This window comes from Acomys minous, assembly GCF_964271855.1.
Source record: "Acomys minous genome assembly, chromosome: 17".
Lineage (NCBI taxonomy): Eukaryota > Metazoa > Chordata > Mammalia > Rodentia > Muridae > Acomys > Acomys minous.
The window spans coordinates 31,602,620-31,880,311 of record NC_140500.1 but is presented as its reverse complement, the minus strand read 5'-3'; the positions used below and the strand labels follow the sequence as shown (position 1 = coordinate 31,880,311).

Sequence of the window (277,692 nt, the reverse complement as noted above, 5' to 3'; positions counted from 1 at the left end):
AAAGTATGGGAACCTACAAGTTGAGAGCCACTGCAGTTGTTACCTTAACCCTAGAGAGTGTGCCAGAAATGGGTATGAGAGCCCCAGCGTGGACTTAGATAAGACACAGGGACATCTGAGACGAGGCTTGTTACTCCTGTGGGAGGCCATGGCCAGCTAGCTTTAGGTTCTCTTCAGGGATAGGCACAGATGAGCCATTTGGCCTTCGCTGCCCCTGGCTGCCCCCCACAGCTGGAGACACCAGTGATAACCATAGCCAGCACTGTGAAAATACCTCATGGAGCAGATGATCATTGGTGGCCCTGAGCAGTAAGTGGCTCTGAATGCAATCCTTCACCAGGAACCTCAGACTCCACCCTCCTGCCACCAGCATCCTCAGGAAGAAGTGCTCAAAAGTCCATATCATGGGGCTGGAGAGATGGCTCAGTGACTACGAGCACTAGCTAAGGATAGGGACTTGGGCTCAATTCCCAGCACCTACATGGCAGCTCACAAATGCCTGTAACTTGCCAGGTGGTGGTGGCACGCCTTTAATCCCAGTACTTGGGAGGCAGAGGCAGGCAGATCTCCATGAGTTCAAGGCCAGCCTGGACTACAGAGCAAGTTCCAGGACAGCCAGAGCTGTTACACAGAGAAACCCTGTCTCAAGGGGGGGGGGGGGACCCAGGTTTAATCCCCAGCACCCACATGGGCAGCTCACAACTGTCTATAACTCCAAGATCTGACACCCTCACACCAACGCACATAAATTAAAATTAAATAGAATATTTAAAAAAAGAAAAAACAAACAAATATCTATAACTCTAATTCCAGGGGATCTGACACCGTTACATACAAGCAGGCACAATACCAATGTACATAAAATAAAAATAATTAATTAAAAAAACATTTACTTTAAAAAAATGTCATAGGTGAGTTGCCACAAGCTGAGAGCCACAGAGCATGCCCTCCTGAACCTTTTTCACCTATCCAAGTCCTTCCTACCCCACAAATAATAGGTACTCAAAAATTATGGGTGTTTTTTGTAATTTTTTAAAAAACAAAACAAAACACAGCAGTCTCTTTATTCTTAAGTTTGTACTTTACAAAACCACAAAGAAGTCCTTGAGGGAGAGGTGTTGAGGAGATGGGAAGAGGGAAAGGTGACGACCAGGGCAAGCCCGCTCACGTGGGCACCAGGCAGACGCTAGGTCCGGGCCAGCACAGTAAGGCCTTGCATGCTGGCTGCACAACGCTCAGCTGAGTGGCCTGCGAGGGTTTCAGCCCTGAGACTGTTGTCATTTCACGGCAGCCTCCAGCCAAGGCTTCACAGGCCAGGGAGATGGGCAGCAGCAGGTGAGGCTACCCATCTAGGAGCTTCAGGATGCTCTCTCGCTCCTTCAAGGTCTTCCAGGCCTGGTCCTTTTCCTTCTTTGTGGGGGTGCGCTTCTTCTGCCGGGCAGCCATGATCTTGCGGAAGGCATCCATGACCTCATTGTCTGCCATGCGGACCCGCTGCCTCAGCTCCTGCCGGCTCACCTCCTCCTTGGCCAACCTGCGGGGACCACATGTCATGGTGATTCCATCTCCAGAGTTTGTTCCATCCCTTTTCTAGACTAAGCCTCCTCACAATCCCCCGAGGAGGCTGGCCCTTCTTGGCCTGTTTTGTTCATGGTCAATGTGCATAGATGCAGAACCACATTGACCTGGGATGGTAAGGCATTAGTTAAGTGCTCTAAAAAGGTTAAGTTAAGGCTGCTTATGGTGGGGGCACAGGGAAATCTCCACCTTCCTATCAAGTTTGCTGTGAACCTAAAACTAATCTTAAATGTTTTTTGAGATAGTCTCACAATGTAGCCGAGGCTAACCTGGAAATTACTCTATAGCCTTGATTGGCCCTGAACCTGAGGCAATCCTCTTGCCTCTGCCTCTCAGTTGCTAAGACTGTAAGTGTGAACTACTATTCCTAGCTTAAAAAGTAAAACCTAGAAGCCAGGCAAGGTGGTGCATTCCTCTAATCCTAGCACTCAAGAGGCAGAGGGAAGTAGATCTCTGAGTTCAAGCCCAGCCTGGTCTACAAAGTGAGTTGCAGGGCGGCCTTGGCTACACAGAGAAACCTTGCCTCAAAAATAAATAAATAAATAAATAAATAAATAAATAAATAAATAAATACTTTAAAAACACTGACTGCTCTTCCAGCAGTCCTGAGTTCAATTCCCAGCAACCACATGGTGGCTCACAACCATCTATAATGTGATCTGGTGTCCTCTTCTGGCCTGCAGGGATACAAGCAGGTAGAGTACTGTATACATAATAATGAATAAATAATTTTTTTTCAAGACAGGGTTTCTCTGTGTAGCCTTGGCTGTCCTGGACTAACTTTGTAGACCAGGCTGGCTTGAACTCACAGAGATCTGCCTGCCTCTGCCTCCCAAGTGCTGGGAATAAAGGCGTGTGTCACCACCGCCCAGCTGAATAAATAAATCTTAAAAAAAAAAAAAAAAGAACAGCCGATCTTCTGGAAGACCCAGGTTCGGTCCCCAGTACACACATGCTGGGTAACGACTATCTCTAACTCTAGTTCCAGAGGAGCCAATGCCCTCTATAGGCATCAGGCACACACATGGTGCATAGACATACTTACAGGCAAAAACATCTACATGCATAAAAATAAAGAACAGATATATATCTTTTTAAACCTCATAAACTTAACATACACATGCACATACAGCTAGTTATCACAAGTCTTGCAAAGTAAGAGCTATTATTTCCGTGTTACAGTCTGGAAAGACCAGCTGCAATTGGGCCCGAGCTCTCCCTCTCCTCGCATCAGCCCTTCTACGTGTTAGTGCTGCAGCTGTGCACGCGAGCTTCAGCCTGCTCTGAAATGGTGTATCTTCAAAGGCGATCTGTCTGCTGGGTGTGGACCTGACTTAGTTCCACTGAGGGTGGAGCTCAAGGTCGCTAGGAATCTAGCCGTCCTTGCTGCTCGGGCCTGGAGTGCCCTGCTCACAGTGCTGCAGCTGGAGCACAGCAGGGCCCAGGGCTGAGGTCCAGCCTTCTGAGAGCCCCAAGCCATTTCATCAGCACTCATTTCTGTAAGTACACAGCATTGCTTTCTTTCCTAGTTTGTCCTACCCTTGTTGCCCACTGCATCTGTAGTTTTCCCCTTGCCCTTGAAAGAGAACATGAACCAGAAAAAAAGGCTTGGATTCAGCCTTGCCTCAAATATGAGCTCAGCTCTCGACAGGATATGACTTTCTTTTTCTTTCTTTCTTTCTTTTTTTTTTGGTTTTTCGAGACAGGGTTTCTCTGTGTAGCCTTGACTGTCCTGGACTCGCTTTGTAGACCAGGCTGGCCTCGAACTCACAGCGATCCGCCTGCCTCTGCCTCCCGAGTGCTGGGATTAAAGGCGTGCGCCACCACGCCCGGCTTTTTTGGTTTTTTTCAAGACAGGGTTTCTCTGTGTTGCCTTGGCTGTCCTAGACTTGCTTTATAGACTAGGCTGGCCTTGAACTCAGAGATCTGCCTGCCTCTGCCTCCCAGTGCTGGAATTAAAGGCATGCGCCACCACGCCTGGCCTGTGATGGGTTCTTATGTGGGTGCTGAAGACTGAACTCTAGAGGTCAGTCAGGCTTGGGGGGCTGGAGAGATGGTTCGGAGGTTAAGAGCACTGGCTCTTTTTCCAGAGGTCCTGAGTTCAATTCCCAGCAACCACATGGTGGCTCATAACTATCTATAATGAGATCTGATGCCCTCTTCTTGCATACAGGTATATGTGTAGGCAGAGCACTGTATACATAACAAATAAATAAATCTTTAAAAAAAAAAAAAAGAGCCAGGTGTGGTGGCCCATGCCTTTAATCCCAGCACTCAGGAGGCAGGAAAGCAGAGGCAGGCTGTGAGTTCAAGGCCAGTCTGGCGTACAAAGTAAGTTTAGGACAGCCAAGTCTACACAGAGAAACTCTGTCTTGAAAAACAAAACAACAACAACAAAAAGCGGTCAAGCAAGCATTTTCCTCATGGAACTATCTTTCCAGTGCCTCTGTGGTATTTTAATTAAATAATGCCATAAAGAAAAACAAAACACACATAAAAAGTACAACACTGTGAATATTACCAAACTATACTTAATAATGGAGTCAGGGCTGGAGAGATAGCTCAGGGGTTAAAAGTATGTACTACTAGATTTCAGTTCCCACACCCATGCTGGGCCACTAGCAAACATCTGTAACTCCAGCTGCTGTAACTCCAGACACCCACATTCACATGCACAAACCCACACACAAATGAAATAAATCTAAAAACAGAATCAAATCCATTCACTAGTTAGTTTTGGGTGCTTAGAGCCCTGGCCCTGGACTTAGCAGCCATCCGGGACACAAGCCAGGGAGCAGGGCTAGCATGGTGCTCACTCACCTCAGGGACACAAGCGGGGAGCAGGGCTAGCATGGTGCTCACTCACCTCAGGGACACAAGCGGGGAGCAGGGCTAGCATGGTGCTCACTCACCTCAGGGACACAAGCGGGGAGCAGGGCTAGCATGGTGCTCACTCACCTCAGGGACACAAGCCAGGGAGCAGGGCTAGCATGGTGCTCACTCACCTCAGGGACACAAGCCGGGGAGCAGGGCTAGCATGGTGCTCACTCACCTCAGGGACACAAGCTGGGGAGCAGGGCTAGCATGGTGCTCACTCACCTCAGGGACACAAGCTGAGGAGCAGGGCTAGCATGGTGTTCACTCACCTCAGGGACACAAGCCGGGGAACAGGGCTAGTATGGTGCTCACTCACCTCAGCAGGTCGTGCTTCTTGGTGCGGTTGTGTGCACTGAGTGCCTTCAGCTCAGCCTGCCGTTTGCGCAGCTCAGCAAGGACCTCATCCTCTGAGTCCTCAGCAGGCCGGTCCTCAGACTCCAGGAGGCCCTGGGCAATCAGTTCCTCCTTGATGCGGCTCTCCAGGGACTTGGTATGTGGCACACTGTAGGCAAGGCCAGCACCTGAGTTCGAGGGCCAGCTGGAGAGCCCCCTCAGAGGGTCCTGGGGTTTCCTTTCACCTTGCGAACCCACTACAGCTACACATATGTTGCAGGCCTTGCTGTGTGTGAGTTGCAATCTTTTGATATATGTTCCCAAGCTTTTTCTTTTTAACTCTATGTAATCTTAAATGTATTTTGAGCACAACTGGGATCACTGCTTTCCCCTAATTTGGTACTCTACTGTTTTCATTCTTTTGTGCCAAGTATAATTCTGTAATAATTAGCAGTTCCAAGCTATTTTATATGTAGTTTGGGCACCGGGCCAGCCAGTCCCTTCAGGCGAGCACTCAGGTGCTCTCCAGGAGGAACGGAGCTAGGGTGATCAAGTCTGGACTAAGCCGTGTCCAGAAACGAGGCAGCACTCCCATGTGAGACTCCTGTGTTTGGCCAAATGGTCCTCAGCCTTTCTGCTAACAAAGACATGTCTCCCCACAGAGAGATGGGGGGGGGGGGGGGGGGGGGGCGCTGATGTCAAGTCTGCAGTGCAGATGGGCTATCACTCACCTGAAGGGCTTGTTCTGATTTCGGGGAGAGGTGCTTGCTCCGTCAGCCCCCGATTCTTTCCCAGACATGTCAGGAATAGGAGAGTCCTCCATGGGGGAAATAATATTTTCCTAAAGACCAGAGATGAGTTAGGAGAGAGCTATAACACCCCCATTTTTCTACTCTTCTCTGACACACAGTCTCCACAGTGGCGCACGCCTTTAATCCCAGCACTTGGGAGGCAGAGGCAGGTGGATCTCTGTGAGTTAGAGGCCAGCCTGGTATACAAAGCAAGTCCAGGATAGTGAAGGCTATACAGAGAAACCCTGTCTTGAGAAACAAACAAACAAACAAAAAAACAATCTGTCATCTTTTCCATCCCACTCATGTTAAAATGCCTCCTCCAAAGCTTTGATCATTCTAGAAATTTCTATTTTGGTTCGTGAGATTCCCTTTTTTGGGGGGGGGGAGACAAATATATAAAAAGAAAGGGACACAAGAGCAACAGTGATAGGCTAGCCCAGGCTTGCTAAGGCACCTGGCACTGTGGGAGGCATGGCAGGGGCTGGGAGATACATTTCCCAGGCTCCCCTGCAGTCAGATGGACTCGTGGGACAAATTCTCCAGTGGAAAGTGATCTAAGGAAGTAAGAGTCACAGTCACAGGCAGAAAGCTCCCTTACATACTCCTCCTTCCTCAGTGGCTGAGAGCCTGCTGCAGTGACCCAGAGTGCCCGGGCCAGGATGAAAAGCCACACACGCTGGAAAGCAATAAGCTGGAGTCTCTGCTGGGATAAGCCAGACTTTCCCTTCCTCTTGCCTCAGTCTACTCCAGACTGTTCCCTGAGAGAAAAACCATTGTGTAAACCGAGGCTAGGCTCAAAGGTGTAAAAGGGTGTTTCTAAGGTTAGGCAGGGGCATAAAGATGGAAACCCCAAGTGATGGTTTGAATCGTACCTGTACTTATTAGCTGGTGGTCTTACAAAAAGGGTCCCTTTTCTGAACCTCAACTTCCTCGCATGGAATGTGGAGCTAACATAGCCGGTGCCTTCAGTGAGAGGAGGCATGGGATCCCCCTTAACCAATGCTCAGCAAAGGCATCCGTGGAAGCCAAGTGTGGTGACGCACATCTGTTATCCCAGGGCTTGGTAGGCTGAGGCAGGAGAATGTCTGTACATTCTAGCTCAGTTTGGTCTATCTCAAAAAGCAAAACCATTAAACACTAGCACCCTTGTGTAGGTGTGCACTCATGTTCACACACTCACATTTTGGCTTTCTGGGATGGTTGGTCACGTGTAACCAGGCTGCACTTGAGCTCAGGAGTTCCCTGCCTCTGTCTCCCAAGTGCTGCTGGGATTACAAGCACATGCCACCATGCCCAGCTTGTGGTTCCCAGTCAAAAGGAGTGCTCACCTCTACCAGAGCCTGCAGTAGGCGCTGTGTCAGGGCACCAAAGGGACACCCATCTTCTGGCTGCTCATGCTGGGCCTCAGACTTCTTCAGCAGGGCATCCACATCTGAAGTGGACAGGGAGAGGGCAGGGTGCCTGAAGCTCTGAGAACTCAGAGCCTGGCCTGGCGTGGACAGGGGTGGGGGGTGGGTGGGTGGGGTGGATGGGGGTTGGGGGCGGGGCTGGCAGGTGTACCTTTTGTGTCCAGTTCAGTCAGCGGTCCCATGAGGCCTTTCTTCTTGTCAGCCACAGCTGCTGCTCGAGCCCCGTCCTTCTGCTCCTCTAGCAGGTCCTCCTGTGCCCAGCGCTGGGAGTAGTGTTTGCCCAGTGGGGGAATCTGCAGCAAAGAAGCTGGTCAACTCTAAGAGGTGAGCAGCGGCCACCTGAGCCTGGAGTGAGGGAGCTTCCCCTGCAGGAGGCACTGCCAGTGAGCGCTCCGTTCATTCTGTTTCTTTCTTTTTTTTTTTTTTTGAGACAGGGCTTCTCTGTGTAGCCTTGGCTGTCATGGACTTGCTTTGTAGACCAGGCTGGCCTCGAACTCACAGAGATCCGCCTGCCTCCACCTCCTGAGTGCTGTCATTCTGTTTCTCTCTACATTTATTTGTTGCCCAAGTCCCTAGCCCAAGGCCAAGGCTGGTGTCACAAAAGCCTAAGAAGATACAATCTCTCCACTCACAGTCTAGTAAGAGAAGCAGGTATATAAAGAGTGAACACAGATGGGTGTGGGAGCACACACCCGCCAGCTCAGCGCTTGGGAGCCTAAAGGACCACGAGTCTGAGCCTCTCTATAACAAACAAACACCCCACAATCGAGATGCATCCAGAGGCTGATATGCAATCATCAAGATATGAAGAATAAGCTGGGCCCGTGGCCCACGCTTGTAATCCAGCACTCAGGGAGGCAGAGGCAGGAGGATCTCTGTGAGTTCTAGGACAGCCTGGTCTACAAACTGAGTCCAGGATAGCCAAGGCTACACAGAGAAACCCCAGTGTTGAAAAAGAAAAAAGAAGAAGTATAAGGCAGGCATGGTGGTGCACACCTTTAGTCCCAGTACTCAGGAGACAAAGGCAGGCAGATCTCTGTATGTTTGACCCCAGGTACAGGACAGCCAGTGCTGTTACACAGAGAAACCCTGTGTGTGTGTGTGTGTGTGTGTGTGTGTGTGTGTGTGTGTGTGTGTGTGTGTGTGTAGGGGGGATGGAAGGCACCAACAAAAAGGTATAAAGCATCAACTACTGTGTTTATGAATCCTCCTGGTAGAGGTAATTCTTCTAAAGAGAATTCAAGGCAGGGATGACAGTCTTTTTTTGTGTGTTGCTTAAACTTCCTGCAGCCACACTGGACCACCTTTCCACCACTTCTTTCTTTGAGACAGGACCTCAAAGATGACCTCAAACTCACAGTTAGCTCACTGGTGACTGTAGCAGTTTTGGTCAGGACTGAATCTGGGCCCTTGTCCATGCTAAGCATCCGCTCTCCCACTGAGCACTCTCACTAACTCCATCTCTGGCCTCAGATAAATGGTTTTCAGACTCAGGTAAGTGTAACTAAAGCAGCCAAGGGACCTCAGAGGCACCAAGTGAGACCGCGTCCTTTATTGTTCTTGGAGAAAGGGCCTCAAACTTTTAAGCCAAGGCTGGCCTCACACTTGCCTCGGCTGTGCAAGTGCAACAGGTGTGAGCTACTGGGCCCAGCTTCCTCTTTCTGCTGGGAGTTTGGAAAAGCATCTTTGGTGGCAATAGCATGAGCTCGGGGCCTTGAAGAGTGAGGTGGTCTGTCAAGCTGAGAAGAGCTTGTGTGTAGACTGTGGTGTGAAACCAGCCAGAGGGAGACAAGTCAGGTACAGATGATAAATGCACCAGAAAAAGAGAGGTGTGGCCAAGGAAAACTGGAGAGGGTTTGCACAGAGGCACTTGGACTCCATCTCATGAGCACACCTGAGGTGGCAGTTGCCCTGTGGTGGAGTCTCCTCCTCACATACTTGTCTACTCTCTTTCACGGAGCATGTTTTATTTTTATTATAAATAAAATACTTTGCCAGGGACGTGTCTCTACTAGTAGAGAGCCTGCCTGGAACACACAAAACCCTGGACTCCATTTCAGGACTGTGTCAACTGGGCATGGTGGCACCTACCTGTAATCCCAGCACTAGGGAGCCAGAGGAAGAAGATCAGAAGTTCAGGGTCAGCATTGGCTATACAAAATTCAAGGCTAGCCTGGGATAAATGAAATCCAGCCTCAAAACAAACAAATGGCAAGAAAAACAAACAACTTTTAAGCCAGGCATAGCGATATGTTTGTGGTCCCAGACAGTTGGGGACCAGGCTGAGAGTGGTTGAATCCAAAGGTTCAAGGTCAATCTGGGCACCATAGCAAGTTCTAGTATCTTAGAAAAGAAATAGGAACTTAACTTTTATATGTTAAGTAATGAAAGAAAGCTGTTGCTGAAGTATAAGGGGAGGGGGGTTCAGAGGCTCTTTGGATAAGGGGGAGGGGACAGGATGGAACTTAACTGGGCTGAGGTGGGGGAACCAAGGGAAAGCCTCTATGTCTGCAGGGGGAGGGGAACAGGCAGCAGGCTGGGAAGAAAGGAAGTAGGTGACTGGGCTTTGCTACCTAGGATTCCAGGGCAAAGAGCAGCCCTCTTGTTCTGACTGAAAGGCTCAGGGTTTCTACCTTGTAATGTTCAGCTTCATCTTCAGGGGGCTTCAAGAGCTCCTCTAGTGTTCGCACCTCCTCACTGGTGATGTCGGCACAATAGGGCTCCACAGAGGCCCAGAACCTGCAGCAAGAAGCAGACGCTGAGTGGGCAGTCCTCCAGCCGTAGCCCTGGGCCTCCTAAGGCCCCACCACGAGACCCTGGGCTCCCTCTAGTTTCCCTTCCGTGTGCTCAGGCTCAGAACCTGTTGGGAGCATCATTCTTGGGGATCCGAGGCACGTCGATTGGGTCATCAGTGAATTCATATTCCTGGATCTTGGGCTGAACGTTTTTGGACTTGGGTCGTCCTGGCCCAGGGCCTGGCCCATGTCCTGTCTTCCCTTCCAGTTTCTGTTTCTTGGGTTTCCCATGTTTTGGGGGAGCACCAAGCTCATGGTCTCGACCCAGCTTCAGGAACCGTCGGTCACCTTTCTTATCCTGCCAGTCAGTAAGGATCTGAAACACGCAAAGACAGTCCCTGAGATGGAGACAGGGCCCTCCTTTGCCGCTATGGATAACTTGAGATCTAGAATTTGAGGTTATTAAGAAAACTATTCATCCGTCAAAGCCTAGTTCGTTCTCTGTGACTTTCTTACATGGATTAAATTGCAGGTCTACATTCTGATGGACCTGTGTCACCCAAGCTAGTCACAGACTGTTTGGCAGGAAGATTAACAAAATAAAAATTAGAAAAGGTTATGCCCCAGGGCATGGCTGATGGTGGTTCTTAGTGATGGTTAGCAAGACTCCCAACTAACCTTTATTTCTTTTTTTTGTTTTGTTTTGTTTTGTTTTGAGACAGGGTTTCTCTGCGTAGCCTTGGCTGTCTTGGACTTGCTTTGTAGACCAGGCTGGCCTCGAACTCACAGCAACTGGCCTGCTTCTGCCTCCTGAGTACTGGGATTAAAGGCGCATGCCACCACGCCCGGCCCTAACCTTTATTTCAAACATTAATCCCAGACAGAGCCTGGGAGCTCTGTCTATGCAAACAACTGACTCAGAAAGCTCCTAAGAAAGTCCAGGGACCACAAGTGGACTGTGCCCACCTTCTGAGGTCCAATTGGATGTCACTCCTTGCCCTTGGTATCTGCACTGAGACCTAACGATTCCCATTTGGATCTTTCTTCCCATCCATCCCATAACTTGTCACAGTCTGTCTCTGGTGATGTCCCCTCTGTGAGAGAGTCACCTGGGTTTCGGCTTCCAGTACACGCAGTCGCCTGCTTGCCGAGGACAGCAGTGTCTCAAGCTCCAGCTGCAGGGTGTCCAGCTCCTCAATACCAATGCCATCATCCTCAGAGCGGGCCAGCACTGCCGTGTAGCGGGGACAGACCTTCAGGTGGTCCACAGACTTGAAGTCATGAAACTGCAATGGGCAGTCCTTCAGCTCACTCATGGCCCAGGGGATGGGACCCTGTAAATTAGAAAGGAGGCGGCGGCCATTGGATGGGATAGAATCCCAAGAAAGGAACCAGGCTTCAGTGTGCTTGTAGCTAAGGATGGTGGCGGGGCTCCTGTCCATAGAGCCCTGACAGCACACCACGCTGGGCCTGGCTTCACTGAATTATGCATATAACTTTAGGCAGGGGGCCTTTTTTTCCCCCATGCTCTTCTTTTTCTTTCCTTTCCTTTTTTTTTTTTTTTTTTTTTTTTTTTGGTTTTGTTTTTTAAGGCAGAGTTTCTCTAGGTAACAGCCTTGACTGGCCTGCAACTTGCTCTGTAGACCAGGCTGGCCTTGAATTCAGAGATCCACCTGCCTCTAGCCCCAGGGTGCTAGGATTAAAGCTTGCACCACTACCACCTGGTTTAGTTCTTTCTTTGACAAAGGAAACAAACTCCGAAAGGGAATGCATACATGCCTTGACTCCTAATTGCAATTTATTGTCTTTTTTGTTTAGTTCAGGTAGCACTGAACCCAGGGTCTTGCTACATCTTCTGACTTTTTTTTTTTTTTTTTTTTTTTTTGAGACAAAGTCTCATTATGTAGCCTTGGCTGGCCAGGTACTGGCTATATAAACCAGGATGGTCCCAAACTGGGAGCCAGCTACCTGCCTCTACCTCCCAGAGTATGCACCACCACACCTACCAGTCTTTTTTACTTTTTTTTTCTTTTGGAGACAGGTTCTCAAACAACCCAGGTTGGTCTCAAACTAGCTATGTAGCCAAGGATTTGCTTCCACCTCCCAAGTGATGGAATTCCAGGCATGCACCACACCTGGTTTACACAGTGCTGGGGATCTAAGGCCTTGTGCACGCTAGGCACAAATTCTCCAAACCGAGTTACACCCAGCCCCCCTCATGAATTTTTATTGAGATAGGCTCTCAATAAGCTGCCCAGGCAGCCCTTGAACTTATGTTCCACCTGCTTCATCATCCCAAGTAGCTAAGTTTACAAACCTGCATGTTTAGGCCGGTCTCCTAGTTGCAATTTGCACCACAGTAGTCTCGAACCTGCAGCACTAAGGGAGAGATACCAGTGCGCCCTGTCTTCCCAAGTCCTCTGTTTTCCAATGTTGGGCTGTTTCAGGCATTCTATCTTACAGGGTTCTCCCAGACTCTCCTTGTCTCATCTCGTTCTACCTTTGCACCTTCTCTGTGTCCCGGGCTAGTTTGGAACACGGGCTAGTCAGGCAGATAGTTCAGAACTAAGTCGCAGCCCCTTTTCTTCTTATGTGCCCTTTTAAACATGTTACTCAACCTGAATCTCAGCTTTTTTTTTCCCCAGGACAAAAGATGATGCCTCAGTCCGTTTCCCCAACTAAAAAGTATGAATCTGTAAAATGGGGGCATCAAGAGTACCTACCTCCCTGGAATGTTCTGAGGATTAGGAGGTGATGCTCGTCAAGTGCCCAGTTCAGTGCCTAGCACAGAAGTGGGACTGCTTAATGGCTGGCTCCACCTGTGTGTCGCCCCAAGATCCCGCCTCCAGGGTCCTCGTCCTCTAGGGAGCCCCTAGCATAACCCCCGCCTCTCCTACCTCCTCTCTGCGGCCTCCTCCAGGCCCCGGGCCGCAGGAGGGGGCGGGGAGTTCAGGGAGAACCGAGCAACCGCCCCGAACTGGCTATGGGCGGGCCCCCTGCAGTTGACGCGAGGGCGGGGACACAGCCAGCCCACTGTGCCCTGTGGGGGTGGGGGGTCTAAGGCCACCTACGAACCTCCGGGAGGTGGAATGCTAGGCCTGAAGAGTCACCTAGGAAGCAGCCCGGGGGTAGGGTGGGGCTCAGAGCCGAGAGCTCAAGGGACTGGCTGCCTGGCTGAGCGCTAGGGCTGCTAGTAGGAGGAGACCGGAGAGGATAGGGGAGCACCACCGGAAGAAACGTCGGGCTTCTTAGGTTCGGCCTGTCCTAATTTGGTGCCCAACCCGAGGTCGGGCTGTACCATTGTCACACGGGGCAGATGCTACCACCAAGCGACAAGAACCAAAAGCGCTGGCGAGAGATGTATGGAGAGTCAAGGGGCCGCGATTGATATTTTGTCACTTCAGGCCATCTACAGATCTCAGCAGTCCCAGAGTGAAATCGCCCCGGAGATCTGAACGTCGGTCATCTCTTCCTCCCCGGTCCTTCCCGAGATGGTCCCTCCCGGAAGTGCTGGTGGAGACTGCGGCTGCGCCTCTCGCAAAAGGGCAGGCGTCGCGGGGCCGGGCACTTCCGCACTTCCGCTTTCCGGTCCAGACAGCGCCCGCGATGGTGAGAGACCCGGGGCTGGGGGGCCTTCTTGTGTCTTGGGTGGAGAGGCTGTAGGTCTGGGGGAGATGCTGGTTGCCGCTTGGGCTTGGGGCCAGAGGTTGCCCTGGGATAAGGGGGCACGGTGAGGATGGGGAGGCAGAGGGTGGGGCGAGAGCCGAGGTGAGGAGGAAGGAGAGAGCTGGGAGGCTCTCTGGGCAGGAGCAGGCCCCGAGACTTCCAGGTTGTGCACCCCAGGCAGGAATGGCCTCTCCCCAAAGTTCGGAGGAGGCAGGAAGAGAGGGGCTACTAGGCCAGTGGTGGCGGCTTGCCGCCGAGATAGGACCGCTGAGAAAAGCAGCGCTGCCTCCTCTCCATCCACGGTAGATTCATTAAGTTCACCTCCTTGTCCCCGCCTGTCTTCTTGATCTCACGGTACTCCGATGCAAGTGTCCACTTCTTATTACCTTCTTGGTTGCTCCAGCCTTGCTTCCAGCACCCAGTGAAGGTTCTGTGGTGTTGCCTCCAGGTTCAGACTCCTTCCTAGTGCGGTACCGTGTTGACATTACTGTGTGTAAACGCTGATAAGTGCTGGTCCTTTCCTTCCAGGGGCTGCTTAGCTTTGGTATCTCTGGGTGTTCCGCCTGGTCAGGTTCCCTCTCCTGCTGCTTTCTCTGGTCAGCTCTGATGACCTGAGTTCTGAAGACTGGACTGTTTGTCGCTCTCCGGTGGTTCTCTGTCTGGAAAGTCACCTTGAAATTGGGCCCTGTTATTCAAAAGTCATCTACTTTTCTCCTGTGTTCTACGTCCTGACTGGTTTCATGCCTCAGCCTGAAAGCCGTTTTCTTTTGTATGGCTGAGGAGATAGCTTTTCGTTTTTTAAACATCCAAGTTGATTGTTAGGTTTCCTTCAAACCATCTGTTTACTAAAGTAAACATTACGGAGCTGGCCACCTAAAATTTGGTCTTCTTTCTATGGATTTTGACAAAATAATTAGATAGTCACCACTACAATCAGGGTAGACAACGTTCTATCGTTCTTCCAGTGGTACTCAGCACCCCATAGGACTAATTTTGTTTGCCCTTCCGGTTTTGCCGTTTCTCGGTTGACATATAAATAAACTTCTCAGATACGTAGACAGAACCCACTGCTGAGCTACGTGACCACCGCTTTTTAAATTGTGTTTTTTAGCCTTTCCCCCTTCTGTCTGTCCCAGGGGTGCTGTGCTTGTCGCCACTGCCTCAGTTTGTAGTCAATGCCTCTTCTCTGAAGAGAGTCTCACTTCCCTCATTTCGTTCTCCAGAGAGTCTCAGTAGCTGTAGCCATAAAAGTTCCTCCTCAGAAAGTCCCAGTGTAGCCGGGCTTGGGCCTGTAATCGCAGCACTAAGGGAGCAGAGACCAGTGGATCTCTGTGAGGTTGAGGCCAGCCTGGTCTACAAAGTAAGTCCAGGACAGCCAAGGCTACACAGAAACCCGGTCCCCCCCCCCCCCCGGCCAAAAAAAGGGGGGGGGGTGTCCCAGTATTTCTTGCTACACTGAGAAAAACTAATGTAGTGGACTGGCATTCTAAGTTCTCTAGGGTTTTATTGCAGCCTCATCTCTTACACACAGAGACATTGTGCTCGTTTCTTCTTAGCTCTTTTGTATAAATCTATCCCTGCTTAAGTTAATTCATTTGTTCATTTACTCTATAGGAGGTACCAAGCTAGTTACAACCTGCATGACTGAAGTTAATGTCTGCAGACCATGAGAATTACAGTCTAGTGAAGGGAAGCTTATTTAACGTAAATTCATGAAGACTGTCTTGTGAATTATATGTAAATTATAATAAATGCATTGGGGGAAGTGAACAAGGAGGAAGGAAGAGGCCTTCCCTACTGCAGGGCTAGCCTAAGAGAGGAGGAAAGAATGCAGGTGATGCTTCAGCCCGTGATAAGCCCTGAGGAGGGCAGAGAACTTGACTGTGCTACAATGTAGCTGATAGTTAACCGCCGGCCTTGTCCACTCTACTAAGAATGTCTGTGTTCTACTTTTTCTCATTGTAAAATCCTCCTGATTTTTTGTTTGTTTGTTTGTTTTTGTTTTTCAAGACAAGGTTTCTCCCTGTAGCCTTGGCTGTCCTGGATTGTTTATCTAGTCAAAACTAATTTTTTAGACAGATTATTTATAAGCCTAGTTATTTCATATTTTGCCCTCCATTAGCCTGTGTGATCCTTACCCATTTGAGCTGTTTGAGGGCACAAGTGATCTGACTGAACCCCCAGCATGCTTAGGACATGGATTCATACATTTGTCAGTTTAGCAAGCAGATTGGGGACATGGATCCTTCTAGATCAGTTACTCCCCCTAGACACTGGTGGCTCTTGGAGCTATGTAATTTTGTTGTGCTTCTCCAGATTGGGCAGCGTGGCTTGCCTATGTCCACTTACGCCCATAGTACGTCCATGACAATTTTTTTCTTCACACTTTGTTAAATGCCAAGAAGAATTATTTGCTGCTGGGGACAACTGCTGTAGACTTCAACTGGACTGCATGTTGAAAGCTGGGTATATTCTGTTCTGTATGATGGCCACCCTGAAGCTTTCAGTGCTGCCTGTTCTGTAGGGACTGCAGTAGGGGGCTGACTGATGAGGCAGGTTCTCTGATCCTTTGCATATCTTGGGTTTATTCCTGCAGACTGCCACTCTCCGCCCTTACCTTAGTGCCGTGCGGGCCACGCTGCAGGCTGCCCTCTGCCTGGAGAACTTCTCCTCCCAGGTCGTGGAACGACACAACAAGCCAGAGGTCGAAGTCAGGTAGGAAAGGAGAAGGATGAATGGTGGTTCCCGATTTGGTTAATTCCAAAATAGGGTCGGTGGCCGGACATTCCAGAATCCATTGGAGCCCATCCCACAGGGTCAGGGTGGCTTCTTAGAGCAGGGTTGTGGAGAGGTGTCTCCAACAGTGTTGCTGAACCCACTGGTGGCTTTAGAAGAGGCCCCAGGATTGAGTTTCCAGAGATGACATCTCTGTCCTTTATTAATGTAACGATCAAGACTTTTTTACTTTTTATCGTTTACACTGTCTGACAACTTAGGCCTACTTACACCCAAGTACTCCAGATTTTGAAAGCATTCTTCTCTTGACTGGTTTTCATTTCATAAGTAATTATTCTTCCTCTTTGAAATTTCACTTGGCAAGGAGGTGACATATGACTGCTCATCCCAGCATGTGGAGACTGAGGTGATAGACCACAGGGATAGCCCCGGCTACACAGCAGGGCTTCCCTCAAGAAACCAAAAGAAGCAAAAGGGGGCGGTGGAAGTCTGGGGTGTACATTGTTGGATAAGTCATGTTGCCACATTAGAGGATACAAGGTTTTTTGTTTTGTTCTGTTTTTTTGCTGGAGATTTTGCCCAGGTCCTTGGGCATGCTAGGCACACACCACAGCTGAGCCATATCCCCATCCCCAAAGTGATTGAGACTCAAATAATCCTGTTAGGATGAACTGTTATTATTTGATATACACGAAATACTGTGTGTTATTACTTGATAAACATGGTTTTCACATGGTGACAGTTCACAGACACATACACACCCCACCCCCACCCCCATCCCCAGTACCTTTACAAAAACCTAGAGAGTCAATGGTATCAGCTTGGTCCTCTGATTTTATTTTATATTTATTTATTTATTTATTTATTTATTTTAGGAGTAGCAAAGAACTCCTATTGCAGCCTGTTACCATCAGCAGGAATGAGAAGGAAAAGGTTCTGATCGAGGGTTCCATCAATTCTGTGCGGGTCAGCATTGCTGTCAAACAGGTGAGTCAGCAGGGCCAGGGCAGACTTAGGCGTGCTCTTCACAGCCAGGGGTCCCACCTGAATGGTGAGCGGCTAGATTCACAGCCTGCCTTCAGGAGTTCACTGAGGTGATTGGCCCGAGCAAACAGGCACAACCCCGTAAGGTAACACGTGCCTATAATCCCAGCTCTTCGAAGGCCGAGACTGAGACTGGAAAGCTCAAGACCAGCCTGGGCTACTTCGTGGGTCCCTATCTGAAAAACAAAACAGGGAGCCAGTCACTAGAATAAAATGACAGCAACCCTATCTTACAGGCCTTGCTCTGGATTACAGACAAGGAAGTAGCAGGGAAGGCTTTGGGGCCAATTAGGTGTTGGGTCAGAGAAGGTTTCTAACATGATTGACTGCACTTAGAGCAATTCCAGCGCTGGTTTGATAGCCACAGTTTCTGAAAATGCTATTTTGTTTAAAAATAGACAGTACAACACATATACACACACAAAATTCTCAAAAAAAAAAAAAAAAAAGCAGACCATCCAATTCTAGCTTGTCTCTCAGAAACAAGTGTGTAGGCTGGCAGTGGGCGGAATGATACATCCAGAATCAGGAAAGAAAAATGCCAACAAGGACACATGCAAAACTACCAGAACTAATGATCTAATAACAGTTGCCCAGACAAATGGCATTGCATTTTCTATGTGTATTTTCTCTAGTAGTTTTGTAATTGGAGGGATTACTTCTAGGTCTTTTATCCATCTTGAGTTAACTTTTTATTTTACTTTATTTTATTTGGATTTTTTTGAGACAGGGTTTCTCTGTGCAGCCTTGGCTGTCCTGTACTCTTTGTAGACCAGGATGGCCTTGAATTCACAGTCTGCCTCTGTCTCCCTGAGTGTTGAGATTAAAGGTGTAGACCACCATGCCTGGCTTTGAGTTAAATTTTTGATGTGGTGTGAGATAAGGAACTAGTTTCATTCTTCCACATAGGAATGTCTAGTTGTCTGGACAATTTGCTGGAGAAATTCTTGCCATTTTATGAACTTTTGGTGGAAATCAGTTGGCTATAAACATTTCAGTTTCTATCTGAGCCTTCTATTTTGTTCCAATCCATATATGCATAAACAGAATTTCCACTGCTTTTTTTTTATTATTCATACAGTATTCTGTCTGCATGTTTGTGCCTACAGCCAGAAGAGGGCACCAGATCTCATTATAGATGGCTGTGAGCCACCATGTGGTTGCTGGGAATTGAACTCAGGACCTTTGTAAGAACAGCCGGTGCTCTTTTTTTTTTTTTTTTTTTTTTTTTTTTTTGGTTTTTCGAGACAGGGTTTCCCTGTGTAGCCTTGGCTGTCCTGGACTCACTTTGTAGTCCAGGCTGGCCTCGAACTCACAGCGATCCACCTGCCTCTGCCTCCCGAGTGCTGGGATTAAAGGCGTGTGCCACCACGCCCGGCTACAGCCGGTCCTCTTAACCTCTGAGCCATCTCTCCCAGCCCAGAATTTCCATTCCTTACATATTTCTGCAGGCAGTGTTTTCCAAATGTCCTGGTGTTGCTATATCTGTATCACTTGAATGGTTATTTGATGTTTTTTTGTTTTTCTTTTTAAATTTGAGCTATATTCTATATTCTATTTCCGATTCAGAAAGAAACCTTGAGCTGGGTGGTGGTGGCGCATGGCTTTAATCCCAGCACTTGGGGAGACAGAGGCAGGCAGATGTCTATAAATTTGAGGGGCAGCATGGTCTACAGAGCGAGTCCAGGACAGCTAGGATTACAAGAGAAACCCTGTCTCGAAAAACAAAAAAGGAAAAAAAAAGAAAGAAAGAAACTTTGTGTCCTAAATGGGAAAACAGTATCATTTGCCCCTTCCTAGCAGACAACTCTAAAAATAACAATGAAAACAGAACAATGTTACAAAATTCAGATTACTGCCTATGAGCTTCAGGGTTAGAGGGAAGGTAAGTGCTGGATGGCTGGAAGGCTGTACTGGTGTCTGATGGCCGGGATGCAGAAGTAATTGGGAGAGTTGATTTGGGGATTGTTGGATTTTAGTATTATTGAGGCAGACACTTGCTGGGGAAGTCCCTGATACCCAGCTGGTGTTTGCCACCAACGCTGAAAAGGGCAGCACTAGTGACTTGAGGACGTTCAGGCAGCTTCTGATAACAGGAACCAGAAAACCAGGCTCAGGGTGGTTTTGGCTTTCATGTTGGCTTTGAGAGCCCTCTTTGTTTTTGATGTCACCAGGCTGATGAGATTGAGAAGATTTTATGCCATAAATTCATGCGCTTCATGATGATGCGAGCAGAGAACTTCTTTATCCTTCGAAGGAAACCTGTGGAGGTGAGACCTTGCTTCTGCTTCTTCATGCTCCCCAGGGCTCTGGCTCTGGGTGGCCTTGGCCATGCTCTGTAGTGCTGGGCGTGGAGCCCAAGGCCTTGAAATAAGTCACCGTGCTACAGCCTGCATCTGTAGGACTGTAGGCCGAGGGCTGCTGCTTCTCCAGCTATAGGGTGTCACTGCCTGCTCTGAGGCCGCCTGTGTGTGGTAGCAGGGAGACAGATGAGGTGGGTCCGTGCACACCCTCCTTCTCAGAACCTTGGGCCTAGTCACAGACAAGGCAGTGACTTCAGAATCCTTCCCAACCTGGGTGTGGTGGGCACTCTTGTGCTCCGTATGGGAGAGGCTAATGCAGAAGAATCATGAGTTTGAGGCCAGCCTAAGCTACATTTTGGTACGTATCTGAGAGAGGGAGAAGACAAGGAAAACAAAACAAAAACGTTGCTACCATCTGAAGTGCAGCCTCTCACAGCCACAGTAAACAGTGACTTGTTTGCTGCCTGCCTCTGTATTTAAAGGTATGTGAAGCCATCCACTCCACAGGTTTCCTGCCTAGGTCACGACGTTAGAGCAGCAGAAATCATCACCCAACACACTGAGTGCCATTTCTTCACCTTGAGCCACCTCCTCTGTCTGTCCTCAGTGTGATCTCTGGGGGCCACTAGAGTAAATAAGCTCGCTTCTCCTCACATAGCCTCCTGAAGCAAATAGCTCCAGTCCCATCCTCTTTCATATCACTTCTCTTGTGTTTTTTTACTATTGGGTTCTTTGAAATAAGATTTGTGGTCCTGCCAGGCGTGGTGACTCACGCCTTTAATCCCAGTACTCAGGAGGCAGAGGCAGGATCACTGTGAGTTCGAGGCCAGCCTGGTCTACAAAGTGAGTCCAGGATGGCCAAGGCTACAACAGAGAAACCCTGTCTCAGAAAAAGACAAAAACAAAAAAGATTTGTGGTCCCTTTATTCCCTTGGTTCATTACAGATACAGGGCTGTTTGTGCCACAGCCTTTCAGGGACATCTGACCTACCAGTTTTGAACTGGGCTCAGATGCTTGGGTCCAACAGACACACAAAACACACTCACCGTACTTCCTCCAACCCCACCTCCAAGCAAGTTAGATTGCTCACTGAAGAAGGTAACCTCGGGGGGAAAATGGTAGCCAGTTGGAAGCCTGTATGTGAGTAGGAAAAAGATGTGAAAAGCAAGTGTCCTTGGGGGTTAACTTTGTCTCTTCCTTCCCTGCCGGCGTCCCTCACTAGGGATATGACATCAGCTTTCTTATCACCAACTTCCACACGGAGCAGATGTACAAACACAAGTTGGTGGACTTTGTAATCCACTTCATGGAGGAGATTGACAAGGAGATCAGTGAGATGAAGCTGTCGGTCAATGCCCGGGCCCGAATTGTGGCTGAGGAGTTCCTCAAGAATGTGAGTGGGCTCTCGGTACTTGATGCCAGAGGCGGAAGAAGCCATGGGTTCTGGAAATGTGGTGTGGCACTGACAAGATAGTCAGTCCTAAGTCTCCTCAGACCTGTAGCTGAGGCAGGTGCTTTGAAACACATGGCCAAGGATTTCATCCTCAAGAGCCTCAGTCCTTGGGGAGTGTTGCAAGTCTGGGAGGCAAGTCTCTGGTGGCAACACAGGCAGGAATTCTCCATTTTCCAGTTCTACCTAGTTCAGACCCCCAAGCGAGGAAGATAAAGTGCCCTGTGAATCTCCTCAGACCATAGGACAGTTACTCATGAGTCAGCCACTTCTCGAGCAGACAGTTGTTTTTCTTCAGCGTCTCTTCTCAGGCTTACCACTGTGGTTTCTTCAGCGTGTGTCCATTACTCATGGCCATCTAACCGAAAGGACTGCAGTGCTCTGAAGAGGAAGGTTGTTTACACGGAGGGCCTGGCACATGGCTTTGTCTGGAGATTCAGACAGCCCTCTGCCTTCCACACAGTTTCCAGTTTGTTGATACATTCTATTCAGTGGTAGAGCTAGTGTTTGTGCCTACCAGTGTGTAGACCCAGCCCAGGAGAGCTCAGAATCCCTAAAAATGGAAATAACACCCACTTCCCCTGGGGTTTAGTTATCCTGTGGATAGCCAGCATACCAAGCAGTGTTGTTTATACTCATAAGTCAGACCCAAGTGTGGGCCTGGCTCCTCTGCCTCCTCCAGCCCTGTCACCCAACTGTTCAACGAGCCTGGTTTCCTTTGCTATGAGATGAGGGTGCTGTTAATATGTGCCTTTCAGGGAGGTTGAGCATTAAGATGATGTGAGAGTGCTTAGTATATTAATTTCCAGGTGTGGGTGTGGGAATACCAGAGTTTTGGGACAGATCATAAAGGCCTCTAGGTTCATTTGACCAAGTGGAAATAGTACTGGTCCCAATTTAGTATTTGGCTTAATTACTCTATAATCATTTATTTGTGTATGTGTGTAAGTGTGTAAATGAATGTGTGATGAGAGAGAGTGTGTAGCTGCAGATTCCAGAACGGTATCCAGTCCCCTGGAGCTGGAGCTGTAGGAGCTGACTGATGTGGGTGCTGGGACCTGACCCCGAGTCCTCCGGAGGGAATAGTGCTTAGTCACTAAGCCATTTCCCCAGCCCCTAATACTTAATTTGTTGTCTGAGGCTCTGGAAGTGAAGTTGCATGCCCAGTGTCCAACTTATGACTGGAAGGATGATGTAGAGAGGGCTTTCTCATTGAAGCGTCTGCAGTGGGGCTGTAGCGTCTGGCAGCACTGCAGAGGCACTCGATAGGCAGTGTATGTGGCTGAGGTGGGCTCGGTGGAGCATGGTAGCATCTGCCTCAGTTAACAGTGAACTGAGGGCTTTGCCCAAGCTACCCAAGCCCTGCATCTGGGCTCTATCCCCAGCCCTCATTTTACTTTTAGTTTGAGTTTAAATCTTGCCATGTAGTCCCAGGAATCGAGTTTGCAGTCAGCCCCTCAGCCTCTGTAGTAGCTGGGAGTTCAGGCTCACACAGCCAGGCCAGAAATGAGTCCCCAAATTTGGATTTAGTAGTGTTATCTGCAGTCTTCCGAGTTAGCAACTAATTCAGCCTTGAACATCATGTGGCCCAGTCTTGGGCTATGCTTAGTCGTTGTCTCTGGTTTGTAGTGTCCAGGATTATTGCTCTTGGCACTGTGGGGATACCCAAAGGCAGAAAGCCTTTCCTTGTCCTGTCTCTTCCCTTCCTGTCCTTCTCTTTGCCTTCCCTCCCTCCCTATTGATCTTTCTGGAAGGAAGGCAGAGTAAACAGGTAGCCTATGCTGCCCTGAATTCACTTAGTGGCTGAGGATGGCCTTGAACTCTTGATCCTTGTTCCTCCACTTTCCTGAATACTAGAATTGTGTGTGCTGCCATGGGGAGCTGAAAGCTTGCAAAGCCTGTTCTGATTTGACAGTCACCCAGAGGTTAACGTAAAGTACCAGACTTCGTCTCTCTCTCTCCGTGGCTCACAGAGACCGGTTGCAGCAGCTCAGGCTGTATCACCAGGATGTAGTAACCCACTTACTGCCTGTCATTCTCTTTGGCAGTTTTAAACCATCTGGCTGGATCTCGCTGCCTTCCCCCTTGGCTTCCCCTGTGTCTCTGCGTGTCTGCGAAGATGTCCTGGAGTCACTCCCTGGAGCAGTGGTGCAGCAGCAGCAGCAGCAGCAGCAGCAGCAGCAGGAAGCTGGGTTGGGTGGGCATTGGATGCGGGAGGTGTGCTTACTAGCTGTGCAGAAAGGCAGCAGTGGACCTGCCCCATGCCCCACGTGTCTGGTCAGGCTGGCTTCTGATATTCAGTCCCCTGGGCTGGGACAGACTTTTTTTTTTTAACGTCTTGAAACCTAAACTCTGTGCTTGTAGAAGACTGTACCCTTTTTGTCTTTTTTCCTTTAAAAACAACCTCCACCTCCAGTGGCTGTGACTGGCCCCAGTGATTGTACCTTATTGGTCGCTGTGGTCTGGGCGGGCCTGGAGCCAGAAGGCGACTATTTTTCCTGTGCCACCCCAGGTGAGGAGAGAGGGAAGTTTCAGATTCCAGTTTCTCTTCCTTGCTGTCTTACTCACAAGCCTCCTTGGGCCCTGTCGAGGTGGTGAGGCCCTCTGCTAGCCTCCTGAGTCCTGCCTGAGATGGCCACTGCACAGGTTGGGAACAAGGGCTGAATCCATGATTGCCAGGCAGGCCTAGGAGCTGGGACCCAGAAGCCAGGCCACATCTGGCTGCAGGGGCTACCTGGTGTCCCCCCAACACTCTCCCAGCTGAGAGGCCCCAAGGCTTGCCTGTCTGGGTACAGTGCCTGTGCTGGAGGTGCAGAGGTGAGTCCTTGAGCACCCAGCTGGGTCTTGCCTGCTCTGGCTCCTCTGCTCCCACGCTCGCTGTTTCTGATTCTAATGAATCCTCCCTTCTCCTAATTAAAGTCTCTTCCTGCCCTTTTAGGGCTGCATGAGGTCTGTGCTCTGTGTGTATGTGTGGAAGGACAAATGTTTTTATTCCCTGGAGCCATGGGCTATCATTTGGGTCTGGAGCAGTCACCAGACAATTTTGTCATTGAACCCTGCCAAGGGCCCCAACCCAGAGACTTTTCCCTGCAGTCAAGCGCTATCATTCTGAAGGTAGTCTCTGCCTGAACAGAGCTGCAGTGCTTGCCATGCCACGCTCCCATTCTAGCTTGCCGAGCCCACTGGTGGATAAGAAAACCAGGTCCTACTGTTCAAAGTAGCTTGTTCCAGACCTCCCATCCTGTGGGCAAGAGGGAGACTTCTGCCTTTTCTACAACAGCAGTCGTTCTCCACGCTGTCTCAAAGTCTTAGTCCCACTGTGACTTAGCAGGCGTTGGATAGCTACAGGGAGCTCAGCACGAAAGTGCGCTAAACAGGCATGTGAGTGTGCTTGTGTGTGGGGGTGTGTGTGTGATAAGTGTGCTTACAGGAGAGGATATCAGGGAAGGCCTAAAAACAGTTGGTCCTGAGCCAGGTATGGTAGCTCACACTTGTAATTCTAGCACTTGGAAATTAGAAAGTGGAGGAAAGATACAGTCTCAAATGAAATAAAGTGGTGTGATGAAGAGCTGGGCATTCTGGATGGGTTTGCTGGGGTTGGACCCAGGGCCCTGCACACACTCTGCAAACCTATCAGCAGCCCCTGCAGGGGTCTTCTGAAAAGAACAAGTGTTAAAGGAAGGCGGGGTAGGGAAGCTTGATGGGCCACCATCCTTTATGACACTACCTCTGTGACCTCCTGCCTTGTTGAATTAGTCGGGCCCTCTGTGGTACATGGCTTTGTTCTAGCTTTGCAGTAACTGTTAGAAGTACTCCTGGTGAAGCCGGGTGATCAGGAGGGAATGGCAGCTGGTCACTCAACCCTCAAGGGACAGCCTTGCTGTGGTGAGCCAACTAAAACTCGTCAAATTATCTCCCAAGGTCCAAAGTCCCTAAAACCAGATTAGCAAACTGAGAACAGACCAGATTGCTGCCATCCACCCGGTTCTCTCTTCTGGGAAGTCCCGTTACCAGCTGTATGTGGGGAGTTGTGGTTAGGTCTGGCTGGACAGGTGCAGAGTTGGGGGAGGGGAGACCCACCTTCCCTGCAAAGGCAGATTTGCCTGGTGACGGCTGCTGCTAGAGTTGGCCTCTACAACTCCCATCTGGTGCTTCTGACAGCAGGCCCGAGTGGCTGAGCATGTAGTTTTGTCTAGCGTCCCTGAAGCCCTGAGCTCCATCCCAGCACTAAGTGTGGTAGCAGGCAGCTGTTGAAACTTCACCTGAAGTTTCACACCTCACATGAGAATCTGTCTCATAAGAAGTGTCCTAGGATTGGCTATGATGTGATTTTTGAGACAAGTTATGTTCTGAAGCTGGTGCCTGGAATGAAGCATAACTTGTGCATCTTTCCCTTTTTTCAGTTGATAAAAATGATTTATTTTTATTTTCTCAAGTTAGTGGAAAAAGCAGTAGGTGCTCTGAACCTTTGTCACCCTATACACAGCCATGGCTTTATCCCCAGAGACCTGTCATCTTCAACCAGGCCCTTCAAGACTGATTGGCCACACCAGCTGCCTTTAATCCCCACAAGAAATGTTCCTAGCCTCTGCTGGGTGTGGTGGCACATGCCTAGGGGCAGGCAGATCTCTGAGTTGGAGGTCAGCTTGGTCTACAGAGTGCCACGATAGTCAAGACAACAGAGAGACTTCTTTTGTATAACAACAAAACCAAAAAAGAGAAAGCCAAGCAGTTGCTGAGACTTCCCACTGCTCCTTTCTCCTTTGCATTTACACCTTCGGCTTAACTGGTCACCGGAGAGGACATCCCTACCGGCCTTGCCTGCTGGAAGCCCTTTCAGCTCACTGCATTTTTCCCTTCCCTTAAACCAGCACCTCTTAATTTCTTTCGGTAGCTTTTTGTTCCCCACACACTATTAAGATCCATAAGGTCTGGGACCACTTGACAGCCCTTACCCCAGAGTCAGTGTGGGGATAAGGGACTCTGATGGTCGCCCCTGTGCACGGTTCATCCATCCTCAGTGTCTGGCTCCTCAAGGGTGTGTGTGCAAGTAAGGCCCAGAGTTACTTCACTACCCCAAGGGCCCACCACTTCTATGGCGCACTCCACCTGAGTCTGTGCCCGGGCAACGGTCTCCTAGGAGACCGGAAACACAGGGCGGGGCTCGAGAGGGCGCCTGGGCGGAGGCGCCAGGGAGCGAGCCGGGCGAGAGGCGCATGCAGGGTGTCAGTGCGGCGCTTCTCCTGGGCGCGGGGCAGGTGGTGCCCGCGGCTGCCTGGTACCGCCAGGAGGGCAGCTCGGAGAGGAGCTGGCACCAGAGGCCGCAGCCACCCGAGCTCCACACCAGTTCCCAATCCCGCTGGCCCTGGGCACGCAGCTCCGAGTTCCGGCCGCTAAGGAGGCTGCAATGGTCTGGGCCCGCCTCCGCCAGGCCCGAGGGGACTCGCTGTGGGGATTGCAACCCGTTGCCTGCGCGCCACCTAAGCAGCGCTCACGAGGCGTTCGTGCCTGGTGCTCGGGGCACTGCCGATCCCCACCGCGTCTGCTCCCTAGTCCCCCAGACCCAGGATGAGCCCTTGCCTGGTACCCTGCAGCCGCCTCATGGTGAGGCGCGGAGTGGCCCGCCAGCCCTGACACCCTGTCGGCTGCAGGGAGAGGCCTCAAGGGTGGACAGGTTGGGAAATCTGGAAAGCACTGGAGGTTGGGCGTCCGGATATAGGGTGGAGGCAAGGGAGGGCGGGGCACCAGGAGTCAGAGAAGTCCCTGGGCCAAGCCCCCAGCTTTCTGTGTTCCTGCTCCACATCTCTCTGCAGATTCCCTTCTCTGGCGAGGATTTTCCAAGAGACCTCACCACATGGGGCGACTCAGAAACGCCAAAATCCACGTAGAGAGAGCCGTCAAGGTCGGAGGGGATGGAGTGGTGGTGGTGGCTACACTTACTCGGTTCTCATATCCTAAAAAATAAGTCCAAAAAAGGCAAGGCAAGGCTTACCACCCGCCCCATACACACACACACACACACACACACACACACACACACACACACACACACACACACACCTTCATCTATAAGTGTCCTCCATCTCCATCCTCAGCTCCTCTTCAGGCCCATAATCTTGGTTGAGTTGCCTCTCCCGGGGCATGTATGCACTCTCAAGCTGCCTAAGCCCTGGTTCCCTCCCCTTTTATCCCATTCCCACTGGAAATATCTCTCATCTACGGTCCTGGTGCCTGGTAAGTCCTGTAGCCCTTAGCTGCTTCCTCCTGTTGGGGTCCTGTGTGTCACAAACGGGCTCCACACTAGTTTGTTTCCCTTGCTTGCTTTCTGGTCTCTGCCTCTGAAGGTTTCTCGGCCCTCCATGATTCCCTGGCTCCCACTCCATGCACCCGCACCCGCCTCCCTGAACTTGAGAGCCAAGGTTCACACCGTGCCCTGGACCACCCTTTTCCTGACTCTGACCCCCACCCTGGAGATCCAACCTTTTGATGTCTCTGAGGGGGGGAGGGGGAGGGCTCACCAGCATCTCACACTTGATCTCAAACCTTGCTCCTGTTCAGTTCCCTGAATGTCATCCTCCTGGTATCCAGTTTCCTCCATCTTTATTTCAGAAGCCAGAAAGCCATTCTTCTAGTTCCTTCCATTTCTCAGCAAACGCATCCATCATCAATACTTATTCTCAAGCCCAGCACTTTCCCCTCCCCACCCCCCCCCCCTCGCGTTCACATCGCCACCATGGCAGCCTCTAAGGATCTGCCTCTGCGCTCCACCCCCCTCCCCGCCCCCATTCACCATGCAGTTGCATGCAAACTTACACAGCCTCTTCCTTTGCCCTATTGCCTTATTCCTCTTTTTTTTTTTTCAAGACAGGGTTTCTCTGTGTAGCCTTGGCTGTCCTGGACTCACTTTGTAGACCAGGCTGGCCTCGAACTCACAGCGATCCGCCTGCCTCTGCCTCTCAAGTGCTGAGATTAAAGGTGTGCACCACCACGCCCAGCTGTCACACACCACAGTTCAGTCACACTACCTGTATTCTTGGGAGCTCTAATTTTTCAGACTTGCTCTCAGTTCCTTCTGACTTCTAGCTAGCCTTTGCGCATGCTACCTCCCTCCGTCCTAACTCCCATTTGTTCCGCTCTGCATTCATGGCTCCTTCTCAGTTTGCCTTGACCACGTATTACCCTTGAGGCTGGGAATCCCAGTGATAGAATGTGTGTGTGCTGAGCATGTGCAAGGCCCTGTGGCGCAATCTCCAGCACCAAACAGAAGGGAAGAAATCTCTGCTCTGTCACTTAACTACTTACTGTGTGGCCTTAGAGAAACTGTTTAGCCTCTGTGTGCCTCCAGTGTGTAATTAAAATGCAAATTCTTCTTAATGGTGTGTGTAATGGCTTGCCACATACTAGGTCCTCAGTAGCTATTAGCTGTGCATGTTAATTGTTCTCCTTGTTTATAAGCTGGGATATAAAAACTCCCTAAAAGGCAGAGATGCTGTCTGGTCCACCTCTACCTCCCGTATGTCTGATGTGGAAGCAAGGCCCTACCTCTCACCTTACAGCAGAAGAAGATCTTTATGATTCATGGCCGATACCCAGTGATCCGGTGTCTCTTGCGCCAGAGGGGCTGGGTAGAGAAGAAGATGGTCCATCCCCCAGGCACCACCCTGCCGCCATCCCAGAAAGATCTAGACAGCTCGATGATGGGCGATAGTGATGCCACAGAGGATGGTGAGTAGGTCCCTCCCTGTCCACAAGCTGCCCTTCCTGAGTCCTTTTCCTTTGCTTCCCACTGGTCCAGGGTTGAGACCTTAAAGGGCTGTGGGCCATGGACACAGTCCCATGGAGTCATTCTCCACGTCCACAGAGGAGGAGGAAGAGAACGAGGATCTTCGGGAGACACAGCTGTTGGACTTTGAAAGTTTTCTGGAACTTGATGATCTAGATGGGCTACATGCCCTGATGGTGAGGACTCTGGGGGGTCTGATGGGAGGCTTCTATTCAGAGAAGGAGTATCCAGTTGGGTGGCCTTCTTTCTCTGAACCCTAACATCCAGCCTGGGAAAACAGATTGCGTCTCTAATGATGGGCACAGAGATCTGCACAGAGTGGTAAGGGACTCAGTGGGACTCCAATCTGGTGACCACATCCTCATGGTGGCTCTAATGGCTCTCCAAGTACAGATGGCTTTGCTCAGCTCTTCCCTTTGCCCTTGGCAGATGAAGGCCATAAGGGATGGCTTTAAAAGCCAAAAGAAAGTCAGGCAATGGTGGTGCATGCCTTTAATCCAAGCACTGGGGAGGCAGAGGTGGGGGCGGGTGTGTCTCTGAGTTCAAGATCAGCCTGGTCTACAAAATGAGTCCAGGCCAGCCAGGGCTACACAGAGAAAACCTGTCTCAAAAACACACATAGACACACATAAACCAAGAGAGAGGCTGGGCGTGGTAGTGCACGCCTGTAATCCCAGTACTCAGGAGGCAGAGGCAGGTAGATCACTGTGATTTCAAGGCCAGCCTGGTCTACAAAGTGAGTCCAGGACAGCCAAGGCTACACAGAGAAACCCTGTCTCAAAAAGCCAAACCAAACCAAAACCAAAACCAAAAACAAAACAATAACAACAACAACAAAAAAAACCCAAAACCAAACCAAACCAAACCAAAAAAAGAAATGAATGCATGCATGCTTTGCTTTTTACTCTGCTCACCTTCTCTTCTCTTATTCAGTCCAGGACCCAACCCAAGGAATAGGACCACCCACAGTGATCTGGGTTCTCTCACATCAACTAGTGTAATCAAGAAAAAGCCCCACCTCTGAAGCAGGGCATGGTGGCATACGCCTTTAATCCCAGCACTTGGGAGGCAGAGGCAGGCATATCTCTGTGAGTTCAAGGCCAGCCTGGTCTATGCAGTGAGTCTAAGACAGGGCTCTGTTACACAGAGAAACCCTGTCTTGAAAAAACAAAAAGAAAAATTTTTTATTGTGTATACAGTGTTCTGCCTGCATGTAACACCCGCAGGCCAGAAGAGGGCACTGAATCTTATTATAGATGGTTGTGAGTCATCATGTGGTTGCTGGGAATTGAACTCACGACCTTTGGAAAAGCAGCCAGTGCTCTTAAGCTCTGAACCATCTCTCCAGCCTCTCAAAAAGATTATTTTCCCAAGTGATTCTAAAATGTTTTCATTTATTTTATGGGCATGGGTATTTTTGCAGGATTATGTGTCTGTGTGCCATTTGAGAACCTGGTTCCTTAGAAGACCAAGAAATCCCCTGGAACCAGAGATAGTTGTGAGCTGCAGTGTGGGTGCTAGGAACTGAGCCCTCTACAAGAGCAGCAAGTGTTCCTAACTACTGAGGTCTCTCTCCAGACCCAGTTTTTTGTTTTTGTTTTTGTTTTTGTTCTAGGTCTGGTGCTCTCTTCTGGTGTGCAGGCCTACATGTAGGCAGAACATGACACATAATAAATAAATAAAAGCTTAAGGAGAAAAAAAGTAAAAAATCTTTGTAAAAAAGAAAACAGGGCACTGGGCGTGCTCAGGAGGCAGAGCGAGGCAGGTGGATCTCTGTGAGTTCAAGGCCAGCCTGGTCTACAAAGTGAGTCCAGGACAGCCAAGGTTACACAGAGAAACCCTGTCTCTAAAAAGAACAACAATAACAAAAAAGAAAGAAAGAAAGAAAGAAAGAAAGAAAGAAAGAAAAGAAAGAAAAAGAAACCGGTGGTCTTGAACTGAAGACCCTCCTTCCTCTGCCTCCGGACTGCTTCAGTTACAGGCAAGGACCACCACCTGCATTTTGAACCTTCTTCCAAGTGTCTCTGAGTCAGTTCTTTCATTTCTCCCTAAAGTCCTCTACGGTAGGGTCAGTGCATTCCACAGATAACAATAGTGAAAAACAAGAGTGACAGACCGCACAAATATGTCCACAGAGATGTTAGTTCACCACAACCCAACACGAATTGACCAGCACGGCCTTTTTCTTTTCTTCTTTTTCTTCTTTTTCTTCTTTTTCTTCTTCTTCTTCTTCTTCCTCCTCCTCCTCCTCCTCCTCCTCCTCCTCCTCCTCTTCCTCCTCCTCCTTTTTCAAGACAGGGTTTCTCTGTTAGCCCCTGGCAGCCCTGGAACTCACTCTGTAGACCAGGCTGGCCTTGAACTCACAGACATCTGCTTGCCTCTGCCTCCTGAGTGCTGGGATTCTAGGCATGTCCAATCTCCACTTGGCCTCCTGTCCCAAGGCAGTGACCATCGTGGTGTACAGCTTAGTCACTGCCTTGGGACAGGAGGCCAAGTGGAGATTGGAAAGCCACCTGCTGTCTGCTCACTGCCGCCCCCCCATATGCTTCGGAGCACATGACTGCTCATGACTTATTCAGACGGGGGATGGGGGTCCAGAGGACACCTTGGATAACTTCTCCCCCATGTCTCCATCCACCCCCTTTTTTTCCAGTCCCGCATGGTTCGAAATGAGACCCCCTACCTCATCTGGACCACTCGGCGGGACGTGCTGGATTGTCGCTTCCTTTCCAAGGATCAGATGATAAATCATTATGCCCGTGCGGGCTCCTTTACTACAAAGGTAGGCATCCCAGGGAACCCGACAGCAGCCCCACTTCCTGCTGTGCGTGTCGGTCACAGAAGATTCTGGCAGAGAACACGAGATGTTCTTGGGTTCACATCGACGTCCTGAACTGTATCTGGCATATGTTGACGTGATGACTGCGGGCTCAGTTCCCATGGAATGGGGAGGCAGGAAAACATCACCTCAGTGATTGTAAAGAAAAGAGCCGTGGCCTCCTGAAGTCTGCTGACTTGAGTGAGCCTTACCTGGGTTTCTTAGCAAGCTGCTGCACCTCGCCAAGCCTCCGCTTCCTCATCTAAAGATGAGAATGTTAGCACAGCCTGTGGTCCAAGGTTGTGCTAAGGATGAAGGGGTTTCCCAGCAGCTCCTACATCCGTGGTTCTCAACCTGTGAGTCACGACCCCTTCAGGGCTTGCATTTATACATCCTGCATATCAGATATGTACATTGTGATTCGTAACAGTAGCAAAATTAGAGTTATGAAGTAACAATGGAAATAATTTTATGGCTGGGAGGGGTCACCACAACATGAGGAACCATATAAAGGGTGGCAGCATTAGGAAGGTTGAGGACCACTGTACTGTGTCACCATTGGTGTTGAACTGCAAAGGTTTGCTGGGTAAAGCATAGATGGGAAAGGGTGGGTGGAGGAATGTGGGGCTGTCCCAGTTGGGCAAAGCTGGAGGTGGGTATCAAATCAGGCCTAGCAAGTGGGTCGGAGGCTCCAGGCAGGGTCTTTCTGAATGCCTGCACATGACATGTGCTATTTGTGAGGGAGCCCCTTGACACGCTCTGGGTCCTCCCCAGCTCTTCAGCCGCTGTCTCCATAGGTGGGCCTTTGTCTCAACCTTCGGAATCTGCCATGGTTTGACCAGGCTGACGCTGACTCCTTCTTCCCGCGCTGTTACCGCTTAGGGGCAGAGGATGACAAGAAAGCCTTCATAGGTAAGGGGACTCCCAACCCCAGGCCTGGCTCCCTCGTGCTTTCTGTCCCACAGTGGAAAGCAGCATGCCTCCCCTCTTGCCCTCATCTACTCAGTAGATTTTCCTCTGTCACCCAGTCCTTTCTTCCCACTAATGGGTCTTCCATTCCTGAGCCTCCTAGCTTGGCCAACCTTGGCATCCAGAGAAGCCTCGAGGGCCAGGCTTGTACCTTAGAGCAGGTTGTAGAGGTGGGTGGGTTGGTTGTGTCTGGAGTCCCAGATAAGTTTCAGGCTGGACTAGGTTTCACAGAAGCTAAGGCAAAGTAGGTACCAGCTCCAATGTGGGTTCTGAGTTCAGAATTTGGGTCCAGATCAGACGGCAGCTTTTAAATTATGTTCCAAACCTGACATAGAATTTAGGCCATGGTCTGATTCTCAGGTTAGAATAAATATCAGAAATGGAGAAAGAGAGCTATGCCTGGTGGACCAATGCCTGTAATCCTCACACGGGGAAAGCAGAGGCAGGACAGCCATACATTTGAGATCAGCCTTGTCTACATAGTGAATTTCAGACAGCTGAAACTGCAAGACCCTGTCTCAGAAAGAGAGAAAGAAGGAAGGAAGGAAGGAAGGAAGGAAGGAAGGAAGGAAGGAAGGAAAGAAGGTTATCCAGGTCACTTTCTAGAGACAGTCTGGTCACACTGTGGTTCAGTGTTCAATAGCTGGGATAGCAGCCAGGTGCTAGGGTGAGACAGGGAAAGAAGGTTCTGGATCCAAAATGGGGCAAGCCATGGTGAGGTTCCAGAACCAGGAGAGGCCTGGAGCCTGGGGGCTGAGCAGGGTATCCCTGCCTGGGAGCAGAGGACTTCTGGCTGACAGCTGCCCGCAGCGTTCTCAAGCTGGTGATGAAGTCGGAAGAGGCAAGAGAGGCAGAGGCCCTCCTCGGTGAGTGCTGTGGTGACCTCCGCTCCCTTGGCTATGTGCCCAGCCACCCATTCATTTCTTCATCCATATGTTTGAGTCATGTGACCAGGCTGCAGCCTTTGCCGCCAACCTTTCTGCCCATCGTCCCACCTGTGAATATTGTCCATCCCTATTCACCCAGCCGTCCACCTGTCTACCTACCTGCTGTCCGTCCATTCTCTCAGCCATCCTCCCACGTGGCCACCCCCTCTGCCTATCACTTCTGTCACCTACCATGCCATCCTTCCCATGTTATACCCAGCTCTCCACTCCCGTCTTCCTGTCCTCGCACAGGTCTATCTGCCTGTCTTGCCACCTTGTTTGTCCGTCCTCTGTTTACCGCCTGACATCCTGAAATCTATCCCTGCATCTACCCTGCACCTGGCTACCTGGCTACCTGATTGACCACTGTAGAGAGGCAGGCTGAGGTCACGTGGCCCCGTCCCAGCCTGTAAGAACCACTCAGGTTCTCTGGGGATGACGCAGAGGAACACAGCAATGTACAGATGTCCCAAAGAAACCCTGTGCCTGTGCATAGGGAACATCTGGGAGGGGAGGGGACATAGGAATCCTCCTTCATGCTAGTCCATCCTGTCGGTTTCCCTTCCCCCTCTCCTGCAATACTGGGGCTCCACAGCCAAAGGACGCTGGGAAGAGATGGGCAGCCTTACAGGAAGGAGAAAAGTCCCTGGCCCTTCCAGAGGATCCCCCCCTACACACATGTACTTTGATTGCTGTCATTTAACCTAGGTGGATCAGGTACCAAAAAGATGGTATGTACCAGGATCTGGGCCACAGGGGACCCTCTGTGGCCAGAGACCCTGCACTTGAACTTCTGTGTGCCGAGCTCTAGTATAGGTCAGGCTGCAGGTGGGCAGTTGAAGGCTTGGTTGCATGTCAGTTTTTAAATAGGCAAAAGGCTGAGCCAAGGTTGTGAGTAGGTACCAGGTCCTTTGAGGTAAGGGCTGGCTTCTCATTTCCAGCTGAATGCTTCTGTTAGCACAAGGCCATTAGCATTTTGTGTCTTATGGGCTGCAGATGGCCATCAGGATTCTGAGAGGGGGGATGGACTTCAGGTATCCAGGGGGGTGTAGGAAGCTATGTCAGTGTGTATCTGGGTTCAGTTCACCTGGGCCAAGGTTTCTAGGTACATTGTAGGGCCAAGATGTGTTGGGGTGCTTGGGGATGGAAAGCTGCAGGTAGATGCTGGTGTTGGTGTGTTCTGGAACTGTTGGCATTTATACCGGAGCCTTCGTTGATTAAGGGTGCAGGGACAGTGGAAGCCAGGGATAAAATGCTTGGGCTGCAGGGGTTCAGAGCAGTTTCAGGCAAGGGAGGGGCATGTCCCAGGGTGGCTGGGGATCAGGTTCACACTGGGCCTCAGGTGTCTTTAGGCCAATGTCTTCAGGTAAGTGATAGGCTTCAAGTCAGCAAAGTGCAATGGCATGTGTCACATTACCTGCTTCAACATGGACTATTTACAGGTCCCTTCTATCCCCACAGAAGACACACAGTCCAAGAAACAGGAAAAAAAGGCAGTGACAGTGTCCCCAGACTTTGTGGATGAGGCTCTGAGTGCATGTGAGGAGCACCTTAGCAGCATGGCCCACAAAGACATCGACAAGGACCCCAGTGCCCCACTGTACTTCAGCCCTGAGGGTTCGTCCCTCTTCCTCCAGCGCTACTACCAAATAATCCAGTAAGTTCCCTACGGTGCAGGGCTCCGGGCATGCGCAGGTGTTACAGTCAGATGCTGTCCAGTAAGTTCCCTATGGTGCAGGGCTCCGGGCATGCGCAGGTGTTAGAGTCAGATGCTGTCCAGTAAGTTCCCTATAGTGCAGGGCTCCGGGCATGCGCAGGTGTTACAGTCAGATGCTGTCCAGTAAGTTCCCTATGGTTCAGGGCTACGGGCATGCGCAGGTGTTACAGTCAGATGCTGTCCAGTAAGATCCCTATGGTGCAGGGCTACGGGCATGCGCAGGTGCTACAGTCAGATGCTGTCCAGTAAGTTCCCTACGGTGCAGGGCTACGGGCATGCGCAGGTGCTACAGTCAGATGCTGTCCAGTAAGTTCCCTATGGTGCAGGGCTACGGGCATGCGCAGGTGTTACAGTCAGATGCTGTCCAGTAAGTTCCCTACGGTGCAGGGCTCCGGGCATGCGCAGGTGCTACAGTCAGATGCTGTCCAGTAAGTTCCCTATGGTGCAGGGCTACGGGCATGCGCAGGTGTTACAGTCAGATGCTGTCCAGTAAGTTCCCTATGGTGCAGGGCTACGGGCATGCGCAGGTGTTACAGTCAGATGCTGTCCAGTAAGATCCCTATGGTGCAGGGCTATGGGCATGCGCAGGTGTTACAGTCAGATGCTGTCCAGTAAGTTCCCTATGGTGCAGGGCTACGGGCATGCGCAGGTGTTACAGTCAGATGCTGTCTAGTAAGTTCCCTATGGTGCAGGGCTCCGGGCATGCGCAGGTGTTACAGTCAGATGCTGTCCAGTAAGATCCCTATGGTGCAGGGCTCCGGGCATGCGCAGGTGTTACAGTCAGATGCTGTCCAGTAAGTTCCCTATAGTGCAGGGCTACGGGCATGCGCAGGTGTTACAGTCAGATGCTGTCCAGTAAGTTCCCTATAGTGCAGGGCTACGGGCATGCGCAGGTGTTAGAGTCAGATGTTGTTCAGCTAGCACAACCTAAGCTCCTCTTCCTGATTTTGTTTTCATGAACACTCCTGCACAGTAACCCTCAGAGGCTCCCACTGGCTTCACAAGAGAGTCCAGTCCACTTTTTCCACCTTACCATAGTATAGGCCCAAGGTGGTAGCTTGGGTTGTCAGTAGACCTAAATTTCAGTTCTTTCTTTCCATCTCCCAAGCTCTATGACCCTGGGAACATCACTGAGCTTTCTGAACATTGTCTTAAATGCAAAATACCTTTAAAAACAGCATCCAACAGCCGGGTGGTGGCTCATACCTTTAGTCCTGGCACTTGGGAGGCGGAGGCAGGCAGAGCTCTATGAGTTTGGGGCCAACCTGGTCTACAGAGCAAGTTCCAGAATAGCTGGAGTTCTAGGAGTACACAGGAAGACCTTGTCAAGAGAAAACTTAAAAAAAAAATCATCACCTTGGAGAAGGATATTTTGTATTGTGGGGACAGCATAGGCGTGGTGGTGTCCACTCAAAATAGGAATCTAAGGCATTTAGATTTCACCCTAGGGTCCATTTGTCACTGTGTGGCACAGAACACGAATTCCCATAGGAAGGAAATAGGTGTCATAAGAAAGGGCTTTGGGGTCAGTCACATTTGGAAAACCTTGAGTTAAACATAGTGAATTTAACAAGTTTCCTTGTTGTGAACAAAAGCATCAGGGAGGGAGAGACCAGCGGTGATGACTTGGAGCTTGCTTGAGTAGTGGAAGGCAGGAGGCAGGGGGCAGGATCTGGTAGCAGCAGAATGTGGCAAGCTCTCGGTGAGCACCACCAGTGTGTATACCGTTGTGCAGGCTCCAGAGCCAAAGCACTGCAGGGCGCAGCACCTGGGTGGGAGGCTCGCAGGAGACCACCAGGTGGCAGCACTGAGGGACTCAAGTGGGGGTGGTAACCAAAAGAATCTGAAGGACTTTGAATAAATGAGGGAATCAGGGGACCCACAGCTGTAGCAAATAACTAGGGTCTTTTTCCTAAGTAGCAGGAAATGACAGCAAATCGATCCTATGCTTTTCCCTCGGTGGCAGGAAACATAAGGCTGCTTGTCATTTTTACAGCGATGGGGTAGAACTCAGGACCCCAGCTTTAGGCAAGTGCTTTACCAAGTGAGCTAACCCCAGCCCCAAGGTAGCTTTCTGTTTCTTTTAAATTGGTGTGCATGAGAGCCACCGTATGCTGTGCAGGTCAGAGGACAATCTTGTGGAATTCTTGATACTTCCCATAAAAAGAAAGCTATCTATGGCAGAGGTGCTAAAGTGAGGTTAGCACCCAGGGGAGGGGTCTTTGTTGTCCAGCAGTTTAAATGAGGCAGCCCTCTAGGACAGTATATACCCAAGGACACTGTCCTTCCTGTAGGGAACAAAGTCTCCCCTTTCCTGCGAACCCCTGTATGTCTAGGCCAATTTCTTCCCAAACACATGCCCAGCCAAGCACTAAGTCTTTTAGAGAGTGCCTGCCAAGGGGCAGGGGCTGTGTTGGAGAGTGAGCCATAGCAGACAGCATGCTCTGCAGAAGACCGTCCTGCAGGCTCCACCTGTGGCTCAGAGGAGAGTGTGTACTCAACCTAGCTGGCCCTGGGTTCAAGGCCAGCCCCCCACAGTAGAAAGGCCAGAAGGAGAGGGCAGACAGTAACTGAATAAATGGATGCGTAGCGTGGGAGAGAAACAAATCCTGGTGAGGGGGGATAGAGACAAGCCTGAGAAGACGTAGGCTAAGAAAGGACTGACTGCCACTCAGAGTTGAGTCCAGCTTAGGAGTGTGGGCCTCTGAAAGCACCTTTGGGTGAATCAGTCAGGCGTTTGTACCCTGGTCCAATGGGTCACTCCACCTGGTGCGTAGCCTTGGGCAGGTCACTTAACTCCCCCAGCTGCAGTTTGCTCTCCCCTGAACCTGGCTAGTGAATAGTTCCCTGGGGAGCTGCTGGGAGACGAAGGGGAATGTTGGGTTGGGGGGGGGGGGCCTGTGGCAGGGGCGTGGCTTAGCGGATGCTGCCCCATCTCATTAGGAATGGAGGTGTCAGAAGATGGAGTCTAGAACTGGGGAGGGGTGTGGTCCGGATAGGTTAGGGGGGAGTCAGTGACTTGAGGAAAGGAAGTAGGGGGACGCTTGTCTAGGTGTTTCAGGGTCAGGCATGACCAAAGCAGGTTAGAGTATGGCTTGGGGGGGGGGTGGTTATGTCTCCAATTATCCTATACTCTCATCTGGCCCCAGGCCCCACCCACCCCAAGTCCCACTGTCTCCACACAGTGAAGGGGCAAAGCTCAGATACCTGGAGGCCCAGGTCCAGCGCTGTGAAGACATCCTGCAGCAGCTTCGGGCCGTGGTACCCCAGATAGAAATGGAAGGGGATCGAAATATCTGGATCGTGAAGCCAGGAGCCAAGTCCCGTGGCCGAGGTGGGGGAGCAACCTCTTCTTCCAGTTTTAGTACCTTTATGTACTACTAGACGCGAAGGAGGTTAATCGTGCAGAGACTGCCCCACTGCCAGGTTCGAATCTCAGCTCTGTTACTAATATGCTGTGTGACCTTGAACAAGTCAGTTCGCCTCTCTGAGCCTCAGTTTTCTCAGTTGTGACATGGGGATGGCACCAGGGCTTTCTGTCAGGTAAAGGCTAAACACAGCTCATGCCTAACTGCTCAGCATGATGCTGGGTCGGGTGGTCATCCCACCAACATTGCTTCTCTGCCTCTCACTACCTCTAAGACCTTTTCTGGGCTTTCACCTTCATTGAAACACTTCAGTGAACCCACTGTATGCACAAGAGAGTCCAGCATCAGCCCGGCCTTTAAAGACTGCAGAAGGCCTCCTGAGAAATAGAAAACTTGTAATGATACTCTTTATTGAAAAAAGTCTACATGTAAATGTGCAGGTGAGTAAAGTGTCACAAAGTGAACACAATGTATCTCCAGTTCCAGGAGATCCATAAAACAGACATATGTAAAACTCATAAACAGAAGATAAGGAAAGTATATCTGTGCCTCAGGCACTTGATTATAATCCCAGGTAGGTTGGGGATTTAGCTCAGTGGTAGAGCGCTTGCCCAACAAGTGCAAGGCCCTGGGTTCACTCCTCAGCTCTGGAAAGAGAAGAAAAAAAAAAGACAAAATAAAACAGTAATCCCAGGTAGAAGCAAAAAGATCAAGGCCACCCTGGACTACATAAGACCCTGTCACAAAATAAAAGTAAGAAAAAAGAGAGAGGGGAAAAGCAAGCTGGGCATAGGGGCACAAGCCTTTAATCCCAGCAGTTGGGATGCAAAGGCAGGTAGATCGCTGTGAGTTTGAAGCCAGCCTGGTCTACAGAGTGAGTTCTAAGCCAATCGGAGCTGCATGGTGAGATGTATGAGGCGGTAGCCAGAGTCGGTGCACAGGGTGAGGTGGCATCTGCTGAGGCTCACCGTGGGCCCAGCCTCACCGCACAGCCTCACTGAGCTCCATATGAGCCTGTGAAAGCGGGGCCCAGACAGCCATGCGACCTGGAGAGCTCTCCCAGGACCTGGCCCAGCAGCTGCCTTCACTCTTGGCAGCGGGAGGGGGGTTTGGGTATGCTTTTCAGTTTTCTCTTAATTGCCGGGGAAAGGAGTGTATGCGTATGGTCAACACTATCTAAATGTTTCTACCATGTGTGCACAGGAATGTGAGGACAACTCAGAGGGCTCTGTTTTCTCCTCCTGCTGTTCTGGGGACTGAGCTCAGGCGATCAGCCTTGTGACAAGTACTTGTACCCACCGAGCCACCTTGCCCTTATCTATTTTTTACTTTGTTTTGTTTTTTGTTTTTTTGAGACAGGGTTTCTCTGTGTAGCTTTGACTGTCCTGGACTCACTTTGTAGACCAGGCTGTCCTTGAACTCACAGAGATCACAGGTAGCCTGCCTCTGCCTCCCAAGTGCTGGGATTAAAGGCATCTGCCACCACTGCCCGGCCTTATTTTTTAATTTTATGTGTCTGTGTTTTACCTAGTTGTACATATGTGTACTGTGTGTATGTCTGCTGCCCATGGAGGGTGACAGAAGAGGGTGACAGAGCTCCTGGAAACTGGAGTTATGTCATATGAGTGCTGGGGTCCTCTGTAAGAACAAGTGTTCTTTTTTTTTCCTTAAAGATTTATTTATTTATTTATTTATTTATTATACAATGTTGTATCTGCATGTACAACTACATGTCAGTAGAGGGCACCAGATCACATTATAGATGGTTGTGAGCCACCATATGGTTGCTGGGAATTGAACTCAGGACCTCTGAAGAGCAGCCAGTGCTCTTAACCTCTGAGCCATCTCTCCAGTCCCAGACAGGCTGGCCTCGCACTCACAGCAATCCACCTGCCTCTGCCTCCCAAGTGCTGGGATTACAGGCGTGCGCCACTACGCCCGGCCCAACAAGTGTTCTTAATGTTGGGCTATCTCAGCCAGGCTTGGTGGCACATGCCTGTAATCCTGGCACTCAGGAGGCAGAGGCAAGCGGATCTCTGTGAGTTCGAGGCCAGACTGGTCTACAAAGCAAGTCCAGGACAGCAAGGGTTCTGTATAATAAAGAAACCCTGTTTTGAAAACCCAAAAACCCAACCCTCACCCCCCCCAAAAGAGTTAGGCCATCTCTCCAGCCCCCACCTCCATAGTCAAACAATTGTTTTTCTAAGAGAAGATCGTGTGACTGGGGTGGGGACAGTCTTAAGGTTCAGCTGGATTCTGTAGGGACTTGAGCTTCTCCCTGACCTCGTGGTCCATGACAGCCTGCTCTCCCCTCAGGGATTATGTGCATGGACCACCTGGAGGAGATGCTGAAGCTAGTGGACTGCAACACCATGCTGATGAAGGACGGCAAGTGGGTCGTGCAGAAGTACATCGAGCGGCCGCTGCTCATCTTTGGCACCAAGTCCGACCTGAGACAGTGGTTCCTGGTGACTGACTGGAACCCACTCACTGTGTGGTTCTACCGAGAGAGCTACATCCGCTTTTCCACACAGCCCTTCTCCCTGAAGAACCTGGACAAGTGAGCACCGCCTCCCCTGACTGCTGGGTCAGACTAACAGAACAGTGCTGGGTTTCAGACCACAGACTCCACAGGCGGGTGGGAGTTGGCAGGGGTGGGGGGTGGGGTGGGGGCGGTGGGGGGAAAGGCAGGCTTCCCATCCTTCAACACCCGTGCTTTCACCCTGCGGGAGATTGCCAACGCAATGCCCTGGGGATACAGACCTGAACAAAACAAGATCCCAGCTCTCACGGGCTTACAGCTCAGCAGTGAGCTTGAGTAGTTATGGCTAACAGGGCAGAACAGTGGCTCCCAGCCTCCCTGATGCTGTGAACCTTTAATACAGTTCCTCACGTTGTGGTGACCCCCAACTATGAAATTATTTTCGTTGCTACTTCGTGACTGTAATTTTGCTACTGTTATGAATTATAATGCACCTGTTTTCTGATGGCCTTAGGCAACCCCTGTGAAAAGGGGTCACTACCCATAGATTGAGAGCCACTGGGATAGAAGGTGGTGTGTAGATTTGGGTAAAGGCAGACTGAAAATAACTTGAGAGAGGAAAGGCAATTCGTAGTCTGCTTGTGGATTGAGAAGAAACCTTGGTGAGGCCTGGGTTCAAATTCCATCTCGTCAGTATCAAGTTGTGCGCCTCTGGAGAAGTTAAAAATGACTTACGCAGCCGGGCATGGTGGCACATGCCTTTAATCCCAGCACTCGGGAGGCAGAGGCAGGCGGATCACTGTGAGTTCGCGGCAGCCTGGTCTACAAAGTGAGTCTAGGACAGCCAAGGCTACACAGAGAAACCCTGTCTCAAAACAAAAAACAAAAAACAAAACAAAAAACAAACAAAAAAGACATACACCTCCGTTTCTAGCAGGGCCACAGTGGGCCACATCTGTAATCCCAGCCCTTGGGAGGCTGAATGGGAAGATTGTGATTTTAAAGGATAGCCTGGGCTATATAGTGAGAGCCCCCTCTCAAGACAAAACAAGCCAGGTGGGCTAGCCCTTAACTGCAATCCTAGAACTTGGGAGGCCAATGCAGGAGTCAAAATCAAGCCAGGTACAGTAGTGGATGCCTGTGATGAAGATATTTGGAAGGCAGAGGCAGGACTATCAGGGTAAACTGTCATCCTCAGCCACATGGTGAGTTTGAATCTGGCCTGGGCTACGTTTGGCCTTTTCAAAGAAAAAAAAGAGCTGCCTCAGTTTCCCCATCTGAAGACTGGAGCACCTGTACAGTGTAGCTGTCTGTAACAAGCACTTCGCATGCCATCATCGGGCCTTCTGCTTGGTTCTATCAGTCACTTCTCAGACACAATGAAGTGAGTCGCTGCCACTTTAGGGATGTGAGGCGAGCGGGATAAATGGCTTGCCTGGGGTCTCACAGCTGGTCACTGGGGATGGGATGTGACCATCCTTTGATGACTCAGTGTCATGCTCTCCCTATCTTACTCCTTGCCCCACACAGGAAGGATGAACTAGGCCCAAAGCGCTTGCTACTGTGGCCCGCCTGCAACACCTGAGTGTTCCGAGAGATGACTAGCCCTGCCTTAGGTGAAGGGGTTGGGGGTATTGATCTTGATTGGTTTTGTCCTACTGATCTTTCAGCAGAGGTGCGTCTTGGTTGAGCTCACCAGGATGGCTGACTCCAGGACTCGGCCTGCAGCCTTAAGGTTGGGTGTGGGGCTCCAAGGCTGAGCCTGTCTCTCTGTCCCACTCTAGCTCTGTGCACCTGTGTAACAACTCCATCCAGAAACACTTGGCGGCCTCCTGTAACCGGCACCCACTGCTGCCCCAAGACAACATGTGGTCTAGCCAGAGGTTTCAGGCCCACTTGCAGGAGGTGGGCGCCCCAAATGTCTGGTCCAGTGTCATCGTGCCTGGCATGAAGGCTGCTGTGATCCACGCCTTGCAGACTTCCCAAGACACTGTGCAGTGCCGGAAGGCCAGCTTCGAGCTCTATGGGGCCGACTTTGTGTTTGGGGAAGACTTCCGGCCCTGGTTGATTGAAATCAACGCCAGCCCTACCATGGCACCTTCTACAGCTGTCACTGCCCGCCTCTGCGCTGGTGTGCAAGCAGATACACTACGTGTGGTTATTGACCGTCGACTGGACCGTAGCTGTGACACGGGAGCTTTTGAGCTCATCTATAAGCAGGTAAGATGCTCCAGCACTTTCCACAGGTAACCCCACAGCGAAACCCTGGGTTCTGCTCTGAGAAATGGTTAAAGACCTGGGTTCCTCGATCTTAACACAGACACTTCCCTCTGGCCTGTCTCATCTGTGACCTAGAGGTTCCTGTTCTGAGAGGCGTTACTGCCATGAGTTCATACTCATAGATGTTTTCAGAGGCTTTGGGGCCTCCTCAATTTCCAATCACAACTCCAAGCCTCTAGGTAGCCTCATTTCCTATCTGTAATATAAGACTGTAACTGGCACCTCCCTTTGTGTACTGTGAGAATGGAGCAGTTTGATCTGTGCCTGGGGCTTTGTTAGGGGCCTAGACAGAGGACACAAAGGATGGCTTTAGCTACTGTGCTTGCCCAGGAAGGCTGATGGCAGCTCCATCAATTGCAAGGTCTATCAAGAGTCAATTAGTAGTGTCTGTTATTGTTGTTGTAACAGTTGTTATGCTATTGATCTTTTTCCAAAAGCAGATTATTTATTTTTTGGTTTTCAAGACAGGGTTTCTCTGTGTAGCCTTGGCTGTCCTGACATGCTTTATAGACCAGGCTGGCCTTCAGCTCACAGGGATCTATCTGCCTGCCTCTGCCTCCCAAGTGCTGGGATGACAGGCATGTGCCACCAGGCCCAGCTCCAAAAACAGATTATTTAATAAGTACCGGATTTTTTTTTAATCAGCCAAAAACATCGTTTTGTTGTTTTTTAGTTTTTTTAGACAGGGACTTACTCTGAATAGCCTAGGTTGGCCTGGAACTTACGCTGTTGCCCAGGGTAGCCTGAAACTCATGGCTTTTCTCCTGCTTCAAGCCTTCTAAGTACTAAGGTTATAGGTCTGTGTCATCATACCCAGCTTGGAAAGAAAATATCTCCACAGTGCTACAATCTCCCAGTGTTTATCAGAATTCTGAATCCACCAATGATGACATCCTCCGCTAGGCCAAAGGCCTCAGGGAGTACTCAGCTCTCAGGGGCACACCAGGGCATGCTTTAGAATACCCTAGGTTTTCCCAGTCCAGCATCATACCTGGACACAGGACTGGCTTCTCCTACCTCTGTCTTCAGGAGGCTGTGACAGGGGGATCACTTTGAGTTCAAGGGAAGCCTGGGTTACATAGTGACTCCCAGCTGGCCCAGGCTTCAGAGTGAAACCCTATTTCAAAACGGCAATCGTACAAACACAGACAACTTGTCAGGCGTGGTGGCGCACACCTTTAATCCCAGTACTCAGGAGGCAGAGGCAGGTGGGTCTCTGTAAATTCGAGGCCAGCCTGGTCTACAAAGCGAGTCCAGGACATTCAGGACTACAGGAGAAACCCTGTCTCGCAAAAACAAAAAAATAAAAACACACAACCTTAAAAGAATGCTTTTAAGGGTTTCTGGATTCCGAGGGCATTTTTAAAGTAGGAGTCTTCCAGCTAAGATTCACCGAGGTCTAGGTTTGCTACAGGAAGGCAAAACACCGACCACATAACCTGAGTGGCCCCATGTTTCTTACGGTTCTGATCATTTCTTAGAATAGCAGTTCTCAAACTGTGGGTTGCAAGCCCTTTGGGGGCTGAACAACCTTTTCACAGGAGTCTCAGGTGTTAGTGATGGAATCCTGGGCCTGCGTGCTAGGCATGTGCAGCACTACTGAGCTACACCTTCAGCTTTAGAGACGTAAACGGAGGAAGTATGAGCAGGCATCCATATACACCTGTAATCCCCACACTAAGGCAACAGAGGCAGGAGGAGTGTCACAAGTTCTCAGCCAGCCTAGTTGACATAGCAAATGCCAGTTGAGCCAGGGCTTGATAATGACACTTTGTAACAAACAGTGTAATCTTGGACGAGAACAGGGCAAATGTTAATGGGAAAGAGAAACTACTTTGCAGTTTAAAAATGATCAAAATCTGCATGGGCCGTGGCAACACACACCAGTAGTCCTAGCATTTAGGAGGTTGAGGCAGGAAGATCAGGAGTTTAAGATCTATATAGTGAGCTTGAGGCCAGCCTGGGCTACATGAAACCTTGTCTCACAACAACAACAACAACAACAACAACAACAACAACAACAACAATTGCATGGCTGGAGAGAGTGAGCCAGGCTTGGCAAATGCACGTGCATATTTCAGATGCTCCTGTCCCTCAGATACCTTTTACTGCTGATGTGTTTTTGAGGACTAGTGTACACCCAAGGTGGCTACACTGGCGGCTTTGTCTCTCTGACCTTCTTTGATGTAGGACAGCTCTGCTGTTTTCTTCCTAGTCCTTTGAAGGCCAGGTTGGCTGGCCTGGAGCTCTGTCCCACATTCTGTTTTATCTGATTATCTCCGGGTTTCAGTCTGTTCTCTGTCCTGTAAACTAGAAGATAGGTTAACAACTTGATGAGGTTCCGGGTAGAGATTTTTGGCAAAAACAAAACAAAACAAAACAGCAGCAGCAACAACAACAAAAACCCAAAACAAACAAATAAACAAAAAAAAAACCTGAACCAAACCAAAACACTTAAGAAATGACACTGGGCACTTCATATGACTGTCACAAGGCACAGATAGACTCCTAGTTCCTGATGCCAAATTTGGCCTTGGGCTAATGGGCTGCTATCATTTTTTTTTTTATTATATCATACATAAAGGGCCTTGTGTATGTGTGTGGTCATCTGAGGACATTTGTGGGACTCAGTTCTCTCCTTCTGCCCCATGGGTCCTGGGGATTGAATTCAGCAAGTACCTTTACACATCTCAACACTGCCCTCTCCTACCAAATTATTATTTTGTATATCTGTCCATTTTCTGTTGCTAACAACATAATGCCATATACAGTGGGTCTTAATCTTAGGGTTGCGAGTCCTTTCACAGGCGTCTCCTAAGACCATCCTGCATGTCATTAAGATTAATGATTCATAGCTATAGAAAAATTAGTTATGAAGTAACAATGAAATAATTTTATGGTTGGGGGGTCACCTAAACATAAGGAACTGTATTAAAGGGTCACAGCATTAGGAAGGTTGAGAACTACTGCCGTAGACAGTGCTAAGTTATAAAAAATAATAATAGGTTGGGCTGGAGAGATGGCTCAGCAGTTAAAAAGTACCTGCTGTTCTTGAAGAAGACCCAAGTTCAGGTCCCAGCACCCAAGCCTGCAGCTCACAACTGCCTATAACCTCCCCTATCTTAGAAAGCTACTCTAACTTAGAGGCCTCTCTGAGGAAAGCAGGGTTTCTGTGCCTCCTCCTCCTTGGCAGTCACGGTGGGAATTGTGCTTCAACGTAGGAAGCCATGGCTCAGTTCTGCCCATCTCTGGCTGCCCATGGTGTGAAAACACCTGCATGCTAACATAGGCCAGAGGTTGCCTTGGTGGGCAATGGAGTGGGGTTCTTTGTCTGCATGGCTACTCTGGCCTCCTAGTTTCTAGGGCTCTGAGGGGACTTCTGTTTCTCAGAAGTGCCTCTTGACCAGACAGCCCAGAAGCTGATTCTGTCCATCTCGGCCTTGTTTTCTCTCCTGCCCATAGCCTGCTGTGGAGGTGCCCCAGTACGTGGGTATCCGGCTCATGGTGGAAGGCTCTACCATCAAGAAGCCCATGGCAGCAGGTCATCGGCGGACAGGGGTCCGCTCATCACTCCCTCATCTGCTGACCCAGCAAGGCTCTGGGGAAGGCAAGGACTCAGGATCCCCTACCCACAGGTCAGCTCCTAGGAAAGATGCTGGGTCCAGGAGCCTGGGACACACTGAGAAGCAAGATTCTACTGCTACCACCTCGGCCCCAGGAAAGGGGAAGAAAGGCAAGACAAAAAGTGCCACAAGCCCTGGTTTGCCTCACCCTCCAGAAGTGGGAGCCCCTCAATATCAGTGTAGCCCACAATTTCTATAGGTTGCTGGGTCTGAAACAGCCTGAGGCCTGGGGCAAATACCATGCTTCGCAAATACCCCAGTGCTCCCAAGGTCGTTTCTACCTGCTCGCCAAGCCCTTCCCAAGTATCTGGGCTTGCCTTCCCAACCCAAAGACCACCAGGGATAGCAAGTATGAACACTGGGCACCAAGTATCTTTAAATATACAACCAAATGAGTATTCCAAAGTAGTCACCCTGCCAGGCAGGTAGACCAGAAGATGCCATGGCTTGGTCCTAGAGTGCGCGTCCCCGGAGTCCAGACCTCTGCTGCTCTAGTCAGCCTTTACCCTCATACTTCTTTGGGGAAAGGCGCTGCTACCGTGCCCTTCCCACTCCCTAACCAGCCCCCCTAGCCCTCACAGCACCCTGGTGAGGTAGGTGCTATTGTCCTCATTTTCCAGCCGGGGTAGCAGGAAATATAAGGACGTTGCCCGAGGTTGCACAGCTCAGAAGGGGCAGAGCTGGGATACAGACCCAGGTCTGTTGGACCCCCCAAACCCTGTGTTCTTCCTACTGCCTCTGGAGGAGGAGGAGCTGGGAGGGGCTCCATTTGCCTTTGCCTCCCATCCCCCACCTCTGCACATACCCTGTGGGACAGCTGGTCAGGCTGGTGCCTTGCTCAGGTCCTCACAGCTTCCCTTCTCCCACAGCCCTTCCCTACCTCCCTAGCCTCCATGCCAAGGCCTGCCTGCCTTCTCCCTGCGTGCTCCGACCCCAGGGCCAGGTCCTCAGACTGCAGCATAGCCAAATGGTGGGCTCTAAGGCTCTGTCAGCCACAGGCAAGGCCTTGATCCCTCTACCTACTGCCAAAGTTCTGATGTCCTTCCCACCTCACCTTGACCTCAAGCTGGCACCCAGCATGCTGAAACCAGGAAAGGTGGGCCTGGATCTGTGCCTCACACCCTGGCGGGTAGTGCTGAACAGTGGGATCGGGGCTGAAGGGCACAGGCATGGGGCAGCAGCACCCAGACCATGCAGCACCCCAGGGAAGGGCTTCTCTTCCCCAGAACCCTGTTCCAAGACAGAGGCCTGATCATCTCTCTCCCCTCCCCCCCTTTACACCGAGGCTGCTATTCCCTTGCACCTTCGAGGCTACCACTTTGGAAGTGCCTTGTGGCCTCTGCCCTTTGAAGCTGGACCTCTTCCTAGCACCCACAGGGAAGTCAAGGCCAAAGGCAAGTTCAAGGCCAGACTCTTCGACAGACCCAGGGCTGAGGCATACCCCGAGAAGAGGCTGAGCCTCCCCAAACCTTTCACCCTTGACGTCCCAGAGTCTGGGGACCATGGAGACTATGAGGCTAGCGAAACCCCTGCTCTGATCTTCACTGCCCTAATCCTGGATCCAGCATCAAATAATAATAATAATAATATGTGTATATATATAACAAGTAAAGTTCTCTGGACTTGGCTTGAATAGAGGCAAGATTCAGAGCAAGAGCTGTTCATCAGGGCCTCCGTCAGCAAGGCCCACAAAACGGTGGGCATTAGCTTTCTCGGCAGGAAATCTTAGGGTGGGTTAGGGGAAGAGCCCTTACTATACAAATGAGGAAACAGTCTGGACAGGAGACATGGCTGGCCTGAGACTAAATGGCAGTATGTGGAAGGCCAGCCATCAGTGTACCCTCCCAAAGTCAGGGGGTGCTGACAGAATGCCTTCTGCTGAGCACAGAACATTATAAGACATGGGCTTTCCCTAAACCTCAGCCCTTCTCTAGAGGGCACAGGGCTGTGCCTTCCCTCAATGAGGTGGCAGTCAAGCCACCCAAAACTGGGAGACCCAAGAAATGCGTCCCAGTGAAGCATGGCATCTCTTCCCTGTGAAGGACTGGCTGCTGGCCCCCAAAAGCGGTATCTACCTGCAACCTGTGAGTGCGCTGTGGGAGGAGCGGGGGGTTGAAATTCCATGAGCTGTGTCCTCCGAAGTCAGAAGGACTCATGTCTGTACAGTGGTTCACACCTGTCATCCCAGCCCTCGGGAGGCAGAGGCAGGCAACTGAGCTCCCCGCCCAGCCAGGGATACAGGGAGAGACCCAGTCTCAAAAGCAAACAAACCAATCTACCTCCTGGCCAGGAGTGTAGCAAATGGCACCTACTAGGCTGGCCACTGTTCACTTGAGCAGAGAGCACAGTCCCTGATAAACACTTGCTTTCTCAATTTTGGTAAACCAGACTGTGAGGTAGAACTTTATTTAAAGTCCAGAGAGAAGTCACTTGCCCAACACCACACAGCAAGCAAGTGGCCTAACCGGGATTTGATCTTAGGTCTGTTGGATCCAGGAGCCCAGGGCCTTGATGGTGCTCAGCACTGACCTTATGGTCCTTGAGCTGGGCCACAGCCCTTCCTTTTTCTATTTTCCAACTGGGGGGGGGGTCAGATAGTCTATTGTGGGGAGAGCCGCAGACACTGCAGGGTCCGAGAGAAGTAAGGGGGCAGGGGTGCCAGAAGTTCACTGGGGGGGTCCCTGGACCTGGTGCCAGGGAGGAGGAGGCGGTGCAGGTGCAGGTGCAAAGGCATCTGGGCTGCGTGGGAAGGACTCAGGTGGAGGTGTCTGAGCAGGGCTTCATCTAGGACCTGGGGTGGGAGAGACAGCGGCCCTCTGAGTTCCCGCCAGAGGCGCACCCAGCTCTGGTGGACACAGAAGAAAACCTGTAGGGACGTCCCCGGTCTGCATCTGCAGTAGTTTTCTCTAGAGACAGGCGGGCTTGTCTTCAGCTTCTTTTGTGCTTAGGGAAGCCACATGACTAAGCCTCCAGCCAGTGGGATGTGAGGAGACACGCACAGACCTGACCCACAGAGCCCCGATTCACAAAAACCTCTCGTCTCCCCTTCTGGCCAGAGAGCAATAGCATTGGTCCCCAGGTGGCTGCCTAGAGCCAGGCACACTCCTGCTGACTCAACACAAGGAAGAAATGATGCACAAGCCTCAAAGGGAATGGTGAACTTCAGGGGCCTATTTAGAGGTCAGCTACCCCCTCATGCACAGAAGGAGGCCTGAGAGAATATGGCATTTGCTTGAGCCACATGTGGGCCCAGAGGCCAAGCCAGCTGCCTCCTAGTCTTATTGTGCGTGGTGTCTGGAGATCCTGTTCCCCCGACCCCACCCCCAACTCAGAGTAGGCATCATGGGCCTTGGGACCTACCTGTCTCTGGGGCTTGGTGGTCTTGGCTGGCCACAGGAAGCGCTGGCCCAGAACGGTGCCCACACGGGTTGCATAGGTGTGGTCCCCAAGAATTGGGCAGAGCTGTAGAGCCATGTGCACCTGCAGCTGACTGGGGAAGACTGAAAGAAAGGGGATTTGGGAGGCAGTTGCTCTCCCTGACCATGCAGTACTGTCCCTGTCCCCAGATCCTAGGATCTGTGAGGTGACCTCTGCTTCCACACAGAGGCTCATGAGCAGATCAGGACAATGACAGCTTCCAACCCACCCTGCCCGAGAGTTCAACCCTACAGAACTGAAGCCTCTGGGAATAAAGTGTGTGCCAAGCGCTAGCCTGTGGGTGTATGCCTAAAACTGCTGCCTCCTGCTGAGCCCACTCACCCTTGGGAGGTACCAGATGCTCCCTGGCTGTTACCAAGCAACTGTCTTCCTCACAGGCCTCATCTCCCCAGCAGAGTACTGTCCAGACCCACCTGTCAGCGGCTGCAGGTGGACCAGGGCACAGCCACAGCCTGTGGCCATCACATGGAAATGGCTGAGGGTCTTCTTGACACCTTCCATGATGTCCTTTCGAGATGGGGATGTCACTGGGACTGCCTAGGGTACCAGTCAAGAATGACAACACACACTTAGGAGCCCCGTTGAGTCACCCCTACTGCCAGCAGACTTAGGACGGGGCCTCAGCAAAGGCAGCAGCCACATGATTTGTTAGGGCACATTGGAACTAGCCACCCCCATGTGCAGAGCCCAGACTCCTCTGTAGGGCAAAACCCGGGTCTTCTTCCCTGATGGCCTCTGACTTACAAGATCAATGCCATCCATGTGTTCCAGCTTTAGAGGCACGCGGACTGTCCCCTCAGGAGGCTCAGGGATGCCATCGGTGATGGCGCTGAGAAAGGGAAAGGAGGTCTCAGAGCAGCCAGCTGGGAGCCTCCCTCGGCCCTGGGAGTCGCCCTGCCGCTCGCTCTCACCAGTAGGTGGCTGTGGGTCTCTGGGCTCTCCTTGAGTAGTTGAAGAACTTCTGCAGGTGGCTTGCTGTCTGGGGACAACTGGAGAGGAGCACAAGCCCAGAAGCCTCCCTGGGAAAAAGCGGACAAGTCACATGAAGCCTCAGAAAAGAGGGCTAGCTGGCTGCTCTTGCAGAGGGCCAACACCCAGCACCCATGTGGTGGTTCCCAACTGTCTGCAATACCAGTTTGAGATCTGGCGCCCTCTTCTGGCCTCTGGGGCACCAGGCAAGCACTGGTGCAGACATTTACGTGGGTTAAGGGCTCATCCATTTTAACTAAAAACAAATCTTTTGTTTTGTTTTGTTTTGTTTTAAGGCAGTACTCCTCCACCTCCACCCCCCCACCCCCCTACCCCCCCCACCTCCGGCCATTAAAAGGAACACCTGCTTAAGGCCAAACAGTAACACCAGGATTGGAATCCAGACCTCCTGAGAAACAAGTCATAGGGCCGTTTCTCTGGCCCTCAGAAGGAAGGCCAAATGCCCTAAAAGCACCAATGTCCAAGAGTCTACCACGTACCAGGCACTTGAATAAGACTTTTTTTGTACAGTGGGTGTAAGATAAGTGTCCATGGGCGTCACTTACTTCCCAGGTGCTCGCACAACCTGGAGCTCCTGGCTTCCCAGCCCCAGGGCCTGGCTCAGCTGTGGCAGCACAGACAGCAATGTCAGCTCTCCTGGTCTCCCTGGGAAGTTAAGATGGAGTACAAGTTGCCAGAATGCCATCCAACCGTCTCCTCCCGACCGGCCTCTCCCTCCCTGCCCACGCTCATACCTGTCACAGGCAGACCCTGTGGCTTGTTCAGTGTCACCAGAGGTCCTGAAAAATCCCAGAGACGTCAGCAAAAGCAGAGAAGCCTGTATGCACACAGCCTCAGGGGTTATAAGCTCCCAAGCCGACACCAAACAACTTCCTGTTCCCTGCACCTCAAAGCCTTTGCACCTGCCGTTCTAGGCTTTAATTCACATCGGCTCCAATATGCGCCTCTCCTACAGTCCTTGACTGTTTGAGACCAGGGTTCAAACAGGCTGGCCTCAAACTTGCTGCACAGCTAAGTGTGGTCCTGAACTCCTGATGCTCTTTGTCTCTACCTCCCAGAAACAGCAGTGATTCCTCATTATTTCTCACATCAGGACGGTTGATCTCTCAAGGCGGGAGCAATACTTTCCCCAGTACTGAGGAGGCCCCTCGTTGCTTCAGACAGTTGTGAAGCACCCGGAGGCTGGATGCTGGCCCTCTGCAAGAGCAGTCCTCTAACCATCCTTTCTGAGGCCAAGAGGCATGCCGCTTACAGACCCCCGCTATAACTAACCCCAAAGCTTGTTCTGATAGTAAACTAACTTCTGTTACTCAGAACGCAGGGTCGGGGTGGAGACGGTTTCCTACACCTGTCCTCATGACGGTGAGGTTAGGAGTGTCACTGCTGACCGGGCTCCTGCAGCAGCTACCGGGGGTCCGACTCCAGCAGGCTCTCCTCACCTTTCTGATCCACCACAGCTGCCTTCAGTACGTCAGTCAGCTCCTCCAGACCGAGGTTCCCTGTCTGCAGCAGCCCCGGGAAGGGCTGCTCCTTGTGCTTGCTGGAGCCTTGAGGCCGATGCCTGAGAAACATGGTAGAAAGCGGTACCTCCTCCGCCCACCCTGCCTCACCCAACCTTTTTTTTTTTTTTTCAAGATAGGGTTTCTTTGTGTAGCCTTGGCTGTCCTAGACTCGCTTTGTAGACCAGGCTGGCCTCGAACTCACAGCGATGCGCCTGCCTCTGCCTCCCGAGTGCTGGGATTAAAGGCGTGCTTGCGCCTCCAGGCCCAGCTCCCAGCCTCCTCTTAACAAAAGTCTCAGAACTCCCGGGCTCAGCTCACAGTTGGGGTCCACCTGCCCCCTTAGACTTTACAGAAGAGGCATCGGAGGCTCAGAGCGCCAAGGACCACGCAACACGGACGAAATTAGAACTCATGTCCAGATCTGAATGCCTCATTGCCCTCCCCTTACTCAAGCCTTCCCTCTACACGGAAGTGGAATGTTATAATCACCGGGCCTCGGTGCCGAAGCCTGCATCCCTCGGCCGTGCGCAGGTCCCCAGCCCTGGCCGCCAGACCCTAGAGACCCAACGCCAATCTCGCAGGGCGCCCATCACCGGAGCAAGCACAGTACGCACGCGTGTCTATGGCCCCTCCCCCGGCATGCATCCTCCGTAGGCAGATTGGTCAGGCAGCCTGCCAATCAAAGCACCGAACAGGCGGAGCTCAGCGGAGGGAAGTTCCGAGTTCTGCCTCTTCTGCAGAAAAAGTGCCACTTAGGGCTCTGGATTTGGGGAAAACTGAGGCAGGAGGCAGAGTTATTTACTCGTGGTAGAGAAAGTGTCTTAGATTAAAAACGGACGAACCTGCAGATTGTCTTTTCAATTCTCAGAAGCTCTGATCTGAAAACCTCCCTTGTAAAGCACTTGCATGGAAACAGCCTGTGATACAAAACGTCCCAAAGTTGTGGTTCAGGTGGTAGAGAGCTTATCTAAGATGCACGAGGTTCTGGGTTCGATCCCTAGCACTACATGCGAAAGTCGCGAAGACCAAGATCACAGATACAGACTAAGCTGGAGACCAGCCTGGGATACAAAATGCCGTTCTATCAAAAGTAGATCAAACTAGTCTGGGTGTAGTGGTGCATGCCTGTAACAGAGGCAGATCGGTTGCAGAATTCGAGGACAGCCTGGTTTATAAACAGTTTCAGAACAGCCAGGATTACACAAAGAAACTCTGTCTCAAAATAAATTTTAAAAAATATCTTTTTATTTAAAAGAAAAGAAAGAAAAGGAAAAGGAAAACAAGCTGTGTGTGTGGTCCACATAGCAAACTGTACTCTGGTCAGTATGTCTTAAAAACAACATACTTAGGCATAAAATAAACTGAAAAGATGAGTCAGTGGTTAAGATCGCTTTGGCACCACATTCTTGGACTCATAATGTCCTGTAGCACCTGTCCAGTAGCTAATTTTCATACACACACAGACACATATATATCTTTTTTTTTTACAATAAAATACAGTATAATTAACAATAAAATACAGACGGGGCCTTTAATCTCAGTACTGATCTACATAAAGTGACAACCAGCACTACAAGACCCTGTCTCAAAAAAAAAAAAAGAAAGAAAGAAAGAAAGAAAAGGCTGGCAGTGGTAGCTCTGATCTACAGGACAGCCAGGGGTCTATAGAATATAAGCAAATAATGAAATAATAATAATATAATTGAAAATAAAAGCAAATATCTTTGTTGTTGTTGTTATTGTTTGTTTTTTCAAGACAGGGTTTCTCTAGAGGTGTAGCCTTGGCTGTCCTGGACTCTATTTGTAGACCAGGCTTGACCTCGAACTCACAGTGATCATAGGCAGCCTGCTTCTGCCTCCCAGAGTGGGATTAAGAGAGTGTTCCACCTCACCTGGCTAAGTATCTTTTTTTAAAAAAGCAGTGGGGCATGGCTGCATATGCTTTTAATCCCATCACTTAAGAGGCAAGCACAGGAGGACGTCTCTGTCACCAGACCTGAAAGTCTTTCTGAAAGGGCTTCAGCCCTAGTCTGTTGCTTCTGGTGCAGGAATCAGACAAAGGGCTGCAGTAATTCCTTTCCCTGCCTCTATTTAGAGGCAGAGGCTGCCTCCTCCACAACACTCTGCCTACAATTGTGCCCTTCGCTGAGGTTTTGTTTGTCTTTCGAAGTTCAGCTGTGGGAAAGTAAACCTTCAAATTCATATTTATTCATTTAGTTAGTTAGGTTTTTTTTTTTTTTTCAAGACAAAGTTTCACTGTGTCACCTTGGCTGTCCTGGAACTTACACTGTAGACCAGGCTGGCTTTGAACTCACAGAGGTCTGCTTGCCTCTGCCTCTCCAGTGCTGGGATTAAAGACCTGCGCCACCACCACCCTGCTTCAAATTCATATTAATGGTGTTTGGAGACCAAACTAATTAGTATTAGATGACATTGTGAAGGGGGTGCTCTAGGAGGAGAGGAGAGGAGAGAAAGCCTCTCCTTCAGCGTGGTCCTCCTTCCTTCATGTTAAGGGGCACCAAAAAGGCCCCTGCATATGCTGAGCAGCTGCTGGCTCCATGCTTTGGACACTGCAGCCTCTAGAACCATGACTCAGACAAAACAAACTCTGCGAGCGCGTGTGTGTGATTTTTATTTATATGTAAGTGTCTGTGTGTCTGTGTAAGTGTATGCCACATGTGTATAAGTGCCCCAAGAGGCCAAAATATGGGCATCAAATCCTCCAGAGCTGGAGTTACCGGCAGTTGTGAGCTTCTGGTCAGTGCTGGGAACCGAACTCAGCAGCTGTATATTCTCAAATACTTAGCCATCTTCCCAGACCCATAGATATAAACATATTTTTAAAGCAATTAAATCTTTTTTTTTTAAAAAGACGTATATATTTATTATATATACATGCTTCTGCCTGCATGTACACCTGCACACCAGAAGAGGGCACCAGATCTCATCATAGATGGTTGTGAGCCACCCTGTGGTTGCTGGGAATTGAACTCAGGACCTTTGGAAGAGCAGCCAGTGCTCTTAACCTCTGAACTATGTCTCCAGCCTCCAGATATAAACATATTTAGTGACCACCATTCAGAGTTTTTTGTTTGTCAGTGCTGCACACAGATGGATCCACGGCCCCACCCTTGCTATGCAAGCACACTCCTTCACCAAGCTGCAGGCTAGCTTCAGGGGTTTGTTTTTTTATTTTATTTTATTTATTGTATATGAGTACTTTATTATCAGATCACATTATAGATGGTTGTGAGCCACCCTGTGGTTGCTGGGAATTGAACTCAGGACCTCTAGAAGAGCAGACGGTGCTCTTAACCACTGAGCCATCTCTCCAGCCCAGCTTCAGGGGTTTTAAGAGCAGAAAACAGATGACTGTGAAAAGAGGTGATGTGAGGTCCAGCCAGCCAGCCCTAACCTGATGGTACTGTCTTTATCTCTGCCCAGAGTGAGCTGCACTGTCGCAGTCATGCTCGGACTAGAGTGATAATTTACACAGGCCCCCTGGGATGACTGAAGACACTTCCTATAGCGTCAGGCATCCCTTAAGGGCCTGGGATGCCTGGGAGATCCTAATAGGCTGCAGGTGAGATGAGAGAGTAAAACAGGCTGTGAGGTATAGACAGCTGAGTTCACTTCGGTAAAACTCACTATTACTATGAGAAAGGGATGAAATGGTCTTATCATTACTATATAGCAGGAAAATAAGAAACAATTAAGCAAAACAATGTTCCTGCCCGGCTGGGGATTCCATGGACAGCTGTAATGCACATCTTCCTGACATGCACCATAAACCCTCACAGTAACACCCCTGCTGTCCTTCTGCTTGCAGTAAGAATAAATTCATGTAATCTAAAGCTGAATTGAGTCTAAGTCTCTCGTTTCTCTCAGTGGATTTGAAGGTCACCTTAGCATATCTTGACTGAGATGAGGGCTACCGAGGCTACTAGCACAGTGCATGTCAGGGCATGTCTATGAGGAGGCTTCTAGGGACAAGTGGGTTCTAAGGACTCTTGCCTAATGAGTGAGTGTGTAGAGACCAAATCAACACCATTTCATGTTCAGGGCCTGAGCACCTGACCCCACCCCCCCACCCCCCCACCCCCACGTCCCCAGCCCCCGACCCGGAGTTTCCAGGGAGAGCCGCAAACACACAGCTAGCAACTGTTTCTAGGAGCTTGCAATCAGAGCTCCAGGTCACAGTGACCAGAACAAACGAAAAATTCCCTCCTGCTGTCTGGCCCTGGTCCCCTCGCTTAGCCCTGGTCACGCAGCCAATCAACTTAAAGGTCACCCTGTCAGCCAATCAAGTTTGCACTAATCGCTGTTGCTGAAGTCCGCTTCTGTATAAAAACCCACAACCCTTTGCTGCTCGAGGTGTCCTCCTTCCCAAAGGCAGGTAGACGCCGCAAAAGCCTCTTGCGTTTGCGTCCATCTTGGACTCTGTCCCTCATTGGGGGCTTCCAGGAAAAGACTCTCCCGACACGAGTTTTACAAGCGATTCAGTCAGAGTTTGGATGGCTTCTTGAGAGGTGATGGAACAGGCGGGGTGGGGCCTGCTTAGAGGAAGTAGGTAGTTCCTTGTAGGTGCCTCTCCTTGGAGGCTATGTCCTACTGTCAGCTCTTTCCTGTTTTGGCTCCATCAACATCCTGTCTACAATCCTATGAGCTGTTCTGCTGCAACCTCCTCACCTAATGGATTGCAGCCTCTATTGATTGAGACAGGGTTTTACTGTGTAGACCAGTGTGGCGCCCACGCCACCGCAGTAGCGAGTCGAGGGCGAGGGACTGCGGATTTAACTCATACACACACACACACACACACACACACACACACACACACACACACACACACACACACACACACACACACACACACACAACACAGCGGGTCCTTCGTGCTAAGAAAGCAGCAGCCGCGACAGTGGTTTATTATTTGCGTTCGTTCCCAGAGTTCTAAAGAGCCTTCTTATAGGCAGCAAAACAGGAATCCTCTTCCCAGGTGAAATCCCTCAAGAGGTGATTGCACACAGGAGGACAAGTCTCGAGGAAGGGAGGGGCGCATTCTCAGAGCGGTAAACATGACTAGCAAACCAAGATAAACACAGACATGGAAGCTGCTAGAAACAGGACATGAAACAGCAAGACAGGCAGGCAGCCCAGTCGGGCCTGGTTCCTACAGACCAGGCTGGCCTGGACTCACTGAGATCCGTCTGTGTCTGTCTCCCGGGTGCTGGGATTAAAGGTGGGCGTCATCACACGCATCGTCTTTATTATTTTGTTGTTTTATTTGTATGGACATATGTGCAGCTCGTGCCTGAAGTGTGTCACAGGCAGCTGTGACCTCACTAATGTGGGTGCGTGGAACCTCGGTGCTCTGCAAAAGCAGATAGTGCTCTTGCTATGGAGCCATCACTCCTACCCCTTTCTTTTATACGTTTTTTGTTTGGTTGGTTGGTTTTGATTTTAGTTTTAGTTTTTTTTGGTTTTTCGAGACACTGTTTCTCTGTGTAGCCTCGGCTATCCTGGACTCGCTTTGTAGACCAGGCCAACCTCAAACTCACATTGATCCACCTGCCTCCGTCTCCTGAGTGCTGGGATTAAAGATGTGCACCACCACGCCTGGCCACGGTTTTGTTTTTTGTTTTGTTTCTGTTTTTAAATCATATATTTTGTCACAGCAACAGAAAAGGTAACTGATACAGAAGATGAATAATTATTATACTCTTTGGAATTAAATTTTATTTATTATTAGTGTATGTGAGTCTGTACAAGCACACTTTTGTTTTTGTTTTTCAAGACAAGGTTTCTCTGTGTAGCCCTGGCTGTCCCAGAACTCACTCTATAGACCAGGCTGGCCTCAACTGCACAGATCCACCTGCCTCTGCCCCCTGAGTGCTGGGATTAACGGGTACACCACCACCACCCAGTTTAAAGGATAACTTTCAAGAGTCAGTTTTCTCGTTATCACATGGGTTCCAGGGAACCAGACTCAGGCCATCAGGCCTGGCAGCAAGCACCTCTACTTGATAAACTCTGTAGCCAGGCCCTGTACGATTCATCCTTTCTTAATTTTCATTTTTCTGTTCACGAGTGTTTTGTCTGCATATATGCAGGCCTATCATGTGTAAGCCTGACGTCTGAGGCCAGGAGAGGGCATCAGATCCCCTGGAACAAGAGTTGCAGGGAGTCAGTCGTAAGCCTCTTTGTGGGTGCTGGGAATGCAACCCAATTCTCTGGAAGAACAACCAGTGAGTTTAAGAAGTGCCCAGCCATTTCTCCAGTCCCTTGTGTAAATACTCTTTAAAGTTTTGGTTCTTTGTTTTGTTTTTGAGACAGAGTCATACTACATAGCCCCAACCGACCTGGAACATGCTATTGGACCAGGCTGGCCTCTGTTTCCTGAGGAGTGCTGGGATTACAGGCAGATCCCTACATCTGTTTTTCTTTTGTTTACATTTATTTACTGGGAGGTGTTGGTTGTGCATATGTAGAGATGAAAAAACACAACCGTGGGAGTCCACTCTCGCCTTTCATCATATGGGTTCTAAGGGTCCAATTCAGGTTGTCAGGCTCAGCTACAAGCATCTTTATGTCACCTTGTTGTCCCTAAATCTGCGAGGTTTTGTTTGTTTGTTTTTTTGAAGAGATTGCTCATTGTTAGGCCTGGGGCTATAGTATTAGTGGTAGTATTGTACTTGCGTAATACGTATGAGATTCTAGACTCAAAAAGCCAGGGCTACAATGAGAAACCCTGTCTCAAAAAAACCAACAAAAAAACGAAAACAAAACTTTTAGTTCTTTGGCAGCACAAGCAAGATGAGGAAAGGAACGCCACCCTTTGGAAAGTGTCGCAATAAGACGCACATTGTGCTGCAGCTGTGGCTCTAAAGCAGTCAACCTGTGGCAGATGTGGCTACCCTGCCAAACACAAGACGGGGTATAGCTGGAGTGCCAAGGCTAAGGAGACACTACTGGGGCTGGCCAGATGAGGCAACTAAAAATTGGCCATTGCAGATTGAGACATGGATTCCAAGAGGCCAGCTGTGGCAGCGTCCAGTTCATCTTAATGATTTCAGTCAGTCATAATATAAATGCTCTGGTTAAAAAAAAAAAACATGCACACACACAAACAAAAACAAAAACACCCCACTTTTAGTTTAGCTTTTTTTTTTTTCCTTCTAGACAAGGTTTCTCTGTGTAGCCCTGGTTGTACTGGACTTGCTTTGCAGACCAGGCTGGCTTTGAACTCACAGAGATCTGCCTCCCAAATGCTGGGATTAGAGGTGTGTGCCACCACTACTCAGCCTGTAAAAACCAACTTTTAAAGAATATAGCAGGGCATGGTGGCACACAACTTTATTCCTTGCACTTGAGAGGCAGAGGCAGGCAGATCTTGGTGAATTTGAGGCCATCTTGGTCTATATAGTGAGTTCCAGGACAGCCAGGACTACAGAGAGATGAGAGAGATGAGAGAGCGAGAGAGCGAGAGAGCGAGAGAGCGAGAGAGCGAGAGAGCGAGAGAGAGAGAGAGAGAGAGAGAGAGAGAGAGAGAGAGAGAGAGACAGAGACAGAGACAGAGACACAGAGACGGACAGACAGACAGAGCAGACAGAGACACAGAGACACAGAGACACAGAGAGACTGAGAGAGAGAATATATACACTCAACACACAACACAGAAACACAGAAAGGACTGGTGAGGGACTTGGTAAAAAAGAAGAAAAAGAAAAAAGCAAGTGTTTTCTCCTTGTCTGGCTTCACCTAGATGTCTATCTAAATGCTCTGTCATAGGCCAGTTGCTGTTCTAGAAGCCTTCTGGAATGTCTCTTGTGCATCTCAGAAGCAGCTTGAGCAAGGACTAGTGACAGAGTAGGCAAAGAGCACAGCTACAATCCCAGCACTGGGGAGGTGGCGGTGGAGGATCAGGAGTTCACAGGCATCCTTGGCTACATTACGTCTGAAGCCAGCCTGGGCTAAGTGCGACCAGCTAAAATATATATAGGGGTCAGTGAGATGGTTCAGCCAGTAAAGATGATTGCTGCCAAGGCTGACAACCTGAGTTTAATCCCCAGAATCTACATGGTGGGAAGAGAGAACCAACTCTCACAAGTTGTCCTTTGACCTCTGTATTTGCTCAATGGCATGTGCATGCTAATACATGTTTTTTTAAAAAAAAAAAGCCGGGTGGTGGTGGCACATGCCTTTAATCCCAGCACTTAGAAGGCAGAGGCAGGTGGATTGTTGTGAGTTCGAGGCCAGCCTGGTCTACAAAGTGAGTCCAGGACAGCCAAGGCTACACAGAGAAACACTGTTTCCAAAACAAAACAAAACAAAACAAAACAAAAAAGAAAAAAGAAAAGAAAGAAAAGATTGCTTTGTGTGCTTTTAATTTTTAATGTGTGTGTGTGTGTGTGTGTGAGAGAGAGAGAGAGAGAGAGAGAGAGAGAGAGAGAGAGAGAGAGAGAGAGAGAGAGAGAGAGAGAGAGAGAGAGAGAGAGAGAATGAGAAAATAGAGAGGTGGGTGGAGAAAGGGACTAGCTAAAGACTGGTTCCTGACCCACTCAGTTAAGCAGACCTCTCCTGCATCAACAGTGTCTAGCCCCAGGAAAGGCCATGTCCCTACTTGGACCGGTGCCCGGCCCTCCAGAGGCTGTAGCTCCTTTGCTCTTTGGAGGTCTCCCCTGTCCCATGGCAGGCTGCCCTCTCGGGTCACCCCCCATCGCTACCTTTACTCCAATGGGCTTTGAGTTCCTGGAAGAAAAGGAGGCGGACTGCCTGCGCTGAGGGGATCAGTGCCAGGTGGCAGTCACAGTCAACTGCTGAGCTTGTGCCTGGGGGACAAACACCAGCACCCATCAGCCCCTTCTGGCTCAGTCACAACTTTGTAGCAGGTGTGGTCCAGCAGCTGCTACAGCCCTGGGCGACAGGACTGATGCAAACCAGGCCTCCAGAAGCCAGGCTGCTGCTGAGCCAGCTGCCAGCCACAGCTGCAACTGTGGGAGTGCCCAGAAAAAAAAAGTGCACTTGAGCTAGCCTTGCCTGCTCTTGGCTTCTCCTCCATGGCTCCGGGCATGGGACAGCTGCCAGCAATGGCTTTCCAGACAAGCTTGAGCAACTTGGCCCTTTGTCTTAGTGTTTTCTAAATCCAAATAGGCTTTACAGGGAAGACTGTGACATTATGTAAGTTTTGGATCTGAGAACCAGGCTGAAGCATGGCTTCCTACGGGCCTAGTCTTTCCTGCTTAAGTGAGTTACCTGTCACTAAAAAAATGGGGCCTCCCCCAGGAGACCTCCTCAGAGCTCTGTGCAGATGATGGGGCAGAGGTCACTGTGCTAAGCTAGAGGCCATCCTGAGTGCAGAAGTGCTGAGCACGAACAGGGCTCTGCACACACAGGCAGTGACAAATCACCCTGTAGATGGACTGGGACCTTTCAGCCTGAACCTGGGAAATGTAATATAAAACAGTCAGGAGTCAAAAGAGCGGTTTGATCCACCTGACCGGCAAGTTTCATTTGGAAACTGTCACACACGTAGATTACATGAGCTGCCCAAATAGCAAATGTGGCAGGATTTGAAAACTAACTACAGATTTCTATTTTCACATTTACTTATTGTGTCTCTCTCACAATATTAGACCTTATATATTAAAAAGGAGCGGGGCTGGGGCTCAGTTGCTAGAACATTTGCCTAGCATGCTGGCAGCCCTGCATTCAACCCACAGCACCACATAAGTTGGGCATGGTGGTGGATAGCACACCATGCTAGCACTCAGGAGGTGGAAGCAAGGGGCTCAGAGTTCAAGGTCCTTCGTCACCACATAACAAACTTGAAGGCAGCCTGGCCTACACGAGACTGTATCTAAAAGAACAGACAAGGCCACCGATACAGCTCAGCGAAGAAAAGCAATCTACATATGTCTGCCGATCTGAGTTCAAAGCCTGGAACACACAGTGCACTAAGTGGTCCTCTGACCTGCATACCAGCTCTCTCTCTCTCTCTCTCTCTCTCTCTCTCTCACACACACACACGCACGCACGCACGCACGCACGCACGCACGCACGCACGCGCGCGCTGTCTCCTGTACTTCTTGGCAAATGGTTTCACACAAAGAACACAGGCAAAGATGAGGTATAAGCATAAACAATTTACTGCAGATTCTAATACTATACATTAGTGGAAAATGAGAACAAGAGAAGAATCTGTGTGACTTTCCCCGGAGAACATGAACGGTGTCCATTAGCCCAGGAAGAGGACCAATGACAGGCAAAGCCACGATTCCAACCAAGTCCAGCTTGATGAACCAGTGAGCTTACAGTGTCACCTGCAGGAGGGGCCTGGGTGACAACAATCACCTACATTACTCGAAAGTCCCTCCCTGGAGCATGTGAGGACCCCCCCTAAATCTGCATCAGTGGCATCCTGGCTTTAGTTAACCTTCCACTTCTTACGTTCTATAGCGTCCCCCGAGAGCCTGTGCAGCTGGGAGGGTTAAGAAGAAGGAATGCTTGGAATTCCAGGTGAGAGGACCCTGACCCTCCCCCCCCCTCTTCTACTACAGTGTTAACCACTCTGGTACCGGAACCATAGACCCAGCTGTCACGGTGGCCTGCTCTTCCTTCTGTTGTCTCGATTGAGGCCAAGGTATATCGGAGGCCACCACAGCAGTGTCCCCTGCACGATGAGCAGGGTAGGGCAGCAGGGAACACCAGAGAGGGATGGCCCATAGGCTAGCACCTAGGACAGAGGGGCAGACATAGTGCCTGCCAGGGACAAGTGCTGGTCCTCTAAGCTACCCGAGGCAGAAAGGAAGGAACTGTGGCAGGTGGCCAGGAAGTTCTCTTGGGACCAGGGCTCCAGGACTTCCTGCAGTTTCCTGGGTGCTGCGCTGTGAGAGGGGTGCAGGTGGGTGAGGAGCTCTTCAGCTGCCATGCTGTGGGTGCTACTAGCAGAGCGCGCAGGGTTCCCCACACACCCTAGGCTGGGGAAGGCCTCTGAGGACTTGGGTCTTCATTGCAGCATCTTCAGGCAGGCGGGGAGGAGGGAGGGGGGCTTGGGCTTGGAAGGCTGCTCTTCTTCAGTGGCGTCCAGGAACTGCTGCATGTAAGTGGAGGTGCCGAGCAGCATGTGGCCTGTGGCCTGCATGCTGAAGAGGGCCCAGCGGAGCATCTCCCTGGGGGACAGCAAGGCATTCAGGTCAGGCATAGAAAATACCCCGACTGTTTCCCCAAATATTTTCTCCATTTTTCTATGCTAGCCTGAAGCAATTGGCTTCAAGTTAGCTTTCTTTGGGTTGGGTGTGGTGGTGCATGCCTTTAATTCCAGCACTGGAGAGGCAGAGGCAGGTGGATCACTGTGGGTTCGAGGCCAGCCTGGTCTACAAAGGGAGTCCAGGACAGCCAAGGCTACGCAGAGAAACCCTGTCTTGAAAAACAAAAACCAAAACCAAAACAAAACAAAAAAAGTTTGCTTTCTTTTCTTTTTGAGATAGAGTTTCATACTGTAGCTCAGGTTAGCAAGGAACTCATTAAATAGCCCTGACTGGCTTTGAACTCACAGTAATCCTCCTGCCTCAGCCTCCTGAATGCTGTTGCAGCTGTGTGCCACCACAAACATTTTGTGGTTTGGTTTAGGTTCAGTTTGGTTTGCTCCTTTTGAGATAGAATCTGGGAATATAGACTAGGTAGCCTTAAAGCCAATAATCCTCCTGCCTCGGCTGCCCAAGTGCTAGGTTTACAGGCATTCCCCACCATGCAGGGCTTATGCTAGCTTTCCTCCTGGTGGAGCTCTAAGTATCACAGGAGAGGAACGATGGAAACACTTCCTCATACAAACAGGAGCCAGGACCAGGCTCTCAGCCATCCCCCTGCACACAATCCAGCCTCTACTCACATGCCAGCTTTTCAGGCCCCCCTGCCTCTCCCTGTGTGTAGCTCCAGGTCTCAAAACAAAGCCTTTGTTATTTATTTATTTATTTATTTATTTATTTTTGAGTCAGTGTTTTTGTATGTATCCCTGGCTGTCCCGGAACTCACTCTGTAGATGAAGGTGGCCTTGAACTCACAGAGCGCTGGAGTTAAAGGTGTGCACTGTTGGAGGGGATGGTCTGATGTATTTTGATGCTGATTACTAAAGAGCCAATCACCTGGGCAGGGTGGACGAGACAGATGTGGCTAAGGTTCCCAGGGTTAGAGAGACAGAATAACCCTGGGAAGGAGAAGGAAGAAGATCCAAGGGTCCCAAGAAGGGAAGAGAGGAAGGCCGCCATGGGTTAGATGGAAGAGAAACACGTGACAGGCATGGATCAAAGATTTGGCCCAGATGAAAAACATTAACAAATATTTGGGATTATGCATGGGAGGTAGCTTGAAAGTCGTTGTTAGAAGCAGGTGGCATGGGATTGGGGCAGGTATCCTGCCCCACTATGGGAAGTAGTTTACAGGATTGATATCTGCCCTGCCCCAGGTTAGCTAAGGCTATTTTAAAATATAACAGGTGTTTGTGTCTTGACTGATTGCTAGTGGGTTATACTGAAATAATAATGATTATAGGCCTGATAATAAACAGTTATTAGGCCATATTAATAATTTTAAAACAAGTGGCCTCCAATTAAAAACAACAGTGCACCACCACATCTGGCTTTTCATTTTCTTGTAATGATGGGATTTTTGTTTTTCTTTTCTTTTCTTTTTTGTGGTGCTGGGGATGGAACCCAGGGCTTTATGCAAGCGAAAGGCGCTGATCTGCCACTGAGCTATGTCCTGAGCCCCAATTTTTTCTTTTTTCTTTTTTCTTTTTTTTTTTGGTTTTTTGAGACAGGATTTCTCTGTGTTAGCCCTGGCTGTCCTGGATTCGCTTTGTAGACCAGGCTGACCTCAAACTCACAGAGATCCTCCTGCCTCTGACGCCCACGTTCTGGGATTAAAGGCGCATGCCGCTGCACCTGGCACGTTCCTCATTTTCTACATACCAGACCACATGCTGAGCGCTTCACGTTATTTCAGGCTCATACACCATTTTACATGTCACGAAGCTAGGGCTCAGAACCAAGGCAGTTTAAAGCTTTGTCTCCCTTTGAGATGCGGTCTCATGTGGCACAGGCTGGCCTTACATTTGCTATGTAGCCAAGAATGGCTTTAAACTCCTGATCTACCTGCTTCTACCTCAGTAGTGCTGGGAGTCCTAGGTCTGGTTTACTGCAGTGCTAAGAATCAAACCCAGGGCTTTGTGCATGAAAGGCAAGAAAGGCTAAACTGAGAAACCCTGTCTTGGAAAAAAATGAAGCTTGCATGTGTTTGGCATGTATGTGTGTTTCTTCCTGTGGTCCTGGGGAAGTGAACACCAAGCCTTAGGGAACCCTCCACTCCTGAACTACAGCCCCGGCTTCCTTTTACTTTATTTTGAGACAACATCTCACTAAGTTGCCCATGTTAGCTTTGAACTCACTCTGTGTCCTAGGTAAGCCTCTAACTTGCCATCCTCCTGAGTACTGCTCAGGGATTAGAGATTTGTGCCCTGAGGTCTGACTTCACCTATGTTTTAAATGCAGTGCCTTCTCAGTTATTTATCAAATTGTTCAACCACTGCTTTGAATATATCAACCAGTCTTTAACAAGAGTGAAAAATCTGGCACGTTCTACAAATGAGTGAACCAGGAAAACAGAGCTCTTATGGGAAAAGCCGGTCATGAAAGAACAAGCACTGTCTGATCCGATTTCTAGGAGGTATCTAGGATAGATCAACAGAGGGAGAGAACGTAGAAGAAAGGTTACAGAGTCTCGAGAGAGGACCGAGCCTCTGCTGCCTGGTGCCAAAGCGCTGGAAATGAAGACAATGCTTGCACAACGAGTTCAGTTACTTTATGCTGCTGGGTGAGACACTTGAAGTGGCCACAGCAGAACATTTTGGGATGTGCAGATTTCAGCACACTGTTTTGAGCCGAGGTCTCACTATGTAGCCCTAGCTGACATGGAACTTGATATATAGACCAGGCTAGCATAGAACTCACAGAGATCCACCTGCCTCTGCCTCATGAATACTGGGATTAAAGGCATGCACTACACTACTTGGCCCTTAGCATATTTTTTTTAAAAAATCACAGTAACACCACTAAGTCACTCAGCTGACTACAGCTTGACATTACCTTTTGTTTTCTGTGTGGTTTTAAAGTTTATTTTTATTTTTCATGTATAGAAATATGGGTTGTTCGCCTGAGTGCAGTACTCACACAGGCCAGAAGAGGGCGTCAGATCCCTGAAGCTGCAGTAGCGTGGTTGTGAGTTGTTAGTGGCTGACATGGGTACTGAAAACTATCTCTTAATGGCTAAGCCATCTTTCCACTGGTTAGTGTTTTGTTTTTGAGTTTTGTTTGTTTTTGAGACAGGCTTTTATCTGGCCCTGGGTATCTATCCTTGAACTCCTGATTCTCCATTTCCAAAGTACTGGGACCATAGTTACGTTTTCATTTATAAAAATGATTAGCTGCGGAGATAGCTCAGGATGTGAGTGTGTCCTTAGCGCATGTGAGGCCCTGGGATCTATCACCAGCATGCAAAAGAAAGTCCCCAGATACTGTGGGAATTTTGCTTTTAGGGGATGAAAAAAAAAAAAAAGTCCTTTGCTTTACTAGAAAGTAAGCGTAAAACTACCCCTCACACACCCTAAGACAAATCAAGTCACTTAGATAAACCCACCCAGATGCGGCTGTCATTCTTTGTTATCCCCGGTGCCACCCCAGCCCCTGAGAGAGTTCAGCTTTGGGCAGACAGGTAGGGCCTCTGTCTTAGCTTCCCTCCGACCCTGTCCCTGGCTGTCCCAATCCACTCACTTCACTATGCGCTTGGCCCTGTAGCAGTGCAGGTCATAGGAAAGCGAGTACGTGTCATAGAGGGTCGCCTTCACGTTGAGGCAGCCGATGAAGTCCTGAGGGTTCAGCTTGTACAGGTCGAAGGTCACCCGGGCCACGTCGATCTTCTTAGTCGGCCTCTGGGAAAGGGACAGCTGGGATCTTTTCTTGCGCTACAAGACAAACAAACCCCTGTTAGCTCGCCCTTGGGACCCCTCCCAAGCACTCCACACTCCCCCGTGCCCGGGGAGACCCTTACCTGTTCTGATGGGGGTTTCCACTTCTGCCCCTTCTGCAGGACCATGAACACGGTGTCTCTTGCCAGGGCTTGGAAGTATTCTTCAGTCTCCACGATCGTGCCGTCTTCCTCCAACACCAGGGAGAAGGGCTTGTCTTTAAGCTTCAAGATGTCCTGGACCTGGAAAAGAAGGTTGGTGACATTTCTGCCATTCCCATGGAGCCACAGAGCTGAGGGCCGAAGACTTACGTCAAAGCACCTCAGCTACCAGAGAAAGAGGAAGGGAGCTGCCGTCTTTCCCTGCACTGACCGCCCCACCCAAGAACACCGTCTTAGTGCTTTCTAGTACCAAGAAGCAGTGTAGTCTAAGAAATAGAACGGGAGTTATATGTGTGGTTTTATTTAGTGAGATATTTTTGAGGGGTGGTGGTGGTGGCGGCGGCGGTGGTGGTGGCGGCGGTGGCGGCAGTGGTGATGGTGGCGGCGGCGGTGGCGGTGGTGGGTGTTGAATCTAAGGCCTCACACGTAATGGTCAAACACTGCACCACTGAACTATATCCCTGGCTTCTTTGTACTTTTTGTTTGGAGACTGGGTCAGCCTAAGTTGCTTAGGTTGCCTGGAACTCACCACGTAGCACAGACAGGCCTCTGCTTTCTTTTTAGATCTTCCTGCCGCAGCCTCCCAAGTAACTTGGATCACAGGGCCTGTACCACCAGGCCAGTTAAACGCCGCTTTGTTGTTGCTATGGTTCGTTTTGTCTTATTTTTAAGACTGAGTAGCCATGGCTGTCCTGGAACTTGCTATATAGACCAGGTTGGTTTCAAACTCACCGAGATCCACCTGCCTCCGTCTCCCAAGCACTGGGATTAAAGGCATGTGCCACCTTTAAAAACCTTACAATAACACGGCCAGTGTTTCAGATTTTTATTTTTAGTTATGTGTATATGTAGGTAGGTGGGTGGGTTTGTGCATCCATGTCAGATGTCTAGCTCCAGGTGGCCGAGAGCTGCCTAATATGGGTGCTGGGAACCAACCCCGGGTCCCTCACATAACAGGGCATGCCCTTAACTACTGAGTAATGACGGATCCGGCCCCAAACTGCACTATCTAAAAGAATACAAATCAGCCAAGCATGACAGATGATTTACAGTTGTAGTCCTACTACTCAGAAGGCAGAGCTAGGGGGATTTCAGCAAGCTCCAGGCTACCTGGTCTGTACGCAAAGATGGAGGCCAGCCAGGACTGCATAGCAAGACCCTGTCTCAGGAAAAAAAAGGGGTGTGGAGGTGAGGAAGAAGGAAAGAAAGAAAAGTTTCCAATTCGATGTGAGTTGAAGACTGGGTCTGGGGTAATTTGAACACCAATAAACAACCTGTTACTAAGCTGGGCGGTGGTGGCGCATGCCTTTAATCCCAGCCCTCGGGAGGCAGAGGCAGGTGGATCACTGTGAGTTCGAGGCCAGCCTGGTCTACAATTCGAGTCCAGGACAGCCAAGGATACACAGAGAAAAGAAACCCTGTCTCAAAAAACCAAAAACAAATAAGCAACCTGTTACTGTTGTTATGCCCCATTAAAATAGGAACATATAAATTTCTTTTGGTATAAATAAAGTAGTAAATTTAAAGTATGGGACATAATTGTATGTTAGCTTGGTATAGAATACATCTTAGAATACAAGTTAATACTAGAAAAATAACAAGAAAGTTAAAGTTTAAAAAACAGTTAAGAGGGGCTGGAGAGATGGCTCAATGGTTAAGAGCACAGGCTGCTCTTCCAGAGGTCCTGAGTTCAATTCCAAGCAACCACATGGTGGTTCACACCCATCTATACTGGGATCTGATGCCCTCTTCTGGCATGCAGGTGTATATGCAGATAGAGCACTCATATACATAAAATAAACAAATAAATCTTTAAAAAAAATTAACAGACTAAAAAAATTATACAGAGAAGCCCAACTATACCACTCTATTCCAATGATCAAATTAAATGAGACAAGGGAAATAAAAAATGGCATACATATTTGTAAGCATTAACTCTTTATCTTCTTTCTTTTTGTGTTTATTTGTGGTGTGAGGAATTGGGCTGAAGTTCTCTGTAGGAAAATATTGTCCGTACAAAGCTACATCCCCAAGGTGTCAATTTAAAAAATATTTCTAAAAGATTTATTTTAGCTAGGCATGGTGGTACATGCTTTTAATCTAAGGATTTGGGAGGCAGAAGCAGGTGGATCTTTGTGAGTTGGAGGCCAGCTTGGTCTACAGAGTGAGCTCCAGGACAGCTAGGGCTACACAGAGAAACCCTGTTTTGAAAAACCAAAAATGAATGAATGAATGAATGAATAAACAAATAAATAAATGAAACTGATTTGGGAAACAATCAGTAATGTTCCAGTGGAGTCTCAGGATGAGCTGTACTGATGCCATGTTGCTTCCTCTTTTTGATGGCTGATGAACATTTGGGAGACATCCTCTTTTTTAGAAAACAGACAAGGGAAGTATCCAAAAATCATGGCAGCAGATTGGACATTTCTTTTTTTCCTCCTCTTCTCTTCTCTTCTCCTCTCTTCTCTTCTCTTTTCTCCTCCTCCTCCTTCTTCTTCTTTCTCCTCCTCCACTTCTTCATTTTTTGCTTTGTTTTTAAAAATTATTTATTATGATGTATATACAGCCCTCTGCCTGCATGTATACCCGCAGACCAGAAGAGGGTGTCAGATCACATTACAGGTGGTTGTGGGCCACCATGTGGTTGCTGGGAATTGAACTCAGAACCTCTGGAAGAGCAGACAGTGCTCTTAACCACTGAGCCATCTCTCCAGCCCCTGCTTTGTTTTGTTTTTGTTTTTGTTTTATTATTTATTATTATGCATACAGTGCTCTGCCTGCATGTACACCTGCAGGCCAGAAGAGGGCATCAGATCACATTATAGATGGTTGTGAGCTGGGAATTGAGCTACAGGACCTCTGGAAGAGCAGGCAGTGCTCTTTAACCTCTCCAGCCCTATTTTTTGGTTTTTAGACTCAAGGTTTCTGAGTAGCCTTGGCTGTCCTGGACTCACTCTGTAGCCCAGGCTGGCCTCGAACTCAGAGATCCACCTGCCTCTGCCTCCCTGAGTGCTATGGTTACAGAGGAGAGCCACTGTGCCCAGCTGCCGTGTATTTTCTAATGACGCAGCAAATGTTTTGTATGCTTCTTACAGATTTTGTTAGTTTGCTTTGCTTCATATTAGTTTTTAAAAATTCTCCCTCCCTCTCTGTCTCTGTCTGTCTGTCTGTCTGTCTGTCTGTCTGTCTCTCTCTCTCTCTCTCTCTCTCTGTGTGTGTGTGTGTGTGTGTGTGTGTGTGTGTGTGTGTGTAGCTCAGTTGAGTGCCTGCTCGGCATGAACAAAGCCCTGGATGGTTTCCTGAGCATCTTGTAGCCAGTGGCACTGGCCTACCATCCCAGCACTCAGGATGTAGAAGGCCGCGGGAGCAAGGCTCAAGTGAGCTTCAGCTACATAGTGAGTTTGAGGCCAGCTACATGGGATCCTGTCTCAAACAAACAAACAAACAAACAAACAAGCTACAATTAAAAGAACAACAGCAGCAAAAAATCCTTTAGAAAAAAATCCTGTTTGCGAGACTGGTGACTCATGCCTGTAATCCTAGCACTTGGAAATCTGGTGCAAGAGGAATGCTGGATGTCCCAGGCCAGCCTGGGCTACAGAGTGAGTTCCAGAGAAGCTTGAGCTGAGGAATGAAATCCTGCCTGACTACTTAAACGCAAACAAACAAACAAAAAAGCTAACTAAAATATTAAATAAATAAATAAGTGGAAGTTAAGTTCCAGTGAGACGGCTCAGCAGGTAAAGGTGCTTACATCCAGCTTGCTGACCTGACTTCAGTCTCAGGGCCCTCATGATGGAAAGAGAAAACCAGCTCCCAAGAGTCATGCTCTGGTTTCTACATGTATCCTGTGGCACGTATGTGCCCATGCATGCACACGCATAAACACACAAAACGAGTAGATAAATAGTCACCAAAAAATAATATTTAGCCAGGTGTTGCTGGCACGCTTCTTTAATCCCAGTACTTGGGAGGCAGAGGCAAGTGGATCTTTGTGAGTTCAAGGCCAGCCTGGTCCTCAAAACAAGTTAGCAAGTTCCAGGACAGCCAGGGCTACAAAGAGAAACCCTGTCTTAAAAAAACAAAAACTGACAGGCATGGTAGCTCATGCCTTTAATCCCAGCACTTGGGAGGCAGAGGCAGGCAGATTGCTATCTTGAAAAACAAAAACAATAACAAAATGGAGAGAGAGAGAGAGAGAGAGAGAGAGAGAGAGAGAGAGAGAGAGAGAGAAATGACAGTTACTTAGCAATCCTATCTCCTATGCCCACCCCTCCACCCTGTGCATACCTTTCTTTGTGCTACCAAACATGGAATCAAAGTCCAGAGGGCTCCAAGCCCTGGCAGTAAGAGTCCCCTTTGACCTGTCTGTGTTGCAGAGATAGAGTCCCACTGTTGCTCCCCGTGTCCCCTGGCAGCAGAATCCTGATTAGGTGGTTCTCATTTTCTACAACTCCAAGGCTTTCCTAAAATGCCCACTGAAAAGGAAAATCGCCAGCCTTAGCCATGACCTGAGGGTGTGGCTGAGGGGTGTAGAGCATTGGAAGAGGGTATGATAAGCCCCTAATGAGGGAAGTGGTTCCCAGAGCTCAGAGCAAGAAGTGAACCAGCTCAAGGTAGACTCAGCCACAGGTCGCCCAGGAGACGGCAAACCTGCTCCTAGGAAGGGCAGAGTTACTTCACATGAAATGGAAGCCTGGCCTTGAAGGCTATGCTCTCTGCGTGCTAAATGGACTCTGTCGAATGAGAAACTTCTTCAGATGTTTAACTTTCGTGGGGCACCTCGACCTGCAGATACCAGGGCTCCAGCCCCAGAGGCCACGTATCAGGCACAGTGAGCAGAGGCTGGGGGGGGGGGCGGGGAGAGGAAGGGTGGGAACAGGGTCCTGCTCTTAGTACTAATGCTCCAAATGAAGGCTTTCCTGGAAGTTGCAGCTTGGGAGACAGATTCGGGGAAACCTGTGTGGGGGCCAAGTAGGAGATGCTGACCGGAAGCACTGAAATCCTGTTTCCCCAACTCCGACACTTCTGCAAGATTGCTTTTATGTTTCATTTAGTGTGTGTGTAGGGGTGTTCTCTCTCTCTGTGTGTCTCTTTGTCTCTCTCTGTCTCTGTCTCTTTCTCTCTGTGTCTCTGTCTGTCTGTCTGTCTGTCTCTCTCTCTCTGTGGTTTAAGCCTGGGTCTTGGTATTTGCCCCTGACTGAGCAGGAACTCCTTATGTGAACCAGGCTGACTTCAAACTTGGAGTCCTCCTGTTTCTCCATGGACCACCATACTCAGCCTTGGTTTTAATCTACCTATCTTTCTTTCTTTCTTTCTTTCTTTCTTCCTTTTTGCCTTGGTTTTTGTTTTTTTTTGAGACCGGGTTTCTCTGTGTAGCCCTGGCTGTTCTGGACTCGCTTTGTAGACCAGGCTGGCCTCAAACTTACAGTGATTTGCCTGCCTCTGCCTCCTGAGTGCTGAGATTAAAGGCGTGCGCCACCACCACTTGGCTGTAGTTTTAGTTTCTTTTGAGATCTATTTTTTTATATAGCTCAGAGTATTATGGAATTCATTTATGTAGGCATGGCTTGCCTCAAGCTTCACACCCTCCTGTCCCACTTCCTAGGAGCCACCGTGCCTGGCTCATTTCTCCAAGTCTAAGAGGTACTGGGAAAGGGAACTTAGACCCTTTTTATCAAGAAAATATGATTTAGCCACTGTTGGTGTGTAAGATGGCAATGTATTGTCCCCCCTCTGTCGCCTGACCATGTCCATCTCACACACACACACCTCTCGGGGAAGGTAATGCTAACCTTTTCACCAGTTAAGAAAACAACACACGCCGGGTGGTGGTGCCGCCTGTCTTTAGTCCCAGCACTCGGGAGGCAGAGGCAGGTGGATCACTGTGAGTTCAAAGCCAGCCTGGTCTACAAAGTCCAGGACAGGCAAGATAACACAGAGAAACCCTGTCTTGAAAAACAAAAACAAGAAAAGAAAAGAAAAGGAAAAAAGAAAACAACAACAATAACAACAACAACACACACACACACACACACACACACACATTGGAAGACTAAAGCAACTGGCAGGGTTAACTCTCAGCCAAGGCTTTGCAAGAACATACGCAGGGTACAGGCAGACCCCTTACCTTGCCCAGGAGGTCCTCCAGGCTGTGAGCCATGATGCCTTTGCGAACCTTCCGATCTGCGGTGCTAACACGACAGGGCCTTGTCCTGGGGGCCTCCCGGCTGGGCTTAGACACCAGCTGTTGGGTCACCACTGCAGTGCTCACGGCCACATGCCTGGGGACATCAGTTTGAACATCAGACGACCTGCCTGCTGCCACCAGCTCTGCCCACTCCTGCCTGGTGAGCTCACATGTGACCCTTCCAACCAGTCATGGCTGCTCCAGGTGGCTTTTCTCAGTGCCCACCAGAGAATATGCTTCCGGTTTGGATGGGCAGGAAAATCAGCTGGGATGTTGCTTAGCTCGGACTCACTTCAGTGGCTCTGAGTGGAGCCTAAGAGACTGTGTGTCTAGCAGGAGCCCCAAGCAGTGTCAGTTTGGCTGGTTCTTGGCCCAGTCACATTCCCCTGAGGGTTACTCTGCTCTTGTGGGCTTGTTCACCTCACCTGTAAAGTGGGGGTGAAATGGGGCAGCCTATAGAGTAGTTTTGGACTCTGAGGTACACGGGGTAGAAAGAAAAGAGTGGCGAGAGCGTGAGTCTGGGATTTTTTCCAGGTTCAAGTTCAAAGCTACAGATATGTTAGGTGACAGAATAGCCAACCCGTGACTCAGTTTCCCCATCTACTGACTGGAGTAGGTATGAGGCTCCTGGGAGGTTAGAAATGAAGGCACCCAGTGCAGAGCCTGGGCCTCTCTGTGACAGATGCAATGGGAACGGTGACAGTGGCAGAGTCTAAGGGGCCCTTGTCTCGACTGTAAGCTCTTGGGTGCTACTCTAGGTACCCCGAATCAGCTCTGTGGGGCTTATTGTAGGAGTTGGCTTGTTTGTTTGTTTTAATGGACTATTTGCTTGCGTGTTTGTTTTAGAGATAGATCTCACTATGTAGCTCTAGTTGACCTGGAATTTTCTATGTAGACAAACTATCCTCAAACTCACCAAGATCTTTTGCCTCTGGTCCCCAGCAGCAGGATTCAAAGTGTGTGCCATTATGCCTGGCCGTATCTATGTTTCAGCTAGACACCCACATGACTCTTTTTTTTTTTTTTTTTTTTTTTTTTTTTTTTTTTTAGATATGGTAGCCTATGTACCCCTGGCTGACCTGGAACTCTCTCTGTCGATTGTAGATCAAGCTGGCCTTGAACTCACAAAGATCTGCCTGCCTCTGCCTCTTGAGTGCTGAGACTAAGTGTGCCACCACAGCCAGGCCCCTACATGGCTTTTACCCCCATTAAAGTCTGAGGTGCTGTAACAGATGGTTCCCCAGGTTCCCCCTTCCTTTTTGGCTTTTTTGAGACAGAGTTTCTCTGTGTAACAGAGCCCTGGCTGTCCTGGACTCTCTTTGTAGACCAGACTGGCCTCGAATTCATAGAGATCTATCTGTCCCTGCCTCCCGCCGCCACCACCCGGCTCCCCCTTCCTTTTTATCCCTGGCTCCCCTCACCTGGACAGTGACTTCGGGTACAGAAGGCTGAGAGACTTCAGGGCATAGTCCATCCTTGTCAGCTGGATTGTGTTGGACCTGAAACAGAGGCAGAAACTCATCTGGTCAGTGTGGGAAGGGAGGGGGCCCTCTCTTCCTTTCTCTGACCCAATTCATCCTAACCTCCCCCTCAGCAACCCTCTGGCCCAGCCTCTCACCCGACCACCCATTTCCATAGCAACTACCACCCCCAGCCACTCCGCAGTTGCTCCCCAGCCCCAGCGTCACTCACTCCATGTTTCTCTGTCTTAAGCTCTGGTCACACTGAGCAGAGAGAAGGCCAAGTCAGGGCTGAAGAGGCCCTTACTGTTATGTTCCTGTCCCTGGGGGCAGAGTCCACTCTGTGCTGGCAGGAGGTGAGTCACACCACCTCATGCTGTGAGGGACCTGAAAGTCACCTATGATCCAGAAACTCCACAGGCAGCCAGGCCATGGAACCTGCTCTACCCCATGGGCCCTTGAGCATTAGAGCCGTCCTGAGGCTTAGCACTGGCCAAGAGAACTTGCTGTTAAAGACCATCTAGGTTTGTGCTCTCCAGTGCCATCCTTGCTACCCACACTGAGCCCTTGGCACCATGACCAAAGTGACAAAAGGGCTGACTCTGCACTTCTCTTGAGCCTTAACTAATTTATATAAGTACTGTGTCTTGTCACACAAGGACCCATATTGGGCATCACAGATCTAGCTAGGTAGTCCTGGGCTCAGGTGCCTCTGCTCTGCCTCCTATATCGCTGTTCTCTGGTTCTTGCCTGCTGGGCTGCAAGGCCCTGGCCAGGCAGTCTCTTCTACCTGTTAATGCTTGTCTCAAACCCAGAACTCAACATAGGCCACCTAGGAAGCCCCAGTTTCCCTGCTGCTGCCTTAGGAAAGCCTTTTCTGATGACTCTGAGAATGACTCTCCGTCCTACCCCTTCCCCTGTCTATTTCTGCTCTAACCCCGGGGTCCCGGCTGTCCCTGTTTTTCAGCCCTTAGCACACGGAGTGGAGCTGAACACCTGGAGTGGGCATGGGTCAGGTCTGCCTCCTCAGTCGGCTAAAATCTCTCTTCTCTGATAACTCTGATAACTCGGGTTCTCCCCAGGTCACCACTACAGAGTCGGCGTCCCCTCACCCCAACTCAACACTGCCCAAGCACGCTTGTTCCAACCCTGTTCCTTATACCCCACCCCTCACACAGCAACCCCCCCACCCCCACACACCTGCTCTCTAGTAGCCAAATCCGCAGCTCCCCACCTCCCCCTCACCTCCTAGCCTCCTGGCAATACTGCGCGGCCAGGCACAGCCCAGGCCTCCTGCCATTTTATTTCTGTCTCCTGGGAAGCCACTCCCCTGGCCCTCAGCCCCAGCTGGGGAAAAGAGCACAGGGATTGAGTTTGAAACTCTCCCCTAGGGATTTCAAGTCAGACTGACTCCCAGAAAGTCCTGAGAGAGGGAAGAAGGCGTGTTTCGAAACCACGGGCATGGTACCAGGCAAGAGGGCACAGAAAGCAATAGATGCGAGCTGTGGTCTGAGTTCCACCCCCACATGGCCTGTCTGCAAGTTGCCTTATGTGAGCCCTGATTTTCTCCTCTGTATAAGGAGATTGTTCCTGTTGAAGCTAGGTACGGCGGCTCAGAGCTGTAATCTCAACACTTGGTAGACTGAGGCAGGAGGAGGGCCATGAATTGGAATCTAGCTCAGGCTATAGCATCAGGTCCTAGCTCAAAAACAAAAACATACAGAATAAAAACTTTTTGCAATGTAGGCACTCAATAGATAGGAGTGATTGTTATTAATAATATGCTGTATATAATAAACAAAGTCAGAGTTCAGGACAAGATGAAATATGTATTATCGAAATAAAGTAGCTCATGCCTTAATGCCTGCAATCCCAGCACTTGGGAAGTCAAGACAGGAAGACTGCTGAGAATGAAGCCAGCCTGGGCTACAGAGAGTTTGTGGACAAGCCTGGGCTACAGGGAGAGTGTAGACAAGCCTGGGCTACAGAGTTTGTAGACAAGCCTGGGCTACAGGGAGTTTGTAGACAAGCCTGGGCTACAGGGAGTTTGTAGACAAGCCTGGGCTACAGAGTAACAACCTGGCAGGAGAAGGGCGTGGGGAATCACAAAGCTTGGGTTTAGTGACATACAGGACTCAAGAGACAGAGGCAGGAAGATCATCTCCAATTCAAGACAAGCCCATAGAGTCTCAAAATACGAAAAGGAAAAGCTAGGCGTGGTGGCGCACACTTGTAATCCCAGCTCTCTGGGAGGCACTGGCAAGCTAAGAGCTCTGTGAGTTTGAGGCCAGCCTGTTAAACAAAGTGAGCCTAGGACAGCCAGGGCTAGACAGAGAAACCTTGTCTCAAAAAACCAAAACCAACCAACCAAACAAAAAACCCAACAAAACAAAACAACACACAAAAGGGGTGGGGGATGAGCAAATCTGATTAACCACTACCTCCAGTCTGGAGTGTGGGCCCTGCAAGTCCTAGAGAGAGCACTGCCTCCAAGGCTGGCTGTTTTCTGCCTCTTGAGACAAGCTGAAGAGGAGAACTGGATCAAAGGGAGAGCAGCCGATAGAGGCCAAATTAGAACAAAGATTGTTTTCCTTCGGATTTAGGGCAGCCCTAGGGACTTTCAGGCACTGCTATGGTGGGCTAGGACAGAACGAAGCAAAAGTTTACTGCTGGTAATCTGTAATGTCCCTACAAGTCCTTTGTGTATTTAGTTAGTTTTTTAAAAGATTTATTTTATTTTATGTGTATGAGTATTTGCCTGCATATATGTATGTGCACCACATGCATGCAGTCCCTGTGGAGGCTAGGAGAGGGCGGCAGATCCCCTGGAGTTTCAAGATGCTGTGTGTGTGTGTATGTGTGTGTGCGCACTAGGAACTGAACTTGAGTCCTCTGCAGGATCAGCAAATGCTGGTAATCACTGCTTGCTCTCTCTCTCTCTCTCTCTCTCTCTCTCTCTCTCTCTCTCTCTCTCTCTCTCTCCCTCCCTCCCTCCCTTCCTCCCTCCCCCTCTCTCCCCGTGTGTGTGTGTGTGTGTGTGTGTGTGTGTGTGTGTGTGTGTGTATGTGTTTATGTGGGCATGTATGTGGGCATGTGTGCCATGGAGCATGTGTGGAGGTCAGAGGACAGTTTTCAGGAGTTGGCTCTCTCCTTCCACTGTGTGGATTCTAGGGATTGAACCCAGGTTACCAAGCTTGGCAGCATGTGCCTGTTCCTCCTGGGCTTCCTCCCAATAAACTTTGAAAATGTCTTACTTACCCCTGGCATCTTTGTTCTCAAAGGGAAGGACAGAGCTCCAGATACAGTTAGTGCAAATCGACCTTTTATTACCAGTCTTTGGGAAGAGGGGTGTTTTGAGACAGGGTTTCACTTTGTAGTCTTGACTGTCTTGGAACTCACTTTGTAGACCAGGCTGGCCTCGAACTCACAAAGATCTGCCTGCCTCTGCTTCCTGTATGCTGGGACTTAAGGTGTGTGCCACCACACCTGCCTAAGATAAATGCATCAGAAACGGCTAACACATCCACATGCACAGATGATTGGGAAGCTGGTTCAAACCTTAAGATGGCAAAGGGTGTGTTGATGCAACATAAAGACAAATGTGCAGTTTTTCTCTGTCCAAGGGAGGACTCACCCACCCTCACGGTATGGCATTGTTTAGAGCTAAGCCAATCTCTGGAAGAGGCAGCGTTCATTCATTGAGCACTTCCAGTGTGTTACCGTAGGGGCTGGTAATAATTCAGAAAGCAAGACAGCTTTAGCCCACACCCGTACTAGACAGAGAACTTGAGCAAATAATCAAATAAGCAACTGGAGCCGGGAGTGGCGATGTGCACCTTTCACTCTCATCCCCTGAGGCACACAGAGAGAGATCCTGCCTCAGCAGAGGTTTTTGTTTGTTGTTTCATTCTAACAATCATATTCTGGGAAGAAGAGAAAACAAACCAATGTAGTTGGGTGTGGTAGCTCAGGCCTGGCATCCCAGCACTTGGGAGGCAGAGGCAAGACAGTTGCTTAGAGTTTAAGGTCCTTTCTCGGCTGCCTCCTGAGTTGCAGGCTGGCATGGACTATAGAGTGAGACCTTGACTTTCAAAAATGCAGGGCCATCAGCCTGGCTCAGTGAGTACTTACAAGTGGGATGACCTGAGTTCAGTCATCGGGATGTTCACAATAGGAAGAACTGATTTCCCTGCATCATCTTCTGACCTTCACCCAAGCCCTGAGTGTGTATACCACACAAACTAAATAAATTAGTATAAGAGCTAAAAACAAAACAAAACAAAAAAAGGCCACAAACAACAGAGCCAATGGAGTTGATGTGGTGTGATAACAAATGAGCCAGAGAGGCGTAAGAGCTAAATTCCAGCAGGTGAGAAGCTAATCTTCTACCTGAGGGGAAGAGGAGAAGATAGTGCTATCAGAGCATAAAGAAAGCCACATAGCGTTGTTATCCCCTCACTTGGGGTGGGGGGGTGGGGGGGGGAGGCAGGAGGATCAGGAGTTCAAGGTCAACTCATCTACACAGTGAGTGAGTTCAGGGCTAACCTGGGTTATATGCGATGAGAGAGAGAGAGAGAGAGAGAGAGAGAGAGAGAAAGTCATGAAGGCAATTCACTGATGTGCCTGGATGGACAGCCTAGATTGTTCAAAGCAGCAAAATGTGTGTGTGTGAGAGAGAGAGAGAGAGAGAGAGAGAGAGAGAGAGAGAGAGAGAGAGAGAGAGAGAGAGAGATGTGGTGCAACATTTTTGAGATTGGAACACAAATAGTGCAACCCTCAGGCCAACAGCAGAGCCAGGAAAAGTCCAAGCAAAGCAGTTCTGAGAGAAAGTTCTAGGGAAAGGGTCAGGCCCCTCCCGTACACATTCACGCCCCAAACATTTATTAAACATTCCATGTGTACTTGGTGTCTCTTGATACATAGGCCAGAGGATGACTCAAGGAGGCCGACACACTAAGCTTATCACGGGAGGCGAGGGGGGCGGGGCAAGGGGCGGGGCATAGGTACGGATGAGGGACAAGACACGCGACACAGAAAACCAGACCTACTGCAATGGACCACTGGCCTGAGGGGATTCTTCACGGTGCTTTGGGTGAAGATCCTTAGGGTCTCATTGACATTAACCTCTCAATGAACGCACCTTGAATGTTTACACCCTGTCAGGCATGCTGAGACACAGGGACACAGAGGAGTCGCTTGTGTAATTCACATTTGGGGGCAGGAAGCAACACCTGAGTAGGGCTCTCAAGCCATGCATTGTGTGAACATCTCTCAAGATACCTTGGAATAGAGAAACACTGTGGCTATGGCTCAAAACTGAAGGGGCAAAAATGGAATAGAAGCTTGAATGGGGCCCTTAATCCCAGCGCTTGGAAGGCAGAGTTCAGGGTTAGCCTGGTTGACATGGTGAGTTCTAGGACTGCCAGGAATATGTAGAGAGACCCTGTATCTCTTTTATTTATTTATTTTATTTATTTTTTTATTTTTTGTTTTTCCAGACAGGGTCTCTCTGTGTAGCTTTGGCTGTCCTGGACTCCCTTTGTAGACCAGGCTGGCTTCAAACTCACAGTGATCCACCTGCCTCTACCTCCCGAGTGCTGGGATTAAAGGCGTGCACCACCACCGCCCGGCGAGACCCTGTATCTCTATTAAAAAAAGAAAAGAAAAGAAAAAGAAAAGAAAAGGAAAGGAGGAAGGAAGAAAGAAAAGAAAAAAAAAAGAGGCTTGACAGGGGCTGGAGAGATGTTCACAGTTAGAGCCCTGTTGCTTTGCAGAAGACTAGCACCCACACGGCGGTTGACAGCCGTCTGTAATGTCAGTTCCAGTGGATCTGGTTCTGTCTTCTGGCCTCTTTGGCCACCAAGCACCCACATGGTGTGCATACATATGTGCATGCAAAACACTTATAAAATAAACAAGTCATTAAAAAAAAAACCTTTTATTGATTCTGCGAATTTCACATCATGCACCCCAGTCCACCTCATCTCCCCTTCACCCTTGCAACCTTCCCCCAAAATAGAACACACACACACACACACACACACACACACACAACAACAACAACAACAACAACAAAAACAAAGCATAGAAAACATCACGTCGTGGAAGCTGTAGTGTGTCCCACAGTGTATCCCTCTGTCTGCACATCTTCATTTGCAGACGCTCTTTGCAATGAGTCATTGGTCTGGTTCAAGGTCTCTGGCTTCTGTGACACCATCAATAATGGGTCCACATTGGGAGCCCTCCTGGTCATCCCGTTGTTTCCCTGTGTCATGGAGATCCTGCAGCTTAGGAACAGCAGAACCAGCCCGTTCAAGGTCTGTCCCAACTGTTCACATACTCAGACTTTGGGCTGGGCCAATTCAGAGCCCTGGATCTGGGTCTGGGTGGTAGGCAAGCTGATTAGCCCACAGGCTCTCCCGGGTGAGCTATCCAGCACTGCGCTGCCTAGGCCACCCAGTGCCACCATTGGCAGGAGGCGGAGTCAGCTCTCCTGCTCTCATATCCTCAGGGCCTGCTCACCTGCACCCACACCTCCAGAGCCAGCTCCACTGTGCTGCCCAGCCAAGGTTCGAGGCCCACTCTCCCAAGTCCTGCAACCTATATGAGGGGCTGGAAAGGCTCTTTAGTTCTCACACTCTGGGGCTGGCTCTCCCCATGAGGGCCACAGCCCCACTGTATTTCTCAGGTGAGGTGCAGGGTCAGCTCTTCTGAGTTCTTCAGCTGGAAAAGGACAAAGCCATCTCACCAGCTCTTCCCACTGCCTCAGGTGGCAAAGTGAGGGGGATGAGGGAACCGCCGCCCCCCTCCCCGCCTCCCGCCCTGGCAAGGCCACCTCAAGGCAGAGGAGTAGTGGGGTCGGCTTTTCAATGCTCTTGTCCCCTGCCAGCTCACCCTCTTCACCACCCCCAGCTCTACTTTCTGTGCTGCCCAGGTAAGGTGCAGGGTTTGTCAGCCTGAGGGCTGCAGCCAGTGAGGGGCAGGGATAGCTCATCCGATCTCATGACCCCAGGGCCAGTTCTGCCAACTGCCTGCTGGGGGTGGTGAGGGTCTGGGGGTTTGGGAGTCACCCCCACACTCATGCCACCTCACAGCAGATGGGTGGCGGGGGCCATCTCTCCCTCACTCTGCCCTGGGGGCTGGCTCACTCGCTTCCCCTCGACCACGGCCAGCACAACTCAGCTGCCCAGGCAAGGTGCAGCGCCTGCAGCTCATGAGCCTGTGGGCAGGCTCTCCTGACTTCAGGGCTGCCTCGCCCACACCCCTGCTACCAGGACCAGTTGCATGGGGCTGTCTAGGAGAGGTGGTGCAGAGCCAGCTCTCCAGAGCTCATCCAGTGAGGGGTGGGGCCAGTTATGCACAGCTCTGGGACAGCCCCGTTTTCTCTAGTGGTAATATGAGCCATGGATATGTACACCAGCCCTGGCGCTTCACAGACATGGCCCTCAGTGGCAGCTCAGGCCGGACCCGCCCCATGGTCCCAGGTGACAGGGCTGGCCAGTCGCAACAGCCTACACCTCTCCACCCTCACGGCTCCACTTCCTTCTCTCTTCATAATACTCAAGCGCCCCGCTTCTCTTTCTCTCCCAGCTGACTACATTGGGGTGGCTCCTGCTGCAGGCTGGCCACTTGGTTGGCAGGCCCCCCGGGTTGCATCCTCCATCCGTGCTGCGTAGCATGGTGCCAACTCACTGTGTTGCCTAGGCTGACCTCAAACCCATGCTTCGGCTTCCCAGGTGCTGTGAATGCAGGCATGCCCTACCATGCCAGCACAGCCATTTGTGTGCCTTAAAAAAATTTTTTTGCGGGGGGGGGGGGGGGGTTTCGACACACGGTTTCTCTGTGTAGCCTTGACTGTCCTGGACTCACTCTGTAGACCAGGCTGGCCTCGAACTCACAGCAGCCCATCTGCCTCCCCAGTGCTGGGATTAAAGGAGTGAGCCACCACCACCTGGCCACCTTTAAATTTTTTAATTAAAGCCGGGTGTGGTGGCACACGCCTTTAATCCCAGCACTCAGGAGGCAGAGGCAGGCGGATCGCTGTGAGTTTGAGGCCAGCCTGGTCTACAAAGTAAGTCCAGGACAGCCAAGGCTACAAAGAGACCCTGTCTCAAAAAAAAATTCTGTGGCAGCACTCGGGAGGCAGAGGCGGGCGGATCGCTGTGAGTTCGAGGCTAGCCTGGTCTACAAAGTAAGTCCAGGACAGCCAAGGCTACAAAGAGACCCTGTCTCGAAAAACAAAAACAAAAAACAAAAAAAAAAAAAAAAAAAAATTCTGTGCGCTGGAGAGTTGGCTCAGAGGTTAAGAACACTGGCTGTTCTTCCAAAGGTCCTGAGTTCAATTTCCAGCAACCACATGGTGTGGCTCATAACCATCTGTAATGGCATCTGATGCCCTCTTCGGGTATGCATGAAGCACTCGTGTACATAAAATACATAAATAAATAAATCTTCAAAAAAAAAAAAAGACTACGAGCCCAGTCTGAGGCACTGGAGACCATGTTACAAGAATAAAAACTTAGGGTTTGGAGAGATGGCTCTGATGGCTTAGCAGTTAAGAGCCCAGTAACATCCTATTTCCTCTTTTAGCCTCTTCGGGCACAAGAAACACATTCGGTACAAACATACATACATACATACATACATACATACATACATACATACATACATACATGCACACACACAGACAAACGAAGAGACAGACAGACATGAAAAGCATCCATACACTAAGAAGTACGCTTTAAAATGTTTTATAGTCAAATAAAATAAAAGTGCTAATTCTAGAATCGCTGTGAGTTTGAGGCTAGTTTGGCCTGCAAAGCGTGACCAGGACAGCCAAGACTACACAGAGAAATCCTGCCTCGAAAAAACAAACAGACAAACAAAAATTGCTAATTCTAGGGAGAGAGATAATTCTGCAATAGTCTGCTGAGAGAAGCAAGGCGGACCAGAAAGTCCAAGAACGCATGCGCAGAGAAACCACCGAGTCGGTCTTTCTGGGATAGAGAGGCCGGAAGTTCTCCTAGAGCTGCACGCAGGGTGGTTGAACCCCTTTAGAGTCTGCAGGGAAGGGTTTCGGTGAGGGCTAGGCTGGGTGGGTGAGCCAGAGGGTCGGCGTTAGCGGCTTGGGGTTCGGTTCTGCACGATGGCGTCTCGGGCAGGCCCGCGAGCGGCTGGCACCGACGGTAGCGACTTTCAGCACCGGGAGCGCGTCGCCATGCACTACCAGATGAGGTACGAGATGAGCCAGGAGGCCGTCCTCAGGAGGAGCCTACGGGCCCTGGGAAGCGATGCCAGCGGTCCTCACGGTGTCGACCCCCGGCCAGCTGTCGTGCGCCCGCCAGGCCCCCTCCTCCGGCGACTCGCCTTGTGCTTTGAGGGGATCTAGCCTGCACAGGCACATGGATCGATGCTGGCTCCTTTGGGTGGCCTTGGGAAAGTCATTTTTCTTTTTCAAATCGAGGTCCCATGGTATAGAGTTCAGGTTGGCCCCCAATGCACTTGGCCTGAAAACTACTAAACATTTTAAAGATTTTTTTAAGTGTGTGTGTGTGTGTGTGTGTGCGCGCGCGCTCAGGTACGCGAGCAAGTGCACACAGAATCCAGTAGAGGCTGCGCGCGCGCGCGTGTGTGCGTGCGTGTGTGTGTGTGTGTGTGTGTGTGTGTGTGTGTGTGTGTGTGAGAGAGAGAGAGAGAGAGAGAGAGAGAGAGAGAGAGAGCGCGCATCCAGGAGCAGCAAGTGCTCTTAACCACTGAGCCACCTCTCCAGCCCCCAAGCGGGATGTTTCTAATTGGAGTGTCAGTTCTCTCATCCTCAGAGGAAGAAAAAAAACTCATGCTTTTAGGTTTTGGTGAGGAATTAGCAAATCATTTACGTAAAGACGTACGATAAGAACTATCACATGGCAGCTGCTAAATTTTGGGGCTGATTGAGTGAGTGTGGTTGGTAAAAGGTATTCGTGTCCTGAGTTTTAGGAATATGTCTATATAAGGAGATCTTTCGTTCCTTTTTTTAAAGACTTTGTTTTTTTTAAGATTTATTTTTATTTATTACATACAGTATTCTGCCTGCATGTGTGCCTGCACACCAGAAGAGGACACCAGATCTCATTACAGATGGTTGTGAGCCACCATGTGGTTGCTGGAATTGAACTCAGGACCTCTGGAAGAGCAGACAGTGCTCTTAACCACTGAGCCGTCTCTCCAGCCCGAGATCTTTCTACATTTCTTTATTTGTTTGATCAATCCTTACCGGCCATCTATCCATCCTGTGTTGTGTTAGGCACTGGGGATATAACAGCACAGACCTGGTATTTGTTCTTGTTTTTTAAATCTTTTTTTTTTTTTTTTTTTGGTTTTTCGAGATAGGGTTTCTCTGTGTAGACCAGGCTGGCCTCGAACTCACAGCAATCCGCCTGCCTCTGCCTCCCGAGTGCTGGGATTAAAGGCGTGTGCTACCACGCCCGGCTGTTTTTTTAAATCTTAAGCACTAGGGGGAACAGGAACGTCAAGCACACAACGTTGTCTCTTCAGAGGGAGAGATGGACGTAACCTGTTTCCTGGTAACCGTTGCCATGTGTGGCTGAGACCATCCCATACCCTCTCCTAGATCCTTATCCTCAGTTTGTCATTCTGTAGACCCTTCTTCCTTCCTTTATTGCTTCCTCTAGATGGGGGGGGGTGTTCCGTGTAGCTCCTGGCTTTCCTGGAATTCACTCTGCAGGCCAGGCTGACCTAATACCCAGATCCGCCTGCCTCTGCTTCTCACGTGCTGGGATTAAAGGCGTGTGCCACCATCGCCTGTAGACCCTACCTTTGTGGAGGATGCCACATGTACTTTACAGAGAGTTTCAGTGCAGTCATGTGCTAAGCTTGATTGTGCACACCAGATTGAGAAAAGCTTCACCAAACCGTGCTGCGCTTAAATGTGCCTCAAATAAACTACTTGGGGTCAGGCTCTTGAAGTTTGAGCCAGCACCAGGTACTGAGTTGTGTTGAACCAAACTACCTTCTTGACTCCTGCAGATGCCCCCCCGCCCCCCCCCCAGACCCTCCCCCCCCACAGTGGCTCAGCTGTAAGAGTACTTGCTATTCTGGCAGATGACCTAAACTCAGTTGTCAGCACCCACATCAGGAGGCTCACCATTAACGCCCGGTGCCCTCCAATGGCACAGGCGTGCATGTGCGGCACACACAAATACATAAGATAAAATGTTAAAAAGAAAAAAGGAAAGGCCAAACAGGGTCCCGCCTTCAAGGAGCTTGAATGCCAGAGTGATTTTGTTTTTCTTTTCTTCTTACCTCCCACATCCCCTAAGATGAATTTATTGTTTCCTTAAATCCATTGAATTCTTCCAGCTGGTTCTTTGCCTCTTTCTGTACCGAAGGAGGACAAACTGTTCGGACCCTAATTTCTCAACTTCAGTGCCCTTCCTACTGGGGACCTCATAACCCAAGCTGTCCTTTTCACGCATACCTAGAGCAGGTACCTTGCTATGAAAAGGATACGCTAGAGACCCGCGAGGACTCAGACTAAGAGAGACATGCTTCCTTCACATGAAAACTAGCTGGGGAAACATGGGGAGCCTTGGTGCTGTGCCTTCCCCTCCTGGCCTTTGTTTCTGTGATGCTCAGAATTCTTGTCATGGCTTGGTGAGATGGTGTCTTGGTATGTGGTCCAGGCCAACCTCCAATTTGGAATCCTCCTGCCTCAGCCTCCCAGGTGCCGCTACTGTTCTTCAGTCTTGAAGTCTACTCATCATAGTCTTTGCAGCTGTCTGGTACTGCCTCTCCTGTGTCTCTTTGCCACTTGATTTCTTGAGACACAAATACATAAGTTCTTATGCCTTTGTGCTTGCATGTTTTTGCCTCTGCATAGAATGCCCACTTCCACGCATCTCAGAACCTCAGCTGAAATAGCTCTCTCTTCTAGAGAGCCTTCTCGTGTTCCATCTCGTACTCCTCCCTAGGATGTCTTGGATGTATAGATGTATATATATTGACTTAAGCTTTACACTTCATTTTCTTTTTTTTTTTTTTTTTAAGGTTTATTTATTTATTATGTATTCAATGTTGTGTCTGCATGTAACACCTGCAGGCCAGTATAGGGCATCCAATCCCATTATAGATGGTTGTGAGCCATCATGTGCTTGCTGGGAATTGAACTCAGGACCTCTGGAAGAGCAACCAGTGCTCTTAACCTCTGAGCCATCTCTCCAGCCCCCTACGCGCTGCTTTCTAACGACCTTTTTTCTCCTCCATCCCTTGTACCCAAGCATCTGTCAGAGGCTATGTCATTCTCATCTGTGTCCGTGTGTCCAGTGCACATGTCTGGAATGTTAGCTGGTGGTCAGAGCAATCTGAATGCAAATCGGTTCTCCCTTTGCTCTCTGCCTTACAGCGTGACGCTCAAGTATGAAATCAAGAAGCTGATCTACGTGCATCTGGTCATATGGCTGCTGTTGGTTGCCAAGATGAGCGTGGGCCACCTAAGGCTCTTGTCCCATGACCAGGTGGCCATGCCCTATCAGTGGGAATACCCGTATTTGCTGAGCATTGTGCCTTCCCTCTTGGGCCTTCTGTCCTTCCCTCGGAACAACATTAGCTACCTGGTGCTCTCCATGATCAGCATGGGGCTCTTCTCCATCGCTCCGCTCATTTATGGCAGCATGGAGATGTTCCCTGCAGCGCAGCAGCTGTACCGCCATGGCAAGGCCTACCGCTTCCTGTTTGGCTTTTCTGCCGTCTCCGTCATGTACCTGGTATTGGTTCTGGCAGTCCAAGTTCATGCTTGGCAGCTCTACTACAGCAAGAAACTCTTGGACTCCTGGTTCACCAGCACACAGGAGAAGAAACGGAAATGAAGCCTGCCCAGTAGGCTCTCTGAGAGGGTAAAACCTGAGTCCATAGACTGGGGCATCTGTGGTGTTGAGTTCTCTGTTACCATCTGCGGAGGTGACAAACTAGGATTTAATTTATTCTGGACTAGCTACAGCTGGGTGACCAGTGGCTGTGGAACACTCTAACTGGTTGAAATTGAGGCCCCGCCAGGCTTTGGTGTTTCCAGGCTGAGCTTTATCCTTGCCTTCTCTTGTTCATACTCCCTGTTTCCATTCATCACCTCTTCACCACCAATACTAAAAGAGATCTGGAACCAATCAGCACATGAAATTCCACTTCGATCTGTCCGTCCTGGAGCAGGCACATTTGGGAAGTGGCTCCCCCTACAGGCTGTTCTGGTTACTTCAAACCATTTTAATTAAACAACAACAAAGACTGTCTTGTGTCTTGTGTTTGAGATTTGATCGAATTTTATCGATCATGAACATCTATGCATGAAAAGAATAGATGTTTCAGCTGGGCGGTGGTGGCAAGTGGATCTCTGTGAGTTCGAGGCCAGCCTGGTCTATAATGCGAGTCCAGGACAGCCAAGGCTACACAGAGAAACCCTGCCTCGAAAAACAAAAAAACAAAAGAATAGATGTTTCCTGAGGGAATAGGACTGCCAGTGGAGAGGAGAGACAGTGTGAGGAGTCTAAGTCAGCTGCAGCTCTCTAGTTGTTTAGCAAGAACTATCCTGGGGTGGGGAGTGAGTGCTAGAGGAGAAGATCAGGGCTTAGAGAGGAGCCAGGCTCAGCTCTCAGCACACACGTGGTAGCTCACAGCCATTTGTGACGACTGCCCCAGCATTTGATGCCCTCTTGCCTCTGCAGGACCTGGGTAGGCCGCTCACACACAGAAGGTAAGATTTTGTTTTAAGTCATAGTCTCTCATTGTAGCCTTGGCTGTCCTGGAAACACTCTGTAGACCAGGCTGGCTTTGAACTCAGAGATCCATCCACCTGCCTCTGCTTCCTCAGTGCTGGGATTAAAGGCATGCACCAGCACTGCCTCTCTGCCCCCCCATATATATATATACATATACATATATGTGTGTGTGTGTGTGTGTGTATATATACACACACACACACACACACACACACACACACAAAATGGGACAGACATTTAATCTCCATCCATAAAGCGGTTCATTTGTCTTGGGTTATTTGGTCATTTCTGTGTCTAAAACTATAAATTATATCCAAAATAATTTTTAAGAATCTGCTTGTGGGGGCTGGAGAGATGGCTCAGTGGTTAAGAGCGCTGCCTGCTCTTCCAAAGGTCCTGAGTTCAATTCCTAGCAATCACGTGATGACTCACAACCATCTGTTGTGATCGGATGTGATCTGATACCCTCTTCCGGCCTACAGGTGTACACGCAGGCAGAATACTGTATACATAATAATAAATAAATTAATTTAAAAAAAGAATCTGCTTATGCTGAGTGGTGGCACACACCTTTAATCCCAACACTCAAGTTGCAGAGGCAAGCGGCTCTCTGTGAGTTCAGGACTAGCCTAGTCTACAGGATGATCCCAGGGCAGCCAGCGCACTACACAGAGAAAACCTGTCTTGAAAAACCAAGGGTGAAGATCTGCTTGTAAGACTATATTAGTTTCCCACTAACTGACAGAGAACCCAAGGCAAAGCAAGAAGAAAGGGAGTTCAGTCCTTTTTCTTGTAGCCTTCTGTCCGTGGTCCTTGGCCTCCTTGTTAGGGGCATGTGTAAAAGAAGCTGCTAACCCCAGGGAAGCCAGAAAAGGGACGAGATGAGATCACAGTATCGACACTAGGGCCATACCACCAGCCACACAGCCGCCACACAGCCCCACGTAAAGCTTCCTCCACATCCAGAAACGACATGGGTGGGCAGCCAGTACCCGGGCCTTTGGGAAAACCAAGGAGCATCCAGTCTTGGGGGAATGTGCAGTGAGCATAACACCTAATCATGTGAGAGATCCACAACTGTGATAAAGTTAGCAGTCACACCTCGAAGGATAACAGTAGTCAGGGCAGGAAAAGTGTGTGTCCCTGTGCACTGGACACTATTGTGCCCAGGTGATGCTCTCATATGTAACTGCAGAGATCTGGCCTCTCCAGCTGTAATTCTTCTGGAAATGTGTTGCTGTATGGTCTGCAGAACCTCTTCCTCCAGATGTCCCGCTGATCTTGTTTGTTTTGTTTTTCCAGACACGGTTTCTCTGTGTCACCCCGGCTGCCCTGGGACTCTGATCGTCCTGCCTCTGGGACTAAAAGTCATGTGCCACCATGGTCGGCTCCTGCTGACTATTTTGAATGTACCTTAATATTCTGCCTCAGGGCTATCACTGTTCCTAGGCCCCGGGTTGGCATGAGCACAGCTGGAGATCATTACCTACCCCCCTCAGGCTTTCATGTCTTTCCAAGGTTTCCAGAAGGTTCAGATCACAGGGTCTTCCTCCTTACCCCTCAGTGCTCCGTGTACACACTGACCAATCAGTGACCCTTCTATGGACCCCCGATAAGTGCCCTGTCTTCTCAGTTTGTTTTACTTAAAATTTTCTCAGGGGGGAGGTGGGGGGGGTTGGAGTGAGGTGGGGTTCTTGGTGGTAGAGTGTGGTAATAATACAACAGTAGAGTCCTGTCTAGCATGCACTAAGGTCCTAGGTTTGATTCCCAAGCATTAGGAAATAAAAGCAAACCTTTTCTACTCATAAATTCCTTTGTTAATCTTTAGGGTACCACTTATATGACAGTTCTGGAGTCTAACCATTCCCCAATACAAACAACAATTTAATTTGGTTGTTTTCACTTTACTCCTTTATTATTTTTTAATGAGACAACGTCTAACATAGCCCAGAATGACCTTAAACTGTGGAGCTGAGGATGACTTTGAACTCCTGATCCCCTGTCTCCACATCCTAAGTGCTGGGATTACAGGCATGTACCATCACGCCTGGCTTATATTGCTTTATTGATGGAGTGACTAGTTTGCATGTCTTCCTTTCCCTTGCTCAGTAGTGTTCACTTTGAGTCTGTTGAGTGAGTTAACGTGTCCTTTTGCAGACCAGAGTCTGTTTCACAGAGCGCAGACTGCACTGAAGCACATTGGAGGCTGTGAGCTCAGCCGAGGCACACGCTGCTAATTTTCAAACAACCGAGAGGTAAACATTTGTTAAAACCGGCATGCAACGCCTTTAATCCCAGCACTCGGGAGGCAGAGACAAGCAGATCACTGTGAGTTCGAGGCCAGCCTGGTTTACAAAGTTAGTCCAGGACAGCCAAGGCTATAATACACAGAGAAACCTTGTCTCAAAAAACCAAAAACCAAAACAAAACAAAACAAAACCGGCATGCAAATTATTAATCAAAGAGCTAAAAGCTATATTTGGTCATTAGAATGGTGTTTTACATACAGTCTTTGAATACCTTGAAAACTCATTATGAAACTTGCCAACAATTTAAAACTAGCTGTCATGGAAACAAGTACTATATGTTAGTTTTGTACTTGGTTTCCTGCCTTTTTTCTGTCACTTTTTTTCCAGCCTTGACATTTTGTTTGCTAATGAGGCCTCTTGATTCTTGGTGTCTTGGCGCCATGCTTAGCCTGGCTAGACCCCCTGTTTTTTCTGCTCTATCTCTCACCGACTCACGTGCAGAGGTTGGCTCTGCACACGACCACTGTCAGCAACAGACCCCATTGGTTCAGAGAGGGAGATGAGACCAAGAGATTGCGGGCTGACAGCCTGTTGGGAGGGCCCAGCACAAGTGCAGCTCCCTGGGCTGCAGACTTTGACCTTGACCAATTCATTTTCCCTTCTGCTTCCTTATTTCTCTCCTTATGAAACTAAACAAATCATTCTCACGTATCTGCCTCACAAGGTGTTTAAAGGGATCAAATATTGGTGTTGCGTTGTGAACTGGAGGCAGCTAAGCTACTTAGATGAAGGGTATTACATCTGCTTGAAGCACCTGCTTCCCAACACTCCCTGCTAGGCACTGGGGAAGAGCAAGTGAGTCTCTCATTCTCTTGTTAAGCTCTAGGATTGAGCCCAGGGCCTTGCAAACACTACGCAAGTGTTTTGCCACTGAGTTATCCCAGCCCCCCCTCTTCCTTTTAAAAATGTTATTTTATAGCTGGGCACGTAGAGGCAGAGGCAGAGGCAGATGGATCTCTGTGAGTTTGACACCAGCTTGGTCTGTGTTCCAAAGTGAGTTCCAGAACAGCCAGGGATACATAGAGAGACCCTGTCTTGAAAAAATGTTTTATAATGATTTATATTTTGAAATTATGATTATAGCATCCTCCCCCTTTTCCTCTTTCCAACTCCTCTAATGCATCTCTGTTCCCCCCGCCCCCAGATAGGATTTATTTTTGTAGCCCTGGCTGTCCTGGAACTCACTCTGTAGACCAGGCTGGCCTTAAATTCACAGAGATTTGCCTGCCTGCCTGCATCTGTCTCTCAAGTGCTGGGATTGAAGGTGTGTGCCAACAGTGAGATCTTTTTATATAATTGTTACACACACACACACATATACATGCGCGTGCGTGCATACACACACACACACACACACGCACACGCACGCACACATGCTCACACACACTTTGAGATAGGGTCTCATTAAGTTGCCTAAGCTGGTCTTGAACTTATTCTGGACCAGGCAAGCATTCAATATGTGATCTTGTTGCCTTAGCTTCTCAAGGACCTGAGACCATAGGCCAGAGCCACCCTCTGGAGAGTTGGGTCTGTGGATAAGAGCATTTGCTTTTGCAGACAGCTCAGGTTCTGATATAGCATCTACATGGTAGTTCAACAAGAATCCGTAATTCCAGTTCCAGGGGATCTGACATGCGCTTCTGACCTCTGCAGGCACCAGGAGCACACACAGTCCCTATGTACATGCAGGCGAAATGCTCATATACATAAACAAAATTGTTTTTATAAAAACTCCCAGGGCAGCCAAGGCTACACAGAGAAACCCTGTCTTGAAAATAAATAAATAAATAAATAAATACTCTGTTAGACATTAGAGTTTTTCTTCCTTTTTAAAATTTTTATTTATTTATTTTTATTTATTTTTAGGTAGGGTTTCGTGTATCCAAGGCTGGTCCAGAACTTTTGGTGTAGTTGAGAATGGCCTTGAGCTTCACTTCCCTGGAGAACAAATTAAGGGCTCCAGTACATGCCAGTCAAGCATTCTACAAACTGGACTACATTATAAAAGTATATTTGTCTATTTGCATGCATGGCATGCATATTGAGGCCAGAGAATGACTCACTGGAGTTGGCTCTCTTCAACCACGTGGATCCTGGGGATCAAGCTCGGGTTGTTAAGATGGTGGCTTCTTACTTTCTCATCTTGCTTCTCTCCCACTGTCTTTAAATTTTGATGAGTCCAAAAACAAGATACCTCTAGGGCAATCGGTAGATTGGACACTGCAGATATGGCCATTTAGGAATGGCCACAGGGAAGGCCATGGTCCTGCCACTGAAGGGTGGTCCACACTGAGTCTCAGAGGCCTGGAATGTTGGGGCTGGGATGACGCGTCACTGCTAGAGTGCTCGCCTGGCATCCTGGCATGACACCCTGGATTCAATCTGCAGCACTGAAGACACTGGACATGGTGGATCGTGCAGTAACCTCAGCACTTGGGAAGTGGCGATCGGAGGATCTGGAGTTTAAGGACATCTTTGGGCTACATAGAGAGTTTGAGGCCAGGCGAGGATACACGAGAATGACAATACTGGGACTAGATAGGTGGCTCAGTCTGTAAAGTACTTGCTGCATAAGCATGAGGACCTGAGCCCTGATCCCCAGCACACACAGAATACCACCATGGCAGAATATACCTGCAGCTCGAGCATTGACAGAGGTGGATCCTAGGGGCTTGCTGGCCCACCAGCCTAGCTAAAACAGCCAGCTCCAGGTTCAGTGGGAGGTAGAAGACACCCTGTTGTCAGCCTCTGGCCACCACATGAGCCTTCGTGGACAACAGCACCCACCCACTCATGCATACACCACACACACACACACACACACACACACACACACACACACACACACCTATATTTTTAAAAAAATAATTTTAAAAACAGAGGCAACCAGGCTAGTGATGGCACACACCTTTAACAGCACTCAGGAGTCAGGAGTGAGTCTCTTAGTTCAAAGCCAGCCTGGTCTACAGAATGAGTTCCAGAACTGCCAGGGACCCTGTCTTGAAGAGAGAGACAGAGACAGAGACAGAGACACTCAGAGAGAGAGACAGATACACAGAGAGACACACAGAGCAGAGACACACAGAGACAAAGACAGTGGACATGCCCCAAACTTTCCTTCCATCATGAGTGATGGTTGAAGCAGCTCACATGCTCCCCGGGTGAGAGGAAGCTGAGAGATGATGGGCAGGGTCCCCACAAAGCCTGGAGCCTTGTCAGCCTTTTTCCTGCACCGGAAACCACAGGAAACCAGGTCAGTGCGTGGGGCTGCTCCCTCTGCCCCAGAGCTCAGCCGGCAGCTCTGGAGCTTCTGAACAAGCTGTATTATTTATTTAGTTGGTCCTTGAAGCAGGAGACCACTTTGACTTTGAGTCAACAGTTGGAAAGGGCTGGTGGGCACAGGAAGAAAGCTGGGCTTTAGTGAAAGTCAGCAAAGGTGGGGAGCCAGAGTGCATATGGGGGACACAGGGCCTTATTTGAGTTCTATAATGTTTATTTCCTTTTGGCCCGACTTTAAACAATGCACCCATCACTTCGTTGTCTTCAGCATTCCGTGTAGACAAATGCAGTATAGCTGTTAGAAGCGTGTGTAACTGTCTATAGCAGATGCGAGTTTAGATCATACTGATAGCCGTGCCAGATCTGCAGTATTTGAGGAGTAGGAGGGGTTAAAAGATGGGTGCACCTCGACAACAAGGTGCTGGTCCCTCTCCTGGTAACTCTGTGCCATACTAAGAGTCCGTTCCCCCTCCCATCCCCCCATCCCTCCCGCCCCCCTCCTCCCGTGACGTGGCGAGAGGGCAGTAAAACCTTCTACCAGAACCAGCAAGCAAGCGTTCCTCAGTGCCTTGGCTCAGGAGAAGGAATGTGACCTAGCCTGCTGGTTAAGGCTGAGGAGGAGCTTCAGGGCAGGGTGGATCTAGGGCAGGGTTTGATGCGAGCTCTTGCTGGTACCAGCGTGCTTCTCACAGCTCCGGGCCCTGCTGCCCTCCTGCAGACAGCAAAGCCATGGTCTCTGTGCCCTGATCCCGTAGAAGCTCATGGGGAGCCCTAGCCTGGGAGTCTTGTTCCTGCCTCTCCTTCTACCGCTCACCAGCCCTGCTGTGTCTGCTCAGACTGGCTGCCCCTACCTGCCACGCTGGACTAGCCACTGTCTACTGGCCTCCCGTGCGGTAAGGTCCCGCTGCTAGGTGGAGGGACATTTGCTTGGCACAGACCAGAACTCCCCGTTCTCCTGCCTGCCCTTTCCTACCTCTGAAATTCCTGTCTCTAGCCTAGTGGCAGCCTTGGGGTATCCTCTATGTGGTCTTGAAGGGAATGGTGATAAGGTTTTGGTGTGCTGAGGTCCCTGGCGGGGTGGAACTGAGGAATAAAAAAAAACAGGTAGCGTGGATGGACAGTGAGCTGCGAGTCTCAGAACTGGATGACTTGACACAAAGAGCTCAGGAGGGAGAACGCACCTTACGGGAGTCACCTCTAACGATGCTTCTCTCCTTCCTTTTCCCTACTGGGCCCAGTACCTTCGGGATAAGAGTTTCGCTGGTGAGTCTTATTTCCTGTGCTGCTTCTCCTACCGGTGCTCCTCTGTGATCCAGGTCCCAGTGAGGTATCCATGGCAACCTTGGTTCCCAACCTAGGGAGTAGTCTAGTATCAATGTGAAAGTGCAGGACTAGTCTGGCTTTGCATTGTAACTCTTCCACGGACTCTGTAAGTGCTTAGGCAGAGTTCTTCACTCTTCCATGTGCCCCGTGGCTTCTGAGCACAGGCGTGGAGGAGGAGACTGTGTGATGAGGACGGGGTGAGGCTTCCAGTCACTGGGGAGGATAAAATGCGCAGGGTGGCTAATCTCCAGGCACTCTGTACAAGTGGTTCTTCCTATCCCTGGCCCTTCACTCTATCAGGGACAATAATCTTTTATACTGTGTGGTATAGTCTACTCTTCCAAGCTTTCCCCAGTGCATTGTGTTACTGGGTCCAACAACTTTCCCAATATTGTACTCACAAGACATGTAAAGCTCAACCTTAAGTATAGTTGGGAGGAGGTAAAAGGGGCCTCCTTAGACCTTACCATTTTCCTTGCCTATCTTTTTGTTTTTAGACAAGGTCTCACTATACAATACCAAAGCCTCCATTAAAAAAACAAAAACCAAAACCTCTATCTTTTAACCCTCCTGTCTCAGCCTCCCAAGCAATGAGCTTATGGCCACGCGTCACTGTGCCAACTTTACTTTCTCTCACACAGGAAGTTCTGCTCAAACTCCCTGCCCTAACCTTCTAGCCACAGAGCCTTGGCACTGGCCCTGCTGTTTGTGCCTGCGTCTGCTGTCACATCCTACAGGTAGGAAAAGCAGCCTTTGAGCCATTCTCAATGGAGGTGTGAATTAGACACAGCTGAAGAGTCACTCCCTAGGCTAACACAGTGTCATTTGTCATCCTGGAACAGATTTTTGTCTTGTTAACCTCAATGGGGACTTAGAGCATCCTAAAACAGCACATCATGACAAACATGAGGGGGCAACTGTATCTTTGTGGAGGTGCCTTCTTTTCATCTGGTACTGATCCCTAAAAGTGTGTGTTCGATGGACTTTACTTTAAAGTGGGATCATCTTACTCTGCTGGTTTCGTTGTTTCACTTGGTGCACACTGAACACACACTTTAAAACTAGCACTTATAAAGGGATGGAGAGATGGCTCAGCAGTTAAGAGCACTCAGAGCTCTTGCAGAAAACCCAACTGCAATTCCCAGCACCCATGTCACGTAGCTTATAACTGGCTGTCACTCCAACTCCAGGGAATCTGATGTTTCTGACCTCGTCAAGCACCTGCACTCATTTTCATGTAGATACACACACACACACACACACACATGCAATTAAACATAAAATAAAATCACAAAAAGTTAGTTTAAAGTCTTTCATCATAAGCCGGGTGTGGTGGCACACGCCTGTAATCCCAGCACTCAGGGAGGCGGAGGCAGGTGGATCTTTGTGAGTTCGAAGCCAGCCTGGCCTACAGCGAGTCCAGGCTACACAGACAAACCCTGTTTTGAAAAACCAAAAACCAACCAACTAAACAAACAAAAATAAAAACAAAACAAACAAGAAAAAAACCAAAAAAATTTTTCATCATTAGAAATAATGCTATAGACAAGCATGGTGGTGCATACCTGTAATCCCAGCACTGGGGAGGCAGAGGCAGGCAGACCTCTGTGAGTTCGAGGTTAACCTGGTCTACCGAAAGAGAGGACAGGCATTGCTATACAGAGAAACCCTGTCTCAAAACCAAACCAAAAACAAAAAAGAAATCATGCTACAATGAGCACCTACCTTTGTGGGAGGAGTGTGTGTGTGTGTGTGTGTGTGTGTGTGTGTGTGTGTGTGTGTGTGTGTGTGACTTTTTTCTCTACTTGAGAAATTCTTATTCTTTTTATTTATTTTAAGATATCTTTTACTGGGGCTGGAGAGATGGTTCAATTGTTGTGAACACTTGCCGCTCTTCCAGAGGGCCTGGATTCGACTCCCAGCACCCACATGGTGGCTGACAATTATTTGCAGTTCTATTTCTAGGGGATCCAGTTCCTTCTTCTGACCTCAGCAGGCACCAGCATGCACATGGTGCGCATACATATGTGCAGGCAGAACATTCAGACATGTAAAATAAAATTAATGAACCTGAAAATTTAAAAAGAAACAAAATAGCTTTTGTTTATTATTTGAAAATCTCATACGTGCATACAATCTAAATCTATCTTGATCAAACCCGCCTACAATTCTTCCCTCCCACTCCCAATAACTCCCAATACATCTCTGTCCCTCATTCATGTCTTTTAAAAAAATATTTATTTTACATGTCTGAGTGTTTTCCTGAATGTATATTATGTGTATCACTTCCATGTAGTGCCCGTGGAAGCATCAGATATTCCAGTGCTGGAGGCAGGGATGGTTTCAAGTCACTATGTGGCTGCTACAAACCAATCCTGGGTTCTCTAAGAAACAGCAAGGGCTCTGAACTGCTCATTCACCTTTCTACATACACCCCTCCACTGTTTGTTTGTTTGTTTTTTCAAAACACGGTTTCTCTGTGTAGCCTTGGCTGTCCTGGACTTGCTTTGTAGACCAGGCTGGCCTCAAACTCCCAGAGATCTATCTGCCTGCCTATGCCCCCATGCGTGCTGGAATTAAAAGTGTGTGCCACCACGTCCTGCTTACCCCCTCTGCTTTTTGAGACAGAGGCTCACTGCGTAGTCCTGGCTTACCTGGAACTTGCAAAGGAGACCAGGCTGGCCTCAAAAATCAAGAGATCTGCCTTCAATACAAGTATAAAACCATGCCTTGCTCTGTTTGTTTTGTAATTCACTGAGTCCACCTAGTAAGTCAGCCTGGTGGAATATCATTGACTGATCTTGCTGGCTTGACTTTGTGCAGATCTTGTGCAGGTGGCCATAGCTGTAGTGAATTCATGAACACAACAGCCATGGGGTATCAAGAAGACTTCACAGTGCACTTCCTCCTCATCTGGCTCTTACATTCTTTCTGCCCTCTATTCAGTGTTCTCTGAGCCTTAATTCTCTCTTTTTTAAAAAATATTTTTATTTAATTTTTTAAATTTATGTGCATTGGTGTGAGGGTGTCAGATCTTGGAGTTACAGACAGTTGTGAGCTGCCATGTGGGTGCTGGGAATTGAACTCGGGACCTTTGGAAGAGCAGACGGTGCTCTTAACCACTGAGCCAACTCTCCAGCCCCGCCTTAATTCTCTTTTAATGAGTCACAATTTTTGCCACCAAAGAGGCTTGATATCATTGCTGTCCTTGGTTTATAATGACTTTCTACCCAATGTTGGGTCGCATCTCCAGGTAGGACAGGGGCCATGGGTACCCAGGTGAGAAGTGTGTCTCCCCCTTACAGGTCTTCAGTGGGGCTGGCTGCCTCTCTTGGTGAAGAAACCTAAAAGTCCTCGTAAGTTTAAATTCAACTGGATGCACAGGACACCAGCACCCTCCCAGGTACCCTGTCACTTACAGCTCTACCCTATGCCCTGCCCCAGCCCTTTTCTTTCTTGCCTCTGTACTTTGTTCTCCAGCTACAAGACGGAGTTTGAAAAAGTGAAGTTTAAACAGTGAGAGAAACTAAAGCCAAAAGAACTTGAGCACTTTGCCTGTGGTCTCTCACGTTCCGAGGCAGAAGCAGGCACAAGGCAGGCTTCCTGGCTCCTGGCTTAACGCCACTTTGTTCTCTGCTTGCAGAGGAAGCTGATGGGCAGCCCTTCCCTGCCTCAGGAAAGCCATCGAACTTCTGATCTGTTTCCGGCCATCTCCCACAGAGGCCCACGCTCCACAAGGACCCAGCCTCCAGCCGCAGAAGTAGACCCTCTCCCTGGAACAGGTTCACAAAAGCATGGAGGTAGGGCATGGTGAGTGACAGCACATGGCTCCAGCCTCGCCTGAGCCTGGGTCACCGAGTCGTCCTTCTCCCTAGGACCCGTGTTCTCCTTTGACTTGCTGCCTGAAGCACAGGCTATTCGGGTAGCCATTCCTCCAGGCCCAGAGGCTACTGTGCGTCTGTGTTACCAGTGGGCACTGGAATGTGAAGACATGACGAGTCCCTTAGATACCCAGGTACGGAGTGCCATGCCCTGTGAAAAGAGAGCTCACACACTTCCTGAGCAAATAGGGGAGACTGAGGCCCAGACAGGGAAAGTAATTGTTCAAGACTTATAAAATAAGGTATGTAGGTAGCATTAAGACTTTCTTTTGGACTAGACGGAAAAGGTTGTGGTCTATGTTGCTTGAGAGGAGAGAGCAGAAAGAAATGAGCAGGGAGAGGACCCTTGGAGGCCTTTGCTGGAGTTGGGCATACAGCCCAGTTGGTAGAGTGCTTGCCCAGCGTGCCTGATCTCTGGCATTGCACAAACAGGGTGGGAGGCAGAAGCAGGAGGATCAGAAGTTCATGGTTATCCTTGGAGATATAATGAGTCTGAGGTCAGCTTGGAGTACATGGCCCCTGCTTTAAGAAAAGCCACAGCAAAAGCTTTGTTTTCACCTCAAGAGGTCGTTCCCCTCGTAATTTGACAAAGTGGTCACGTGTGTCTACTCTTCCCTTTCACACCTTTTATCTGGCCACTTCAACCTCCACTCATCACAGATGCCACTGTCCATGGCTGGACACATGCAGACACTGAGGCCATCTTCTGGAGTCCTTCAGCTCTCTCATGTCTACAATGGCTGTACCTCCTAACTTCACAGTGCTGCTAGCTGTTAGGAGAGTTGATGCTTCTAACACCCCATGCGGCATACAACTGGAGCTCAGGAACTGTGTATTCCCTTCCTGACCCCTACTCCTTATAAATAACATCAAGCAAGTGGCCAGAGTATAGATCCAAGGTCCCAGGAGAGGGAGCAATCAGTTTCAGAAAGTGAGAAGATATATTGTCCAAGGTCTCAGCTTCCTTCTACCTTGTTCACAGTGTCCATGTTTTCTTAGGTGTCTCTTCTTCTCTCCCTTTGTGGTTTTATCAACAGAGAGTTGTGTCTGGGGGCCACACTGTCGACCTGCCTTATGAGTCGCTTTTGCCCTGCATGTGCATAGAGGTGAGCCCAGGGAAATGTGTGCTAGCCATGGCTCCTTGCCCCACCACAGCTCCAGTAAGTCAACGTACAAAGGACTAAGGAGCCAGGCAATGGTGTCGGGAGGCAGAGGCAGGCGGATCTCTGTAAGTTGGAGGCCAGCCTGGTCTACAAAGTGAGTCCAGGACAGCCAAGGCTACACAGAGAAACCCTGTCTCAAAAAACCAAAAACCAAAAACCAACCAACCAACCAACCACCACCACCACCAACAACAACAATAAATACCTAAAAAACAAAAACAAACAAACAAAAAAAAAACACCAAAGGACTAAGGAAGGATGGAGAGACCATTTGGTGATAGGGCAAGCCCTGCAGTACTAAGAGAGACTCCAAAAGGACCAGGGAGCTCAGGAAACTGGTTCTGGCTTCCCTGTGAGCCACACACGTTCAGACGTAGAAGGGTCCCAGGCAGGTTCACCTGCCTGGATGTTCTTGTGAGCCAAGGTTGCACATTCCTTCAGAAGCCGTGTCCTCTCTGGCCCTCCATCATCGTCCTCCATCTCCCCCTGCAAGGCTGAAGATAAAGATGATTTGGGTATCTTTAGGTGGAACAGTGTACTGAGAGAAGGGTGTGGGCAGAGACCTGGGAAACAAGAAACTGCTAGGGAAGACAACAGATGGGCGCCAGGGAGTTCAGAGTGAGCAATCAAGCCAGGACACTGGATACCTTGACAAAGCCCAGAACGGAGGTCAGGAAAGCCTGACATTGAGGGACGTGTCCCTCAGGATTCCTCTGTTGCTGGGAATAGTTCTCTTTGGAGACGAGAGGAGTTAGACTCGTTTGCTGCCCTTGCCTACGCTCTGGAGCCCTGACCCTTGCCCTTACTCTACAGGGCTCCCCGGTTAGTGCCCTGAAGTCCAGGGTGCTTCACCATAGTAAGCCAGAGCCAGAATGAACCATGGTGGAAAAGCCATTTCCTTGACTGTCTCCCCAGGCCTTCTACCTGCAAGAGGACACTGTGAGGCGCAAAAAGTGTCCCTTTCAGAGCTGGCCTGAAGCCTGTGAGTGCTGTTTATATTAATCATGAATCACTTTCTCTCTGTCTCTGTCTTTGTTTCCGTTCCTCCCTCCTCCCTCCCTCCCTCCCTCCCTCCCTCCCTCCCCCTTGCTAGATGACATGAGTACCTTTCTTTCAGGGCGGGAGTGGGGAGGGCCACAGTGCCTAGGTGTCAACTTGTAGATGAGGACTGAACATTATGTATGAAAGGGGGCGGGGCGGGGTCACCCACAAAGTCGGAGTCGGAGTCCCATGACCAACTAGAGACCAACTAGAGACTCACTTCCCAGCTGTGCTACGGATTATCCCCAGAGATGTCTTTTCCTTCCTGTGCAAAATCACAAACTATAGAGCTTGAGTGAAATATTTCACGGGAAAGTGGCTGGTGCTGTCTGGAGTGTTGTATGCACAGCGCTGACCCTGAGGAGAGAAAGGGCACTCAGAGACAAGTGACAACAAAGCCTACACACACCTGCAGGGGTACCGTCAAGGGCTGTCTGCAGGGCATCCACTCGGGAAAGGAGAAGCCCATGGACACTGTTGTGAGCGGAGAGGGCCTTGGGGGAGCTGGCCTCTGAGCTGAGCGCAGGAAATGGACAGGATTTAGAAAGAAAAGGCAGAGGAGGAGGCATTCAGATGTTAAGAGGACCCTGCACAGAATTTGAGTACGGAGTGCAGTGAGGGGTGTTCAGTGCGGTGGCCTGGCATGGAAAGGTCCAGGCAAGAAGGCCGGGTGGGAAGGTGGGGAGGCAGAGTGGAGGAGTGCTCGCCAGCTGAGCGCCTGTGAAGGCAAGAACTGGGCTGGAACTTTGGTATTTCCTCCTGGTGTCCTGGGGGTGGGAAGATAGAGCTACAGCTGGGCTATGGCCTCATCCTTGGACCTGCCACCTGTCCAGACGGCTCGGACTTCTGGAAGTCAGTGCGCTTCTCCGACTACAGCCAGCACAACCAGATGGTCATGGCTCTGACACTCCGCTGCCCACTGAAACTGGAGGCTTCCCTCTGCTGGAGGCAGGACCCACTCACGCCCTGTGAAACCCTCCCCAATGCCACCGCACAGGAGTCAGAAGGAGTAAGGACAGCCACCTGCCTCCAGGACTGTGGGGTGGGCAGGGTTGGGGCCCAGGGACCTTCTCCCTGACTAACGTCTGTCTCCCCAACAGTGGTATATCCTGGAGAATGTGGACCTGCACCCCCAGCTCTGCTTTAAGGTACAGCCGTGGACAGGAGGCTGGCGGTGGGAGGAAGGATGGGACTGAATCTTGCTGAGCTGCCATTCTTGTGTTTCTCAGTTTACTTTAGAAAACAGCAGCCATATTGAATGTCCCCGCCAGAGTGGTGAGTCAATAAAGGAACCCTTTCTTCCACATCGCTCCCTCACTGCCCTGTGGCCTCCAGGCCCAGCACAACCCAGCCCTGATCACCTCCCACAAACAGGCTCTCTCCCATCCTGGACTGTGAGCATGGATACCCAGGCCCAGCAACTGACTCTTCGCTTTTCCTCGAAGACACATGCGACCTTCAGTGCTGCCTGGAGTAACCCAGACTTGGGGATGGGGAGCTTCATGCCCCCTGTGTACAGCATCAGCCAGGTATATGGTCTAGCTAGGGTTTGGTTCCCACTGGGTTCTCTTGGCCAATGCCTATCCCTCCCTCCCCCACTGACTCAGTGAGGCAGTCCCTGGGTGGGTGAAGGCAAAAAGAGCCCTCCTTCTGTCATCTGTCATAAATTATTTACTTGATCAGCCTTGGATTACTACTGGTCCTCTATCAATTTGTGGGGTTCTTTATTGGGGGAGTTCCTAAACCTTTTAGTGTGTCAGTTTACAGAGAGAATAGAGCCCAGAGGCTGGTACTCCCACCTTCAGCTGTTTTCTGGCCCACGGAAGGAAGCTGCTGCCACACTGTGTGTGTATGGTATGCATATGTATGTGGAGGTGTGCATGCCTGGGGGTGGGAGTGAAGAGGCCAGAGGTCCTCCACTGCTTTCTACCTTATTCCTTTGAGACAAGGCCTCTCGCTGAGCCTGGAGACTGCTGTTTTCAGATAGGTTGGCAGACCAGTGAGGTCTTGAGATTCACCTGTCTCTGACTCCCAATGCTGGGGTTGCACAAATATACAGCCATGCCTAGCTTCCCCCCCCCCCCCCAAGACAAGGTTTGTTTTGTTTTTTGAGACAGGGTTTCTCTGTGTAGCTTTGGCTATCCTGGACTCATTTTGTAGACCAGGCTGGCCTCGAACTCACAGCGATCAGCTGCCTCTGCCTCCCGAGTGTTGAGATTAAAGGTGTGTGCCACCACTGCCCCACTCTTAGTTTTTTTTTTTTTCAAGTATGGATGCTTAGGATTTGAACTCAAGTGCTTATGCTTGCGCAGAAAATGCACCTATTGAGTCATTTCCTCAACCCTACAATGGAAATTGATGCCACCCCTCACTCCATCTGTCCTTTTCCAGGTCCCATGCCTCCACAAAGCACTAATACAGACATTCACCAACTTCTCTCTCTCTCTCTCTCTCTATCTATCTATCTATCTATATATATATATATGGGTTTCTCTATGTTATCTTGGCTGTCCAGGACTCAATTTGTAGACCAGGCTGGCCTTGAACTCACAGAGATCTGCTTGCCTCTGCCTCCTAAATGCTGGGATTACAGGCATGTGCCACCATGTCTGGCTTTATAGACTTTCAAAACACCCCTAGAAGCCAAAGGGCTCCCAGTACAGTGCTGCACTGGTGTAACTCTATCATGTGGACTAAGGATGGTTTGACTAGCTAAGTTTGTTCTGTGGATCTGATTTAAAAACCACAATCAGATATCCTTGCAAAACCACAGCACTAATCTGACCAAGCGTGCCATGCTCTTAGAGTTCTTCCTCAAAGGCTCCTTTGCAGCTAGATTATTGCTTTGAGCTCAAACAAACAGAAGGTAGCAAACGCTTATGATCTAAGAGTATCTACCTGCTTGACAGTTGCCTTGAGAGTGGAGTCAAACAGGTGAGGGGTACAGAGTCAAGGTAGGTAGTGATCCTAAAGGTAGAGATGACTGGTCAACCCAGTAACTAACATATAGAGCAGAGTGGCGCCACATGTCATCTGTAGACAGACAGCCGTCAGTTCTCTCAGGTTCAGTACACATTTCCTGGGTGCCTGATCTGCCCACCCTGGATATTGTCCCAGGAGGTATAAGAAGAGCATATAGTACAGGCTTTGTTCTCCTTTCTTAGCCTACTAACACACACACACACACACACACACACACACACACACACACACACACATGCACATCAGTTTCTTAAAGGCATGTATACAGATATCCCCATTTAATGCTCCCAGTAACCCACTAAAGATTATTGTCCCTCATATGCAAATAAATAATCTGAATTTGAGGCTGGGGAGGGAGGACATGTCATCCAAGCCCATGGAAACATCACAAATCTAGAAATAGAAAAGCAGTAGTCAGAAGCCAGGTCACTGAGGACTTAGGGGGGGAAAAAAGAAAAATATGCTGGCCAGGCATAGTGGCACTGGCAGATTGCTGTGAGTTCGAGGCCAGCCTGGTCTACAAAGCGAGTCCAGGACAGCCAAGGCTACACAGAGAAACCCTATCTCGAAAAACCAAAAACAAACAAACAAAAAACAAAAAACAAAAAACAAAACAAAACAAAAAAAGCAGTCAGTCAGGCCCCAACCTAGGCCTCCAGCCTCGACAGCTCACTCTTCCCAGTGGACAAGATGCCTTCTTGGTTGTGTAGTGTGTGTGTGTGTGTGGGGGGGGGGGTGCTGCAGGACAAAGACAATGGCTGTGCCCACCTTATTTCTCATGGCATCACGTTGTGTGTGTGTGTGTGTGTGTGTGTGTGTGTGTGTGAGCGTGCACGCACATGAGCATGTGTGTGAGTGTATGTGTGATGTGTTAGCTCAGCCACAGCAGCTAATACCTGGGAAGATCAGTGGTGGTAGGGGTGGCTGGGGAAGTCCTGTGAAGGTGGCACTGGGCCCTTTACCTAGGGGGTTGGAGGTGGCTGAGGGATGGGAAAGTTATTCTACTCTTCTGTCCCCATAGACCCAGGGCTCAGTCCCAGTGACTCTCGATCTCATCATTTCCTTCTCGAGGCCAGGGAGCTGCCTCCTGGTGAGAAACCCTACCCTTCCTCCTCACAGATGCCCTAGCACAGAGTCCGCAGAAGTGTTTGCTTTGGCCAAGTGTTTTAAATTGGAATTAGTAGTCACTGCTTATATGTTATCTTAAAAGCAAAGCAAGCAACCAGACACTTGTGTTTTGCCTTCCCATAAAAAAATGAGAAAACCTGGTTCTCCCTGCCCACAGCGAGGTGTGGTGACAAGGCCCAGCACTCATTGGTGGCTGCCTATGTCAGCTGGTCTGCGCACTCCAGCCCAGGTCAGCTGTGGCAGCTGCTGTGCTCTCACTGGCGTTAGCCACGCTGGCCTGTTCTGCGTCAGTCCACGGATTGTAATGAGAGCTGGGGTAATTCCTAAGCCAGTGGGGCCTCCTTCCCTGGGAGGCAGGGGGTGCTCTAGTTCATATAAGTGGGGGTCTTGTGTCCTCAGGTGTGGAGGTCGGATGTCCAGTTTGCCTGGAAGCACCTCTTGTGTCCTGATGGTGAGTCCTTGGGGAAGACGGGAGAGGGAACTTGGGCTCTCAGGAGATGGCTTGTCTTTTTCACCCGCTTGATTCAGTCTCCCACAGACACCTGGGGCTCCTGATCCTGGCACTGCTGGGCCTCACCACTCTGCTGGGTGTAGTTCTGGTTCTTCTCTGCAGGCGCCTACTGCCAGGTAAGCTCACCTGTGGGCGCCAGAGATTCAGATGGTCCCATAAGTCTTGACCAAGCTGGGGCGGCCAAAGCACAGACTGTTAGTCTTAGGCCCCCTAGTGGTCAGGGATGGTTAAGGCAGGGTAAAGGGCTGTGGATGCAAGTTGTATCTTACCACCAAGCTGTAAAGAGGCTCTGTGTGTGTGTGTGTGTGTGTGTGTGTGTGTGTGTGTGTGTGTGTGTGTGTGTGTGTGTGTGTAGAATGTGTGTAGATGTGGGCATGTGGGAGGGGTGTGGGTGTGTGGGAGGGGGGTTGTTCACAATGAAGCCTGCTGTTCATTAGAAGCCTTAGTTTTCCTCATTAGCCTACAAGCAACGAATAGGCTCAGTAGTTTGTGAGACTGACTTTCAGGATGTATAAAAGATACAGGATGCATGCTGAGTGCCCTAGAGGCCCCAAGGGGAGGGCTGGGATGTCTGTCCCTCTGCCTGGTCTCTCACCCTACTCAGCTTTGCTCGGGTCTCCAGGCCCCAACCCGGCGCGGCCAGTTTTACTCCTGCACGCAGCGGATTCAGAAGCACAGCGGCGCCTGGTGGGAGCATTGGCCGAACTGCTGCGGACTGCGCTGGGCGGCAGGCGCGACGTGATCGTGGATCTCTGGGAGGGGATGCACATGGCACGCATTGGACCACTGCCATGGTTCTGGGCGGCCCAGGAGCGTGTGGCACGGGAGCAGGGCACGGTGCTGCTTCTGTGGAACTGTACCAGCCCCAGCCCGGCCTGCAGCGGCGACCCCCAAGCTGTGTCCCTTCGCACTTTGCTCTGCGCTGCTCCACGCCCGCTGCTGCTGGCTTACTTCAGTCGCCTCTGTGCCAAGGGCGACATCCCCAGGCCGCTGCGCGCTCTGCCGAGCTACCGCCTCTTTCATGACCTGCCGCGCCTGCTGAGGGCGTTGGATGCTGGGTCTGCCACCCTAGCCTCCAGCTGGAATCAACTTGGGGCTAAGCAGTGCTTGCAAAGCCGCCTGGAACTGTGTCACCAGCTGGAACTCGATGCTGCCCAAGTTGACCACCAACGTTCACCCGATAGTCCCTGCGTTTCCAGTAGTCTATAGCTGCCGCCTGTGTAGCAAGGGCTGGAACTCCAGAACAAGGCCTCGAGCTTGTACTATTTGTGGGTGCTTCTTGCCTCCCAAACCTTAAGACTCACCCCAGGTCCCACACTTATCCAACCTCCCTCTCACATTTGCTCCCTCTCAGCGTCCCTGAGAGAAACTTGGGCTCTCCTGATAGGTCCACAGCCATTTCTGAGAAGGAGGGGCGATTTTCCCATTTCTTTTCAAAACCTAAAAGGGACAGCCATTGGCATTGGATACTCTAGTCCAGGCTGGAGAGCTGGGCCAGAGTTGGGGAGCAGGATTGTCAGTCAAGGCTCAAGAGTTGAGAGAAACCCTCCTTGTAAGCCAGGGGTCCCTCACCCTTTCCCAGAGGGGACCCTATCCAGAGGTAGTTTGGTTTATTTGTTTGTTTGAGACAGAGTCTCACTGTGTCGGCCTGGAAGGCCTGGAATAAAGAGAGATCCACCTGCCTCTGCCTCCTGAGTGCTGGGATTTAAAGACTTGAGCCACCACAACTGGTAAGAGAGAGGGGTTTCTTTCCTGCAGAAAGATGAATAAAGCGAACATAATAGATACATTAAGGAGCACAGCGTGCTGCTCTCGTGTGCCTGGGCCTGTCGGAAGGCTGCCCTAGGCTTGTTCTAAGACACCTCACCAGCCTGAGTCCTCTCACTCACACTGTCATCCATGGCCTCATTCCCACAGCATTGCGTGTGAAAGGCAAGGGGGACCCAGGGCCTCCAGGGTCCTCTCCTTGGTATTCTTCCAATAGCAAGGGAAAAACCGAAGCTCATTAGGCAGGCAGCACACCCATCCCAACTCCTCCTGTCCCAGCAACAGCACAACAGAACATCCGGGTCTCTCCCAGATCTGCCTGCCCCTCCATCCCCCTTGAACTTAGGTGAGGCAGTGGGGCGCAGTTCACTTTCTGGTGTCTTCTGGCACCAGCCCACTGTCTTCAGAGCTCCTGTTTCACCAGCGTCGCTGTCACTTGAGGCCCAGGGAAGTATATGAAGATCCTAGGCATCTAGTAAGAAGGGGCACAGGGGATCAGAGTATCCCAGGGTCATACAGGAGGTGCAAACACCCTGGGATGCCACAAGTCTGGGGTCTTCTCAACCATAGTCTTTATTTCCGGTGAGATCCAGGGTTAGAGTTTCCTTACCAGCTACGCTGCCTTCCAGGGCTCCTCCCAGCCAGGTGTCAGCCATGGAGGAGGAGGAGAAGCCACCACCCTAGTCCAAAGCTGCTGGCTCCTAAGCCTGGAGTTGGTGGGAGGGACGGGACAGGGCGGGGCGGGAACAGCCACTGCCTGCTGGGAGCCAAACCGAAAGCACTCCAGCTGAAACTGGGCCGGGAGTCCCGCTTACCAGAGTGGGAAAGCGTGGCTGGAGAGGAATTCTAGCCCTTGCTCTCTCTGAGAGACGCAGGGGGGCTGATTGGCAGCAGGGGTGGGCTGTCTGCCCCCCTTGTGGGGGGCAGGACAGGACCTCAGGCCTGGGTGCTGTCTGGCACCTGGAAGATGCCTGTGTCCTGGTTCCTGCTGTCCTTGGCATTGGGCCGGAGCCCTGTGGTCGTTTCTCTGGAGAGACTTCTGGAACCTCACGACACTGTACGCTGCTCTCTAGTGAGTCTGGGCCACCTGGGAGGTTGGGAAGGCTCAGAGTTCAGTCTGTGCGGCATCGCACGCAGCCCTAATCTGTCTCTATCAGAACCGCCCTGTCTGGTCTGTCCGGTGCTGATGGGGGAAAGAGATGATGGAAAGGGGACAAGAATTAGCTTTGTCTTCGGAGAAGGGCTTAGGATAGGGAGCCTCAGAAGGAAGTAGGCAGGGAATAGGGGTTGTAAAGCAAGGGAAGGTGCTTAGATTTGGGGGTACGAACTGACTCTTCCTTCCTTCCCAGGGCCTCTCCTGCCACCTCTGGGGTAAGTATTGCTACTTTAAAAAAGAGAACTTCCAGGGCAGCTAAGCTGAAAGGAAAGCAACTGTTCACCCTCAGCCTGGAAAGGTCGGGCTCCCCTGCCCTCTGGAGGTATCAGAAAGCAAACCAGGCTCTGAACAGCTTCAGCTCTCACCCTACCCTTCACACCCAGACGGTGACGTGCTCTGCCTGCCTGGAAGCATCGAGTCCGCCCTAGGCCCTGTGCTAGTGCCCACGCATCTGCAGACGGAGCTGGTACTGAGGTGCCCACAGGAGACCGACTGCGCCCTCTGTGTCCGTGTGGTTGTGGACTTGGCCGTGCAAGGTGAGTGAGGAATCCCATGCCTGCGTGTGCACACATGAGAGCGCCTGGGGAAGGCATGAGGATTGCAGACTCTGCGCATCTGCAATGGTTAAGATACTGGTCTAGGCACCCCCTAGACCAGCCTGCTCTCCCACGGCCTCTGCTTACCGGGCATGGCATTTCTGGAAGGGAATCTGAGCCTGAACCAGCCCAGAGCAGGTACCTGACTTTTTTTGGGCTTTGCTTTCTTCTCTGTTCCTTGCAGGGCACTGGGAAGAGCCTGAGGAGGCTAGGAAGTCTGACTCAGAACTCCAGGAGCCTAGAAACGGTGAAGAGCCAGCTGGCCCAATCGATGCTTCTTGACAGGGTCTTTCCCCATGGCATAGCCTAGCTGACCCCTGCTTGTTGCCCACAGCCTCTCTCCAGGCCCACGTGATACTCTCCTTCCAGGCCTACCCCACTGCCCGCTGTGCCCTGCTGGAGGTTCAGGTGCCTGCTGTCCTGGTACAGCCTAGCCAGTCTGTGGTAGGTGAAGGGCACCTCCTGGTGAGAGTGGCCACCTTCAGAAAACGAGGTTCCCAAGACAATCCCGTGCATTGTTTCTTTAAGTCTTGGGTCTGATCTGAGCAGTGAATCCTCTCAGCTTTTTGTGATGGTTTTTCTGTCTATAAAATTAAGGTAAGTGCTGGGCAGTGGTGGCAACACACCTTTAGTCCCAGCACTTTGGAGGCAGAGGCAGGCAGATCTCTGAGTTTGAGGCTAGCCTGGTCTACAAAGCAAGTCCAGCCAAGGCTATCATAGAGAAACCCTGTCCCAAAAAGCAAACAAACAAACAAAAAATTAAAATTTAGCCATTATGCTATATATGTCATGGTTTATAACTGGGGATTTGTGTGTGCATGTGTGTGGTGGTAGTGTTAAAAATTACATTTGTTTATTTACTGTGTGTGTGTATGTATGTATGCTTGTATATATGTATGTATCCTGGGAGTTCATATGTTCAAAGTACAGCTTTACTTTGTATACTCCTGGTGACTGACAAAGTCAGACACTTTCTATATGCTTATTGGCTATTTATAACTTCCTTTGTGAAATGTCCTTTAAAACTTTTGTTGGCTTTATAAAATAAGAACAAAGAGCCAGGAAGGTAGCTCAGTGGTAGAGTTCTTGTCTGACATGCTCAAGGCCCTGGGTTTGATTCCCAGCAACACACACACACACACACACACACACACACAGAGAGAGAGAGAGAGAGAGAGAGAGAGAGAGAGAGAGGGAGGGAGGGAGGGAGACTTTTTTAAAAATCTGCTTAGTTTACTTCACAAAGCAGCTATGAGCTCCACTGAGGCATGCGTGTAGGGGAGCTCCGTGCTCACACTGGAGTCTAATCAGCATCTTTCTGGCCAAGTGGTCTACAACAGCAAGTGTAGGCAGCAACTCAGCCTGGTTAGTCCCAGGCCCGCCAATAAAACAACAGAAGAACTGTTCAAAAGGAGGAAACTATAGTGATAGATTTCAAGCTAGGTAGTATAGATGCGGTCACTGGCTAGAAATGGGGCCAGTGGGTGAGCAGAGTGGTCCACCATCATGAGCCCAAGGTCTTGGCACGCATTCTGAGCATGCCATCTCCAGCCCTCCACTACCTCTCCTCATAGGGCTCGGCAGTATTTGACTGTTTCGAGGCTAGTCTCGGGGCTGAGGTGCGAATCTGGTCCTACACGCAGCCCAGGTACCAGAAAGAACTCAACCTCACGCGGCAGCTGCCTGGTAAGTCTTCCCAAAGCCCTGGTCCCCTAGTCTGTGGTCCCTTGGGCCACTTGCTCTCTTCTTAGTTCGGTTACTTTCAGGCAGGGATTTGAGCTGGTACCCTCCTTAGTTGGTTTCTCAAGCTTCTAGCCCCTGGGTTGGTGCTCTGAGTCCCATGTAAGCGTGGGTGGCCTTCAGGAGACAGGCAGCCCCTCTCAGTACCTCCCCATGGGTTGGACTGCCTCCCTTCTTTCCTTGGTCCCCAGCCCCACTGGAGGTTTTTCTGTGATCTCTCCCCAGACTGCAGGGGTCTTGAAGTCCGGGACAGCATCCAGAGCTGCTGGGGTAGGGGCTAGGGACAGTGGGCTGGGTGGAGGGAGGCGCAGGGTCTGGAGTTCACACAGTTGGATGCTTGGGGTTGACTTCAGCTCAGGGATGCGAGGTTCTAAAAGTCACAGGACATGTTCCACCGTCATTCATTCATTCACTCATTCCACGTGAACTGTAGTAGTTACTCCATCTGTGCCAGACAATGGAAATATAAAGATGAACCATTTCCTTAGAACAAGTGTTCACTAGTACGAGGAACATCTAATGTCCCAAAGCACTCTCAAGACTCTGGTGCCTTTCTTCATAAATCCAAGATTTTGATGTTACTTTGTTTGTTTGTTTTGCTTTTTTTGTTTGTTTGTTTGTTTTTCAAAACAGGGTTTCTCTGTATAGTCTTGGATGTTTTGGACTCACTTTGTAGACCAGGCTGGCCTTGAACTCACAGAGATCTGCCTGCTTCTGTCTCCCTGCGTGCTAGGATTACAGGTGTGCACCACTGCGCCTGGATTTGTATTTTCTTTTTCTTTTTTTTCCCTTTAAATTATCATACACATATAGCATATACAAAAAAGGCTGTAAGTCCAGTGATTTTTTTTGTTGTTGTTGTTGTTTTGCTTTGTTTTTGAGACAGGGTCTCACAGCTCTTGCTGCCCTGGAACTCACTCTAAGGACCAGGTTGGTCTCATACTCACACAGACCCACCGGTCTCTGCCTTCCGAGTGCTGGGATTGAGGGTGTGCCATCATGCCCAGCAAAACGCACTGGTTTTAATGTCCAGCTCAGTGAAGTGGTTGTGCATTAGGTTGTCTTTGCTTTGTTTTGTTGTTTTGGTTTTGACAGGATCTTGCCATGTTGTCTATACCGAGCATGAACTCTCTATCTTTCTGTTTCAGCTCCCCAAGTAGCTGGGGTCGCAGGTGTGCCTCCCCACATCTGGCCCAGTTGTGGCAGTGCTAACGTAACTTCCACAGCTAGCATAAGGTGGAGCGCGTAAATTCGGTGGCAGTTTTTAAACATTCCCGTTTCCTCTTTTCAATTCCATTGTCTTGTTGGCCTACCTCTTTGGCTCTCCATAACGTTCACGAGACACCAGAGCTTTGAAAACAGACATACGCTGTGTATCTCATCCCGTCACTCAGTGGTGACTGCTTTCCTTATTCAGCAAAGATGGACCAGGCATAGTTATCGGCTGGAAATAAATAAGCAAACCTGATACAGCTTCCTGTCCGAAGGCAGGAGATGGGAGTTGGGATCAGGGATGGAGACGTCAAGTATCCAGTCACTTGGATGGTGCCTGGAGTTATGGATCCTCCTTAAGAGAAGGGGTCGGGAAGGATGGGGGTTACAGTAGTGAGACTGCCTCACTGCAGTGACGGATGTGAAGGGGGGAGAGACAGAGTTCCACAGGGAGAGAACAGCCTGTGCAAAGGCTCTGGGGCAGGAGCAAGGGCAAGTGCGCTTATGGAACACAAAGGAGCCTTGTGTGTTTGCAGCAAAGTATTCAAGACACAGGTACTAACAGACAAGCTTAGAGAGGCCTTGGAAGCTGGTCAAAGCGGCTGTAAAGACTAGCTTTTACTGAGGGTACCCAGTGGGGGCATAAGCGGAGGTAGCATTAAAGGAGGGAGCAGGATTCTACTGGCTGCAGAGGAAGAAGAACTGTCCCAAGATGTAAGCTGAAGCCTCTATGGCCTTAGCTCTGAGCTTGTGGCTGGGGACAAAGCCTGGTCTGAGATGGGGATATGTAGACCGTCCTCCAAGGGTATCCTAGGCTGAGGGTCTGATGGGACCTTCAGTAGGACGGTAGGTGAGTGTGGCCCAGGCTTGGCTGTGCAGAAGGGATGAAGGGAGCCTGAACTTCCCTCCCCTCCCCCCCCCTCTCTCTGCTTCTCCCATCCAGCCCTGCCCTGGCTCAGTGTGTCTGCAGATGGTGACAAGGTTCTCCTGGTGCTCGACGTCTCTGAGAAGCAGGACTTTGGCCTCTTATTGTACTGGGACAAGGTCAAGGGTAGTGGTACCTGGTGGTACAAAAACCTGGTGAGGCTTCTCCTTTGGGGCCACGTTCACCCTGTGCTGATGCCCATGCCCTGATGTGTGCGCACTGTCAAAGGGGACCCACCCAAAACAGAGGGCCTTGGCAGGGAAGGGTCTGTGTGTCTGGTTCCCTGGACTTTTTGGGCCTCCCCACTTCCCCCTCCTTATCTTCTCTCAAGTCCCTTTCATCTGCTCATCCCACAGACTGGACCGCAGACCATTACTCTAAACCACACAGACCTGGTTCCCTGCCTCTGCATTCAGGTAAGAGCCAAGCCCAACTGCACATGGGAGACGGGGGCTACGGAGGTACAGAAGGGATGGGCTCCAATCTTCTGGGGCCACCGTTCTCCACACTCTGAAGTAGCGAACATGGCCCCTTTGGGTGGGTGGCTGTCTCTTTAATCTCTCTGTTCTGTGCCTTCTGCTTGTTATGTGTCTAGAATACTCTTCCTGGTACTTTATCCACAGGGACTGCTCCTTATGGCTCATGGCCCACTCAGATGTCACCTCTTCCCTGCTCTCCTACTTCCCTCTTTGTGTTCCTGTGAAGGGTAGGACACTTGCTATATACTTCAGTGAGCTTTAATCCATCTTGCCATTTCCTGCCTGTATGACCTTGGGCGAGCCACTACCCCATGGAGCCTGGCCTGCTTCCTATCTGTAGTCTGGATAAACTGTGCCATCATAGGGCTGTTGTAAAGAAGGGTGTCACAGCTAGGTTTAAATATGTTGACTGCAGCTGCTCCCTCTGATAGCACATTAAATTAGTCACCAAGTCCAATTCACTTGACCTTGGCATTCGTGTCCGTCATTCTTGTGTCTTCCTCACCATCTTCAGTTTCTTTTGGGCCTCTATAATCCCTCCTTTAGGCTGTCAATAACCTCCACCTCCTGCCTCCCTTTCCAGTGCCTTTCTGTCTTCCTGCAGCTGGCCCTTCCCCAGTAGACTTTCCCCCAAATTCTCCTTTATGAGAAGTCTGTTGAATCTAGCAGAGCTGCTGACCATGACCCACCCGTCTGCCTCCCTCAGGCCATTCCCACCACGTCTTCCATGTAACCAAATCTTCCCGGCTCATGTCACCTCTTCTCCAGTGTTCTGGCCTTTCCTCCTTCTAAATCCCTCTTGTCCTTCTGGCTTTTCCTGTCCTCAGGTCATTTCCTTTAATATTTGGGCTTCTGTCTAATTTCTTTTTGTATACCTAAGATGCTTGGTGAATATTTGGAAGTGGGTAAGTGACTAACATTTATGTCCTTCATCCTTACCATGAATCTGTGACGTCCTTGAAGGCAAGCAAAGCATATTTCATTCAACTACAGTAACTTTGCCAGGGCCCTAGACAGAGCCTGGCATACAGTGGGTGCCAATTGTTGACTGGATAAATGGATAAACAAATCCTCATTGCCAAACACAATGGTAAGACACATGGCAGATGTTCAGGAAGTGTGCACTGTGATTTAACTTTCTGCATCGTCATGTCCAATGCCCACTACTCTAAAACATTTGATAAATATATTACTATATTTTCTCACAGCATAGTTCTAAACACTTAGTAGGCTCTCTAAAAAACATATCGCAGTATTTAATACATAGCAGATATTCAGAAAGTGGCTGTGAAGTGAATCAAAATTAATAATCTAAGGCTCCTTGTGCATATCATAGTGCTAAGACACATAGTAGACACTCATTAAAAATGGAATGAAAAGCCAGGTATGACAGTGCATGCTTTCAATGCCAGCACTGAGGAGGCAGAGGCAGGTGGATCTCTGTGAATTCTAGCCAAAGAGGGCTACATAGTGAGACCCTGTCTCCCCCGCCCCCCAAAAAAACCAAACCAAACCAAAACCAAAACCAATGCCACAAAAGTTGAGAGGAGGCGCGCGCTGCGGTGTTTGCGGAGAGAATTCATATTCCTGTCTCTAGAGTTCTGTGAGTCACGAGAAACCTGGTGAATGCTTGTGAAACCTGCCTCAGTGAATGTGTCCTAGTGTCCAGAGGGTCTGACACGTGCCCATGGATGCTTGGCGGGGTTAAGTTGACCTAGTAGAGCTCCTTTTCTTCTTCCCAGGTGTGGTCCCTGGAGCCAGACTCTGTTAGGACCAAATACTGTCCCTTTAAGGAAGGTGAGCAAATCTCCTAAGGCAGGGGGCAGTATGGGAAGGTGGGCAGTTTGTGTTTAGTCGCCCTGGCTCTCTGCTACAGATCCTCGTGCACACCAGAACTTTTGGCACACAGCCAAGCTGCAGCTACTGTCCCAGGAGACATGGAAGCTAAACGCAGCATGCTCTCTGCCGGCCAGGGTGGCACTGTGCTGGCAGGTGGCAGCCCGGGGTCCCTGCCAGCCACTCGTGCCACCCATGCTCCCACAGAATGTCACTGTGAACGTAAGTAAGGTCAAAGGGTGGAGAGAGGAAGTGGGGCCCCAGGGTCTCCCCTTATGACCGCACTTGTTCCCTGCCTTCTACAGAAGTCACATGAGTTCCCGTCGGTGAGAGGCCACCCCAACCTCTGTGTCCAGGTCAGAATGGGGACCAGAGCATTGGGCTGAGGGTGGGACCCTGCACTGGCTCTCTTCCCCTAGCTACAAAGTCCACATGCATTCCTTCCTTGGAATTCATGCACCCAAACACGCACACATTAATAATAATAAAACATAGACATATTAATAATTTATTATTAATTAATAATTAAAATATTTTTAAATTTAAAAAAGCATTTGTTTACATTTAGCTGGGCACGGTGGCTCATATCTATACCCCTAGCACTCGGGAGGTTGAGGCAGGAGGATGTGTGTGCTGCCCTGAGTTTGAGGCCACCCAGGCCTGAGCTATGTAGTGAATACCAGATCAACCTGGGACAGAATGAGAGTTTCCAAACAAAAACAAAACGAAGCAGATACGAAGCAGATTTTTCACTATCTACTATGTGCCAGCCACTTTGAGATCGGTCAGCGAACAAAACCAACAAATGTCCCTATTATCACAGAGCCTATTTCTCATGAAGGAAGGCGAACAATATAACTGAAGGTCATGTCAAGGTGAGACCAAATGCTGTGGTAAAAGGGGAAGAGATGAAGAGGGGTTTACAGGTGTTTTCAGTGCTTAAGACAGAGGGGTTTGCCGGGCGTGCTGGCGCACGCCTTTAATCCCAGCATTCGGGAAGCAGAGGTAGGTGAATCGCTGTGAGTTCGAGGCCAGCCTGGTCTACAAAGCGAGTCTAGGACAACCAAGGCTACATAGAGAAACCCTGTCTTGAAAACCCCCCCCCCAAAAAACAAAACAACAAACAACAAACACAAAAACAAAAACACAGAAGGAACTGTAAGGTGACAGGCTCCACTAGCACAGGTGTCCTCACAAAGCCTGGTCTGACAGAGATGGGTGACTCCTAACCCTGCAGCATGAACTCAGATCTGCCCAACCTCAGGTCCAGAGTTCAGAGCCGGCCTAGCAGGCTTCCTCCTGCCTGGACCTCCCTTTTGGGCTTTCTGGCTCTTGCTTTTTTTTGCTAGTACTCCTAATTCTGGCTCCTTCCAAGCAGGTGAGCAGCTGGGAGAAGGTTCAGCTCCAAGAGTGCTTGTGGGCTGGTGAGTGGGGCTTGAGGGTAGCTGGGACAGGGCCACTGCGATGGGTGGGGTAAACCATGGAGGAGCTAGCTCCTGGGGGTGAAGGTGAGAGCGAGGGAGGAAGGCTGGGAAGGCGTGAGGCAACCCCTAAGTGGATCTTAGGGACCTCTCCTTCCTCCCAGGCTCCTTGGGGCCCTTCAAGGATGATACGCTGTTAGTAGAGATGAGAACCGGCCTAAACAGCACATCAGTCTGTGCCCTGGAACCTAGTGGCTGTACACCACTGCCCAGCATCGTCTCCACGGTGAGGACCAGGGAACCTTCCTCCAGATGCTTCCAAGCCCATCTCAAGGGGATGGTGGCATCATAGTCTTACTTCCACTCTCACTAACTCCATCCTACCTTGCCCTACGCTAGCAATGCTGTCAGGTCCAGTTCTGTTCTCGGGGTGGGTGGGGGTGCGGGGGGATGGGGGGGTGCACACACGTGCTCTCATCCTTCCTCAGTGGCCTCTCAAGTCTCCCAGCTCCTTTGGACAAACAACCCTGCTCCACTGTAGTATCTTGCATGCTGCCCCCAGGTGACAGCCCCACCCCCACCCCCTTTTTGACTTGGCAGAGAGCAGCTCGCCTTGGAGAGCAGTTGCTGCAAGACTTCCGGTCAGGCCAGTGTATGCAGGTGAGTCGGTTGACAGAACTTTCCCTAGTGCCCACATGTGTCTGTTCACTTTATGTCTAACCCTGGGTAGGTTAAAGGTAGGAGCATCTCGTTCCTGTCCCTCAGGGGCTCACTTCTGGCTAGTGCCCAGTTAAATGACACCCCCTCCCATCCCCACCCCATCCCGGTGTTAGGTTCTAGGAAGAGCATCGAGGAAGAATCTCTTCTAAGCCCCCATTTGGCATAGAGGTCAGCTTGGGCACAGCTTGAGCAAAGGTCCAGGTGCTTGCAGGAGCCAGCTCTGGGCAGGGAAGTAGGCAGAGCTGAGGCTAGGAATTTCAACAAGCTGGCCAGCACACCAAGCATGGGACTGTGTTGTGTCTTACAGCTGTGGCACGATGACAACCTGGGAGCGCTATGGGCCTGCCCCATGGACAAGTGTGAGTATGACAGGCAGCGCTCTTCCTGCGTGCCTGCAGCTGACTCGGACAGGGGCCACAGTGAGGGGGCAACATATCTGATGCTTTGCCTGGCTCAAATAGATCACAGCGGCATTCCTTTATTCATTCAAAAGCCAGAGAGAGAGGCAGAAAGATGGTTCATCTATCTGGTAAAGAGCACTTGCCACCAAATCTGACCACCTGAGTTCCCTGGGGACCCACATGAACTGACTCCCTTGAGTCACCTCCACACAAACTCTATGGCGTTGGGGGCAGGGTGGGGGATGGTGCACGAGATGAAAACACACGTGCAGGGATCCTAGCCATCACTAAAAAGACAGCGCCCGCCCCCCCACCACCACCAACAGAAGTCTAAAAGACATAGATAGTATGAGCTGTTGAATGTTTGCAAGTGTGATCTTACAATAACACCAGCTATGGAAGCACTGAGCAGCTTAAGGGTTCAGTGCCATCAGTGAGCATAGTGGGGGCTTGGCCAAGGTGGGATGAAAGGTTCAAGGGACAGGTCCCAGACACTGTAAAGTCTAAGCTGGTTGAGAGGAGTCAAGCTGCATTTTTTTTTTTTTTTTGAGACCGTCGTAGTACATTTCTGAGAGTTTCCAAGGCTGTCAGTGTGGTTGGAGGGGTCTTGGGAAAAAGATGGGAGGCCCAGTAGGGATGCAGGATTTTTCCTCAAGGGCTTCTAAAACTATTTTAAGCAGATCTTGGTGATACCCCAGTGAGTGAGTGGACTGAAGGCAGAGGGATGGGGACCTCGCTAGGAGGCTACTGCAGTCATGCAAGACAGCAAGGGTCTGTAACCCTAGGCTTAAGGGGTGCTGTCAGCTGACATCTGAACACTTACAATGCCTGGCATCGTTAAGTGTTTTACGTGCAACCCTATGCACTTGGTATCGCTATCCCAAATTTACAGGCATGAGAACTGAGGCAGCTCACACAGATATGAAGCTCTGCCACTGTGGCTTTGGGGAGGGCCCTTCATGCCCATAGGCCTCAGTTTTCTTCCCTCTGCGGAGTGAAAGATGTTAAGTTTTCTAACTAACCCACTATTCTTCCTTGTCTATCCCAGATATCCACAAGCGCTGGGTCCTAGTGTGGCTGACCTGCCTACTCTTGGCTGCGGGACTTTTCTTCCTCCTCCTCTTAAAAAAGAACCGCACGAAAGGTGAGTGCGTCCCTGTCCTGGTTTCCCAGGGAAGCCCCAAAGGGTGACGCTGGGCTCAAGTGGATGGGGGGAAGGCAGGTGCGGGTTCAATCTCAATGGGCTCCGCTATTCCTACAGAGGCCCCACGGGCCCGCACCGCCTTGCTCCTCCACTCCGCCGACGGAGCGGGCAATGAGCGCCTGGTGGGCGCGCTGGCATCCGCGTTGAGCCAGATGCCACTGCGTGTGGTCGTGGACCTATGGAGCCGCCGCGAACTGAGCGCGCAGGGAGCCCTGGCCTGGTTCCACGGGCAGCGGCGCCGGACCCTGCAGGAAGATGGAGTGGTGATCCTGCTCTTCTCGCCCGCGGCCGTGGCGCAGTGCCAGCAGTGGCTCCAGCACCAGACGGTGGAGCCCGAGCCCCATGACGCCCGAGCCGCCTGGCTCAGTTGCGTGCTGCCCGATTTCCTGCAAGGCCGGGCAGCAGGCCGCTACGTCGGGGTCTACTTCGACGGGCTGCTGCACCCCGACGCCGTGCCCGCCCTGTTCCGTGCCGTGCCGCTCTTCTCCCTGCCCTCGCAGCTGCCGGGCTTCCTGGACGCGCTGAGAGAGGTTGCACCCGGTGCCCCGGGCGGCCCGCGGACAAGGCGGAGAGAGTAAGCCAGGCCCTGCGGTCTGCCCTGGACAGCTGCACTTCGCGCTCGGGAGCCCCGGGCTGCGACGAGGGACCCTGCCCTGTACTTGAATAAAGGCCGATGCAGTATTCGTAACCGAGTTGCCTTATACGTCAGTCCTGCGGAACCGCTGGCAGAGCCTCTAACCCCGCGGTCCTTTAAAGCAGGGACAGGTGCAGCCTGGAGTCACTTTTGGTTGGTTGGAGTGGAGTGACGCAATGGCACATGGCCACCTCTGATTGGCTGGGAGGAGGCCCTGCCCTCTGGACTGCGGCGTTGGAGGCCTTAACGGAGGAAGTGGCCTTGAGAAGACTCGGCCCACAACGCCCGGGGCGGGGGCGGGCTTTTTTTTTTTTTCCTCCTACAGTCTAGCTCGACCGGGATCCTCCCAGGCCTGTTCCAGGCCTTGCCTCCATCTCCCAAAAAAGGCTCTGAACTTGACCCCTTCTCTTCATATCCGGATCCGGGCTCCTCCCCCTAGGACCGCCCATCCGCCTTTCTCTCGGAATATCTTGGGGTCCAGCCCTCTCTCTCTAATTCTGTCCCCTAATAACTCACTGAGACCCTAAAACAATGGGCTGACGCTTATCCTTTTGCCAGCGATCCCGGCCACCTCTCTCTACGGTAACGGAGAAATAATTTCTCTCCTGGAATTGCAGATTGGGCTCCTTTTCCCCTCCCAGCGCCTTTGCCTCCAGTAACCCAATTCATCCTCGTTTGTAATTACGTAGATCTAGGGCTTTCAGCTCCAAGGCACTTCAGAACCGAACCCTCCCTTTCCTCCTTACAGCCTGGCTTCTCAAGTGAACCCGCCCCCTGCCCTCTATCTGCACGTCCCCAGCCTGGGAAAAAGATGGCCCCGCAGCCCCTGAGGGGCCTGGTCCCATCTCTGCTTTGGGGCCTGAGCCTGTTTCTGAGCTTCCCAGGACCTGTCTGGCTCCAGCCCTCTCCTCCCCATTCTTCCCGAGCTGAGCCCCATCCATGTCATACCTGCCGGGCACTGGTGGACAGCTTCAACAAGGTGGGTGCACTAATAGTCCCGAGGGAGGGGCCCATTAGCGGAGTGGGGAGCTCTCTGCGCCAATGGGCATGGTCTTTAGTCCCAATATGGGTTGCTTGCTTTAACTGTGTGGCCTTTGGGCGAGGTGCTTCGCAGTGCCTCTGTTTCCTGGTCAATAACATAAAATAGTGAAATGTTGGAATCCACGCCTTTAGTACCAGCACTCAGGAGGCAGAAGCAGGTGGCTCTCTGAGTTTTGAGGCCAGCCTGCTCTACAGAGCAAATTCCAGAACAACCAGGGCTACACAGAGAAACCTTGTCTCGAAGAACAAAAACAAGCAAAAAGGATGCGTCAAGCTCTGTACTTAGGTATTCCTAATTTCTTCCATATCCAGGGGCTGGAGAGAACCATCCGGGACAACTTTGGTGGTGGAAACACTGCCTGGGAGGAAGAGAAGTTGTCCAAATACAAAGACAGGTAAGAGAGGGAGTGGGGGTGAAGGGGGGGGCGGTGTATACCCCAACTCTTGGTCTCCGTTGGTTAGCTGGAATAGACTCTTTGGGGAAGCATTTATTTCCCAGATACCGAACATTTGCAGAACAGCAGTAGATAAGGAAACCAAGCCCCATTGTTGTGAAACTCGCTTTTTAGTAGACAAACAGAACATACTAACGGTCAGGGGAAAAACAAGACTCTGGGTGGGCAGACCGCAGCTGGGTGGGAGGTGTTCAGGATGGCCGGTTAACAGACACCTGAGGTGAAGTAGCAGGGCTGACCTTACGTTCCTCTCAGAAGTGGTTGGAGTAAGGTGGGCACAAGGCTACAGGCGGGAGTTTAGATTTTGTGCTGAATGTGAGTCCAGGAGAGGGCATGAGGATTCCGGGAACTGGGGTTACGGTAGTTGACAGCCCCGGTGTTTACTCTGGGAGCAGAACCCAGATGCTCAGCAAGAGCAGCCAGTGCCCGTAACTGCTGAGCCACCTCTCCGGCCTCTGGTCTTAAGTGAAGAGATCGCTCACATCCACAAAGCTCACATCCACAAAGTACGGGAAGCTCTGCACTTGGAGGGAGTGGGGAGCGCAGTGAGGGGGCGGGGCAGGGGCGGGGCGCCTATCTTGGAGATCATCAGTTAACATCATGCAATCGGTATGGGGCAAAGTAATAGACACCTGGCAGTCGAGTGAACAGTGCAAGTGTTTTCTGAGGAAGACTGCAGAGAGGCTGTGGGCAGGAGGGGTGGGGTCAGGCCGGGCCTCTGAACATGTTGGAATGACATGTTCCCTGGACACCCAGGTAGCCTCCATCTCATTCCGGGCCTCCAGGGAGAGGTAGGACCAGAGACAGGGACTTGAGAGGCCCTCCAGCTTTTCAAAGTGACACTGAAGGAGGGGCCAGCAAAGAGTTTAGGCTGCTTGTCGGTGCTTACTGTTTTCTCTTTTCACTGTTTCTCAGTGTTCCAGCTCCCGTGCCTGTTCCTTGGTACTGTGGTAAAGGGTTAAATCATGGCTCCCTATTATGTATTAATAAGGCTGCTATGAACATGGTTGAGCATATATCCTTGTTGTGTGGTGGAGCATTTTCTGGGTATATTCCAAGGAATGGAATAGCTGGGTCTTGAGGAAGCCCTATTCCCAGTTTTCTGAGAAAGTGCCAGATAGATTTCTGAAGTGGTTGTACAAGTTTGCATTCCCACCAGCAATGAAGGAGTGTTCCTCTTTCTCCACATCCTCACCAGCATGTAGTGTCACTTGAATTTTTGATCTTAGCCATTCTGATGGGTATAAGATGGAATCTCAGAGTCGTTTTGATTTGCATTTCTCTGATGACTAAAGATGTTGAACATTTCTTTAAGTGTTTCTCAGCCATTCAATATTCCTCTGTTGAGAATTCTCTCTTTAGTTCTGAGCCCCATTTCTCAGTTGGGTTATTTGGTTTGGTGGTGGTTAATTTCTTGAGTTCTTTATATACTTTGGATATTAGACCTTTGTCAGATGTAGGGTTGGTGAAGATCTTTTCCCAGTCTGTATGTAGGCTGTTGCTTTGTTCTGCTGACAGTGTCCCCTGCCTCACAGAAGCTTCTCGGCCTCATGAGGTCCCATTTATTAATTGTTGACCTTAAGGCCTGGGCTGTTGGTGTTGTGTTCAGGAAGTTGTCTCCTGTGCCAATGTGTTCTAGGCTCTTCCCCACTTTTTCTTCTACTGGAAACAGCCTAAATGTCCCTCAGTTGAAGAATGGATAAAGCAACTGTGGTACATTTACACTGTGGAATACTACTCAGCTATTAAAAACAAGGAAATCCAGAAATTTGTGGACAAATGGATAGGACTAGAAATGATCATGTGTTAACCCAGAAGCAGAAAGACTCACATGGCATATACTCACTTATAATTGGGCACTAGCCCAAAAGGCATGTCCCACAAAAGTTTTCACTTACCAGGAGATTGGGATAGATGTGAGGACATCCTACTGAGACTCTAGGTAAGAGAAATATAGGAGATGGGGAAATAAAAGGACACAGAGGGTCCTAGAAACCTACAAGAAGAACATCGTGATGGGTGGGTGGATCGGGGCCCAGGGGGTTCTGCTCAAACTATTGCACTAACCAAGGACAATACAAGTAGTAAACATCAAACCCCTACTCTGATCTACCCAATGGACAGGACATTCTCCACAGTTATGTGGAGAGTGGGGACTGACTCTGACATGAACTCTGGTGCTCAATATTTGACTGCCTCCCCTTGGTGAGGAGGCCTGATGGCACTCAAAGAAAGAATAAGCAGGCTACCAAGATGAGACTTGATAGCCTATGACCATATAGTGGGGGAGGAGGTCCCCCTCGGTCATAGACCTAGGGGAGGAGAATAGGGTGAAAGCAGGAGGATACAATAGAGTGAGGAATAGGAGGATACAAGTGATGGGATAACAATTGAGTTGTAATCTGAATAAATTAATAAAATTAAAATTAAAAAAAAAATCCTGGCTCCCACTAGGCAGGGAAGCGTGTTTTCTGTAACTCTGGCTGCTCCTTTCCCTAAGTTTCCTCACTTAGAAAAGCAGTAGTACCAAGAGTACCTCTTGATGCATAATGGCTTCTGGGTTCTTTTTACTTTTTCCTTAAAATTGTTTTATTCTGCCCAGCGGTGGTGGTGCACGCCTTTAATCCCAGCACTCAGGAGGCAGAGGCAGGCAGGTCTCTGTGAGTTCGAGGCCGGCCTGGTCTACAAAGTTAGTCCAGGACAGCCAGGGCTAACACAGAGAAATCCTGTCTCGAAAAAATAAATAAATAAAAAAAATAAAATTAAAAAAAATTGTTTTATTCTATTATGTATTTTTTTTTTCATTTTTGATACAAGGTCTCATAATTTTGTCATGGCTGGGCTTGAACTCACAGAGGTCTGCCTTCCACACCTGGCTTAAAAAATTTTTTTTATCATTTATTTATTGTGTGAGTGAGTGAGTGTGTGTGTGTGTGTGTGTGTGTGTGTGTGTGTGTGTGTGTACACACATGTGCACAGCTTTCAGGAGTCAGTTCTTTCCACTACTTGGATCCTAGGAATGGAACACAGGTTCTCAGTCTTGGTGGCAAGTGCCTTTACCTCTTTAGCCATCTTGGTGATCCCCAATGTCTTCTTTCTTGTTTTGTGTTGCTAAATTACTTCCTCTAGTCTTCCACTGTGTGTGACTCTAAATACACGATATGATACATCATGCTTATTTATTTTTCATTCTTTTATTTTTTGAGGTTGTAGTATAATTAAATTAATTTTTTTAAAGATTTATTTTACGTATATGAGTACACTGTCTTCGTGTACACCAGAAGAGAGCATCAAATCCTATTACAGATGTTTTTGAGCCACCATGTGGTTGCTGGGAATTGGACTCAGGACCTCTGGAAGAGCAGTCAGTGCTCTTAACTGCTGAGCCATTTCTCCAGCCCAATTAAATTTATTTTTATGTTATGTATTTATGTGTGTATACATGTTTATGTGGGTGCAGGGTCACGTGCATCTAGGTGCTCACAGTATGTTGACTTCAAGTCCCCTTTCGTCTTTTTTATTTTAATGAATTAATTTTTGAGATAGAGTTTCTCTGTGTAGCCCTGACTGTCTTGGAACTCGCTTTGCAGACCAGGCTGGCCTCAAACTCAGAGATCCACCTTGCCTCTGCCTCCCAAGTGCTGGAATTAAAGACATGAACCACCATCAAAATTTTTTAATTATCTTACTTTATGTGTATGACTATTTTGTTTTGCTGTACACTGCATGCATACAGAAGGTGTCAGATCTCCTGGAACTGGAATCATAGGTATTTGTAGGTCACCATGTAGGTGCTAGGAAGTAAGCAGGGTCCTGTGGAAGACCTCAGTGCCCTTAACTGCTGATCTCTCTCCATCACCTATCATCAGCAGCATCATCATTATTATTATTATTATTTCAAGACAGGGTTTCGCTGTGTAGGTCTGGATGGCCTGGAACTCCCTCTGTAGACCTGGCAGGCCTCTAATTCAAGAGATTTAACTGCCACTGCCTCCCAAGTGCTGGGACTACAGGTGTGCCCCACCATGCCCGGCTGTCCCACTTTATTTTTTGAAACAGGTTCTCTCTCTGAACCTGGAGCTCACTAACGAGACTGTTGGACTGGAGACAGGGATCTGCCTGAGTCTGACCCCCCCACATGACTCCTAGTGCTGGAGTTACAGACACCATGGAACACTTGGCCTTTACGTGGGTGCTGGGGTCTTCATGCTTACTCAGGAGTCACTTTACAGAGTGAGTCATCTCTCCAGCCCCCAGCCCCGTCATATTTCATGTAATAATAAAGATTCTGGGGGCTGGAGAGGTTAAGAGCACTGACTGCTCCCCCAGAGGTCTCGAGTTCAGTTCCCACTGACCACATACGTGGTAGCTAGCAACCATCTATAATGTGATCTTATGCCTCTTCTGGCCTGCAGGAGTACATGCAGACAGACCACTGTATACATAATAGTACATAAATAAATCTTAAAATTAAAAAAAAAAATCTGGTTTTGAGATATGATCTCATGTAGACCAGGCAGCCGTCCGGCTTGCTGTAAAGTGATGATGACCTTGAACTCCTGATCTTCCTGTCTCCACTTCCAAAGTGATGGGATTACAGGCTGGAATGTAGCCAAGTCGTCAGAGTGCTTCTCTCACATGTACAGTACCCTGCGCTCCTTCCCTAGCACCTAATGAAACGGGGCAAGGTGGTGCATGCCTGTAGTTCTAGCACTTTGGGGGGTGGAAGCAGGAGGGTAAAGTCCTACCCAGCTACGTAGCATGTTCAAGGCTAGGCTACATGACCAAAAAAGAAAAAAGAAAAAAAAAAAGAAAAGGAAAAAAGTCACCAATAGGGACACTTAGTACATTCTCACTGCTATATAACTACCACTGTCTTCTTCTAGAACTTTCTCACTTCTGTTTTTGTTTTGACACAGTTTCCCTATATAATACAGACTGGCCTCCAATTCACTGACCCTCCTGCAGTAGCCTCCAGAGTACTGGGATTATAGATGTTTGCCCCCACATTTGGCTTTAAAACACGTTTATCACTCAGAAAGAAATCTTACACCCATTGAGCAGCTCTTCCTCATCTTTCCTTCCCTCAAGCTCCTGGCAATGGCTGATATGCTCTCATTAAGCAGAAACCCGTGCGGATCTTCTGATTCCTTTGACCCTCTGTTTCATGTGGCCTTTTATGTCTGGCTTCTTTCACTTGGCGTCATGTCTCCTCAGCTCATCCCTGTTGTATGATATGTGCGGCACATTACTTTAATTTCCCAGTGAATGGACGGACAAACTGCGTTTTTGTTCACTGGCTAATGGACAGTTGAGTTGTTGTCTACCTTTTATTCATCATGAATACTGCGGCTGTGAGCATTTGTGTACAAGTTTGTATTTGAACAGGTGTTTTCCATTCTTTTGGGAAAGTGCCCAGGAGAGGAATTGCTGAGTCACAGTGGTGGCTGCATTTAGCTGATTGCACCATCTTGCATTTCCACTTGCAGTGCAGAAGAGATTCAGGGTTTGTTTTTTTTTTCCTACATCCTTGCCAGTGCTTGGTAGATCATATATTTTCAGGAGGTGTGGGGGTCCTCTCTGTACTTCTGAGCAACCCATCCCAGCCTCATGTGATTTCAGTCCTATCTCCCCAGCATGGCTACCCCAGGTCAGATGCGGGAACTGAAGACTCAGGATTCACCTGCAGAGGTGTGACTGTTTATCAGATGAAAAAAAGCACAAGTGTTCCCAACATGGTGGTGCACAGTGGGATGTAGAGGCAGGAGAATTAAAACTGAGGGGGCGGGCCAGAGGTGAGAAGTGAACATAAGAACGGCTTAGTGACTTGCCCAAATAACATCTAGCTTCCGGCAGAGGTCTGTCTGATATTAGAGCCAGCAGCCCTTCTGTTATTAGTGGTCCTTGGCCCCTGCCTTGATACTGTCACAGTGTGAGGGAAGGTGGAGAGAGACCTGAGGAGCTGGGGTGGGGGGCGGAGCGTGCTTCTACCACCTGTGTCCTGTCTGGTCAGTGAAACCCGCCTGGTGGAGGTGCTGGAGGGCGTGTGCAGCAAGTCCGACTTTGAGTGCCACCGCCTGCTGGAGCTGAGTGAGGAGCTGGTAGAAGCCTGGTGGTTCCACAGGTGAGAGGCATGGGGTCTTCCCTTGGGTGGGCCTGGGTGGTTCCACAGGTGAGAGGCATGGGGTCTTCCCTTGGGTGGGCCTGGGGGTTCCACAGGTGAGAGGCATGGGGGTCTTCCTGTGGGTAGGCCTGGGGGGTTCCACAGGTGAGAGGCATGGGGGTCTTCCCTTGGGTAGGCCTGGGGGGTTCCACAGGTGAGAGGCATGGGAGTCTTCCTGTGGGTAGGCCTGGGGGTTTCATAGGTGAGAGGTTGTGGGGGAGGGCTTCCCTGTGAGCAGGTTACAGACAGGCCCTGGTGATGTGACCTTTATTTGACCAAGAGAAGGTTGCATGCCACCGTAGTTCGGAGCCTTCCAAACCTAGATCTGAGGACTTGATGTGGGTACCAGGCCCCCTCTGGGCCTATTTACCCCTTTGCCAAAAGAGCCTGAGTCAAGTGGTTTCTGGGACACATGCCCAAGTTGGGCTGAATTACAGATTCAATAAGAGGTAGGAGTAGGCAGCCACTCCGACCCTCTCTCCAGCACCCTCTCCCTTTCACTGCATTCTGCCCCTGTCTCAGGCAGCGAGAAGCCCCAGACCTCTTCCAGTGGCTCTGTTCGGACTCCCTGAAGCTCTGCTGCCCCTCTGGCACTTTCGGGCCGTCCTGCCTTCGTGAGTCTTTCCTGGTCCTCTTTTGGGAGTGGGAAGGGACTACTGAGGCTGGGGAGCCAGGCCTGGCTGTGTGAACGCATCTCCAGGCCGCTGCTCTGGCCTGTCTCCCAGGCCTGAAGTGAGCAAATCAGTGGGCCACACTGGGGGGGGAAAGCAGAGGGCTAGCCTGAGCCAGGTGCAGTGTGGCCGCTATTAGGTACTAAATAAACATTGTCCCCAACCGCTGCCTCCTTAATTTGCATGTCTGGTCACACTAGACTGTACCTGGGGGAGGCGCAAGCACATGCTGGAAAGCCCCCATTGTAGTCTGTCTACTTCTACAGTCCCAAGGCCAGAGCAGAACTTGATACAGTCTTGTCTTAGTTAACCTATTTATTTAATATCTTACTCTTACTTATTTATTTTTAGGTGACAGGGTTTGACCTGTGAGCCCAGGCTTTGAACTTGTAATAATCCTCCTGGTTTAGCCTTCTGGGTGCTGGAATTTCAGGCACATGCCACCATGCCAGGTTTCCTAGCCTTCTTTAGAGCTATTTTTCAACCAGATGCAGTGGCACATGCCTTTAATCCCAGTGTTCTGGGAGAGCAGGCAGAGGCAGGTGGGTCTTTGCGAGTTCAAGGCCAGCCTGCCTGGTTTCCAAAGTGAGTCCAGGACAGCCAAGGCTACACAGAGAAAGCCTGTCTTAAAAAAACAAAAAAATAAATAAATAAATCCCTAGATAGATAGACAGACAGACAGACAGACAGACAGACACGTAAACAGAGCTATTTCACCTGTAAACAAGGTAAAGGATTAGTTGCTGGAATGATCAACTCAGTATTTAGAAAAGCCTGCAGTGCTAGTGCGTAAGAGGCTGAGGCAGAGAAACGTGCAAAGTCTATTCAGAAAAATTCTCTGGACTTCCTGAATATTCTATCTCAAATATAAACAATCAAACAAATACTATGTGTGTTCTTGGTATGTGAAGAATAATTGACTTTGAGGCCAGCGTGGTCTGTATAGTGGTTCCAGACCGGCTAGAGCTACATAAGTGAGACCCTCTCTCAAAGAAGAAAAAAGAAAAAAAATAGGTAAACAAAAATAAATGAAAAGTTTACCCAGTTGTTTTACAATGGGCTATTTCATATAGCTTATGGCAAAATATTAAAACTAATTTTCCTTTTCAAAAACATTGAGGGCCATGTAGAAAATAATCTATCGGATAAAGTTTTGCATAGGATCTCACCCAACTGATGTCTGCCCACAGCATGTCCTGGGGGCACAGAGAGGCCCTGCGGTGGCTACGGTCAGTGTGAAGGGGAAGGGACCCGAGGGGGCAGCGGGCACTGTGACTGCCAAGCCGGCTATGGGGGTGAGGCCTGCGGCCAGTGTGGCCTCGGCTACTTTGAGGCGGAGCGCAACAGCAGCCATCTGGTATGTTCGGGTAGGTAGCCAAAGGGGTGTGGCGTGGGGCAGGGTTAGATGGGATACCCGCCTGCTCATCCTCACAGCCATCTGCTTTTTACCCAGCATGTTTTGGTCCCTGTGCCCGCTGCACAGGACCTGAGGAGTCCCACTGTCTGCAGTGCAAGAAAGGCTGGGCCCTGCATCATCTCAAGTGTGTAGGTAAGCAGGGAACGAGCTAGGGCCTGAGCTTTACGCCCTGTGTCACGTATGCCTGCCTACAGCAGCGTGTTCCCAGTCCCATGGAAGCCTCAGCCCGGCTGGGAAGGCAGCGAGCCAGGCGTGTACGGTACAGAATGACTTGCATGCAGTGGAAGGCGTGTGTCCTGACCCGGGGCAGTGCCCGATGACACATGGCTTCTTAGAAGAGGTGCTACTTTGGCCAAGTTTTTGTTGTTTCATTTTGGTTTTTTTTTTGTTTTCTCAAGACAGGGTTTCCCTGTGTAGCCCTGGGTGTACTGAAACTTGCTCTGTACCAGGCTGGCCTCAAACTCAAGAGATCTGCCTGCCCCTGCCTCCTAAGTGCTGAGATTAAAGGCATGCACCACCATGCCTAGCAAACCAAACCTTACAAAAACAAAACTCTGGAGTGGGATTTCAAATCTGGCAGTGAGATGACTCAGCAGTTAACAGGTGCTTGCTGTCAAGGCTGAACCCTGGAGCTTAGTCCCCAGGACACACATGCTGAAAGGAGAAAGCCAACCAACAAGTGGTGCTCTGATTTCCAAGCATGCGCTATGGCGTGCGTGCACCCACACATATCCGTACGTGCATGCAAATGACAAGTTTTCTTGTTTTTTGTTTTTTTGAGACAGGGTTTCTCTTGTAGTCTTGGCTGTCTTGAACTTGCTTTGTAGATGAGGCTGGCCTTGAACTCACAGAGATCCTCCTACCTCTGCCTCTGCTGGGATTAGAGGCATGTGCCATTTTTTTTTTTTCTTAAGGAATGACAAGAATTTAAAGCCAGATATGGTAATTTACGTTTAGGATTTAGCACTGAGGTAGTGGAGGTCGGAAGAATAAAGGTTCAAGGTCATCCTTGGGGACATAGTTGCAGTCCAGCCTAGGCTGCAGGAGATCCTCTCTTACAAATTTAAAAAAATTTTCACACACACACACTTTCCCCCCCTCCTATAACAGTCCTGATGTGAGTGGTCCAGGCTGGCTGTGAAGCTGTGTCTTGTCGGTCACTCAGGGTCCCCTCTGCCTATGGTCATCCGTGGGACATAAGTTGTATGGACGATGCTGAGTCATAGCCACCTCCCGCTTTATGTCTCCGCACTCAGGAAGTGGGAGGGGCTAAATAAAGGTGGGGCGTGTCCCTCCCGTCTCCATCCGCATCCGAGGGCTGCAGGGCGGACAGAGGCTTGGGTGTCTGGCTGGGCAGTGCCTCTCCAGGTGCACAGTTTCTTCAGGGCTGGTCATTAGCTTGCAGTTCCCACCACACTCATGGCAGTTCTGCAAAGTGACACTTTCAACCTTTGCCATGTCTCCAGATATCGATGAGTGCGGTACAGAGCAAGCCACCTGTGGAGCTGACCAGTTCTGTGTGAACACAGAAGGATCCTACGAGTGCCGAGGTCAGTGTCCATTGCTGGAGGGAGAGGCTGGGATGACGAAGCATTTCCTGTCCCTTCAAAGTCTCACCCTTCTCACACAGGGCGTGGTGGCGCCCGCCTTTAATCCCAGCACTCGAAAGGCAGAGGCAGGCGGATTGCTGTGAGTTCAAGGCCAGCCTGGTCTACAAAGCGAGTCCAGGACAGCTAGGGCTAGTACTCAGAGAAACTCTGTCTTAAAAAAACCAAAAACCAAAAAAAAAAAAAAAACAAAACAAAACCTCAAAGTCTACCTTCTCAGGCTCCCGAGCCCTCAGCTCCCTGAGATTGCGGGGACCCCTCACCCCTAACCATCTCTTCTTCAGATTGTGCCAAGGCCTGCCTGGGCTGTATGGGAGCAGGGCCAGGCCGCTGCAAAAAATGCAGCCGTGGCTACCAGCAGGTGGGCTCCAAGTGCCTAGGTGAGTCTTCTGCCGATGGGGGGGAGACAAGGGAAGGAAGGGTGCCACAGTGAGTCAGGGTGGGAGTGAAATGCAGCCTGGGGTGCTGTGTGGGGACCACGGCAGCCAGCACTCTCACCCCCTCCCCTTCCCTCCCAGATGTGGATGAGTGTGAGACAGTGGTGTGTCCGGGAGAGAACGAGCAGTGTGAGAACACGGAGGGTAGCTACCGCTGTGTCTGTGCTGAGGGCTACAGACAGGAGGAGGGCATCTGCATGAAGGAGCAGATCCCAGGTAAGCAGGGACGGTGGGAGGCCCCACTCCACTGCCACCCCGCCCCCAAAGAGGTTGGCCGCACCGAGACCTGGTCCCCGTGTGTCTGTTATTGAGGTTGGCTTTTGATGATCTCACCTCCCCCATGAAAGAGAATTGTATTTGGTACCAACCCTTCCCCCCCCCCCCCCCCCCCGTCTGCCCCCTGCCCCGCCCCTCTAAGGCTGTTTTCTCTTGTCCAATGGGACCAGAGTTCTGTGAAGCCTTGGGCAGCCCCGTCACCTCCCAGCTTCCTTCCAACTTAGGGTGGCAGGGTCTCAGCTGCCCCTGCAGAGATTTCCCAATAGTGAGTGATGCTGTGTGCTTGGTGAGCTCGGTGGGCTTGGCAGCCGTGATCAGGCATGTGGGAGTTGCTGGCAGCTCTGGGAGTTGCTGGCAGCTCCGGGAACTGCCACAAATGAGGCAGTGACACGTCACACCTCTGCAGAGTCGGCGGGCTTCTTTGCGGAGATGACGGAGGATGAGCTGGTGGTCCTGCAGCAGATGTTCTTTGGCGTCATCATCTGTGCACTGGCCACACTTGCTGCTAAGGGTGACTTGGTGTTCACTGCCATCTTCATAGGAGCCGTGGCAGCCATGACTGGGTACTGGCTGTCAGAGCGAAGTGACCGTGTGCTAGAGGGCTTCATCAAGGGTAGATAATCCCTGCCACCACTTACGGGATTTCCTCCCACCCAGAGGTCATTTCTCTTGCCTGCTGGACACCTGGGGCAGCGTGGTTTCTCTTTGAGAATGGGGTAAACACCCTTTACCTGCCTTACTGAGCAGCCCAGGACTCCGGTGGCCCCCAGGGGTGAAAAAAAAAAGCCCTGACGCTGATGCCATGAGATGCTTGCCTAGGAGAGTGGCAGGCATTACAGTGTGTGAATTCCAAAAGACAGTTTCTCCCTAGGGAGGCTGCAGGTGGGCTGTGGCCCCTGCCCAGGATGAGAGGCATTCCCCTCAGGAGGAGTGGGGTCACCCTAGCCCTCCTGCCCGGTGCATGCTGCCAGCTCCTGCTGTGTCTTCCCCTCCCCCACCCCAGCCATCGACTTATTTATTCATCTCAGGAAATAAAGGAAGGTCTTGGAAACTGAGACAGCTTCAGTCGTCACAACCCGTCACTGCCACTGCAGTAAAGCTTTCCTCAACCCTGGGAAATTGAGGGCTGACACGATAGAGAAGTGGTGGGAAGGGCTGGAGAGATGGGTCGGTTGTTAGCAGTCTGCTGCCCTGGCAGAGGATCCAGGTTCAATTCCCAGTACCCACTCAGTGGGCTCACAATTGTCCATCCTCCAGGTCCGAGGGGCCAGCCTCGCTCTTCTGACCCCTGGGTACCAGGCACACATGGTGCATATACACACGGAAGCAAAACATTCATACACAGAAAATGAATCTACAGAAAATGTTTTTTAAATTAAAACAAAACAAAAACAGAAAGAAGTGGAAGGAGGAAGATGACCAGGTTAGGACTTGCTCTTTCTGGTTTGAATACCAGCTGCTGTTGCAGGACCCAGGTTAGCATTCACCTCCAGCTGTTACTCTCATTTCTTAAGTGGGCAGGATGCTTTCCGATTAGGCCCAGTGGGGGGATTACAGGAGGTGGGGAGCCCACAGCAGACAGGTTTTTAGTGAGATAGTGGCTTCCTACCAAAGGCTGAGGCAACATTCCTATAGAAGGCTCTTGATTCCTGTGGGAAGGGCCTCCTGTCTCCTGTCAGGGTGTAGGATCCTGGCTCCACCAGAGGGAGGCATGAGCCTAATCGCAAGGGTTTATTTCTTTGGCACAAAGAGGACAGTCAGTCTGGACAAGTGAGGAGCATCTCCACTCTGGAGAGTCAGGGCTACTTGTTCCCTGTTCCCCATGATCAAATCCATGCACGTCCACCCTGTATTCCGTGTAACTCACAGCCTCTGTGCAAAATATCTGCTGAAAAAAAATATAGATATAAAAAAAAATCAAAACGAGTCAGGTGAATTGAAGCTCAACTGTACCCAGGAGCTGCAGTCAGGTGGAGGCCCTAGAAGGCCAATTTTTTTTCAAATGCTCAACTGTCTTGGCTCATCCACTTTATGCGGACTCTGAGGAGCAGATCCAGGTCCTCCTCGTAGCTGCTCAGAGCTCTATAGTGTCACTGGAGGCGCTGCGGGACTCGCTGGGCTTGCTGCACGATTGGCTCTCGCCTTGAGGCTCTCCAGCCCGCGCAGGAGTGGGGGCTGGGGTAGGTGGTGGCAGCAGCTGCACGGTGCTGGGCAGTTCATCTAGGGGCAGGCTATCCACGGACGATAGCCCGTGACGCCACGGGTTCCAGCTGATCTTGAGCGAGCCCTTGGAGAAACTGTCCAGGGAGCTGCCCGAAGTCCCCGCGGCTGCTGCGCCCACGGGCGGGTCTACCACGTGCTGCGGGAGCGGCGCGCGCAAGCACACCTCGCTGAGCGAGCGGCAGCGGCCTCGGAGCAGCGAGGCACCCGCGCCATCGAGCTCTGCGTCGGGCTGGCTGCCGCGGCGTGGCCGCAGGGCACCCCCTGGCGGCGAGGAGGCCAGGCCGCGGAGGCCGCAGCGGTGGAATACACTGTCTCGGACCAGGTGCTCCCGGAAGAGCGCGGCATCGATGCTGCGGCTCAAATTGATGGGCGATGGTGGCCGCAGATCCAGTTCGCTCAATGACGGTGCGGGTCCCACACTGCCCCGGGACATACCCGGACCACCTGGTCGACCACGACCCAGAGATGCAGCTGAACCCCAGGGTCCAGAACCAGGCGTGGAGGGAAGCCCACCTTCTGCAGCGTTGCGAATGAGACTTTTGCTGATGTCCAGGCCGCCTGTGCCCAGGCTACTGGGCCCCGCATAGCAGTTATTAGGCCTCTCGGGCACTTCGCTCTTACCAGTGGGCGCGGGGCACGCTAGGCGCAGCAACTTAGCCCAGCAAGCGTGCTCCGTTGGGGGCCTGGGACGTGTGGCGGCCAGAGCAGCCAGAGCCAGTGCCAGTGCCCAGGTCAGCTCCAGCAGGCGCAGCCAGAAGTGCACGCCCCACCAAGCCCAGGAGAAGCGACCTTCTCGGTCAGGCCCTGGGTACAGCCAAAGCGAAGCCGCCAACTGCAGACCACTGGCCAGCAGCCCCAGTGAGCCCGCCACAGCCAACAGTCGGGGCCCTGGACTGGCATCCCAGCCCCGAGGGCCTTCCAGCAGGCGGCGACGGCACAGGCAGAGTGTGCCCAGAGCCACAGACGCACCCCAGGCACAAGATAAGCCTTGTGTCAGAAGGTTGAGCACAGGCCTGGTGGAGAACAGGTCTGTGGCCAGCAAACCTGCGCCATGTACGGGTGCTACAACGCCCAGCAGGAGCGGCTTCTGCAGAGGCTGTGGCAGACCAGCACCCAGGCCTAACAGGGTGAGTGCTGCCAGTGCAGTGAGTAGCAAGGGGAAAGGCAAGTTGTATAGCACCAGGCCAGCTCGTACTCCCAGCCGTGCCTGAGAGCCGTAAGGATCAGTGAGCATGTAGACAGATCGCAGCCCTGAAGCCACCAACACCAGCAGGGCAGCCACTAGTGCCAATCGGGGTCCTGCTAGGGCGGCTGCCAGTGTGACCAATGCCAATAATGCTGGAAGCAGGAAAAGCACGCCCACCCCATACACATGAAGCTCCCAGGAAAAACTGAGCACCTTCCTCAGGGGTCCCCAACGCAGAGGAGGTGCGGTGGCATTGGCTGGGGGGCTAGAAGCCGGGGCTGGAGCCATGGAGCTGGCTGAGGGCTCCGGAGGGAGTGGTTGGCCCAGAGCTTTCTGTGTGGTGACTCTAATGAGGCCACGCCGAGATGTCGAAGGGGCCTGTACAGGGGGTGCTGGAGGGTGGCTTTGTGGGCGACCCGGCCATTCTTCGGCTTCATCTGCAACAATAACAATATTAAAAGGGTTCCTTGGGAAGCGTTGTTGACAGCGGGGTGTGGGGGTGCATGCATGTAATAAGAGGCAGGTGCAGGAGGATCAGCACTTTAAAGCCATCTTCAGCTACATAGTGAGTGCAAGGGCAGTCAGTCTAGGCCACTTGAGACCCCCATCCCAAGCAAGCAAACAAACGAGCAAGAAACAACACAACAACAGAACCCCAAACAAACACAAAGTGCTTTCGAGTTTTTCCATATTCAGAAATGTAGTGGGTAAATTAATATTCCAAGCATGTCTGTCAAATGGAGAAAATAACACTTGCCATAGTAGCTGGGTCATGTCAAGGGCACATGTCTAGCTTGGTTTCCACTAACCAGCATAGACAAAGACAAGACAGATATAAACTTCCTTCCTTCCTTCCTTTTTTTCCCCTTCCTTCCCTTTTAAAATATTTGTTTATTTATTTGGTGGTGCTGGGAATGGAATCCAGGGTCTTTCATGTGCCAGGCAATAGCTCTAACACTGCGTTGCATCGCCAGCCTTTTGTATTTTTGGGAACAGGGTCTCACTGAGCTACTGACACCAGCCTCGAACTCAGTATGTAGTTCAGGCAGGTCTCAAACTTGTGATCCTCTTGTCCCAGCACCCATAGTGCCGGGGTCCAGGAAGAAAGGAGAATAACTGCACAAGACATGTCTATGTTGCACAGAAGAACAATTCTAGCTCAAAAGAGCCAGTGTCTTGTCCTGGCGTCCCCGGCGAGCGCTGGGTTATTTCTCAGCTACTCAGAGGAGGTTCTAGCTAATTCCTTTTAGCAGGTGCCTTTCTCCATTCAGCCCTGGCCCCTCGGACCCATCACCCCTAGCCATGGCCTCACCTGGGTGCCGGGCCCTCACAGGGCTCTCTGTTCCATTTGCAGCTTGAGCAGAGTTTGGGAGTTCAGGGATGAAGGACTTGGGGGTTCCTGGAGCCTCCATCGCTCCTCGCACCCTCTGGGGAGAGATGGGGTCTACTCCATTCATCGAGGCTATTGCTGAAACGGCAAGAGTAGTCACCACTTTGCCTAGTACTCCCCCCAAATCCAATCCCTCAGGAAGGTAGCACCATCACCCAAATTTGTCAGAAGGAAGGAAATGACACCCCGAGTTACATCTAGCTGCCTTAGATCACTGATCCTCGAAGCCCCACTCAGGCCCCTCATGGTGGTACCTACCTGGCCTTAGTTGTCCATCAGAAGTGTCTGAGGCTGAGGGTGGTATGGACTGGGGTGTTGCAGAATCTTGTCCACCAAGGAGGTCAGTCTGTTCAGGTGGGGGTCCCAGAGAGCTGACTTCCCAGCTATCCCCAGTTCCAGCTTTTTGGGGGGGTTCAGCTGGCAGCCCCTCAGGAAGAGGAAGGCTTCTGGCCAATGCTAGGTCTAGCTGGTCTCCAGGATGCTGAGTGGATGCCACCTCAGCTGGGGGTGTTGGGCTCACCTCAGGGACTACTGGATCCTGTAGGGTGAGTAAGGGGCCCTGGACAGCCTCCAGGAAGCCCCCCTCATGTCCATCCTGCCTCCCCAGCATCAGCGTCCTCACAGCACCTGTCTCGGGTACCAGAGTGTGGGGAGAACCCTGCTGGTCCCAGGGGGAAGCCTGTGTTATGTGGGTCTTAGCTTTGACCATTAGACCCTCATCCCTATCTGGCTGCTGTCCTGCTGGGCCTCCAGGCTTCTGTGGGGCCGTGGCAAGTATGGATACCCTGAGTTGAGGGCTGGGAGTTGTTGGGGTGAAAGTGAGGTGGGGTGCTCCCACTGGGTGGGGGTCTGGTGCTTCTGGCTCTAGAAGCTCCTGGGAATCTGGAGGTCCTGTCCAGCCTTGGGAGGTGTGTGCTTGGGCCAGCTGAAGGTCGTCAGCCATTAGGAGTCTTTCACCCTGGACTCCAGGGGCTGCTTTGGGTCCAGGCAGGGCTGGTCCTAGAGGAGAGTCTACAGGCCTCTCAGGGCCTTCAACAGGAGCCTGGGAGATGCCACTGGGCTGGAAACTCTCATTTCTCTGCTTCTCCCAGAAGAGGTCAAAGGTCTGTGGCTCTGGTGGGATCACATGAGGTTCTGAGTTCTCAAGTGGCCTGGGAAGGCCTCTGCCCAAGGCAGGGCCAGCCCCCAGGCATGGCAGCAGCAACAGCAGAAGGAGGCGAGATACACAGCCCTGTGGGCTGGAGGCCATGGTCTAATTCAATGCTTGAGTGTAGAGCCCTTGACTTCTAGGCTTCACTGGGTCACTCTACAAAAGCAGAGAGAGAAAATAGAAATCAGAGAGAGATGATGTGTGAGGGTTGAGGGGTCCCATGACTTCCCCAAGGACCTGGCGACGAATAAGAGAAGCATTTGAGCAACAGCATCAATCCCTGGTTTTAAGGTCTCTAAAAACTGGGTCTCAGCTCATGCCCCTTGCTTTGCGCTCGAAACTTCCTGTCTCAGACAGGCAGTGGTGGTGCACGGCTTTAATGCTAGCACTCGTGGGTTCCAGGCCAGCCTGGTCTACAGAGTGAGTTCCAGGGCAGCCATGGCTACACAGAGAAACCTTGTCTGAAAAAAACAAAAACAAAAGCAAAAGCAAACCAAACAACAACAACAAAAACCTTTCTGACTTCCCTTTGCTCTTGGGAGAGAATACAAGCTCTGTTCTGTTCTTGGCCTTCCAAAGTTATGGCCAGGCAACTGAGCCACTGTCCAACACTCAGTGGCTATTCTGTGTGTGTGTGTGTGTGTGTGTGTGTGTGTGTGTGTGTGTGTGTGTGTGTGTGTGTATGATGGAGATAGTTGCCCATATTAAGTGCAGTGCCTGTGAAACCCAGAGGAGAGTGTCGGACGGCCTGGAGCTGACTTGGAGGCATCTGTAGCCCACCACCCATGCTCAGTGCTGTGTCCTCTACAAGATCAGTACTACCTGTCTGACTGGCTAATCTCTCCAGTCCCTGAAAGCAGATTTTAAATTTTTAAAATTACATCTATGTATTTAATTAAGGGGAGGCTATCTGCCACAGCGAGAGTGTGGCAAGCAGGACAACTTGTGGGAGTCCATTCTCTCCTTCTGCATGGGTCCCAGGGATCAAACTCAAGTCATGCTTGGCAGCAAACCTCTTTATCTGCTAAGCCTTCTTTCCTACCCTCAAAATAGATTTATCAAGGCCCAGCTCTCAGAAAAGAGAAAGAGTTACGTGTCCTTGCTTGAGGAGGGACCTAAGCTGGCATCCAGCACCGTGTCTCCTGGGTGAGTTACTTTGCTTCTTGGCATCGTGGTGGCTTTCTCTCTTACAAGAGCATCTACTTCAAGGGGATTCATATAAAGCGTAAACAATGAGGGTCAGACCCACAGTAGGAACTTACAGTTGGACCCTGTTTCTTTAGCCTTTGTCTGGAAAACTTTCCTTCCCCAAGCCCCCTTCACTAGTTCAGTGAATAAACTGAACAGACCATGGGGATAGAGCCTTGAATGAGTTTGGAGAAACTACTCTCTCCCCAATGTGGAGAGACCATTCTAGATATGATGGACAATAAGTGATCTGAGTTCAGTCCTTGATCAGGACTCACATGGTGGAAAGGGAAAACTGATCCCTTTGGGTTGTTTTCTGATCTCCACATATGCATGCATACACACACACACACACACACACACACATACACACACACACACACACACACACACACACACACACACACACACACATGAGTTTTAGATCCTGAGGCAAAGACAGGAGGATCTCTGTGAGTTCAAAGTCAGCCTGGTCTACATAGAAAGTTGCAGGTCAGCCAGAGCTGTATAGTGAGACTCTCTGAAATAATAAAGTTTAGCTTTGAAGGTAAGATGGGGCTAGATGATGGAGTCTCCACAGGGGCTCCGGGAGAGCCTCTCTGAGGTGACACTGAGGCTAAGGCTGAACGGTAAGAGAGTGCAAGCATGACCATCTAAGGGGGAAGCATTTGGCAGAGGGAAGAGCAGAATGAGCTTAGTGAGTTCAGGACATATCCTTCTGGGTGGGTTGGTGGTCAGCTGGCTGCAGCTGGACCATCACAAGACTGGGAAGCTTGGCAGTAATAAGGCCCGAGTAGTCGTGTTTTTTTAAAAGCAAAGAGGTCAGCACTCTTGTCCAAGGAAGATTGGAAGGTAGGATGCATCGGCCTAGACACTCCCCACCAGGGGCGCTTTCTGTTCCTGGCTCTCCCTACCCCGAGGGCAATGCCCCCTTGTATACCATCTCCTGTCTACCACAGGTCTGGGCTCCTGTCTCTTTTGTTTCACATCTCCAGCCCCTGTACGTTCCTGGCCCAGGTAGATATCCTATGAGGTCTCTATTCTTAAATTCATCCTTAAATAGGCCAGGGAGGTAGGAGGGGCCAGCTGTGTTAGGGGCAGGTGTTATGTTCTTTTCTCTTGGCTACAGCCAGCCACCTTTGGTGGCTCAGACACCTGGAGAAGCCAGCAGTAACTCCAGGTACCCTTCCTGGGAGCACTCTAGGCTCATCAGAGGTTGTGGGCAGTTTCAGGGGACCTCTTGGGTCCAGCTGCAGCTTTATTTCAGACTGCCCTTAAGCCTTGGTAAGGCCTTTCTCAAACATCTACCAAGCTCCAGGTTCTGCTCATAGCCTAGGATGGGGTGTGGGGACCCATAAGTCCTCAGTTCTGAGGCTGGGACTGAGGTGTGCTAAAAAAGGACCTGGGGCCCCTAAGATGGATACAGGTTGATAATAATACTGTCTTGAGCTGTTTGCTCAGTTAGGCAAACAGCTGTTCTAAGTCTTCCCATACAAGCAGGTGCAAGTACACATCATACAGAAAAGGAAAGTGGGCAACCAAGAGTCAGAGAGGTTGAGCAACTTGCCCAAGGTCGCACTGCCGGCTGAACACATGTACTAGAGATACTGTAGCCGATAGGGCTCATCGTGCACAGCTCTGTAAGCTTTGCAGAGGAAGAGATGGCTGAGCTGGGCCTTCAGTGAATAACATGCCATCTGCCTACCACCCCCGTTGCGAGAGATGTGGGCACTTACAGTCCAGGCAGGAGCTCGCCGAGTGTTGGGGTCCCATGGCTGGACAGGTCTGAGGGGAGGTGAGATCAATCAGTCTCAGAGACTAGGTGAGAAAGAAGGGGGGGAGGGGAAGCAGGGGGAGGGGGCCTCTGCAGGGCAGCCTGCAGAAGCGGGTCCATCTCGGGTTACCTTTCTTCCTCCTCCCCGGGCTCCTCTCTCCCTGGCTCCACGCCTTCCCGCAGTGTCCCTGATGGGGGTAGGCACTATGCAGGCCTGGCCGCCTATGCCCACGAAGGGGGCTGTAAGCTTTGCTCCTTGCTTTCATGGGTCCCGCCATCGCCCCCTCCCTCGGCCGGCTCCTCACCTGCGCGCTGCACCCGCAGCCCTGCGTTCACCTTGCGCGCGTCCCAGCAGCCTCTCCCGGCACTGCATCCTCGAAGATGCTCAGGCTCGGCCAGCAGAGCCCAGCGCTGCCGATCTCATAGCCGAGCCCGCCCACAGGAGCGCGGGATACTTAACCCTTTCCCTTGGCGAATGGACTCTGCCCGCTGCTCCCTACCAGCCCTCTCTCACACATAAAGCAGCCAAGGTAGTATCAGAGCCCCCGTGGGAGACCCTGCAGCGTCCCTCCCTGCTAGGACCAACCTTTTTTGCTATCTCTCCAGACAGGGAGCTCACATCCTCTGGATTCAGAAAGGCATAGGTAGGTGGTACTTACAGCCTGGCAGATCTTCCAGGCCTTTTCCAGAGCACATAAATAAAAATGAGACCCTCCTTCTTCTTCTTCTTCTTCTTCTTCTTCTTCTTCTTCTTCTTCTTCTTCTTCTTCTTCTTCTTCTTCTTCTTCTTCTTCTTCTTCTTTTCTTCTTCTCCTCCTCCTCATCATCATCAGGTTTTTTTTTTTTGAGACAAGGTTTCTCTGTGGAGCCTTGACTGTCCTGGACTCTATAAGGAGCAGGCTGGCCGAAAACTCACAATGCTCCGCCTGCCTCTGCCTCCCGAGTCCTGGGATTAAAGGTGTGTGCCACCATGTCCAGTTGAGCCAACACTTTATTAATTGCTCTTATAACTTCTCTTCTCACTCATCTTTTTTGTTGTTGGTGTTGTTGTTTTGGTTTTTTGTTTTTCAAGACAGGTTTCTCTGCGTAACAGAGCTATGACCTGACTGTCGTGGACTCAATGTGCTGACTAGGCTGGCCTTGAACTCACAGAGAACTGCCTGCCTCTGCCTCCTGAGTGCTGGGATTAAAGGCATGTGTTGCCACACCCAGCTTCCCTTCTCAATTTTACAGTATATACTGACCCATTTACCAAGTAATTGTCCATGGATACTTCCTTTTTTTTTTTTTTAATGTACATATTTGTATATGTGGGAGCTACTACATACCACCTCACATCTGTGGAGTCATTTTCTCCTGCTGTATGTATGCTGGGGATCAAACTCAGATCTTCAGGATTAGGGGCAAGCTTCTTTACCTGCTGAGCCAGCTTGTTGGCCCTAGATCTACATCATTTTTGTCTTTGCTGTGGTGATTTTCAGCATGTGGTCAGCAGATCATGTAAATTTCTTCTGGTCTTTGTGGTTGGATACTGTACTGTCTTAGTCACTATTCTATTGCTGTGAAAAGACACCATGACCGAAGCAACTATTATAAAAGAAAGCATTTAATTGGGTGCTTGCTTTAGAGGGTTAGTCTATCATCATCACGGTGGGGAGCATCAGAGCACCCAGGCAGGCACTGGAGTGGTGGCTGAGAGCTACATCCTGATTGGGGGGGGAGGGGGGGAGAGAGAGAGAGAGAGAGAGAAAGAGAGAGAGAGAGAGAGTCTCTCAAAGCCCACCCTAGGTGACACACTTCCTCTGACAAGGCCACACCTCCTAATCCTTCTAATACTTTAAAACAGGGCCACTCCCTGCTGACTAAGCGTTCAAATATATGAGCCTAGAGGAGCCATTCTTATTCAAAACCCCACAGGTACCTTGTTTCTCTTCAGCCGGCTTTCACTAGTAGGAGAAATGGAGAAGTCTCATCCTTCCATCCCACATGGAGCATATGGGTAGTCTACCGAGGCATGGTTAGAACTGGGGCTCTGCATGTCCAGGTCTCAGAGACACTGTCAGGTGCTCCAAGTCCCTCTGAGCACAATTCCTAACACTCAGGAATGTTTTATTTTTTTCCTCCCTCAATGTCGGGAATTGAACTCAGGGCCTCATGAATGTGAGTCAAGCACTGCACCCTTGACCTCCACCCTAGCCCTTCAGATGGCTGCCACTGCACTCAACTCACTCAGGGAAAGCCACACAAAGAATGCCTGTGGTCATCAGAAATGGTGAAGAGACATTTCCTGTGGATTGTTACTCACTAAGATGTTGGCCATATGAACTGTAAAAAAGTGTACGCATGGACTGATTGTCTACATTCAAGCAACAGAGAAACATTCCAAAAAGGGTTGTGTTGCACAGTGGCACAGTGGCACAGGCCTGTAATCCTAGCACTCAGGGACGCAGAGGCAGGCAGAGCTCTGAGTGAGTTCAAGGCCAGCTTGGTCTACAAAGCGAGTCCAGGATGGCCAAAGCTATACAGGGAAACCCTGTCTCAAAAAACTATCCCCCTCAAAACAAACAAACAACCCCCCTCAAACAAAACAAAACAAAACAAACAAACAAACAAAACGTTTGTCTTACCTGTGAGCTCTCTCCCCTGATTCATTCACCACCCAGCACTTGGGAGATCCAGGCAGAAAGATCAGGAGTTCAATCTCATCCTTGCTACAGTGCCAGTTCAGCGCGCGCACGCACGGGCACACACACACACACACACACACACACACACACACACACACACAGTGCTCATATATGGTGAGGAGTGGTGGTGTACATTTGTAATCTCGGCATATAGGAAAAGGAAGCAGGAAGATAATCAGGTTAAGGTAGCCTGGGCAACATAGCAAGTTCAAGGCCAGCCTGGGATACAAAGAGACCCTTTCTCCAGTTTTTACAGAAACGTTGTGGTGACCACCTTTAATCCCAGCACTTGGGAGGTAGAGTGAGATGGATCTCTGTGAGTTCCAGGCCAGCCTGGTCTATATAGTTCCAGGACAACCCTGGCTACATAGTAAGACCCTGTCTCAAACAAACAAAAATTGCCATCTATCTACTATGTATGTATGTATGTATGTATGTATGTATGTATCTATCTATCTATCTATCTATCTATCTATCTATCTATCTACCTATCTATCTATACCTATCATCTGTCAGTCATCTAAGGATGCACTTTAAAAGAATGGAATCACACTCTATATTCTATAGTACTGTTGTCCTGCAATAGCTGTGCCGTTTTTTTTTTTTTTTCAACACACTCCCTGTGCACTTTATCCTCTTCTTCCTACTAGTTGCCCCACATTGCGTGCTCTGGGCACACTGGTATTTATTCATTTGTTTATTTATTTATTCAGTCATTCTCCATTCCTCTGCTGACTGATAGGTTATGATGTGGCTTTGGAAACAGTACTGCAATGAACATGCAAACTCACGGAGGCTCTGAGTCCTCAAAAGTAGATCCTGGATGATCTAATTTGGCCAGTATTCATCCGTCCATCCTGTAGATACTGAATGGTAAACGGTATGACTCTTCATTTAATTTTGCTTTTCTGTTTACCAATATTCCATACACTATGTACTTTTTTTGCAGTAATAAAAATAATAGATGTCACTTTTTAAAAGAAAAGCAAGCCCAGCCAGATGGCTCAGGACATAAAGGTGCTTGCCACCAAGACTGATGACCTTAGTTTGATCCTGAGGATCCACATGGTAGAAGAACCAAACCAGTTCCAGTATCAGCATGCCCCCAATAAATAAAAAAAAAGTAATATACATTTTTTAAAAGTTGTGAAAAAAATTAAGTACAAGAGCTAGGGAGGCAGAGGTAGGTAGATCTCTGTGAGTTCGAGGCCAGCCTGGTCTACATATCAAGTGTCATGCCAGCCAGAGTTATATAGATCTTGTTTCAAAACACCAAAACAAAACCAAAACAAAACAAAACAAAAACCCCAAACAACAACAACAAAATGCTTGGGGTAGGATGGGGGTTGGGGGTGTAGCTTAGTGGTAGGGTAGTTGCTTCAAGAAGCCACAGCTCTAGGATCCAAGCTCAGAGGCCTCTCCAATCTTAGTGCCTGAGGGATCCATACTTGGTGACCAAAAAAAACCAAAAAACGAAACAAACAAACAAACACCAAAACGACAACAACCCACAACAAAACAAAAAACGAACAAACAAAACCAGCAAACAGTTCTTCCATGTGGTAAGCTAAGGTCCCTCCTTGTGCTCTCCGACCTACAGCCATCACAGAAAAGGTCAGACCCTGCCGTGCCTGTAGCTTTTAAGGTGTTCAGTGCCGGTAGCTGGTTCCTGCCCTTGCACACAGTGTGTCTGGTTGAGAGGACCCCCTTCTTTTCCCTAGGGCTGCTCGGAGCACCTGGGCTGTTGGCTGAGGCTTCTGCACACCTGGCCACATAGCTCTCCGGGATCTGGAGGACAGTGTCCTACTTTATCTCAGGCTGTCAGCTGCTCTCTCGCCCTTGTTGTGTGAGGCTCTGCAGAGCTGGATGGACAGATAGCTCACTTTGCTCTGCAGTCCTCCCTCTCCATTTCTTTCCATCATTTCCTAGAAAAGAGGATTCTGGGCTTTCAATACAGTGACAACGCTCTTCTGTTAGCATTTTTATGGCTGATGATGTGCCCCTTGCAGAGCGACTCTTGGAAACGAGCCCGGTTGAGAAGAAAGCTGAAATTTCACCTGCCATGTTCTAGACTCTATTTCTCCCTGAGTATATGAATTACAGCTGAAGGGTTTCTAAAGGCCTGTGCTAGAGGTTTCTTCATCAGCCTGGGGCACTGTGGGGAGATCGCCAAACCTTTCAGAAGTGGGGCGTAATGGAAGGAAGGCATGTCATTGAGGCAGGCTATTCAGGGCCTAGATACTTCTCTTTCTCTTTGCTTCCTGGCCACTCTGAGGTGCTCAGCCCTCCTCTGCTATGGGCTGCTGGATGACACACTGCACCACCACAGGCCCAAAGCATTGGGCTAAGTGATCGTGGTGTGTAACCCTGAGACACGAGCCCAACCAAAACCTTCCTCTATACAGTGTGATCCAAATCTTGGGGTGCTTTGTCTCAGTAGCTGAAAGCTGAGTCACTCTGGGTTCCCACTGCACTGAAGTTCCTGGCTGCCACCTCTCCCTGACACCCAGTATGGATCACCTAGGTTTTTCATAGGACTGGTGTATATACTTACACAGATACACACGTGTGCACAGACACACACGCATGCACACACACAAACGCACACCATGTAGCATCCTGCCTGTTTGTTGTCAGATGGAGACACAGCTGCCCTACTCTAGTCTCACAGGATACTGGCTAGACCTTGAATCTCTATTCAGCCCATGATTGGCATTTGGGGGACCCCCCCTTTCTTTGCCTCCTCCTAGTTTCCTTTAGGGGAGCCCTGTGGGCAGTCTATGTGGGAAGGCAGGCAATACTAAGGGTGTTGGGGTAGCTGAGGGCTTCTGGTTTTTCTGTCACTGCTCAGTGAATCTTTGATGGGCAGTGTTGTGTGTATATGTGCATGCACACATGCATGTGTGTACATATAAATGCCAGAGGTCAACCTCAGGCATTCACCTTGGTTTTAGTTTTTACTTATTTATTTAGTTTTACAAGACAGGATTTCTTTTTGTAGGCCTGGCTATCCTGGAACTCACTCTGTAGACCAAGCTGGCCTTGAACTCACAGATCTGCCTGCCTCTGCCACCTGAGTGCTGGGATTAAAGGGGTGTCCCACCACTGCCCCACTCTCCTTGTTTTTATTTTAAGTAGCTGTAGGAGTGTTTTGCCTGTGTGGATGTCTGTGTACCGTGTGCGTGCCTGGTGCCCTCTGAGGCCAGAAGAGGGCATCAGATTCTCTGGAACTGGAGTAACAGAGGGTTGTGAGCTGCCATATGAATACTGGGATTTGAACCCAGGTTCTCTGCAGAGGCAGCCAATGCTTTAACTGCTGAGCCATCTCTCTAGTCCCAATGCCACCCTTTTTTTTTTTTTTTTGAGACAGAATCTCTAACTGGCCTGAAACTTGCTGGTGTAGCAAGGCTGGGTAAGCAGTGAACCCCAGGAATCCACCTGTCTCTGTCTCCCCAGGACTGGGATTGCAGGCAGACTGCTACCATGCCTGAATTTATACATGGCTTCTACAGATCAAACTCAGTCCTTGCGCTTGCTTGTGTGGAATGCACTTTACAGAGTGAACTATCTTCCCAACTCTCTGGTGGGCCTGTTAAAATGTTACCATCCTTTGTGCAGACACAGCTTTCAGCGCTGGCCTGGCTCCCCTCCTCAGCGCATGCTCACTCTGCCCCCTCCACAGCACTGCTTACTGGCTGCCCTCTTTGGAGCGGGGCGTTTGGTCCCACGAGGCTTCTAAGCTTGAGACTCCAGACAAAGACAGGATGTTCTGATCCCTTTGGCCCAAGGCCAAGATGAAAGCTGACCACTGGAGGGAAAGAGGAGACCCAAGGCACAGAAGTGGTGTCAGTGGGGGAACACTGGCTGTGCCAGGTGCACATTGGGATGGTCTCAGTCCAGAAACTGTCCTTATCATTCTGGAGATCTTGGGATGGGGGACACTGCCATTGCCAGGCACTTAGTCTGTGACAAGCGTGTCAAACACCTGCCTGCGCCATTCTTTCAGTCTCAAAGCGGCTCTTTGTATTTCTGTGCTCTCCGTCTGGAAGCTCGTAAGCAGCTGCTCAGAAAGGTAAAGGGACTTGTTAAAGGTCACACAGCAACTACCAAATCACAAGGCTGACTCCAGAGCCAGGCTTTGAGTAGCAGTAACAGCGCCCTGCCCTCCAGAGGGGAAGAGAACCCAACAGGCCTTCCATATGAGCCCTGCCTGGGGAAGTGCGGGAGCGGGGGCACATTAGTCCCTCCAACTGGGCTATCTGTCAGGAGTGCTGCAGACTGTCACCTATGGGAGCTGTGGGGAGCTGTGCACTGGAAGTTTCCAAAGTAAGCGAGTCGGAGAAGGCAGAGGAGGTGTGGCTGGCAGGCTTGAAGCCTCCCAGAGCCGACCACGCTGGGAACCACGGGCTGACATTTTCACTCTGGCTGGCCTTCTCCAGCAGGGCAACACAAACCACAGGCAGAACAGGTGGACGCTGGGGCAGGCTGGGGCGCCTGCTCGGTGCCCTGCCAGCTGTCCTCAGCTCGAAGGGCATGCTGCTCTCCACCAACCTGTCTGCAGCCTGGACTCCTTCTCAGGTTTCAGTTTTCCCTGCGGTACCAACTAAACAACCCTGATCCTTTAAGGAAGTCAGTTGTGAAGCCCGGCTTTTCAAAACTCCCAGCTCTGTTCCTTCTCACTCCCAATCCCCAGTCCCTAGACCTGGCCATTTTCAACTGTCTGCATTCCTGTTCTTCTTGTTCTCTTTTTCTTTTTGGTTTTTCGAGACAGGGTTTTTCTGTGTAGCCTTGGCTGTCCTAGACTCGCTTTGTAGACCAGGCTGGCCTTGAACTCACAGCGATTCTCCTGCCTCCGTGTGCCACCACACCCGGTGTTCTTTTTCTTTTTAAAAGAGTTATTTATTATTTATACAGTATTCTGCCGGTATGTAGGTCTGCAGGCGGGATGCGGGAACCGGATCTCATTATAGATGGTTGTGAGCCACCATGTGGTTGCTGGGATTTGAACTCAGGACCTTTGGAAGAGCAGTCACTGCTCTTGACCACTTAGCCATCTCTCCAGCCCTTTTTTTTCTTTGATATATTTCATATCTATTTTGTAAGTATAGACTTTAGTTGCTTATGTAAGCTGTTTCAGTTTACTTTTGTTGTTGGTTGGTTGGCATTTTTGCGACAGTTTCTCTGTGAAACCCTGACTGTCCTGGAACTCACTCTGTAGACTAGGCTGGCTTCAAACTCAGAGATTCACCTGCCTCAGCCTCCTGAGAGCTGGGATTAAAGGCATGCATCACCACTGCCTGACAATATCGCTCATCCTATTGTTTTTTGTTTCTTCCAAGACAGGGTTTCTCTGTATAGCCTTGGCTGTTCTGTACTTGCTTTATAGATCAGGTTGGCCTAGAACTCACAGAGATCTGCCTGCCTCTGCCTCCCTGAGTGCTGGGATTAAAGGCATGGGCCACTGCGCCTAGTTATCACTTATTAAAATTTTGATTTCTCTTTTGTTGAAATGGGTTCTCTTATGTAGCCCAGGCTGGCTTTGACTTTATCTATGTGCCTCTACTTCCCAAGTGCTGTGATTACAGGTATGTTCCGCCAATACTCAGCTATTATTCTTTGTATATTTATGTTACTCTTTGAGGCAGGGTCTCATACAGCTTAGGCTGGCCTTGAGCCCCTCGTCTCCTGCCTGTGCCTCCTGGGTGCCGGAATTACAGACAGACATTCGCTAGACATTACCCACTGATTGTGTTGCAAACCATGTAGCATTTTGTTTTTCTACTTGTTGCCATGACTTCCTGTCCTGATAATGTGGTGGTGACAGGTCTCCAAACTGATTCAGAAGTGACCAGTGATTACAATCTCTTCCCTGGACATTTGAGTTTTCCTGGAGAATCATGGTTTTCCCCTTTGCTTAATTGTCTGTGCAGCTCTCACCACTTCATTCCAGTAAAAAACAAAACAAAACAAAAAACAAAAACAAAAACAAAAACCTAGTGGCTCACATCTACAACCCTAGCACTCGGGAGGCTAAGGCAGGATAATTGTGAGGGCCAGCCTGAGCTAGGGAGTGAGACTTTTGTCCCCCACCAACCAAAACACTATCCCAAAACTTAAAAGGAAGAAAGATGAGGGGGAGTTATGTGTAGTTTTGAAAGGGTCACAGAATGCTACAGAGAGTACAAATAACATGGTTAAATTATCTGCAGGCACCAGATACACACATTGCACCCACACATATGCCCAGGCAAACACACACATGAAATAAAAAAAAAATAATGGTAAAACAAAGATAAGGGAACATCTGAACATATTCATGAAGAGGCACACTGAGCCAGGTGTGGTGACACTCCCCTGTAATCCCAGCACTTAGAAGTAGAGGGAGAAATATCAAAGGCTTCGGGAAGTCTTGGCTATGCAAGCCTGTCTCAAAACCCCAAAATAAACAAATATTCTTTACCTGTTAGAGATGTTTACAAGGATGTGTGTGAAACAATCCACCCAGGACCTATTTACTGTGCTATCACAGATTGAATCTAGAGCTTTGCACACACTAGGGAAGTGCCCCACAACTGAGCTGCCAGGGGCCGCACAGGAGGAACAGCAAGACAGCCTTAGAACTCATGGAATGTGGCTCACTGGTCAGTACAAGCGCTATGGGTGTCCCTTGAAGAGGCAGATCCGGGGAGACTACGTGTTCTGAGGACCTCATGCTGTTGCACAGTTCTGTTCTGCTTGTTGCCCTCATGGTCATTAGATCCCTCATAATCTATGAGTGGTGCTAGCCCTCACTGGGCAGTGCCATTGGCACTTACACTAACAGTGCTTTGTCCGGAGCCAGCCCAGGGTCATTCAAGGCTAAAAGAATCTACTGGCTGAGGCAAAATTCTGATGCCCCATTCCAAAGCTAAACTTCCTCATTTTAGCCTCTGCATAACCTCCTCCTTTCGACCTCTGCGGATGTTGTTTAGCAGACTTCCTCCTTTTACCCCCTGCAGATGTTGTTTAGCCGGGTTGGCTCGGGACTTTCCAAGAGATAGTTAGCTAAAATAAGATAGGAATTGTTTCAAGATGAACCACAGGATGTTCCCCTGCTGAGATCACCTGGAGGCATTCTCAGACCCCTCCCCTGCTGCTTGGCTCCTGCTTCCACCCTATATAAGCTTTTGCTTTCGATTCAATAAACAGACCTTGATAGGAGTTCTACTTGGTCTTGCCTCCTTCTTTCTCGTCCCATCTTTTCAGGTATGGCTCCCCTCGCGACCCCGTAATTACTGGTCCTGCTGGACAGGACAGTGCTTGATCTTTTTCTTTTTCGAGACAGGGTTTCTCTGTGTAGCCTTGGCCATCGTGGACTCGCTTTGTAGACTAGGCTGGTCTCAAACTCACAGCGATCGGCCTGCCTCTGCCTCCCGAGTTCTGGGATTAAAGGCGTGCGCCACCACGCCCAGCACTTGATCTTTTTCAAGCATTGCTGCTGAAGCAGATTAATGATTCATCCACCACCCTCAGAAAGGACTTAGACATGCAGATTGTTCGTAACGTTCACCACCCTTAGAAAGAATTTAGAGATGTAGATTGTTAGCAAAGTTAGGTCAAGATGTTTTTTTTGCTAGTGGCTTTGATGCAGAAAAACCTTGGGGACCAATTCTACATTCAGAAAGGCACAGTTTTTTTCTTCTTTTTTTTCTTTTTTTTGTTTTTGGAGACAAGGTTTCTCTGTGTAGCCTTGGTTGTCCTGAAACTCACTCTGTAGTGTGTATGTATATATGTGTGCACACACACACATATGTAACACATATGGGGGATATGTTTTATATATATAAAAGACATACACATAATATATATTATATACATACAACAGAAAGTCCAAGAATTCAGTAGTCCAGGAGGCTAGCTGTCTATGCTGGTCTTCCGTATATGCCAGAATCCTGAAGAAGTAGGCTTTAATGTCAGTGAAGGAATGGACTTGCCAGCCAGAGTGAAAGCAAGCAGCAGGGAGCTTCTGTCTTCCACATCCCTTATTTAGGCTGTCAGCAGATGTGGCCCAGATGGCTCTTCCCTCCTCAAAAGAGCTGGATTGGAAGTGTCTTCCTACCTCAAAGATTCTGCTTAGAGTGGGTCTTCCCCCCACTTCCCACTTCAGATGATTTAATTAAGAAAAATCTCTCTCACAGATGAACCCAGACACTTGGGTTTTAGTTAATTCCAGATGTAGTCAGCTGGATGTGGTGGCACACACCTTTAATCCCAGCACTCGGGAGGCAGAGGCAGATGGATCTCTGAGTTTGAGGCCAGCCTGGTTTGTTTACAAAGAGACCCCAGGACAGCTAGGGCTACACAGAGAAACCCTGTCTTGAAAAACCAAAACAAACAAACAAACAAACAAACAAAAAACAAAAAACAGATGTAGTCAAGTTGACAAGCCAGAATAGTCCTCATGGGGCTGGAGAGATGGCTCAGCGGTTAAGAGCACTGACTGCTCTTCCAGAGGTCCTGACTTCAATTCCCAGCAACCACATGGTAGCTCACAACCATCTATGATGTGATCTGACGCCCTCCTCTGGCCTGCAGGGATACAAACAGGCAGAGCACTGTATACATAATAAATAAATAAATCTTTAAAAAAAAAATAGTCATCACAAGCCCCAAGTTGTTTTTGGTCAGTGTATTAATCCAGCAACAGAAACCAAAGGACAACACCCAACCTTGGAGGAGGGCACGGTTTCCAGGCTTGCAGACTCTGGGAAGCAGAGGAGCTGAGAGGGAGCAGGAGGCAGCACTAGGTGGAACAGGGCTAAAGCACAGGAGCTCAGGGACATTCTGCCTAAGCCCTGAGGCCTCTCTGCATGTAGGGTCACTCCTGTTTCCCTGGTATTCTTTGTCTGGAATACCTAAAAGGTCCTTCCATGGTCACAAGACCTTGATGCTAACTGCTGGGGGCTTGTGGTCCTTTCTCCATCTTTGTTGTTGCTTTGTTTTGTTTTTTGGAGACATGGTTTCTCTGTGTAGCCTTGGCTGTCCTGGATTCGATTAATAGACCATGCTCTGCCCCTCCTGCGTTTTTGACAGGTGTCTTAGTTAGAGCTATTATTGATGCGAAACACTATGACCAAAACCAACATGGGCAGGAAAGGGTTTATTTGGCTTAAATACCCTGAATCACAGTCTAAGGCAGGAACTCAGAGCAGGCAGAAACTTGGAGGCAGGAGCTGCTGCAGAGGCTGTGGAGGAGTGCTGCTTACTGGCTTGCTTCCCCATGGCGTGCTCAGTCTGCTTTCTTACAGACCCTTAGGACCACCAGCCCAGGAGTGGACCAATCTGCAGTAGGCCCTGCCTTCCCACATCAATCACTAATTAAGAAAATGCTCTACAGCTTGCCTACAGCCTGACTTTATGCAGGCATTTTCTCTGAGGTTCCCTGCTCTCAGAGGATTACAGCTGTGTCAGAGTGACATAAAACTAGCCAGCACAGCAGGGTTGCGATATAATCTATACATACACAGTATGTAGCTAAGAATGACCTTGAACTTCTGATGACCCTTTCTTCCCTTGAATGCTAATACTGTAGGGTACACCATCATGCCCGTTTTAGGTAGTGCTAGGATTGAACTGGGGCCCTCCTGCATGTTAGGCAAGCACTTTATACAAACTGAGCTACACTGTGGTCCTAACTTACCTAAGTGTGTCATGGGCAACTCTAAAAGTGTGCTGTGCATAGCCTGTTTTCAGGACCATCCCTGCTGCGGGGAACCATTATTCTCCCTGAATGGGATAAAGCCCCACACATCCTAGACAAGTCCACAGGGTGTGCCCCCAGCTCCTGTCACATCAAGCTTTGAACATTTTATCACTCTTTAGTTTGGATCTGGAGTTTTCCATAGGTCCATGTGTGGAAAGCTTAGTCCCCAGTTTGTGCCACTACTGTGAACCTTAGAACCTACACAGCCCTCTGTGTAGCCTGTGAGGTGATGTAAGATTTTGGATGAAGGGCCTCATTGGAGAAAACTAGGTCATCGGGGCATGCCCTTCAAAATGTTAAGACCCCATCCTGCACCCTGTGCTTCCTGGCTGCTCTTCTCTGAGCAGCTCTCTCTTCTGCAGCCCTTCCTGCCTCCTCACAGGTCCAGAAACCAGAGCCAGCCAACCAGAGCGAATCATCTGATGCTGTGAGCCCAAATAAACCCTTTCTGTTTAAGTTGACTCTTTAAGGCATTTTTATCACAGTCATCTACACATTATCCTATGAGAAAAACTAGAACCCTTAAGTATTTTCCCATTCTCCTCCTCCCAAGCCCTGGAAACCACTCATTTATCTCTATGGATTTGCTAATTCTGCAGGTTGCATTAAAACATGGAAAGGGCTGGAAGTTGAGTGTGGTGGTGCATATATCTTTAATCCTAGCACTCAGGAGGCAGAGGCAGGTGGATCTCTGAATTCAAGGCCAGCCTGGTCTACAGAGTGAGTTCTAAGCCAGATAGGGCTACACAATAAGGCTGGGCACACAGCTCAGTGGCAGAGCACTTGATCAGTGTAGTGAGGTCCTGGGTTCTATCCTTAGCATACACAGAAGTAGAGAGGGCGATGATTTAGATTGGTTCTTTGTTTCAGAGGTCAGCTGTGCTGTAGGTCAGTACTTTGTTCCTTTTTATTGCTTAGTATCCTATTATATAAACATACCACATTTCAGTTATTTAGTTAGGAGACAGCTGTGTGGCCTCCCACTTTGTGACTAAATGCTGCTGCTGTGACTAAGTGGAAATGCTGCACACAGATCATTTTCTGTTCCGAATTCTCTACTGATAGGTAGTCACCCCTTTCTCTGCCTTTCTGCAAAAGCATTTTAACCTGCTGAGGACTTTAGACTTTTCCAGAGTGGCTGAACTAGCTCATCCCCTTTTGACCAAAGGAGACAGAGGCCCAGGAGAGGGAAGCGTCTTCTACAGAGGCAAGCAGAGGGCGCAGGACAGGAACTGACGGTGAACAGGAACTTCACGCCGCCCTTCCCACCCTCACGCAGCATTCACCACGCCGTTGCTCTCCTCACTCCTACCCCAGCAGCAGCTCCTGTCCGTCAGCTTCGTTTGCTTCTGAGGCGGCTTATAAGTCACCTGCCTTTTGGCCCTCACATTCACTGAGGTTCTATGACCTCAAAATAGATCTTTCTGAGGATGCAGAGGTGTTCCAGTGGTTAAGAGCACTGGCTGTGCTTGTGGAGGACCTGGGTTGGATTCCCAGCGCCCACACGATGGCTCACAACCAGCCACAACTCCAGTTCCAGGGAATTCACTGCTCTCTCTGGCCTCTGCAGGGCCCAGGCGGGAGCACGTGTGGGGCACAGACCTGCATACAAGCCAAACACTCTTACAGAGAAAAGAAAACAAACAGTTTTCTCTCTTCTGAGGCCTTTTGTGTGTGCTGGGGATACTGTACACTAACTGGCATACTACCTCTCAGCTCCCTCATGAGTTCTTTGAGGGCAAGGGCTCACATCTCTTTCACCTTAAGCCGCTCTAGCCCTGTTCTAAGACAGGCTCTTCTGTTGGTAGAAAGCTCTCAGAACCACAGAGGCAACACTTTCACAGGCAAAGAGAAAACAGGGCTGTTTAATTAGAGTCAAGAGTCACTTGTTCTTGGCTACAGTGCTTTAACATGCAATCACACCCACCTCTTGGTACAGAAATGGCACCCTGTCACTTCCTGAGACAGAGGACTCCTGGGCACCTTGATCTACACATCTGCCAGAAGCTGCCCTCTCACCCCGACAGTGGTAAGTTCTCTCCTGCCCAGAGGAGCTGGGAAATGAGGTCACTCGCTCACATGAGTAGCCATTTACAGTACAGCACCATTGACTGGCCAATGGAGTTGATATTTTCTCAAGTTCCAATCAAGAACTTGTATTATGTAACCTGTCTCTGATGAGCCCAAAGGCACTTGAGAGTCTGGCTGTGCCTCAGGGTCACCTGTTTTCACTGGACTAAATATGAAGAGATATGAAAAGTTTGCCGAGTCTGCCCTGGCCCTCGTTGGGCCCCACCAGCTCTCTGCGTCATTCTGTGGGTTCAAGTGAACAGTGCAGGGAGCTCTATGCTGCTCAGCCATGGTTTCTACATTTAGGTAGAGAAAATGCATATTACTTGTGTAAAGAAAGTTAAAAAATACAAACAAGAAACTAAAGGTAAAACGCAGGGTGTTTGGATCCTAAGAAAACAGGAGTTTACTGTGGCTGGAAGTCAGGCTGACCGAACATAGTAACTGGCCATAAATGATAATGCTCTTCCCAAACACAGAGTTTTTGCTAAGTTTTGAGATATTCTCGGTAGCTTGGAGTCTCCCCTTTCTCTGACATCCTTACTAGAGTCACCTGAAGGAACAATCACAAACTTTAAGACAGCAGTCACCCAGAACTCCTTTTCCTCTAGTTTCCAACAGAAAGGGGAACCCAGCTCAGACAAGAACGAGCCTCGCTGTGCACCCGCCAGCCCCTGCACCCTCCTTTTTATTCTCAGAGGCTCCAGCTCCACGGAAGTTACAAGGTTAAGTGCTACTGCAAGTTCCTGACACAGCTGACCCCACTCGTGCTTAGAATATGGACGTCTGCAGCTCCTTCTTGAACATGCCTTCAAAGTGGAGGTCTCTGGCCATGAGTTCTTCTTCCACATCGTCGAGTGCCCACTGGTGATCTGTCAGCTCCAAAGCTTCCCACTCTGTCTGCACAGGAAGAGAACACAGGGCTGGGAGGAGGCTAGCCACTGAGCTGACAGCTGGGGACAGCATGGAGTGACCACTGAGCTGACAGCTGGGGACAGCATGGAGTGACCACTGAGCTGACAGCTGGGGATAGCATGGAGTGACCGAGTCTCTGACCAGGAGTTGAGCAAAGCTAAGGCAGATGCCCAGGCACCTCCCAGCTGTATGAACATTCATAAAGAAATTTTTAAAAGCTCACTAAGGCCAGGCATGGTGGAACATGCCTGAAATCTCAACACTGCAGAGGCAGGAGACTCTCTCAAAAAGCCAAAACCATGGTGAGAGGACTCAACAGTTAAGACATACATACAGACATATACAAAATACCCATATACATACATTAAAAAAAAAACCCTAAACAAAACACTGTCCAACACAGGGTCACAAAGACATATGCACATGCTTGAACTTTCTGTCCATGTGTTAGAATTTTGTGTTGTTGTTTGAGGTGAGGTCCCCTGTAGTACAGACTGGCCTCAAACTCATAGTCCTCAAGCCTCAGCCTCTTAAGAGCAGGGGTTACAGGTGTGCATCACAGGCTTGCACCACCACACCTGCCTTACAGGCGTGCACTATAGGCATATACACTTAGCCTATCAATTTTCTTCTTTTTTTAAAGACAAGGTCTCACTATGTAGCTCTGGCTGGTCTGGAAGCTGCTATGCACACCAGGCTGGCTTTGAATGCACAGTGAGCTGCCTGCCTCTGCCTCCTGAGTGCTGGGATTAAAGGTGTGCATTGCCAAGCCTGGGTGATTTCTAAGAGCTCTTTCTATATTCCTGTGAACTAGAATGAGGAAGTTCCCTTTTATTTTTTATCATGAAGATAATTGAGATTTGCTGTATAAAAATTATACAAAGGTGGCTGGAGCTGGCTGGAGCTGAGAGCACTTATGCTCTTGCAGAACACCTGGGCTCAGTTCCAGCACCCACACGGCAGCTCGAAACTGCCTGTAACTCAAGTTTCAGGGTATGCAATGTCTCTTCTGATCTCTGCAGGCTCCTGCATGCATGTGGTGCACATATGTAATACATAAACTCAGACACACAAACATGCTCATAAAGTTAACATTTTTTTTTTAAACTAGAACAAAATATACTGTATGGACAATAATGGGAATATGGTTTCACTCTCAACTGTCATGAGGCGGATAGCATATACAGTGTGGATACATTGAACGAAGTGATTGTTTATGTCCTGGACAGGATGGGGTGGGACAACATATTTCATCATACTGCTGCTCCTTTCGGATTGCACTTGAACGTAAGCAACACAGCAGAGAACCCCACTGTGGTTAGGAGAGGACTGGGCAGGTGTGATATCCCTGCAGTTCTGAAAAGTGAGTGACGCTTACCTTGAAAGCTTTGTTGGTGTCTGCGGGCATGGCCATCGCTGCTCCTGTCATCTGCTCCTGCATCATTCGTGACTGGTCAGCAGCTGCAGCATAAGACAGCTCCAGTGAGTACCAGGGCCCCACACCCACCTAGCACCCTTGTGGAAGAAGAGTGTGACTTAGAGCTGCTTGGTGGTGGGTTTGAGAACTGGACAACTGACTGGCCCGGTCACCCCTCTAAGTAATTCTGGGAAAGTCCAGGAAAATGAGAGTGATGACAGCTGGACAAAGACAAAACTAAAGGCTGCTCTAAACTTCACTCTAGATGTCATCATGACCCTAGACACCAATAACTGAGCAACACTATGTGTCTGGGCATTTCACTGTTTTATCCTTTATCTGCTTTTAACCCCACAAGGTAAATTAAGACCCTACTCTATAGAAAAGCAAATGGTGGTTAGAGTATCTGACGTCCTCACTGCTGAACGAGAGCCAAGTTTAGCATTGGTGAGGCATCTGCTCAATAAATGAACTGATCTAGCCAGGCCCTTCTTTAGGCTTCAGGTTCACAGGCTTAAAGTGCGGGGTTCCTACACAAAGGCGTCAGACTCTGAGCAACCACTCACTGCTGAGTGATTGCTGTGACAAACGCCCATGTTCAGCCTAAGCTTTGCAACTGCTAAGACTGTCCTCAGAAACCCAGGGACCAAAGCACTATGTGGGGCCATGCTAACCAACCTCGGAACCACGTGACTGCCCCACCTTACAGGAAGCAGCTTCTCTAATGCTTCTTACCATTATCTTGACCCAGGATCAGAGAGTAAATGCTCCGGAGCCCAAACACATTGAGGAAGTACCAGGATGCAGAGCTCACCCTAGCAAAGCAACGGGGAGGGTGGGGGGGTTATTAGGGAGATGAACAGTTATCCCTGCAGCACCCGCAGAGGCTCATCGCATGTGAGAATCTAGACAGCCACAGGGGAAGTGAACACAGCAACACACACAGAACAGTGGTGACCCTGAAAGAGGCTGTCCACTCTGAACACCCGCCCCAGGCAGACGAGCTGTCCGCAACAGGTACCTGTAGCTCTACTGTACCAACTGCCTTGTCTCCCTTGTCCTTCCACGTATGTGACATACATACCTGTCCATATGCTGAGCTAAGATAAGCTTTTCTCCACCTATGGCATTTATGCTTAGCCCACTGAGTCTGGCAGGGAAAAGTTTTACGGAGTCACAAAGCTCATGTGTAGCTTCTTACATGGAACAAGGCAAGGCCAAGGCTCTCCTGCATCTGTTCTGCCCTGGGATCATACAGCCAGAGATGGTTCTGCTCAAGCCAGAGGAATCAAAATCGTTACCCCACCCTCCTCCCCTTCTTGTCTGAGTTTGTTTCAGGCCAGTCCTTGAGAAGTCACAGAGAGAACAGTCTGAACACCCAGATGAGTCTGTTACTGTACTTTGGGTACCAGACCAGTGTTTTCCAAGAGGGTTAGGTCCTGGCTTGATATTTTGCTATAAATCAGTGGAGTGGAAACAGATGCTAAGTCCTGAGTATGGAGCAGATGTGTGTGTAGTCTAACAGTAATTTGTGCACAGACCTCACAGGGTTGCTGTGAGGATAAAGTAAGATATGGAAAATACCTAGCATGGTGACCGGAACTAAGGAAAACGATAGCACAAACATTTCTATAATTTGGATCTGGAATGTCTTTTTTAAAAGCCTATGTGGGGCTGGAGAGATGGCCCAGCGGTTAAGAGCACTGGCTCATCCAAAGGTCCTAAGTTCAATTCCCAGAAACCACATGGTGGCTCACAACCATCTATCATGAGATCTGATGCCTTCTTCTATCTGATGCTCTCTTCTGCCATGCAGGCATACATGCAATAGAGTGCTTATATATACATAAATAAATAAATCTTAAAAGGAAGGAGGCTGGAGAGATGGCTCAGAGGTTAAGAGCACTGGCTCCTCTTCTAAAGGTCCTGAGCTCAATTCCCAGCAACCACACAGTGGCTCACAACCATTTATAACGAGATCTGGTGCTATCTTCTGGCATGCAGGCAGAACACTGTATACATTTAAAAAAAAAATCTTTTAAAAAGAAAAAAGAAAAGCCTATGTGGCCAGGCATAGGGCATGCCTTTAATCCCAGCATTTGGGAGGCAGAGGCAGGTGGATCTCTGTGAGTTTAAGCCTGGTCTACAGAGCTAATCCAGGACAGCCAGGACTACAAAAGAAACACTGTCTCGAAAAACAAAAAAGAAAAAAAAGCAAGTAAATAAATGTCCATGTGTTAGCCTTTAATTCCAACACTTGGAAGGCAGAGGAGAGAAAGTTTACTGTGAGTTCAAGGCCAACCTGGTCCACATAATGAGTTCCAAGACAGTCAGGGCTATGTAGAAGACCCAGTCTCACAAAAAGCAAAACAAATACACAAGCTCATATGTTAAAGGCTTGGGCCCCAGTCTGTGGTACTAATGGAAGGTGGGGGAGCCTTTAGGAGACGGGAGGCCTAGTATGCAATTTGTGGTCACTGGGGGGCATGATCTTGGAAAGAGACTGTGGGAATCTGGATTCGTCATCCTTCTCTTTTGTGTTCTGATCCTAAGGTGAGCACTTCCCTTCACCACATGCCGCTGCCATGCTCTACTACATCACAGACCCACAGTAATGATGCTAGAGGGTCATGAACTGAGCCTCCAAAACTGTGAGCCAAAACACACCCTCCTCTCTACAAGATGATCCTCCCAGTATTGTTACAGAGCGCTGGCAGACACAACTCCATTCCCATAAGCTTTAGGGCACTGCTAAGAAGCTCTGCTTGGCCAGACTACTTTCAAGTTTGGGGGTGGGGTGGGGTGGGGTGGGGGAATCAATGCCTTCACGCCTGCATTCCTAAGATCTAAGAAGAGAGGATGACAAGCCTTCTTTTTTGGTAAGAGTCTTATAAAACTGTTTTAGTCTAGCAGTGGGATTACAAATAGAGCTTTCATTTAAGAAGGAAGGAAAGAAGGAAAGAAGGAAAAGTCTCTCAAACTGAAACTACCTCATTCTAATGAAAGGCAAGCCGGAGTGCTGTGCGGCCTGGGCTGTGGCCTCTTCAGAACGCACACTTACCAGGAGGCGTCTAGTGTGAGCAGCTCTATCCCTTGCTGGAGCATAGGCTTGAAGCGAAGCGTCAGTGGGAACGGGACCTTGGCTGCAGGAAAAGAGAAAAATACCAGGTTTTGCTTCAAGAAAGTTCCTAGGCACCCGAGCCAGACAAAGTGTGAACACACATATCCTTTCCCACAGGAGGTGGGAACTCTGTACCATCAGCTTCTGGAAAATGACTTCCACAAGGAAACCAGTGGCAGCCTCCGGAGAACAGAACAGAATAGCCAAAATGTCACTCTGCTCTGATTTTCCTAACAGATTCCAGTTTCTAGACTGGGGAGGAAGCAGGTGCTCAGGATGAGCATGACCTGACATTTGGGAGAAGCGTGCACTGAAGCCTCAGTGGAAAATACACACGACTAAGGCAAGTGCGAACAGACACAGCTCCTCTCGTGCTGTCTTTAGTTATAAAGCATCCACACTAGGAACTCTGAATCAGCTTGGACCTCAAAAATTTTGTTCAAAGAATACTGTTATTTTCACAAGAAAACACAAAACCCATGATGTGACATTAGGCTCTCAGTACCTGGGAAAGGGACACAGGCGAAGGAAGCAGGAGGTCTCCTAGGCCTGAAACTTACTTGTCACAAAGCCTGAAAACGTCATGTTGATCCATCCGCCGATAAGAATCATTGGAAGGACGTTCGTGACGTTCCCTTTCATCATGTCTGTGAGCATGGTGGGGTCTGAGGGCAGAAGAAAACACCATGTTTCCCTTTGTTGGCAGAGACTCTTCCCAAATTTAAGTCACACACTGTTTGCTTTAAGATAGGCTCTTACTGTTGCTTTCTGACGCCTGGGAGGAAAGGCACGAAATCAGCGCAGCAGGCCAGCTGTCAGGTTTACTGTAGAAGTTCAAGTGCCTCTCCACCCACTCCTTAGATCCTTTGACCTCTATGTGCATATATCCTCCTACCTTTCAATCTTTGAAAATTACTAATTTTATGAAGAAAGGCTGAAGGTGTAGCTTAGGGGCAGAACACTGCCTACCGTGCAGGAGGCTTCAGAGCAGTCCTCAATGTAAGAAATAATGATAAAATTTTTTGATGACATTTCCACACTGTCATGGTACTAATCTCTCAATATATATGTGGGTGTGTGTTTTGTATATGCGTGCATGCTTGTGTGTGTGTGTGTATCATATAAAGACTTTTTAAAAAATGCATATGGTTATTTTGCCTGTATATATATCCGTGTATTTATGACCTCTCACAAAGGCTAGAAGAAGGCATTAGATTCCCTGGAATTGGAGTTATAGACAGTTGTGACCCGCCACATGGGAGCTGGGAACTGAACCTGGGTCCTATGCAAGCCAGTGCTCTTAAGTGCTGAGTCACCTCTTCAGCCCTCAATATCTCTCAATATTTTCATTTCCAACCCTGCCTGCCAGGAAATGCTGCTTCTGCCTTCCTTGTAACAGGTAATAGATTACTCTGCTTGTTTATGTGTTTCTAAGGAGTTATTCTTTTTTTGAGACAGGGTTTCTCTGTGTAGTCCTTGCTGACCTGAACTAGCTCTGTAGACCAGGCTGGCCTGGAACTCAGACCCACCTGCCTCGGCCTTCCACGTGCTGGGATTAAAGGTGTGCGCCACCACAGCCCAGCTGGCTTTGGACACTCTTAATCTTTGGTTTAACACACTACAAGAAGGAACTGGAGAAATGGCTCAGAGGTTAAGAGCACTGCCTGCTCTTCCAAAGGTCCTGAGTTCAATTCCCAGCAACTGCATGATGGTTCACAACCATTTATAAGATCTGGTACCCTCTTCTGGTGTACATGCAGGCAAACCCTGTGTATATATGACAAATAAATTTTAAACAAAACAAAATTACACTAAAAGGACATCTTGCTTTGATTTGCATTTCCTGGACTAATTATCTTTTCATATGTATGCTGGCATTTTGTTGCTCCTAAGTGTTAGTGCTAATGTCTTCTGTATGGATCAAAAGAATTGGTTACCTCACCTACAATGAGACTGAAAAGAGAAGGATAGCACAGAACAACAGAACTGCTTTGATTCACTTTACACATCCACTCTTCACAAAATAAGGATGGTAGAGTCATAGATAGTTAGGTTATAAACTATATAGGTTGGTGTGCGCAATCAAGGAGCAACTGTTCTTGGGAAGGAAGGAGCTCATCATCCAGGCACAAGATGTGGGGTACCATCTTCCAGCAATGATCTAGACACTAGTAGGAACTGGTCCCGAGGAAGAGATCAGAGACATTGGCCCTGGCCTCCCCCAACATCAGCTGAGAACTTTGAAAATCTATTTGACATACTAGGATTTGTGGATTTATTGGAAAAAGAAGGCCCCACTTTCAAGGACCCCTATATTGGGAGCTGGGGATGCAGCTGAGTGGGAGAGTATTTGCCTAGCATGTATGAGGCTTTGGATTCCATCCTAGACAATGCAAGAAACCTCAGAAAAGCAACTTTCCCCACCCCACAGCCCGGAGATACTTAGATGGTTTCTAAGCCCTTTGCATCACGATGGCCTGTGACTCAATGTCTAAGTAAAGCCACCTATGTTGAATAAACATACCTGTCATAGGAGAAGGTGGCACAACCTTCCTTTTCGTTTTTTTGAAAAATCCATCCTCTGGGTTGTTGAAGTAATATTTTCGTGTTAGAAAAGACTAGTAGAAAAAAGAAAATCTTTTTAAATATCAGACTTGTGACATAGTAAATTGTCAAATTATCCCCCAGGGGACTGACTAAAGGCCCTTGGAATGAGCACACTTTTACACTCTGAGCTGTTAGCCTCCTTGGCAGCCACTCTTGACACTTTAGCTGAGTCACATTTAAAAACAATTTCCTAAGAAGGATGAGGACACAGTGACAGCAGGCACCGGCAGGCTACAGCTTCATTGCTGGGTGGCCACTTCTCTTTTCCTCCAGAGTCCTCTTCTAAAACATTTTAGGTTTCTTACTGCCCTCAGAGGTGAATGGTGGAGCTTTGAAATACCTGTTTGGGAATGTATTTCCCATTTTCCCTGAGGACTCTGCTTCGAATTAGGACTTGACTGAAAAACAAAAGACAAAGAAATGTTAAGATGTGAAACACTAGAAGAAAATGAGAGTAAAGTAGAAGACCCACTTCAACATAAGAATGGACCTGTTTGGCAAGAGCTGGGTGTGGAAACTTTCCAAAAACCCTAAAAATCAATGTAACATATTCAAGCTGCCACTCAGGTGTTCACAAAAGGAGTCTTCCAGGACGGCTGTGTTCTGAACAAATAAAGGCTCCGAGGAAGGTGATCTGGGACAGTGCACTTGGCCTTTCTGGATTTGACATGAGCCACAAAGGAACTTTCCTTGCTAGGAAAGAGGAGCTGGACAGTGCTTACTGCAGAGACTAGAAGGCAGGAGGCGGGAGGAAGGGGAGGGAAAAGAGGAACTTCTTCATTCACTCAGAGAAATGAGGACAGGCCTCGAGAAGGCTGTTACCTGACAGACAATGGAGAGAAATTCCACCCAGAGCTCAGACCAACTTCCTTCTAACTCTTCAACAGTAAATGAATAAATACTGGTAATTTTTAGAGCAAATAATATGTGACAGAAGTAAAAATATAATCTTTTTTCCTAGGTTTTCAAATGCTGTTTAATGGAGCAGTGAAAAAACTAAAGCTATAGGAGAAATGCACACAAAAAAACAATGCTGTGTTCTTACTCCTGCTCAGCAGAAGCCACATTCTCCAAGCAGCCAGAGCCGGTGGGGTCGCCGTGCCACCTTCCACATGCCCAGGTGCTTCATGGATGCTCTGCTGCCAGCTTCCTTTGCCAGTTCTACCCCACCTGCCTCAGCTCCTCCCCTGAGCTCATCTTCCACAAAAACAAAAAAAGAACAAAAACAAAAAACTCTTCTCCAAGGTGGCACCTGGGGAACTCCATCTGCGTTCCCTCCTCCTGGCCTCGTGACAGTCCACAGGCCCTACACAGGCCTACAGAAGAGATGTGTGGTATGTTCTGTTCCCTGGGAGCTGGCTACAGATGCTCCAAGTATGGACTATGGACCAGTCCTATTCTGTAAAAAGCTGAGTTCAGACAGAGAATAAGAACCTGGAGACTCGGGGCTGGAGAGCCTGCTCTTCTAGACGGCCTGAGTTGAAGCCCTAGCACCCACAGGGAGGCTCACAGCTAGGTCCAATTCTAGTTCCAGGGAATGCAGTGCTCTTTTATGGACTCCTCGGGCACTGCACGCACACGGCCCACAGACACATATGCAGGCAAAGCACCCGTACATATAAGCCAGTAACAAAAGTGTTTAAAAACTTGCAGACTTACAATCACTTGTCCTTATTTGAACCCTGTCTCTGCTATTTTATACAGTCTCACTATGAACCCCTGGCTGGTCTCGAACTACAGAATCTGTCTGCTTCTGCCTCCCGAATGCTGGTAGTGAAGGTGTGTGCCACATGCCTGGCCTTCTGTGACTTATAAACTGTGATCTTGGGCAAGTCATGTCAACTTCCTAAACTGTAGCTTACCTTCCACACAAACACAGATGCATACTTTTACTGCACACATATTTCTTAAACCTCTAACTGCCGGATACCATGTTAGTGCCATAAGCAATGATGAAAATGTAAATTTCCCATGATGTTTAAAGTCTATTAGGAGAGAAAGAGATTTCATAAACACAGTGTGATAGCACACCACTAAAATCCCAGCCCTATGGAGGTGGCAGAATCCTTTACTATATATCATGTTTGAGGACAGCTTGAGCTACATTAGATGTTACCTAAAAAAAGAAACTACTAACTAAAGAAACAAATGTGAAATTGAACCATCATGTGCTAGAGAGATAGGTGGCGAAATGGGATGTATGACAGAAGGAGCAGTGCACGAGGAACCTCTACTAAGAATAGGGTTAGGTCGGATTCTCCCTTGCCCCTCCCCCCTTCAAGACAGGGTCTCTCTGTGTAGCCCTGGCTGTCCTGGAACTCTCTTTGTAGACCAGGCTGGCCTCCAACTCACAGCAATCCGCCTACCTCTGCCTCCCATGTGCTGGGATTAAAGGCGTGCGCCACCACACCCAGCCCAAGGTAGGAATCTTATTTTATTTATGCATGTTTTGCCTAAATGTATGTCTGTGTACCACCTGTGTGCCTGGTGCCCTTGGAAGCCAGAAGAGGGTGTTGGGTCCCCTTGACTGGACATACATATGGTTGTGGTACGTGTTGTGTAACCATGTGGGTGCTGGGCATCGACCTATGCAAGATCGATAGGATCTTGCACAGTAAGTGCTCTTAACCACAGAGCCATCTTGCCAGCCCCGTAAGCAGGAATCTTAAGGATGAGCGGGGATCACCTGTTGAAAGCACTGAGGACTATCTGACTGAGGACCTCAGGACAGGCCATACACAAGAACTGAGCAAGAAGAAGAGGGCTAGAGAGATGGCTCAGTGGCTAAGAGAACTTACTGCTCTTGTAGAGGACTCAGGTTTGGTTGTCAGAACCCACATGTTGGCTGACAACATCTGTAACTCCAGTTCCAGGTCCAACCTCCTCTTCTGGACTGAGGGCGTTAGGCACACAGGTGGCACACACTACATGCATGCAGGCAAAACACTCACATTAGACACCAACCAACCAACCAGACTATTCAAGGCAATGTGGGACCCATTATATAAGGCCATGATCTTAACAGAAGATGAAGTGATTTAAGCTAAGCCTGTCATACATCATCTGCCTGGATTTACTTTTAAAATTTGTGTGTGTGTGTGTGTGTGTGTGTGCGCACGCACCCCATCTCACACATGCTAAGGTCAGAAGGCAGCTAGGAGGCGTCAGGTCTCTCTTTCTACCAGGTAAGTACTAGGGATCAGGCTCAGGCCATCGGCCCAGGCTTGGCAAGAAACCCTTTACCAGCTGAGCCATCTCACTGGCCCTGTCATCTCATTTGAAGTGGTTACTGTTGGACCAGACACATCTTAGGTGCTGGGTTGGTGACATCTTTTATTTTTTCTTTTCCTTTTTTATCACTTGGACTGAAACTCTATGAGAGCAGAGGCTTGTTTTATACCTTCACAAACTGTAGGCCACAGTGCTGGCCACCTGTACAGGCTTCTTCCCCATATGGTAAGTCAGGGCCCTCCCAGTCACTCTGATGACAGAACCCCAGCTAAGCTCTTGTACTGAAACTACTGAGGAAGTCTGTAGAGTTAGGGCTGAGGGTGGTGGTTGAGGCAAGGCTGACTTAGCCTGTATATTTTCTTGATGCTCAAGTTCTGAAGCTAAGATCACTATAATCCCCAGTGCAAAATTAACCTAGGAAAACAGTAGGTTTGCATTTTCATTTTTATAATTATCTAAAAATAAGTCCTTGTACTGAGAAGGCTTGATACTTTGAAATTAAAAGATATTTTCTTAGGATTAAGAAAAAAAACCAAAACACCATGTAGTGCTAGCTATTTTTTTTTTTATAAGCTGATTGTTATATTTAGGATTTTATCACTGTGAAGAGACACCATGACCAACACAACTCTTATAAAGGAAAACATTTAACTGGGGCTGGCTTCCAATTTTAGAAGTTTAGTCCATTATCATCATGGCGGGAAACACGGCAACATACAAGCAGACATGGTACTGGAGAAAGAGCTGAGAGTTATACATCTTTTTAAAGAATTTTTTTTTTTCCTGAGACAATGTTTCTCTGTGTAGTCTTGGATGCCCTGGACTCGCTTTATTAACTAGGCTGGTCTCAAACTCACAGAGATCTTCTTGCCTCTGCTTCCCTGAGTGCTGGGATTACAGGTGTGTCCACCATGCCTGGGTCCCACCTGAGCTCTTGAAGAAACATCTTAATATAACCAATATCCTCTAAGAGTGTTCATACAGATACTGTATTTTGAATATAAATGCTGCAATATAAAGGTATCAATACTTTTCTTTCTGAAATATTAAAAATTAAAATAATCAGACACTAAAAATACTATTAAATATGATAACTGTTGGTCCATGATATGTAAACTTGAAAAGATTATATTTTCAAATGGAGCTCTTTGATATAACTAAATTACAGTCAATATTTTCAAAGGAATATAAGAGATTAGCCAGGTGTGGTGGCTCACACCTACAATCCTAGCACTTGGGGAGGCAGGTAGATCTCTGTGAGTCCAAGGCCAGCCTGGTCTACAAATAGAGTCTACGTGGCATCAGGAGACTGTGAGCCACATTGGGCTTGAGCATAGAAGACCTCCAAGCCTGCCCACACACAGACACACTTCCTCCAACAAGGCCACACCTGCGAACAGTGCCACTCTCTATGGACCAGGCATTCACACACGAGTCCATGGGGACCCTTGCCATTCAAACCACCACACTGCTCTTGAATTTATGATCTTTATGCCTCAGCTTTCTGAATACTGGAGTTAAAGGCACATACCACTACATGTGGCAAAACTTTAAGTTTAAAAAAAACACATACATCTATTTGGGAGGGGGTGTTGCACACATCCTGGGCACATTCGGGGGTCAGAGGGCAGCCTGCAGTTGGTTCTCTAGGATTGAACTCGGTGTGTCAGGCTTGGTGGCAAGCACTTACTGGCCAAGCCATCTCACTGCCCGCAGCTTTAGTTTTCAGTCAGTGTATCTGAAACTGAAACATCCAGTCCTCTTTTCTCTCTAAAGAATCAATATAGTCTCTGAGTTTGAGAATCACTTTTTTTTTACACACAGTATGTCTCCAGATATAGGCTAAGGCATTCTATTCATGTATTTTTTTTTTCAGTTAATACATTTACCAAAAAAAAAAAAAAAAAAGTCATAATTAATATTGTTTCTAGGCAAGGCCCTGGCTGGCTTGGAACTCACTATTTGGATCTGGCTAGCTTCAAATTTAAGAGATGCACCTGTCTCTGTTTCCCAAGTGCTGGGATTAAAGACATGTGCCACCACATCTGATCCACAACTAAGTTTTGACACAGTAAAAGTTTAATAATGTAAGTCACCAAATGTCCTGTTTTGTGACTATTCAGGTTAATGCCAATTCATGTTGTTTTAAAAGAAATATTTTACACACATCTGTAATCCCAGCACTTCCGAGGAAGAAGCAGGCAGATCTCTGTGAGTCTGAGACTACTAGCCTGGTCTACAAAGCAAGTCCAGGACATTCAAGGCTACACAGAGAAACCTTGTCTTAAAATTTTTTTAAAATTATTTTATTTTTTATATGTCTGTGAATGCATGGTGTGTGTGTGTGTGTGTGTGTGTGTGTGTGTGTTTACTTGTGCCCTCAAAATTAGGAGTCAGAGTCTCTGGAGCTCAGGCTATTGGCAGTTATGAGCTGTCTAACACAGGTGCTAAGAACTGAACTCAGGTTCTCCAGCTCCCAAAACAGTTTTAGGTGGAGTACAGTTACACCGTGTCAGAGCAAGCATGATTCAAACCCCTCACTTAATAGAAGGGCCATTTATGGCTAGAGATGCTCCCTATAGCAATGATTCTCCACAGGGACAGACCATCCTCTAGAGGCCTTATGGAAATTTGTGCAACTTTTTTGTTTTGTTTTGGAGATTGTGTTTCACATAGCCCAGGCTGGCCTTGAAATCTCAATTCCCCTGCCTCATTCTCTCAAGTGCTGGAAGAGGGTAGGTCTTACTCTATTGTCCAGGCTGACCTCAAACTCACAGTGAGCCTACCTCAGCTGCCCACTCTCTAGGATTCTAGGCGTGACCCCCTTTCTGGCATATGTGGAACTTTTCTGACTGTCACTGATGACAGTGTGGAGGAGAGCTGGCATATACTGTCATTTGTCATAGATTCAGAGGTGTTATGATACCGTCAATGCTGGGTACAGTTATGTAACAGGAAGACTATGGCCTACACTGCCTTGTATAGCTCAACAACTATAACCGTTGTTCATGGTACCTAAGGCACACACCTAACTTCAGTGTGGAAGGAGCACAGGCTCTACATCTACTAAGCCGGCAGACAGGCAAGCATCCAGTCAACAGGGAAAACGGAACTTGGTTCTGGGCAGACTTCTATGCCAAGCAGTATACAATTCAGACAGTGCTGCCTCTGTGACATACATCTGCTTTAGCCCACAAGTGACCTGTCCCAGTTGTGATTTTACAGCTAGATGTTTGCCTGTGACATCTTATAAGACAGCTGTGCACAACTATGCATGTATGAAATACAAATCATCTTACTAAAAATCTCTTTTCTTTATTTCTACTGATTATGACAACTAGATCATTGTGTTTCCTTTTTAAAGTTCTTGAAAAACAAATAAACCCTTTTATATATACATTGCACTAAGTATAAATTTTATCTGGAGAATAGAAAAAGAGCTGTGGGTTTGATGTCACTTAGAACCATCACTGTAAAAGTGTAAGGTGAACCGCAGCAGAAGATCTTAGCATACAATTATGATCAATCTGGGGTAGTGTACATAGACAAGTTTTATTACCCTGATTACTTTGGGAAGGCTGTTTAAGTTCTCTGGTTTTCTGTAAAAGTGGGTTTAGGATAACATGTTTCATTGTGAGGATAAAATGAAGATTAGTTTATAGGCACCAGAAGATGCTGAGTGAGAGATGGCTGGGTAGGTAACCCACTTGCTGTTCCTGCAGAGGAGCTTGGTTCAGTTCCTAGCTCCCACAGGGCCGCTCACGATTGATTATCTGTAACTCCAACTGCGGCGGATCCATTACCGGCTTCTGGCCTCCACAGGCGTTACACACAGTGCATAATAAACTACATGGAGGCAAACGCTCAAAATCACACACAACAAAGCAAAAATTGGGTTTTGTTTTTGTTTTTGGTTGTGGTAGTTTTTTTGTTCTTGTTTTTTTTAGACAAGGTCTCTCTATTATGTAGTTCTGGGTGTCCTGGCGCTTGCTACATAGACCTGGCTGTCCCATAACTCCCAAGTATCTACCTGCCTCTGCTTCCTGACTGCTGGGATTACAGGCATGCACCATCGTGCCTGGCAAAAACAAACATTTTAGAAAACTAAATAAAATTTAAATGACCGAGTTTTCTCCATTTCCCATCTTTTTACAGTTTTCAAGTCTGTACTAAGCTAACTTGCTAAGGTTAGTTTCGGGGGGGCTGTCTCCAGTCAGCGCTGAAACTAATACCATACAAAGATCAGCATGGTGGCCGCTGCTGGGAATGAACGGAAAGAGCCTGGGCTTGGGAACCACAAGGTTCGGCTTAAAGTCCTGAATGTCATCATATATCACAATTATGGAACTTCATTAAAGTCTCAGTTTCTACAAAATGAGATGACAGTATCGACCACACTGTTGCTTTGGGTTTTAAATAAATTAATGAGCGTAAGTGCTTACCACTGCACCTGCTGTGGAATGTTTCATAATGCTGGCTTATTAGTATTATCCTCAGCAAAATAAGTAAAAAGGCAACTGAAAATGACAAAGCGGTATACTTTGGGGGACAAGCGCTCTCGTACTGACCACAGGTAGCTTGCTCTTCTCATCTTCCTGTCTCCAGCTTTGAGTCCTGGAATTACAGGCTTGCACTGCTGCGGCTGGCTTATGCCAGGGTAGGGAGTCAAACCTGGGCTTCAAATACATCATGCAAGCACTGCTCAGCTGCGTTCCGTCACCATCTCACTGCCCAGGAAGTGGTTTTAATTTAAGGCAATCGTTAAGTCACCAGCAAGTTGAAATCCAGTATTATTTGCTACAGAAGAAAGTAACTTTTAGGGTTGGAGAGATGGCTTAGAGGTCAAGAAGCACCCGCTGATCTTCTGAAGGTCCCGAGTTCAATTCCCAGCACCCACCTGGCAGCTCACAGTGGTCTGATGCCATCTTCTGGTGTGTAGATGTACATGCAGATAAAGTACCCATATACGTTAAATATTAAATATTAAAAAAAGAAAGTAACTTTAAAATACAATAAAGCAAGATTGTTTTCACTGTTCTCTCCCTAAACGTCTAGCCTGACGCTCTCTTTTAAAGTAAGTGATTCCTAAGTAAGTGATCAGGACACGTCACGAAAATAGCAGTACTTCCTTTGGATAGTCTCTGAAAATGATTAGAATAAGTGACTGAAAACTGCTACTTATTTTAATGTGGAGTGACGTGTTTATACTTCCTGAAGTTATATTAAGTTCTATCTCCATAGGAAAACACCAAAAGAGCACGCACGTGAAGAGAGAAGGCCTCCACCTTATGAGGTAACACGGTCATTACAACTTTTCACATCTCTTTGTAGCAGTCTTACAGCTTGCGAGGCACTTTACACCTTAGGATTTCAGCAGACCATTACAGTTGTTTGGTAGAATGTAGATTATGAAATCCTCTTGACTGGATGCTGGCTGGGCGAAAGGTAATAATAATATATCTGGCTCAAAGTCGATACTCTTAACAAAGGGCAGGGTAGCTCATAGATAACCTTACTGACGGTTGGCCACTAGCCTAACAATATTAACAATGTTTACTTGAACACTTAGTACGTCCCAGGCCCCGTGCTAAAGGCTTTTCAGATATCATCTAATATGATCCACATGCCTGTTCTACTAGTTAGGTAGGTACTGTTATTTTTCCCATTTTATAGACAAAAGTGAAACAGAGATAACCGCCAAGGTCAACCTACCAGTACAGGCGGGATGGAAACTCGGTTAAAGTGATAGAACCCCTGCACTTTCTTGACCAAGGTCACCCGGGAGTGAGGTCGGCCGAATAGGGGGAGGAGGGTACTGACCTGTCAGACACTTGTTCCTGGGTAAGCTTCTTGTCGCTCTGCAGCAGGATTGACACGTAGTGGCGGATCATGCCCACGAAGAAAGTGATGATAACGATGGGCAGGACCACCCAGAGGCGGATGTTCGAGTCGAGCAGCAGCTCAGGGCCCGCCATCTTCGCTGCGAGTTGGCTGCGAGTTGGGAGGAGTTGAGTTCCTCCCGGATTTCAGCTTGGGGCCTTCACCTGCCCCTCAGTCTGGCTGGTGTGGAATCTGGGGCAGCCTAGCTTTTTCCGCGCACGGTTTCCAGCTGGGCCGCTAGGCCTTCAACTTCCGGCGCGGTAGAATGACGTAACGCCGCGACGCGGCTTTGATGGCGTCTGAACGGCGTTCCGTCAAGCGGGAAAATCTAAAGTGAAGGGAGGCGAAGGGCAGCCAGCAGGTGAGTGGCGTTTTAGTGTTTCAAGGAAACGAGATGGTGTCTCCTAAGCGAGCCGACCCTGACTCGCTCTAGTGTTTCCATCTGAATGATGGCTGTCAATGGTTACATGTAGTAGAGAACGCATAATAAGAAACGTTTGAAATGTTTTTGGTAAGATATTTAATGTTTATAATGTTTTGCCCTCCTGCGTACAGGAACCCGAGTGGCCACAGGATCTCCCGGAACTGGAGTAACAGGCAAATTTGAACCGCTTGTGTGGGTGAGAAATGAACCTTGGTCCTCTGCAAGAGCAGTAACTTCTGTTGTTTTTCCGAGACTGGGTTTCTCTGTAACCTTGGCTGTCCTGGCTTTGTAGACCAGGCTGGCCTGGAACTCACAGAGATCCTCCTGCCTCTGCCTCCCAAGTGCTGGCATTAAAGGTGTGCGCCACCACGAAAGTCTCTTACTTCCAGAGCTATCTCTCCAATCCTAGAACTCTTAATAGAAACCATTATCATAATTAAGATAATTAATAATAATTTGTGTAGCAGGCGGTGGTAGTACACGCCTTTAGTCCCAGCACTTGGGAGGCAGAGGCAGGAGGATCTCTGAGTTTGAGGTCAGCCAGGTCCTCAGTGAGTTGCAGGACAGCCAGAGCTACATAGAGAAACCCTGTCTTGAAACAACAACAACAGTAATAATGAGTTAAGAACTGATGACAGACACACAGGTGCTGGTTGAGTATTGTCAATAGTAATAATAATAATAATAATAATAATAATAATAATAATAATAATAATAATAATAATAATAATAATAATAATAATGAGTTTAGAACTGATGAGTGAAGCACAGGTGCTGGTTGGGTATTGTCCCCCATACCTATCGTCATAGCTTTCAGGAGGTGGAGGCAGCAGGATCAGTTGGTAGTCGCCATTAGCTGTATACGAGTTGCAGACCAGCTACCCTAGCGATAGAAAAGAAATAAAGCAAAGAGCACAGATTCTGGCCTACACGAGGCTCTAAGAACTGTAAGTAAATGAATAATTGAGTAAAACCAGAAATCAGATTCTGGAGCCAGACTTCCAGAGTTAGGCCCTCAGCCCTTCCCTGATTAGGAGACCAATAATGACCTCTGTCTCACGTTAGTATGTGAGATATGAGTGGCTTATAATTAAAGCACTTAAGACGGGGATTGTTGTTTGCTTTTGACACAGGGTATCTGTAGCTGGCCTGGAAATGGAGCTGGACATTGTAGACCAGCCAGTCTGATGTACATGGTGAAGCCTTGTCTTAAAAATCAACAGGTGCTGGAGAAATAACTCAGTGGTAGAGAGCATTGGTGGCTCTGCAGAAGACCTGGGTTTTTCCCCCCAGCACCCACAAGGTGCTTCACAGCCATCTGTAACTACACTTCCAGGGGTCTACTGCTCTCTTCTGGCCTGGGTGGGCATCAAGTGTGCACATGGCCCACATACGTATGTACAGGCAGATAGTCATACACATAAAATATAAATATCTTAAGAATGAAAAGTCTTCTGTCTGGCAGGACACTCTTACCACAAGGCTATGGCGTTGAGAAGGAAAACGTGTCCAGGGGAATTGTCCCTGTTTTTCTTCTCCACTCCACCCCTGGGTAGACTACCTGTCCTCACAAGCCCTCAGAATGTCCCTGAGCCTTTCCTAGGTGGCAGCTACACAAATGTCGGCTCATACGTTAAGACCCTGTTATGCTGTACGCTTCCCAAGAGTACGGATGACATCTGTCTTGTTCGCAGGGTGTGAGCTTAGCACTGTCCTTGACACAGTACTGAAGTGGCCAGTTAGAGAGCAGGCAGATGAGGCCGGGCGATGCTCTTGGGTCTCAGATGAAGAGGTATGGGTTTTCTCCTTGAGCAACAGAGAAGTAGCCTGGGGGAAGAAGCGACCAAGTCAATAAGCCTTGAAGAGATACTGGCCAGCTGGAGAGTTGAGCTGGGCTCAGCAATTTGGTTTAGACAGCATTAACGTGAAGACTCAAGCGCTTTGCTTGAAGATAGAACAGTTTGCGGATGACTTCCTGTCTCTGATTTTGTTAATTCTTTTGATATTTGAGTGTACCACTCAGTGCACCACTGGGATAAATTTCCAACTCCTGGTTTTGTTTTGTTTTGTTTTTTTAAGGAAGTAATATAAGTACAGAGGGCGTTGGTCAAAATGGTTTCCAAAAGAAGACGGTTAGACTCCAGGGATAAGGACACGCTGGCAGAAGAGGCCTCCAGTAAGTATCTAACCTTTCATTGTTATACGTGTGCCACCGATGCCTGAGACAGAAAAAGATGCGAAATTCCTACTTTTCAAGTGCTGACATCTCTCAAGGAGTGGTGGAGAGAACACAGAGATGTCGGTTTTTGTCCTCCTTTGCTTTATTCGCTGCTTTCTGTGGGTTCTTCTCTTAACTGTCTCCTAACAATATCATCTCTGGCTCAGCTCAGCTTCTCCTGGCTCAGCTGTCACCAGTTGTTTTCGCTTCTCACTCTACTTAGCCTAATTCACTTCCGACTGTCTCCTGTTTTCACTGTGCTCAGTCTCTTCTCTAGCTCTGCTCAGTCTTCCTGCAACAACTCTCTTCTCCAACCCTACTCCCTAACTCTACTCCAGTCCTACTCAATCTCTCTCAGCCTCTGCTGGCTTTGTTTATATCCTCTTTTGTTCCCAGAAGTCCAAGAGCCAGCCACACTGAAAGGTATAGGGTCAACCAGGAATCCTTTAAAGGGCCAGGCACACAAAATAAGCCGCACTATACAGAGACTCTAGGAGATGAAGGACTGAGTTTCTACCTCAAATGCCACTGAGGACTTATGGACAACTTCTGAGCCTCACTCTCCACCTTCATAAAAATAGTTATTATAGAAGCTGGGTGGATGGCTCAAATCAAGGTGAGGATGTTGAGGTTGCTCAGCAGGTAGAGGCACTTGCTGTGCAGACTTGGCGGCCGAAGTTCAGGTAGGAAAGAACCTATTCCAGAGTTGTCCTCTGACCTCACCCTCATACCATAGCATATGTATCTACACATGTTTTTAGAAACATACATATATCTAAGTAATTAATACAGATTTTTAAAAAATCAAGTTGGATGTCTCCTGAGGAACACTTGATTTTTTTTTTTTTTTTTTTTTTTTTTTGGTGTTTTGAGACTGGGTTTCTCTGTGTAATGTATCCCTGGCTGTCCTGGACTCATTTTGTAGACCAGGCTGGCCTCAAACTCACAGGGATCCACCTACTTCTGTGTCCTAAATACTGGGATTACAGGCATGCCCCACCACACCTGTCTGCAACCTTCCAACCTAAGAGCCTGTTGAACAACATTCAGAATTATTCAAACTCAATGTTAAAACCCCTTTTCCTTCTTCAGCACTAGGGCTTGAACGTAGGGCCTCAGACATGCTAGGTAAGTGCTCCACCACTGACCTACTATCCTAGTCCCCTTTTTGCTTTATACTTTTGCCACTAAATTGCCTGCTCTGACCTTGAACTGAATCTTGTAGCCCAAACACACCCTGAATTTTCTGATCTTTTTTCATAGCCTCCAGAATAGCTGTGGTTACAGGCTTACATCAGAGACCAAGCAGGAAAAGCTTGATTTAGAAAAGAAATTCTAAGTTTCTAGAAATCTCTTAGTAAAAGGATCAGAATACCAAAATTTTGTAGAAAAATAATTTTTTTTTTTGAGACAGGGCTTCTTTGTGTAGCCTTGGCTGTCCTGGACTTACGTCATAGACCAGGCTGGCCTCAAACTCAGTGATCCGCCTGCCTCTGCCTCCCTAGTGCTGAGATTAAAGGTGTATGCCACCACGCCCAGCTCTGGTAGAAATTTTAAAACTGAAAAAAGTAATTTAGAAAATGGATAAACAAGCGTGGTGGCCCAGCCTTTAATCCCAGCACTCAGGGAGGCAGAGGCAGACAGATTGCTGTGAGTTCGAGACCAGCGTGGTCTAAAAAGTGAGTCCAGGACAGCCAAGGCTACACAGAGAAACCCTGTCTCCAAAAACAAACCAAATCAAACCAAACAAACAAACAAAGGTAAACAAGCCAGGCATGGTTGCACACGATTTTAATCCCAGCGTGCACTAAGCTGAGGCTGGCCTATCTATTTAAGCTCCATCCAGGCCAGTGTGGTCTGTGTTGTAGTGACTGCTAGGTCAGCAGGCTGTATAGTGAAACCTTGCCCTAAAACAAAAGCACAAACACCAGAAAATAGTCACATATAAAGCTCATCCTTTGGAAATACATTTTCCAAAAGAGAAACAGCTTCTGATGTATGACCAGAAGCTGGAGATGTGGCTCAGTTGGTAGAGTGCTTGCCTGGTATACGTGGCATATTTTCAGATTCATGTCCCTGTTTTGTTTGTTTTGTTGCTGTTTATTATGTGTTGAAACCCTTAGGGTGAAAACAACCTGTGCTTTGTACTGAAAGATGTGGTGCAGAGGAGCCTGTTCTGTTCTGTCTGCTTTGGAGACAGCTCATCAGTTCTCAAATTTGTCAGGAGTCAGTATTGTTACCCTAAGAGTTTGTCAAAGCTTCAAACCCCAGGGACTATTGTCAGGATGTCCTGTAGCTCTGGAGTGTGGTCCAGATTTTGCATGATAATAAGCTTTTCAGGCACTGCAGTGAAAGTCTAAAAGGCAGGCACTGCATTAGATTTTAGGTAGAAAATGTTTCCATAGTTATTTTTGTTCAAGTGACACATTTTATATTCTTCATTGAAAACTCACTTGCTGAGTGATAATTTATTCGGTGGCTGCTTTGTTTATCTGTGGGGAAGCCACTGTTGCTGATCACCACTGGAGATAGTCCATTTCACTCAGAATCAGGTAGTGTGATCCTTCAGGAGCACATCAGATTTTCTCTCAGAACATTTAGTCCTGGGTTTTGATTTTGATCTTTGCTTTCTCCTTCTTATTTTTATGGTCATATTCTTGAAGGTTTTGCATTTGTTTGTTTTTACAGAAATTATGAAACAACCCCTTTCCAAGCTGGCAAAGAAATCTCATGACTCTCATGAAGTTGAAGAAAATGGCAGTGTCTTTGTAAGGCTTCTTAAGATGTCAGGACTCACTCTTAGAACCGGAGAGAACCAAAATCAGCTAGGTAATATTCAGAATCTGCTTTTGAGTTCACTGACAGTGCTTAGGACTAGACCATGGATTTCCAGACTGGAGAGGCTGACGGAGGGTAGGAAAGGAAGGCTTCTGTCGTGAGGGAGGGGTGAGACTGCCTTTGGAGAATGTGCTTATGGTCACAAGCTTAGTTGTAAGGCTTGGTAAATAACATGTTATTTTACTGCTAATTCTTTTTTAGAAAAATAACTTATATACTACTAACAGTCCTTTATGACACACATACGTACGTGTGTGTGTGTGTGTGTGTGTGTGTGTGTGTGTGTGTGTGTGTGTAGATACTGAGAAAGCAAGTAAATCCGTGTCAGGAAAATATGGCAGGCCATATAAGGTTAGAAAAATGTTTCTAGGGCATAGATAACTCTTGTTTTGCTAACTCTATGCTAGGTTGCTTGTAGGACAGTTGGTGTCTAACATCTACCAGTTTAAGTCTTTTACTTTAGATTTAGAAGTTTTGCCTGAAGATATTCTTAGCATGGATGGAGAGATGGCTCAGTGGTTAAGAGTATATATATATACTGTTCCTCAAGAGGACCAGAGTTTGATTCCCAGCAGCTACATCAAGTGGCCAGAGCCTCTGTCTATACTTTCACATAAATAAAAATAAATAAATTAAATTTAAATTTAAAAAAAAGAAGAAAGAGAGAAGATATTTGTAGCGCATCATCAGATGTGAAGCCTGTCTTAAGGAAGGAGTGATCAACACTCAACAGCTGTCCTTCCTTCCTTCGTTCCTTCCTTCCTCCCTCGTAGGTGTGGATCAGATAATCTTCCAAAGGAAGCTCTTTCAGGCTTTGAGGAAGCATCCTTCTTATCCCAAAGTACGTACTTTCTGTGGTGCTTCTGCTTCTGCCAGAGGTGCGTGGAATGAGCACTGTGAGACCCTGGCACACGGCTGAGTGGCTCATAACAAGTGTTCAGCCCCAGAGCTTACCTTCTCTTGTCTTGGTTGTACAATCTCCTTGTCTAGGTAATAGAAGAATTTGTCAGTGGCCTGGAGTCCTATACCGAGGACTGCGACAGTCTCAGAAATTGCTTGCTGTCTTGTGAGCGCCTGCAGGATGAGGAAGCCAGGTGTGGAGAAGAGGCTGCCTTCTAGAAGTTTAGTCTGGCAGCAACTGGGTTGGCACAAAAAATGCAGTTTTCTTTGTTTTACAATTTTATTTTTGATTTATAACTTTTTTTTTAACTCAGTTTAAATGTAACCTTAAAATTATTTAATCTGAGGCTACATGGCAAAGAACTAGAATGCTTTATGAAACATGTATGGATAAGATTTCACATATCTGTCTCCCTTACTAAGAGCTGTCTTATGTTCATATTTTATTTCTAATAAGACTATAGTTTTAGCTGGGCACAGTGGTGTGTGCCTTTGATGCCAGCACTTGGGAGGCAGAGGCAGGTGGATCTCTGAGTTTGAGGCCAGCCTGGTCTACAAAGAGAGTTCCAGGACAGCCAGGGCTTTGTTACGCAGAGAAACCCTGTCTCAAAAGAACAAAACAATTATATTTTTGTCTATTTCTTTATGTATTTATTCATGAATGTATATATGTGTATATGTATTTTGAAGCAGGGTCTCAATCACAGCCCTACCTGTACTAGAATTCCCTATGTAGACCAGGCTACCCTCAAACTCATAGAGGTCTGCCTACTCTTTCCTCCTCTGAATGCAGGGACTAAAGGCTTCTGCTTTCAAGCCTGGCTTTGAGTATTATCTTGAAGGATTGTGTATTTCACTACTTTAGTGTAGAAAAGATAGTCAAACATTAAAACAAAGTGAACAAAATAGGAGCCAAATGCTTCTCTTTTACAGTATGGGCACATTTTACTCCAAGAGCCTCATCAAGCTACTTCTGGGGATTGACATTCTACAGGTGAGACTGCAGCACCTCCTGAGAAGCTGGTGCATGTGATGTGGGGGAACTGGTAGAGTAGGGTTAGTTGGTTGGCAGCAGCTCTGTACAGCACTGCCTGAGGTTAGTCTGCAAGCCATGTCTGTGTCTGAATTGGTGTTAGGCTGCTTGCTGTGGCAGTGCTTTTCATTTCCTAAGCGTACGATTCTTGTTTATTTAACAAAACAGTTTAAATTGTTAGTGCACAAGTGTGCTGGAGTCAGTTTTCAACCGCCAGATATGAGTCCTGGAACCCAACCTTGGGTTTTCTGCACGAACAGCGCACATTCTTACCAGCTGAGCCCTCGTGCTGCCCCGCTTCCTCTTTCTCACAGCCGCGTGCTGGGTGCTCTGAGGATTGTGATTGTCGCTGTCTTTTCTCATCTGCACCATCACTTATGTAACTTCACTTTGCCCTTTATTTCCTCCTCTTCTACTTCATTTTGTTTTAATTGGTGTATGCGTGGCAGGAGTGTGGGTACGTGCTGTGAGTGCAGGTGGTGAAGGCGCCTGACTAGGCCAGAGGTGCTGGGTCTGAAGTACAAGGCAGCTGTGGACGGCAGGACATGGGTTCCTGGGACCCAGCTTGAGAACTCTGCAAGAGGAGGAAGGACACTTAGCCAAGGAGCCTTAGCTCTACATAGTTTATAGAGTATCTAGAACACTGACATGTAGTTCTATCTCTTCTTTTTCTTTTTTTTTATTTCTCTTTTTCTTGTCTTTTTTTTTTTTTTTTTTGGTGTGGGTGGGTGGTGTTTGATTCCTTGAGAAAGGGTTTCTCTGTGTAGCCTTGGCTGTCCTGGACTCACTTTGTAGACCAGGCTGGCCTTGAACTCACAGAGATGCGCCTGCCTCTGCCTCCCGAGTGCTGGGATTAAAGGCATGTGCCACCATGCCCGGCCTACTTTAAGTTTTTTAACAATCATTCTTTAATATTTCATGTCTTTATATTGTAAATATATATTTTTAATATTGATGCCTTTATATTCAAAATAAAGTATCTGTGTGGATCTCCTTAGAAGATATCTGTTATATTTAGATGTTTTCTCAAGAGCTCTGATGGGAGAAACTTATGATTACACATCTTCTTTTATTGATCATTATTACAGATGTTAAAATAAACCATCTACTGATAACTAGTTCTCAGGGTTAACTAGTTTCATAAGAATGCGTTGAGAACAGGTATAGCCACAAAACTCAACTACATGGTTACCTCTTTGCTCACTTTACTTTCTCTTTTCCCCCAAATATGACTCAAACACAGTTTGTCCACTTTGTATTTTGTCCTCTCAGGCACAATCTAATGCTTCATGGTGAGGTGCTGTACTGTCTTTATTAGAAGCAACTGTTGTCGTCATTAAACCCAGCTTACTGAACTCCTCAGCATTATGGTAGCATTTTAGAGTATTGTGTAGCCACTGGCCTGATGCTGCCCCAGCAGACCTGCATGCTATTTTGACTTGATAGCTAATGTATTTCTTTTGTATATTTTGAGACCATCTCCTGACTGCATGTCTTCTCTTTTAGCCTGCCATTATCAAAATGTTATTTGAAAAAGTGCCACAGTTTCTTTTTGAAAAGTAAGTGGAATTGTTCTGAAACATTGAGTGTACAGTCATGCTTTTTGGACTTTGTAGAAAGTTTCTTCTGAAACATCCTATGGTCATGTTTAACATTCCAGGTTCCTGACTGAGTGCTAACATTTCTTCTGTTACTTCATGAATACTATAATTGTTAAAATAAGTATCATGTGTGCTTGTAAATATGATGGTTCTTCTTAGAAGGGTACATAATACCCTGGCAGTAGTGGCCATTTCCTAGGAGGGAGCAAGTCATCAGTCTTTGCCTTTCATTTTTTGAAGTGTGTACATACTGCTTATATTTTAAAATTACTGTGGCAGGGCTGGAGAGATGGCTCAATGGTTAAGAACACTGACTGCTTTTCCAGAAGACCTGGGTTCAGTTCCCAGCATGGTAACTCACACCTGTCTGTAACTCCAGGATCCAACACTCTCACACAGACATGCATGCAGATGGAACACCAAAAGACACAAAAATAAATTTAAAAATAAAATAAAATTACTATGCTGGGGGCTGGAGAGATGGCTTAGTGGTTAAGACCATAGGTTGCTATTGCAGAATGCTGGACTTGGATTCCCAGGACCCACACAGCCACTCACAGCCATTTCTAACTCCAGCTCTAGGGTATCTGACAGCCTCTTCTGGCCTCCACAAGCATTCATGCATGTGGTGCTCAGACACCATGAAGATGAAACACTCGTACACATAAAATAATAAATAAATATTTTTTAAAAAGTGTCGGGAAGGAAAAAGACCAGCCTAACTTAAAAAAGACATAAATATAAAATCTCAAGTATAGGAACATCAAATATTTAAATGTCCAATTTCATTAACAAAGGCAGAAATTTAAAATTAAAAAATGGGGCCAGGTATGGTAGCACTTGCCTTTAATCCCAGCACTTGGGAGGCAGAAGCTTGTGGATCTCTGAGTTTGAGGCCAGCCTGGTCTATAGCACGAGTTCCATTTATTTTAAATTTTAAAATGCAATGCAAGCTGGGAGTGTAGCTCAGTTGGTAGACTCCTTGCCTAGCCTGAAGACCTGAGTTTGATTTCCATGACCACATGAATTTCTGTACTCCAGCGATGAAGGCAGGAGGATCAGAAACTTAGACAGTCATCCTCAATTACACAGTGAGTTTGAGTCCAGCACAAGATGCATAAGACCCTGCCTCCAAAAAAGAAGAAAGACAAAAAGATAAAATCCTAAGTGCATTTCCCCCACACCCATAGAGCCTTTGTTAACTCTAACAGTTACTGTGAACATAGATCAATCATCGTGAAAAGCAGTTAAGTTGTATGTCTCAAAACCTTAGATTTACGTAGTGTTGCTAGACATGGTGGCTTATGTTTATAATCCCAGCACTTGGGAAGAGGAGCCAGGAAGATGAAAATTCAGCATCATCCTCAGGTACATAGTGAGTTCCAGGCCAGTCTAGAACTCTGTTATGAGACACTATCTCAAAGTAACAAAAAACAAACAATTTTTAATCCCAGCGTTTGGGAGGCAGAGGAAGGTGAATCTGTCTCTGCCTCCCAAATTCTGGGATTAAAGGTGTGTGCCACCACTGCCTGGCTAAGTTATTTTTGTTTTATGTGTATGGTTGTTTTTCCTTCATATACACTGTGTACTATCTAAGTGCCTGGTAGTCGAGGAAGCCAGGAGAGGGCATTCCTTCCCCAGAAATTGGACTTGTAGTTGGTTGTAAGCCTCCATATGTGCTGGGAATAGAACCCAGGCCCTCTGGAAGATCAATAAGTGTTCTTAACCACTGAGCCATACACTCCAGCCTGTTACTCATTTTTAAGAGATAAATATTATCCCTCTTTTCCATTCTTAGCTATAGCCAATACTGTATAGTCTTTTTTCCCCCATGACAAAGCACTATGACCAGGGCAACTTAAAGAAGAGTTTGTTTGTGGCTTGCAGTTTCAGAGATGGTGATGAGTCCATAACCCTCATGGCAGGAGGATGGCAGCTGGCAGGCAGGGAGGTGTCAGAGCAGGATTTGAAAACTTTAAATCCTTCTCTGCAAGTTGGAGTCAGAGAGGAGAGCTAACTAGGAGTGGCACAGACTTTTGAAGTTTGAAAGCCCACCTGGGATACATCCTCCAACAACCCAAACCTTCCAGCAACTGGGGACCAAGCATTCAGATGCATGAGCCTACAGGGGACATTGTCGTTCAAGCCTCTGTGCACACTTCACAGTATCCTAGTCGTCTTTTTCATCATATATAAGCATGTCTGGGTTGTTTATTCATGTAGTTTATGTGTTTGGTTATTTTGCCTGCATGCATGTCTGAACCACATGCATGCTTGGTACCTGCAGAGGCCAGAAGAGGGTGCCGGTTCCCCTGGAACTGGAGTTACAGATGCTGTGAGCCACCATGTGGATTGCTAGGAATTGAACCTGGATCATTTGGAAGAGCAGCCAGTGCTCTTAACTGCCAAGCTGTCTTTCCAGCCCCTGTGTTGTTTTTCATAGTCACATTTGTGTTTTCTCTCTGTGCCCCATAACTAGTAGCTGCGTAGTAGTGTTAACTGGCTGAAGTACTGTAGGTGACAGAGCTCAGTAGTGAAGTACCTGCTCAGGGAGGCCCTAGAACAAAGAAAGAAACAAAGAAAAAAAAATTGATGTGGGGAGAGGGGCAGGGGGGGGGAGAGACAGACAACTAAATCTCTTCTCATTCTGACATTTCAGCGAGAAAAGTGATGGAATCAACATGTCCCGACTCATTGTCAATCAGCTAAAATGGCTGGATAGAATTGTGGATAGCAAGGTAGGCTTGGGGGCTTTATTGTTCTAAGCAGTTCTTTTCAGCTGGGCGGAGTAGCGCAGGCCTATAATCCCAGTTCTCAGGAGGCAGAGACAGGCTGATCTCTGTGAGGTCAGGATAGCCTGTTCTACATAGTTCCAGGATAACCAGGGCTACATACTGAGAACCTGTCTGAAAACAAATAAAAGTTTTAGTCAGGGATGGTGGTAAATGCCAGTAATCTGAAATTTGGAGGGCAGAGGCAGGAAGGTCTAAGTGAACCAGCCTAGGCTATATAGTCAGACCCAGGCACAAAGAAAATGAACAAGTTTTTGTATGATTGGCTAAATCTTTCCAATTTTTAAGATTTTTTTTTCTTTTTAAGTGAAAAATGCATTTTCTTGTCAATGTATTATCTTTATCCAGCTTTTGTAATTTGAAAATCCTGAGTATTTGACGCTTTAAAAATTCCTTTCAGGCTGGAGAGATGACGCAGAGGTTAAGAGTACTGGTTGCTCTTCCAAAGGTCCTGAGTTCATTCCCAGCAACCACAAGATAGAATACATGCAGGCAGAACACTGTATACATAATAAATCAATACATCTTTAAAAAAATTATTTCAAAAGAAGCTTAGGGTGCATGAAGTGGCGTGCGTCTGTAATCCCAGCAGTTGGGGATGACGTGGGAAGATGTAAAGTCTGAAGCCAGAAGAGGAGCCATAAAGAGAAACCCTCTTCTGATTTCTAAGAGGACTAGTGAGGCTGCTCAGTGGGAAAAGCACTTTCTGTGACAGTCTGAAGACCTGACTTCATCCCTGGAGCCCACATAAAAGTCAAAGCAAAGAACTGGCTCCACACAGCTGTCTTCTGGGGGTCACATGCCCCACAGACACAGTGCTCATGCATTGCTAAATTTTTTTTATTTTGTTTTTGTTTTTCAAGACAGGGTTTCTCTGTGTAGCCTTGGCTGTCCTGAACTCACTTTGTAGACCAGGCTGGCCTCGAACTCACAGCGATCCGCCTGCCTCTGCCTCCCGAGTGCTGGGATTAAAGGCGTGCGCCACCACCACCCGGCTGCTAAATAATTTTTAAAAGGCAGAAACTTCCTTAATTATAAAAGTTAAATATAGTTTGTTATATGTTAAATATTTGGAAAGGAACTAGAGCAGCAATTCTCAGCCTGTGGGGCTGTGACCCCTTTGGGAATTGAATGACCCTTTCACAGGCATTGCCTAAGACCATCGGAAGTATCAGATAATTACATTATGATTCATAACAGTAGCGAAATGGCAGTTATGAAGTAGCAATGAAGATAATTTATGGCTGGGGGTCACCACAACATGAGGAGCTGTATTAAAGGGTCACAGCATTAGAAAGGTTGAGAACCACTGGGCTGGAAAGATGGCTCAGAAGTTAAAAGCACTTGCTCTTGTAGAAGACCTGGCTTAAGTTTTCAGCACCTACATGCTGGTTCACAACTATCTGTGACTTCAGTTCCAGGGGATCCAGCAAGCACACATGTGAAGCATTTGTGTGTGTGTGTGTGTGTGTGTGTGTGTGTGTGTGTGTGTGTGTTGGAGATCAGAGAACAACCTTGGTGTTATTCCTCAGGCAACATCCCTCCCTGCAACCGCAAACTTTTTTTTTCTGAAGCAGTCTTTCAGTGGCCTGGAACTTGCCAAAATAGCCTGATATGGGCTGGCTGGACAATGCACCCCAGGGGTCTTCCTGCCTCTGCTTCCTCAGAACTGGGATTACAAATCCATGCCACTGTGGCCTGGCCTCTTTTACCTACATTCTGGTACCCAGGTTCTGAACTCCTCATGCTTGTAAGGAAAGCACTTTATCATTGAGTATACTCTTTCCCATTTGCCTTTGATTTAAATTTTGAGCTTGAGTATATCACGCTCATGTTGTATACATGATAATTTCAGGTCTGAATTTCGTGAATAAGTAGTGCTTATTTTGAGTAATGTGTTACAATTCTAATACTGTTCTCCCTGCAGGACCTTACAACCCAGATGATGCAGTTGATTAGTGTTGCTCCAGCCAACTTACAGCATGACTTCATCACTAGCCTTCCTGAGATCCTCGGGGATTCCCAGCATGCCAATGTGGGGAAAGAGCTCAGGTGGGTAAATGCTGGAACTGTCTCATGGAGCCTCCACCAAGGCACTTGTTCATTACAGTATGAAAAGAGCTACATTTAGGGCTAATGTGGTAACTCGGGCGAGGGGTGCTTGTCTATCATCTCTGATGACATAAGCTTGATCCTGGAACCCACATAGTAGAAGAGAACTGACTCACACAAATTTTCTTCTGACTTCCATATAAGCTCTGTGGTACACACACACACACACACACACACACACACACACACACACACACACACACACACGCATTTGGGATATAAAGATTGGAACACAGATGTTTCAGTTCATCTTCAGTTGTGTAGCACATTCAAAGGCAGTCCAGGGTACATGAGACTCAAAACCACACATGGAAAGTGGTTGGGTATATAATACAGTTGATAGACTGCTTGCCTGACAGGTACAAAATGCATTAATTCCCTAATACTACATAACCCAGGTGTGATGGCATAGTTAGAGGCAGGAAGGTCAGAAGTTCAAGGTCATCTTGGCTACATTGCGTTTCAGGCCAGCCTGGGATACACTAAATCCTACCTCAAACTATAAAAATGATCTGGGCATGGTGGCCCATGCCTTTAATCCCAGTACTTAGGAGTCATAGGCAGGCAGATCTCAAGCAGTTTCAGGCCAGCCTGGTCTCGGAAGTGAGTTCCAGGACAACAGGTGTGGAGTGTGACTTGGGTTTCTAGTAGGAGCATGTGTTTGTGTAGTGCCATCTACTCTCTCCCTCCCCTTTCTAAGATGGAGTTTCATATAGTCCAGGTTGGCCTCAAGTTCACTCTGTAGCCAAGTATGACCCTGAACTTCTGATCCTCTTCTTTTTTCCTCACGTCCTAGATCTGGAATTAAAGGTGTGTGCCACTATGTTTGCCTTTCACATATTTTCTTTCTTTATGTTTATCTTGTGTGTGTGTGGCTGAGGTTGATGTATACATGTGCCTCTGTATGTGGAGGTCAGAGGACATTTTCCTTGAGTTGGTTCTTTTCTTCCACATTTTACATTCCCAGAATCAACCTTAGATCTTTAGGCTTGACAGCAAATGCCCCTATCTGCTGAGCCACCTAGCTGGCCCCTTATATGTTCATGTAATGGTGCGCGTGTTAGTAAGAAGTGCTGGCTTAGGGTTGGGCTGTAAAGAATATGACTGCAGCCTCTCCTTCGTTTCCTCTAAGGGATGCTTAAGCTTGGCTGCACACCAAAATCCCTTGTGGAGCCTAAATTACTACTACATGTCTGGATGCCTAGATGATTTATTCAGTGCACACCCATGCTGAGGACCTAGTGCTGAGATCCATTGCTGACTGCACTCATGCCTCTGCCTCTTGATGCTGGGATTAAAGGTGTGCACCAGAATGCAACCATTTAATAGGAACTAGTACAGCTGGTTTTCTTACTGGTGGGTTTCATTTTCAAGTTCAAGCAGCTACAGATTAAAAATCTTCCAAAAAAGAAAAGTTGTACATCGTAGTTTTAAATGAAAATCCCAGATCACTCTGTTTTACCAATAAAGACTCAGGAGACAGATGCTGGGGTAAAAACATGCTAGCTCAGAGATGCAGAAAGAAAGCACCTAGCTGACCTTCCTATGAAGCTCATGACCAAAGGCTCACTTACTCAGAACAGTCAGAAGGAAAAGACCAAAAAACCCAAGGCCAAAAGCTTGCCAGCTCAAAGCTTAAAAAGCCCCAAAAGCCAAAGACCAATGAGCTAAAGAGCTCCTTGTACTTCTACAAGCCATCTTAAATACCCATCAACTCTTTAATCCCTGTCAGCTGGTTTCTTGCTCTGCCACTTGACCTAGGGCTAACTTTATTAAATCCTGTGTATAGAAGGCTCTTGGATTAAAGGTGTGTGCTAGGGCTGGCTGAATGACATCTGTTAACAAAAAACCAAAAGTTCTTAAAGGTGTGTGTAGGTCTCAATCTTAATTTTAAAAAGACAGGTTTTTATAGTTCACAGTCTCAGGGATCGCAATGGGGCCAAAGATCCTCCAACAGCACATGCACTGACATACAGACCTTTTCTGGTCATTATTCCGCAAGCAATAGAGCATGACAACTATTTGCCTAGCTCTTACATTGCTTCAGGTATTGCAGGTATCCTAGCAGTAATTGACATATGTGGGAAGATGAGCAGGCCAAGTGCTAATAATACACCTTTTCATAGAAGGGACATGAGCAGCCAAGGATTTTGGTGCCACAGGGAACCTAGGAACCAACCACTGCAGGTACCGAGGGGTAACTGCGTATCTTGTCCTACCCACACTAGTGAGGTGGTATTCTGCCCACTTCTGTTCAAACTGTTACCCAGCTTCTCCTTCTTTATTATTAACAGTGAGCTGCTGATGCAGGATACTTCGCTGACTGTTCCAATTTTGGATGTTTTTTCCAGTCTCCGGCTTGACCCAAATTTCTTGTCTAAGGTAGGGAAGATCCTGCTTCACAAAAATAGGAAAAAAATCATGTACAGTGAAAGAAAATCGTGCTTTGAAACCATACTCACAAACATTAAAGCATCATACTACACACACACCCACATCATCATCATCATCATCATCATCATCAGGGGGATCAAAAACCAGGGCCTTCGAAGTACTATAACATTAAGCCCCAAACCAACCCTTTTTTAGTTCACATGGTCTGACCATGTAACCCTGACTGGCCTCAAACTCAAGATCTTCCTGCCTAAGCCTCCCAGTGCTGGGATAGCATCTGTGTATCCCCAGGTCTGGCCTGAGCAATGCAGTTTAGTTGGGTTTTGTTTTGCTTTCTACTGTGCTGGTGATCAAGCCCAGGGCTCCACAAATGCTAGGCAGACATTTCATCCTTGAATCACACTCTCATCTCTTAAGTGGTAAGTGTATACATGCGTGTGTGTGTGTGTGTGTGTGTGTGTGTGTGTGTGTGTGTGTGCGCGTGCGCGTGCGTCCATGTTGAACCCAGAGGACAGCCACAGGTGTTCTTCAGGTTCTGGCCACTTACCAGCAGCCTCCGTAGATCTGCTTGTCTCCAAAGCACCCATGCTGGGTTATAAGCACTTACAGCCAGGCCAGGATTTTTTTTTTTTTTTTTTTTTTTTTTTTTTTTGAGACATGGTCTCTCTGTCTGGGTTCTCTTTGTAGCCTTGAACTCAACAGCGATCCAGCTGCCTCTGCCTCCCAAGTGCTGGGATTAAAGGTGTGCGCCACCATGCCCAGTAGGCCAGGATATTTTTATGTGAGTTTTGGGGATCAAACTCAGGACTGGTGCAATGGCTGGGAGTATTGCTTACTTGATGCAGTGCTTGCCTAGGATGTGCAAAGCTGTGGTGCCCAGCACCACGTAAACTTGGCGTCTTGGCATACACATAAAGAAAGGAGAGGCTGGAAGAGAGGTTAAAGGCCATCCTCGGCTACATAGTGAGCTCAAGGCCAGCCTGGGATGCTAAAACCCTCAAGGAAAACAACATGTTCTTACTTCTTTTGTGACTTTTTAGATATAAGCATTCTGGAATTTAGCCGGGTTTTATATGGCAGTCTCTAATCCAGCCTTGGTTCTCTTCTAAGTAACAGAGAAGAATTATTCCAAAAGAGTTAACTTTTCATCATTCTTTCTGTCTGAGTAACATCCAAAGACAGACCCTCTAGGGATAGGTCCGTGAACTCTGTGGCGAGGGCAGCAGGGAGGGAGCTCTCTAGTTTTCAGTCGTGAACACAGGCTCTGAAGTGTTAAAAGTAATGCTGTTAGATATTTATCACTAGTCTATGTTAGAATAGGCTTCAACATTTATAATTGTGACAGTTTGTTATTTGGGGAAAAAGAATGTCTTTCTTTCTAAACTACAAGTAGTTAGGAAAATCAAATGGGAGAAATAGCTTTTCTAGTTCTGCTGATACGTCTACATTGGGCGAGAGGTAAAGTGGTTTGTGCTTTTGGTATTTAGATCCGCCAGCTGGTGATGGGCAAGCTGTCGTCTGTCCGCCTACAGGATTTACCTGTGATAGTAAAGTTCATTCTTCATTCTGTAACAGACACCACTTCTCTTGAGGTATGAATCATTCTCTACCAAGCCTGCATTAAGATGAATGGGTAAATTATTTAAGTAAGTAGTGCAAGATGCTGTTTCTGGCCCTAGACTAATTGACGATGTTGATTACTCCAGATAGCTGTTGGGAGAGACACAGCTCAGTCTGGTTGATTCCTCAGCGTAAGCTGCAGCAGGCTGACATTTGCTCCTTCTGTGTAGACATGCCTACATACTGTCCTCAGCTGTCCTCAGTCAGTCTACTCACATGCCTTTGTTACAGGGCAAGGGTTTTCCTCAGTATTTTGGGGTTGTCATGGTTCCAGTAGGAGATTGGACTGTGCCTGTCCATCAAGAGTGAACAGAATACATGGCTAATGCTGACTTTCCATAGGTGGTTTCTGAGCTTCGGGAGAAGTTGAATGTGCAGCATTTTATTTTGCCAGCACAAGTTCAGGCTTCCCAAAGCAAGTTGAAAAGTAAAGGACAAGCAAGGTATGGAGTCGTTTGCAATTGCCATTCTTTTCCGTGCACAGTCATAGTTTCCCACTTTTATCCTGAAGATAGGGTATTTATTTGGTCATATAAAGGTCATACCATACAATACTGGTAGTAAGGCTACATTCACATACAGCATAACAGAGGTTTTCAAATGGTTAGTATTGTGCTGCCCTAGCCTTCCAAATCCACATAGTCTATGGTGCAAGTTTTTCAGAATTTTACAAATGAGGTTGGGACTTGCTCCAGAACCTATATGGTTAATAATCAGAAACTCAGATCCTCTAAGATCTTCGCTGGTAAGTGGAAGAAGTAATATTTCCTGCTTTGCTGTTTGTAGCTCCTCAGGAAATCAAGAAGACAGTGATAAGGACTGTGTTGTTCTCGTCTTTGATGTAATAAAGTCAGCCATTAGATACGAGAAAGCTATTTCTGAAGCCTGGATTAAGGTGAGTAAGATCCTCACAATCTTGAACATCAAGGTGATCCACGAGTGTCAGTCAGTGACAGATGTGTGAGACGGGATGGAATAAAAGTCTTAAAATTGTCATTCAAGGGCTGGAGAAATGGCTCAGAGGTTAAGAGAACCATCTGCTCTTTGTAAGTTCCCGAGTTCAGTTCCTAACAACCACCTGTAATGAGATCTGGTGCCTTCTTGCGGTGGACAGGCACATGTGTGGGCAGAATACTGTATAAATAATAAATACATCTTTAAAGAAAAATATTTTTTTAAAAATTGTCATTCAAGTATAAATAATGATGGGCAGATGAGCAGGACATGTAGAACAAACGAAGCATGTGTAACCTGCTCCACTGATATCTTTAATATTGTGGTCCTTGTTTTTCTAGGCAATTGAACGCATTGAGTCGGAGGCTGAACATAAGGTAATAGACGTGTGCTTGAAGTTAAAGTAATTGCATGGCTATTGTGCTGTCTGACTTTCTCCTGTCCTCCCTGCTTCTGTGGCTACTCTGATAATGTTGGGTATGTGGAGAAGACAATCTGAGAGTGGTGACCTGCCGCGCTCTTCCTACTGATTCTGGAAATGAACTTGTCCTACAGTGCTCAGTAGGGAGTAGGAGGTGGTTCCACTCACATGAAGTTACAGTCAAGAAGCAGTTCCCCATGGGGCCGTGGGTCCCGGTCCTCACCTTCCTCCCACCACAGGAGTTGTCAAGACAAGGGCATTCTCTGATTTTACCTTGCCATGTAGTTCTGGCCTGGATAGGTTATCTCCGCTTTAAGGCAGGCAGTGGTACTGGACCTATCCCTCCTCTCTCTGTCTCTCTCTCTCTTTCTCTCTGTCTCTATCTCCCTCTCTCTCTCGTGTGTGTGTGTGTGTGTGTGTGTGTGTGTGTGTGTGTGTGTGTGTGTGTGTAAAGCACTCTATAATCCAGGGTGGATGTGTTAAACTCAGGATGATTCTCCTGCCTTAGCTTTCATGTGCTGGGATCACAAACAGGCGCCTCCATGTCCAACTTGTCTTTCAGTCCTAGAGACGTCTCTGAAGCAGCTGGATGTCAGTGCTTCTGTGCACTGATTGTTTCTTCTGAAGGTTTTGCTTTGGTTAGAATTGTTTGTCTTGTGGGATGTTTTTTAGTTGAGGGTCTCATCTAACCGCCTTCAACTTTGTGTAGCTGAAGTTGACCTTGAACTCCTGACCCTCCTCCCTCTACTGCCACTGCCACGCTCTGGGAAGATAGGCGTTTGCCACCATGATTGTCTTGAAAATGATCTTGGTGGGTCAGCTGATAATCCAATTGTTTGTTTTGTTGTTGTTGTTTTAAGATTTATTTCTTCATTATGTGTACAGTGTTCTTCCTGCACACCAGAGCCAAAGAGGACACCAGATCTCTTGATAGATGGTTGTGAGCCACCATGTGGTAGCTGGGAATTGTACTCAGGACCTCTGGAAGAGCAGCCAGTGCTCTTAACCTCTGAACCATCTCTCCAGTCCCTATTTTGTTGTTTTTGTTTTTACAGAAAAAGTAAATTCACATCCTTTACTGCCTTTATACCTATTTTTTACAGTTTTGCAAGCATGAGCATGATATAAACACACATTTGAATTCTTTTGACAGTGTTTTGTTTGTTTTTGTGAAACTGTGTTTCTCTGTGTAACAACCCTGGCTGTCCTGGTCTCGCTCTGTAGACCAGGCTGGCCTCAAACTCATAGATATCCTCGTGCCTCTGCCTTCTGAGTGCTAGGATTAAAGGCGTGCACCACCACGCCCTGCAAAAGCATGTATTTAATTGTCAAGTTATTTCATTTATTTTTAAGCAAATGTAAACATGTTCAAAATTCTATTAATATCCCCTTTCTCAATTCTTAATTCAGATACATTTTTAGGAAATACCAAACGATAATAGTTGTTGTACCTGATTCTCTGAAAAGTATTTCTGTTTGGCTTTGTAATAATGTGTGAGCTCCATGCGTGTGTTTAAGTAGAAGGCAGTCAAGCTCTGGTGTTGCTTCCTGACAGGCTTTAGATGTGGCGATGCTGCTCATCATCTACAGCACCAGCACACAGACAAAGAAGGGTGTAGAAAAATTGCTGAGAAACAAAATTCAGTCGGGCTGCATTCAAGAACAGCTGCTTGACAGTACCTTCTCTACTCATTACTTGGTGAGTGGGATAAGCAGGTGGGAGATGCAGGGGGAAAGATGCTGGGAGGATAATATTTTACCATCACCTTTGCCTAGGATTGATCTTTGACAGGAGCTCAGCCTGTTTTAGAGCAGTAGAGTAAGTGCTCTGTTGGGTTGAGAAAATGATATCACTGAGCCAACGGAGTGTGGTCTTTCACCCCTCAGGAAGACATTAAGAAAGTTAGTTTATCTTGAATTTCTCTGACTCAAATTCCAAGTTCTTTTGTCTTTTGGATTTTTAAAAAATTTACTTTTATATTTGTGTATGTGTTCATGTCCCTGTGTTTATTTGCCACATGTGTGCAGGTGCTCTTGGAGGCCAGAAGAGGACACTGTATCCTCTGGACCCAGAGTTACAGGTGGCTGTGAGTTACCTGGACTAGTTGCTGGGACCCAACCTGAGCTGCTGGAACAACAGCAAGCTCTCTTCATTGCTGAGCTGCCTCTCTAGCCTCAATATAATTTTTAAATGTTTTCATTTTTGTTTTTGTTTTGAGAGTCTCACTATGTAGTCTTGGCTGGCCTGAAACTTGGTTGGTCTTGAACTCACAGAGATCCACATGCTTCTGCCTCTGCAGTTCACTACTACACCTGGGTTTTGGTTTTTTGACATTATCAGTAAAGAAATGGAATTACTAATGTTGTTTACTTTGGTCCCTCAATGTCTGTCTATGTTGCTTTTTGTGGTGCGGGGGTTTAGGTAGGATTTCTCTATGTAACAGCTCTAGCTGTCCCGGACTTGCTCTGGAGACCAGGCTGGCCTTGAGCCTGGGGAGGTAGCTCAGCTTGCCACACAATCATGAAGAGCTGAATTCTGTTTCCAGCACCCACAAAAAAAGCTGAGCTTGGTGACAGACATTCATGATCACAGTACTGGGGAGGTGGAAATACGCAGGTCCCTAGGGTTCACTGGTCAGCCAGTCTAGCATTTGTTGAGCCCCAGGCCCAGTGAGGGCGCCTGTGTTAGGGAAAAAAAATGGATAAACAACTCCTGAGGTTTACATCTGTCCTCCACATACACTGGCAGGAATGGTCACCAGCACACATTTGGACCTGTAGTCACATAAACGAACACACACACACACACTTCAATTTGGGTAACATTAAATGTTGTAGACTGAGTGGGATGGAGCAGCCCACCCAGGGAGGTATGTGACTGAGTGAAAAAACTGGAATCTATTCAATCTAGTTTGTATTTCTAGACTAAAAAACAGTAATTGTATATTTAAGCTTATTATTTAAATTTTTTGAACTTCAAGCTTAGTTCTTATCTATTTATGGACTCTGATCCTGAGAGAAAAATCAGAATACTGAAGAACTGTTTTGGGTATAATTAAGTTTAAAGTCTCCTTGAAGTAGCTGTATATGGATACTCACACTATCATTTGGGATGTGGAACCAGAAGGGTCAGAGTGCAAGTTCATCTTGTAACTACAAAGTCTGAGTCCATCTAGAGTACAAAAAAAGTTTTGTTGTTTGAAGTGAAAGTGAGAGTTGGGGTGGGAGACCTAACTCAGTAGCAGAGTGTTTGTCGACCTTGTGCCAGGCTCTGAGCTCAGTGCTTAGCACTGAAGAGGAAGGAGCAGAGTGTGAGAGCAGGATGCATGTGGCAGGAGCAGGATGCAAGAGCTCAGGCAGTTGCTTTCCCTTGGTGATAGTGTGCATCCTACGACACCATTTTCCTTGTCTTTTCTCTTCTTCTTCCAGGTTCTCAAGGACATTTGCCCATCCATTCTTTTACTGGCTCAGACTTTGTTTCACGCTCAGGACCAGAGGATAATTTTGTTTGGCAGTCTCCTATACAAACACACTTTTAAGTTTTTTGATACTTACTGCCAGCAGGTATGTTGAAACATTTAAGGAAGAGACAAGGATACAGAAAGGTATAATTTTAAACTGGATGTGCTCTGAGGTCTATTCTGGGTGAGTAGATGATGTGAAAGGGGAGATAACTTTGACCAACAACCTAGAAACTCAATTCTAAGCCAGCTGTAGTAACACACATCTGTAATGGGTTCTCAGGAAATAGAAACAGGACAGTAAACCAAAGTTTGAGGCCAGACTGGGCTACAGTGCAGAACCTTGTTTTATAAGCAAAGAAAATACTCATTTCTAGTCTCTGTCCTGAAGTGATAGGATTGGCTTGGAGGATCCACCTGTGAGAATGAAATTTAGTTTAGAACCATGTGGTCCCTCAAACAACTGGTCTTAGATTTTATTTTATCTTTTTTTTTTTTATGCCTGTGTATGTGTGTGCTTGTACCTGAGTGCAGTTCCTTAGGAGGCCTTATTTTGAAGTCATGCCAGCCTGACATCTGCTCTTATTCACAAAACCTGTAAGGCCTTTAGCTCCTTAGTACAGTCTTTTCAAGAAATTTCAACAACTAAGACAACCACAACTTTTGTTGGTTTTTTTGTTGTTTGTTTGTTTGTTTGTTTGTTTGTTTTTTGGTTTTTCTAGACAGGGTTTCTCTATGTAACAGCCCTGGCTGTCCTAGACTCACTTTGTAGACCAGGCTGGCCTAGAACTCACAAAGATCTACCTGCCTCTGCCTCCACCACGCCTAGCGATAATACAACTTAAGTATAGTTTAACTCATGGATAAAGATTCTGATGACTACACCAAGGAGCCAAATCAAGAGGTTTTGATAGTGCTCACTGATACATTACTGAAAGCAGGTCAAGCCTGAGTGGTAACCTCTATGACCCTACTACTTGAGAGACAGGAGATTCACAAGTTTGAGGCAGCATAGGATAGTGAGTGAGGTCCAAAATACCAGGATAACTGTGTGGTAGTGTAGTTGTTCTGGGTGATTACAGGCCTCGTGAAGCCAGTGCTTATGGCAATTAGGTAATAAACAATAAGGCAGAGGTTAGAAAGGCTGTGGGCAGCCAGGAGTGGTGGAGTATGCCTGTAGTCCCAGCACTAAGGAGGCAGAGGCAGACGGATCTACAAAGCAAGTCCAGGACAGCCAGAACTATAAGAGAAACCCTGTCTCAAAAAACAAACAAAACAAAAAGGCCGTGGCCATGAACCTTTTACAATGGGCATGTCATATTTCTGTTTCACACTGTCCTGCTGCTCTCCCTGTATAGGAAGTGGTTGGTGCCCTGGTGACTCATGTTTGCAGTGGGAACGAGGCTGAAGTTGATACTGCTTTGGATGTCCTCCTTGAGCTGACTGTGCTAAGCCCCTCCGCTATGAGGCTAAATGCTGTGTTTGTTAAGGTATCGTCTGTACTGTCAAATGCTGACTCATTTTCTATTGCATGTATCTCAGTGTCACTGCTCCCCATAAGTTAGTAAAAACTTACTTCCTACTCTTTAGATACTGAGCACTATAAATGTGGGAGGGATGTATAAATATGTACATATAGATATAAAGATACATCATTATCCGAGTATTAACTCATTCAGAAGCACTTCTCTATACTTACGTGCCAAGCAGTGTTAAAGTGCTATGGTTAGGAAGGCTGCTCTTTTCCTTGGATTTTAAGAGTAAGAAGCATAAGCAAATCATCTGTACATACATGGTTTTATGTAGCTACGTAACATCTAGGAATCACAAATGAGAGAAAACTTGCAGTATTTGTCAGCTACTGACTTAACCCACTTAATATGATCATTTCCATGTATATTTATCTTCCTGCAAACTATAACTTTCTTTTTCCTTATGGATGAAAATGTTCCATTATATGGACACCACATTTCCCACTGTTGATGAGCACCTAGGTTGTTTACAAAACTTCGCTATTGTGTATGTGCTCAATAAACATTGATGTGTAAATATCTCAGTGATGTGTTGACTTGGCATCCTGGAGAAATACCAGTAGTGGAATAACTGGATAATTGTTCTGTTTAAAATTGGGGTGGGGGTCTGGAGATAGCTCAGCATTTAAAAACATGTTATGTTTGCAGAGGATCTGGGTTAGGTTCCCAGCATCAACATATTGGTTCACAACACCCCATGACTCTAGTTTTAGGGAATCTGATGCCCTTCTCTGTCCTTCTTGGGCACCAGCCATGCATGTATATACATGCAGGCAAAAAATTCACATATAAGATGAATAAATCTAATTTAAAGAAGGTGGTGGGCAGTGGTAGCACGCACCTTTAATTCCAGCACTCAGGAGGCAGAAGCAGGGGGATTGGTGGGTTTGAGGCCAGCCTGGTCTATAGAGCGAGTTCTAGGGCAGCCAGAGCTGTACGGAGAAACCCTGTCTTGAAAAACCGAGGCAAGTAGGGAGAGAGGGGCTAGCCAATGACCTCATTTTGGGCATTTTTTTTTCTTCATAGGGCATTTTAGATTATTTGGAGAATATGTCCCCTCAGCAAATACGAAAAATCTTCTGTATTCTCAGCACACTAGCATTTAGCCAGCAGTCTGGAACCAGCAACCATATTCAGGTAAGAGTCCATGTGTTGAGAAAGAATGTTTTAAACCTCTTTATTTGAAAATTGCCAGACTAAGCCTGTGGAGTAGTAGAAAACTACCTGGGCTACATAGCAAGTTCCAGAACAGCCACAGCTACAAAATAGAGAGACCCTGCTGTCTCAACATTAAAAAATAAATAAAACTAAAATGACTGTGAATGCCAAACCAGCCTGGGCTATATTACAAGTTCCAGGTCAGTTCCTAGTGAGACCCTATCTAAATAATAAGAACCAACAGCCAGGCACGGCCATTCCTGTGTAATCCCAGGACTCAGGAAGGAGGCAGGAGCAGGTGGACCTCTGTGAGTTTCAGCCAGTCTGGTCTGCACAGCAAATCCCAGCCTGCCAGAGCCACATAGTGGATCTCAAAATAAAAACAGCAAAGAAATCTTAGACTGTTGGAACAGAGATGGGTCTGAGCCTGTAGTCAGCCAACCATGAGACTAAAAGCCATGCTTCCCTCATTCTGTATGGAGCACAGTGGAGTCGCCGAATGTTTAAGCTGAGCTTCACCTAGGCTTGCTGTCCTCTGTAGTCACTAATTGCCGAAGAAAACTAAGCAAAGGGAGTAAAACTATGAGCAAAGCTTATTGGCTTGGGATCATAACTTACAGCTCTTATAGCTGTGATGCCACCTTGTGGCACTAATTCATTCTGGGCTGTGGCTTTGGACAACCAGTACCTTGTTTAAAACTTGTCTTAGCTAGGTGACACACACACACATGTATAGAATTCAGTGTACGGAGAGCTGCACAGCATCTGGCTTGCCTTCTCTGAGGCCATCTGTGTGGCTTCTGTAGAGGTCTGCGAGGGACCCCTGAACATGTACAGGCTCACCATTACCTCTGTTCTGCCTTCCCTCTCTGCTGCTGTACCCGGTTTTCTCATTTAGCTGAGTATTTGGGAATTGTTACTTCATTATTTTGTTTTTGAATTGTGGCAAAATATATTCAGAATTTACCATTTTCATTATTTTTAAATATATCAGTAGCATCGAATATTCACAATATGCAAGTATAATCACTTCATTTTCATAATTCTTTCATTATTCTGAACAGAAAGGTTCCAATGTGGCAATAATTCCTTGCCCTACATTCTCCTGGGGCCTGGTAGTCTCCATTCTGTTTTCCTTTTCTAGGTAAAGACATTTGTAGACTCATATAGTGTTTGTGTTTGTCTGCCTTTTTTCTCTCCGTGTTCTCCATGTTACAGAATGTGTCAGACCTTCATTTTTATTGTAGCTGAATAGTCTATTTTATGTATATTTGACTTTTGTTCTTTCATTTGTCCGAGGATGGACATAGGTTGCTTTTACCTTCAAGCTGCTGGAACAGTGCTGTGATAAGCAGTTGTGTGCAGGCCCTTATTTGAACCTCAGTTCCAGCTTATAGAGTATGTACCTAAAGATAGCATTGCTGAGTTATTTGGTAGCTCTATGTTCAACAATTTGAGAAGCCACCAAAATTTTTCAGATCAGTTGCACCATTTTACATTATTACTCTGAAAGCAAGACATTTCAGGGCTGGAGAGATGGCTCAGAAGTTAAGAGTACTGAGTACTCTCCCAGAGGTCCTGAGTTCAATTCCCAGCAATCACATGGTGGCTCACAACCATCTACAATGTGATACAATGCTATCTTCTGGCCTGCAAGTGTACGTTCAGGCAGAGCTCTGTATACATAATAATAAATAAATCTTTTTTTAAAAACTTTTTTAAAGGAAAGTAAGATATTTCCATTTTGGGGGGGGGGGGATGCTGGAACTTTGATGTGGATTCCTTTAAATCCCTGAACAGTGTTGTCATCTTTCAATATTAAATTATCCACCCTAAGAACATAGGACATCTTCTCATTTAGTTCTTTTATTTCTTTCAGCAGTATTTTTCTGCATGTAACTGAGACAGGCCTCAAATTGTTTGTAGAATTATGCTCCATACCCAGCTAGCAATGTTTTATAGATTTTAACATGTAAATCTTTTGCTTCTTTGGTTAAATTTATTTCTAAATGATGTATTGTGGTCTGCCAAGATTGTATAGTGGGTAACTTGCTGTCAGGTGTGAAAACCTAAGTTTGATAGCATACCTTCCCTCATGTTCAAATGAGAGCACCTGCTCCTAAAAATTGTCCTCGGACCTCTGTGCACACGAGGCAACCCCCCCACCACCACCACATAATCAGTATTTTAAAATAGTTTATTGTATGCCATTATTTTAGCTTCACAACAATGCCACAATAATTCTCGTGTCCCAGAGTAGCTGCCATGGCAGTATCAACAGCTGATGTTAAATATGTGCCTCCTTCTAGGAGCTTTGTGTAGTTGGCCTCAATTTTTAAAACAACTTTCTACCCTCTATATGAGACTCAGAGAATGGGATTTAGCTCCAGCAGTGATTTGTTCTTTGCTGTGTCACTGTAGCATCTTCTTTCTCTGTTCTTTTCACATTGCAGGATGACATGCACCTAGTGGTACGAAAGCAGCTCTCTAGTACTGTGTTCAAGTACAAGCTCATCGGGATCATCGGTGCCGTCACCATGGCCGGCGTCATGGCAGAAGACAGGTACTCATGCAGAGCCTGGTTTCTGTGTCTTGATATCAGCTAGTCAGGGTGCTGCCTTATACACTTGATATTTTGCAACCATTTTGCAGTTTTAATAGAGACATCAAAATTGTGAGAGGAAGTAAACATGCCTTGCTTCTTTTCCATGTTCTCCTCTAATATTTTTTAAGACTTGTTATTTTTAATTAGGTTTTTTGGGCTGTTATGTGCACGTGAATGCAGGTGTGTGTGAAGCCAGGAGGTGTCAGGTCCTCTGGAGCTATAGTCCCTGCTGGGTGTGAGCTGCCTGGTGAAGGTGCTGGGACGTGAACTCAGCTCCTCTGCAGGAGCAACACACACTCTTCCTGCTGGGCCATTTCTCCAGCCCATTCTTTTCTAATCTTGATTGTATATCCCCTGTATAATTTTTCTAGAGTTACACCATAGTTATTAATCATAGTGTTGCCCAGAGGTACAGTACTGGAAATCTTTCCACAGATTTCCACAGAAATCTTGTTACCTTGGTCCTCCTGAAATTCAAGTTTTTGCAATCTGTTTCTGACCTAGGCTCTCTGTTGCTGCATTAATCCTGTCTTGAGCTTTGTGTTTGGTAGAAATACAACTACTTTGTGGATTCTTCTCTTGCTCTTAGATGTCTCAATTATAGCATCTGAAAAAGCATCAGAGCTGGGGCTCCACGGGCAATCATTGTAAACTGAGGACAGTTCAGTTGAAAAGGATTTGTTTGGAAGTTCTAAGAGCTCAGGAGACTTCCTTAGATTCAGCATAATAGCTAGAAGAAAGGGAGGGGAAGGGGGAAAATATGAAGAGGCTGTTGTTTGCTGGTAATCCTAGAACTCAGGGAGGCAGAGACAGGTGGGTCTCTATGAGTTCAAGGCCAGCCTGGTCTAGAAAGCAGTTCCAGGATAGCCCAGGCTATACAGAGAAACCCTATCTCAGAAAACAAAAACAAAACAAAAAAACAAAGCAAAACAAAGAAACAAACAAACAAAAAACAAAAACAAAAGAGGGTTTCTTCGCTGATCCATACTGCTTGTCTGGAGTCCAGTCGTGTCTTCATTATTAGCTAAGGGCCTTGGGTGAGTTACTCTATCTTTGCAGTTTCACTACTGTGAAATGCTAATAGTATTTACTTTATAAAATTATTGTGAGTATTCAGAGGCCAGGACAATGCCCACAACATTCTACATACTGAAGAAATGTTTTCTTTAGCTAAGCACATGGAAGGAGGTGGCTTGGGCAACATGGTCAGACCACTGTCTCCCCAAAAAAAACATCATTACTGATTTAGTGCCCTTAAAAATACACATCAGCCAGGTGTGATGGTGCACACCTTTAATCCCAGCACTTGGGAGGCAGAGGCAGGCTGATCACTGTGAGTTTGAGGCCAGGCTGGTCTACAAAGCGAGTCCAGGACAGCCAAGGCTACACAGAGAAGCCCCATCTCAAAAAATCAAAACAAAACAAACAAACAAAAAAACCACATCAGTTGGTCTTACTAGTTTGCAGAATCCTCAGCCTTCCGAGGTGCTGGAGCAGAATGGTCACCGGCACCCAGGAGTTTGACATAAGCCTGGCAATAGTGTGACCATATCTCAACAAAGGGGGTAATCATGCTTCACTGTGATGTATACTTTATATGAACAAAGTAAGTATTCCTCCACACCCTCATGAAAGTTTATCTCTATTCCTGTCTGAAAGAAGGCAGGACTCTTAAACTTGCTGCCAATTACTATAAAATATTACAAAAGTGAAACTATAATTCCTTGTTCCTAGAAGTGTACCGTCTAATGCATCCGAGAGGAGAGCTGAGGTCAGCAGTGAGCTGTGCACACAGGTAAATGTCTAAGACATAGTCAGCTTGCGTTTGCCAGTACTCAGGGTTTGCTGGATCGTCGTTCAGCATCTGGCAGAGGTTGTGGGTGGGTGGGAGATGTCCTTGGTCCCACATCCTGAGGGCTGGTCCAGGCCCTGTTTGCCTGTAGATGACAAGACAAACCCTGGGATCAAAGGTCCCAAGGGCCTGTTTTTCGCTCAGGGGCAGCTAGGACGCTTTAGGGTGAGACCTGGGTGCTAGACCAGGTTCCCAGTCTCACTGGGGGTCAGCACTCACTCAGCTATCAGTGGTGGAGTAGCCGGTTGCCAAGGCAGCTCTGCCATAGCTGCCTTAACTGCCTTAATTGGCAGTCAAGCCCACACCCCCATAAATGGAGTCTCAGATGATAGTGATGAAGGAATGGCAAGCAAGAGCCGCTGCAGCAAGCCAGGCAGCCTTTATTTATATACCTTGGGCAGTGGGGAGGGGTTTTGAGGGTGACCATGTCTGATTCACTGGGGCTATGGGTGCTAGGATACTTAATCTACATGTGGTGGTGCACTACCTCATTTGTTTCTTATCAGTCTAGAGAGATGACTCAGAGGTTAAGAGCACTGACTGCTCTTCCAGAGGTCCTGAGTTCAATTCCCAGCAACCATATGGTGTCTCATAACCATCTATAATGTGATCTGATGCCCTCTTCTGGCTGGCAGGTGTACATGTAGACAGGGCACTGTATACATAATAAATAAATACATAAATACATAAAATTTTTACCAGGAAAAAGTCAGACCTGTAATCTTCCTTGAGGGCTATGTGACACTCCTTACAAAGTCTGGGGTTACCAGATCAGGTGGAGTAGGAGCCCTGCTGAGAAAAGGGAGTCTGCCTTCATAGGCCTAGCATGAAATACCTATCTGGAGAAGTCAGACTTCAACCTTATCCCACAGAGTCCCACAGTATATGTTAAGCAAACACTACCACTGAGCTATATATGTGACTGGAATATTTTGTGTATCTTGTTTTAAAAATTCTTCAAGTAACTATTTATATATGTTTAAAGATAAAGTCATGCTATATAGTCCCATGTCTGGCACTAACTATGTAGGCCAGGCTGGCCTGGAACCTGTTGGGATCTTCCTGTCTCTGCCTCCTCAGTGCTAGGATTACAGGCATGAGACACAATGCCCACACTGTCTTGGTAACTCTGCAGAAGCTCATTTTAGGACACAGGGCTGTTCTTCATTTTACCTGTGTCTCTTCTCCGTGCCCATGCTGACGTCTGCCACTCCAGCTCTGGCTTTGTTTTGGATGTGAGATGTGCTTGGAAAGAGACAGACTAGAGAAGAGGCTCAGGGATGCCTCGCTGAGTGTTGTCAGCAAGATTGCAGCGAGAACTTACTGCTGAGTGCAGAGACAAATCTAGTTAGGGTTGGCAGCCCAAGTGTCACAGCTCTTTCTCTCCATTCGCTCCAGGTGACTTCTTTGCTGCAACTGGTTCATTCTTGCACTGAGCACTCTCCGTGGGCCTCTTCTCTTTATTATGATGAATTTGCCAACCTGATCCAAGGAAGAAAGTTGGCTCCAAAAACCTTGGTAAGAACAATGTCTTCTTTTGGGGGTGGCAGGTGAGAGCCAGTTCTTGAGACAGAGCCTCACTATGTAGCCGTAGCTGACTAGAATGTTTATAAAGGTAAGACTGTCTGTCCTTGAACTAGCTGCAGTCCTCCTGCCTCTTTGTCCCCAGTTTTGAGATGACTGGTGTGAGCTGCTGATTCCCCATTCCAAGTGTCTTTTATTTTCTTTTTTCTTTTTTTTCTGAGACATGGTTTCTCTGTGTAGCCTTGGCTGTCCTAGACTCACTTGTAGACCAGGCTGGCCTCAAACTCACAGAGATCTGCCTGCCTCTGCTTTCCCAAGTACTGGGATTACAGGCGTGCTCCTCCACACCCGGCTCCAAGTGTCTTTTCTTAAAGCAGTAAAGCATCAGAGCTTCTTTGGACACGTTAAGTGTTCTCTCTGTTGCGATGTAAAAATAGACCATCCTGTGAGCCCTTGCATTCACTGGGAAGGCTGCTCCACCTCACCCAGTCTCTGCGCTGTGCTACGGCTCCTCTGCAGAATAGTGACGGTAAGAGTAAGGGAGCAAGAAGGTTGTCGGTGATGGCACCATTATGTGGCAGCCCTGTTCTCTACCAGGCCTGAGTGAGATGCTTTTCGTGCTTTATCGTTTTTTCTTCACAGTATTGGAGGTCTCTGTTACGACTGCTTTTTTCAAAATGAGGAGCCTGAGCTTTAGAAAGTTAATGGCAGTTTATTTAGGAATATATATATATATATTCAAATATACCCCTCACTACACCGTTCTTGTTTGCACCCGGAAGGAATGGGTTGGGCAGACCATCTTTAATGATTTCCAAGATGCCTTTGTGGTGGACTTCTGTGCTGTTCCAGAAGGGTGAGTGCTGCTTATATTCTGGGTTGGCCGCTGGTGAGGAACTAGTGTCAGTCCAGTAGCTAATAGAAACTTCACACTGCTTTTGCCCTCAGGTCATCTCTGCCCGCTATAGCTCACCCCCAGCCCTAACACCCTGTACCCCCGCTGTTGAATTGCTTAAAATGTCCCCAACGTCACTTGTTTTTTCTGTGTACGGCTTCTTCCTATAATTGTTTTTGTTTGAAATTGGTTTGTTGTAGTGATTTCCCACATAGCCTTGTTTTCCTCCCAGTTGGAACATCAGATTTTGGGTTTCCTTCACAGTGACTTTCCATTTCCTGTGAAAGCACTCTATGGACTGGAAGAAGACAGCACTCAAGATGGCATTGTCATCAACCTCCTGCCACTGTACTTTCAGGAATTTGCAAAAGATGTCAGTCAGGTGACTTCCCAAGAAACAAGCCAAAAGTTAGTTGCTTTCCATCCATTGGTATTTTGCATGTTCATGGGGGATTCTATTGTTAACAAAATACTCTGAATAGTAATGAATGAAATGTATTTATTTATTTAATGTGTGTGTACCCAGAAGAATGTGTTGGCTCCTCCGGAACTGGAGTTATAGGTGGCTATGAGCTCCATGTAGGTCCTGGAGACTGGACCTGGGCTCTCTGCAGGAGCAGTAAGCACCCTTAGCTCCTGAGCCCTCTCTCCAGCCCCCTTTCATAGTTCTTTTAATGTGTGGGGTCCTTGCATCTAAGTGTTTTTTCCAGGAAAGGTTGTATCTAGAGATACTATCGGGATGCAGTCCGAGTCCTCTTCTTGGTCCCTGGGATTGAGATCTGTCTTGCCACGAGAGTCGGCGCACCCTACACTAGCCTACTTGCTGTCCTTGCCTTTGCTTTCTTTCATGAACATTTTGGCTGCCTCTGCCTCTCTTACTCCCTGCTTCCTCCTTCTGCGTACACCCTTTGCCTTCTTGCGCTTTAGGTCGTTGTTTGCTGAGCAGTCCTTGAGTTACTTTCATTACTAAAGTAAGCTCCTGTAGATTTGGGTTAATATGACTGTGACACCATGTGTGGTTCCTGAGGTGGGCTTTTCTTCCCAGGTCAATGTCTTCCGTGTGCCTAGCTTCCCATTTCCGGCTGCTGAGACTTTGTGTGGCAAGACAACACGATGGAAACTTGGATGAGATCGATGGTCTCTTAGGTACGGATTGCAGCTCTCAGATCCTTCCTTTGTGGTCTTTTGGTAAAAGTAGGCAAGGGCCAGGCCTGTACCTGACATATGTGAGGTGGAATTTTCTAACCTAAGATGAGAGTTGCAGCAGTAATGGAATTTTAGTCAAATGCGCATCTGTGGAGCGAGGCATTCCCTTTGAAATTGTTCCTGTATGCTGCATGATGAATATAGCCTTTCCCTCCCTTTTCCTATTTGCATGTATTTACTTTTTATTGTTTAAATCTGGGAGGGGCACAGCATCATGGCACAAATTTTGTGACCAATGGCCTTTGCAGGAAGACTGAATAGGAATTTGGCGTGAACCATGCCACTGTTGCCTGGGCCCAAATTTCCTTTCCCAAAATTATTATGGTTTTGTTTGGTTTTCCTCCAGGAGTTAGTGTGTTGTTTTTTGCTTTATATACTCACAAACATAGTAGAAATCCGTTTATCTTGGGCATAAACACCTTCAGTCTTATGAAGAGCCGTGTGCTCTCTTTGCTTCCAGAGACGGTTACAGGCAGCAAAAATGGCCTTGCACCATAGCCTTCCAGACATATTTGCCTCTTAGAAGTCCTGTTTCCAGCAGGTGCCAAGATGGGGTAAAGAGTGTGGATGTTGCTGGGCACGGTGCATGCCTGTTAACCCAGCACTCAGGGAGGCAAACACAGGTGGAACTCTGAGTTCGAGGCCAGCCTGGTCTACAAATGGAGTCTAGGACAGCCAAGGCTACACAAAGAAACCCTGTCTTGAAAAACTGAAAGAAAGAGTGTGGATGTATTCTTTTCTGTGTGTGGTGTTGTTGTTGTTGTTTGGTTGGTTGGTTGGTTTTGGTTTTTTGAGACAGAGTTTCTCTGTGTAACAGCTCTAGCTGTCCTGGAACTTGCTCCGTAGACTAGGATAGCCTCGAACTCACAGAGATCCGCCTGCCTCTGCCTCCCAAGTGTTGGGATTAAAGGTGTGCACCACCACCACCTGACCTTTAAATTTTACTTTTGTTTTCTTGGTTTTGTTTTTGTTTTTTTCGAGACAGGGTTTCTCTATGTATCCTTGGTTGTCCTGGAGTTGCTTTGTAGACTAGGCTGGCCCTGAACTCATAGTGATTCCCCCTGCCTCTGCCTCCCGAGTGCTAGGATTAAAGGTGGGCATAACTACACCTGGCTCTAAAACCCAAAGACTTGCCTTGTGTTTGTTTGTTTGTTTGGTTGGTTGGTTTTTGGTTTTTGGTTTTTCAAGACAGGGTTTCTCTGTGTAGCCTTGGCTGTCCTGTGCTTGCTTTGTAGACCAGGCTGGCCTTGAACTCACAGAGATCTGCCTGCCTCTGCCTCTGGAGTGCTAGGATTAAAGGCATGTGCCATCACCCCTGTGGATATATTCTTTTGACACTAAAATGGAAGGATTTTTGTGACAAAACAAAGCTTGACCCTCAAACAGGAGCTTAAGGGGCAAGTAGGAAGCTGTGGGGGCCAGGCCCCATGTTCTTCTGCCTTGAGCTAAGGGAGGTGTGGCGTTTGTTCTTTCTCAGATTGCCCTCTGTTCCTCCCTGACCTGGAACCTGGAGAGAAGCTGGAGTCCATGTCTGCTAAGGAGCGCTCTCTCATGTGCTCCCTCACACTCCTGACTTTCAACTGGTTCAGAGAGGTGAGCAGAATTGCTGCAGTGTCCTACTCACTATCTAGTCTCTCTCAAAAGAAAACTATTTTCTTGGCTCCCACAAAAGCCCTAACAATCCCCTGAGTCACCAATGCCGAGGCTTCTCTGGGAGATGTCCCCTGCCACTGCTGATCATCTGTACCTCATGATGTCCCCAGTCAGAGGCCTGGGACTCTCAGTGCTTTAGCTGCCTTTTCAGGCCACTGCACTGCCACTTCTCCATACAGTGGCCTCCTCTGTGCGGGACAGCCTGCTTTTTTGCTACAGGTCTCTGCTCACTTTTTTGGCCTCAGGGAGGAATAGATGCCGTTTCCTTCCTTCCCAATATGTTCGAGGACATTGGTAATGACAGGGGTTCATTGCTGCCTCATTACCTTTTGGTTGCATTCTGCTTTACATTTATAGAACAACTCCCACTTTATAGATAAAGAAATAAAAGCTTAGAAAGGTTACAGCCCCACCAAAGCAACATGGGAAATAAATAGCAGAATCGGACTTGGTTTGCTGAAGTACCTGTCTGACTTTCTACCTAATTCGCATAACAAGTAAGTACAAGTAGGATTAAAAATCGGGTTTCTTGTATTTTGTCAGAGGGAGAACACTGCTACATTACAGACTGTATTAGCTCCATCAATGAGTCATAATTTCCAAACGGGATTGTAGAAAGGAGGGTTTTTGCCGTCATTTTATCCTTGAAAACTTATGGGCCTGGAGAGGTAGCTCTTGAGCCGAGGTGGCTTTGCTGCTCTTCTGGACCATTGTTTGGTTCCTGCCATGGGGATGCTCAGCACCAAGCTCTGCTGGGCTCCAAGGTCACCGTGTGCATGTGCACATGTACACACATAAACAGGAATTTGAAAATCTTTTTAAGAATAAGAAAAACTTATTTTAAGAATAAGAAAAACCTTGTCTTTCTGAATTTAGATCAACATTTAAATATTTTCTAAAAAAGTGCTCCAGGCTGGGTGGTGATGGCACATGCCTTAAATCCCAACAGAGGCAGGTGGGTCTCTGTGAGTTTGATGCCAGCCTGGTCTACAGAGCAAGTTCCAGGACAGCCAGTGCTACACAGAGAAACCCTGTCTCAAAAAACCAAAACTAAACAAACAAAATGACAAAACAAAAACAAAGAAACCCAAGTGTTCCAGGAAGAAATAATCTCCTTTCTACTAACAGAGGCACATCTCAGACCTCTTGCATACTTCCTTGTTATTGCTTCTTGCAGTTTCATTTACATATATTTATTATAATTTTTATTCATCTGTAACTTTTATTTTACAGAGAATGCTAGGACAGACAGCTGTGAACTGTCCGTTATAAACTAATGCATGAAGTTCTGGCTTCCATCCCCAGCACCACGTAACTGGGTGTGGTGACTCCTGTCTGTCTCCAGCTCCAGCACTGGGAGGTTAAAACAAGAGGATCAGGGTTTGAAGTCATCCTCAACTACATACTGAGTTCAGAACCAGTCTGGTCTATGAGACTAGCACATTTATGATATACTATTTCATCTATAGATAAATCTTGTTCACTGGATGTTTGCTAGTTTGAGACAGTCTCACTGGCTGGCCGGTATATCTCTATGGAGACCAGACTGGCCTCAAATTCATGGTGATGCTCCTGTCTCAGTGTCCTAGCTACTGAGATTATTGACATAAACACCATACCAAGCTTAATACTAAAAAATATATTTAGTGTAGTCAAAGAACCTTTCATCCCTGAGGAAGTAAAATGAGTGAGGTTGGTGTCCATGTGTGAATAGGATTTGTGCTCTGTAGGTTGTGAATGCCTTCTGCCAACAAACATCTCCTGAGATGAAGGGCAAGCTGCTTAGTCGGCTAAAGGACCTTGTGGAGCTTCAGGAAATCCTAGAGAAGTACTTGGCAGGTAAGAAGTGCCATGCCCCAACCCTCCGTTGTCAGTGCTGAGGAGATGAGCACTTACCTTTCTTTCTTTCTTTCTTTCTTTCTTTCTTTCTTTCTTTATAAGATTTATTCATTTATTTGGTTTTTTTTTTTTTTTGAGACAAGGTGTCTCTATGTAGCACTGGCTGGCCTCTAACTCAGAGATCTATGGGTTTCTTCCTCCAAGGCCAGGTGATTTTTGTTTCTTAAATGTAGTCATGAACCAGCAGCAAAGATGAAGGCCTTTTCATTCCTTCTAGCTATTAAGGTAACTGGTTGTTGTAAAATGCTAGCTTATAGGGCACCATTTTCTGTTCTCTGAGGGTACCAGGCCTGCATGTGGAGCACAGATATACATGCAGGCAAAATGGTCAGACACACTAATAAAAGAGATTGTAGTACTAGCTTAGAGCTAAGTGGAGTTTTACACAGTTTTCATCTCAGCTCCCTGGAGGCAGAGCAGGTGGGTCTCTATGAGCTCATACTAGCCAGGGCTACACAGTGAGATCCTGTCCTAGGGAGGCAGACAGACAGTCACAAAAACAAAGACAAAATGCCAGATTAGTTTCATTGGGAGAATAACTTCCTTAGGCCCTCATCTTGAATGATGTAATGTAAAATAAAAAGATATGTGACCAAATGCTAAAATCTTTGGATTTTTAAGTGATATACTTTTAGTATCTTTTTGTTTGGTTGGACATTTTATGTTGCAATGGAAAATGATTTTGTTGTTGTTATTGTTTTGTTTTTAATTAATTGATCACATTCCTCTAAGCTCTCCATTTTGCTGTGCCCAAACCACATGAACGACTGGGGTAGTTGCATGTTACAGGCATTCGTTGCTGCAGTGGTGATTTTGGAAGCCTGTTTCTAGGTCTTTGGGTACTTGGATCGCTGTGGTTGGTGTTCATTGCTCCTGTTCTGTTTCAGTCATCCCAGACTATGCTCCACCTTTTGCAAATGTTGACTTGGATACTTTAGATGTGATACCTTGGAGCAGTTCTGCTGCTTCAGCAAAAAACAGAAACAAAGCAAAAATGCGTGAGTATTTTCCTTTCTTGTGCGTATCTGAGCCACACTGAACTAACCTCACATGTTATGTGTATTGTTGCATTCATATTTGAGAAGATCAGAGTGCCAGTGCCACAGTTGGTTAGTGAGCGGTGCTTATACAGGAATTGGTAAGATCCTGCCATCAAACTTTTCCTTAGAAGGTGTGTAATGTTGTGTAGCTTGATTCATAAAATTTCCTCCTCCTTTTTTGAGTGGTTCTGTTTGGCAAGATGTGCTTGTGGATTACTGAGTCATTTTTTTTCTTTCTAACCTAGGGGGAAAGAAACAAAAAGCTGATAGCAGCAAAGCATCGTCCACTGACACACTTCTAACAGAAGACACTTCAGAGTGTGACCCAGTGCCATCTGGTAGAAGCCAAGTAGACAAGGTATTGAAATATGTGGCAAAAGTCTGTGATTGCTCAGTGAGAATAAGGCCGGCCTTACTCTTTGTATGTTTTGAAGAGAAGAAAAGGGAAGAGAGGCAAATGAAGTCTCCTGGGCCTCAGAATAACCTGTTCTCTAAATTCTTCGTTGTTGCTTTTAAGTAGAAGCCATGCACAGGCCCTTGAGCAGAGGCAGCCTCAATTGACAGATTGCTCAGATCAGACTGGCCTGTGGTTCTGTCTATGAGAGATTGTCTTGATTGATGATTGACTGGGGGGTGGGGGGAGGCAGGGGATAAGTCCACTATGGGTGGCTTGGCATGTTTAAGAAAGCTTGCTGAGCGTGAACAGGAAGCATGTTAGAGAACAAGCAACCAGTGTTTCTCTGTGACTTTCTGCTTCCGTTTCTGCCCTGACCTTTCTCAGTGATAGAGTATGACCTGGAAGAGTAAGCCCTTTCTTCCCCAAGTTACTTTGTTGGTCAGAGTGTTTTATCATAGCCACAGAAACTGAAGTAGAGCAGTCTTTTCTGCTGCTGCCCAGGTGGCTACTTTTTCTAATTATCCTCTGTATTAGAATACACCACCCTGGCCATAGGTTTTTCAGACAGAGTCTCACTAGGTAGCAGAAGCTGACCTCGAACTTATGATCCTTCTGCCTTAGTGTCTTTTGTGTTTTGCAGTCATGTGCTTCCATGCCCAGTGCAATATTCTTTTATGTATACTTCTTTTAACCTTTCTCCTTTATACCCCAGACCATAAACTTAGTGACCTGCATAAAGTGGTCCATGCCTATAACCTCAGCATCTGGGAGGCTATGGCAGGAAGGTGATCATACATTTGAGGCTGGCTGAGCTACATGCAAAACCTTTTCTCAAAAAACTAAAAACAAAGGCCCAGCATGGTGGCACACGCCTTTGATCCCAGCATTTGGTAGGCAGAGGCAGATGGATCAATGTGAATTTGAGGCCAGTGTGGCCTACAAAGTGAGTCCAGGACAGCTGGGAATATAAGAGAAACTGTGTCTCAAAAAACAAACAAACAAACCCCCACAAAATAAAAAACAAAATATAGTTGACAAGGTGTCTCAACCAGTAAAGGCACCTACTGTCATACCTAATAACCTAAATTCAATTCCCAGAACTCACATGGTGGAAGAAGAAAACCAATTCCCATAAATTGTTCTTTGACTTCCACACATGTTCTGTGGGCATGCACACAAACATAGAGAATAAATGTAGTAAAAATTTAAAGCCTCAAAAGTCATAATAAATGACTAAATAGACTGTGAATGGTTTTGAAATGCTTAAACTTGAAATGCTATATATGGTTTGTGGTAGTCAATGAGCAGTAGTCTCCTGTCACATTCACAGGGTAAGTGTCATGTATTTGAGAAGTTTCCTGGACACGTGGATGCCAGTTTGCTTTATAGCTACGATGCATTTGTTTAATTTATTATGTGTAACTCCTCTAATCTCCTAAAAGTCCAAGGCTAATGTTAATGTTAATATCTATATCTAATTCATCAGGCTATTGAACTGAAGAGGGAAGTGAAAGGCTTGCTCAAAGACAGACAGTGTGCACTTGGGCTAAGACTGGAGACCAGATTCTCCTGGTTTCCTGAACTGACAGCTCTTGTTTACCTGATCGTTCATCCTTAAGGAGAAAACCAAAGATGCTGTTGGTGTCGTCAAGTGCTGTGGCGTGGGGAATATTTAGGGAGTTTGGTGAAAAGAATGTGGTGATGCAAGGAAATTAGAAGTTTTCACCAACCATGAGTGTGTATTGGGCTTTAGTGTGTTAATAAAGTTAGGTTTGAGGGGTAGGGGAGATGACCACTCAAAGGCTAAGAGTACTTACTGCTCTTCCAGGGCATAGGATTTCAATTCCTAGCACCCACATCGGGGAACACATTACCACCTGTAACCCATCACCACCTGTAACCCCAGCTTACATGGGATACAGTGCCTCTGCACTCAGAGTGTACACCCTCCCCCCACACACACATACACAATTTTAAAATAAAATTAGATTAAATTTTTTTTTCAATTAGGCTAATATCTAAGACTTTAGCTCTTTTGAATTGCTCTTTTGTCCGTCCCTCCTTTCCCTAGGAGTCCACAGGGAAGGAAGGGAAGTCACCTGCGTCACTGCAGAATTACCGCGGTTTTCTCCGAGAGCTGGACATTGAGGTCTTCTCTATCCTACATTCTGGACTTGTGACCAAGTTCATCTTAGACACTGAAATGCACACAGAAGTAAGTGGCAGCCTGGGGTCCCAGAGCTTAACCTTTTAGAACCTTCCTCTGGTCTGTTCATATTTCAAGAAGAACACAGATATTTAAAGTGGTTGGGCTTGGTGTTGTGGCACACAACTCTAACCCCAGCACTTGGGGGACAGAGGCAGACAGATACTACAAGAGCAGCCTGGTCTACATAGTGAATTCCAGGATTGCCAGAGCTAGCATTGAGACACTGTCTCGAACAGATAGCAAAAGTGAAGTTGAAAGCTGGGAATAGTGTTCAGTGGCAGAGCACTTGCCTAGCAGTCAGAGGGATGGCAGATGAGACGAAAGGGAAAGACAGGGAAGGAAAGGTTGGATTCTGACTTTAGAGGCTCAGCATGAGTGCAGTAGTGAGCAATCATCCTTGTCACCCTGACTGTTCACAGGTCCCAGGTTTTCTCAGTGTGTCAGAGGTTGTAAAACACGGTACTGGTGCATGATCCTTAGCTGCAGCTTATTAATTAGAAGCACTGAGTGCACTATAAAAGTGGAATACTATTGGGATTAAAGAAGTCAGTGCTGTTTTTCCATTTTCATAACATTTGTTCAGTGTCTAGAGGTTGGTTGGTTGGTTTGTTGGTTTGTTTGTTTGTTTGTTTGTTTGTTTGAGACAGGGTTTCTCGAAACCCTGTGTAGCCTTGGCTATCCTGGACTTGCTTTGTAGACCAGGCTGGCCTCAAACTCACATCGATCCACCTGCCTCTGCCTTCTAAGTGCTGGGATTAAAGGCATGCGCCACCACGCCTGGCTTAGAGGTCATTTTTTGTTTCTCTTTCTTTTTTTTCAAGACAGGGTTTCTCTGTGTGGCCTTGACTGTCCTGGACTCACTTTGTAGACCAGGCTGGCTTTGAACTCACAGTGATCCTCCTGCCTCTGCCTCCCAAGTGCTGGGATTAAAGGCACAGGCCACGACGCCTGGCTAGAGGTCATTTTTTATGTTGATGACTGACTAACCTAGACATGCCAGTGGTGTGTTAGCACAGTTTGCTGCTTGCCTTCAGTTGGTCAAGTGTAATAGAGGAGGTAAAGACGATTGTTCCACATCTATTAATATCTGAACGTCAATAAGAGTGTTCTTCCTAGTAAACTTGAGAGCAGAGAATATTTTCACAGAGGAGGTAACTTTTGATAAGGATTTTTCACTGAAGAATAGAATTTCTTCAGACTAAAATATTTAAAATGGCATGGATTTTTTCCTAATAGTTGTAAAATTGTAGGCACTTACAGAATAGAACTGGTTGTGTATGCTTTTTAAATTTTTTAAGCATTTCTTCATCAATCTGCTCATAGAAGATTCTCCAGAAATGTGTATTGAATAAACAGCCTGGGTGGGGCATTTAACCCAGGCCATCTCTTGTCTTGTACGTATATGTAGAATGATTCACCACAGTGAATAGCTGTGAAAAAGTGGAAGGAAATATGGCGCTGAGGAACCTGGGGGTGACTCTGTGGGTAAAGAGTTTGCCACCTTTCACATAGGCACTGGGGATCTAAACTCCAGTCCTCCCGCTTGTGTGGCAAGTGCTGTGTGCACCGAGCCTTCCTTCTAGCCCTCTATTTCCTTTTTTTGGGTGGAGAAGTCCGTGAAATACACCTGAAGTATCCTGCGTAGGGCATGACTGAGGTTATTTGTCATCTTCATCTGACAGGCTACAGAAGTTGTACAGCTAGGGCCTGCTGAGCTGCTTTTCTTGCTGGAAGATCTTTCCCAGAAGTTAGAGAATATACTGACTCCCGCCAAGAGAATCTGCTTTCTCAAGGTTAGTAGAGACTGGGCTTAGGAGACTTGGGAACAGGCAGGTTTTAGTGGTGAGGAACCTGCAGTTGTGTTTAGTTTACTAGATAACATGGTGGCATTCCTGATACCAGATCATAACTGTCTTGCCCCACCCAGGCTGGGCTGCAGTGCAGCCTGACAGTGAAAGGCCCAGGCTGGGTCCCTCACACCGAGTGTGTGGGGGGGTGTTATTTGCTCGTAACTAATTGTTATTTGCCCAAACTCATTAGTTATGATGCTCTGTACTTTTGACATTTTGGGACAGTTTCCCATATAGCCCAGGCTGGACTTGAGCTCACTGTGTAGCTGAAAATTGTCTTGAGGTCCTCCTGATCCTCTTGCCTCCATCTCACCATGCCTGATCAGAAGAGGGTGTCAGATAGATCCCTCTGGAACTAGAGGTACAGACAGTTGTGAGCCACCCTATGGTACTAGGGAAGAAACTAGGGTCCTTTTCAAGAGCAGTGAGTGCTATTTACTGCTGAGCCATCTCTCTGGCCCTGAGTCTACACATTTTCATCAAACCTTGTTCTAACTATACAAGATCCAGTCTGTCAGGTATTTAAAACAAAAGAGGGTTTTTTTTTTTTTTTCTGGTTCTATCATTCTATCCCTTTGTTATAATATTATCTTAGGCAGGTAAATTACCTCTTCTATCTACTCCTACCTGGAATCACAACTTTGAACTCTGAAATAGTTATTAATTGTAAGGAAAGTATCTAGTTTTCCCCTCATAACTCTGAGGTTTATTGTAGAATAAAGGAAGCCGGAATATTGGATTCTCACATCTTCATCAGAGATCTGTCCAGGACATTGTTCATTGTGTTGTTCAGCTGCTGACTCCCATGTGTAACCATCTGGAGAACATTCACAACTACTTCCAGGTCAGAAGACTGTCCTACTTGTAAGACGAGAAACCATAGAAGCACAGGCAGGCAAGGATGGTGTGGAGGCGGCTCTGGGAGGAGGGAGGAGGAAAGAGGAAGAGCGGGAGGGGAAGCTACAGGGCAGGAAAGCGGGCCGACTCCACAGCTGCACAGCCTGAGCGTGGCCTCCAGAGATGGTGCGGGACTGTCCAGAAGACAGAGGCAGAAAAATTATGTTACAGGTAGGCTTAGCTTTGTGGGTCTGTAAGTAATTGCCAAGAGTTCCTTCTTAACTGGAAAAAACTGAAAAAGAAAGAAAGAAAAAAGGAAAGGAAAAAAAAAAGAGGAATGAGAACAATTGCTGGAGAAACTAGACTAAAATCTTTTCTTTTTAGTGCCTAGGTACTGAAAATCTCAGTGTAGATGACAAGCCAAGAGTGAAAGCCCAGGAGCACCACACCATGTCTTCCTGCTACCAGAAGCTGCTGCAAGTCTTTCATGCACTCTTTGCTTGGTGCGTGCGTGTAGGAAGTGTGGTAGGAGGAAATGAGTGTACTTGCTTTCACTTATGAGTCCCTGAAAGAAGAGGGAAGGGGATGGATACGGCCCTTACTGTGGTGTTTTCTTCTTTTCCATTCAATCTTGTGAAACCACTGAATCTTAAGGAGTCACTGTTATTAGTTTGACAAATTAGGTGACTTACAGATTATGTGATAAAAAAGTGAGCACAGCGTGAGCTGGGATATTTGGGGGTCCCATGGACGCAGTGGCATTTGATGAGGCTTTTAAAAACAGGGTTCCACAGTTCTTGAACTTGCTCTGTCGCTGAAGCTTGTCCTTAACTTCTGATCATCCTTCCCCCACCTCCTGAATACCAGGCTTACAGACCTATGCCCTCGTGCCTGGCTTTCATGTGGGGCTGGGGATGAAACCTAGGACTTCATGCATGGTAGGCAAGCACGCTGCCAACTGAGCTACAACCTCACCCTTGAAAGATCTTTAAAGAATCAACGGTCTTTTTATTTTACTTTTTACATCTTGAAAATTATGTATACACATGTCTATACCCTCCAAGGCCAGACGTGGGTATTGGATCTCCTGGAGTTGGAGTTCCTGGTGGTTGTGAACAGCCCGATGTGGGTGCTGGGAACCAAACTCAGGTTGTCTGCAAGAACAGTTTATGCTCCTAGCCTCTGAGCCCTCTCTCAGCCTCAGCTTTTAAAAAGAAGGATAGAAATATAGTATAACAATGTTTTTACATTTTAGTGTGTGTGTGTGTGTGTGTGTGTGTGTGTGTGTGTGTGTGTGTGTGTGTGTGTGTCTGTGTATGTGTGCAGTAATGTATACTCCTTTCAAGTGGATCCAGGAGTCAAAGTCAGGCTTGGCAGCAAGGGCCTTTACCTGCTGAGCATCCCACTGGTCCCAGGAGTTGGTTTTTAGGGAGGTAAAGAGTTGGAGACATAGCATGGATGAAAGCAGAAATAAAGGCATGCCTCTAAGTATTCTGTTCCGTAGTCATGTCTTATCCCATCTGGCCTCTTTGAACAGGTTTTTCTGGAGAATTTACCCAAGCTTAAATGTTATGCTAAATGTTCTCTTCCGAGCCAAGGCAAGATTGTATCAGCTGCCTACACAACACCCACTTGCATGTGTCATTGGCATCTCAGACTCATCACATCCAACTCGGTGCACATCATCACTGTTCCTCCAGTTTTGCCTCACTTGAAAATGCCATCATCAATCTTGTGTGCCAAAACCCAGGAGTTACACTTTTGCCTCCTCCTTCCTACTCTTTCCCACGTGTGACCCTAAATTCTATTCATTTCATCATCTAAATAGACATCTCCTGCTTCCGGCCTTCCATCATATATGACCTGGTTTCGCACTCGGCCTCTCTATATCTCCAGATGTCCTGCCTCAGTCTGTGCTTCACATCAGTCTTCCCAGACGTGATATCTGATGGCCTTAGGCTTTCTTGACTCTAGGGCTCTGGCCTGGCTTCTGCTCTTACCCAGTGTCTCCCATTCAGCCTGCAGTAGACTGAGTTCATTCAGCACCCTACTTAACTGAAGCCCTTCAAACACATTCACCCTTCTGCAGGACCCTTAGCCACTGGATCTGTACCTTTTTTTTTTTTCCCAGACAGGGTTTCTCTGTGTAGCCTTGTCTGTCCTTGATTCACTTTGTAGACCAGGCTGGCCTCAAACTCACAGCGATTCACCTGCCTCTGCCTCCCCGAGTGCTGGGATTACAGGTATGCGCCACCATGCCTGGCTCTGTACCCTCTTCTTACTAAATCTCTTCAGTTTCTGGAGAGAAATCAATTATGTTTCTCCACCCTTATTAGGTAAACCTCTTCTCTAGCCTTCAGCTCCCTTCTTTCTAACATTCTGGCATTCTCTTCTGGAAAAGCTTGACACATTTTGTTAAAATTGCTTGTTTTTCTTCCCTTTTAGACTGTAATACTCTCCACAAGGGCAGATGTCAGTCATTTTTAATTTCTCAGTAATTAAACAGCAATGTCTACTGAAAGATTTGCATTGACAGTTCATCGAGGAGGTTTTTTTAATGGTAAACACAAAAAAAGGGTATTCATTATTAAGGAAATACATATAAATGCACCTGTGTGCACGTGCGAGAGACACACACACACACAATGTATGAAAGGAAAAGGAAGATGTTGCTGGAGATGACATAGGGGTCAGATTATGTAGACAAAACTGAACCACTTTTGTTGACTTTGCTTTAGGAAAGGATTTACTCACCACTCAAACCATCGCCTCCTGCGCTCAGCCCTAGAGGTCCTTTCCAGCCGGCTGAAGCAGACAGACAAGGAACAGCCCTTGGAGGAGCTGGTCAGGTGGGTCAGAACGTTCCAGTATGCTCTCAAGAAATCCTAGAACTAGACCGGCAGAAATTTTTTTGGAAACATTCATTCTTTCAGTGTTGGACAAAATATATTTAGCTGTTACTCTCTCTTAACATATGTGGTTTTTTTTCTTTTTTTTTTCTTTTTTCATGTTAATTATTTATCTATTAGTTTTTGAGACTGGTTCTCATTATGAAACTCTGTTGGTGTAGAACTCATGAAGTAGACCAGGCTGTCCTCAGACTCACAGCGATGCATCTGCCTCTGCCTCTGCCTCCTGAATGCTGAAATTAATGGCATGCACTACCACCCAGCCCTATTTTTTATACTGTGTGTGTGTGTGTGTGTGTGTGTGTGTCCCCGTCCCCTCTGGAAAAGCAGCAGGTGGTCTTAACTGCTCAGCTGTCTCTCCAGGCCCTTGTTTTGTTTTGTGTGTTTGTATTTTTATTTAAGAAGGTCATGCTATACATCCTAGTCTGGCCTCAAACTCACTATTCTCCTACTGCAGCCTCCTTTGTGTTGTGGTTACAGGCATGTGCCACCATGTTCTACTCTTAGCCAACTCTGGATTATCTAAGGACCTACTCTGTCTTCTAACAATCTTGAGGATGTAAGGAGCAACTAGTTGTACTAATTGCCATTCCCACACTTTCCAGTCCTTTATTCCCCATCTTCATCATGGTGAGTCCAAGGCCAGCCTGATCTTTGTGAGATCTTCCTCACTCCCACATAACATCCCAAAAGAGCAAATAAATTATCCAAGGTTTCCTGTGGTATCTTAATGCTTGGGCTTCTTGGTGTATGTGACCCTCCCCACTTAAGGCAAAATTTTTTCCATGTAGCTTTTTTTCCACCCAGCTTGCTCTGTAAAAGATACTTACCTGTTAAGATTCTTGAATGAAGCTGGGTGGTGGTGGCGCACGCCTTTAATCCCAGCACTCAGGAGGCAGAGGCAGGTGGATCGCTGTGAGTTCGAGGCCAGCCTGGTCTACAAAGGGAGTCCAGGACAGCCAAGGCTTCACAGAGAAACCCTGTCTCAAAAAACAAACAATGAAACCTATTACTATGGTAGCTATGGTGGCACACATCTTTAATCATTGCACTCAGCAGACAGAGAGGTTGATCTGTAGTTTGAGGCCAGCTTCGTCTATAAAGTGAGTTCTAGACCAGTCAGAGCTACATATGAAACCTTGTCTTTTAAAAAAAAAAAAGGAGAGGTATTAAAAGCACCTGAAAATGAGGTGAATTGTTTGTGCTATTAAATACTTACATTTTATGTCTACTTACATATTTCTGTGAGGCAGAGGACAGGTTATAGGAGCTAATCTTCTCCTTCTACCATTTAGTTTCCTGGGGCTGAACTCAGGTTAGCAGGCTTGTCAGCAGGTCTCTACCTGCTGAGCCATATTGCTGCGCCAGAGCCTGCCCCCCCCCTCCCCCCCACTCCTCGCCCGCACCCCATATAAACGGCTTGGAGACAACTTGGGCAACTTGTGTGCATGTAAGTAAAGACATCTTAACTGCATGTGATGCTATGTCTGTTCCTTTGTTTCTTGCTTTTTTACAGCCAGAGCTTCAATTACTTGCAAAATTTGCACCAGAGCATTCCCAGTTTCCAGTGCGGTCTGTATCTTCTCAGACTTTTGATGGTCCTTCTGGAGAAATCTGCAAGGCCTGCCCAGAAGAAAGGAAAACTTGGTGAGGAGCCCAGATCCCGTTTTGGGGGGAACGGGAAATATGAATAGGATTGATACCTTATATTTGTAAATATGGTGTTTCCTAGAATTTTGAGTGTTTTTATATGTAAATCAACAAAATCATTGACATGCTCTTTTGCTTCACCTAAGAGACCATATTCTCAGAAAGGCCTATGACACTGCTTAGCATAACTTTGGTTAGATTAATTGATTGTACAGTTTTTATATAAGATGTAGTTTTTAATTTCATTTTATTTTGTTTTTTGTATATCAGTGTTTTGCCTGCATGTATGTTGTATGTGTTTGAGACCAGAAGCAGGCATTGGATCCCCTATGACTGGAGTTACACCTGTGATCTGCACAGTGGATGCTGGCTTTCTCTTTAAAAAAAAAAAAAAAAAAGATCTTATTTATTTATTTAGTGTATATACGTGCTCTATCTGCATGTACCCCTGCATGCCAGAAGAGGGTATCAGATCATAGTATAGATGGTTATGAGCCACAGTATAGTTGCTAGGAATTGAAGTCAGGACCTCTGGAAGAGCAGACAGTGCTCTTAACCTCTGAGCCATCTCTCTAGCCCACAACCTTTCTCTTTAAGTATCCTTCATCATGACTCTTGGAATGTAAATCACTAATTATCTTTCCAACTTTTGGCACAATAGAAAGCATGATTAATATGTGAAAGAAATCTTTTTTCCTATATTAATAGAATAGAGTAGGTTTTGTCTAAAACAGGAGGCTATGTTTTAAAGACAGGGTCAGTAAGTAGGGTATAGTCTTTTTTTTTTTTTTTATAAGACTTATTTATTTATTTGTTTGTTTGTTTGTTTATTTAATGTATATGGATACTTCATCTACATATACATGTGTGTACCAGAAGAGTATAGTCTTAATAAATGGTTTCATTTATGGCAGTTGAGTTAATGGGATAGGAGCAAATGAACTTTTTAAACAATTGCTTGCTAGGCCAGGGCTGGTGCTATCTGCTTATAATCCCAGTACCCAGGAGGCTGAAGGAGAACTGTGAGTTTGAGGTTGGCCTATGCAGACTTGCTGTGTTCGTGCTAAAGATGCCCCTAAAGTTGTGATCTGCCCAGCTCTATTCCCTAAGTTGCTGGTATTAGAGGCATGTGCCACCATGCCTTGTTTACATGGTGCTGGGATAGAACTTAGAGCTTTCTGCATATTAGACAAGCACCCACACAACACGCTTGAACTAAAAACAAAGCTGCTTGTTATGCCAAGAACTTAAATTAAAAATAATATCTGGGGCTGAGATGGCTCAGCAGTTAAGAAGGTTTACTGCTCTCACTGGGGACCTGAATGCAGTTCCCAGCATAGCTTCAGACAGCTCACAGCTGCATGCAGCTCCAGCTTCAGGGGTTCAATGCCCTCTCTGGCCTCTGTAGGCACCTCACTCAGATGCACAGACCCAAACACAAATACTTGCATCTATACATAATTCTTCTTTAAAAACGTTTAAAATTATACCTTAAAACTTTTGAAATTTTTATTTTAAAAAATAATTTTTTTCTTTCTTTCTTTCTTTTTTTTTTTTTTTTGGTTTTTCGAGACAGGGTTTCTCTGTGTAGCCTTGGCTGTCCTGGACTTGCTTTGAAGACCAGGCTGGCCTTGAACTCACAGCAATCCACCTGCCTCTGCCTCCCAAGTGTTGGGATTAAAGGCGTGCGCCACCACACCCGGCTTTATTTTTTATTTATGTTATTTAAACATTTATTTTAAAAAATAAAATAATTCTTTTGGTCAATAATCTTCCTCCAACACTGAAACGGTAAGAATGTGCTTATCTGATCATTAAGCACTATACATAGGCTGACAGGTCCACTATATTCTATTAATACATATAATTAGTCAGTGAGTTTGGAAGAGAATGGTTAGCAATGTCTCCTGAAGCCCCACCTAAATTGGAGCTCACTGTACTGGTCTCCAGTCAGTCTCTCAAGTGTTAGGAATGAAGGTGTGAACAACTACACTCAGCTAACAGTTGTGTTTTTAAATGGTTTCTAAAAGAATGAGGTCAGATTATTGTGGATGAAATAGTTTTTGTTTTGTTTTCCAACAGCCTCCCTGGCCAAACAACTACTTTGTCGAGCATGGCCTCATGGGGAAAAAGAGAAGCACAGCACTTTTAATGACCACCTGCATGATTTGCTCTGGTGAGGTGATTACTTTCTTCCAGGAAGCCAGACTGCATTTTTCCATTTTGCTGTTGTTGAGATCTCTCATGTAGTTAGGGACTGAATCGTGACCTTTGTTAGGGGTCTTGAGAGCAAATGACAGTTTAAAATGAACATATTTTAGAGTTTGGTTCCTAAGATGCTTTCCTTCTGCTGGCTGCTGTCAGCTAATTCCTTACTGAAATCCCATCAGAGTAGTCTGCAGTAGTGTCCTCCCTGTTAACATCCATTACTTCCAGGGTATCTGAGCATGTTCCTTTTTTGTTTGTTTGTATTAGTATTTATTTTGGCTTATTGAGGTGTTCTCAGTGTGTAGCTAAGGATAGCCTTAAACTTGTTCTGTCTATACTTCCTGAGTGCTGGAGCTGCAGGTGTGCACCATCCATCTGGCTCTTGTGTTTCCATTTTATTTTATGTGTATATGTGTGTTTTGCCTGCATGTGTGTGCACCATGTATATGCACTGCCCTCAGAGGTTAGAAGAGGCATCGTAATCCCTGGAACTGGATTGTGAGCCATCAAGCTCTGAGAATTGAACACAAGTCTTATGGAAAAGCAGCCAGTGCTCTAACTACTGAACCATCTTTCCAGCCCTTTTAACTGTGTTTCTAATTGAAACTTTATTTACTCTTAGTTCTTGACAAACATGTGGAATCTTTGTGATTAAAAGTGAATGTTATGGGCTGGAGAGATGGCTCAGAGGTTAAGAGCACTGTATGCTCTTCCAGAGGTCCTGAGTTCAATTCCCAGCAACCGCATGGTGGCTTACAACCATCTATAATGAAATCTGATGCCCTCTTCTGGTGTGAAGACATACATGCAGATAGAACATTGTATGCATAATAAATAAATAAATCTTTAAAAAGTTAATGTCATGCCTGGCAGTGGTGGCGCATGCCTTTAGTCCCAGCACTTAGGAGGCAGAGGCAGGTGAATCTCTTGAGTTCAAGGCCAGCCTGATCTACAGAGTGAGTTCCAGGCAGTCAAGACTACACAGATATTCACAAAGTAAATGTCAGCAGTACAACCAGAGCTATATGGAGAGACCCTTTCTCAACTTAAAAAAAAAAAAAGGTCAACTTAACACATGGTAGCATCACATGAAAGAAATTTTTTGGCTTTAGAAAAGTTTACTGTTGGGGCTGGAGAGATGGCTTAGCAGTTAAGAGCACTGGCTGCACTTCCAGAGGACTTGGGTTCAATTCTCAGCACCTACATGGAGTTCACAACAGTCTGTGACTCCAGTTCTAGGGGGATCTGGAACCTTCACATATACATAAACATAGGCAAATCACCAATGCACACAAAATAAAAATAAACCTTTACAAAAAGGAAAAAGTTATTATTGTTGGCAATGTTATGGTGCTTACTAGTGCTTGTGACATTGCTGTGTCTGAGTTCCTGGAGCATATCTTAAATTTCCTTTTCCCTCCCTTCCTTGCTTCGTTTTCTCCTTCCTCCCTTCCTTCCTTCCTATCTTCCTTCCTTCTTTGTGTGAGAGAGTGTATGCGTGCGCACGCGAGTGTGTGTGTGTGTGTGTGTGTGTGTGTGTGTGTGTGTGTGTAAGAGAGAGGGAGAGAGACCGGGGATTTAACCCTGCTGAAAAATATGTTACCACTAAGCTACAACCTCATCTTCTTTTTACCTTTTACTTTGAAATGGGCTTATAGCTGGGCAGTGGTGGTGCACGCCTTTAATCCCAGCACTTGGTGGATCCCTGTGAGTTTGAAGCCAGTTGGTCTACAATGCGAGTCCAGCACAGCCAAAGCTACACAGAGAAACCCTGACTCGAAACCCCCCCCCAAAAAAAAGAAAGAAAAGAAAAAAGAAATGGGCTTATTACTAAGTTGCCAAGGCTTACCTTGAACTCATTCTGTACCCCAAGCTGGCCTTGCATTTGTGATCCTCCTGTCTCCAAGTAATTAGGAGTACATGCCTGTGCCACCAGGCTTGCTGCCACGTCTTGAACTTTTGAACCTTTTTCAGGCATTTGCTGCAAATTGACCACTCACCATCTGGTCTGGTTCTCTCGCTGGATGCTTTTTTGCTCTTTCCTTCCCAGGTTTCGACAGGGTTCTTATAAGCACTGAATGTAGTTGCAGGGGGCCACTGTATTAGTAGGTTTCCACTACTCACAGGATTCCTGAGAAAACGAGCTGTAAAGAGGGGAGGTTTGTTTGGGCCCCTGGCCATTTGCCTCCATTGTCTGTGTGTGATGGTGAGGAGAGGCAGGACCCAGGGATGGGGCTTGTGGCGAAGCAAACTTGCTCACATGATAGCCAGGAAGCAGGGCAGATTTAGGCACTCCGTAACATGTGTCCCTGTTCTTCTGACACTTTGTAAAGCATCTACTTGGAGCACACAGACAACGTTCTAAAGGCCATAGAGGAAATCGCTGGTGTTGGTGTCCCTGAAATGGTCAATGCTCCAAAAGATGCATCTTCCTCTACGTTCCCTACATTGACCAGGTAAGGGAGTTCTTGCTCCATCTCATTTTGATTTGGAGGGTAAACTCACCCACTCCTTTGGCAGTATAAGTCTTACTGTGTATACTTCCTAAAATGCTCTCAATTTAGGTCTATTAGTTAATTAACTCATCACTCTGATAAAATATCTGACAGAAGCAGTCCGAGGGGAGAGGGAATTATTTTACGTCACAGTTTCAGTCCACTGTGACAGCTAAGTATGGTGTCAGGAGCTGCTCCATGATCACTGGCAAGTTTGAGGCTGCAGCTTGTTCACATGACTCAGAGCAGGAACTAGAGTAAACAGGCTAGAACCAGGGGCAGGCGTTACCTTCAGCAGCCTACCTACTCCACTAGCCAGGCCTGCCTCCCAAAGCTCTACACCCTTCACACTAGCGCTGTAAGCTAGCTAGGGGCCATGCTCAGATCATGAGCCTGTGGGGGTAATTCAGACTCAAACGTGTCACAAGATCTGTAGAAGGCTCTCAGAGAGGAATGTAGTATCACTACTTACAGTTTTCACAGATAAAGAACTACTGTTTTCATACTTAGCATGTGTGAGGCCTGGATTCTGCTCCCAACACACCAAAATTAATAAAAATAAGACTAACTTAAAGCCGCCTTTCTAATACTTTAACCACTTTGAAAAACAGTTAATTATTGTACCTAATGATTGTCTTGATGGTTTTGAGTGTTAAGTATCAATAGTTATCGTTTGCTTGTATAGTCAGTCCAGTTTATAAACACTTCAGCATCTTCATCTTGTTTGATTTTAATTCCCGTGAGGTAGAGGTATCATTACCAGTTTTACTGTTGAGGAAAATGAAGATTGAAAGAATCTCTCTGCTTGCAGTCAGTGAAGGGAACTCGGAACCACAGCTTAGCTTGGCTTCCCGTGCTACATCACTGCTGCTTCCATCATCGTGGTACTGCTCTTCCAAGCTAGCTCCGCTGTCTCACACAGCATTTACCTTGGCTTGGGCTTGGCTTTCCATATTTGAGCTCTCTCAATAGGCTCTCATCTAGTCTGGCTAGCCTCAATCCTTTTGCAGTTGAGGGTGACTTTAAACTTCCACTTCTCTTACCCCACTTGCTCCTGCTGCTAGGATTGCAGGCATGTACCACGATGCCCACCTCGTGGATGCTGAACCCAGTGAGTGCTAGGCATGCACTCTTTAATTCTTTCCATTCCCCTCTCTCAGTGGACCCTGTTCAGAAAACACTCAGGGACGGAGGTGCAAGTGGCTGTTGGGCTCCTGGCTTCTTCCTCAGGGACCTTCCCAGAACAGTAAACAGTATATCATGTGGGTATTCATCTCCCCTGTAGGCACACCTTTGTCATTTTCTTCCGTGCGATGATGGCTGAACTCGAGAAGACAGTGAAAGGGCTTCAGGCTGGCACAGCAGCAGACTCACAGCAGGTGCCTCAGGCATTCCCCTCAAAAGCAGGTGGACTCTGATGAGTGGGCATGGGTCTTTTGTCCTAGGTTACTTTCTTTCAGTTGCCAAGACCTAAGAGTTCTTTTTAAAAGCTTCTGGCTTCATTTCTTTTTCCTCTAGCTGGAGGGGAGAATTGAGCTATTTCCCCTTGTTTCTGCCCAGCTTGCCACTTCCCACCTGGCTTGAAAACCACCAAGCCTGTTTGAGATGCCCTAGATCGTGGCAGCCTCCAGACAGGGCTGAGGTGGACCTGAGGTAGACAGGGGCTACACAGAGAACTGGAAGCCACAGAGAAATGATGCCAGTACAGGCTTCTACCTACTCGGAAGTAACTGATTTTCTGTGAGGTGCTCTGGTGTTATCACAGTGTGTGTGACCCTGATGAGCATTCTGGCTGCCACGTCTTCTCGAAAGGGATAATGACAAGCTGTGCTGGGGGAGGGCACTAGAAGCACTGGGCTGTGACTCAGAGGCCTGCGTTTGCCTGTCCCCAGGTTCATGAAGAGAAGCTTCTCTATTGGAACATGGCTGTTCGAGACTTCAGCATCCTTATCAATCTGATGAAAGTATGGGGGCTCCTCACCTGCTTCGCTTGCCAGTCTTGACCCTCTTTGCTCCTTTCTTGCTCTTCCTGGACTTAAGTTACAAGAGTTTCTTTATTCTGTAACTGACTTCCTGTTATACTGTCGACATGTCTTCTTCATATTAGAATTTCCCGTCACTCAGAGCTCTGCTGTGTGCAGTGGGAAAGAGGCTGTGATGCTCAAAGGAACTGACCTCAGGTTTGGTTTCTTGTCTTTCTCCTGTCCAGGTATTTGACAGTTATCCTGTTCTGCATGTGTGTTTAAAGGTAAGAGATTCCCTTGGGCTGGAGAGATGGCCCAGAGGTTAAGAACACTGTCTGTTCTTCCAGAGGTCCTGAGTTCAATTCCCAGCAACCACTTGGTGGCTCGCAACCATCTATAATGTGATATGATGCCCTCTTCTGGCATGCAGGTGTACATGCAAGCAGAGCACTGTATACATAATAAATAAATATTTTTTTAAAAAAAAAAAGGTTAAGAGATTTCCTAGGCTTTGGTCAATATATTTTCTTCCTGTGTGTAATTTCAGAGGGTCCTCAGCTAAACAGAATTGCTTTATTCCTCATTTACATGCCAGAGTCTATGCTAATAGGTGGTAGTTCAAGGAAGACAATGGCTAGCATTCGCTACAGTAGTTTGAGGCAATTTTCTCATGAGATAAGAAATAGGTTGAAGCTGGGCAGGGTGGCGCACACCTTTAATCCCAGCACTTGGGAGGCAGAGGCAGGTGGATCACTGTGAGTTCAAAGCCAGCCTGGTTTACAAAATGAGTCCAGGACAGCCAGTGCTACACAGAGAAACCCTGTCTCAAAAAACAAAAACAAAAAACAAAAACACAAAAAACCCCAAACTAGGGAGAATCCCTACAGAGCACAGTGTTGATGGTGGGCATGATGATGCACACCTCTAAGTCTGTAAGTTAAGTGGATCTCTGTGAATTTAGGACAGCCTGGTCTACATAGAGTTCTAGGTCAGCCAGAGCTGCAAAATGAGACCCTGCCACAAACAAAGAAGAGCAAGCCGGGCTCATCCTTGCCCTCCCCTTGCAGTATTTCCAAGCAGTGGAGGAGTAGTTATGGGTGGTTTCCCTTTTAAAAGTCTTACAAGGGCCAAGGCTGGGGATGTTGCTCAATGGTAGAGGACCTGCTTAGTGTGTGCAAGGCCCCAGCTTCGGTCTTTTGTTCCAAAAGAGAAATGAAAAGGTCCTTGGGGGTGCTTTGTGAATGTCAAATTGGTATTCTGACAGTTGCATAATCCTTCCCTTCTCCTCTGAAGATCTCCCTGTCTGGCCCTAGATTTGATGGTAACCCCGAACAGAACAGTACGGGGAGAATACTTCTCTCCTCTTGGTGTCTTCTCCCAAGTGTGAGGTACCCTGTTCTTGGTATCTTGTGGCCTTCTCTCTTCACTTTTCCCTGGTACAGTGTAGGAGATGAGCCGACTGGAGGAATAATTTAGCTAGAAATGGACTATGTGTTCCCTTGGTCCTGTTAACATTTCTTCTCTTGAGAATGAGTCATATTTCGGGGGCTGGAGTGCAGCTGCCACTGTGTTCTCCAAGCTGAACAAGGGCTCTGGCTGTTGCCTGTGCCTGGGTTTGTGAGTTTGCCTAGTTCTGGAGCTTATTTATATAGCAGGCCTGTTTACTTTTCAACTTAAGTTACATCCTCCAAATTAACATTTTGGACCACTCCTAATTTATTTGAATGTACACAGTGATGATATAAAACTCTTGGGCTAGGTGGCCTGTGCTACCTCACCTGAGGGTTTTTCAAGTGAAGGTCCTCAGCCAGGGCTCAGCACCGCGTCTCTCCCTTCAGTATGGACGTCGCTTTGTGGAAGCATTTCTGAAGCAGTGCATGCCGCTCCTCGACTTCAGCTTTAGAAAGCATCGGGTAAGAGCTGAGAACAGAGCCAGCTGCCAGGGGTGTCTGCAGGATTTCTGAGCTTGGGCTGGGGGTACAGCAGCAGTCTGTTGCCTACGTTCTGTGCAGCAGTTCTAAGTGACACCAGGCCAGCTATAGCCAGAAGTGGCCAGGTAAGCTGAGCCTCTCAGCTCACTCTGTTCAGACCCACCTCAACACTTCTCCCCAGTCTTTGGGCTTATTCCCTTTAACTTGTCCTTCATTGTGCACACCAGGCTCTCCTGCAGTGCTGTCTCTGCAAACACTTTAGTAGCCACTTGAGCTATAAAACAGGCCTATATACTTTTAGAGCCAAGTGGTACTTAGAGCTGGCATAGTGAGTATAAAAGAGGTTTTTGTGTGAACATCATATATGTTTGTCTGTAAAATGTAATTTCATCACACACATACCCCTTTGCCTTCTCATCTCTTTTCCTTTCCCACTGAACCACCTCTGAAACATAATTTCTTACACATATTTAGAAAAATGAACTTTACAAACTACTGGCAGTATTTAGTTATCCTTAGAGGTGGTATCTTATCCTAATTTACAGATGGGAAAATTGAGACATGGTTCACTACTTAAAACTGCAGTCTGATGCATGCCTGTCACCTAGGCACCAGGATAGTAGAGGATCAGAAAGAACTTCAAGGTCATCCTCAACTAGAAAATTTGAGGCTATTCTGGGCTACAGTAGACCCGCTTCTCAAGGGGGAGGAGGGTGGGGGAAACAAGCTAGTGGCTGGAAAGATAGCTCAGTGGTTAAAGGTTTGTATTACTCTTCTAGAAGACCCAAGTTTGAACATGTCCAGCAACATTCATGCATGTGCTTAAAATAAATCTTAAACTCACTGCCTCCAGGCACGATGATGCATACCTGTAATTCTAGCACTCTGGTAGGTAGAGGCAGGCAAATATCTGAGTTTGATGCCAGCCTGGTCTACAGAGTGAGTTTCAGGACAGCCAGGTCTACACAGATAAAAGCTGTGTTGAAAAACCGAAACACAATCAAAACCAATCTAGCTCTTAGTAGCAAGCAGGTTGATAGAGACTAGGGGCAGAGTTGAGGCTAGGAATCAATTGCTAGCTGGCCTAGTACTGTTATCTGAGGGTAGACTTGGGATCATTAGCACAGGCTAGAAACTAGAGTTTACCCTCCCCAAAGCCTTGATGCAAAAACATCTTGCTTCTCAAATAACAGAATGTTAAACAGGACATTTATGAATTCTGTTGTTTTAGGAAGATGTTCTGAGCTTGCTGGAAACCCTTCAATTGAACACAAGACTACTTCATCACCTTTGTGGGCATTCCAAGGTAAGAGGGGAGCAGGTCTGATTGTGAAGGACAACCAGCCATGGCCTGAAGCTCATGATGCTCAGTGTCCCTGTGAGATGATAGGCATGGGCCACCAGACATAGCTTCAAGCCTGTGTCCAAAGGCAGTTTACAGTAAGCAAATCCTTTGTTTCTGCATGTGACTGGTAGTTATCGAAAGGGAAAGTTTTGTATTTGAATTCAAATTTTATAGCTGTGTTTCCTTGTTTCTGAGGACCCAAGTGTAGTTGTTCACATGTATAACCCCAGCACTTAGAGGCTGGCTGGCCTAGCTACAGAGCAGGACACTGTCTCAGAATAAGCCAGTTCTCGGAAGAGAGACAGAGCACTCCTAGATGAGTTACTGTCACGAAGTGTCCTAGAGTTAGGGTTTCTGTTCCTGTGACGAAACGCCATGACCAAAAGCAACTCAGGGACAAAAGAGCTTATTTAGCTTACATATCCTTTGAGAGAAGCCAAGGCAGGAACTCAAACTGGGCAGGAACCTGGAAGCAGGAGCTGATGCAGAAGCCTTGGGGAGTGCTGTTCACTGGCTTGCTCATGTCTTGCTCAGCCTTCTTTCTTGGAGAACCCAATACTACCAGCCCTACAGGCTTTCCTCCCGCCCAGTGTTGTAGAGGCATCTTCTCAATTGAGGCTCCCTCCTCTCACATGGCCCTCGCTGTACCAAGTTGACATAAGACTGTCCAGCACACAGAACTGTAATGGGGTGACTGTTTGCAGGTGGTAACTGTTCAACCCTGGAAGTATTCCAGGCCAACTATCTAGAGCTTCTCAGCTACGGGACTTGGTTGTCTCTTGTGAGAATATTTATTAAAAGATGTCTCTTAGCCAAGCATTGTAGCCCATGCCTTTAATCCCAGCACTTGAGAGGCAGAAGCAGGTGGATCTCGGTGAGCTCAAGGCCAGCCTGGTCTACAGAGTGAGTTCCAGGACAGCCAAGGCTACATAATGAGGCCCTGTCTGGAGCAAGTGGGAGAGGGCACATCAAACAAAACAACAACAACAACAAAAATAATCCTCCAGTTGGAACTCTTGAACATTTGTCTGAAGGAACATAGAAACAGTGGCTTCTGTGGTCCCTGGCAAATCAAGTGGTATTTTGAACCATTTTTTGCCATTCATTTCTTCCCCAGTTCTGCTTAGAAAAAGCTGAGCTGGAATTTCTGGGGCTTAAAGCTGACCAGAGCTAATTTTTAGTTTCATATCATTAAGTATGACTTGGGGCATTCAATGATTAGTCAACAGAGCTTATAAGGGGTACCTAGAGGTGTTGGTGGTCTGTCTTCTAGTTTTTTTTTTTAATTCACTTTACATCCTGATCATAGCCCCTTCCCCTCTTCTCCTCTTGATCCCTCCCTTCCTTCCTCTTCCCTCTATTCCCCCATATCTTCTAGTCTTAAGTTTTTATCTGATATTCTTTCGGAATACTCATCAAACTGTTATTTTTTGATGGAACGTGTCTCTGGGCCATAGTCAAACATTTCTGTTTAAGAAATAGGAAACATGACAATAAACTGGATGATTTCTTTTCAGATTCACCAGGACACAAGACTCACCAAACATGTGCCTTTGCTCAAAAAGTCCCTGGAGCTGTTAGTTTGCAGAGTCAAAGCCATGCTTGTCCTCAACAACTGTAGAGAGGCTTTCTGGTTGGGCACTCTCAAAAACCGCGACTTACAGGTAAGCCTGAGGTTTATACCATCAGTTATGAGCTCCCAATCCTGCTCTTTGTAAGAGCTTCAGAAGAAATATGAGATTACCCAAGGCCTGATCTCCTACAGGACTCTCTTTAGCTAGCCTGGTAACACAGGCTTATAATCCCAACTACTTGGCAGGATGACACAGGAGGATCACAAGTTCAAGGTTTGCCCAGCCTGGGCAATTTAGCAAAGCTGTCACAAAACTGAAAGTAAATAGAGGGAGCTAGAGATACAGCTCAGGGGTAGAGTTCTTCTCTAGCTAGAATATGTAAGGAACTAGGTACAGTCCCCATTAGTGGGGAAAAGACTGTTGCTACCATGTGTGCAGTTGTTTAGGATTATAAGACTGGAGAGACAGCTCAGCAGTTAAGAGCACTAGCCACTCTTTCAGAGAGCTCAGGCTTGATTCCCAGGACTTATATGGTGGCTTGCAAAAGTAATCCCAGTTGATGGGATCCAACCCCGCTACAGGCCTCCATGGCTCCATGCATGAGGTACACAGACATACATGCAGGCAGAGCACTAATAGACGTAAAATAAAAATAAAAGTAAGAAATTTTCAAAATACTATTTAGCTGGGCAGTAGTAGCACAGGCCTTTAAGCCCAGCACTTAGGAGACAGAGCCAGCCTGGTCTACAGAGCAAGTTCCGGGACAGCCAGGGCTACACAGAGAGACTCTGCCTCAAAAAAAGAAAAAGAAAAAAAAGATAAAGTTGGAGCACATTGCTCATTGTCCTGGCAATACCCCTCTCCCAGGGAGCAAAGGTACAAAACATTGTTGTCAACAGGGAGCCAGCTTAGATAGCACATTGCCTATAGTCCCAGCCCTAGGGAGGCAGAGATAGATCTTTGTGAGTTCGAGACCTGGTTTACAGAGCAAGTTCCAGGACAGCCAGGGCTACAGAGTGAAGTCCTGTCTCAAAAACAAACAAGCAGGATGAAGAGATTGCTCAGTAGTTAAGGGCACTGGCTATTCTGTAGAGGACCTTGGCTCAGCTCCCAGCACCCACACGGCAGCTCACAGCTATCTGTGACTCCAGTTCTGGGGGATTCATGGCACCAGGCACGCACAAGGTGCACATATATGCATGCAGACAAAAATATCCATATACATAAAATAAATCTAATTTTAAAACAACAAGGAGCCAGCTCAACATAGCCCTTTCCCTGTGCCAGGGGGACTCTTGTAAACCCCACAGAGCAATTTATAACACTCTCATGTATGGACAAACTTTGAATTTTTTTCTTAGTCTTTCTAATACTGAAAATGCTCTCCAGTTTTAGCAAATGGGCATGATTATCTGGAACCGTTTGAGTGTGACACTGCTGTGGAATTTCAGCATTACTCATTTTCAGGGGCCAAGACCTCCTCACGTATACTTACACTAGCTGAGGGTTGTTTTAACTTTCTAAAACATGCTTGTAGGTGTACTTCCACGAGTGTCTGTGCAGCACGTGTACGCAGGGTCTAGAGGAGGCCAGAAGAAAGCGTGGGGTTCCCTGGTGGGAGATACAGGCAGTTGTGAGGTACTGTAGGTGCTGAGAACTAACTCTGGCTCCCGTGTAGGGGCAGCAAACACTCTGAACTACCGAGCTGCCTCCCCAGCCCCACCAGCTGAGTTGTATAATGGTATATATGAAAAGAATAGAACAGTGGTGTCTTTCCTTTACATTAAACTAATGACGTCACTTCTGTTGTTTTCTTGGAGAAAGCTGAAGCTCAACTTTGACAGACTGTTTAACAGTGAGTTAGTGGAGCCTGGGTTTGAGTTTAGGCAATTCCTCAGACTGTGCTTGGCTATTTGTGGTTGGTGTATGGTACTTAGAAGCCTTAAGGTATTGAGAAATAATATTCTTGGCCACAGACTCTATGTAGCCCACGCTAGCCACAAGCTTCGATTCTTTTTTAAGTTCTGACTACAACTTCAGCCCTTGGGACAATTTTACATCTATATTTAGTGTTAACTGAGTCACCAATACAACATCTATTGTAAAATCTACTGTAACACATAAATGCAAAAATGGACCTTGTATAGAGTTATCTGTCACTTCCATGGGCATCTCAGGTACCTGGAATTGAACAGCATTTCTTTGAATGATAGCTCAGAGGTTGACATGTTTTGAATGGCTAGAATATTTCTTCTGTAATACCTAGAAACTCACCCTTCTCCAAAACCACAAATGTGCTTAGTACAGTGCACCATTTGTTTTGCTTCTTCTATATTTAGGGTGAAGAGATTATTTCCCAGCATCTCTCTTCCTCAGAGAGCACTGCAGAGGACAGTGATGATGGCGCGACATCCCACCTCTCCAAGAGCAGAGCAGCAGAGGTATCTGCACAGGCTGGTCTGGCGTTGGTGAAACGTTTTACTTAGTATTCTTGTTTGTTTGTTTGTTTGTTTGTTTTGTTTTGTTTTTCGAGACAGGGTTTCTCTGTGTAGCCTTTGCTGTCCTGGACTCGCTTTGTAGACCAGGCTGGCCTCAAACTCACAGCGATCCGCCTGCCTCTGCCTCCTGGGATTAAAGGCGTGCGCCACCACACCCGGCTACTTAGTATTCTTTGTTAGCAAAAAGTACAGGGTTCATGGGGCGTGGTGGCACACGCCTTTAATCCCAGCACTCGGGAGGCAGAGGCAGGTGGATCGCTGTGAGTTCGAGGCCAGCCTGGTCTACAGAGTGGGTCCAGGACAGCCAAGCCTACACAGAGAGACCCTGTCTCGAAAAACTTAAAAAAAAAAAAGTACAGGGTTTTCTCTGTATATATTTATTAAATACTTCTGTGCCCATCTCCATTCCCTACAAAAAAGCTTTTATAAACCCTGTGGGATCCATTCAATTACATTGTCTCAAGATATGTTGGAAATTTGTTTGCAACATGAGAGGAGTTATAGCTTCCTGGTAGAGCATGTACTTAGCATGTACATGTTTGTGCATTCAATACTCTGTACCAGAAACAGGCGGGTTCTTTTTTCTTCCATTATATAGTATCGTGTTTTCCATGATCTTGTATATAAAGGTATTCTAGAAGGGGGAAAAGACTAACATATTCTGTGGTAAGATGAGTTAAGCCATTTCAACTTGTGTTTGTTTGGCCGTCCTGGCTGGCCTGGAACTTACTCTGTAGATCAGGCTAGCTTTGAATTCACTGAGGTCTGCCTGCCTATGCCTCCCAAGTACTGAGATAAAAGGCATGAACCACCAGGCCTGGCCATTTCAACTTTTTTTTTTTTTTTAATGTGTATGAGTATTTCTTTGTGTGTGTTTTTCTGTGCACAGGTGCATGCAGTACCTGTGGCTGCCAGAAGAGAGTGTTATACCCCCTAGGACTGGAGTTAAGAGTTGTAAGCCACCATGTGCATACTGGGTGTTGAATTTGGATCCTCTGGAAGAGCAGCTAGTTCTCTTAATAACCTTGATCCATCTCTCCAGCCATGGCAGCTAACATGTTCCTTTTTACTTTTTTTGATAGTCATTTCTTCAGGAGGGTAACAATATGAGACACACTTTTAGGACACTGGTAAGACTGCTTGAACACTCAGTCTTACCTAATCCTTGAATAATGAGACTCATCTAAAGTGAGGGCTAGCCGGGCGGTGGTGGCGCACGCCTTTAATCCCAGCACTCGGGAGGCAGAGGCAGGCGGATCGCTGTGAGTTCAAGGCCAGCCTGGTCTACAAAGTGAGTCCAGGACAGCCAAGGCTACACAGAGAAACCCTGTCTCGAAAAACCAAAAAAAATAAAGTGAGGACTAAGGCAGCTGAGGCAAAACTCAGAAAAGAATTTATTTACAAAGCTATACTAAATTTAAAAATAAAGCAGTTTCAAAACTAGCCCAGGGCCAAATACAGCACTGTTGTATGTTACCATACAACATAGAAATGTGAAAGCAGAAGCCTAGAGTCAAGCTGCCAGAACAGAGAAGTAAAATAATATAGGTCTTCATTCTTTTCTATGGATGGTTGCTTTTGTGGATTTAAAGTAAGCTAAATAAAAATGTGTGCATCGAATGTTGCTCAGTTCATTTGAGTTCTGGATGGCAGGCCCTTCAGCTAGAAGCTGTGCACAGAAAGACTGCCCATTATGGAGTCTGTTTGCATGGCTCTATTTTAGTCCTATAATAAAACTCTTCTGCTTACTCTCATAAGGAATCTGAGGTAGTCAGTATGCTATGCTTCTACTACATAGATGAGTCCTAGTAGAGGAGCAAGGCAGTTTCACACTGGACTCTTGTTGGCATATGCCAGTACTTGTAATAACTTTTGCTTCATACACACTTACTCACTTATTTGCTAATTTGTTTATTCCTTTTGTTTGTATATGAAGAATCTTGCTATGTGGTCTTGGACTCAGGATCTCTGTGCCTTACCTCCTGAATCTTGGGATTACAGAGTTGCACCATACTAGGCCTCGCTCTATATTGAATTAATGTGACTTTGTTTCTGTGTCTTATGCCTGAGGAACAACTGGAGAGCTTTGGCTTATTTAAAGATCATGCAGATTTGGTTCAGCTGTAAATAACTCAGCATCAAAAATGACCTCTTGGACTGAATGTGGTGGCTCACACCTTTAATAACAGTACTAGGGAGGTAGAGGCAGATGGATTTCTGTGGGTTCAGGACCAGCCTGGTCTATGTAGTAGCAAGTTCTGAATCAGATAGAGTTACACAGTGAGACTTTGCCTCAACAAAACAAACTTTCTCTATAGTCTTGGCTTATATTCCATGGCAAGAATTATGGGGAAGCCAAGAGTAGTAGCACATGCCTTTAGTCCCAGCACTTGGAGGCAGAGGCAAGTTGATCTCCTGAGTTTGAGGCCAACCAAAGGCTCGCCTCAAATGAAATAAGAAACTGGACTAAGCATGGTAGAACATGCCTGTAAGCCCAGCACTTGGGAGGTGGAGGCAGCTCACAAACTCATGGTCATTCTTGGCGACATATCTAGTTTGAGAGTTCTTGAGCCACCTGATATATCTTGCCTCAAAACAAAAAGAAAACAGGAGGGGAGCTTCTGCTTTAACTTACAAATGCTTTTAAGTCTTCATTGCTTTTAAGAATAAAAATGGTATAGTGTACACCCGTGAGAACTATGTTGCAAGAGTTGGCCTAAAGTACTTTTTTTCTTCTTTGTCCCCTAGGATGGGGAAGATGAAGCAAGTGATGGACAAAAGGACCAAGACAGTGATGAAAGTGATGACAGCTCCGATTAGGTGCCGGGACACCCCTGCCCCTTTTCATCTCTGGCGGCCTTTTACATTTTCTCTTTAGAGTTCAAAGTCTAGTCTCTGCCCTCCAACCAGAAGCATCCTGCTTGTCCTTCAAGAAGGGGTTTTAATTTAATTAACCAGTGGATTTCAGAGATTGTCTATCAACATCCAGGTCCCTGGCTTAGGAGTCAGTGGTTTGGATAAACACGGCTGTGCAGCACTGCAGAGTAAATGCTGTAGCTGGGCCTTGGGGGCTAGTTTTGAAACTGCTTTATTTTTAAATTTACGATAGCTTTGTAAATAAACTCTTTTCTGAGTTTTGCTTCAGCTGCCTTGACCCTCCCTGTAGATGAGTCTCATTATTCAAGGATTAGGTAAGACTGAGTTGATGTTTGAGCAGTCTTACCAGTGTCCTAAAAGTATGTCTCATATTGCTACCCTCCTGGAGGGGAAAAAGGTAAAAAGAGGGTAAAAAGAACATGTTAGCTACCCTCTAATTGAATTTTTGTTTGTGTTGTTTGTAACAGGGTCTCTCTTTGTAGTCCTGGCTATGGTGGTATTAATATGCTGACCAGAAGGGACTTGAACACTATTTTGATTTTTTTTTCCTGAGACATTGATTGTCTGTGTAGCCTTGGCTGTCTTGGACTCACTTTGTAGACCAGGCTGGCCTCTGCCTCACCAAGTGCTGGGGTTACAGGTGTGTGCCACTGAGCCCAGCTTACTTCTGAATTTTTAAACATTTATTTTTGTAAAAATGTGTGTGGGCACATACATGCTGTGGTGCATGTGTCAGGGTCAGAGGACAACTTATGGGATCAAACTCTTGTTATTAGTGTAAAACAAAGGAAGAAAAGACATCATCAAGGGCTGGAGAGATGGCTCAGAGATTAAGAGCACTGACTGCTCTTCCAGCGGTCCTGAGTTCAATTCCCAACAACCTCGTGTTGTCATCTATAAAGTGATCTGATGCCCTCTTCTGGCCCACAGGTGTACATGCAGGCAGAGCACTACATACATAATAATAAATAAATAAGTCTTTAAAAACAAAAAGACATCATCAAATATCTGCTGGCTTTGTATACATATGTAGCATTTATTTCCACATCATTATGAATTATGCCTAGAATCTATTTGTCAGAAGCATACAAAATAATTGCAGTTTATTAGACATATCACATCAGAAGCTAAGGTAGGAGGGATCCTCCTGTCTTCTGTGAGAAAGCTACTGTCAGGCTCTTCCTTGCCTTGTCACTGAGATTTAATATTTGTTATTATATTTACCCATACATGTATTAAAGTTGTAGCTTGTTGGTTTTCGGGGGGCTGTTCACATTTGTTTGAGGAGGGAATACTGTTTTTAAATTAGTCCTTAACTCACATACATTTTTGACCCCTTGATCCTCTGGTACCCAGAAATCCATCTATGTCTTTTCTTGGCATCTCTTTCCTTTGCCAGCTCATTATTGTCTTTGGCATTTGAGTGTGTTCACATTAGGCTGGCTTACTTATATAAGTTAATCATTATCACATGTGCATGTCACTGTTCAGTTGACTTTTAAATGGCCATTCAGCTTTAGAGTGGAAATGTTCTTCCTTGCTCGGTATCATAGGTCCTGTTTCTGAAAAAAAAAAAGGGAGAAGGGGAACTCCTAAATTGTCACAGCATGACCAAAAGGCAAAATATCTGGCATGATATCACAATTTGATTTATGTGGATAGGTCTGTGTAAACTTTGGGTACATACCAGAGAGCATGGTGTGGAGCACAGGGGTCAGATGGGGACCCTTTACTTGGAGTGCTGCAAGGCAAAGGTGCACTTCTTGTAGGTCGCATACAGCAGGAGGATTGAGCGTAGCATCTGTTTGCACATAGTCACTGTCATCTGAATCTGAGGCTCCTTGAGTCCAGTGGGCCACTGGTGCTCCCTGCTGATAATTTTGCAGAAAGCTGACTTGTCTGAAACTCTGAATGTGCCAGTCCATTTGGGTGGCTGGGCTGTGATGACCCTACCAAAAACAGAGTCCACTCCATTGAGGCGGACTGGCTGGGGCTTCCTCACCAGTCCTTTCTTGTTATTTGAGGCTCGGAGCTCTGATGTGTGACAGGGTAGCTTGGGGCTCTCTCCAGGTTCCACAAGTGGGCTGTCTAGGACAACTGTAACTTCTTTAAAGCATAACTGTACTTCAAGGTCAGAGGGGGTTTGGGGGAGACAAGGAGAGGCCCTAAAAGGGTGTTTGGAGGAAGGGGTAGGTGTTGTGTGCCGCAGCCATTGGAAGCTCTCATCCAGTGGGGTCCATGGTGACCAGAGCTGGTACCCTGCCATTGACAGCCCTAAAGGAAAGAAACCAGACATGGAATTTCCCTGCTGTGCTTTGGGGGAGGGGACGGGCATGGTTGTGTGCCTTTACAACTGTCTCATACTGACTTACAACTCACTGAATAGATGCCAGTGCATGACACCGGTCAGTAAGTCTATAAAGGGCAACAAACAATGAATATGGCAACTGCTGTGCATACTAAAACTGCATTAAACCTTTTCCAAGCCCTGTATCTACAGGTGATATAGATTGTGTGAAATGGAGTATCTCAGTGAATGCCTTGGGGTAAGGCAAAAATGGCTGGACTTCATGCTGAGACCTTATTTGATGAGAAGAAACAGCCCATGTCTCACAAGCATTTGTAATTTGTAATTGATACTTCATCAGTGCTCTCTCAAAGTATAACCCTTGAACTAGCAATTTTAACACCATTAGGGATTTGATGGAAATGCAAGCTCTTGGGGGCCCATCTCAGACCTACTGAGTAAAATGTGGCATAGGACCCAAATGTTTGCATGTATATAAATCCTCCAATGATTTTCTTGCATCTTACAGTTTGTAGACTACTTACACTGTGACTTTTAAGCAACCTCCAGTTTTCACTAGTCCTTATGGAGACATCCAAGAAAAAACAGTACATGGCTTGGTGGTATACACACACACACACACACACACATATATAGTGTATATATATGTGTGTGTGTATGTGTGTGTGTGTGTGTGTATGTACACACAGTGTTTCTCTGTGTAGCCTTGGCTATCCTGGACTCACTCTGTAGACCAGGCTGGCCTTGAACTCACAGACATCCACCTGCCTTTGTATGTGGGCATCACTGTGCGTCACAGTGCCCCACTGCCTACTATATTAACACTTGGGAAGCAGAAGCAGCCGATCCCTATGAGTTCAAGGCCAGGCTGGTATACAGAGTAAGTTTCAGGGCTACACAGAGAAGCCCTGTCTTGAAAAAACAAAACAAATAAACAACCCAAGGTGCTGGGAGGATATTTTAACTCCATTTATCCAAGTAGAATTTTGGTTTTCTGTCATTCTATTTCCAAATTGACTGTCTTAATTCAGGAAGAGCTAGCTTCCCTCCCCACCCCCCTTCACTTTCTTATGTGAAGGGCATTACAGCTCCACCTGCCTCTGCCTCCCAAGTGCTGGGATTGAAGGCGTACATCATCACTACCCAGCCAGGTCCCATTTCTATATAAGTCCATGCATTATTAACCCATTGCACCATTGGGGCCCTTGCAGGTAGGTCCTTTTTGTTTTCAGCCTAAGCCTTTGTCCCCTCCTCTTTCTGCCACAAAATACAGCGGCAATATCCTGCCCATCCAAAGGCTGACACCTTCACTGTAAGGTTCACTTTAAAAAAAAAAGCTGGGCTTGGTGATGGCATGCCTTTAGTTCCAGGATGGCAGAGAAAAGCAGATCTCTGTGAGTTCGAGGCCAGCCTGGTCTACAAAGTGAGTCCAGGACAACCAAAGCTACACAGAGAAACCCTGATTTTAAAAAGAAGAAGAAGAAAGAATGCTGGTAACATTTCAAAATGAAAGTGCCCTTTGACGATGATTAGGACGAAGTTAATTGGCTGATTTCCTCCAATGGATAGCATTTCTTGGTCTATGCAGTCCCTTTGCAAGTTGCCAACTTTCCTATATCTGGGCTGCCTTAGGAAAAGAAACTGACACAGAAAGACAGCTACCTATTGCTAACTGCTTATGAAAAGCATCCAGTCCTGGATATCTTGAATTTAAGAGCACATTGCCAATGCTTATCATCTCAGTACTTGATAGGCTGAAGCAGGATTATTGCTATGAGTTCAATAATAGCCTAAGCTGCATATGGTAAGATCTTGTCTGAAAATATAGAAAACATCCAAGAGGGAGCGTCTGGTACACTACCATGGCAAGGAGGATGAGGAGTATTAACGCCTCTAAACACTGGGGGGGGGGGGGGGGGGAAGAGACTCATCTTTTAAAAAATGCAGCTAACAGAAAAAGCTTTGTCAAATGTCCAGCCTAAACCAATAGAGATGGAGGGCTTTGGGTTTAAGGTCTTTCCACTCCTTCAAACAAGGCTTAAATCCAAATGGTTCTGCCCCAGTCCCTAGCATCTGAAGGAGTAACTATAGTCCATTCCAGGGCTGAGGGATGAACCTAGGGATTCTGCACAAGCTGCTGTACTAGCTCCACATAGGGAACACCTGGTTCCCCTGTCCAAAGAGGCTTTCTTTTTATTGGCTCCTACCTTCTATTATAAATAAATAAATGAAGCTGGGCGTGGTGGCGCACGCCTTTAATCCCAGCACTCGGGAGGCAGAGGCAGGCGGATCGCTGTGAGTTCGAGGCCAGCCTGGTCTACAAAGAGAGTCCAGGACAGCCAAGGCTACACAGAGAGACCCTGTCTCGCAAAACCAAAAATAAAATAAAATAAAATATAAATAAATAAATAAATGCAAGCCCAGACCCTCTATTTCCCCACCTGGGAAAGGGGAAGGCAGTGCCAACGTGCAGGGGAAGTCCTCGTGAACTGTGAAAAGATCCTGAGCGGCTGCAGTGCTTGGAGAACAAGGTTGACTCCCTGGAAGTCCCTCCCAGGGAGCGGGAGCCACTCGGCCCTGGCCAAGGCCCGGGCAGCGGTGGGGGCCCGGCCCAGGCCCAACCATCACCTCCTAGCCAGGAGCTCACCTACTGAACTCCTCACGGATTGCACGATCCAGGGTAGCTGCTGATTCTTTCTGACCTGGCGCCTGGCAACCGCCTTTGTGACTCAGTACCGCGGGGGCGGGGCGGGGCGGGGCGGGGCGGGGGCAGGAGGCGCCCTTCTTGGAGGCCTTAGGTGCAGGATAGCTCTGGAACCACTAAAGCTCCAGTTTCTCCCATCATCACACCTGTGTGTGTTTGATGGGAACACAGAGAACAAACCCCTCATGGCAAAGGCTGTGGTCAAGTGTAGAAGAAGTTCCAAGACCCAAAGTTAGTGTTAAAAGTTAACCTTTCGGGGCTGGAGAGATGGCTCAGCTGTTAAGAGCGCTGACTGCTCTTCCAAAGGACCGGGGTTCAATTCCCAGCACCCACATGGATGCTCACAACTCTAACTCCAAGATCTGACACCCTCACACAGACAGACATGCAGGCAAAACATCAATAGGCATATAATGAAAATAAATAAATTTTTAAAAAAAGTTTACCTTTTGCCCGGCGGTAGTGGCGCACGCCTTTAATCCCAGCACTCAGGAGGCAGAGGCAGGTGGATCCCTGTGAGTTCGAGGCCAGCCTGGTGTGCAAGTCCAGGACAGCCAAGGCTACACAGAGAAACCTTGTCTCGAAAAACCAAAAATAAATAAATAAAGTTCACCTTTCTTCATTATAGCCTGGCTCAGTGTGTTCCAGTGTTCAGAAAGGTTTTATTTACTGTAATGGGCTCCAGTGCAAGAAAACAGAATTATAAATGCTCACTTGGTAAGAAAAAAAAATACATCTTAACTTTCTGACTGAAAATTTGTTGTCTTTACCTTCACAATATTAAGTTATAAACATAAACATAAAGCCTGTGTGGATGTATGTATGTGTAGTATGCCTGTACAGGAGACCTTGGGGCCAGAAAAGGGTCATCAGAAACGGGACCTCTACAAGAGCATCAAGTACTCTCAACAGCTAAGCCATCTCTCCAGCCCCATACTTCCTTCTGTCTTCTGCTAAACCTCAAGATGCGTCTGTCTCATGTTGAACGCCAAGAAACCTCTTACCATAGAAAAGTCAATGCTCTGAGCACGTTTATTGTCATGCATGACTGTGGGAAGCAGGAGTCTTCCCCAACCTGCAATTATTTCATTCTCTTATAGTTTGCAAGTGTCTGGAGGAAGGATTGAACAGACGGACTGACAACTTACCTGCTCTTAAACACAGAATTAGCCCTGCATCTCCTCCGCTCTAGAACTCGTTTCATTATAAAAATTGTGGCACAAGCTGGGCGTTTTGATACAGGCTTGTAATCCCAGCCCTCAGGAGGTCTGGCCTGAGGCTAAGGCCAGCTGGAGTACACAGCAAAGCACAATGGGAAAACACTTTACCCGTAAAGAAGACTCGAGGTAATGTCTGCTGAGACAGAGGAGTAAAGAACTGGGGTCAGGCAGAGATCTGGGTTTGTCCTGTGTCCACTGTGTATGGACACATGTGTACATGTATGCCACATTACAGAATGTGTAAACAAACAAACCAAAAATTGACTGGAACTCAGAAACCAGAGCGAACAGAAAATGGTGAAGAGAGATGAGTGTTTTTGAATTATGTTTTCTCAGTCTGCTTTTATCTTCCTCCTGGTTAAGAGACACCTGCTATTTAAAAGACAACTGAAACTGTGGTTACTGCACATTATTTTTTAATATGAAAGTCCCCAAAGCCAAGATCAGATGATTAGAATAGTTGGATAAAGAGGTATTTGTACTGTTACAACGATCTGTACATAGTCTTCTGTGGAGCATGCCCAGATCTAAGGGACATATTCTGGGAGGTACCATTTGCTATTACCACCACTGTTATCCAGCAAAGCCAGAGTCTCCTCACACTAATCAACTGCAGTGAAATAGCTGAGAAAGAAGGACACACACACACACACACACACACACACACACACACACACACAGCAAAACAAAGCTCTGCCATTGCTAGCGGCGGTGGCGCACGCGTTTAACCCCAGCACACGGGAGATAGAGGCAGGTGCATCTCTGTGAGTTCGAGGCCAGCCTGGTCTACAAAGCGAGTCCAGGACAGCCAAAGGCCACACAGAGAAACCCTGTCTTGAAAACAAACAAAAAAAAAAGCAAAAACAAACAAAGCTCTGCCATTGGCCCTGGAAAATGGCAAGAACCTGTAGGGAGAAAGAAATCACATAGGGAGCAAGAAGCAGAAAGAAGGGCCGGGCGTGGTGGCGCACACCATTAATCCCAGCACTCGGGAGGCAGAGGCAGGCGGATCGCTGTGAGTTCGAGGCCAGCCTGGTCTACAAAGAGAGTCCAGGACAGCCAAGGCTAACACAGAAAAACCCTGTCTCAAAAAACAAAAACAACAACAACAAAAAGGAGCTCACTCCTGCAAGCTGTCCTCTAACTTTCACGTGCATGTTGCCCCACGGGACACACACACACACACACACACACATGTGCACACACAATATGAATAAAATAATTTTAGCCTAGCAGGAGTGGCACATGCCTTTAAGCCCATCACTTGGGAGGCAGAGGCAGATGGATCTCTGAATTCGAGGCCAGCCTGGTCTACAGAGTGAGTTCTAGGACAGCCAGGGCTACCCGGAGAGACCATGTCTCAAAAAACAAAACAAAACAAAACAAAACAAACATTTAAAAAAGAAAACAAAAATGAGCAGGGTTGTAACCCAAGCATGAAAAGCATTTTAAATTTACGGGATTCGTGGACTCTGCCCATCTTTGCTGTCAAGGTGCCAAGAGAGCTCGGAGCTAGCCTGGGTGGAGACAGGGGCGTGTGGGCGTCCCATAACGACAAGAACCCCTAGTGATCAGCGTGGTCGTGAGGCTGGGGGCTGGGGAGCTCTCGGTCTGAACCTCGAAAGTGGAGGATTCTTGTTTTTCTCCAGCTTGGGAGCCAAGCTAGAGCAGGGCAAAGGGAGTTACTGTACGCACGCGCGCCGCTAAGCCAGGCCATTAATGGGGTGCCACTCTCGGGTGCCGGCTGGCGGCGCAGGCGCTCTGGCGGCCTGTGGAGGTCGCAGCGCCTGCGCAGTCACTCTTCCTCCAGGCAGCCGCCATGGCGGGACAAGAGGATCCGGTGCAGCGAGAGATTCACCAGGACTGGGCGAACCGGGAGTATATTGAAATCATCACCAGCAGCATCAAGAAAATCTCGGACTTTCTCAACTCTTTCGGTCAGCGGGCGAACAGGGGAGGCTGGGAGGAGGGAGGCATTGGAGGCGGCGGGCGGCGCCGAGGAGAGGCGCGGCGTCCCAGCTGCTCGCTTCCTCTTCCGCGCCCCGCCGGCCCCAGTCCCCTCACCCCGAGCCTCACTAGGCCGTCTCCGGGGGTCTACCCTGCCCAATGCCATGCCCCGCTTGCGCACGTCAGAACGCCCACTGCCCAGCCTCCTAGGCCCATCCACCACCCGTCCTGGTTTGCGCTGCGCTTCCATGCCAGTCTCCACTTGGCACGCAGTGCGCAGCCGTGTGACGGTCGCGCTTACTGTCAGGGACTCCTATAGTTCTCCCTCTTCCTTCAGGGTCAAAGCCGAAGCCCTTAGTGCTATGCCTTCTATTGCCCCCGTTCCCCAGCCATTCGTTCCTCTCCGTCTCCCTTTGGTGACAGTGCTGAGGGTGGTAAGGGATGGTGTCAGAGGCGGGGCTGGGATCCCCTCGGGCCTTGGAAATACCTTTTGTAGCCCTGTATCGATTTCATGGTAGGTGTTCTGGATGCTTCTGTCTGGTTCGTCGGATTTAACAGGGCAGACGCTTTCAGCAGAGTCCACTTTTCCAAAACTATTCCTGGATGTGGCCAGCTGGTGACAGTCTTCGTTTCTTTCTGCCGTTTGTGCCTAGCCTTCTGGGCAGAAAGCCTGTCACAGACTCCTTATGGTCTCTGGAAGGTTTCCCTCAGGGACTTTCCTCCACAACACAGGAAGTGCAGATGGCATCTGGTGATCTTTTTCAACTAGGGTACTTGGGTTCTATTAATTAGCAACTTTTGGCATCTTAGAGCAAATGGGAGAGAGTGCTACATTCTGGAAATTTTTTTAATGAATCGATTATTTTCTGTACAGAGAACGATGAGTCTTAAGTAGTATAATGTAAGGTGACAGAGCAGCAGTTTAAATTATGGGGTACATCCCAGGGTTGGGCACCTGGGTACCATGCACAAGACCCTGGCATCCCTCACTCCTTAAAAAGTTTTCTTTTCTTCCTTCTGTTTGGGTCCTCAGGACCCACCAGGTGAAAGGGGAAGAACCACCCCCACAGGTTGTCATCTGACTAGACATTGGTGCCATGGCACATGCCCACACCCACCTTTGCATACAACATAATACACATACAACAACATACACAGATACATAAGAGATCTTAATCTATCCCTCCATCCCATGATCCCTACCCATTTTGTCTTGTGTCTTGGTAAATTGCTGGTGCTCTTGATTTTCCTGCCTCAACTTTTTTTTTTCTCCCTCCTGAGATAATTCTTGTCTATCACTCTGTGCTGTCCTGAACTCTGCAAATCAGTATGACCTTTAATTTGTGATGGCCCTCTTGGCTCTGCCTCCCAAGTACTGGGATTAGAGGTGTGAACCACCACACCTGGCCATAACCTTCATTGTTGTTAAAAATGCACTTACAGGGTGTATAGGGCTATATATAATCTTACATGGATATGTGTACTTGTGTAAGTGGTACAGCTTCACACCCATAAGTTGCTGTGGAGTTGTAGTAGTCAATAAAAGAGAGTCCATGTATCCCCCCAAAAGAAATCTATTTAGGGAATATAAGTGAAGGGAATATGATTCAGAGGTGAAGGCAGGTGGGTCTGCAGTTAGACCTGATGACATTAGATGCTTTTTTGTGGAGCAATCGTTTGCCCTGCTGCCATAGTCTAGTTTGCCTCCAGAGGTTTTAGTTTTGGCTCCTTGAGACTGTTAGATACCCTCTACTACTGCAGCCCTTTGAGTTGTTTGCTTCCCGTCTGTGTAAACTGTTTCAGTGTCGGTTCACGTAGTTGATTTCTCCGAATTTGCTAGAGAACTGGAATATTGAACAAAAGTTCAATATTTTTTAAATCAGCATTCCTCTCTGATTAATATTCCTTCACGTAAGCATCAAATGAAAATAATTAAAATAGTCTGGTGTGGTAGCTTGTGCCTGTAATCCTACCTGGCTGAGGCAAGAGAATTGCCGTAGGTTTAAGGCCAATCTAGCTAAAGAATGAGACCGTGTCTCAGAAAAACAAAGCAAAACAAACCCCCAAAGCCCAAAGTGTTTTGTGCTGGGGGCAGATTGGACTGTAATAGGGTCACAGTTTTGAGTCTTTGGCTTAGTCTGGAGAAGCAGTGGGAAGCAATCTGAAAAGTCACTCAAAGGGAAAGTTTGTGTTTTGTTTTTTCCAGACAGGCTTTCTCTGTCTAGCCTTGGCTGTCTTGGACTTGCTTTGTAGACCAGGCTGGCCTCAAACTCACAGAGATCTGCCTGCCTTGTCTCCTAGAGTGCTGGGATTACAGGTGTGCGCCAAAGGGGAATGTTTTAACAAACAAAATCATAAAATTATTTATTCATTTATCTGGCAGAGTTAATATCAGAGATGTGCATACAGTGTCTAACCAAAGTATTAATATCTGTTCAATCAGCAAAGCACCAAACTTCCCAAGTTGAATTGGAGCTGCTTTTCACAGTTTTAAGAGTTAGATAATAAGATGGGCGTGGTGGCACACGCCTTTAAGCCCAGCACTCGGGAGGCAGAGGATGGTGGATCCCTGTGAGTTCAAGGCCAACCTGGTGTACAAAGTGAGTCCAGGACAGTCAAGGCTACACAGAGAAACCCTGTCCTGAAAACCAAACAAACAAAAGAGTGACATAATATCTCATAGTACCGTAGTCTTGGTAATGGCAACTCCATTCTAAATGAATTGCACCATTAAGCTGGTCCCTTCCTTAGATGGCTGCCTATCTGTCATAAAACAATCAAAATCTGAAGGCTTCTGGTTTTGTTTCTGTTTTTTTGAGACAAGGACTTGCTGTATTGTCTTGGCTGGCCTGGAATTCACACTGTCTAGACCAGGCTGGAGTCAAACCCATAGAGAGCTGCCTCCCAAGTGCTGGCATTAAAGGTGTGCAGCACCACACCCACCTTTGTGTTGGTGCTAGGGATCCAGTTCATAAATGCTACTCCATCTGTGTTACCAGCCTGCACTAATGAACATTATTTTGATTTTGACTTGGGATTTCAGCTTGCAACAACTTGGTCTCTAACCCCTGGCCAGGCTTAAATCCTGCTTCATCTCTGTAACTGAGACTACAGGCCTGTGCCTCCATGCCTGGCTGCATTAAGCCTTAGTCTACATACATTTAACTTAACATGTACACCCCAAGAAAGTATGTCTTATTTCTGACACAGATTGTCAGACAGTGTCTCACTAAGTTTCCAGGATGGTCTAGAACTTTGAATCTTCCTCTGAGGGCTGGCATAATAGGTGTCCACTACCACTGCTGGCCACAGTTGTAAATCTCTTTGGAATACTGTTCACTTTCTTTCTCCTCCTGCTCGTCTCTTTCCTTCTCCACTCTGTTCTCCTCTCCCTCCTTCATCTTCTCTGCTGGTTGGAAGTAGGGTGTGTATCCCCACGCTGGCCAAGAGCATCCCACATGGCCTCCAGCTTGTGGTCCCCCTGCCTCAGCTTCCCTAAGTGACCCTGCTCTTTGTTATTCTTTCCTTAGTTTGATATCTTCTTGTTAGGACCTTGGGAGACAAGGCCTCCGTATCTTTTAGAAAGCTTTTCCCTTCCTGTGGATGGTTATGTAACTGCTGTGGAACACCCAGTCTGAAGGCTTCTGTTATTTTGTTGTTGCTGTTTATTTGAGACAAGGTTTTCTGCAAGATCTTTTGTTACAAGGCCTTGTATGGATGGCCTGGAGCTTGCTCTGTAGACTAGACTAGCCCTCTGCCGCCTGAGTTCTGGCATTGCGGCCCTGCACCATCATGCCCTGTTCTTTTTTACTTTTATTTATTTATTTTTCCTTTTTTGAGAAAAGGTCTTACTACGTTGCTTAAGGTTAGGTCTCTACCTTGTAGGCTCACATGCTTCTTCTACCACAGCCTTTCAACATTATTTACATATTTTTCACACAATCTGACATAGCTGAGTTACAACAGGCATGCAGTATTTGTTAACTAAGTATAAAAACAGATTATAAAATTAAGGTTCACTGTTTTCCCCTTTGTACACATTAGCCTTAGAATCAGGGCAAATTCTAAAAATGTAGACCTATAGTCTGTGGTGATGTTTTTAGAAACTTCACACAATCCAAAATACAGAGCAGTGTCAGGTATGCCTGTGCGTCATCTTCTCTGTGGCCTCAGATTCAGGTGGTTGTTTGACACCTGAAATGTAGCCATAGATTGTGACTTCCTTCTTACAAGCTGGATTCCAAGAGTAAAGGTAGTTCAGGCAGTCATTAGCCATCTAGAAAGAATAATTCATTCCCCCTTTAGAGCTGATGATTACTTACCCTATAAGGGTAAGGGTAGGGACTTGGGTTTGCTGTAATTTTCAAAGAACTCCAAATACCTCCTCAAACTAAACTATAGCATCTTGGTACCACTGAATTAGGTAATCATGAATGGTACACGCCTCATCGACACATGAGGCGTGAAGAGGGTGTACAGTGGGACGTTATATCCCACACAATTCTTCTAAGTCATCTCTGTCCCACCACCGGACGGGTTTATCTGTAGGACTCAGAGCTTCTCAGCCTAGTGACATCTCTGTAAACTCATATCATGAGATTGTCAACCAGGAACTGGCCTAAAGGCTCAGCTGGTAGTTAAATCAACTTCTAATTGTGTATCACAATGAGTTTTTGCCTTCTAATTAGTTACTCCTTTCTTTAAAGTATTAACTTCAATAAATTTAAGAACCACCTAGTAATGACTCTAGACATTGGGTTTTTAATATTTTCAGGAAGGATAACAGCCATGTAGGCCATTTCTTGTTGCTCCTAAAAATAATGGGATCTTACTCATTTCCCCAATCTAGGATGCAGCAGAAAGCCCCAAATCAATTTACTTCTCTGCAAAACAAGACTCATATACATTTGATAGAGATAGCTCACCAGAGATTTCCTCACTTTATGAAGCAGGAAAAGGGACATTTCTCTTTTGTAGATCTCAAATGCTTCACTTCCAAGACTCATCCAAGAACTAAAACTTAACTTCAAAAACAAGTCAAGAGGGGCTGGAGAGATGGCTCAGAGGCTTAAGAGCACTGTCTGCTCTTCCAAAGGTTATGAGTTCAATTCCCAGGAACAACATGGTGGCTCACAACCATTTATAATGAGATTTGGTGCCCTCTTCTAGCCTGCAGGTGTACATGCAGGCAGAGCACTGTATACATAATAAGTAAATAAATAAATCTTAAAAAACAAACAAACAACAACAAAAACCAAGAGCCAGGTATATTGGCACTCATCTGCAGTCCCAAAACTCAGACAGCTGAGATAGGATTTCCAGTTCAAAGCTAGCCTGGGCTACATAGTGAGTTCCAGTCTAGCCTATAGTATATAAGGAAGGACTGTCTGGAAATAGAACAAGCCCCCTTCACACACATACCCCAACACCAAACAAAAACCCAAAAGACAGTTTGAGGTAAAGTTAGTACCAGTTTTTGTTTTTGTAGAGTTGTACATGAAATAGTCCAGAGAAGGAAAGCCAAGTGTAATAGAACATTCCAGTAATCCCAGTTCTTGGGAAGCAACAAGTAGAAGGAATGTAAATTCTAATCTCAGGCCATACATGGGTGTGTAAGGAAGATCCTGTCAGAAAATGTAAGTTTAGAGAGGAAATCATATGTTAGTATTGTCAGCAGTGATGCTGTGGACATACCAGCAATCACCCTGATAAGACCTGCACTTTCATTAAGTGGTGACAGAGTACACTTAAATGCAGGGTCCTGAGTTGCTGATGCTGCCCTGTTATTTTTATTTAAGCTAGTGGGTATTGGATGGTCTTAAACATGTGAGGTGGGCAGCACCCAGCCTATAAACCACACTTGTACTTAACTCCAGGCATATTCCAGAGAGCCTGTGTCTGGAGCTGGGCATTGTCCTCCTCAACAGTGTTGATCCATATACACCAGAGCGTTATTTGGGCTTCTGACTGACAGGTGGAACAGCACAGCTCTCTAGGAAAGAGCCCTCCCTGGATCTCTCCTATAATTTTTGTTTCTCTTTTTATGAAAAATACAATTGTTAGAGACATTGTTTATTTGCTTTTGAGCTTCCAAACATCCTACTAGATGGAACTCTGGGCCTATTGGTTAGTCCTGACAGAAATGGCAGTGTTGAGTCAGTAAGATGGCTCAGTGGGTTGAGGTACTTGCTGTTAAGCCTGACCACCTGAGCTCTGGGATCTATATGGTTGAAGAAAAGAACCACTCCCCAAAGTTGTCCTTTGACTTCCACATATGTGGAAGCCATGTGGCATGATAGAGCACAGCTTTAATCCCAGTGCTCAGGGAGGCAGAGGCAAGCAGATCTCTGTGAGTTCAAGGCCTGCCCAGACAACCAAGGCTAGACAGAGAGCCCCTGTCACGAAAAACAAACAAAACAAAACCAACAACAAATTTAAAAAGAAGGGCCTAGCATTGTATTGCCCACCTGTAATCTTAGTAACACCTAGTAACCACCTTCAGCTACATAGTGAGGTGTAGGCCAATCCGGGCTGCCTGAGACAAAATACAAAAGAAAGAGAGGACAGGGAGCCAAACATGGTGGCACGCTCTTCTAACCACAGACTTGGGAGGCAGAAGCCAGAGTATTGCTGTAAGTTTCAGGTAGTGAGCTTCAGGCCACTTAGGGTTACCACACAGAAACACCTGTCTTGGCAGAAAAAAATAACAGAAAAGTTTGGAGACAGAGCCAAGTGTCATTGTTTACAGTAGAGACGGGAGACTCATCTTATACCACCAAAGGGAAGAAAGAAAGCAAAGTGCCCAGAGTACACTGGTGGGTTGGCCTGGTAGTGGTTTCCACGAGCCATGGGGAAGCAGAGTGGGGAATAAAGCAAGTGCAAAGTTCCCCTTGGGGACAATGGGCTTACTGCAACTAGGTGATGGTAATGGTTGCCCAGCTCTGCCAGGGAGCTGGGAACCACGACGCCTGTGCTTTGTGCAGGTGAATGTATGGCATGTGAACTACATGTCAGTGAAACTAAGTTTGAAAAGGATTGTGAAGAGTGGTAATGACACGGGTGAATGTGAGAAAGAGTGACAAGGAAACCAAAGGGGAAAATGCAAAGAATGTGAGAGGTTGGGTGGTGAGCAAATACTGAGGAGTGAGGACAACTTTGATCCTATAGTCTCTGGGAGACCTGTACTCTATCAAACCATTCCTCTCCATGTGGGGCATTTGTTTATGGTTGTTATACAGAAGTAAAGGAAATATACATCCTTATTTTTACACATACCCCATTTTTAATGTAGGTATGTGGTGTAGATATGTGTATGCTTTTGTGTGTGTGTGTATTTGTGTGTGTGTGTGTGTGTGTGTATACATTATGTACAAGGTACTGCCCTTCCACCTGCTCACTGAGGCAGGATCTCTCTGTTGTAGTAAATATAAAAATATCTAAGTTAGCCAATAATTATTACAGTGATATTATCTAACCCGCTATTATAGTCAATAAAGACACAGACACCTGTTATAGTTTAAAATAGCCTCATTTTCCCTGGGACTGGGCAGATATGAAACAATCCTTATTACCTCCCAGCCCCCAGCCCGGGCCATCTGCTTTCATCATTCCCATCTGGGCCTCTTTCCTCCATCCACGCTGTTCCAGCCATGTGCTTCTCTCCCTGCCAATATATGGAAACCTCTTCTTCCTTTCTCTTCCTCCTGTTCCTGTCTCCTCTCTCCCTCCGTCCCTGACCCCAGGCCTGCGAACCCCAAACTCTGCCTCTCTTTCTCCTGCCAAATTCCAAGTTTCAGCATTTTGTATTAACCTACCAACTTTAAATAGGTAGAGCAAGATTTACACAACAGACAGGTGTACGGGAGAATGTGTGAGAAGGCCTGGCTTGTGCTGCTCTGGGTAGGAAGTAGCATCAGAATACTCAGGACCAGACCAACCCCCACCATCTCCTAGTCAAACCCAGAGCTCACTGACAGGAAGGCTGGTCTTGCTGGCCCTTGCTCTGGGATCCCAGAGCCCTTCTGAGGCTGGAGTTACAGGCAGGCTGCCATGCCCAGCTGGCATCTACATGGGTTATTTGGTATCTGAACACCTGCCCTCGTGCAGGTGGTTGAACCATTGAGGCATCTACTCAGCCCCCTCCCCTCCCTTATTTTTTTTTTTTAACTATGTAAAGCCATGACAAACCGAGACCCAAGTAACTTAAGAATGAAAAGCTCATCCTTAAGAATTTAGATAGATTCTGAAGTGGGGGTGGCTGTTTTTCTGGTAAGAACTCTCAGGCAAATTTCTAGCCAAATCTTGGTGTTTGGTCAGATGGGCAAGACGACCATGAGAGGAAAGTCGAGGCTGGATCAGTGCAGGAAGATTTGTCAAAGTGAATGCTGAAGTGCTTTTGCAGAACCAGCCGGAGAAGAGATGAAAAGGAAAGTTGTTAGCTCCCTGTTGAAACCCGTGTGGGAGTCTCATGTGGGAGACTGTTCAGAGCAACGTCAGTTATTTTAGACCTAAAAAAATAAAGGCAATTGAGATAGAGCTGTGCGTTGGAGGAGGTGGTAAGGAAGTAGCCATCACGTTTGCCTTTCTCTCGTGTTGAGGACAGTTGAGAAGAAAAAGGGGACTTTTACCCAGCACTCTGGGAGGCAAATGCAAGTCTATTGCTGTGAGTTCGAGGGCAGCCTGGTCTACAAAGTGAGTCCAGGACAGCCAAAGCGACACAGACAGATCCTGTCTGAAAAAACTGAGGGGGTGGGGTGGGGTGACGGGGGGGGGGGCGGGTTTAGGGGAGGATTTTAGGATTTGAGGTTACATTTTGGGATAGGTAGTGAAAGAAGATTGGAGGAAAAATGAGTCAAGGCTGCTTTTCACAGATGGAATCTTGTTCCATCTAGTATTTAATACTGATTGAATAAGACCTAGCTAACCACTCCTGGGCATATACCATAAAGATACTCCATTTGCTCAGCTATGTTCACAGCAGCTTTATTTGTAATAGCCACAATCTGGAAACAACCTAGATGTCCCTCAACCAAAGAATGGATAAAGAAACTGTGAAACATTTACACAATGGAATATTTTTAATATATTTTCTTAATTTATTCATATTACATCTCAATTGTTACCCCATCCCTTGTATCCTCCCATTCCTCCCTCCCTCCCATTTTCCCCTTACTCCCCTCCCCTATGACTGTGACTGAGTTGGACTTCCTCCCCCTGTATATGCTCATAGGGTAGACACAATGGAATATTATTCAGCTCTTAAAAACAAGGAAATCAGCCAGGCATGGTAGCACACGCCTTCCGTACCACCACTCGGCAGGCAGGGGCAGGAGGATCACTGTGAGTTTGAGGCCAGCCTGGTCTACAGAGTGAGTCTAGGACAGCCCAGGCTACACAGAGAAACCCTGTCTCGAAAATAAAACAAAACCCAAGGAAATCTTGAAATTTGCAGACAAATCAATGGAACTAGAAACAATCATCCTAAGTGATATATCCCAGACCCAGAAAGACATACATGGTATATAGTCATAAGTGGATATTAGCCCAATATAGATGTCCTCTGAGGGTCTCCACCCAGTGGAGGTTGGTACAGATACCGAGACTTGAAGCTGGACTCTGGGCAGAGCACTGAGAGTTGTAGGGAAGAGTTGGGGCATGGAAAGTCCAAGAGGGAGCTGGAGCTCCACAGGGAGACCATCAGGGGCTGTGGACCTGGTACAGGGGGCCTGCACAAACTGATGCAGAGAACCTAGAGCCCTGTTCAGATGTAGCCGATGCACTGCCAGTTCTCCACGGGGTGGGGAGGGGGAGCTGCTGCTGAACCTCTGACATGCACTTGGGTGCCCACGCTTTGGTCACTGCCCTTTAGCAAAGTGGCCTAGTAAGCACACAGTGGAAGGGTGCCCACTCATCAGGCTATCTTGATGGACGTAATAGGTTGTCACCAGATAGTTGGGATAGGAGAGCTCCCCCTATCCGAGGTCTAGGGGAAGGGAAAAGGCAGAAGAGGGAAGGAGGGTGGGAAAGGGAAGATAAGAGGGAGGGGATAACAAATGGGATGTAATGTGAATAAATTATAATAAATAAAATACACATTTTAAGAAAGATTAGAAAAGTAAAGCAAGTTAAAAAGACTTCTGTAGTTCAGAAAGGCCTATGTAGGTATTGTCAGGCAGTTTCTTCCAGTGGTAGTAACTGCCTAGCTTCAATTATTGTGACAGAATGCCATGGCCAAAGGAATTTATAAAAGAAAGCATGCCGGGGCTGGAGAGATGCCTCAGTGGTTAAGAGCACTGTTTGCTTTTTCAGAGGTCCTGAGTTCAATTCCCAGCAATATTATGGTTGCTCACAACCATCTATAATGAGATCTGATGCCCTCTTCTGGCATGCAGGGGTACATGCAGATAGAACCCTCACAAATGTAAAATAACTGAATCTTTAAAAAGAAAAGAAAGCGTTTCATTTGGAGCTCATTTGGGGTTCATGGTCCTAGAGGATTAGAGTCCATGACCATTATGGGGCGGGGGGGGGGGGGGGAGGGAGCACGGTGCCAGGCAGGCATGGCATTGGGGCAGTATTTCTTTTTTCCTTTTGAGACAGGGCTTTTCTGTGTCGCTTTCGCTGTCCTGGACTCACTTTGTAGACCGGGCTGGCCTCAAACTCACAACCATCTGCCTGCCTCTGCCTCCCAAGTGCTGGGATTAAAGGCGCGCGCCACCACGCCTGGCAAGGCCACACCTCTTAACCCTTCCCAAACAGTCCCATCAGCCAGGGACCAAGCATTCAAATATATAAGCCTGTGAAGACCATGCCCATTCAAACCACCACATCCCACTCTCTGACTCCTGGAGGCTTGTGGCCATATAATAATGCAAAAATGCATTTTGTTTAACTTTAAAAGTCTTCATAGTCAGATGTGAGGGCAATCTGGCTGTGACATCTGTCTCACCAGATTGATTGCCAGAGTTGGTTTAGCTGATCTGGTTCATTAGGCAAGTGACCCCTTCTTCACCGTTCCATGTGCATCCCTCCCAAAGCTACGGGCTCAGTCAAAGAAGACAAGCTTCCCCAATAGAGGAGGAAAGGTCTTCAGCCAAGGGTGTGTGAGTAACTGCCCTCCGCTGCTAGAACCTCCAAGAAAAGTCTCCATAGTCAGGTGTAACGGGACACGCCTTTAATCCCAACACTCAAGAGGCAGAGGCAGGCAGATCTCTGAGTTCAGGTTGAGCCTAGTCTACATAGAGTTCCAGGACAGCCATGCCTACCTACATAGATAGACCCTGTTTCAGGAAGGAAGGAAGGTAGGTAGGTGGGTCTCCATGGTCTCCGTATACTTTAAATGTCTGGTCTCCTAATTGCAACCCCATAAAAAGCAAATTACATCCTTTGAGCATGTAATGGCACAGAATATGCATTCCAACAGGGAGGAATAGTGGCATAGTAAGGAAATGCTGGACTAGGCAGGGCAAACTCCAAATCTCGTATCTCTTTGACATCAAAAGGCCTCATATGTTCTTCCCTTACAGCTCTGCTGATTGTAACGTAACAATTTCTACTCCCTCCCTAGCAGATACCCCACCGCTCTAGCACATCCTGGGATCGCCAGTGCAATCCAGGCTTCCCTTTTGCCATGCACACAGTGGCAGCTCTGGGCTACCATGCAGGGACTCCCTGCCACACACCTGGCCTCAGCAGCTCTCAGTCATGGAGGAAGATTCCAGAACCCGTGTTCTCATGTATCCTTCATGATTCTATAGCCAGAACCACATGACCAGTGCAGCCAGGTTCTGCTGCCTGTTGGGAATGGAGCCTGGCCCCAAATTTTTATAAACTCTGATTTGTGGTTGCCTTTTAGGAGCAGAAATTTCCTTACACCTTTTTCTTCCATAATTTACAGGATTAGCTTGGTAGGGTCTCGCCCTGAGGGTACCCGTTCTCCTTATTCCATTTATCTCTTTCAGCACAAGCCTTGGCTCCAACATTAAATTTCCTGTATTTTGTTTGTTTTATTTTGTTTTGTTTTGTTTTGCTCTTGCCCTGCTTGTTCTTTTTTGTTGTAGACCTGCAAAAGAATAATTACTGATATCCACATGCAGAGTTGCTATAGGTTCTTTTTGTTTTGTTTTGTTTTGTTTTGTTTTGTTTTGTTTTTTCGAGACAGGGTTTCTCTGTGTAGCCTTGACTGTCTTGGACTCACTTTGTAGACCAGGCTGGCCTCGAATTCACAGCGATCCACCTGCCTCCTGAGTTCTGGGATTAAAGGCGTGTGCCACCACGCCCAGCCTGCTATAGGCTCTTTAAGTCTTCTCTGCAAAAGAAGTTTAGCTAAAACTTTTCAATTTAAACTCAGGCAGGGTTTTTGCTCCTGTCAATATGGCCTGTTAAGACCTGCTTACAGTGTTCAACCTCTTTTTTAACCTAAAGTCTTCTGTGTTCCTCTGAAAAGCAGCATGGTCAGGCCTGACACAGCAATAGACCACTCCCTGATACCAACTTGTATTTCTTCAGTTGCTGTGACAAACACCGTGACCAGGGCCATTTATAAAAGAGTTTATTTTGGGGCTCACAGTTTCAGAGGTTGAGTTCATGACCATCGTGGCAGTAGGCAGGCAGGCATGGCTGGAGCAGCAGCCAAGAGCTACAACTTGATCCATGAGCATGAGGTATAGAGACAGACAGACAGACACTGAGGATGGGGTGGGCTTTTGACACCCTCACTGTTCCTCATCTCCTTCCTTACACCCCTCTCTGGACCTCCTTACCCTCCCTCTCTTACCTTAATTTCTGTTGTATTCCCTCTGGCTTCGAACTCACTGCTGCAGTGCTGGGCATTGAACTTGGAGTGATCTAGGGCAAGCCAGCCTCTGTAACCCCAGCCTAAAACCATACTCAGGTTTTGAGTTTTGATCTTTTCCCATGCTTACAACATGTGTGGTGCTTGTGATGCCATGGAACAAGAACACAGCTCCACTCAGGCCTTTGGGCTCAAGAAACAACTGGTGCTCTCCAGTGTGGGGCGTTCAGACCTTATCCCTAACTTAACTTTCAGAGGACTTAAGAGGGTATACCCTGCCTTAGATTGACAAGCTTCTGGATTTCCTTTCTCATTAGCTCCCTTCTCTTGTTAGCTGCCTGACAAAGCCATCTGTACATCCGTTGCATATTTCATAAATTTCATACTTTTCATAAATTTAGCAACCTTTTAAAGTGGTATAAATTTAGGTTGAGACAGATAACTAAGTTCAAGACCAGCATTGGCTACGAGACATAGGTCTCCCTTGGTGGTGGCTTTTCTTTGCCTACCGCCCTGAGCGTTCCACAGCATCTGAGTTGATCTGAAAATGTTTCTTGCCATATGCCCCATCCCCATGTGTACTTGGAATGATAAATTTCGTCTCCAGCCCAGAGGGTTTGTGTGGGCGTGGGTGTTGAAGTGACATTAACCCTGAACATTAGTCTCCTTTTACCAGATATGTCTTGTCGTTCAAGACTCGCGACACTAAATGAGAAATTGACAGCCCTTGAGCGGAGAATAGAGTACATTGAAGCAAGGGTGAGTATGGTGACAGGCCACCCCAGAGGGGAAATACATTTCTGCTTAGAAACAGAACAGGCTTCCAGAAGTTAAATGCTCTGCCTGGATTTAGGTGTCTGGGACTCTGAAGCTGCCTTTGCTACCATTTCTCACTGCAAAGGATCCAAAATAGGATTTTTTTAAAAAATGGCTTTAGTCCCTCTGCATTTGATCTAAATGTCAGTTTTCCTTTTACAGGTGACAAAGGGTGAGACTCTCACCTAGAGCTGTGCCTGCTGCTGCTGGGAAGTTGCTGTACAGAACACTGGCCATGTGGGAAAGGCCCAGCAGCCTTCCGTTTCTCCTCTCCTCACAGAGCAACAGGGCTTTTCTTGTTTTTCTTTTTTCAAAAGTGGCCTTTGGGCTCTGCCGTGTGCACCTGGGATGTGATGTGGCATGGGGGAGAAGTCCAAGGGACCTCTTGGAAACAGCATTAGGCATTTTCCCTTTTCAGTAACATTGTTTGGAACTGCTTGTCAATGTTTTTGAGGTGTTGAGAGGCAAAGGCGGGGGCTCGTTAAGGTCCTCCCCACCTCTCAATCTTTCTCTCAGACCTTCCCTACAGCTCCAGCGGCCTCTGCACTGATTCTGTCAGCAGTTGGTCCTTCCCTCCGCCTGTGGGGCTGAGGTGGGGCTGTCCTAGCTGAGACTCGTGCTCTGCGGTGTGCTTGCCAGAAAATGTTGTTGCTAACCCACCAGTTTCTTCTTCTGGGAGGTCGAAGCCAGGCTCCTGGTTGGCTGGAAGGGACATTTTCAATTTTCTCTCTGTCACTTGGGGTGTGGTGGCTCTCATGCTTTCCTAATAAACTCAACTTCATCTGACTGCTGTGGCTGTGGTGGGAGGAGCCGGAGGGACAGACTGTTCACAGCCTGTGATGTGTGGGAGTGCTCGCCAGCAGAAACCTGCAGGCACAGACGTAGCTGTTTGGTGCACAGCCTAGGCAGCTCTCCAGTCTGTGCTTGTGTCTGGACACTTGAACTAATTCATCCGGGAATTATCTGGTCGTTCAGCAGATACTACCAAGTGTTTTTACTATATAGGTGTGTTAGACTCCAATAAAAGATACAGTACTGAATCAGACCTGATGATTATGATTTGGTAAAATCCTGGCATCTTCCCAGCCTAACTGAATTCAGGGTAGACTACTTTTTCTAAGATCCAAGCTAAAGACAATTCCTGTGGAAGCAAACACTGAGGTTTTGTGAGAAGGCTCACCACGTAGGGTGCTTACCTCCAAACCTGGGTTCTGTCTCTAGGACCAACATGGTGGAAGGAGAGAATCTACTCTTGGAGGTTGTCCTCTGGTTTCCACATGCATGCTGTGGCATTTGTGTGCATGTGTGCACATGTACAAAATGTAAAAGCCAATTTTCTCAAGCAAACACTGTAATTTAAAGAGAAGAATCAAAGACTTCCTATGCTTATTTCTGAAGCTTCTTCTAAACTTATGTGGGCCCCAGAGGGCCTCCCTGAGGAGGGTGGACTTTATCATGCTCCACACGCTGATTCCTCCCTATTCAAGCCCTATTTAACATTCACAGTCTAGCTTAGGTCAAAACTGCCATAGTTCTTCCAGACGAGCACACCCCGTACCGCCGCTTCTCGGGCTGCCTGGCTCACTGCCCTCAGGCCAGAGCGCACCCTGCACGAACTGGGTCATTTTCAGAGTGCGTGCAGCCTAAGAAGTACCTGCGCCCCGTCCCTGGACCGACTGCGCTGGTTACCTTGAGAAAGGCGTGTTGCTGTGGACACTGATGAACCAGATGAGGAGGGGTCAAGCTGTGTTGTATTCATGTGTTTTCAGAAAAGCTGCTTAGACCTTAGACATTTTAAAGATTTAGTGCTCTTAACCACTGAGCCACCTCTTCAGCCCCCGTCCTTAGACATTTTAAATCGTACTGGCTGAGAAGCCTTCAGTAGAAGTTCTCAAAATCCAGAGCCTTTCACACCTGACTTCTGTGGGTGCCACCTGAGCTGCTATGGTCAGAGCCTGGGCCTTGGCAGCCCCAAGTTAGGTGTTACCCTACCCTCATAGGCCGCCTGCATGCCTACTGCCCACAACAGTGTCAGATTCCCCTGAGACTAAGTTCCACATGGTTGTGTGCTGTCGTATGGGTGGTGGGAATCAAACCAGAGTCCTCTGCAAGAATGTTCTTAACTAAGGAGCCAACTCTCTGGCCCTGTTTTTATTTTTAAATCATGTACATGTGTTTGTGTCTCAGGGAGGGGGCCATGCACATGTTTCTGGATTGGATCCTCCAGACCTGGTGTAGCAGGCAGTTGTGAGCCACTTGGTTTGGGTGCTGGGAACTGAATTCGAGTCCTTGGAGCAGTACACACTGTTAACCACTAAGCCATTTCTCTGGCCAATAATAACGCATTTTTAACTGCCCAAGCCTCCAGAAGTGTGAGCAGTACATTTCTATTGCTCCTGGTGATTTCTCAGTCAGTGGAGCCTAAATGGACTCCAGACACCCTGCTTGATTCCCCCCCCCCACCCATTTAGTCATCTTTCACGTTCTTTGTTGCCACCATCACACTGCTCTGTGTTGTCTCATTTGCTCCCACACACTAGGGCTTCTCTGTGTAGCCTTGGCTGACCTGGACCTACTTTGTAAACCAGGCTGGCCTGGAACTCAGATCGCTTGCCTCGGCTTCCCAAGAGCTGGGATTAAAGGGGTGTACCACCACTACCATCACCACCTGCACCTTTCAACATCCTTAATGCAGAAACTAGGTTTATAATAATAACATGGTATTTGTAAAATGCTAATTTTGTTCTGTCCAGTGCAGCTCAGACATACATAAAGCTCTGGGTTGATTTCTCAACACTGAAAATAAAGAACCTGACTGAAAAACAGGGAATTAAAAATTCAGAGAAGCTCTGGTGATTATTGCTGAGATAAATAATCTTCTGTTATGGGAATAAGTTATAATCGGTATTTATCTCTTCTCTGTTTTGTCACTGTCCTCCATGATTGTATAATTTGTATTGTTTGAAGGTATTTGTTCTATACAATTAAACTAACCTGCCTTAAGAGGAAAAACAAAACAAAACTTAGAAGGGGCTGGAGAGATGGCTCTGTGGTTAAGTGCACTGTCTGCTCTTCCAAAGGACCTGAGTTCAATTCCCAGCACCCACATGGCAGTTTGGGGATCTGACACCCTCACACCAATGCACATGAAATTAAATTATAATAATTAAAAACAAAAAGCTGGGCATGGTGGCCCACACCTTTAATCCCAGTACTCAGGGAGGCAGAAGCAGGCAGATTGCTCTGAGTTTGAGGCCAGCCTGGTCTACAAAGTGAGTCTAGGACAGCCAAGGCTACACAGAAAAACCCCGTCTCGAAAAAAAAAAACAACTAATGAACGTCTGTGTTAAGTGGTAGTGAACTTCCATTGAGAGTAGTTGTATGCTAGTTCTTAGAACCCGGAATGGTGGCACATACCTAAAATGCCAGCACTTGGAAAGTGGAGGCAGGAGGAGTGTCCCTAAATGAGCTCCAGGCAATGGGAGAGATGCAATTAGTCTCTGTCTAAAAAGAGAAACTATTTTAAAATTCTATTCACGTGCATAAGAACTTTTGAAAGGAACAAAAACTATAATACTGTTTTTTGGGAATTCAGATGTGAAAATGAGAGAAAATTCTACTTTTTTTTCTTTTTTTCTTGTTTGGTTTTTGAGACTGGGTTTCTCTGTAGCCTTGGCTGTCCTGGGCTCGCTTTGTAGACCAAGCTAGTCTCGAACTCACAGCGACCCACCCGCTTCTTGCCTCTTGAGTGCTGGGATTAAAGGCGTGCGCCACCACGCCTGGCTAAAATGCTACTTTTTAACTCTGCTAGACATTTTTAATTTTGTAGTCAAAAATAGAGAAAAGCTCCTCAGTGAGAAAAACTTTAAATAATAGCATAGGTGGACTGGGCAGTGGTGGTGTTTGCCTTTAATCCCAGCACTTGGAAGGCAGAGGCAGGCGAATCTCTGAATTCGAGGCCAGACTGGTCTACTGAGCGAATTCTAGGAATACCAGGGCTACACAGAGAAACGCTGTCTCGACTCCCCATCCCCCTCCCCCATAGATGGAAAGGGAAATATGGCAAACCCGTGGTGACCTTAAGAGAAGAAACGAAATTTAAGTAAATTAAAAAAAAAAAACATGGAGAGGCCATGCGTCGTGGCTCATGCCTGTAATCCCAATACTGGATTTGAAGTGGGCTTGGTCTGTACATCGAATTTCAGACCAGCCATGGGTAGGGAAACGCTGTCAAAAAACAAAGGAAACTCTTAAGCCGCTGTACCCAGGAGTCAGAGGCAGAGAGATCTTTGAGTTCAAGAGAAGCCGGGTATACATAGTGTGTTCCAGGCGTACACTGTGAGACTCTGCTTTAAGAAAAAGAAGCAAGCCGAAGGAACAAACGCCCTCCCAAAAACCCAAGTCTGGGAGGTGGGATATTTAGAGACAACTCCAGCCGCCTCCGTGGCCCCGCCCATCACTGCCCGCTCCTGCTCCGTGCAGCCCCGCCCCGCCCCGCAGCTTGAAAACTCTGGGCGGCCATTTCCGCGTTTCAGACTGGACAGAGTGCGTAGAGCCCCCAGACCAGCCCCCGAAGCGCGTAAGCCCGCACGCGCGCACGCACGCACGCACGCACGCGCCGCCCACGTCCAGCTTGCGAATCCGGAGGCGAAGAGTTCCATTAATGCCCCGGAAGGCAGCTAGTCTAGAGGAGGCGGCCGGGGAGCCGAGCCCTGCGGAGATGGAGGCCGAGCGGCCGCGGCCGGTGCTGCGCTCGGTGAACTCGCGTGAGCCCTCTCAGGTCATCTTCTGCAACCGCAGCCCGCGCGTCGTGCTGCCCTTGTGGCTCAACTTCGACGGCGAGCCCCAGCCCTACCCGACGCTGCCGCCGGGCACCGGCCGCCGCATCCACAGCTACCGAGGTAAGGAGCCGCGCGCTAGGCCGCAGGTGCCGTAACAGGCCCGGCGGCGCGTTCCCTCCAACCCAGAGAGAGCATTTTGTCCCCACCCACTCCATCAACTCCGAGAAATGCTTTCGGACGCCATATACCCGGCTCCCTGTCTGGTTCTGCATCCGAAGCCTGGCTGCCTTCGTGGTGACAACCCCTGAGGGGCACAGACAAATGCATGGACAAGAACCAGGTGGTGTCATAATCGCTGCGCCAGGCGCCAGGCTCAGAGGGGTGGTGAAACCATGGGCAGAGTCGGGCTCCGTTCAGGTAAGGAGCACGCTCCCCAGAAGAAAGGGTGTAGAATAAGAGTCAGCTGAGGGAGCTAACAGTTACAGTTGGGGACCCCCTGTACCGACTGGAGTCTTGGCCGAAAACAAGTTGAGTATGTAATATTGGGTTGAGTTCGCTCTCCCTCTGTCTCCACCGTTGAGTGCGAGGATTTCAGGTTTGTGTCAAGCCTGACCATGTGGTTTATAAACTGTACCACTGTCAGCGGAGGAAAGTTCTGTCAAGGTCCTGTCCAGATGGTTATGAAAAGCAAGGGAAGCAGCTCTCATGTGTAAAATCCCAGGACTCAGAAAACTGAGGCAAGAGGACTGGCCCAGGCTGTTTGTTTGTTTGTTTCTTGCCAAACAGTGGAAGAAAAAGTATAAAAGGTAATTTTAGCCCTAGAGAATTGGGGCTGTTTGACAGTGCCATATTTATGTAATTGAAAAGCATACCCAGATCTAGCCAGGTGTGGTGGCGCACGCCTTTAATCCCAGCAATCGGGAGGCAGAGACAGAGGCAGGCGGATCGCTGTGAGTTCGAGGCCAGGCTGGTTTACAAAGTGAGTCCTGGATAGCCAAGGCTACACTTGAAAAACAAAACAAAACAAAACAAAACAAAAAAACCAGACCTGGGTGTGGTAGCCCAGGACCTAGGAGGCCAAAACAGGAGGATTTCAGTGAGTTGGAGGCCAGCCTGGGATGTGCAGCAATATTGTGTCTGAAACAAAAAGATAGGGGAGTGGTCTGTGGAATTTGTAGATCAGGCTGGCCTCTCAGAGATGCTACTCCCTCTGCCTCCTGAGTACTGGAATTCAAGTAAAGGCCTTTGTCACCGAGCACGGCTCATACGGCTCTTACAGAGGTTGGTTCCCAGGACCTGTGTCATGCAGATCACAAATTCCTTGTAACTCCAGCTCCTGGGATCCGATGTCCTGAATGCCTGCACTCGGAAAAGCCAACTGTGGTGGCTTGAACAGGAGTGGCTTTCACAGGTTCATATATTTGAATGCTTATGGAAGGAGTGGCACTTTTTGAAAGGATGGGTAGGCGTGGCCTTGTTGGAGGAAGGATGTACTGGGGGTGGGCTTCTAGGTTTCAGAAGCCCCTGTCAGGTCCAGCATCTCTCTTGCCTGCTGCCTGGGTGCTGCCATGCCAATAATGGGCTGAACCTCTGAAACTGTAAGCAAGCCCCAGTTAAATGCTTTCTTTTATAAGAGGTGTCGTGGCCTTGATGTCTCGTCACGGCACTAGAGCATTGACTAAGACACAAGCAAACAAACAAACAAGCTGGGGTGGTCCTCTTGCCTCAGCCTCCGGTGTCCCAGGATCATACATGTGAACAGACTCACTTTCCATAACCATCCAGGGAGGATCTTGTTAGAACTTTTCTCCTGGTGGTACATTTGATGAGCTCGTTCTGCAGGTCAGGCATGGTGTTACACACTTGTTACACACTTGTAGTAACTTGGAGAAAAGGATGGAGGTATGATGCTCAGGAGGTCAAACCAGGCTGGGCTACATCATACTCTGACTTAATAAAAACAGTAAGATGAAATAAACTAACGCGTCACAAATTATTTTTTTTTTTATATAGAGAGGAGAACTGAACTGTCTTATGTTTTTGTGGCATTTCTTTCAGTGCTAGTGATGGAAGCCCAGGCTTTTTTACATGCCAGGCAAGCAAATGCTCTGTCCCTGTCTTTTTCTCCCCTATGTGTAAGGGCGTTTTGCTTGAGGGTATATCTGTGCCATATGTATGAAGTGCCTATGGAGGCCAGATGAGGGGCTCTGATTGCTAGAAACTGCAGTTACAAAGGGTTGTTAGAGCCGGGCGGTGGTGGCGCACACCTTTAATCCCAGCACTCGGGAGGCAGAGGCAGGTGGATCCCTGTGAGTTCCAGGGTAGCCTGGTCTACAAAATGAGTCCAGGATAGCCAATGCTACACAGAGAAACTCTGTCCCGGGCGGGGGGGGGGGGGAGGAGAAACAAACTTGGGCCTTCTTAAACTTGGGCCCTCTTGAGAGCAAGTGTTCTTGAGCGATGAGTCCCCGTCTCTCTAGTTCCTACTTACTTAATTTGCTTGCTTGCTTGCTTGAAAGAAGGCCTCAGCATGCAGCAGTCTGTTTTGTTTTTGTTTTTCTGCCGGCCTCTGCCTCCCCTAAGTGCTGGGATTAAAGCCACTACTACCTGGCTGCAGTCTGTCTTTTATACCAAACTTTTAATGTTTGATGAGGAAGAACACAACAGAAGTCAAAATTTCTGTAGTTTACTAGAAACTTGTATCAATTTTGTATTCTCTAAGATTTATCTGTGCCTGATTTTTTAATTTTTAAAAATTTATTTGGGATTGGTGACTACTGGGAATTGAACCTAGGCCCTCACTCATGCGGGGCAAGCATTCCACTATTGTGCAGTATTTCTAGTCCTGTGCCCAGTTTTATATGTTAAAAGCATTAAGACAAGCATGATGACACATACCTATAATGCCAGTATTTATTTATTTTGTTTGTTTGTTTGTTTTTGTTTTTTTCGAGACAGCGTTTCTCTGTGTAGCCTTGGCTGTCCTAGACTCACTTTGTAGACCAGGCTGGCCTCGAACTCACAGTGATCCACCTGCCTCTGCCTCCCGAGTGCTGGGATTAAAGGTGTGAGCCATCACGCCCAGCTAATGCCAGTTTTTATGAGGCTGAGGCAGTCTCAAACCATGAGTTTGAGTCCAGCCTGAGCCTACATAGTGAGACCCTGTCCTAAAAGGTTTTTTATCAGTTTTGAGCTGGGCTTCTGGTTATAACTATGGCACCTGCTGGCAGGTGGGAGGCCAGGGGTTCAGTCCCCAATATCACAAGACACCCACTAAGTCTTCAAGTAAGTTTGTGTCCCATGAAAGGTTGCAGTATTCTGAGGTACTTTTCCCCAAAACCGTCTTATCTCTGGAGTTTGCCTCCTTTCCTTGGTTAACCCTGTCCCCTCTTTTTTTTTTTATTTTTTTATTTTTTATTTCTTGAGACAGGGTTTTTCTGCATAGCCTTGACTGTCCTAGACTCCGCTTTGTAGACCAGGCTGGCCTTGAATTCACAATGATTTACGTGCCTCTGCCTGTGCTGGGATTAAAGGCACGTACCACCATGCCCAGCTCTGTCCCCTCTTTTTTAAAATAAAGGTATAATCTTTAAGGCACAGAGACCTCTGGGCTTTGAAGGTTTGGGGCAGTTGCAGCAATACCTGGGTGAAATTAAAGAGGAGAACTTTTCTGTTACCCCACAAGGATCTTTCCTGCTCTTTTTACTCAGCCCCTTCCCACTTCCTGCCCTGCTTTCTCTGTCTAAGGGATCCTTTGTGAGGAGTGCTGTTGTCGGCTCTCCTTGTGGAAGGGCTTTCTTATGACAGCAAGCAGAGTGAGAGGCAAGTGTCTCCTGTGGCTTGAGGTAACAACATGTGCCTAACCCAGACCTATGTGGCTTCTTAACATCCTCTGCTTGCATTGACAGGTCATCTTTGGCTCTTCCGGGATGCGGGGACCCACGATGGACTTCTGGTTAACCAAACGGAACTGTTTGTGCCATCCCTCAACGTTGATGGACAGCCTATTTTTGCCAACATCACATTGCCAGGTTGATAGCCAATCTTACATTTTTCTTTTTCCTTTGAAGTAGGATCTAGCTTTCTAACCCGTGTTGCCCTGGAACTGAGTAGCCCGAGCTGACCTTGACGATTAGAGACGTTTTCCTGCCATAAATGAAATGGAAGTATCCATTTCTCTGTCCTGTGTTGAACAAAGATGTTGTGTCTCAAAAGCACTTCAGGCTTCTAAGAAGTTGGCTAAGCCAAGGCATCTCTTGCAGGACTGTGGTCTTGTAGCAGACTGGTGCCCTGCAATCCCAGAACAAAGGAGAGTAGGACAGCATGAAGCTGAACCTGGTGGCTCAGCCCTGTGAGCCCAGTTACTCGGGAGGCTGGGGCAGGAGAATCACAAGGTCAAAACTAGGCTTCAGAGCAAATTTAAGGCCAGTCTGAGCAACTTTCTGAGACCCTGTCTCTAAATGGAAAGTGAAAAGAATGGGTCTGTTGGCCACGCCCTTAATCCCAGCACTTGGGAGGCAGAGGCAGGTGGACCTACAGGACAGCTACACAGTCTCTTCCCACCCCCATCGCTCTATCTTTTTTCCTGAGACACTATCTCACTGTGTAGCTGCAGCAGTCCTGGTTCTTACTTCAAGAGATCTGCCTGTGTCTGCCCTCTGAGTGCTAAGATTAAAGGTTTGTGCTTGGTCTGTTTTGTTTTATTGAGAAAGATTTTGTTCTGTAGCTCTGGCAGAGCTAGAACTCGATATGTAGACCAAACTCCAGCATTTTTTCCTGTCTCTGTCTCTTAAGTGCTAGGACTATATACTTGTACCATTGTGCCTGATGTATTTTTTGTTGTTTATTTTAATTTATTTGAGATAAGGTCTTACTTTGTTGCCCTGGTTTACCTGGAACTTGATTATGTAGGGCCAGGCTATCTTTCACTTTAGAGGCCTTGCCTCAGCCTCCAGAACGCTGTGGCTACATGAATAACCCACCATGCCCAGCTCTCAGGGAGTTCAAATAGTAGTGCTTACCCTCCGTCCAGGAGCACAGTGTTTTGGTTATCTGTTGCCTTGTGATACTCTCTCCCAAACAGACATTGCTGGGCCTCCTTAAGTTACTATCTGAAGGTGTCTTCACATTTGAAGTTGAAAAAATAGCCCAGGCCACTTTCATGAACCAGATATGAACACAGTGAGACCTGCTGAAGTGCACTATCACGTGTGCCCCACAGTGAGACCTGCTGAAGTGCACTATCACTTGTGCTCCACAGTGAGACCTGCTGAAGTGCACTATCACGTGTGCTCCACAGTGAGACCTGCTGAAGTGCACTATCACTTGTGCTCCACAGTGAGACCTGCTGAAGTGCACTATCACGTGTGCCCCACAGTGAGACCTGCTGAAGTGCACTATCACTTGTGCTCCACAGTGAGCCCTGCTGAAGTGCACTATCACTTGTGCTCCACAGTGAGACCTGCTGAAGTGCACTATCACGTGTGCTCCACAGTGAGACCTGCTGAAGTGCACTATCACTTGTGCTCCACAGTGAGACCTGCTGAAGTGCACTATCACGTGTGCTCCACAGTGAGACCTGCTGAAGTGCACTATCACGTGTGCTCCACAGTGAGACCTGCTGAAGTGCACTATCACGTGTGCTCCACAGTGAGACCTGCTGAAGTGCACTATCACTTGTGCTCCACAGTGAGACCTGCTGAAGTGCACTATCACGTGTGCTCCACAGTGAGACCTGCTGAAGTGCACTATCACGTGTGCTCCACAGTGAGACCTGCTGAAGTGCACTATCACGTGTGCTCCACAGTGAGACCTGCTGAAGTGCACTATCACGTGTGCTCCACAGTGAGACCTGCTGAAGTGCACTATCACGTGTGCTCCACAGTGAGACCTGCTGAAGTGCACTATCACGTGTGCTCCACAGTGAGACCTGCTGAAGTGCACTATCACGTGTGCTCCACAGTGAGACCTGCTGAAGTGCACTATCACGTGTGCCCCACAGTGAGACCTGCTGAAGTGCATGCACTATGGCAGGCTCCACTTTTATCTTACCCTAAAGTGAGAATCCGCAGGTAACTGTGATTATTGGTGGTGGTGGTGTCTGGCTCCGCATGTGACCGAGTCTGCCTCTGAGGGCTTCCTTTCCTTCTCCTGCAGTGTACACGCTGAAAGAGCGGTGCCTTCAGGTTGTGCGAAGCCTGGTCAAGCCTGAGAACTACAGGAGGCTGGACATTGTCAGGTCACTCTATGAAGATTTGGAAGATCACCCAAATGTGCAGAAGGACATACGGCGGCTGACCCGAGAGCACCTTGAAAACCAGCCTCTGGGAGAGGAGCCTGAAGGAGTCCATTGAGATTAGCGGTCCTGAATTTCAGCCTTGATGGTTCTGAGTCTTGATCGACACATAGGACAGGTCACTTGCTTTCGGTTTTAAAATGTCTCACTCTCGGAGTAAAACATACTCCATTGCATAAAAAGAAGGTTTAACTAATGTCACTGGGCTTTGTGGTGCTTAAGGATAAACATGCAAAGTGCCACTGAAGCTGCCCTTTCTAGAAGCGTTCATCCGAGGAAGGGTTTCAGTTTGCTTCCTGCTAAGTCTGGAAGTTCAGTGTAAGGATGTTTGTGTAAGCTCTTCAGTGGGGGTTGCAGTGTGTCCTTTAATTTGGAGAGTGCAGCATCATTTGAACAGAGGGCACCCGCCTCCTGCTTGGGAAGGCTGGAGGCTGGGCCAGCCGGCATGCAGAGCCCAGTGCCTGATGCATCAGGAGTCTTCAGTCTCCAGTGTGCTTGGTGGGAGAGCCTGGAGGGTCTGCCTCTCTGTCTGAGGAAAACCTTAAGTGTGCGAGTGAAGAGACAGCGTAGTGGTCTGTGTTTAGAAAGAACTTTTTCTGATTTTCCATGTCTCAGCACTTTCTAATTTTTGTTTGTTTATTTTATACCACTTTTTATTTTTGAGACTGTTTCATGTAGCCCAGACTATCCTTAGGCACTTGAATTCCTGATCCTCCTGTGTCCCCTGCCCCAGTGTTAGGAGCACATGTGTGCCCCACAGCCTGCTCTGCTCTCACTTTTCTTATTGTGACACAAGGTCACATACTGTGTCCCTGCCTTGCCTGGAACTGGAGTTAGTGCAGCTTCCTGATCCACTCTGGCAGGACTCTTTTTGACATTTACAGACAGTAAAAAAGAGCAGTCCTCGTGTTTAATTTTGGGTTTGCAGAGCTCTCCTATCTTTGAGGAAGCTGTGGACAGAAGTGAGAATGTCTGTTCCTGTCAGCCCCTGGCATTCCACTTGGGCTCTGCCTTTTTTTCTTTTTCTTTTTTCTTTTTCTTTTTCCTTGACTCAGGGTGGGGTATTGAAGCTCCACTCAGCCACACACTACAAACAGTGGGTCACAGAACATTCCAGACATGTAGTAGTAGTTTTATGCATGGTCACAGCCTGTCTTACATATTCAAATGTTCATATTCATTACTTCTGTCAGACATTTTGTAAACTGTTTGTTTTTAATTCCCCTAATAGAGAAAAATTAGGGGATCCTGGTATGGTAGCACACACCAGAAGAGACAGTCAACTGAAAGGCAGAGGAGAGGCTCCCTCAACGTCGTGTGACCACTGTACCAGCCTGTTCCTTGTGGGGCTTTGGTTGGTTGAAGCAGTTTGTGGTAGCTGAGATTTTGGGAATGTACAGTTTTGTATCAGGATTTTCATTGAACTTAATTGGCTTTTCCCCCCTCTTTCTTGTTTTGGGGGAGAGCATGTTTTGAGACAGGGTCTATGTAACCCTGGCTGTCCTGGAACTTGCTGTGTAGACCAGTTGGCCTCAGACTCAGAGATACTCCGGCCTCTGCCTCCAGAGTTTTGGGATTAAAGGCGTGCACCAGCATTGCCTGGTCTTCATCTGACTTTGTAACTTAACTTTTCTGTGTTCCTATGAGCACTGCATAAATCCCAGTATGCTGTGCTCTTCTTTTGAGGGTGACTGCTGGGAGTGTTTGTCCACATCCTGGGCTCCTGGAGTGCAGCCTGGTGCTTCAAGATCAGCCAAACGACTGAACTAAATACTGACATTTCCCACCACCCTTTCTGGGTCATTCCTTAGTCTGCAACATTCCATGAGTGAAGTGGCCACATGCCCGTGTGGAGGGTCCCACTGTGAGTGAGGGGAGTCCGCAGGTGCCCCAGTATTGCAACATTGGTTTTATTTCTTAAACTTATTTCTGTCTCAAAAAGATCTTATATTTGTCTAATTAAACTAGAAATTTTAATACTGCTCTCTGTGCTGTCCAGAAAATGGAGACCTATGACATGAGTCCAGTCCCGTGTGCACTCCCTTGGTTATCCTGTAAGTGTGTTCTTCAGACTTTGTTTTCTACTTTGAGTTTTCTGAAAAAGCTTACCTTTAGTACAATAAATGGTGCTAAGTGAAAGAAACAGGTGTTTTGTGTTCCTTTTAACAGGGCTCCTCCTGTGGGAGCTGCAGGGTTTGCTCAGTGGTGTGGGGTGGTGGGGCAGGAAACAAGGTCTCAGTTCATTTCGCGGTCTTTCCTTCCAGCCTTAGTTTTTTGGTCTTGTTGTCGTTGTGGGTTTTGTTTTGTTTTGTTTTTTATTTAATTTAAAATTGTTTCTTCAGCCAGGCACAGTAGCACATACATCTGTAATCCCAGCACTTCGGGGGTGAGAGGCGGGTAGATCTCTGAGTTTGAGGCCAGCCTGGTCTACAAAGCAAGTGCAGGACAGCCAAGGGTACACAGAGAAACCCTGTATCGAAAAACAAAACAAAACTTAAAATTATCTCTTCCAGCTTTGTTTTCCTTATAAAAATTGTGTCTGTAAAAGCATTTAAACCCTAAGGAAAGTGGCGTTGAAATATTGAGGTAGGTGTGACCAGAACTCTGAAGTGGAGATGCTTGGATCAGGAGGGGCAGACCATCCTCCATTACATACTAAGTGCCAGGCCAACCTGAGCTATTAAAGATCTTGTCTAAGAGAACAACTGGGCTGCAGCGAAGACTCTGCAGATAAGAGCGCTTGCTCTTTCAGGAGCCCCAAGTTTGGTTCTCAACACCCAAGTCAGTGGCTCACAGCCATCTGTAACTTAAGCTCCAGGGGATTTCATGTCTCTGGCCTCCAAGGTCACCTGCGTCTTATGCACATACCACCCCCCCCCCACACACACACACAATCTCATGTTTTATTGATTCTTTGTGCATTTCACATCACGCACCCTTCGTGTCTCCCCTCTGCCTTTTCAACCTTCCCCCCCCCCAAAAAAGAAAGCAACAAAACTATCTTGTTGTGGCGTATGTAGTGTGTCACAGTGTGTCCCACTGTACATCCTTTCGTCCACACAACTTTACTTGAAATGTTCATTGCAGCGAGTCATTGGTCTGGCTCGAGACCTCTGGTTTCTGCCACACTATCAAAACTGGACCTCACCAGGACTCTTCAGATATCCTGTTGTTGTCCTGGGTTCTGTCAAGGAGATCCTGCAGCTTTGGATCTGCAGGACTGGCCCCTTCATGTCCTTCAACGGTTCGTAGATGGAGCAGATGTTCGGGTGGGCCAACTTAAAGCCCTGGATCTGGGCCTGGGTGGTCCCTGAACTGATTAGCCCACCGGCCCTCCCACACCACCAGGGTGAGCTCTCCAGCACTGCCTGGGCCAGCTCACCCAGTACCACAGCCTGCAAGGGGTAAGATCAACTCTCTGGCTCTCATCCCCTCAGGGTCAGCTCACCTACACCCACTACACCAGAGCCAGCTCTTCTGTGCTGTCCAAGCAAGGTGTAGGGCCTGCTGTCCTAAGTGCTGCAGCCGCCCAGGGGCTGGACTAGCTCTCCTGTCCCTCGCAGGAAGATGGGATGGATCTCCCTCACCCATAGCACCTCGAGGCAGATGAGTGGTGGGTCCAGCTGTCCTGCGCTCACACTTTTGGAACCAGCTCTACTTCCTGCCCAGGTGTGGTGCAGGGTCCACTCTGAGTGCCCCAGCCAGTGAGGTACAGGGACAGCTCTGTACAGCTGTTGGACATCAACCTGGTCCAGGTAGCAACCCAGACCAGGGGTGTCTGCGTGACTATTGATGGTAATATGAGTCACAGACACTGACACAGACCCCTGCTGCTGCTTGACCACAGAGCCCTTAGCAGCAGCACGGACAGGGACCTCACCATGGCCTCAGGTGGCAGGACAGGCTACTCTCCACCCTCCTTTCATAGTACTCAAACCAGTCCGCCTGGTCCAAAGAGCAAGTTCTAGGACAGCCAGGGTGACACTAGAGAAACCCTGTTTCGACAAAACAGAACAGATTCTTAACCCATGAAACAACCAAAAGGGGAAAAAAAGGTAAGATAACACTGACAAAACAGAGGGCACTGTGTGTGCATGAGAGAGACATGAAAAAGGTGTGTGTCTCAGTGGCGGAGCACTTGTCTGTCATGTCAGAGGCCCTGGCTTTGATCCCCAGCAACACACACACACACACACACACACACACACACACACACACACACACACACACACACACACACAGCTCCTCAGTCTATTTTAGTGCTGGTCCCTGGCCTGGCTAAAACTCTAGTGTTACCCCTGAACTCCTGGCCTCCACTACTTGCCTGCCTCTACCCTCACCACACATACCTGATAGTTCGTCAGGAGATAACGCTGGCTAGTGTTTTGGGTTTGTTTTGTTTTTGTTTTTGTCAACTTAACACAAAGGTAAGGTCATCTGGGAAAAAGGAATCTTAGTTGAGAAAATGCCTCCATAGCATTAGTGTGCAGTGCCTTTTATTTTTATTTATTTATTTATTTATTTTTATTTTTTGCTTGATGATTGATTTGAGAGGGCCATGCCCATCGTGGACAGTGCCGCCAGCCCAGGGCCGCTGGTCCTCAGCACTGGGATGAAGCAGGCTGAGCACACTGGTAGCAGCACTGCTCTGTGACCTGGGCTTCAGCCCCTGCCCTGTTTGAGTCCCAGCACCCACACAGCAGCTCACAACCACCCATAGCTGCCTTAGCTTCGGCTCCAAGGACTCTAATGCTCTCTTTAGATCTCCACGAGTAGCAGGCATGCCGGGAAGTGCATAGACATATATGCAGGTGAAACATTTGTATGCATAACATAAATAAAATCTCTAAAAATTACATGTATTTAGTTGAGCATGGTGGCACACGCCTTTAATCTCTGTGACTTCAAGACCAGCTTGGTCTACATAATTCCAGATGCACAGTGAGACTGAGTCTCAATAAATAACAAATGTTTATTATTTGTGTGTGTGTGTGTGTGCACGCGCGTGCGCATCTGTGGGGGTGGAGGCATGCATGCCTGTGCCACAGTGTGCATGAGGTCAGAGGACAACCTTTGGGAGTTGGGCTTCCTCCACCATGTGGGTCCCAGGCATGGAACTCCAGTCATCAGCTATGGCAGCAGTCACCTTCACCTGCTGGGCCATGCCCCTTGTTCTATTTTTTTTTTAATGGTGTTTTGAGACAGGGTCTCTCTGTGTAGCCTTGACTATCCTGGGCTCGCTTTGTAGACCAGGCTGGCCTTGAACTCACAGGGATCCACCTGCCTCTGCCTTCCAAGTGCTGGGATTAAAGGCCTGTGCCACCATCACTCAGCTTGTCCCTGGTTCTTGAAGGTAGTTTTTAAAATGGTTTTTGTTACATTTACTTATTTGCAAGTGTGTGTGTGTGTGTGTGTGTGTGTGTGTGTGTGTGTGTGTGTGTCTCAGAGGGCATGTAGAATCACAACTTTTTTTTTTTTTTTTCGAGATAGGGTTGAATCAGACACCTTTTAGGAGTTAACTCTGTCCTTCCACTATGTGAGTTCCAAGGATTGAGCTCAGGTGGTCAGGCTCTGAGGCAGGCATTTTTCTCTGCTAAACTACTGATAATGGGTGTTAAAAGAGAAGTCACACAGTGCGTGCGTGTGTGTGTGTGTGTGTGTGTGTGTGTGTGTGTGTGTGTGTGTGTGTGTGTGTGTTGGTCTCGGTCATGTTAGGCAAGTGTTAACTTGACACATGCACTATAGACTTAGCCCTATTTTACTTCTTTTTGAGACAGGATCTTGCCAAGTTTCCCAGACGGCCCCAATTTTTCAATCCTCCTGTCTCAGGATATGCACCTGGGGACTACTGTTGTGTTCCATCATGCATGCCCGCCGATCCCAATTTTTATTCTTTTCAACTTTAAACATTGCGCAGTTTTTTTGAGTTTTGGGTTAACCTTTAAGTATCAGAGTTTGTTTTGTTTTTTGTTTTTGTTTTTCAAGACATGGTTTCTCAGTGTAGCCCTGGCTGTTCTGGAACTTCCTCTGTAGACCAGGCTGGCCTCCAACTCAGGGATTCACCTATCTCTGCCTCATGAGTGCTGGGATTAAAGGCAGTCACCACCAATGCCTGGCTTGTTTATTATTGTTGTTGTTGCTATGTTGTTGTTGTTGTTATTATTATTATTATTAT

The 277,692-nt window shown here is 47.7% G+C and overlaps 15 protein-coding genes across 33 annotated transcripts in view; 9 read left to right on the top strand and 6 right to left on the bottom strand.

The window, feature by feature from the left end:
* ARPC4 (actin related protein 2/3 complex subunit 4) overlaps positions 1-23,874 on the top strand; it is a 31,237-nt gene extending 7,363 nt beyond the window's left edge. Inside the window, exons 2-7 of the mRNA XM_084765911.1 lie at positions 13,131-13,335; positions 15,989-16,107; positions 17,004-17,115; positions 19,347-19,442; positions 20,699-20,869; positions 22,975-23,874. Coding sequence (XP_084622037.1) covers positions 13,131-13,335; positions 15,989-16,107; positions 17,004-17,115; positions 19,347-19,442; positions 20,699-20,869; positions 22,975-22,980 — 709 coding nt within the window. The 3' untranslated portion in view covers positions 22,981-23,874. The remainder of the gene's footprint in view (positions 1-13,130; positions 13,336-15,988; positions 16,108-17,003; positions 17,116-19,346; positions 19,443-20,698; positions 20,870-22,974) is intronic.
* On the bottom strand, positions 1,063-12,736 carry TADA3 (transcriptional adaptor 3). Of its 2 annotated transcripts, XM_084765897.1 has the most exons (10): positions 12,450-12,736; positions 12,044-12,105; positions 10,836-11,060; positions 9,852-10,102; positions 9,625-9,730; positions 7,143-7,284; positions 6,911-7,014; positions 5,520-5,629; positions 4,772-4,957; positions 1,063-1,534 (listed from the first exon to the last, which is right to left on the bottom strand). In XM_084765897.1, exons 2-10 carry the CDS (start codon positions 12,047-12,049, stop codon positions 1,342-1,344), a joined length of 1,323 nt encoding a protein of 440 aa, XP_084622023.1. In that variant the 5' UTR covers positions 12,050-12,105; positions 12,450-12,736; the 3' UTR covers positions 1,063-1,341. The 2 variants fall into 2 exon arrangements, with proteins under 2 accessions (XP_084622023.1, XP_084622024.1); XM_084765898.1 differs by lacking the exon at positions 12,044-12,105 and having other exon boundaries at positions 12,450-12,493.
* A 947-nt stretch (positions 23,875-24,821) lies between the features above and the next one.
* On the top strand, positions 24,822-47,588 carry TTLL3 (tubulin tyrosine ligase like 3). The gene is given in 13 exon segments (XM_084765884.1): positions 24,822-26,530; positions 26,740-26,828; positions 28,483-28,651; positions 28,788-28,885; positions 31,363-31,491; positions 32,325-32,439; positions 33,279-33,362; positions 34,884-35,079; positions 38,325-38,473; positions 40,824-41,067; positions 42,774-43,209; positions 46,732-47,022; positions 47,024-47,588. Coding segments are annotated over 13 exon segments (2,652 nt in total). The 5' UTR covers positions 24,822-26,142; the 3' UTR covers positions 47,288-47,588.
* On the bottom strand, positions 31,530-53,466 carry RPUSD3 (RNA pseudouridine synthase D3). 4 transcript variants are annotated; one of them, XM_084765909.1, is made up of 9 exons: positions 53,312-53,466; positions 52,760-52,881; positions 52,055-52,099; positions 51,866-51,965; positions 51,242-51,349; positions 51,075-51,159; positions 50,744-50,867; positions 50,253-50,392; positions 31,530-31,556 (listed from the first exon to the last, which is right to left on the bottom strand). In XM_084765909.1, the coding sequence occupies exons 1-9, from the start codon at positions 53,410-53,412 to the stop codon at positions 31,545-31,547; spliced, it is 837 nt and encodes a 278-aa protein (XP_084622035.1). In that variant the 5' UTR covers positions 53,413-53,466; the 3' UTR covers positions 31,530-31,544. The 4 variants fall into 4 exon arrangements, with proteins under 4 accessions (XP_084622035.1, XP_084622036.1, XP_084622034.1 ...); XM_084765910.1 differs by lacking the exon at positions 31,530-31,556 and adding an exon at positions 39,070-39,154; XM_084765908.1 differs by lacking the exon at positions 31,530-31,556 and adding an exon at positions 43,218-45,579.
* Positions 53,467-62,947: 9,481 nt separating this feature from the next.
* Positions 62,948-77,040, bottom strand: CIDEC (cell death inducing DFFA like effector c). Of its 3 annotated transcripts, none has more exons than XM_084765464.1 (6): positions 76,901-77,040; positions 75,617-75,694; positions 74,136-74,289; positions 67,925-68,083; positions 67,648-67,838; positions 62,948-63,993 (listed from the first exon to the last, which is right to left on the bottom strand). In XM_084765464.1, exons 2-6 carry the CDS (start codon positions 75,667-75,669, stop codon positions 63,831-63,833), a joined length of 720 nt encoding a protein of 239 aa, XP_084621590.1. In that variant the 5' UTR covers positions 75,670-75,694; positions 76,901-77,040; the 3' UTR covers positions 62,948-63,830. The 3 variants fall into 3 exon arrangements, with proteins under 3 accessions (XP_084621590.1, XP_084621591.1, XP_084621589.1); XM_084765465.1 differs by having other exon boundaries at positions 76,890-76,911; XM_084765463.1 differs by lacking the exon at positions 76,901-77,040 and adding an exon at positions 75,888-76,023.
* A 7,607-nt stretch (positions 77,041-84,647) lies between these two features.
* JAGN1 (jagunal homolog 1) lies at positions 84,648-88,931 on the top strand. Its single transcript, XM_084766730.1, has 2 exons — positions 84,648-84,889; positions 88,056-88,931. The coding sequence occupies exons 1-2, from the start codon at positions 84,801-84,803 to the stop codon at positions 88,516-88,518; spliced, it is 552 nt and encodes a 183-aa protein (XP_084622856.1). The 5' UTR covers positions 84,648-84,800; the 3' UTR covers positions 88,519-88,931.
* A 6,643-nt stretch (positions 88,932-95,574) lies between these two features.
* Positions 95,575-108,720, top strand: IL17RE (interleukin 17 receptor E). 3 transcript variants are annotated; one of them, XM_084765459.1, is made up of 16 exons: positions 95,575-95,902; positions 96,248-96,272; positions 96,974-97,069; positions 99,638-99,735; positions 99,976-100,114; positions 100,208-100,347; positions 101,251-101,319; positions 102,292-102,358; positions 103,251-103,426; positions 103,518-103,565; positions 103,647-103,692; positions 103,792-103,946; positions 106,421-106,489; positions 106,927-106,978; positions 107,056-107,154; positions 107,661-108,720. In XM_084765459.1, the coding sequence occupies exons 1-16, from the start codon at positions 95,771-95,773 to the stop codon at positions 108,245-108,247; spliced, it is 1,998 nt and encodes a 665-aa protein (XP_084621585.1). In that variant the 5' UTR covers positions 95,575-95,770; the 3' UTR covers positions 108,248-108,720. The 3 variants fall into 3 exon arrangements, with proteins under 3 accessions (XP_084621585.1, XP_084621586.1, XP_084621584.1); XM_084765458.1 differs by having other exon boundaries at positions 95,576-95,902; positions 99,976-100,132; XM_084765460.1 differs by lacking the exon at positions 101,251-101,319 and having other exon boundaries at positions 99,976-100,132.
* Positions 108,721-109,638: 918 nt separating this feature from the next.
* Positions 109,639-121,183, top strand: IL17RC (interleukin 17 receptor C). The gene is given in 19 exon segments (XM_084765457.1): positions 109,639-109,877; positions 110,155-110,176; positions 110,345-110,497; positions 110,742-110,804; positions 110,892-111,001; positions 112,132-112,243; positions 112,523-112,567; positions 114,453-114,589; positions 114,791-114,850; positions 116,656-116,710; positions 116,790-116,971; positions 117,055-117,105; positions 118,128-118,173; positions 118,335-118,456; positions 118,771-118,830; positions 119,198-119,249; positions 120,340-120,435; positions 120,553-121,020; positions 121,023-121,183. Coding segments are annotated over 19 exon segments (2,079 nt in total). The 5' UTR covers positions 109,639-109,772; the 3' UTR covers positions 121,163-121,183.
* A 216-nt stretch (positions 121,184-121,399) lies between these two features.
* On the top strand, positions 121,400-134,251 carry CRELD1 (cysteine rich with EGF like domains 1). Of its 2 annotated transcripts, none has more exons than XM_084765461.1 (11): positions 121,400-121,711; positions 121,878-122,108; positions 122,483-122,565; positions 128,639-128,749; positions 129,311-129,402; positions 130,650-130,816; positions 130,894-131,008; positions 132,343-132,426; positions 132,768-132,863; positions 133,002-133,136; positions 133,603-134,251. In XM_084765461.1, exons 2-11 carry the CDS (start codon positions 121,941-121,943, stop codon positions 133,815-133,817), a joined length of 1,266 nt encoding a protein of 421 aa, XP_084621587.1. In that variant the 5' UTR covers positions 121,400-121,711; positions 121,878-121,940; the 3' UTR covers positions 133,818-134,251. The 2 variants fall into 2 exon arrangements, with proteins under 2 accessions (XP_084621587.1, XP_084621588.1); XM_084765462.1 differs by having other exon boundaries at positions 121,408-121,711; positions 130,650-130,826; positions 130,913-131,008.
* A 294-nt stretch (positions 134,252-134,545) lies between these two features.
* PRRT3 (proline rich transmembrane protein 3) lies at positions 134,546-142,893 on the bottom strand. 3 transcript variants are annotated; one of them, XM_084765456.1, is made up of 5 exons: positions 142,767-142,893; positions 142,070-142,118; positions 138,254-139,301; positions 137,918-138,073; positions 134,546-137,042 (listed from the first exon to the last, which is right to left on the bottom strand). In XM_084765456.1, the coding sequence occupies exons 3-5, from the start codon at positions 139,242-139,244 to the stop codon at positions 135,271-135,273; spliced, it is 2,919 nt and encodes a 972-aa protein (XP_084621582.1). In that variant the 5' UTR covers positions 139,245-139,301; positions 142,070-142,118; positions 142,767-142,893; the 3' UTR covers positions 134,546-135,270. The 3 variants fall into 3 exon arrangements, with proteins under 3 accessions (XP_084621582.1, XP_084621580.1, XP_084621581.1); XM_084765454.1 differs by lacking the exon at positions 142,767-142,893 and adding an exon at positions 142,413-142,691; XM_084765455.1 differs by lacking the exons at positions 142,070-142,118; positions 142,767-142,893 and adding an exon at positions 142,413-142,691.
* A 13,479-nt stretch (positions 142,894-156,372) lies between these two features.
* EMC3 (ER membrane protein complex subunit 3) lies at positions 156,373-174,023 on the bottom strand. The gene is made up of 8 exons (XM_084766464.1): positions 173,718-174,023; positions 165,007-165,064; positions 164,584-164,677; positions 162,620-162,724; positions 162,000-162,081; positions 159,674-159,753; positions 158,900-158,982; positions 156,373-157,506 (listed from the first exon to the last, which is right to left on the bottom strand). The coding sequence occupies exons 1-8, from the start codon at positions 173,870-173,872 to the stop codon at positions 157,378-157,380; spliced, it is 786 nt and encodes a 261-aa protein (XP_084622590.1). The 5' UTR covers positions 173,873-174,023; the 3' UTR covers positions 156,373-157,377.
* Positions 174,013-238,930, top strand: FANCD2 (FA complementation group D2). Of its 6 annotated transcripts, XM_084766455.1 has the most exons (45): positions 174,079-174,138; positions 174,333-174,397; positions 176,281-176,377; positions 179,108-179,248; positions 180,031-180,098; positions 180,248-180,351; positions 181,091-181,151; positions 182,697-182,749; positions 185,451-185,529; positions 187,511-187,635; positions 189,990-190,077; positions 191,577-191,681; positions 192,052-192,152; positions 192,496-192,604; positions 193,005-193,040; positions 194,640-194,783; positions 196,514-196,648; positions 197,904-198,035; positions 199,104-199,214; positions 201,689-201,798; positions 203,575-203,635; positions 205,091-205,210; positions 205,999-206,072; positions 206,376-206,519; positions 207,157-207,257; positions 208,795-208,910; positions 210,701-210,809; positions 211,757-211,867; positions 212,155-212,267; positions 214,378-214,521; positions 216,198-216,308; positions 217,081-217,209; positions 217,587-217,705; positions 219,941-220,051; positions 221,628-221,758; positions 223,844-223,937; positions 226,303-226,425; positions 227,750-227,843; positions 228,357-228,428; positions 228,674-228,712; positions 230,267-230,341; positions 231,591-231,665; positions 233,222-233,368; positions 235,618-235,719; positions 238,525-238,930. In XM_084766455.1, the coding sequence occupies exons 3-45, from the start codon at positions 176,314-176,316 to the stop codon at positions 238,594-238,596; spliced, it is 4,353 nt and encodes a 1,450-aa protein (XP_084622581.1). In that variant the 5' UTR covers positions 174,079-174,138; positions 174,333-174,397; positions 176,281-176,313; the 3' UTR covers positions 238,597-238,930. The 6 variants fall into 6 exon arrangements, with proteins under 6 accessions (XP_084622582.1, XP_084622586.1, XP_084622585.1 ...); XM_084766456.1 differs by lacking the exon at positions 174,333-174,397 and having other exon boundaries at positions 174,013-174,138; XM_084766457.1 differs by lacking the exons at positions 174,079-174,138; positions 174,333-174,397 and adding an exon at positions 174,161-174,288.
* A 738-nt stretch (positions 238,931-239,668) lies between these two features.
* FANCD2OS (FANCD2 opposite strand) lies at positions 239,669-248,311 on the bottom strand. Of its 3 annotated transcripts, none has more exons than XM_084766466.1 (3): positions 247,320-248,311; positions 240,341-240,927; positions 239,669-240,215 (listed from the first exon to the last, which is right to left on the bottom strand). In XM_084766466.1, the coding sequence occupies exon 2, from the start codon at positions 240,917-240,919 to the stop codon at positions 240,383-240,385; it is 537 nt and encodes a 178-aa protein (XP_084622592.1). In that variant the 5' UTR covers positions 240,920-240,927; positions 247,320-248,311; the 3' UTR covers positions 239,669-240,215; positions 240,341-240,382. The 3 variants fall into 3 exon arrangements, with proteins under 3 accessions (XP_084622592.1, XP_084622593.1, XP_084622591.1); XM_084766467.1 differs by lacking the exon at positions 247,320-248,311 and adding an exon at positions 243,609-243,673; XM_084766465.1 differs by lacking the exon at positions 247,320-248,311 and adding an exon at positions 243,403-243,644.
* Positions 246,651-261,481, top strand: BRK1 (BRICK1 subunit of SCAR/WAVE actin nucleating complex). Its single transcript, XM_084766479.1, has 3 exons — positions 246,651-246,822; positions 260,302-260,384; positions 260,604-261,481. Exons 1-3 carry the CDS (start codon positions 246,705-246,707, stop codon positions 260,628-260,630), a joined length of 228 nt encoding a protein of 75 aa, XP_084622605.1. The 5' UTR covers positions 246,651-246,704; the 3' UTR covers positions 260,631-261,481.
* A 3,173-nt stretch (positions 261,482-264,654) lies between these two features.
* On the top strand, positions 264,655-273,660 carry VHL (von Hippel-Lindau tumor suppressor). Its single transcript, XM_084766468.1, has 3 exons — positions 264,655-265,342; positions 269,131-269,253; positions 271,379-273,660. Exons 1-3 carry the CDS (start codon positions 265,105-265,107, stop codon positions 271,573-271,575), a joined length of 558 nt encoding a protein of 185 aa, XP_084622594.1. The 5' UTR covers positions 264,655-265,104; the 3' UTR covers positions 271,576-273,660.
* The last annotated feature ends 4,032 nt before the right edge of the window (positions 273,661-277,692 follow it).

Bases quoted from the DNA above. Each gene is read 5' to 3' on its own strand.
- CIDEC (XM_084765463.1), bottom strand. The intron at 68,084-74,135 runs GTAAGGGGTCTG...CTTCTTTTCCAG, and splicing joins TGGAGGACCTCCTGGGCAAG to GTCCAGGACATCTTGAAGCT. The intron at 63,994-67,647 runs GTGAGTGGATTG...GCTGTCCCCCAG, and splicing joins AGGGCCAAGCGCATAGTGAA to GGAGATGCTCCGCTGGGCCC.
- BRK1 (XM_084766479.1), top strand. From the start codon at position 246,705: ATGGCGGGACAAGAGGATCCGGTGCAGCGAGAGATTCACCAGGACTGG. The intron at 246,823-260,301 runs GTCAGCGGGCGA...TCCTTTTACCAG, and splicing joins GGACTTTCTCAACTCTTTCG to ATATGTCTTGTCGTTCAAGA. The intron at 260,385-260,603 runs GTGAGTATGGTG...TTCCTTTTACAG, and splicing joins TAGAGTACATTGAAGCAAGG to GTGACAAAGGGTGAGACTCT.
- VHL (XM_084766468.1), top strand. From the start codon at position 265,105: ATGCCCCGGAAGGCAGCTAGTCTAGAGGAGGCGGCCGGGGAGCCGAGC. The intron at 265,343-269,130 runs GTAAGGAGCCGC...TTGCATTGACAG, and splicing joins CCGCATCCACAGCTACCGAG to GTCATCTTTGGCTCTTCCGG. The intron at 269,254-271,378 runs GTTGATAGCCAA...CTTCTCCTGCAG, and splicing joins TGCCAACATCACATTGCCAG to TGTACACGCTGAAAGAGCGG.
- TADA3 (XM_084765897.1), bottom strand. The intron at 4,958-5,519 runs GTGAGTGATAGC...CCTTGCCTACAG, and splicing joins AATCAGAACAAGCCCTTCAG to TGTGCCACATACCAAGTCCC. The intron at 1,535-4,771 runs GTGAGTGAGCAC...TGGTCCCCGCAG, and splicing joins AAGAAGCACGACCTGCTGAG to GTTGGCCAAGGAGGAGGTGA.
- FANCD2OS (XM_084766465.1), bottom strand. From the start codon at position 243,586: ATGGTTGGGCCTGGGCCGGGCCCCCACCGCTGCCCGGGCCTTGGCCAG. The intron at 240,928-243,402 runs GTGGGGAAATAG...TCTTTCCTTTAG, and splicing joins ACTGCCTTCCCCTTTCCCAG to GGCTGTCAATGGCAGGGTAC.
- JAGN1 (XM_084766730.1), top strand. From the start codon at position 84,801: ATGGCGTCTCGGGCAGGCCCGCGAGCGGCTGGCACCGACGGTAGCGAC. The intron at 84,890-88,055 runs GTACGAGATGAG...TCTGCCTTACAG, and splicing joins GCCATGCACTACCAGATGAG to CGTGACGCTCAAGTATGAAA.
- PRRT3 (XM_084765456.1), bottom strand. From the start codon at position 139,244: ATGGCCTCCAGCCCACAGGGCTGTGTATCTCGCCTCCTTCTGCTGTTG. The intron at 138,074-138,253 runs GTAGGTACCACC...TTGCCGTTTCAG, and splicing joins TGATGGACAACTAAGGCCAG to CAATAGCCTCGATGAATGGA. The intron at 137,043-137,917 runs GTGAGGCCATGG...TTATTGTTGCAG, and splicing joins TGTGAGGGCCCGGCACCCAG to ATGAAGCCGAAGAATGGCCG.
- FANCD2 (XM_084766456.1), top strand. From the start codon at position 176,314: ATGGTTTCCAAAAGAAGACGGTTAGACTCCAGGGATAAGGACACGCTG. The intron at 185,530-187,510 runs GTAGGCTTGGGG...TTCTCCCTGCAG, and splicing joins ATAGAATTGTGGATAGCAAG to GACCTTACAACCCAGATGAT. The intron at 207,258-208,794 runs GTACGGATTGCA...GTTCTTTCTCAG, and splicing joins TGAGATCGATGGTCTCTTAG to ATTGCCCTCTGTTCCTCCCT.
- RPUSD3 (XM_084765907.1), bottom strand. From the start codon at position 53,412: ATGGGCGCCCTGCGAGATTGGCGTTGGGTCTCTAGGGTCTGGCGGCCA. The intron at 51,350-51,865 runs GTAAGTGACGCC...GCTTTTTCCCAG, and splicing joins GTTGTGCGAGCACCTGGGAA to GGAGGCTTCTGGGCTTGTGC. The intron at 51,160-51,241 runs GTGAGAGCGAGC...TCCCTTTCTCAG, and splicing joins AGACCCACAGCCACCTACTG to CGCCATCACCGATGGCATCC.
- EMC3 (XM_084766464.1), bottom strand. From the start codon at position 173,872: ATGGCGGGCCCTGAGCTGCTGCTCGACTCGAACATCCGCCTCTGGGTG. The intron at 162,082-162,619 runs GTAAGTTTCAGG...CTTTTCCTGCAG, and splicing joins GTTTTCAGGCTTTGTGACAA to CCAAGGTCCCGTTCCCACTG. The intron at 157,507-158,899 runs GTAAGCGTCACT...CTTCCTGTGCAG, and splicing joins ACACCAACAAAGCTTTCAAG to ACAGAGTGGGAAGCTTTGGA.
- IL17RE (XM_084765458.1), top strand. From the start codon at position 95,771: ATGGGGAGCCCTAGCCTGGGAGTCTTGTTCCTGCCTCTCCTTCTACCG. The intron at 95,903-96,247 runs GTAAGGTCCCGC...TACTGGGCCCAG, and splicing joins GTCTACTGGCCTCCCGTGCG to TACCTTCGGGATAAGAGTTT. The intron at 100,348-101,250 runs GTACGGAGTGCC...TTTTATCAACAG, and splicing joins CGAGTCCCTTAGATACCCAG to AGAGTTGTGTCTGGGGGCCA.
- CRELD1 (XM_084765461.1), top strand. From the start codon at position 121,941: ATGGCCCCGCAGCCCCTGAGGGGCCTGGTCCCATCTCTGCTTTGGGGC. The intron at 128,750-129,310 runs GTGAGAGGCATG...CCCCTGTCTCAG, and splicing joins GAAGCCTGGTGGTTCCACAG to GCAGCGAGAAGCCCCAGACC. The intron at 132,864-133,001 runs GTGAGTCTTCTG...CTTCCCTCCCAG, and splicing joins GGTGGGCTCCAAGTGCCTAG to ATGTGGATGAGTGTGAGACA.